Here is a 288,358-nt window from a genome sequence, read left to right on the forward strand (position 1 = left end):
TCAACAATGTTCACTCCTTTATTTAAATGTATATAGACTGAATTTGAATAATTTACCATTATAAATATTTATTTTAAAAAATCAACATATATGAGTAAATTTTAAAGTATGTAAATAATATCTCAATAAAGCTATTTTGGTTTAAGAAATCAATGTGTTGTTTCAGAAATACTGAAAAGTAGAGTTACTTAGTGAACACAATATCAGAGCAAAAATAGGATAGTTTTAAGTAATATTTTATGCTGGCCAAGGTGACTCATTCCTGCACGATAAGAGAAGATACATCTACAGTTACTATAATGTCTTCCAGACTCTATGCCTCTCTCCCAATCCTACCTCTTCTAGCTTTTTTCCCCAAATATTCTGGCTAATGCTTATAAATTAATCTATTTAAGTCCTCCTAATAGTACAAGAGAGTAAACGCATACTGCAGGGTGGCAATGAACAGCAGTAGCCATAGTCCATAACAGCCCACTATAAATGTAGTCTTTTACCTAATGTTCTTCCAGGCATATATATGTGAAAAAATATTTTAAGAATTGCAAAGATTAAAAGTTTCTAATTCCAAATCTTTAGGTATAACTGCTATATAAAGAATATATGTTATATATTTACCTGTGACATTATATGCTCTAATACACATCAAGTATAACCTATTTGAGAAGTAAGGTTCAAAGCTAAAAATCTTCCTTCTAATCGTACTAATTTTTTCTAGAAGTAAAAATTGACAAGGTTGATATAAGTGCTAAATCAGAATCATACTCCATGCATCCGTCCTAGAGTTGATACAAGAAAAGCTTATCTCATTTGTTGCCATAGATGGATTATACCAGCTAAATAAATTTCAATGGTCACTTTTAGTTTCTTTATCTCTTGGTTCAAATACAAGTAGCATAAAAAGAAAAGAAGATGGTACTTTTTAATATGCAAACCATTTATTGAACTATTTACTATTTTAAAATATCATTCTTAAAAGAGGCCACAAAAATTATAATATTCAGAAATTGTAGGTAAACTCCAAAGGTAAGCTTTTTTTTTTTTTTTTTTTATAGTCAACTTGTACCAAGTTTAGCAGCAAGAGGATACTTCCTTAGAGACCTTCAGTTGACTTAAACTCAGTTTCCGCTGGTGCTATGTAAAGCATCCACGATGGTTTTATTGTACTCTGCAATCTGCTTGGTCACATTTTTCTTAATTGGCCGGTAATCACTCTCTTGACTCTTGGTTGCTATGACTAATTACATGAGTTAAGGGGGAAAACAATGTCAATAAAAATCTAATTGTAGCTGAGAAAGGAACTAAATACTGATTTTTTCATACTGAAGATAGTACAAAAAAGCACAATTAGAATACTTTAAAATACAGTACATTATTTTAACAGATTAAGCATCAATTAAAACCTAAAATGCCAAGCTAAACTTACTGCAAAAAATTCATATACAATATAAACACTTATTAATACTTAATATGTTACACATTTTTAATCTAATTCTGGTCTTAGAACAATCTAACGTTCAATGAACTAGTTACCATATTCAAACACACATACACACATACACATACCATGTTCTCTAGAGTACCACAAATAAGGCAAATTTCTAGACTTCACTCTGCTCCAAAATCACCTACTTTATGTTGCACAAAACTCCAGTGCTAGACTTAGAGCATACTGTGAACAAGTCCTCTATTTTTAAACTAAGTTGCACTAACACTGGCAACAGAGCACCTAAAACACCTTATCTGGAGGTAAGCTGGGGTCCAGGCTGCTTCTGAGCTGAAGTTCAGCACCACCCTAGGGGAGAACCTATGCTGCCACTGAGTCAGGATCTAGTTCTCCAGGCAGAGATACCCTTGAATGGGTCAAAGAAGGGAATAGGAAACAACTTCTAAGGAAATATTTGTTACAACTTCACAACACATGTTCTCAACAGCTGCTTGCTGCCTCCTATAATCAAACTAAAAGTAAACAATAAGATGAGACATAAGTATCATCTTTGTAGACACATAATGGAGTTGAAATGGCTAAAACATGAATGAGCTTGGAAGTCAAACTTCTCAGGATCTTACTTAGTTTACCTCCCTTTGCTGCCCAGATATTCAAGGTAGAAGCATATAAACAACAAACAACTATATATTATATATTATGTGTGTATATATATATATATACTTGTGGATATATATAACTATACGGTTACATATAATTCTCCCAACACTATGAGAAGGAAATATTAACTATATTTTAAAGATTTTAGAGATGATGCAATTCTGGGGCCCAGGGCAGTGGATCACGTCTCTAATCCCAGCACTTGAGCAGGCCGAGGTGGGATTGAGCCTAGGAGTTTCAGACCAGCCTGGCTAAGTTGGCGAGACCCCCGTCTCTAAACAAAAAAGAAATTCTTGCCATGTTTATCAGAAGATTTACTGATAATGTTTAACTTTACCCAAGCCCTGTGATCCTGGAAAACTGAATCTTAAGAGATGATACAGTTCTAGCTTGAACAGATTAAATTGTCCAAAGTTTGTAACTTATAAGCAGTAGAGTTAACATTTAAAATTGGATCGCCCAACTCCAAAATCTGGGCATTTAATCACTATGCCACATTAAGTCTTTGTACTCCTTTTTTGGCAATTCCCAAAATCTGCTTTCTATTAGTTACTTGAGGGCGCGCGCACGCACACACACACACACCCCTCTTAACTACTGTAGAATTGAAACAGTCATATTCATTTAATTTAGCTCAATGTTTTGTACATATTTGGTATCTAATAAGTAGGTGTTGAACTAAATTTGAGTCTTTAAAAAAATTCCTAGAAAAAAATAACTCAGTCAACTTCATTTTCACCTTTTTTTTTTTTTTTTTTTTTTTTTTTTGAGACGGAGTCTTGCTCTGTCGCCAAGGCTGGAGTGCAGTGGTGCCATCTCGGCTCACTGCGAGCTCCACCTCCCGGGTTCACGCCATTCTCCTGCCTCAGCCTCCCAAGTAGGTGGGATAGCAGGCGCCCGCCACCACGTCCGGCTATTTTTTTTTTTTGTATTTTTTAGTAGAGATGGGGTTTCACTGTGTTAGCCAGGGTGGTCTCAATCTCCTGACCTTGTGGTCCACCTGCCTCGGCCTCCCAAAGTGTTGGGATTATAGGCATGAGCCACCGCACCCGGCCCCATTTTCAGCTTTTTAAAGGATACATTCTTTCATCGCAAAATTATTTTGCTCAAGGTGTTGCCACTTTCTCTCCAAATTTGTAAGCTAAAAACATAAAAGAAAAATATGAATTAGGACCCATATTTAAAACAATTAAATGCCTTTCTAAGAGGATAAGACAAAAAAAAAATCTCTCCAACTTTAAATCTTATCAACTTACATTTTATTGAGATAAAGCCATGGTAGAAAAAAAAAGATTAAATAATAGTAAATACATTAATACAGTGATGAATCCTATAACATGTTTTACTCTATATATTTATTTTAATTATAAAATATTTTAAATGTTTATTATACCAATGAACATGCCAACTGAAAGACAATTTATGATTTTCCTTTCCCTAAAAAAACTTTTAAAAGAAAAATGGGACATGATGGGAATCTCTTCTTAAAATCTGGAAGTCTAATGCCACAAATATAACATATATTCAAACACTGTCAAAGGTTCAGCCATATAGGAGAAACTTCCTTATTTCCAGGGCTAAATTTCCTGCTAATTCCACAAGCTGTGATAAGAGCAGAGCTGCAGTGTGAAGATTATAAGAGAGCTGGTAAAAAGCTGGCACTGTTACAAAAATTTCTGCATCAACAGGAAGCTAATGTGGATATTATATTGATGGTTGCTTCCTCAGAAGACAATTTTACTGTTATAGAATTAAACTGTTTTTCTGATTTAATTAACCTTGTAACTCTGGTTATGGTCTTTCTTTTTTAAGATGCACATAGTTTTTTCCAAAGCAAAGGACCATTTGAAAATTGAAATGCTAAAATAATGTTCAACCTGGACATTTCAAACAAGTAATGATTATTTTTAAAAATACAATAATTGAAGCAACAGTGGAAATGTTTCTTTCTATCCTCACGTTAAAATAATTTTCAGGGCATAAATTCAGGCTTGATGTAGATCCATCTCATTGTTTCCTCCAAAGAGATAAATCTAGATATTAGAATAAATCATAGCTAATTAATTATGTGAACTGTATGTGCTGTGAGCTGGTATTACTAAATCACATCAATCTCCCCAAGACAGGACCTTGAAGTTAAGATGGACTTAAGGAAGCAGTCAGCAGTTTCTGGCAGTAAATCTCTAATAACCTTCAGCAAAGTCAAGTACCAGACTTTTTTGTCATTGTTTCATACAAACAGGTGGCCTTCTTATAATGCATCAGACCTGTTAAGTGCTACAGGAATGGTATAAAAGCAATGCTGTGTAGATGGTCAAATTCCTTTTACATTATACCTCTATATTATTGACTCCTTTAAACCTCCAAGGACATCATGAAGCAAAAATTCATTTTGAAAATCTGTTTTTCCCTAACTTGTTTAAATAATCTGTTACATAAAATTCTTTAGAGATGCCAAAAGCCAGTTTTCAAGAAGATAATTGTGAAAGATAGGAAGACCAGGATTTGATTTAATCAGTTGGGATTCACAAAAGATGACAAATAACACAGAGAAGGATTCAAAATTGTGGCTTATGTTATGATTTCCAGTTATCAATACATGGAGTTAAGAATAAAATTAGCAATTAATGTGGGGATAAACAAGGTAACCACTCATTGGCTCTAAGAAATGGTGTTTTTCAAGTGCTTTCCGCCTTAAATCATCTATTCAGTGAATGAGGAGGGCTAATATTCCATAAGAAGTATCAGTATTTTTTTCTAAGAATCACTGAAGACAATGACCTCACAAACTTTGTCTTGTTTCTTCTCCAGTACTCATCCTCACTCTAAACAACCTAAGAAAATTGTGTCACTTATAAGTCTATATCTAGGTTTGCATATGAAGTAGGACAGAATAACTGGTAAATATGAATTATGTAAATTAGTGATTTCTAAGCTTTTAGTAGTTGTAGCAAGCTTTCATGAGATTCTACCCTTTTCAAAAGGAATGTAAGGTGTATGTTGTTTTTCAAATGGTACATCCATACAATAAAATAGCTAATGCTATAGAAATGTCGCCAAAGGCCAAGAGTGGTGGCTCACACCTGCAATCCCAGCACTTTGGGAGGCCAAGGCAGGTGGATGACCTAAGGTCAGGAGTTCGAGACCAGCATGGCCAACAAGGTGAAACCCTGTCTCTACTAAAAATACAAAAAAATTAGCCAGGCATGGTGGCTGGCGCCTGCAATCCCAGCTACTTGGGAGGCTGAGGCAGGAGAATTGCTTGAACCCAGGAGGTGGAGGTTGCAGTGAGCCAAGATCACACCACTGCACTCCAGCCTGGGTGACAAGAGCAAAACTCCGTCTCAAAAAGAAAAACAAGGCTGAGCACAGTGGCTCATGCCTGCAATCCCAGCACTTTGGGAGGCTGAGGCAGGAGGACAGCTTGAGGCCAGGAGTTCAAGACTAGCCAGGGCAATACAGCAAGACCCCGTCTGTATAAAAAATAATAAAAATTGGCTGGGCATGGTAGTCTGTGCCTGTAGTCCTAGCTACTCGGGTGGCTGAGGCAGGAGGATCAGTTGAGTCCAGGAGCTCCAGGTTGCAGTGAGCTACAATTATGTCACTACACTCCACCCTGGGCAATAGAGTAAGACTCTGTTTTTTAAAAAAAAAAAAAAAAAGGCTGAAGAAAGTTAAGAAAATGTTGAAAGACTGTATGAATACCATGATTTCATTTCTTGTAAAAACAATATGGATGTATGATTGCAAAGGACGAAAAGACTACAAGGATATGGCACCAAAATGTTAACAACAGTTGTACCTAGGTAGTGGAAAATCAAATGACATTATTTTTATTTTGCTCTATCATGATCACATAACTATATGAAGAAAAAGAGAGTTTGTTTTTTTTTTGAGACAGAGTCTCGCTCTGTCACCCAGGCTGGAGTGCAGTGGCGTGATCTCAGCTTACTGCAAGCTCCGCCTCTCAGGTTCAAGCCATTCTCCCGCCTCAGCCTCCCGAGTAGCTGGGACTACAGGCACCCGCCACCACTCCTGGCTAATTTTTTGTATTTTTAGTAGAGACGGGGTTTCACTGTTGTTAGCCAGGATGGTCTTGATCTCCTGACCTTGTGATCCGCCCAGCTCAGCCTCCCAGAGTGCTGGGATTACAGGTGCGAACCACCGTGCCTGGCCAAAAGAGGGAATTTTTAATGCATTTAGGGTTTTAAACCATGTGTGCAAATTTCTAATATAGACTAATTAGATATAAGAATGATCAATCTTTTTCAGACCATAGTTATTGACTTTGTGTATGACACATAATGCTTCAATCATTCAACAAATAATTGCTGAGCACCTACTATGTGCCAACCAATAGCACAATGCAAGGAATAAAGTAAACGAGACAGACATTGTCTCTGTCCTGTCAGAGCTCTCAATCTAGACCTCACACACTGTTCAAGTAATTATCAGCAAGATGAGTGATATGAAAAGGGGGCTGCAGGTATATATATCTATGCATCCTATGTAAATAATTGGAGATATGAATTAAGAAGTTCAAGGATACCTGGATTGCTCTTGATAGCATTATCTCAATCGTTTTAAAACTAGAAATTACCTAAATATCCAATGAAAGGGAATTGGTTCAATATATTATGCTACATCCATGTACTAGAATATCATTAAGCTATTAATATTTTTTAAAAGTCAATATATATATTGACAAGGGAAAGTACTTATGATGTATAGTTAATCATGAAAAACAAGCTCCTAAATGATATGTACAATATGGTACAATTTCTATAAATGCATAGAAATAAATGTGTACCTAAGTATATGCATAAATATGTGTATACACATATCTACCTATCTATCTATCTATCTATCTATCTCTCTATCTATCCATTGACTAAAAGAACCCACACTAAAGCAACAATAAGCATTCTCTCTTCTGGGTGGTGGGGTACTAATCATTAGAATTTATTTTATTTGTGATTTTACGGATTTTTAGTTTCTGCATTAGTAATGTTTCACTTCCAAAATTTTTAAAAGATACTACCCCATATATCTTAGTTGTGCCCAAGACAGTATCCAACAGAGTTGGCTTTCAATATAGGTTTATGGAAGGTAAGAAAGCAGGAGTCCATTCATTCTGAATGAAGACTGTACAGAATCTGGCTGTCTTAAAAGTCAGAAAATCTAGAAGGTATATAAAGCAAATTTTAAAATAAAAAAATGATTGTTTTGGGGTGAAAATATAGACTAAGAGAATTTCAAAGTCATTTAAAACATTTTTTACCTGAGAATGTGTCTCATTTTCTTGCAATTGTGTTTTTAGTGCCTCATATTCTATGTTTCGCTTCTCCATTATTTTCTTAAAGGCATTTCTGCGGGTTGATAATATCATTCTCTCCTGATGTAATTTCTAGAAAGATCCAAATAGAAGTGACAGGTTATAGAAAATATGTAGTAAGCCAATATAAATCATATTTAACTTAATTTCAGTAACTATATTCTGGTAAAATTATATCAAGGCTATAACTACTCTAAAACCCATTTGTAAAAATATCCTTTGAACTATAAGCTATGTTAACATTGTCTGTATTAATAACTCTATTAATGCTGCCATATCTCTTCCGACCCTACCAAATTTAGTCTAAATTAATGTAAATGGCAATGGAAAGCCACTGACAAGTTTCAGGTAGGATAGAGTCATAATCTAAACTGCATTTAACAAAGCTCACATTTGCTGAAATGCTCTGTATTAAGTAGCAGCTCATACCTTGCTTTTCAATTTTTGCTTTTCTTTAAAACTTTAAGTCACTCTAAATTCCAACTACATATGTAAACATTTTTATTTTTTCTCACTTACATATATAAAATAATCAACTTAAAATAACAAATCCTATAAACCACAAATATATTACATTTGATCAAGAAAAAAACAATCTGAATTGTAATTCTGTAAGACTTGGTTAACATTTACCTTTATCTTTTCTTCACCTGATGATTTTAAAGCTGGCAAATCATTATATGTCTCCAGATCAGTTGTCATTTGCTTAATTTTGCTTTTTAGAGAATGCTGTTCTTCAGTCATCTTACTTTCTAGAAGCTCCATTTTCTGCAGATCCAACTGCAGACGTTGAATGTCTGAAACATAAGAATTTAAGGTGATAATTAATCAAAATTTTATTCCTTTCACATAAGGAAATGTAATGCAACTATTAAAAATCATGTTTTATAAGAATATCTGTAAAAGAAATATATGTTCACTGTAACCAGTGAGATAACATAAACTAAGAAAAAAAATACTCATCCCCTCAGTAACCAATTTCAGGTAACCAATATATTAGGGAATCAAGTTAACCTGATGTCTATTAGCCACAACTGTTTCCATGCTAACAAACATGTAAGTTTTTTTCTTGCTTAGTAATATAATCTATATTATGAGATAAAGACACATTATTTTTAATAGAAGCATGGCACAGTTATGTAGGGAAAAAACCAAGTTATAAAACGTTATATATATATTTGGGCACAATTTTATAATTGCACATATGATTAACTCTTACTATCTGTGATAGTTATGTCCTATGAAGTTATTGTGAACAATGAGTTAGCAAATATTGAACTATTGCTCCTAGGGGAAACACAGGGTTAAGTTCCTGTGAGCCTTTAGTCACATTTTAGTCAATTAGCCAATACATAATCTTGTTTTATGTGTGTTTCTGTTTAAAAACATTTTATTTACTATAGGTTGTAGATTCACTAACATTGAACTCACAGCCAACAGCACTGTAAGTTATGCCTGAATTAAGTTTACCTATCACACATTTTCTCCATAAGGCACATCATAACCTTTGTGCTTAGGAACACTTAGCACATCAGCACTTTGCTTGGGGCCATTTTAAATGGCATGATCACCAACAGAAAGCACAAAAATGCAAAAAACATGACACTAAATATACTGCAAAAAGGAAACCTGTTTATAGTGTGAGAACTGATAAAAGAAGGCAGAGTGTTGCCTTTTTCAACTTCTGTTAGCAATGTGCATGTCAGGCTGTTGAAATTTTTCACGAGTCTGCGCATGCCCACAAATGATCATGAAAATGCTGCAAGGATTGATTTGGGGGGTACAAACTAACTTTAGTGAGAAGGCAAATTCACAAATATGAAATCTATGAATAATGAGGAGACCTGTGTGTGTCTCATTCTTCCATTCAAAAATATCAAGCATCTACTATGTGCCAGGTGCTGAGGATATAATAGCAATCAACAGAGACATGGTTTTCACTCAGGGAGCTATATTTTAGAGGTAGAAGCAGGCAATTAAATAAGTATTTACAATAAACTGGATAAATATGAAAAGAGTAGTACAGGGTGCCATAAAAGCATGTAGCAGGGATGAAGAGAGCTCTCTAAAGATATGCCTTTCAATTAAAGGCTTAAGGTTTATGAATATCACACAAAGAGGAAGGTAAAGGTGTTCCAGCAAAAACAATCAGCATGTGCAAAGTCTAGAGGTAAGAAAGTCTAGTACCTTTGAGCCAGTAACAGAAGTTCAACATACTGAATAGTAAATGAATATGAATGAATTTGAAGAGTAAAAAACAATGCTTCGAAAGTCACTGATTTGAGAAAAGAGGCTGTTATCCAACCAAAGTTTTTAAAGTTAGTATAATTAAGCCAGTATTTCTTGAATGTTTCCTTTTATCCCTTTAAGAGTTTTAAAAGTCAACCATAGCGACATACACTATTTAAAAATATATATGTATATGTACACATAAAGACAAATATGTATATAGCAAGACTTAAATGTTGTTGCAAAGAGTTTTGTTTTGTTGGATTCTTATCTCTACCAGGGTTAGAAATAGTTATGAGAATCAAAGAACTGAACAAGTGACTAAGGTTTATGCTGTTTTAATGCTCTAAATAGGAACTGTTTTTAGCCTGTAGATATTTTGACTATTTGGAGTAAACACTGATATAAATCTAATTGCAAGTTTAATTTGAATATATACTAGGGAAATACATTTAAGAACCATACAAATTGATTTTTCTTGATAAAAGGAGAAAATGGCTGGTATAGGGTAAAGTTTATCTTCCTTTAACAACAGGTCCCCAATGAAAAGCTAAATGCTACTCCAACGGAAGAGACAGGAAGAGGATGCAGTCTAGTTCCTTCTGATATGCCGTGAAGTTGCAAAGTTTACCAAGCAGTGTGTACATAGTAGCAAAATCTCAGAAGGAACCACTTTGACCCGGGGAAGTGTTTCTAAGATAGTCTGTCATCAGCACATTTGTTTACTCTCTGGAGTTTCCTTTCCAAAAATATAAATAAAAACTATTGCTGATAAATCCCTTGCCTCTTTGCCCATGCAGTACACCAGTGTTTCTCAACCTTTTTCTTACATTATTGATTTCCTAAGAAGTCCATTACAGACTCTTTTTCCCCAATCACCTCCCTCCCCTGAAATTTTTACATCACCCATGTGGTGTGTAGCCATTTAGGTATGGTGACCTCTGGAGGGCCATTATGATATCTAAGTTTTCTTCACCCTTCCCCCAAGAAGTGATTGCTCCATTAAAAAAAAAAAAAAAAAAAAGGCTGGGCGCGGTGGCTCACGCCTGTAATCCCAGCACTTTGGAAGGCCGAGGCGGGCGGATCACGAGGTCAGGAGATCAAGACCATCCTGGCTAACACAGTGAAACCCTGTCTATACTAAAAATACAAAAAATTAGCCGGGAGAGGTGGCGGGCGCCTGTAGGCCCAGCTACTCGGGAGGCTGAGGCAGGAGAACGGCGTGAACCCCGGGGGGCGGAGCTTGCAGTGAGTCGAAATCGCGCCACTGCGCTCCAGCCTGGGCGACAGCGAGACTCATGGCTGGGCGACAGCGAGTCTCAAAAAAAAAAAAAAAAAAAAACAACATGGAGTACACTAAATCCATTATATCTGAAAGGCGAACAAGAATATTATAAACCTCTCATGGTGCTTTCAAGATACAAAAAATTTCTTGAGGTGGGAGATGGTGTTAGGGAAAGAAAGAAAGAATAAATTATATGGTTGGTTGAAGTTAAAATGAAAACAATGTAGTAAATGAAATTAATTATAAGCATCAAAGAATTTAACCCTTACTAAGAAAAATTTCCAGCAAAATCCTTATCATAGTATTAAACTGGATTTTTATCTCCATTGAAGCCAGTTTTCAATTTTTTTTTCAAACTGTACATCTCTGGAGAACACATAATGACTACTTTTTTTTTTTTTTGAAATAGATTTTCGCTCTGTTGCCCAGGCTGGAGTGCAATGGCGCGATCTCGGCTCACTGCAACCTCTACTACGCGGGTCCAAGTGATTCTTCTGCCTCAGCCTCCTGAGTAGCTGGGATTACAGGCTTGCGCCACCACACAGGCTAATTTTGTATTTTTAGTAGAGCTGGGGTTTCACCATGTTGGTCAGGCAGGTCTTGAACTCGTGACCTCTGATGATCCACCCACCTTGGCCTCCCAAAGTCCTGGGATTACAGGCGTGAGCCACCTCCCCTGGCCCATAATGACTAGTTGTTAAAAGGAACTATAAACACAAAGTATAAAGTATGGAATGAATACAAATTCTTGATTATTGAATTTGTTTCCTGGTATTGATTTTTGCCTTTTAAAAAATGTACATTTCTTGACAGCTGTCACAGAAAGATAGCTTAAAGGGGGAAAAACTTGTTGAATTTACATTGACTTTAGATAAATGAAAAACAGGCATGAAGGTCTAAAATACAAAACAGAGGTTTTGTATGATGAAATAATAAAACTATAAAATTATTTAGTTTATAGAAAAGAGAAAATATTTTTAAATATTCATATATGTCCAAAAGAAATGAAAACAGGATCGTGAAGAAATACTTACACACCCATGTTCACTGCAGCATTATACACAATAGCCAAAAGGTGGAAGCAATCTGTCTATAGATAGACTTTAAAATATGATATATACATGCAATAGAATGTTATTCAACCTTAAAAAAGAAAATCCTTCTTTGCTACAACATGGATGAACCTTAAGGACATTATGCTAAGTGAACTAACTCAGTCCCAAAAGGACAAATACTGTATGACTTCATTTATATGAGGTAATTTAAAGTAGTCAGACTCATAGAAACAGAAGTAGAACGGTGGTCTCCAGGGGTCAGGGGATAGGGAAATATGGAGTTGTTATTCAGGAGGTATAGTGTTTTTGTTCTGCAAGATGAAAAAGTTCTAGAGATTTGTTGCACAACAATGTGCATATAATTAACACTACTGTACTGTACACCTCAAAATGGTTAAGATGATAAATTTTGTTATGTGTTTTCTTACCACAATAAAAATATACTCACAGTCAAACCAATAGTAGTTATATATCAAGAATGTAACTCCTCCAGTTACTTGGCATATAGACATACAAATAAAACTATGGCAAACAAACTCTCAACAAATCTGGATATAAAATAGGCCTAAATATAACAATTATATACCTATATCACCACTATTAATGCAATTAATAGCATTCAGTATTCATTTATAGGTCCATAATCCCTTATCTAAAACCCTTGGGCAGTTCTATTTCAGAATGCAGAATTCTTTGGATTTTAGAAAAGTAATATAGCACATATGCTAATGATTACATAACTCCCATGGCAAAGTCCGAGGGAATACCTTGTCATCAAGCACATGAATATTTCTATAGCAAAAAGCATAAATAGTCACACTAGGTAGGATAATTAAAAACTATAAATAGCCTCACGTCAGTTCAGGTCAGGTCAGGTTTTGCTGCCAATATCTGTTTAGATTTTGGGAATCCAGATAAAAGTATTATGCATCATTATTTCATTTCAAAAATCTTTTTTTTATATTTTTTTATTATACTTTAAGTTCTAGGGTACATGTGCACAACGTGCAGGTTTGTTACATATCTATACGTGTGCCATGCTGGTGTGCTGCACCCATTAATTCATCATTTACATTAGGTATACCTCCTAATGCTATCCCTCCCCCCTCCCCCCACCCCACAACAGGCCCCGGTGTGTGATGTCCCCCTTCCTGTGTCCAAGTGTTCTCATTGTTCAATTCCCACCCCAAAATCTTTCAACATTCTTAAGTTACCAAATATTAATTAGGTCTTCATTTCTCACTATCTCACCAACTGTAGTAATTCCAGGTAGACAAAAACATAGCTAATTCAAAGCTGCGACACACCAGCATAAAGAACACCCATAGAAGCCATTAGTTCATAAACCAAAGATCCCATACAAATTTTTACATGACTTTATCCTAGTCTCTTTAACCTCAACTTTGTTTATTTGTATCTAATCTCCACCTGCACCATCCCAATGGCAGCCATTAGCCACATGTGATTTTTGAGCCCTTTTAAGTATGTCTAGTCCAGGCAAGGTGCAGTGGCTTACGCCTCTATTCCCAACACTTTGAGAGGCCGAGGTGGGTAGATGGCTTGAGCCCAGGAGTTTGAGACAAGCCTGGAAAACATGGTGAAACCCCATCTCTATTAAAAATACAAAATATTAGCTAGGCATGCTGGTGTGTGCCTGTAGTCCCAACTAGTTGGGAGGCTGAGGTGAGAGAATCACCTGAGCCCAGGAAGTAAATGCTGCAGTGAGCTGTGATCACACCACTGCACTCCAGCCTGGGCAATGAGAGTGAGACCCTGTCTCAAAAATAAATAAATAAATAAATAAATAAGGCTACTCCTAACTGAAATGTTGTGAAGATAAAATATCTCTTTGATCATTTTTATATAGCTTACATGTTGAAATAATATCTTGGCTATATCAGTTTAAATACAATATATTATTAAAATTAATCTGTCTCTTTTTACTTTGTCAACACGGCTACTAGAACACTTTATATAAATATAATATATATTGGCATTACATTTCTCTTGGACAGTGCTGCTCTAGTCTCATGATAGCAAGCATGACTGAAACTAATTAAAATTAAACATCATCTCTTCTTAACTATCCAAGACTGGGCTGGATATGTGCCCTATGTACTTCCGTTGCTCCTTATGCTTACTTCTATCATAGCATTATTTCATTGTATCATAACTGTCACTCTACCAAGTTGAAAGTTTCCTGAGGAAAGAGATTAGATTTTTTTAAGCCTCTTATACTGACAAAGATTCAATCCTTGACCAAACTAGCTAGGCTCCTCTGAGCTCTCTTCTCAACTAGGCCTCAACCTCTGCCTATAAAAATTCCACTCTCAGCACAAATGATTTCATGCACCACCTTCTACCCACATTAGACGATTTAAACAAACAGTTTCTAACAGCTCAAGTCTGCATCCCTGGGATGACCCTATCCTCACTTAAAGTGCCTGCCAGACAAAGTTCAAGGCCGCCAAAAGAATGTACTATTTATTCTAGCCCATACTGGTCAACAGGCCCCTGACTACCCTTTCTTAGGGCATCCAGTTGTGAATCTTTCCTCTGTACCTTTAAGATGTATATGTGTATTAGTCTATTTGCATTGCTATAAAGGAATACCTGAGACTGGGTAATTTATTTTTAAAAAATAAGTTTATTTGGCTTATGGTTCTACAGGCTGTACATGAAACATGGTGCCAGCAACTGCTTCTGGTGAGGGCCTCAGGAAGCTTACAATCACGACAGAAGGCAAAGGGGAGCCTGCGTGTTACAAGGCAAGAGAGAGAAGGAGGACGTACCAGGCTCTTTTAAACAACCAGATCTTGCGTGAACTCACAGAGAACATACTAATTACTGCAAGGACGACACTGAGCCATTCATGAGAGATCCGCCCCCATGACCCAAACATTTCCCACTAGGCCCACCTCCAACACCAGAGGTCACATTTCAACATAAAATTTGGAGGGGACAAAAAATCCAAACCATATCTGTATGTACCTCCCACAACTCAGGAGTACTTTCCTCAAGGACCTAAAAGCCATTCCATTAAAACGTGATTATCAGGAAAGTTAGGGCCTCTGTCTGCTAGTCTGTGTATAAGCATAGACTCCTAACTTGATAATTGCCAGCTAACACACACAGCTGGCCTAATTAGCGTGTACATTGACGAACCCTGTAATTTTTCATTTCCCTTACTACTCCCTCATTCTCCCTTTACAACACTCAATCACCTCTGTACAAATCAAAGTTGATTTCAATTCATGCTGGACCCTCCTTCCTTACTGCCACACTGTATTACTGACTAAAATCTGTCCTTAGCACTTTAACTTGCATCCAGCTTTGTTTATCTTTAACAATATCCAGAATTATATAGCACAGGCTTGAAATAAGTATTCAATAAATGTTGTTAAATCAGTGACAGTATACAACATAATACTAGCCAGCTGATGAAAAAAGCCACACATAATTCTGGGGCAATAGGCAATCATAAATTATAGCCTCCGTCAATGAGGCTTTAAAAGAATCAGAGAATACCATTGATATATTTTTAAAAAAAAAAGAATATTAAAATCGAGGTTGTTTTCTCACCTGAAGTCAAATTCTGAGCTGTACTTTGTGATTTCTGCACTTCAGTAGATTTAAAATTGAGGTCATCCTGCATCATCTTTAGCTCTTGATTGGTGATAGAGGATATCTGTTTCATACGATTTATATTCTGCATTTGCAGAGAAATAAAAATAGAAAAAAATCCACTGATTTAATTCTCAATAAAACTCTTGGAAAACACTGTCAAAGGATGAGGTGTTTGGATCAGGTATTTGTTTTTCAAATACACCATTCAAGTTATATCTTGTACAGAAAATGAGATTCCAAATTGGGTATTCTCAATAAAGACAGATTACAAATTCAAAATTGTGGGTTTTTTTCATTTCCTTTATTTCACTGTAGAAAAAATTCAACTACACTATTTTAGAAACTGGTTGGAGTCTTAAAACACTAGAATATTGAAAGGGGACCATGCATTTCATAATAGATGCCCAATAAACATTTTTTGATAATTTGAGATACTCATTACATATACATACAAGAATCCTGTTTATTTACAATAAATTTACGGTATAAAAAGATATTAACATTTTCTAACATGTCTAGATTTTGAAATTATCTGTGCAAATGTTACTTTCAAAAGTTCAGATAGATTAACAATGGAAGATCATAATAATTACTCTGAATTAGTGCTTCATTTACTGCTGAATATTGATATTACACATCATCCTTTTTCTCTATCGCCCTAATTACCTGACATTTTGCTACAGTGATCAAAAAGTTAATAGCTGAAATAAATAGTAACAAATAAGGGAACTGAAGGAAGCAGTTAAATGAGAAGATACAATAGTGAGCCATTCTATTTTTTGAGTAGTATTTGGAAAGTTAATCACGGCAAAAATAAAGAGGACACCAAGACAGGCACATGCTACTCACTCGACTGCAGTGCTCCAAGAGTGAAACAATGTTGGCTTCCATCTGTGCCTTTCGTTCCAGTTCCTGATTCTTTGTTTCCTGAAAAGTCTCAATAAAAGCTGACAATTGGAAAACATAAGAGAAGTTACTGTTGATAGAGTTAACACTATATAAATTCTGATTCGCAGGTCTTAAGAGTGCTTTTTAGAATTTTTTTTTTTTTTTGAGACAGAGTCTCACTCTGTCGCCAGGCTGGAGTGCAGTGGCACGATCTCGGCTCACTGCAACCTCCACCTCTGGGTTCAAGGGATTCTCCTGCCTCAGCCTCCCGAGTAGCTGGGACTACAGGCATGCACCATCACGCCCAGCTAATTTTTGTATTTTTACTAGAGACAAGGTTTCACCATGTTGGCCAGGATGGTCTCGATCTCTTTTTTTTGTTTTGTTTTGTTTTTTCTTTTTTTTTTAATTATTATTATACTTTAAGTTTTAGGGTACATGTGCACAATGCACAGGTTAGTTACATATGTATACATGTGTCATGCTGGTGTGCTGCACCCATTAACTCGTCATTTAACATTAGGTATATCTCCTAATGCTATCCCTCCCCCCTCCTCCCACCCCACAACAGTCCCCAGAGTGTGATGTTCCCTTTCCTGTGTCCATGTGTTCTCATTGTTCAATTCCCATCTATGAGTGAGAACATGCAGTGTTTGGTTTTTTGTCCTTGCGACAGTCTACTGAGAATGATGATTTCCAATTTCATCCATGTCCCTACAAAGGACATGAACTCATCATTTTTTATGGCTGCATAGTATTCCATGGTGTATATGTGTCATATTTTCTTAATCCAGTCTATCATTGTTGGACATTTGGGTTGGTTCCAAGTCTTTGCTATTGTGAATAGTGCCGCAACAAACATACGTGTGCATGTGTCTTTATAGCAGCATGATTTATAGTCCTTTGGGTATATACCCAGTAATGGGATGGCTGGGTCAAATGGAATTTCTAGTTCTAGATCCCTGAGGAATTGCCACACTGACTTCCACAAGGGTTGAACTAGTTTACAGTCCCACCAACAGTGTAAAAGTGTTCCTATTTCTCCACATCCTCTCCAGCACCTGTTGTTTCCTGACTTTTTAATGATTGCCATTCTAACTGGTATGAGATGGTATCTCATTGTGGTTTTGATTTGCATTTCTCTGATGGCCAGTGATGATGAGCATTTTTTCATGTGTTTTTTGGCTGCATAAATGTCTTCTTTTGAGAAGTGTCTGTTCATGTCCTTTGCCCACTTTTTGATGGGGTTGTTTGTTTTTTTCTTGTAAATTTGTTTGAGTCCATTGTAGATTCTGGATATTAGCCCTTTGTCAGATGAGTAGATTGCAAAAATTTTCTCTCATTCTGTAGGTTGCCTGTTCACTCTGATGGTAGTTTCTTTTGCTGTGCAGAAGCTCTTTAGTTTAATTAGATCCCATTTGTCAATTTTGGCTTTTGTTGCCATTGCTTTTGGTGTTTTAGACATGAAGTCCTTGCCCATGCCTATGTCCTCAATGGTAATGCCTAGGTTTTCTTCTAGGGTTTTTATGGTTTTAGGTCTAACATTTAAGTCTTTAATCCATCATGAATTAATTTCTGAATAAGGTGTAAGGAAGGGATCCAGTTTCAGCATTCTACATATGTCTAGCCAGTTTTCCCAGCACCATTTATTAAATAGGGAATCCTTTCCCCATTGCTTGTTTTTGTTAGGTTTGTCAAAGATCAGATAGTTGTAGATATGCGGCGTTATTTCTGAGGGCTCTGTTCTGTTCCATTGATCTGTATCTCTGTTTTGGTACCAGTACCATGCTGTTTTGGTTACTGTAGCCTTGTAGTATAGGTTGAAGTCAGGTAATGTGATGCCTCCAGCTTTGTTCTTTTGGCTTAGGATTGACTTGGTGATGCAGGCTCTTTTTTGGTTCCATATGAACTTTAAACTAGTTTTTTCCAATTCTGTGAAGAAAGTCATTGGTAGCTTGATGGGCATGGCATTGAATCTATAAATTACCTTGGGCAGTATGGCCATTTTCACGATATTGATTCTTCCTACCCATGAGCATGGAATGTTCTTCCATTTGTTTGTATCCTCTTTTATTTCATTGAGCAGTGGTTTGTAGTTCTCCTTGAAGAGGTCCTTCATGTCCCTTGTAAGTTGGATTCCTAGGTATTTTATTCTCTTTGAAGCAACTGTGAATGGGAGTTCACTCATGATTTGGCTCTCTGTTTGTCTGTTATTGGTGTATAAGAATGCTTGTGATTTCTGCACATTGATTTTATATCCTGAGACTTTGCTGAAGTTGCTTATCAGCTTAAGGAGATTTTGGGCTGAGACGATGGGGTTTTCTAGATATACAATCATGTCGTCTGCAAACAGGGACAATTTGACTTCCTCTTTTCCTAATTGAATACCCTTTATTTCCTTCTCCTGCCTAATTCCCCTGGCCAGAACTTCCAACACTATGTTGCATAGGAGTGGTAAGAGAGGGCATCCCTGTCTTGTGCCAGTTTTCAAAGGGAATGCTTCCAGTTTTTGCCCATTCAGTATGATATTGGCTGTGGGTTTGTCATAGATAGCTCTTAATATTTTGAGATACGTCCCATCAATACCTAATTTTTTGAGAGTTTTTAGCATGAAGGGCTGTTGAATTTTGTCAAAGGCCTTTTCTGCATCTATTGAGATAATCATGTGGTTTTTGTCTTTGGTTCTGTTTATATGCTGGATTACATTTATTGATTTGCGTATATTGAACCAGCCTTGCATCCCAGGGATGAAGCCCACTTGTTCATGGTGGATAAGCTTTTTGATGTGCTGCTGAATTCAGTTTGCCAGTATTTTATTGAGGATTTTTGCATCAATGTTCATCAAGGATATTGGTCTAAAATTCTCTTTTTTGGTTGGGTCTCTGCCTGGCTTTGGTATCAGGATGATGCTGGCCTCACAGAATGAGTTAGGGAGGATTCCCTCTTTTTTCTATTGATTGGAATAGTTTCAGAAGGAATGGTACCAGTTCCTCCTTGTACCTCTGGTAGAATTCGGCTGTGAACCCATCTGGTCCTGGACTCTTTTTGGTTGGTAAGCTATTGATTATTGCCACAATTTCAGAGCCTGTTATTGGTCTATTCAGAGATTCAATTTCTTCCTGGTTTAGTCTTGGGAGAGTGTATGTGTCGAGGAATTTATCCATTTCTTCTAGATTTTCTAGTTTATTTGCGTAGAGGTGTTTGTAGTATTCTCTGATGGTAGTTTGTATTTCTGTGGGATCAGTGGTGATATCCCCTTTATCATTTTTTATTGCGTCTATTTGATTTTTCTCTCTTTTTTTCTTTATTAGTCTTGCTAGCCGTTTATCAATTTTATTGATCCTTTCAAAAAACCAGCTCCTGGATTCATTAATTTTTTGAAGGGCTTTTTTTTGGTCTCTATTTCCTTGAGTTATGCTCTGATTTTAGTTATTTCTTGCCTTCTGCTGGCTTTTGAATGTGTTTGCTCTTGCTTTTCTAGTTCTTTTAATTGTGATGTTAGGGTGTCAATTTTGGATCTTTCCTGCTTTCTCTTGTGGGCATTTAGTGCTATAAATTTCCCTCTATACACTGCTTTGAATGTGTCCCAGAGATTCTGGTATGTTGTGTTTCAAAGAACATCTTTCTCGTTGGTTTCAAAGAACATCTTTATTTCTGCCTTCATTTCGTTATGTACCCAGTAGTCACTCAGGAGCAGGTTGCTCAGTTTCCATGTAGTTGAGCAGTTTTGAGTGAGTTTCTTAATCTTGAGTTCTAGTTTGATTGCACTGTGGTCTGAGAGACAGTTTGTTATAATTTCTGTTCTTTTACATTTGCTGAGGAGAGCTTTACTTCCAACTATGTGGTCAATTTTGGAATAGGTGTGGTGTGGTGCTGAAAAAAATGTATATTCTGTTGATTTGGGGTGGAGAGTTCTGTAGATGTCTATTAGGTCTGCTTGGTGCAGAGCTGAGTTCAATTCCTGGGTATCCTTGTTAACTTTCTGTCTCGTTGATCTGTCTAATGTTGACAGTGGGGTGTTAAAGTCTCCCATTATTATTGTGTGGGAGTCTAAGCCTCTTCGTAGGTCACTCAGGACTTGCTTTAGGAATCTGGGTGCTCCTGTATTGGGTGCATATATATTTAGGATAGTTAGCTCTTCTTGTTGAATTGATCCCTTTACCATTATGTAATGGCCTTCTTCGTCTCTTTTGATCTTTGTTGGTTTAAAGTCTGTTTTATCAGAGACTAGGATTGCAACCTCTGCTTTGTTTTGTTTTCCATTTGCTTGGTAGATCTTCCTCCATCCTTTTATTTTGAGCCTATGTGTGTCTCTGCACGTGAGATGGGTGTCCTGAATACAGCACACTGATGGGTCTTGACTCTTTATCCAATTTGCCAGTCTGTGTCTTTTAACTGGAGCATTTAGTCCATTTACATTTAAAGTTAATATTGTTATGTGTGAATTTCATCCTGTCATTATGATGTTAGCTGGTTATTTTGCTCGTTAGTTGATGCAGTTTCTTCCTAGTCTTGATGGTCTTTACATTTTGGCATGATTTTGCAGCGGCTGGTACCGGTTGTGCCTTTCCATGTTTAGTGCTTCCTTCAGGAGCTCTTTTAGGGCAGGCCTGGTGGTGACAAAATCTCTCAGCATTTGCTTGTCTGTAAAGCATTTTATTTCTCCTTCACTTATGAAACTTAGTTTGGCTGGATATGAAATTCGGGGTTGAAAATTCTTTTCTTTAAGAATGTTGAATATTGGCCCCCACTCTCTTCTGGCTTGTAGAGTTTCTGCCGAGAGATCCGCTGTTAGTCTGATGGGCTTCCCTTTGTGGGTAACCCGACCTTTCTCTCTGGCTGCCCTTAACATTTTTTCCTTCATTTCAACTTTGGTGAATCTGAAAATTATGTGTCTTGGAGTTGCTCTTCTCAAGGAGTATCTTTGTGGTGTTCTCTGTATTTCCTGAATCTGAATGTTGGCCTGCCTTGCTAGATTGGGGAAGTTCTCCTGCATAATATCCTGCAGAGTGTTTTCCAACTTGGTTCCATTCTCCCCGTCACTTTCAGGTACACCAATCAGACGCAGATTTGGTCTTTTCACATAGTCCCATATTTCTTGGAGGCTTTGTTCGTTTCTTTTTATTCTTTTTTCTCTAAACTTCCCTTCTTGCTTCATTTCATTCATTTCATCTTCCATCACTGATACCCTTTCTTCCAGTTGATCGCATCGGCTCCTGAGGCTTCTGCATTCTTCATGTAGTTCTCGAGCCTTGGCTTTCGGCTCCATCAGCTCCTTTAAGCACTTCTCTGTATTGGTTACTCTAGTTATATATTCGTCTAAATTTTTTTCAAACTTTTCAACTTCTTTGCCTTTGGTTTGAATTTCCTCCTGTAGCTCAGAGTAGTTTGATCGTCTGAAGCCTTCTTCTCTGAACTCATCAAAGTCATTCTCCGTCCAGCTTTGTTCCGTTACTGGTGAGGAAATGCATTCCTTTGGAGGAGGAGAGGTGCTCTGCTTTTTAGAGTTTCCAGTTTTTCTGCTCTGTTTTTTCCCCATCTTTGTGGTTTTATCTACTTTTGGTCTTTGATGATGGTGATGTACAAATGGGTTTTTGGTGTGGATGTCCTTTCTGTTTGTTAGTTGGTCTCGATCTCTTAACTACGTGATCCACCCACCTTGGCCTCCCAAAGTGCTGGGATTATAAGCTTGAGCCACGGCACCTGGCCCAATTTTTAGAAATTTTAAGCTGCCACTGTTTAATTTGTTATTAACCCAAAGGTAATTATTATTCAATAACAACTTTATATACTTTCAAACTGCCTAAATCGTGTGACCTTGATATAAGTAAATCAGAAAGTTATAAATATAGGCTCAAAAGAAATAACTGATAAAATGACAATCAGAAGAAATTTGCTTTTATAAAGATCTCCTTTGATACATCAATAATTATTAACACCCTGGCTACTAACTTTATTTCTATAATTTCCATTGCTGAATACCTATTTTATCTGAAAATAAGTATTTTATTTATAATGCTGGATTCATTTCAACTAAATGAATTTAATAATTTATTCAGATTGTAAATAAATATTCTAGGAAATTATCTTTTTACTTGTTTAATATAGAACCAGCTCTTATTTACATTTTCGAGTATTTCTATGGAGCATCTAAAAAATAGAAACTTTCAGTCAAAAATAATTTTACTGTTAGCATGAATAACATCAATAGCTTGCCTTCTGTAATGGATTCCCATTATATTTTTTTCTTATATTTAGTATATTTTTTAAAGTGAAACAGTCTTCAACAAAACATTTTTTATTTGAATATGGTGGTAGAGGACCACAATCAACATTTTTTATAAAACTGAATTTTCTTTAATGTCCTGCTTCAGCATTCATACAGGTCTTATGTGTGAATATCCTGCTTTTATAATCTGTTGATCATACATTAAGTGGACATATGAGATTTTTATACATACAAAGGCATAAATGAACATTGTGTTTCAGGGTTTTTTTTTAAGGAAAACAAACCATAATTAATATATGGAAAGAAATCTGAGTTAGGTGACCTTCTATTTTAAGATTCTGTACTATAAGAATTCTTTCTATTCATTCAGTAAACATTCATTAAATAAACACTTATTGACACCTAAGTGCCAGATACCACACTAGGTAGTATCTAGTAATTTCCAATACTGTGGTGTCATGACACATTGTTCCTTGATTTTACACCTTTCCCCTTTACCAAAAGACTTAAAAAAAAAGTTTTTGAGATAATTTTTGGTATTTACTGACATTTTAAAGAAAACTTGGTACATTGTAAAATAAGAGCTGACAATTACTCTTTTATAGCATGCCTCCATGAAGGTAACTATTGACAACAGACCTAGATGAAATTCTAGCACTTTGCTAGAATTCAGATTCTAGAAAAATGATAACTTAAAAGGAAACCAGTAATAGATAATACATGCCAATTTTTTTTAAAAATTATAAATGTATAACATAAGTTTAAGTGAAAACCAATTTATAAAATCAGGCTGAGATTTTTTTTAAGTGAATCAAAACTAACAAAAGGCAACTAAAATTACAGCTGGTGATAGAAACAAGTGACAATAACTGATGTGAGGGCTAACAAACAATGAGATAAGTATTATGGAAAGCTAAATATAAAAGTGAAAGATACTAAAGGTGAATATAGTGAAGCATATAAAAGAGAACATTCAATCAGTAAATGATCTATAGCAGCAGTCCCCAACCATTTTAGCACCAGGGACCGTGGAAGACAATTTTTCTATGGACCAGGGCCGGGGGGCAGATGTGGGTGATGGTTTTGGGATGAAACTGTTCTACCTGAGATCATCAGGGGTTAGATTCTCATAACAAGAGTGCAACCTAGATCCCTCGTATGCGATAAGGTTCACACTCATATGAGAATATAATGCTGCTGCTGATCTAACAGGAGGCAGAGCTCAGATGGTAATGCTCGCTTGCCAGTGGCTCACCTGCTGGTGTGCGCCCTGGTTCCTACCGGTCTGCAGCCTGGGGGTTGGGGACCCCTGGTGTATAGGTTTCCTCTACACAGACTATGAATGTAAGTACTAGCTTTAGAATCTAGCCCCAACGTATAGACACTTATCACATATCTTTTTAGAATTTTGTACCCATCTCTAAATTATGCTAGAAACTATTCTTCAAGGCAAAATGCTTTGAATGTCCACACTTCTGCATTTATTAGCCATTATATCTGCCCAAAATGAGGTCTCCGATTTGGTATAAATGAACAGCAATCTGAAAATATTATATTTTTATATCTACAAGAATATCACTTACCGTCCATATGTTCCTCCCTTTTCTTTAGCTCCTTGTATTTCTGGTTCATTTCACCTATGAGAGATATAAAATACAACATTAATTTCAAAAATTCCACATACAGGGCTCTAAATTAAAAATCTCTCTTTGGTTCTCTCTATGCCATTAGTCATTGACTATTCAATGTGTTCCATTAGGTGAAATTCTTTTACAATGACTTATAGAGACTTTTAAAGTAGACATATGTGTGTACCTTGAATATGTGGAACAAACAATATGATTGGAAAGGACTTAAAGGCTTGCCATTCCCAACCTGGGGCTATTCAACCTATACATGAACACTATGGGTGCTGAGAAACATAAGTTCCCAAGAAAGTCCATTCCATCTTTGAAAGATCACCAGTAAGACAGCAGAGTAACCTCACTCACAGAGTTTATACTCTAAAGATTTAACAATTAATTAAAATTAAAAGGTACTAAGTGCTATCATAGGAAAAATAAAAGATGCTATAGGAGCACACAGCAAGGACAACTAATCTAGGTCAGGGTTACAGAGAAAGTTTCCCTAAACAAGTAATATTTAAGTTGTATTATAAAGAATAGTAAGAGTTACCTGGTCAAAATACAGAAACTGCAAATGTCAAAGCATTACCAGTAAAAAGTTTCAAAGTGAGGATGAATATGGTAGCATAAAGAACTGAGGGAGTGGTATGGCCAAGGCAGAGAATGAAGTGAAAAAGTAGCACAAAGATGAGGCAGCTTACGAAGCACCTTATAAGATCCATGTTAAAGAGTCTGGACTTTCTCCTAAGGACAATTACTAAAGAATTTTAACCAGGGAGATGAAATAATCTGTTTGCAATTTTGAAAAATATTTCCGGTCTGGAGAAGAAAAGAGAAGATTGGAGGCAGTAAAACCAGTTAGAAAGTTGTCAGGATAATCTGGGTGAAAGATGAAAGCTGCCTTGAGTAGAGTGGTGGTAATTACGATGGAAAATAGTGAATTATTATCTGTGACATTTAAAAGCCAGAGTGATTGGTTTGGTGAGGGTTAAACAGGGAGGAATCAAGTATGATTCCCAGGCTTCTGGCTTGGGCATCTGAGAAGATGGTAGTACGACTAACCTAAATGGGGAAAAAGTTGAGAAAGAGTTGCTTACAGCAGTTTTGGATATGTTGAGTTTAACAAGCATGAAAAGCATGTCTAAAGAGACAAAAATCCAAGGCCTAGAAAAATGAATGAATTCTGCCATTTTAGCCTCACAGAGGGACCCATTAGTAGGAGTGGATCATGATTATTTTATGACAATAGGATTTCACTGTAACAAAAACTGAGCTTTGAAGGAACATGGCAGCTGCCTTCTGTAGAGAAAGCAGACAGAGACATGAACCTCCATCTGTGCATATACTTGCTTGGTGTTAAGTGAATCATGACAACACAAGGGTGATGGCAAAGTCAGAGACGTGGATTAGCAAACAGCTTTTCTGCCTTCTGGTCTGAAGAGTTTTCTGAAATTCATTGATGACAACCCTGATACTGAGAAAATCTTATGTTAAGGCTTCCAAAATATTACTGGTAGTAAAAAGCTGCAAGTGAAAGCTAATGTTTAAGGACAGTAAATACCTAATGGTCACAAATTCCTAGCCAGGCTACACCCAGCACCAATAGGAAACCCTGGATCCACTCAGATACGGCTCTAGATGGATTAGCAACTTTACTCAACTACTACTCAGTTCAAATGATCAACCATGGTCTCAAAATACACTAATGCACCCTGATTAACTGTGAAGAGGAGGCCAGAGGTAATCTGTTATTAATTAAACACACTTTGTCTGTATATGTGTGTGTGTGTATATACATACACACATTTGTAAAATATACTACAGACAGGTTTTTGAGTGGGAAACAGAAAGAGTTGGAGTTTGCAGCACACATGATCTGGGATACCCTTATAGGAGGAAGATGTGCATATAAATATCATTGCACATGTGAAGTGGCAGAAAAGCTACTATCTCCTGAACCTGCCATGGCCCACGTTTCCAAGAAAGTCCTAGTTGCTTGTTCTGGCTATTTAAGTTCCACTCTTGGGAGACTGGTCAGGCATTAAGGGATTAGGAGGGAGGCGTGGATCCTAGACTTTACAAGGATTTAACTATCATCTTATCTTTTTTCTTTTAATCTTAAGAGAATTCCTACACATGATGTTTCCAGTTTCTCATCTTGCTTTTAAACCCCAAGACACTGCAATGAGGCTTTTCCTCCTCCTGTTCCAATGAAATTGTTCTCAGTGAGATTATACAACTGCTTAATGATCAAATTCAAAGGGTAGTCAGTTATCTTACTTTGTAATATTTGACACTATTGATACAACCTTTCAATTTTCTTTGTTTTCCTTTATGTTTTATTTTTGCTTTTTGGGGGAATGGGAGGGCTTCTCTGGCTTTTCTTACTCTCAGATCATTATTTTTCTGTCTTCTCTTCATGGGTCTGCTTCCTTCTTCATTTATATTCTAGAGTTCTGTTCTTAATGAACTTCTAACGCTATATCCACGGCAATTTCATACATTCTTGTGGTTTAAGAACTCTCAAATATAATATATTCTCTGAGTTTTAGATTCTTTAATCTAAATGCTTACTATATATATTCATTTGGAAGCCCTTTCAGGACATCCTAACTCAGTATATTCATAATTAAACTCATAGTCTTCCCCCTCTTTATTCCTTATTACATTTGGCTGTCCTCACCATCCATTCATCATTCAAGACAGAAACCTGAGAGGAGACTCCTCCCTCCTTCTCTCCTCAAAGTCATCCACCTAGTTGCCAACAGATTGAGCTGGAAGATATAACTGGTTAACATTTACAGGTGCACAGCTGGCCAGCTGGATTAGATGGGACAGAGTTCCCACACATCTCAGCAGATTCCCAAGCTTCATAAAACTTCCTCCAATATCACTATTGCTAAGAAGGAGAGTGGTCAGAGCATTAGTGAACTTCTCTACTTGGTGATTTCTCAGTGGAGGATTAGTATCTGAGTTGCCCATAAAGGCACTGTAAATGTAGGCAGTCCTAAGGTAAGGTAAAACATAATGGTTTTTAGCAAATATATCCTTAGATTCAATATCACAGGACAGGACAAGATTGTAGATAGATGGAAACAAATCAGTGTATCACAATGGAGGTACAAGCAGGTAAGCAGAAGGGTCTAATGTAGTAGAATCAACAATGAGGAGACCAAGGGAGAGGGAAAGGGACACAACGGTAAAAGGAAGGCAATTTTGGAGATATCCTTTAATTCTGAGCATTTGATGTGAGCATAGTTCTATACTCATTTATTTATTTCAGATAAATTTACTGATTATCTACTACGTGCCAGATACTGTAACAAGTGTTGGGATATCAAACTGAGTAAGACAGTTTCCACCCTATTCTCAAAGGGCTTACACTCCATTAGGTGTACAAAAACAAAAATTTATAATGCAACATAAGTGCTCTAACAGGTATGTATGAAGTGCTGTGGTAACCAGATGCGTGAAAAGACTTCAGGAGGATTTTACACAGGAATTATACCAGCAAGGTACTTTATCAGGTTAACATAGGGATTAAAGAAAAAAGTAAAATATTTTCCTTTGAAGAATTTATACTCTAATAAGACAAGTATACAAAAATGTACACTATAAATTCAGGCTTTTTCATCCCTCAAGTAGGAAAGAAGAAATGCGTATGGGCTGTTAACAAAAGACTGGAGATACTGTAGAAAGGACACCATTGCTTTTTAAATAGTCTCTCCTATAGCCAGCAGTGGAGTAAGGGGGATACGCTCTTCTTGCACTGCCAATAGTCTGAGCACCACCAAAACTACCTCTGTCCTCACTGCAAGGAAGTTCACCCCACACTTTTACTTCTCTGGCATCAAATGATGTTCTCCTGACTCAGGCTTTATAGGCTTTTATACTCTGAGAAGTAGTTCTGCCCCTAAGAAGGTCTGATTACCATTTTCCAAATAGGTGGCTATCCCAATCTTCTCTCCTGATCAATACACGACAAGACATGTACTAGTAACTCTCCTGGCCTCAAGGCCCCCAACTCAGCAAAGCCTACTGATTTTGGAGTTGAAAGGTCAACAGAAAACAAAATCAGGGAGATGGGGCAAAAAACAACTCCACAGGACTTTTGCACAGCCAGATTGTTTCTTAGCACTTGGAATACTTCTGAAGCACGCAAAGTCTCCCAGTACCTTTCCTTCTTTTTTTTTTTTTTCTTTTGAGACAGAGTCTCACTCTGTCACCCAGGCTGGAGTGCAATGGTGCAATCTCAGCCGCAACCTCCGCCTCCCAGGTTCAAGCAATTCTCCCACCTCAGCCTCCCAGCTGGCTGGGGCTACGGGCACGCGCCACCACGCCCAGCTAATTTTTGTTTTTAGCAGAGACAGGGTTTCACCATGTTGGCCAGGACGGTCTCGAACTTCTGACCTCAAGTGATCCACCCACCTCAGCCTCCCAGAGTGTTGGGATTACAGGCGTGAGCCACTGCACCTGGCCTCAGTATCTTCTATGTGGCACGGTTTCTATCCCTATTACCATTCTGGTCACTCTACTATGAATGAGCTCTAGTTTTTCTCTAACCCTTTTAACATTTTATGCCAAGAAACTTAAGATTCCAAGAAGACCGTCACTCTCCATAGTCTACACAACCATTTTTTTGTTATGCAATCTAGGATTTCAGCTGTTTTCAAGGCTGTATCACATTAATTCATATTGAGTTATCTAAACCCCTTCTAACATTTTCACGTATTTTAGTGAGCCAGAACACTTTCTCCTCCCTGACTCCTATTTCAATTTCAATTAGTTGTGGGGGCTGATAAAATTCCATCTTTTTGCATTCAGTCTATCTCTCCCATCTACTTTTCACATACCATTATTACAGTAAGCAGCAAATTAGTATATAAAATACAGTCATTCCTTGGTATCTGATGGGGACTGGTTTCAGTACCACCATCCCCTCTGTAGATACCAAAACCTGGGGATGTTCAAGTCTTTTACATAAAATGGCATAGTATTTGCATATAACCTACATATACCCTCCTGCTATATACTTTAAATCATCCCTACATTACTTATGATACCTAATATATTGTAAATGGTTGTTACACTGTGTTGTTTAGGGAATAATGACAAGGAAAAAAAGTCTGTACATGTTCAGTACAGATGCAACCACTGTAGGGCAAACTACACAGTATACATCAGCAACAATGTAACATTTTTTGTTTTATTTTTATTTTAAAAATAGAAATGGGGTCTTACTATATTGTCCAGGCTGATTTCGAACTCCTGACCTCAAGCAATCCTCCTGCCTCAGCCTCCCACAGTGTTGGAATTACAGGCATGAGCCACCATGCCCAGCCACATTTTCTATCAACACTTGCAGATGACTTTCATTTAATGACCTGAAAGAATATATTAACACGCATCAAAACTCTGGCTCTTCTGGCTGAGCACAGTGGCTCACACCTGTGATCCCAATACTTTGGGAGGCCAAGATAGGAGGACTGCTTGAGGCTGGGAGTTCGAGACGAGCCTGGGCAAAATAGTGAAGCCTGTCTTTACAAAAAATTTAAAAATTAAAAAAAAAAAGCACAAACTCTAGCTTTTCTCTCTTGATAACCCTCATTTGACGATGATGACGATTATAATTTCTATTTGGTGCCCACGGTGCCCATATGGTGAGGTGGTGAGATGCACAGCACTGTAGGTAAGTGGTGAGACACGAGGCTAACTTGAACCTTCTAATAGGACATCGGAAAGATCATTTATGCTGGAAGAATCTTCAAGCGTTTAAGGTCAAGGCTTCATAATACAGACGGCTTTAGTTGGGAACATTGTTCTAGGAAGCTGTTTCTCCTTTTTCCTTGAAGCATTAAACAACTCTTGCAGTGGTTGTAGGCATGTTGCTATTCCTCAGGTGACACGGAGGCGTTGTGCCACTGAAGGATCATACCCTTTAACACTTGCACCTGTTGAAAAACTGCTGCAAATTTTTCAAGTGTCCAAATTCATGACTCTGTTTCCGCTAAATCTGTATCACTGTCATCATCTCCTGTAGAGAACTTCAGCAGAACCTTGAGTTCCTTGTTGGTAAGGGTTTCTCTATGCTCTTCTATGTGTTCCTTGAAGTCACCCTTGATCACGTAAGAGAAGCATTCCCCATCAACTTCCTTTGCAACATTCAAGATATTCCTAGGCCGGGTGCGGTGGGCTCATGCCTGTAATCCCAGCACTTTGGGAGGCCGAGACAGGCAGACCACGAGGTCAGGAGTTCGAGACCAGCCTGGCCAAGAGACCAGCCTGGGGAATATGGTGAAACCCATCTCTACTAAAAATACAAAAATTAGCCGGGCGTGGTGGCATGTACCTGTAATTCCAGCTACTCAGGAGGCTGAGGCAGGAGAATTGCTTGAACCCAGGAGGTGGAGGTTGCAGTGACCTAAGATCGTGCCATTGCACTCCAGCCTGGGTAACAGAGTGAGACTCCAACTCAAAAAAAACAAAAACAAAACCATATTCCTGACTTCTGCACCAATAATGGGGAAGCTCCTGAAATCACTGACTACCTCATTCCATAATGGCTTCCAACATGCACTGACTGTCTTGGGCTTTGGGGCATCTGCAGCCTCTGTAAAAAGCACAACTACATTTGCAATTGTGAAACTCTTCCATAAATCCATGACACTGTAGTCAAGGTTAGCATCAAGGACAGCACAAATCCTCCTGAAGGTGAGGTGGGTATAAGTCATTTAATGCACTTGCTGATGCCTCGATCAAATGGCTAAAACAGTGAAGTAGCACTTGCCTTAGGCAAGAACATCACTGCAACATTGTCATTAGTGAAGTAGAGAGATCAGGGATGGCTGTGAGTAATGTCAATTATGAGGATGACCTTGAATGGCACCCTGTTCTCTTCCAGGTGTTTCTTCATTTTAGGAATAAAAGTGAATTCCACGAACGAGATGGCCATCACTCAAGCCTTCCTATTGTGTTGACAGAACACAGGTAGGCAATTTTTGATTTTGTTCTTAAGGACCCAGGGACTGTTTGCTTGGTACACAAGACCTGGCTTGACCATGTGACCTGCTATGTTGCCACATAGCACCAGAGTAAAATGATCTTTCCAGGCTTTGAACCCCAGAGCCTGCTTGACACTCTTATGGATGTAGGTATTAAGCCTCTTCTTCCAGAACAAGTCTCTTTCAACACAACTGAAGACTTGCTATGAAAGGTATCCTTTGTCTTCTGAATTTCTTGAGCTCTTTTGGGAATGCTGATACTGCCTGGCCATCAGCTAATGCTGATTCTCCTGTGATCTTTAAGTTCGTGAGGCTGTAGTACTTTCCACAGCTAGCTAGTCATCCCTTCCTTCCTCTCACTCTCTTCAACTTCCTCACAGGAATGCTCACAAAGGCTAAATGCTTTTTCATACATAATTTTGCCATCAACAGGGACATGCTTTTGTGATATTTTGTCTCCTCATACATTTGATGTTTTCTTAGTCTCTGCAAGCTTTTTTTTTTCTTTTTTTTTTTTTTCAGATGGGGTTTCACTCTTGTTGCCCAGGCTGGAGTGCAATGGCGCGATCGTGGCTCACTGCAACCTCCACCTCCCAGGTTCAATCAATTCTCCTGTCTCAGCCTCCCTAGTAGCTGAGATTACAGGCGCCCACCACCACTCCCGGCTAAATTTTTGTATTTTTTAGTACAGACGGGGTTTCACCATTTTAGCCAGGCTGGTCCTGAATCCTGACCTCAGGTAATCCACCTGCCTCAGCCTCCCAAAGTGCTGGGATTACAGGCGTGAGCCACCGTGCCCGGCCAGTCTCTGCAAGCATTTTATCATGAATCACAGCAACAATTTTTTTTGCCATTGTAGGGGCAGCACTAACACTTCCACAAATGTCAGCTTCCTTCTGTTTTATTGTGCCACTTTGGTAAATCACATGCCACTTTTCAAAAGATCTAGGGTTTTTATTTTCTTGTTGAGAGACAGCACTTTACGCTCTCTCTTAGTCTGTAAGGGATTTCTTTCACCATGTAATTGATTTTTAGGAGTCTTTTTTTTTCACAGAAGAAAAGAGTGAACACAAGTAGCCAATGAATAAAATGCCAGATGAACACTGCTCAAACAGTGGGTGCTAGAGAGAGACTGAAGATCTGTGAAACAATGGGAGGCTATAGCAGGGTATTCTTCAGTTCAAACGGATTCGGCGTAGTGCTTAGCACATGGCAGGTTCAGACTTGCTTTTTGAAACTTCCTGTATTTTTTCAATTGTTTTCCATCCATAGTTGGTAGGATCTGCCGATGAAGAACCCGTGGGTACAGAGAATTGACCATATTACAAAATTGCTATGGTAAAAAGAGTACATATAAGCTTAATGTTTTAAACCAATTTTGGCATTAGGTTTCACCTAATTTTCTAAATATACATTCTCTGGGAAATACAGTTGACCCTTGAACAACAGAGGTTTGAACTGGGTGGGTCTACTTACATGCAGATTTTCTTCTGCCTTTGCCACCCCTGAGATAGCAAGACCAAACTCTTCCTCCTCTTCCTCAGTCTACTCAATATGAAGACAATGCGGATGAAGACCTTTATAATGACCTACTTCCATTTTATGAGTAAGTGGAAAATAATAAAAATCTTTAAAATTATCTTAATAACATTTTCTTTTCTCTAGCTTACTTTATTGTAAGAATACAGTATATAATACATACAAAATATGTGTTAACTGTTTATGTTATTGGTAAGGCTTCCAGCCAACAGTAGACTATTAATAATTTTTTATGGAGTCAAAAGTTATACACGGATTTCTGACTGCATGGCACACTCAGTGCCCCTAATCCCAATGCTGTCTTGAAGGGTCAACTATATTTTAAATTTTAAATTACAGGTATGCAAACAAGGTCAGATACTTCTATTTCTAAAGACAGGAGGCACTTTAAAAGCTGTAATTATAATTTGTACATATTGTATAAATCGTATAATTTTTATTATCTAATTTATGTAAAACAAAAGGACTATGTAGAAGTTTGTTCCAACAGAGTACTGTATATAAAATCATACAGTATAATTGGTAGTACGCAGCATATACTAAACATATGGTCCTTAATCATTTTCGAAAGTAGTGGTTATCAAACTTTAACATGAATCAGAATCACCAGGAGGACTTACTGAAACAAATTGCTGAGCCCTCTCCTTAGGGTTTCAAATTCAATAGGTCTGGGGTAGAGCCCAAGAATTTGCATTTCTAACAAGTTTCAGGTGGTGGCAATGATCCTGGTGTAGACGTAATACCACCATTTTAATGAAAGATTCAACGTATAGTTTAAACAATTTCTAGATTGAACAATAATAATTCATTCTTCTTCAGCAGATATATGTTGGAAAACCACAGAATAGCAATGGATAGATGCCATTTGAAATCTCAGATACCAGAAGATAAACCACTTTGAAATTAAATAGGTTATTTTGTACATCCTGAAGGAAATACTGATGGGAAAATACTTTCTAATGTATGCTTTGGGAAAATAACTGCAGTAAAGTTATTCAATTTTGCTTTTATAAAGTAACAGCATTAACAATAAGTCACTAATTAATATTTATGAGCATATTTTAAATTGACTGCTATTATGAATGTGTTTTGTGTTTATATATGTTTACCATTTATGTTATTGGTAAGGCTTCCAGCCAACATTAGACTATTAATAATTAAGTTTTTTAATTATCTAATCTAATTCTCACAATAACCCTAAGAGGTAGATACTATAATTACCTCCATTTTAAAGAAAAAAAACTAAGATAAAGTAAGATTAAATAGCATAAATAGCATGTCTAAGATCAAAAAGCACAGCCTGGATTTGAATCCAGGCATTCTAGTAACAGGACATGTGCTTAAAATAGAATGATTCTGGCCGGGCGTGGTGGCTCACGCCTGTAATCCCAACACTTTGGGAGGCCAAGACAGGCAGATCACCTGAAGTCAGGAGTTTGAAACCAGGCTGACCAACATGGAGAAACCCCGTCTCTACTAAAAATACAAGAAATTAGCCGGGTATGGTGGCGCATGCCTGTAATCCCAGCTACTTGGGAGGCTGAGGTAGGAGAATTGTTTGAACCTGAGAGGCGGAGGTTGCGGTGAGTCAAGATCGCACCATTTTACTCCAGCCTGGGCCACAAGAGCAAAACTCCGTCTCAAAATAAATAAATAAATAAACAAATAAATAATTATAAAAGTATTCTGTCTTTAACATTTTTTATTTTACCCTCCATAATTAAAAAAACAATGGTCCTAACCTAGGCTTTAGAATTCTGGGTATGAAAAAGTATACTATAGACAAACCAAAGTATTATATTTTGTTATTTTACTACTTTGAATGACACATATAAATTATGCAGAAAGTTACAATGAATTCATTCAGAATTTAAGACAGTAATTCAATATTCCTATAGCACTTCGCATATATTTCTATTATGACATATTTACCACATTGTAGCAACTAGTTATTTATATGTATTATGGTATATTAATAATCATATATTTGGTTTTACAATCAACTCCACATTTGGGAAAGTACTTGAATCTGGAAAGTAATCATTTTTGGTGAGTAATAATGCCCAATAATCCCTCCTGGAGAGACGTATGACAGTGACTGTACAACATTTGTTAACTCTATTTGTCAATCCTACTGTGTATATATTAATAGATGCTCAGAAAATTAGCCCCATCTTGTGGATCACAGTAGTACTACAAATTCAGGCCTAACAGTTAAAACTTCGGAACTGTCAGTGATGTGTACATTATCTTGACTGACAAAAACTAAAAAACTTATGGCTAGCATTGGTGAGGAACCACCTTCACATACTGCTTTTGGTTGTATAACATAATACAACCTTTTCTGGGAAGAAATTTGCAAACCAGTTGTAAATATAAATAATATTCCATTCAAAATTTCACTTATAGAAATTTATTCTGTAGAAATAAACAGACAAGTTAATAAACATGAATGTACTAGTGCATCACTGTTCTTGGGAGTAAAAAATTAGAAACAGCCTAAATATCAATGTGGATACAATGAATCCTATGTAACAACAATCATGGGGGGTAGCTAATGGTTGTCAGAAGCGCCTTAATATGTACCAGGCACCATTTTTTTTTTTTTTTTTTTTTGAGACAGGGTCTCACTTTGTTATCCAGGCTGGAGTGCAGTGGCATGATTTTGGTTGGAGTGATTTTGGCTCACTGCAGCCTTGACCTCCCAGATTCAAGTAATCCTCCTACCTTAGCAAAGAGCTGGGACTACAAGTAGCTGGGACTATAAGCCAAACACACATTACCATGCCTGGCTAACTTTTGTATTTTTTTGTAGAGACAGGTTTTCGCCCTGTTGCCCAGGCTGGTCTCGAACTTCTGATCTCAAGCAATCCACCCCCCTCAGTCTCCCAAAGTGCTAGGATTACAGGCATGAGCCACCACACCTCGACCGGGCACCATTCTTAAGTCTGACTTTAGAGCCCTAACATTGACCACTATGCTATACCATTTCTCAGAATGAAGTATACATCCTCATAGGGAAGAATGTATATTATACAGTTAAATGAAAAGACTCAAGCTCAGAAGAATTGTGTATTAGTATTAGTCTATTTAAAAATATGTTTATAAATGTATTAAAAGTCTAAAAGCCTAAACATTAAACTGTAAACCATGATTACCTCTGAAGACTTGGATGAGGAGAAAGGAGATGACATTTTACTTTATATACTTTTCTACTGCTTGCATTTTTCATGTTAAATACATGTCAGATTCATATTTAAAATTACAATTTTAAAAAATTAGTTAATCTGAATCTTTAAAATAATTTTAAGTAGTTTAAAGACTTTTTTTTTCTTTTTTTTTTTCTTGAGACGGAGTCTTGCTCTGTCGCCCAGGCTGGAGTGCAGTGGCGCGATCTTGGCTCACTGTAACCTCTGCCTCCTGAGTTCAAGCGATTCTCCTACTTCAGCCTCCTGAGTAGCTGGGATTACAGGTACACACCACCATGCCTAGCTAATTTTTGTATTTTTAATAGAGATGGGGTTTCACCATGTTGGTCAGGCTGGTCTTGAACTCCTGACCTCGTGATCCGCCTGCCTCAGCCTCCCAAAGTGCTGGGATTACAGGCGTGAACCACTGTGCCCAGCCAGGACACTTTTTTTTTAAGCTGAAAAGGATGACCTCCTATAAGCTGAGGCTAATTGCCCAGTTAATGAAAGCATGAGGATGGTCCTTTAAGGCAAAACACACAAAAAAAATCTTTTTAAAAATCAGTAAAATGATGTACCTTCAAGGTGCTTAAAGTCTCAGAAATTCTAGGTAAGTAAGGCTTATAATTGTCATTTCTTGGTATGAATGGCACGTTGAACATGCACATTTAATTTTGATCCTCTCACAAACCCCACTAAAACTAGAGCAAAATGAATTTTTAAAGGTATAAACCCCCAGCATATAGAAATAGGAAACAACAGCAATAAAATTTTGGAAGCTGAAAGGAGATGGACAACTGATAACTGACTTAGCAGACTTGAGAAAGTTTAAATCTAAGCCAGCATTGGGTAAAGCTGAGAACTACCCTGATTTCAAAAGGCTCAGTATTTTTGCATAGAAAACTGATCTCTTTTTTTGTGATTTGTGTAAGGCTTTGACATGTCTTATAACAGTAATGCTGTTCTTTATAGAATTTATTCAATGTAAGGGAATACACTAGTAAAGAGTAAAACACCAGGCACAGTGGCTCACACCTGTAATCCCGACACTTTGGAGGCCAAGGCAGAAGGACTGCTAGAGCCAAGCACGTTGAGATCAGCCTGGGCAACAGAGCAAAACCCTGTCTCTACAAAAAAAGTTTTTAACAATTAGCTGGGCATGGTGGTGTGCACCTGTAGTCCTAGCTACTCAGGAGTTTATTTTACTTTTATTTTATTTTATTTTATTTTATTTTATTTTATTTAGCTAAGGCAAGAGATCACTTGAGCCCAGGGGTTTGAGGCTGCAGTGAGCTATGATGTCACACCACTGTACTCCAGCCTGGGTGACAGAAAGACCCTATCTGATTAAAAAAAAAAAAAAATGAGTAAAGTTAAGGGCCTGATTTCAGCTAAGTGGTCGAAGAAACTATTTACTCCGAAGGACTTCAATGTAAGATATAAACTCTCAAGTATTAATTTGTAGTAAGAATAAAATAATTTCTTTTTTTTTTTTTGAGACGGAGTCTCGCTCTGTCACCCAGGCTGGAGTGCAGAGGTGCAATCTCGGCTCACTGCAAGCTCCGCCTCCCGGGTTCACACCATTCTCCTGCCTCAGCCTCCTGAGTAGCTGGGACTACAGGTGCCCACCACCAGGCCCGGCTAATTTTTTGTATTTTTAGTAGAGACAGGGTTTCACCGTGGTCTCGATCTCCTGACCTCGTGATCCACCCGCCTCGGCCTCCCAAAGTGCTGGGATTACAGGCGTGAGCCACCGCACCCGGCCTAAAAGAATTTCTTAACAGATTCCTTAACAAAAACAAGCTGGGCACAGTAACATGGACCTGTAGTCCCGGCTACTTGGAAGGCTGAGGCAGTAGGACTGCTTGAGCCCAGGAGTTCAAGGCCACAGTGAGCTATGATCATGCCTGTAAATAGTCATTGCACTCTAGCCTGGCCAACACAGCAAGATTCATCTCTATTTAAAAAAAAAAAAAAAAAAAAAAGTCACTTGGCTATATGTTAGAAGTAAGCCTTGAGGATAAAAACATCCTTATTAAAAATAGTATCCCATGTTGAGTGAAAATATAAGCTGCTATTGTCCACTTGGTGTGTTCTGCTTTACTCAGAAGAACAATACTTTTTCTATTACTTTCCCTTGCTTATACAGAGCCAATATTTTAAAAAGCAATAATTAAGCAAATATGCAATTGCTGGCACTTCAACTAAGAAAGGAGAAATCAGGATGGGTTCAGGCTTTTTGGAAAGTAGCATGACATCTGCCAATAATACTCCGCTTTACTAATGATGTAGAGCTTGTAGCCAAATTCTGACCATATAACTTTCATTAGAGCTATTTCTCATTGTTTCTAGTTAGCACGCACTTACACAAATTCCTTCCCTGCTAAAATATAGAACAGCGTACCCTTTTTTTTTTTTCCCGAGATGGAGTCTTGCTCTGTCACCCAGGCTGGAGTGCAGTGGTGTGATCTTGGCTCACTGCAACCTCTGCCTCCTGGGTTCAAGCGATTCTCCTGCCTCAGCCTCCCAAGTAGCTGAGATTACAGGCATGTGCCACTACTAAAAATTTAAAACTTAGCTGGATGTAGTGGCAGACGTTATATATTCCCAGCTACTTGGGAGGCTGAGACAGGAGGACCACTTGAACCCAAGAGTCTGAGGTTGCAGTGAGCTGTGATTGAGCCACTGCACCGCTATGAATGTTTCCTTAGCCATAACGAGAATACATGTACATGTGCACACTGTTTATACCATACCTAACTCTTAAGAATATATAATCAATTCTTGATAATCCAAGAGCATAGTAACTGGTTTGCAGTTAAACTATGATTAAAATGCTATGGGGAATCTACTTTTATCTTTCTTATTAGGGAGAAGCTTGTTAGGAAACTGATGCTCAACCTCCTCCTTTAACCATATATAACAATGTAGCCCCCACACCCGAACCCCCACCACAGTATTTCTACATAGTCAAACCCCAAGCTCCCTCAGGTGTTCTGGTGTCTGCATTAGTTCTTCAAATTCCACTCCTGGGGAAAGTTGGGGAGGATAAGGTTAATCAGTCTTTGCTGCTTCATTACTAGGCCTGGGTGGGGAATTAATTCTGTCTGGATTATTTGTGTGGTATTTGTGATTTGATTTTCATCCCCTCTAATGCTACCAGTTACTGCCATTAATAGTTGACTATATTATTATTATTTAATTAATTTATTTATTTACTGAGACCGAGTTTCACTCTTGTTGCCCAGGATGGAGTGCAGTGGCGCGATCTTGACCCACCGCAACCTCTGCCTCCGGGTTCAAGCGATTCTCCTGCCTCAGCCTTTCTGAGTAGCTGGGATTACAGGCCTGCGCCACCATGCCGGCTAATTTTTGTATTTTTAGTAGAGACGTGGTTTCTCCATGTTGGTCAGGCTGGTCTCGAACTCCCGACTCAGATGATCTGCCTGCCTCAGCTTCCCAAAATGCTGGGATTACAGGCATGAGCCACCGCACCCGGCCGACTATATTGTTTATGGTAAACTATTGACTATTACTAGGAAGGAAGTATAACTTAGGAGAAAGTATAACTTAGGAATCTATAACAACTTTAAACATTTTACTTCTGTTTTTGTAAAAAAAAAAAAAACTGCTTGGCAAAGCTAAATAAATTTTATGCAATCATTTTAACTCATAAGTGGTCAGTTTAAATCATTGCTTTAATATTACTCATATAGTATATATTTTAGTAAAGTTAGTAATATCACAGAGAATTAAATAATAAATCCCAAGTAGTTAAACAGTCTCTGAGACACCAGTTAACACTATATTAATACTGCTAAACGTCTGTTAATCTACATTATAAAAATACCAGAAGCATTACCTTGGTGTTCCTCTAAATCCATGTCAAGTTGTCTAATTTCTTCAGCAAACTGATTTATCTTTTCTTTTGTATCTGTTAACCTGTTGAAAATATTTTTAATGAATTTATGAAGGAAATGTAGACATTCAATAAAAACAATTGATGGGGAGGTTAGATATCTTTTCCAAGTTGCATAAACAATATCTAAAAATAATATGTCTTATTCTAAGGACAATACTATAACTGACGATGACATTAGGATATTTTTTCCAAGTTGCATAAATATCGAAAAATAGCATATCCTATTATGAGGACAATACTATAAATCTATAGAGGAAGAATCTTGTCTAGATCTTTTCTTTTTCTTTGAGACGGGGTCTCGCTCTGCCACCAGGCTGGAGTGCAGTGGTGCGATCTCGGCTCACTGCAACCTCTGCCTCCTGGGATCAAGCGATTCTCCTGCCTCAGCCTCCCGAATAGCTGGGACTACAGGCATGCGCCTCCATGCCCAGCTAATTTTTGTATTTTTAGTAGAGACGGGGTTTCACCATGTTGGCCATGATGGTCTCGATCTCTTGACCTCGAGATCCACCTGCCTCAGCCTCCCAAAGTGCTGGGATTACAGGCGCGAGCCACTGCGCCCAGCCTAGATCTTTTTTACTGATTCATATTTGGAGCCCAAGTATATTCTGAGAACACTAGGTTGCCTGAGTTAAACAGCACACCCCTTCCCAACTTTCCTTTGAGTTTGATTTGCAGTATTAAGAAAATGAAAAATATTTAACAATACTTTTTGTAGGTTTCTATAAGCCAAATTAAGTTGGAAAATTAGTCTCAAAAATGAGAAAATAAGGGAAAACCTACCACTGGCAGAATATTATATGGGCTAATATTTTAACATAAAGCAGTTATACTTACTATAAAGCTACCATAACAAAAACAATGTGGTATAGGCATAAGGATAGACATATATATCAATGGACTAAAATTGTGAGTCCAGAAATAAGACCATATATCTACACCTAACTGATTTTTGACAAGGGTGCTAAGGTAATTAAGTGGGGAAAGAAGAGTATTTTCAATAAATGGTGCTGGGAAAAGTGCTTACGCAGAAGCTAAGGGACTCCTACCTCAAATCATACACAGAATTAACTTGAAATGGATCAAAGATCTGAATGTAAGAACTAAATTACCAAACTCTTAGAAGAAAACATAGACATAGTCTTCATGACCTTGGATTAGGCATCGATTTCTTAGATATGACACTAAAAGCAACAGCAACAAAAGAAAAACAGAAAAACTGGACATAATGAAAATTGGAAACTTTTATGCTTCCAAGGATACCAAGAAAATGAAAAGATAATTCATAGAACAAGGGAAATTTTACAAATCATGTATCTGATGAGACCTCTATCTAGCATATATAAGGAAATGTTACAACTCAGTAATCTAGTTTAAAAAATTAGCAAATGAACTAAGTAAACATTTCCCCCAAAGAATATGGCCAATAAGCATATGAAAGGAACCTCAACAGCATTAGCCATCAAACAAATACAAATCAAAACCATAGTGAGACACTGCTTCATACCCATTAGGCATGGCTATAATAGAAAAAGAGATAATAACAAGTGAGGATGTGAAAAAACTGGAACCCTCACATGCTGCTCATATGCTGCCCTCATTATATTACATAGAAATGTAAAACAGTACCAATTCTTTGAAAGTCTGATAGAATTCAGCTGTGGCTCCATCTGGTCCTAGACTTTTTGTTGGCAATTTTTTTTTTTTTTTTTTTTACCATTTCAATCTCACTGCTTGTTAATGGTCTGTTCAGAGTTTCTATTTCTTCCTACTTTAATCTAGGATTGTATATTTCCAGGAATCTATCCGTCTCCTCTAAGTTTTCTAGTTTGTGCGTGTAAAGGTGCTCATTGTAAGCTTGAATGGTCTTTTGTATTTCTGTGGTATTGGTTGTAGTATTTTGTTTCTAATTGAGCTTATTTGGATCTTTTCTCTTCTTTTCTTGATTAATCTTGCTATTGGTCTATCAATTTTGTTTATCTTTTCAAAGAACCAGCTTTTTGCTTCATTTATCTTTCATTTTTTTGTTTCAATTTAATTTAGTTCTGCTCTGATGTTTGTTATTTCTTTTCTTTTGGTGGGTTTGGGTTTGGTTTGTGCTTGTTTCTCTAGTTCCTTGAGGTGTGACGTTAGATTGCCTATTTGTGTTCTTTCAGACTTTTTGATGTAGGCACTTAATGCTCTGAATGTTCCTCTTAGCGCTGCTTTTGCTGTATCCCAGAGGTTTTAATAGGTTGTGTCGTTATTATTGTTCAGTTCAAAGAATTTTTAAATTTCCATCTTGATTTCATTGTTGACCTAAAGATCATTCAGGAACAAATTATTTAATTTCCATGTATCTGCATGGTTTTTACGGTTCCTTTTGGAGTTGATTTCCAATTTTATTCCACTGTGGTCTGAGAATACTTGATATAATTTTGATTTTCTTAAATTTATTGAGACTTGTTTTGTGGCCTATCATATGGTCTGTCTTGCAGGATGTCCCATGTGCTGATGAACAGAATGTATATTCTGCAGTTGTTGGGTAGAATGTTCTATAAATATCTGTTGAGTCCATTTGTTCTAGGGTATAGTTTAAATCCATTGTTTCTTTGTTGACTTTCTGTCTTGATGACCCGTCTAGTGCTGTCAATGGAGTATTGAAGTCCCCCACTATTAATTGTATTGCTGTCTATCTCATTTGTTAGGTCTAGTGATAATTGTTTTTTACATTTGGGTGCTCTAGTGTTAGGTGCATGTAGATTTAGTACTGTGATATTGTCCTGTTTGATTAGTCCTTTTATCATTACATAATGTCCTTCTTTGTCTTTTTCAATTGTTGTTAAAGTCTGTTTTGTCTAATATAAGAATAGCTACTCCTACTTGCTTTTGGGACCATTTGCATGGAATATCTTTTTCCACCCTTTTACCTTAAGTTTATGTGAGACCTTATGCATTAGGTGAGTCACTTGAAGATGGGAGATACTTGGTTGGTGAATTCTTATCCATTCCGCTATTCTGTATATTTAAGTGGAGCATTTGGGCTGTTTGTATTCAATATTAGTATTGAGATATGTGGTATTGTTCTATTCACTGTGCTAGTTATTGCCTGAATACCTTGGTTTTTCATTTTCATTGTGTTGTTTTATAGGCCCTGTGAGATTTATGATTTCAGGAGTTTCTACTTCGGTGTATTTTGAGGTTTTGTTTCAAGATTTAGAACTCCCTTTAACTGCTCTTGTAGTGCTGCCTTGGTAGTGGTGAATTCTCTCAGCATTTGTCTGAAAATGACTTTATCTTTGCTTCATTTACGAATCTTAGTTTCACTGGATACAAAATTCTTGGCTGATAATTATTTTAAGGAGTCTAAAGGTAGGACTCCAATCCCTTCTAGCTTGTAGGGTTTCTGCTAAGAAATCTGCTATTGATCTGATAGGTTTTCCTTTATAGGTTACCTGATGCTTTTGCCTCATAGCTCTTAAGATTCTTTCCTCTGTCTTGACTTTAGATAATCTTATGACTATGCCTAGGTGACGATCTTTTTGTGATGCATTTCCCAGGTGTAATCTTTGACATTCTTTCTTTGCTTTCTTTCTTTTTTTTTTTGGAGATGGAGTCTCACTCTGTCACCCAGGATGGAATGCAGTGGCATGATCTTAGCTCACTGCAACCTCCACCTCCCAGGTTCAAGTGATTTTTCTGCCTTAGCCTCCCAAGTAGCTGGGACTACAGGTGTGTGCCGCCATGCCCAGCAGATTTTTGTATTTTTAGTAGAGACAGGGTTTTACCTTATTGGCCAGGCTGGTCTTGAACTCCTGACCTCATGTTCCGCCCACCTCGGCCTCCCAAAGTGCTGGGACTACAGGTGTGAGCCACCGTGCTCAGCCATGACATTCTTATATTTGGATGTCTACATCTCTAGCAAGGCCAGGGAAGTTTTCCCTGATTATTCCCTCAAATACATTTTCCAAACTTACAGATTTGCCTTCTTCCTCAGGAACACCCATTATTCTTAGGCTTGGCCATGTAACAGAATCTCAAACTTTTTGGTGCCTTTGTGCTTTTTTTTTTTTTTTTTAAATTCTTTTTTGGTCTTTGTTGGATTGGGTTATTCTGAAAGCCTTGTCTTAGAGCTCTGAAGTTCTTTCTTCTGCTTGTTTGATTCTATCGTTGAAACTTTCCAATGTATTTTGCGTTTCTCAAAGTGTGTCTTTCATTTCCAGAAGTTGTGACTGTGTTTTTATTTATGCTACATATTTCTCTGGAGATTTTTTTCATCCATATCCTGTATTTTAAATTTCTTTAAGTTGGTTTTCACCTTTCTCTGCTGGCTCCTTGAGTAACTTAGTAACTGATCTTCTGAATTCTTTTTCTGTCAATTCAGAGATTTCTTCTTGGTTTGGATCCACTGCTGGTACTAGTGTGATCTTCTGGAGATGTTACAGAACCTTGTCTTCTCATATTACCCGAATTGTTTTACTGGTTCCTTCTCATTTGGGTAGACTATGACAGAAGAAAGATCTGAGACTCAAGGACTGCTGTTCAGATTCGTTTGTCCCATGAGGTGATCCCCTGATGTGGTGCTCTCTCCCTTTCCCTAGAGATGGGGCTTCCTGAGAGCCAGACTGCAGTGATTGTTATTGCTGTTCTGGGTCTAGCCACCCACCAGAACTACCGGGCTCCAGGCTTGTACTTGGGAGGGTCTGCAAAGACTCCTGCGAAGTGATCTGTCTTTAGGGTCTCAGCTGTGGATAACAGCACCTGCTCTGGTGGAGGTAGCTGAAGAGTGAAGTGGATTCTGCGAGAGTTCTTGGTTGTAGTTTTGTTTAGTGCACTGGTTTTCTTGAATGCTGGTTATGCTGGCAGTGAAGCTGTCATGTGAACAGACTCAGGGCCTCTGGTTAGTGTGGATGTTACAGGCAGTGAAATTAGCTGTTGTTTTCTCCTTCCCTTGGAGCAGGATTGTTCTGTTATGAATTGCTGTAATGGTTTGTGTCGGTTGGCCTCCAGCTAGGAGGTGGTACTTTCAAGAGGGCATCAGCTGCAGTAGTATGGGGGGATACAAGCTTGCCCTAAGGTCACCTGAATAAATATTTGGGTTTCTCAGGTGATTGGTGGGGCCATAGGCCTGCCACAAGTTTATGTCTTTTGTCTTTGGCTACGAGGCGGGTAGAGAAAGACCATCAGGTGGGGGCAGGGTTAGGCGTGTCTCAGTTCAGACTCCTCTTGGATGGGGCTGGCTGTGGCCAATGTGGGTGATGGAGGGGGTGGTTTCAGGCCAAAGAAGTTATGTTCCAAGGGGGAGATGGCAGCCTCTGCTGCTGATCTTACTGAAACTATTCCAAAAGATAGAGAAAGAGGGAATCTTCCTTAAATCATTCTATGAAGCCAGTATCACCCTAATACCAAAACCAGGAATGAACATAACAAAAAAAAGAAAACTATGGACCAATATCCCTGATGAATTTAGAGGCAAAAATCCTCAAAAAAAAATTAGCCAACCAAATCCAGCAGCATATCAAAAAGATCCTCCATGATCAAGTGGGTTTTATAGCAGAGATGCAGGGATGCGTGAACATACACAAGTCAATAAATGTGATACACCACATAAACAGAATTAAAAACAAAACTCATATGATCATCTCAATAGATGCAGAAAAAGCATTTGACAAAATCCAGCATCGTTTTATGATTAAAACCCTCAGCAAAATCAGCATAGAAGAGACATATCTTAAGGTAATAAAAGCTATCTATGACAAACCCACAGCCAACATTATACTGAACAGGGAAAAGTTGAAAGCGTTCCCCCTGACAGCTAGAACAAGACAAGGATTCCCACTCTCATCACTTCTATTCAACACAGCCCTAGAAGTCCTAGCTAGAGCAATCAGAAAAAAGAAATGAATAAAGGGCATCTACATCAGTAAAGAGGAAGTCAAACTGTCGCTATCTGCTGATGATATAATCATATAACTAGGAAACCCTGAGATTCATCCAGAAAACTCCTAGATCTTATAAATAAATTCAGTAAAGTTTCAGGACACAAAATCAACGTACACAAATCAGTAGCACCGCTATATACCAACAGCAACCAAGCTGACAAAGAAATCAAGAACTCGGTTGGGCGCGGTGGCTCATGCCTGTAATCCCAGGACTTTGGGAGGCCGAGGTAGGCAGATCACAAGGTCAGGAGGTCGAGACCATCCTGGCTAACACAGTGAAACGCCGTCTCTACTAAAAATACAAAAAAGTAGCCGGGCGTGGTAGCATGCGCCTTTAGTCCCAGCTACTCGGGAGGCTGAGGCAGGAGAATGGCATGAACCCGGGAGGCGGAGGTTGCAGTGAGCCAAGATTGCGCCACTACACACCAGCCTGGGCGACAGAGAGAGACTCTGTCTCAAAAAAAAAAAAAAAGGAAAGAAATCAAAAACTCAACTCCTTTCACAACAGCTGTGAAAATAAAATAAAATAAAACAAAATACAATACAATACAATACTTAGGAATATGCCTAACCCAAAAGGTAAAAGACCTCTACAAGGAAAACTACAAAACACTGCTGTAAGAAATCATAGATGACAAAAACAAATGGAAACACATCCCATGCTCATGGATGGCTAGAATCAATATTGTGAAAATGACCATACTGCCAAAAGCAAATCTACAAGTTCAATGCAATTCCCATTTCACCATCATCATTCTTCACAGAACCAGAAAAAAAAATCCAAAATTCATATGGAACCCAAAGCGAGCCTGCATGGCCAAAGCAAGACTAAGCAAAAAGAACAAATCTGGAGATATCACATTACCCAACTTCAAACTATACTATAAGGACTATGAGGTCACCAAAACAGTATTGTATTGGCATAAAAACATGTACATGGACCAATGGCACAGAATAGAGAACCCAGAAATAAAACCAAATACTGACAGTCAGCTGATCTTTGAAAAAGCAAACAAAAACATATGGTGGGGAAAGGACACCCTATTCAACAAATGGTGCTGGGATAATTGGCAAGCCACAAGTAGGAGAATGAAACTGGATTCTCATCTCTCATCTTATACAAAAATCAACTCAAGGTGAATCAGAGACTTAAATCTAAGACCTAAACCCATAAAAATTCTAGAAGATAACATCAGAAAAACTCTTCTAGACATCGGCATAGGCAAAGACTTCATGAACTGAAAGAACCTAAAAGCAAATGCAACAAAAACAAAATTAATTTCATAAGTTGTAATCAGTGACAAAAACATTACAATAGAATATGAGAGACATTAAAAGGCAATTTCGTCATTGTTGACTACTTATTAATTTACAACTTAGTTGATTAAAATTAAAACAATCTTAGCCGGGTATGGTGCCGTGTGCCTGTAGTCCCAGCTACTCGGGAGGCTGAGGCATGAGAATCCCTTGAACCCAGGATGTGGAGGTTGCAGTGAGCCAAGATTGCACCACTGCATTCCAGCCTGGGCGACAAACCGGGACTCTGTCTCAGAAAAAAAAAAAAAAAAATTAAATTAAAACAATTGGTATGCTTTCTGGTAACTGGTGGTAAAATGATTGTTTTACAAATTTCAAATAAATGTATTCAAATACAAATAAATGAAATGTAAAATGGTAAAGCTGTTTTGGAAAACAGTCTGGCAGTTCTTCAAAAAGTTAAACATAGTCATGAGTCAGCAATTCCACTCCTAGGTATATATACAAGAGAAGTGAAAACATATGTCCACACAAAAACTTGTACATGGATGTTCACAGGAGCATGATTCATAATAATAAAAAAATGGTAACAGCCCATACATCCATTAATTGATAAATGAATAAAATATGGTATATCCATACAATGGAATACTATTTGGAAATAAAAATTAATAAAATACTAAGCATGTATTAGTATTAATAAAAACTAATACATGCTTAGTATTTTATTAATTTTTATTTCCAAATAATATTCCATTTGTCTTAGTTTTCAAGGCTCACCTATGAGCCTTGGAACAGAACTGAGAACCCAGAAATAAAGCCAAATACCAATAGTCAGCTGATCTTCGAGAAAGCAAGGCTCACTGTGCTAAGTGAAAGCATCCTGCCACACAGAAGCACATATTGAATGATTCCATATATATGAAATGTCCAGAATAGGCATGGCTAGAGCTGGGAGAGGGATAAGGGAGGTGATGGTTAAAGGGTACAGGGTTTTATTGGGCTGACTGAATAGTTCTAAAATTGACTGGGGGCATGGCATACTGGCTCACAGCTGTAATCCCAGCTCTTCGGGAAGCTGAGATGGGAGGATCACTTGAGGCCAGGAGCTGGAGACTAGCCTGGGCCACATAGCAAGATCTCAACTCTACTAAAAATAAAAATAAATTAGCCAGATATGGTGGTGTGTGCCTGTAGTCCTGGCTACTTGGGAGGTTTGAGCCCAGGAGTTTGAGGTTACAGTGAGCTATGATCATGCCACTTGCACTCCAGTCTGGGCAGCAGAGTGAGACCTGGTCTCAAAAAGATAAAAATAAATAAAAATTGAAAAATAAAGATGATTTAGGTGATAGCTGCACACTTCTGTGAATATACTAAAAAGTTTTAAATTGTTTACATTAAATATATCTATTATATGGTGTAAAGTATATCTTAATAAAGATACTCATAAAAAACAATTATACTATGCAATGGCTCTTAAACACTCAAAGAAATATTTAAAGCTATAAGTAAAATTGAAAGAGTCAAAGCCACTCCTGTACCTTTAGAATGTAATTTTTAAAGTGAGAAATGGATGTAAAATGTCCTAGTATAAAGATACTTACTGTCTTTCCATGCTGGCTATTTCCTGATTATCGTCTTTAATCTACAAAGGCATAAAAAGAAAGTAGTATTTAAAAAATAACTCATTGTAAGGCTATCTTAAAGATAATTTCCTTCTAGAGTACATTGTACTAAAGTGTCAAATCTAGTCTCTTTCTTGAAATCTATTTTTTAGATTTCAACCTTTGAAGTTAAAGAGAACAGCACCAAGGAACCATCCACAGATTCCATCCTTTTTCCTCAAAGTAAGGGTAGTAACTGATATACTCACAGCTACCCTCCAGGCACCATGAGGTTAGCACATCTTCAGGCCTGGATAAGTTGATCTAAACATCTAGGATTTCTGAGATTCCCCTCAGTTTCCCACAAGGTAGGGTTGCTAGATTGAGCAAGCCCAGTTAAATTTGAATTTCAGATAAATAGTGAATATCTTTGAGAGGATATATGTACCATGTAATATTTGGAATATCTGTATCATTCACAAGCAATGAATAATTTTTCCATATACATATATATATATATATATCTCTGAAAGATTATTTATTGCTTATCTGAAATTCAAATTTAAGTAGCCATTCTATATTTCATGTGGTAGGCGTACCTCAAGATCACTCCTCCCCATCCTTCAATGATTTCTTTCCAAGGAACTACACAGGTTCTAGATTTAATACCTTTCTGGAATGATTCTGAATTGATACCTACATTTCTTCTAAATGTACTGGGCTTGATCTAAGTCTAAGGGCAAAGGAGTCCCTGACTGGAGCTGTGCCCAAATACATATGAAGTTCTCCTAAGGCCCTTATAGTTATGATGTGTCAGGATAAACAACATGCTAATTATAATTTGGAGCTAAACTAAATCCACCCTTGGGGTAGTAAGAAAGCTACTAAATACATGTTACATGTGTCATGACTTTAGGACATACGATAATTTTACAGGACATTTTAATTCCATTCTCTTCATGGAGGCACTGATAATAACAACCACAAAAAGTCACTGGCCTTGGGATACTCCATTTTCTAAATACAAGGCCCAAAACAATAATGAAACATATCTTCAAAAAGATTATCTAAATATTTAATGACCAATAAAGAAGAGTTTAAAGTATTCCTAATAAGGAAAAGTTAGCTTCACCTAAGTTACTATGAAATACTTGATTAAGAAAATCTAGGCTGGGTGCCTATAGTCCCAACACTCGGAGAGGCTGAAATGGGAGGACTGCTTGAGGCCAGGAGCTGGAGACCAGCCCAGGCAACACAGTAAAACCCTATCTCTACAAAAAATAAAAATAAAGAATTGGTGTGTTGGTGCATGCCTGCAGTCCCAGCTACTTGGGAGGCGGAGGTGGAGGATCACTTGAGCCCAGCAGCTCAGGGCTACAGTGAGCTATGATTGCACCACTGTGCTCCAGCCTGGGTTACAGAGCAAGATCCTACATAAATAATAATAATAATAATAATAATAATAATAATAATAATAAAAGAGGAAGAAAATCTAGATTAAAAAGTCATTTCTTCACATAAACTATTTTTAGACAATACACTTACTAGCTTTACTACTTGCATTAATATCCCTTAAATAAAACAAATCAATACATGTACCAAAACCAGACATCTTAAAATAAGTATGTTTGTTTTGCCCACCTGCTTAAGTAGTTTCTCTCTCTCTTCCATTGGAGATCCTATGCTTTTGTCTTCTGCAATCATTTGATCTCGGTGGGACTCCAACTCATAAAGTTTTTCATTCAGCAATACCGCCTCCTGTTTCACCTGGGAGTGAGCTATTTCCTAAAGGAAAATAAGAAGGGAAAGTTTTCATTATTATTTTATCAATAATTATTCTAAAATAGGTTTCAGTTTACAAGAATGGGGGTAAATTTAAACTACCAGCATCTTTAAATACAGACAGCAAACATCATTAGTACTCAATAATGCTACAAAGCACATTCCTAAATTGGAAGAATAAAAATAAATCCCGCTATTTTCAGTCTAAGATTCACAAGAAGTTGATAGCCTTAGTTTATTTTATTTTCTACATATAAGACCTGAATAAATATAGGACAACTCTACCAATGGGAGGATAAAGACAATGTCAAAACATATGTACAACTTTAAACACAATGTCTGATTCAACGTCCATAGAAGTGATCTTTGGAGAGAAGATATTTTTCCCTAAATAGGTCATAACATATATTTTTCCACAATTTTGTGGATTGAATTGTGTCTGCTCAAAAAGGTAAGCTGGAGTCTTAACATCATAAACCTGTCAATTTGACCTTTATTTGGAAATAGGCTCTTTGTATATTTAGTCAAGTTAAGATAAGGTCATTAGGGGTGGGCCCTAATCCAATATGATGGTGCCCTTTATAAGAAGAGTACAGACACAACAGAGACACACAGGGAGAATACCATGTTATGACTCAGGCAAAGACTGGAGTGATGCAGCTGCAAGTCAAGCAACATCAAGAGCTAATGGATACCACTAGAAGCTAGGAAGAAGCAGAGCAAGATTCTTTCTAGGGTCTCAGAGGAAGCATGGCTCTGCTGACACCTTGATTTCAGACTTCCAGGCTCTGGAACTGTGAGAAAAGTTGTTTGTTTCTTTTAAGCCACCCAGTTTGTGATATTCTATTACAGCAGCACTAGGAAATTAACACATGAAACAACAGTTACTGTGTACTCACCACTATCCCACCTTTCAAAAAGAAAAAAATAGGGATGTGACAAAAATGTTATTAGATAACAAAAAAAAAGGTAGGAATGGTGTTGGTGATGATTAAAATGACATTTGAAACTCTTGTTTACTGAGCATCTGTTCTGTGCCAGGCACTATACTACATGTTATTTATATGCTATCTCTACTATCCAAAGTGATACTCTACAAGGTAGTACTATCATCTCTATTTTACAGATGTGAAAACGAAGGATCTGACATGTAAATAACTTTTCAAAGTTAACAAACACATAAGAGTTAACAGTGAGATTTGAAACCAGACCTACAGCATGAACAAAACAAAATTCTTAAGAGGGAAGACTTCATTTTTTTTTTCTTTTTTGAGACGGAATTTCGCTCTTCCACCCAGGCTGGAGTGCAATGGTGCAATCTTGGCTCACTGCAAGCTCCGCCTCCCAGGTTCAAGCGACTCTCCTGCCTCAGCCTCCCAAGTAGCTGGGATTATAGGCGCCCGCCACCACGCCCAGCTAATTTTTGTATTTTTAGTAGAGATGGGGTTTCACCATGTTGGCCACGCTGGTCTCAAAACTCCTGACCTCGTGATCCGCCCATCTCGGCTTCCCAAAGTGCTGGGATTACAGGTGTGAGCCACCGTGCCTGGCCAACCTCTTCTCTTCTAAAAGTATGAAAGAAGGAACCTCCAAAAAAGGAACAAGTAGACAAGATAATTTTTCAAAGTCCATAAGCAATGGATTATATATACAGTTCAAGTAACAAATTAGGCATCAGATAAGATAAAAAAAAAAGCCATGCTAAAAAGACATATAGAAGAAATGCAGACATTTTATGCTATCCTTTTTCATAGTATCTTCTCCTTTTTGCCTAACAATCCTATAGATTTCTTTGAATTTCATCTTGATAAAACTGTTCTGGAAGACTTAAGCTCATGTTAATCCTTCACCTGATTTTTTCCACTCTTGTGAACTGAATAAGCGTGACCTAATATGTTGTACAGTAGTGAACATAAAGTATTCAATAAATACTAGTTGACTGACCACTATTTGACAGATATTTTCTTGAAGAACAAGTCCTGAGTAAATAAATAAAAGAAATCTGGACTGGGTGTGATAGCTCACACCTGTAATCTCAGCACTTTGGGAGGCCAAGGCGGGCAGATCACGAGGTCAGGAGTTCAAGACCAGCCTGGCCAAAACGGTGAAACCCTGTCTCTACTAAAAATACAAAAATTAGCCGGGCATGGTGATGCACACTTGTAATCCCACTACTTGGGAGGCTTAGGCAGGATAATTGCTTGAACTCAGAAGGCGGAGGTTGCAGTGAGCCAAGATTGTGCCACTGTACTCTAGCCTGGGCAACAGAGCAAGACTCCGTCTCAAAAAAAAATTTTTTTTTTTAAAAGAAAGAAACCTAGCAAAAGTTAAATAGAATTAGTGACTTATGTTATCTTAATTTGCAAATATTGTGTATTTTTAAAACTTGCTATTTTAGGCATAAATGTACTGACATCAGAGAAGAATGGCATCAGTACAAAAAGTAAATCTAAGGTTATAGCTTATGCTTTTTCCTATGGAAACTAAATTCACCAAGTGAAGTAAGACTTGACTCTCTCAAACCCATTCCAAAAAAGAAACGTGAGGAATTCTGCAAGCTGGTTGTATTAATACTAAATGTGGTCCTTCTTTCTTTAAGCGTATTTCCATCACCAGAGATCCAAGGAAATAAAAATTAAGTGTATTTATAGATGGACAACCAACCAGACACAGAAAACTACCTGTTTTTTTTTTAGACCGAATCTTGCTCTGTCGCCCAGGTAGGAGTACAGTGGCGTGATCTTGGCTCACTGCAAACTCTGCCTCCCAGGTTCATGCCATTTTCCTGCCTCAGCATCCCGAGCAGCTGGGACTACAGGTGCCTGCCACCACGCCCAACTAATTTTTTGTATTTTTAGTAAAGACGGGTTTTTACCATGTTAGCAAGGATGGTCTCGATCTCCTGACCTTGTGATCTGCCTGCCTTGGCCTCCCAAAGTGCTGGGATTACAGGTGTGAGCCACCACGCCCGGCCAACTACCTTACTATTTTTAATTAAATAACTTTTTCAATAGAAAATTCTCAAAAGAATTAATTACAAATACTCATTTCTTTTGCAAGCTAGGGTGTCAGCAATCTGTTAATCTACAACAGTTCCTAATACCGTCATCATTATATCTACCTGAATCCACAGGAAATCAGGAAAGGAAGGCAAGATTTGAGGTACAGACAGTATACTGAAACGCCAAAAATATGAAAAAGGAGTTCAAAGAAAAAGAAATTCATTGGCCAAAAATGATATAAACAGATACTCAACTTTAATGCATAAATAAATGAAAATTCAAATAGGGTAGTAATTTTTACCTATCAAACTAGCTAAAATTGGAAAAGTCAGATAATATTTGCTGTCAGTGAATGCAGGGGAAATAAGCATTCACATACATTACATCTAGAAGCAAAAGCTGGAACAACCTTTTTGAAGGCAATTTGGCAATCTGACAACATTTTTAAACTGTGTATCTTTTGACCCATTGTGAGAATTCAATCTTATGATATAACTTTGCATAAACTGTATGCTTTCACAGGAGTATTGTTTATAATCCCGGAAAACTATAAACAACCTGTTCATTTACAAGGCTGTGTTATAATTATACAACATAATACAATGTAGCAATTTAAAATAATGAGGAGGTTCTCTAAGAACTGATATAAATAGACACTGAAGATACAATGTTAGGGTAAAAAAAGAAAGCTGCAGATAGCATAGCAAGTAGGAACCCCACTTGAGGTTTTCCACAACTGTAAAACCAAGATGGGATTTAGGACTCTTGTGGGGATTACATGAAGATGATGCTGATATGTGTTTACAGCTCAAAAAAGCATGCAGTAAGCACTTGATAAATGTCTTTCCAGTAGTTCTATCTGGAAAGGACACAAAACAGACATTTTGGCTGGGCGCAGTGGCTCACGCCTGTAATCCCAGCACTTTGGGAGGCTGAGGCGGGCGGATCACGAGGTCAGGAGATCGAGACCATCCTGGCTAATACGGTGAAATCCCGTCTCTACTAAAAATACAAAAAAATTAGCCGGGTGTGGTGGCAGGTGCCTGTAGTCCCAGCTACTCTGGAGGCTGAGGCAGGAGAATGGTGTGAACCCGGGAGGCGGAGCTTGCAGTGAGCCGAGATCACACCACTGCACTCCAGCCTGGGAGACAGAGCGAGACTCTGTCTCAAAAAAAAAAAAAAAAAAAAGACATTTTTACTTTCATCTTGTTCAACTATTTTTAAACCATGAGCACATTTTGTTTTGTGAAATAAAACATTTTAAATAAACGAATAAAAAAATGTAAGTTTTTACATCCTTAAAGAGATGAACTCATGTCTCTCCCTTTCTTTGTTTTTATAATCTCTTGTGTATGTGTCTTTAAATTGCCATTAGAGGCTGAGCACAATGCCTCATGTCTGTAATCCCAGCACATTGGGAAGCCAAGGCAGGAGCATTGCTTGAGGCCAGGAGTTGTACACCAGCCATAACGAGACCCTGTCTTTACAAAAAGTAAAAAAAAATTAGCCAGGTGTGGTGGTTCCTGGCTGAAGTCCTAGCTACTTGGGAACCTGAGGAGGGAGGATCGCTTGAGCCCAGGAGCTTGAATTTACAGTGAGCTACGATCATGTCACTGCACTCTAGCCTGAGTGACAGAGAAAGACTCTGTCTCTAAAAAAATAATTTTTTTAATTGCTATTGGATTTTGCATATCCTAGGTAGGGCAGAATGATTTGTTTTATACATAGTAGGTACTCAATAACTGAATCTAATTTCTTACCATACTAGGATCTTTGTGGGTCCAGAATAGGAAGAAAAAGTATTAAACTCCTATTAGTAAGCTGCCAGATCAATATGTAGTTGAATTAGTTATATTAATATACTTGGCTGAATTAACTTTTTTAGCTGAGTAGTATGAGAACCCTTATTTGATTTTATACTTACTGCTTCCAGGCTCTCTTTTTTCATGTTCTGTGAATCCAATTGTTGTTGAAGTGTATCTAATTCCTAAGTGGAAAAAAAAAAGCAAACATAAATCCAAATTACATTAAGAATAATTTGTTGTAGTGGGGGGAGGGAGCTGGGAAAAAAATTTATTTCTCTGTTTCTCAAATTGACTAAGTAAATTTTCTAAATATCTTCACTGGCATCTTACATTTTGACTAGAATTTATTAACACTTCATTATTTCTATTTTTCCCAACTTCTTTCATTATTCTTAAAAATTTGCTGTGTGCCTTCAAAAGAAAAAAAAACTTCCTGAGTTTCTCAAAAGTAGCTAGACCTTAGACCTTTTCACACTGAATCATCACTATGTTCTGAGACATCAAATATCAGAAGCTTTCAAATTATGTCATTGTTTAAGGTTATTATTTAAAATTTTGATTTTTAACCGTGTTTTCATATCTTTTGCCTAATTTCTCTATACTGTACACACACACATATAACACATGCACACATACATACACGTGTATGTAAATATAAATATGGTTCACTCCTAGGATAAGATCCTTAAACTGTTTACTCATTCATTATCCCATACAAGATTAACTATATTTTGGTACTATTTTGGCATTTCTATCATACTCTTTCTTTTTTCTTTTTGAGACAGAGTCTCCCTCTGTTGCCCAGGCTGGAGTGCAGTGGCATGATCTCGGCTCACTGCAACCTCCGCCTCCCGGGATCAACCAAGTACCTGCCTCAGCCTCCCGAGTAGCTGGGATTACAGGGGCCTGCCACCATGCCTGGCTAATTTTTGTGTTTTTAGTAGAGACGGGGTTTCACCATCTTGGCCAGGCCATACTCTTTCTTCAATGCTTCACAGTATCTTAGAAATCTTGTCTAAAATAAAAAGGTTACTAAATTGTCAGCAAAGAAATGTCTAAGAAACTAAAACTATAATCATTATTGGCATTTATGGGGCCTAATTCTTTTCTTAATCTTTTGTTAAGGGCCATCTGGGCATGAAAGGGAACCATCATGACTGCGTATTGAGAGGATTCTCAATATCCTCTCAACAGGGACTTAAATTGCTTATTTAATATTGCATGTTCTCACTCATCTGTAGGAGCCTAAAAAAGTGGATCTCGGCCGGGCGCAGCGGCTCACGCCTGTAATACCAGCACTCTGGGAAGCCGACGGGGGCGGATCACCTGGCTAACACGATGAAACCCTGTCTCTACTAAAAACACATAAAAAATCGGCCAGGCGTGGTGGCGGGCACCTGTGGTCCCAGCTACTCAGGAGGCTGAGGCAGGAGAATGGCATGAACCCGGGAGGCGGAGCTTCCAGTGAGCCGAGATCGCGCCACTGCACTCCAGCTCGGGCGACAGAGCGAAACTCCGTCTCAAAAAAAAAAAACAAGGGGGGGGGGGTAGTAGAATGATGGTTACCAGAGGCTGAGAAGGTGGTGCCCAGCTGGGGGCATGGGACGGTGAGGGGGAGAGAAGGAATAAATTCTCATGTTTGATAGAACAGTAGGGGGGCTATAGTTATCAATAATTAATTGTATGTTTCAAAATAGCCAGAAAAGGAGATTTAAAATGTCTCCAGCATAAGGCCAGGCGCGGTGGCTCATGCCTGTAATCCCAGCACTTTGGGAGGCCGAGGCGGGCGGATCACGAGGAGATCGAGACCATCCTGGCTAACACGGTGAAACCCCGTCTCTACAAAAAAAATACAAAAAATCAGCCGGGCGTGGTGGTGGGCGCCTGTAGTCCCAACTACCTGGGAAGCTGCGGCAGGAGAATGGCACGAACCCGGGAGGGGGAGCTTGCAGTGAGCCGAGATGGGCCACTGCACTCCAGCCTGGGTGACACAGTGAGACTCCATCTCAAAAAAAAAAAAATTTAAAAAAATTTAAAAAAAGTTTCCAGCACAAAAAAAATGCTAAATGTTTGAGGTGATGAATATCCTAATTATCCTGATTTGATCATTATACATTGCACACATGCATGGAAATACCACATGTATCCCACAAATATGTACAATTGTGTATCAGTAAAAAAATTAACTTTTAAAAATGGATATTTAGGCAGTATAATTACAGGACAATAGCCATTCAAATCATAATGCTAACAGGTAAAAAGGTTAGCTGTTTATTAAGCAGGAAGGAAAAGGAAAGTAAATATATATATGGATCTGGTCTATGAGGCCTTTTTTTTTTGAGACAAGAGTCTCCCTCTGTTGCCCAGGCTGGAGTGCAGTGGTGCAATCTCAGCTCACTACTGCAACCTCCACCTATGAGGCCTTTTAATGTTTGCTTTAAAAGTCTATAACTGCAAGTATTTATAGACTTTTTAATTTATAGACAAGTATTTTTATAAATGCAAACATTTATAGAAAAGTATTTTTATAAATGCAAACATTTATAGACAAGTATTTTTATAAATGCAACTATTTTCATGTGTCTTTATGAAATGCAAAATGAATAAATAGAAGTGAACCAAAAATAATAAGAGTAAAAGCTAGGTCATCAAACAGCATATGAAAATGAAGTTTTCTAAATAAATGCTTCCGAAATGTGAATATCCATATGAATCAAATGGGGACCTTGTTAAAATGAAAACTGATCTCAAAGTATAGTCCAGTTCTCAGGGGATGCTGTTGCTGCTGATATTCAAACTATACTTTTAGTAGCAAGAATGATACATGCTTGGCACACAGCAGTAATTTGTATTACCTGTAACAGTTTCTCATTTGTGGTTTTAATCTCTAGGTACTTGACTTGGTTTTCAAGAGACATATTTTTGATAATGTCATCTGCTGCTTGTTTTTCCTGTTCAATTTCTTCTTCGACACTTCTGATTTGTTTTTCTTTCCTAAAATCAGAAGCACATAATATTCCTGATACTATATTGAGGAAAAAATATCCAATTATTTTATACAAGTCACGGTCCTAATTTAATAGGATACTTAAAGACATTCAACCATAGTGTGTGACTGAAAAGTCTTTATATTTGTACTAAAAAATGCTATTTGACCTATATAAAATTTGGCCCCATTAGCACAAACCTATTTTACATCTTTCTCTTTTCCATCCCTAAATTCCTCTATTTCCTTACTCTCCATTTTATTTTACTAAGAAATCACAAAGATTACCAAAAAATCTTTAATGACTTATATATATGAGGATGCATTTATACTTTTTTAAAGTTATACCTTCAAAAGACAAATAAGAGCCTGGGCTTGGTGGCTCACATCTGTAATCCCAGCACTTTGGAAGGCTGAGGCAGGTGGATCACCTGAGGTCTGGAGGTCGAGACCAGCCTGGTCAACATGGTAAAACACCCATCTCTACTAAAAGTACAAAACTTAGCCAGGCGTGGCGGCGGGCACCTGTAATCCCAGCTACTTGGGAGGCTGAGGCAGGAGAATCGCTTGAACCCAGTGGGGAAGAGGTTGCAGTGAGCCGAGATGACGCCACTTCACTCTAGCCTGGGCAAAAGGGCAACACTCCATCTCAAAAAAAAAAAAGACAAATAAGTTTTAGAATTGTGGTTTTAAAGCATCCTTTAGCCATAAGTTTTTTTGACTAAATTAAATACTGTATAGAAGTTTCCCACGTAAATCATCCAGTGTGGCTCTGACAGAACTAGGGAGTAGAGAGGCCTGCAGTGCAATTTGATTTTTTAGTTATGGCTTTAGATTAATAATATGCTTTGCTTAAATTCTCTTTTACTTACTGCTTTAGTTAACATTGCTATTTCACAAATTATTGCTATTTTTTAGCATTGTAAAATATTACGCTCATTTCTCTAAAAACACAATAAACATTACAAATATAATCCTATAAAAGTAGTAATAGCGAAATTAATTAGAAGCAATAACCATTTTTATCATGTAATCAAAAGAAATACCAATGACATGTCACTTGTTGCCTAGGCAAGGTCAATTATTGATAGGGTAGAGAAAAATTCTGAAAAAAGAATAGGTAAGATGCCACTTCTCTAAATACTTTCAAGATTTACATTTTATAAAAAGCTGGATTGAACATACATTTTCAGTCCCAAGATCATTAATTTCTATTCTGAGTTTCAAAATCTGATTAACCCATCACTATTTACTCTCTTTTGCTCATAGATACCAACTTCTACAGTTTTCACAATCACCAGCTAAGCTTGTGGATCCATATCCCCTACACACCTTCTACACATTCATATCCTACTACTAGAATAAACAACCTAAACTCAGAAATTTCCCTACCAAAAAAAATCTCAAAATAACCAAATGAAAGATGAACATAATAAGACAACCTGGAATTTCAATTTATTTTTGTTTCACTGTTGGAGAAGAAGTGGTATCTTCACTTGGAGCTTCAATTACAACAGTAAAACAAATGTGTTAACTGCTGCTACAATTTGTATAGGTATATGAGCTCACAGAAATTCAAAGAGGAAAAAATCTATTTTCATAGATTAAGGATACTGAAGCCCAGTGGAATTAATCTTTTGGAAGGAATTCATTCTAAATTTGATTACTGACTACCAACAGTGTTTCCTCTTACAATGTAGGAAGATGAGAACCAATGTTATAAAGTATTCCATGTTACAGAGGAGAAATTACAGCATAAGAAAGGTAACTGACTTTCTAAAGGCCATATGATGTCCAGGTGTCAGGTCTTTTTGATGCTTTGAGTACTTTGCTCCTGTTATAACTTGGCAGTAAAACCACTGATGACGGTGTCATAAAAGTAAGTAAACAGGCTGGGTGGGGTGGCTCACGCCTGTAATCCCAGCACTTTGGGAGGCCGAGGCGGGCAGATCATGAGGTCAGGAGATCGAGACCATCCTTGCTAACACGGTGAAACCCCGTCTCTACTAAAAATACAAAAAAATTAGCTGGGCGTGATGGTGGGCGCCTGTAGTCCCAGCTACTTGGGAGGCTGAGGCAGAAGAATGGCGTCAACCCGGGAGGCAGAGCTTGCAGTGAGCCGAGACTGCGCCACTACACTCCAGCCTGGGTGACAAAGCGAGACTCCATCTCAAAAAAAAAAAAAAAATAAGTAAACAAAACCGTTGAAACGCAATAGAATACAAAACTTGGTGATATCTTTACAATTTGAATCCCTCCCTACCTCCTTTCTTTTCTCTCTCTCTCCCTTCCTTCCTTCCGTCCTTTTCCTCCCTCCCTGCCTCCTTCCCTTCCTCCTCCTCCTCCTCCTTTCCCTCCCCCTCCTCTCTCTTCTCTTCTCTCTCTCTCTCTCTCTCCCTCTCCCTCTTTCTGTCTTTCTGTCATTCTTTCTTGACAGGTACCACTTGTCACCCAGACTAGAGTGTGGTAGCACAATCATGGCTCACTGCATGCTCAAACTCAAGCCATCCCCCCACCTCAGTCACCCAAGTAACTGGGACTAAAGGCACACAACACCATGTCCTGCTAATGTTTTTACTTTTTATTTTGAGTAGAGACAAGGTCTTGCTAAGTTGGCCGGGCTGGTCTCAAATTCCTGAGTTCAAATTATTCTCTCATCTTAGCTTCTCAAAGTGCTGGGATTACAGGCGTCAGACTCTGCACCTGACCTCAATTTGAATCCTTCTAAGCACAAAATACCATCAGGACAAACATAAATTAATTTAGCAACAGTATATCTTTCAAAAGTATGCATTTTCAATATTGCAAACTCTAAATCAATAAGTCAAATTGTTAATATTTTAATAAAATTTTCGAAGAGTAATTAAGAAACACAAAGGTAGGCTGGGTGCAGTGGCTCACACTTGCAATCCCAGCACTTTGGGAGGCTGAGGCAGGGGGATCACCTGAGGTCAGGAGTTTGAGACCAGCCTGGCCAACATGTTGAAACCGCATCTCTACTAAAAATACAAAAATTAGCCAGGTGCAGTGCCGGGAGCCTGTAATCCCAGCTACTCAGGAGGCTGAGGCAGGGAGGAGAACTGCTTGGACCCAGGAGGTAGAGGTTGCATTGAGCCGAGATCATGCCACTACACTCCAGCCTGGATGACAGAGCGAGACTTCATCTCAAAAAAAAGAAAAAAAAAAGAAAGAAACACAAAGGTTAGGCAAACAGCCTTACTTGCTATACTAAAAAAGGAAAAGACGACTTTAAGAAATTATTCTTCTAGTCAATCTTTTGCTAAGGAAGTCTAGTTTTTTTTTTTAATCACCTGTTCACTGGGTACAAAGGTTAAAACAAAGTGAAATGTAATCATACGATATACTTTTTTTAATGCTGTTGAAGAAACAGTAATTTCCTTTAGCACACAAGTCTTAGAGACAAAAGAAAAAAAGGTAAGCTCTATATATTTATAGCTTTGGTTATTGTTGTATTTTTTTAAATCATATTTAAGTTTGTTAAGTCTGTACAACCATCTTTGCCTTTAAGAAGTGATGAAAAATAAGAAAATATGATTATATTTTCACACGGTCTACCTCAAAAATACTATATACCTGGGACACAGCCAAAGGGTCTTCCCTAAATAAAGTTAGAATACAATACTAAGTAATTGTTTTTTTGGGGGGAAAAAACATTTCATCTAGCCAATCAAATTTATAAGATTTTTTATTTTAAAATATGTTAATCACAGAGCATTCTGAAGTGACACTAATCTAAAAGCCAATTCGCAAGATAAAAAAAAGACTGGCTATGAGTTGATAATTATTGAAGCAGGGTGATAACTATTCTTCTTACTTAGGTTTTTTTCCTTGAAATTTTCCATTACAAAAAGGTTTTAAATTTGAAAAAAATCTACACAATAGTTAAATAAGGAAACGAAGTTAATTGTATATTATTAACATCGTACTCTAAATACATTGAATTCTGGCATAAATATCTAAAATACTTAATGGAAAAACTACATTTAGATTTTATTTAACAAAACCAAAATAATTACAGCATCTCTTTATTTCATAGCATATAATAATCACATAAAGTAAATAACTTAAGAAACATGTACTTGAAACTTTATTAAGAACAATGCTTCTTTTTCAGTATCTACCATTTCCTTTGAGTAAAGCTCTTTTTTTTTCAGTAACGTAGATCATATGCTAGGTAAAAATGCACGTAATTTTGTGAAATAACAAAAGAAACTGATATTCCACCTTCTATTCCAGTTTTCTATTTTATATTAGCTCCTAAGTAATCACTATATGAAACTCAACTATCATTTCAAAAAAAATCCAAATTAGAAAATATTCCAAAAGGAGAAAGAAAGCAACAATGACTGACTTCCTTTTAAGCCAACTGTTGAAATAGGCTAAACTGACTCATGGATAATTTCTGCATAATCTACTTGGCTAGCTATTCTGCCTATCTGATTTTTTTTTTTAAGACACCCAATAATGCTAGCAAATGCTTTGTCTGGGGACTTATTCAGTGTCATGATAATCAACATTCACCCCCTCTTTCAATCTTTCTCCTCTCAAAAGGCACACAAATATGTGAAAACTCTCACGGATAGTATGGATCAATCGATGTATTTCACAGCTTCAGATTAACGATGCTTTAGATTTGTTGAATGCTTTCTTATACAGAATCTACCTTAAGCTGAGTATACACTGCTTCTAAGATCTATCAAATGGAAAGGAAAAAAAATCCTTTCTAATCCTTATGATTTTTTTCTTTTAGCGCACTTGAGAAAACAATTATTAGCATTAAATAGCAGATACAGACAATAAATATAAAACCATACTCCGTCTCCATTTCCACATAAGCTCACAGTCCTGTCTTGCCTCCATTACTTTTTTCACCTGCTTCTATTTCATATCAACTTTTAACTTAAATCTAGTTCATTTTCTTTGTAGCCTATTTGCTTTCTTTCACTATCCCCATCCTATTTGTTTCTGGAAAAAAAATAGCACTTCCCTTACCCACCTCTCCTCAGTCACCTCTGCATCCTACTAGAGACATCAGTAAGAATTTCACCATATCATTGAGAAATACTGAAACAAGCCATTGAAGGAGCTGAACACCTATTCCTAGAAATCATTAAACATAGGTAAACTACCTTTTGTAAATGATTTAGGCATCCCTCTTCTATAGGCAATCATCTTGAATAAGTGATAGCTTAAATGCACTTCTGGCTCTAAAAGGGATTCTATTATGATCTACATCCAAATTTTATAAAATATAGGAGGCAGAGTAGCTTTTTCTAACAAATTTGACCTAACTATGGAAAGAGAGAAGGTAGAAGGGGAATGTGCATAAATGGATCAACAAATCGAAGGCAATGAGGAAGTTGACTAGAACAGACTAGCACTAAAATAGCAGTAAATTCCTTATTGCTAACGAGGCGAGAGACTTTAGTATGCTGCATGGATTCTTGCCTACTCTGATTAGTTTTTCTTTTTTTTTTCTGAGACAGAGTCTCACTCTGTCACCCAGGCTGGAGCGCAATGGCATGATCACGGCTCACTGCAACTTCTGCCTCCCAGGTTCAAACAATTCTGCTCCCTCAGCCTCCCAAATAGCTGGGATTACAGGTGCCTGCCACTGCACCTGGCTAATTTTTGTATTTGTAGTAGAGATGGGGTTTCGCCATGTTGGCCAGGCTGGTCTCAAACTCCTGACCTCAGGTGATCTGCCCGCCTCAGCCTCCCAAAGTGTTGGGATTACAGGCGTGAGCCGCTGCACCTGGCAGACATGATCTTACACTTAAAAAATTTAAAAAAAAACCCTAAATACTCCACAAAAAATCTGTAAAAACTGATAACTGAATTCAGTAAAGCTGCAAGATACAAAATCATCATATAAAAATTGGTAGAATTTAGATACATCAACAGTGAAGAATCTGAAAAAGAAATCAAGAAAGCAAGCCTGTTTACAATAGCTACAAAGAATATAAAATACCTTGGAATCAATTTAACCAAAGAAGTGAAATAGCTATATAACAAAAACTATAAAACACTGATGAAAGAAACTGAAGAGGATACAAAAAAAATGGAAATATAATCCATGTTCATGGAGTGGAAGAACGTTGCTAAAATATCAATACTAACCAAAGCTACTTACTGATTCAATGCAATTCCTATCAAAATACAGTGATGCTCTTCATAGAAGTAGAAAAAAAAATTCTAAAATTCATATGGAACCACAAAAGATCCCAAATAGCCAAAACAACCCTCAGCAAAAAGGAACAAAGCTGGAGGCATCACACTACCTGACTTCAAAATTTTCTACAAAGCTATAGTAAGCAAATCAGCATGGTACTGGCATCAAGACAGATCCATAGACCAATGGAATGGAATAGAGAACTCAGATATAAATACACACATTTACATCAACTCATCTTCAACAAAGGTGCCAAGAACATAAAATGGAGAAATAATAGTTGTTTCAATAAATGGTGCTAGAAAAACTGGATAACTATATATGGAAAAATGAAACCAGACCCCTATCTCCTGCCATATCCAGGAATAAAAATGGATTAAAGACTTAAATCTAATAAGACCTCAAACTATAAAACTATTTCAAGAAAACACTGGAGGGCTGACTCTCTTTTTGGACTCAGCCCACCTGCACCCAGGTGAAATAAATAGCCATGTTGCTCATACAAAGCCTGTTTGGTGGTCTCTTCACACGGATGTGCATGAAAGTGGCACATGCCTGTAGTCCCAGCTACTCAGGAGGCTGAGGCATGAGAATCACTTGAACCGAGGAGGCAGAGGTTGCAGTGAGCCAAAATGGCATCACTGCACTCCAGCCTGGGCGACAGAGCCAGACTCTGTCTCAAAAGAAAAAAAGATCTGGTTGTTTAAAAGTGTGTAGCTCCTCCCTCTGCTCTTTCTTCCTCCTTCTCTAGCCATGTAAGACATGCCTGCTTCCCCTTCACCTTCCAGCATGATTGTAAGTTTCCTAAGGACTCCCCAGCCATGCTTCCTGTACAGCCTGTGGAACTGAGTCAATTAAACCTCTTTTGCTTATTTAAAAAAAAAAAAAAAGAAAGAAAACATTGGAGAATTGCTCTAGAACACTGGTCTGGACAAAGATTTTTTTTGTGTCTGTAAGACCTCAAAAGCACAGGAAACCAAAGCAAAAATGTACCAATGGGGTTTCGCCAAGCAAAAAAGCTTCTGCACAGCAAAGAAAATGATCAACAAAGTGAAGAGACAACCCACAGAATGAGAGAAAACATTTGCAAACTGCCCATCGAAAAAGGGGTTAATAATCAGAAGATATAAAGAGCTCAAACAACTCACTAGCCAAAAAGAAACCGATAAAAAACAAATAATCCAAATAAACATGGCAAAAGAACTGAATAGATATTTCTCAAAAAACACACAAAAGGCAAACAAGTATGTGGAAAAAATGCTCAACATCGGCAATCCCTCAGGGAAATGAAAATCAAAACTACAATGATATATAATCTCACCCCCATTAAAGTAGCTTCTATCAATAAGACAGGCAATAACGGATGCTGGTGACGATGTGGAGAAAGGGGAACCCTCATACACTCTTGGGAATGTAAATTAGTATAGCCACTCTGGAGAGCAGTATGAAGGTTCCTTTAAAAACTAAAAATATAACACTTAACATTTACATTTGATCCAGTAATTCCACTGGGTATCCATTTTAAAAAAAGAGATGAATATATTAAAGAGATAGCTGCACTCCCATGTTTATTGCAGGACTATCCACAAGAGCAAAACTATGGAATCAACCTAAGTGCCCATCAACAGATGAATGGGTTAAAAAAATGTAGCATATATATACAATGGAATATTATTCAGCCATAAAAACAAATGAAATCCTGTCATTTGCGGCAACATAAATGGAACCGGAGGTCATTATGTTAAGTCAAATAAGCCAAGCACAGAAAGGCAAATATCATACATTCTCACCGGCATGTGGGAGCTAAAAAAGTGGATCTCATATAGATTAAGAGTAGACTGGTGGTTACCAGAGGCTGGAAAGGGTGGTAGGGAGGGAGGAATGCAGAAAAGTTTATTAATGCATACGAACATACAGTTTGCTTAAAAAAAGAAGGCCTAGTGTTAGATCAGTAGGGTAATTATAGTTTACAGTAATTTTTTTCCAACTTTTATTTTTAAGTTCCGGGGTACATGTGCAGGTTATGCAGGTTTGTTACATAGGTAAACACGTGCCACGGCGGTTTGCTGCACAGATCAACCCGTCAGCTAGGTATTAAGCCCAGCACCCATTAGCTATTTTCTGATGCTCTCCCTCTCCTCTAATTTACTGTACATTTAAAAACAGCTAGAAGAGAATTTGAATGTTTCCAGTATAAAGAAAAGACAAATATTTAACGTGTTGGATATCCCAAGGACATTAATTTGATCTTTAAAAATTATACGAATGCACTACATTATCACATGTACCTCAAAACTATGCATATCTACCACACCTCAATAAAATTTTTAAAAATTACCATGGTGGGGGGGAAAAAGAATGCTAAAGATTCTCATCTCCCACAGTTTTAAGTCAAGAATAATAGATATTGATAATGCCAACAGGTAATGCCTAAAATTGAAAAAATCAAGACCATCGATATAAGCATATACTTAAACATGCATAAATATATATTTTCCTGAATTTCTTTTGTGCACTTCTTTATTAAATTTTTAAAATTTACAACCACTTAAATTGCTTTAAAGCTCCTTTCATGAGATCTAGAAACTAACAAGACACACTTAAAAATATTAATTCTCTCTAAAAAGAAAAAATAGAAATCAGTCTCATTCTTCAAAGGGGCTTTCCAGTTTATTAAGATCAGAGTGCAAGGATGGTGAATGGCCATGCACTTGTTTCACATTTTATGTATTTCAATAAAAAGCAGATTTGAAAGGCCAGGATAAGTGGCTCATATCTATAATACCAGCACTTTTCAAGGCCACGCCAGTGGCTCGGGGGAAATGGCTCGCACCCAGGAGTTTGATACCAGGCTGAGTAACACATGGTGACCCCATCTCTACAAAAATTTTAAAAATTAGCCAGGCATGGTAGTGCATGCTTGTGTTTCAGCTACTTAGGAAGCTGAGTTGGGAGGACTGCTTAAGCCTGGGAGATCAAGAGTGAGACCCTGTCTCAGCCGAAAAAAAAAGAATAAACAGATTCAAAAGGGGGAAAAATAAAAAAGTCCTTAAAATCTCTAAAGTTCTAGTTTACCACCAAAATGAAAATACTCTCTTTTCTATCAGGTCTGCAACATGAAAGTCACAGGCATCGCAATCCTCTTTTGGCCCCTCTCCATGATATTATTATCAGACAAAATCCAGTCTTCTAAAAGAGTAAGTTTTTACAATCAAAATAGTAAAAATATTTTCAAAGGTACATTTTCTGTATACTTAGTAAAACATCAAAAGGCAATAAGAAAGCCAAGAAAATCTGACCTACTAAAATTAAGAGTTTATTTAGCTGTGTATATCCAAATTCCAATTTGACAAAAGCAGCCTTCATTTTTAAAAACTGAGTTCTTTAAAAGTTGATTGAAGAGAGAGATCTGAAAATGTTCACTATAAAATCAGAAATTAGTTTCAAGACTAAAATCTTGTTTAAAATGAGGAAACTTTTTTTAAAAAAGCACATATTTATGAGGGAAACTGCTATTGAATTATTATTGGTGAAAAAATCTAACTGCAAAAACAGTAATAAACCAGAACTATTCTTAGTTCTATTTATTCTTAGTTTACTGTTCAGTAAAAACAAGAACTATTTATTTCTTTCCATCTATATCCACATAAAGAAAGTATTTCACATTGTGTGGCTCTTTAAATTCAATACCTGGCTCCATTTCTGATAAAAGATAAATATGTCCTTTTAAAACACCGAACTTTCAGCTGTTAAACCCAGAGAGTTTAAGAGAGGTAAACCAGAGAGTTTATTGAGACTGAGTGATTGATTGATTGCTTTTGAGACGGAATCTCGCTGTCGCCCGGGCTGGAGTGCAATGGCATGATCTCAGCTCACTGCAACCTCCGCCTCCTGGGTTCAAGCGATTCTCCTGCCTCAGCCTCCGAAGTAGCTGGGATTACAGGTGCTTGCCACCATGCCAGGCTGACTTTTTTTTTTTTGAATTTTCAGTAGAGAGGGTTTCACCATGTTGGACAGGCTGGTCTTGAACTCCTGACCTCAGGTAACCCGCCTACCTCAGCCTCCCAAAGTGCTGGGATTACAGGCGTGAGCCACCATGCCCAGCCTATTTATTAATTATTGAACAGCCCTAGGTATAATGTTGTTAGCTCTGCTGATTTTAAAAACACATATAGTTTAAAATAATTTCCTCACTATAAAGCAATCATGCACACTGGAGTATTAAATGTTAACAGAATTATTATTTACCATGTATTTCCACATATATAAATGGGAATATTCCAATAGCATTACTTTCTGTAATGATCATGTAATAACAGTTGGAAAATACCCGTATAACAAATTGGAATCTCTTTGTTCAATTGTATGTATCAGAATATCCTTAAATTTTAGTATTTCATCCCAATAAAGAAAAAGATTTGCTCTACTATAACACCAAAAGATTAGATAGTAGGTTTTTTCCCAAAATAATGTCCTTCTAATGTTTAAGTGCTTAAATATGAAACTTGGGGAAATTCTATTAATTTTTTTTTCTGATTAATGCATTTCTTTTTTTTATTTTTCTAGGAAGTCCAATGTAATTTCACTGAAAAAAATTATTCCTTGATTCCAGCAGATATCAAGAAAGATGTTACTATACTTGATCTCAGTTATAACCAAATTACTCTTAATGGTACAGACACAAGAGTTCTACAGACATACTTTTTACTCACAGAGCTCTATTTGATTGAGAACAATGTTACTATCTTACATAATAACGGTTTTGGTAAACTCTCCAGTCTAGAAATTTTAAATATCTGTAGAAACTCCATCTATGCAATTCAACAGGGTGCATTTTTAGGCTTAAATAAACTAAAACAGTTGTATCTCTGCCAAAACAAAATAGAACAACTGAATGCTGATGTATTTGTGCCTCTAAGAAACCTAAAACTTCTGAATCTGCAAGGCAATTTGATTAGCTATTTGGATGTACTGCCACTATTTCATCTGGAATTAATAACTTTATATGGAAACCTATGGAACTGCTCTTGCAGTCTATCTAATTTGCAGAACTGGTTGAACACATCAAATGTGACATTAGGTAAGCTATCATAATTAAGCAAAACCAAAATGTGATTAACTCAATGTTCCACCACAGAAAAATCTCTCATATCATGTTTTAAAGAAAAGGAAGCAGCCAGGCGCAGTGGCTCATGCCTGTAATCCCATCACTTTGGGAGGCCAAGGCAGGCGGATCACCTGAGGTCAGGAGTTTGAGACCAGCCTGGCCAACATGGTGAAACCCCATCTCTACTAAAAATACAAAGATTAGCCGGGTGTGATGGCACATGCCTGTAGTACCAGGTACTCGGGAGGCTGAGGTGGGAGAATCGCTTGAACCTGGGAGGCAGACGTTACAGTGAGCCGAGATCGTGCCACTGCACTCCAGCCTGGGCAACAGAGTGAGACTCTGTCTCAAAAAAAAAAAAAAAAAAGGAAAGGAAACAATTTCTGTTTAAGCAAAACAGGAAGAAACACTAAAAAGTAACAGCTGCATAGATGCTCTCCTTCCCCATTACCAGGGGGAAAAATTAAGAAAAATTTTTTTTTTGAGACAGAGTTTTGTTATTGTTACCCAGGCTGGAATGCATTGGCATGATCTCAGCTCACCACAACCTCCGCCTCCCAGGTTCAAGCGATTCTCCTGCCTCAGCCTCCCAAGTAGCTGGGATTACAGTCATGAGCCACCACGCCTGGCTAATTTTTTGTATTTTTAGTAGAGATGGGGTTCCTCCATGTTTGTCAGGCTGGTCTCAAACTCCCGACCTCAGGTGATCCACCCGCCTTGGCCTCCCAAAGTGCTGGGATTACAGGCATGAGCCTCCGCGCCCGGCCAGAAATGTAAATGTTCTATACATGTGAGATGATAATGTCATTTCATGTATTGTTAGCAAAGTCAATATGTAAGACTAATTTTTTAAAAGTGCTTCCTAGACTGAGTGAAAACAAGTGACCTATTTTAACTGCAAACCATACTGTGCCTGAGATCCAGATTTAACCATGTAACCACAATATTAATAATAAAATCTACACTAATACAGATAAACTAAATAATAAAGATACTGCATTTAAGCCATATTTATAAAATAATAAACAGAAATGTGCATCATTCTTTGTGTTGCTTGACAAATACAACAGGAATTTCTTATAATGCCTTTAAGGATGACAGATATGTCAAAAATTCTAGATAAAACAATTATAAAATGTTGTTAACTATTATTTTTCTCTATACTAAATCTTATTCTTTCTGATTTACTAGAAAATGAGAACATCACCATGTGTAGCTACCCCAACAGCCTGAAGAGCTACAATATCAAAACAGTACCTCATAAGGCTGAATGCCACTCAAAATTTCCTTCACCAGTAACTGAAGATCTTTATATTCATTTTCAGCCCATCAGCAATTCAACATTTAATAGCTCTTCGAAAAATTTAACAAGAAATTCAGGTAATATACTGGTTCTGAATATTAACACTGCTGAATGTATCATACTAAATAAACTGAGGTAGTTATCTTTATTTTAAATTTCTATAAAAAATGTAAAAGATTCCTCATCTCAACTAAAGATTTACAAAATATTGGTCTTCCAAACTAGGCTCTGCTAGTTACAAGCCAAATGCCATCGTGCAAATTATTTAACTTCTCCGAGCCTTTGTTTTAACTAGTCTAGTCACAAATCTTAACGAATATAAATCAATAATGGTCTTAGGTAAAAGGGTAACGAAATTGCAAAGACAGCTATTTTGAAAAAAGAGAATTCATCCACCACACAAAATCTGTCTAAAGAAAACTACAATGTATGTTTCTTTTTAATACCAATATTGAGGAGAATTAGGATATATAATTATGATTATTTTGCCAACTTAACAAATTTTCTTTCTCTCTCCTCTCTCGGTATTCCATTAAAGAACATGAACCTCTTGGAAAAAGTTGGGCTTTTCTTGTTGGTGTTGTTGTCACTGTACTGACGACTTCACTTCTCATTTTTATTGCTATCAAATGCCCAATATGGTACAATATTCTGCTTAGTTATAATCATCGTCGACTGGAAGAGCATGAAGCAGAAACCTATGAAGATGGTTTTACTGGAAATCCAAGCTCTCTTTCACAGATACCAGAAACAAACTCTGAAGAAACTACAGTAATATTTGAACAATTACATTCATTTGTGGTAGATGATGATGGATTTATTGAAGACAAATATATAGATATCCACGAATTATGTGAAGAAAATTAATTTCTTTCAAAGTTTGCTTTTTAAAGCAAAGTTATCAGCTCACTCACAGTTTAGATATGGGGATTTTGCTATGTGACATACCAAAATACAGCTGGCAGGCATTCATATTAATGACAACATACATGAATATCATAAAATTATGTTGTTTGCATTGTATTGAGCAAGCAGGTCCAAATACAATAACTGACACTCCTTGGTAGCTGACAGTTACATCGTCTATAATACCAGCACTACTATTCCTAGCAGTGCTTGGGTGACCATATGGACTACTAAAAAGGTCTAAATTATTCATGAATTAAAATGAATGGATTCTCATATTAACACAGATATTTGACACAATATGTATTAAGTTATACTAATGTTTCAATCAGTAAAGAAATAAAAGTTTAGAATTTATTAATATATGGAAGTCAAAGTGAGGAACAGAGATAGCTTAAATAATACACTAAGATTGATTTTATGCTCACAGAATAAATTCATAGAGTTGGAAAATATTTTTTTGAAATGCTTCCTGAAACAGCACAATAAATTTCCTTAAAATTTCATAGCAATTTAAAGCACAAGCACAACGTTCAGGCATAATCCCTAATAAGTCACTATTGATTCCGGTTATAAAGAAAGGCTGTCACCATAATGCAGGATCACTACAGTTTAATGTCATAGTGGCTTCCGAAGTGGGCATCACAATTATCTATAAATCTTGTTTTAAAAATACATATTTCTACCTCTCTCTGGGAGATTTTTATTCAAATTGGTCTATGCTGACACTAAGGAATCTTCATGTGGTCCATGGACAGCTATTTCTATCTATTCAGTAGATAGAGCAATGTTTCCCAAATTCTTTTTCTAGAATACTAATTTCCAGAGAGACATTCACAAGTATTTACAGGAGAAGAAAGAGGTACATGGTCAAATTACCATAGGAAAAACTAGTAGTTTAAACAAGGTGAAACAAGATTCTTTTTCTTTTTCTTTTTTTTTTTTTTTTTGAGACAAAGTCTCGCACTGTCGCCCAGGCTGGACTGCAGTGGCGCAGTCTCAGATCACTGCAACCTCTGCCTCCTGGGTTCAAGCAATTCTTCTGACTCAGCCTCCCGAGTAGCTGGGAGGACAGGTGCACACCACCATGCCCGGCTAATTTCTGTATTTTTAGTAGAGACAGGCTTTCACCATGTTGGCCAGGCTGGTCTCAAACGCCTGACCTCATGATCCACCCGCCTCGGCCTCCCACAGTGCTGGGATTACAGGCGTGGACCACCGTGCCTGGCCAAGATTCTTTACAATAGGATTTATGCAAAACTTTACTAAGCTAAGCTGCTCTCTGATTATTCAAGAGCAAAGTATTAAAAATTTCTCAAACTTACTTGACAACAAAACTCATTCTTTGAGTTACATCTACTAAGAGCTCGTAGTTCCATAACATTCCAAAGAACGTAGTTTGGGAAACACTGGCCTATAGGCTGTAATAGGAAGGGTCTAAAGAAAATTATTTGCCAAGTCCTTATAATCAATTTGCTACAATCACAATTTAATAATTTATCAATGCAAACAGTACATTAAAAACTGTAGCACAATCTATAATTTTTACCTTCATATGCAGAGAAATTAAGAATTTACATCTTTTACAAATATCTCTGAAACACTGAACTATATTGATGGGTGAAATAATATTTCTGGTATTTACTTCATTATAACACGTGGAATGGAACAGTGGCTACAGGTATGGATGGAGCAAGGTCAAATATGAGCTGATGGAGCTGGGAGCTAAATAAGGGTATAATATGCTACTTCTGTGTATGTTGTGTATGGTATACTATGCTATTTCTGTGTATGTTCAAATTGTTTATGTATATAATAAAGTTTTAAAAATTTGTATGTACTTGACAATTTCTTAGAAAAAAGAGACTAAAATAAAATAGATCTATGTCATAATCTATAGAATAGTCATTTTAAAAGTTACATAATTAGTAAATTCAATACAAATGTCTACTGAGAGAAAATAAAAACTAGGATGATATACCTGTAAAATAGAAGAACTTACTAATTTATAATACATATTTGCTTGTGTTTACAGACACGTTTTCAACAAAGGATATAAGTATATTATGGCTAATGTTTCTTTACATATCAATTATACTTTGTTTTAAACCTTAATTATAAGAATGAGATGATTATAGGAACATAAAATATCTTTTTCTAAACAATGTATCATTCTGCTAAATTATTTCCTAATTATAAGACGCAAATATTAATATTTGAGAAATGTAGCAAAATGAAATATAATCGCAAATGAGCAAAGACTACACTTAAGCTTTTATATTCAAGGGCCTCTATTGAATATGGGGTATTCAATAAATATCTGACTACACAAAGAAAAATAAATGGGTATAAAATTATAATTACATATATTTTTACAGGACAACTGATCTTGACTAATACTAACTAGAAAGTGCAGGATTAGAAGAGAATCATTAGTTCAAGCAAGACTGTGAAACTGAATTAAAGCCAGGTGTCTTACATATTGTTGTAGTAATCTATTGAGGCTGTTTATTACAACCAACTTTTTATAGAAGAGTTTTCCATAATAAACCAGATGGTCAGACCACACTAAATGGTTGTATTGAAAGAGAAGAGAATGAAAACAGAAGCTTTTTACACCTGCCTTCTCGAGGTATGGCATTTCTTGGTCACTCTGAATGTGTAGAGTCAAGATAGATCTTTGTGTTATTGAGATGTTGGCCATCTGGTTAACACAAGAAATAAATCTATTCTACTGCTGTATAGAAAAGTAACCTTCATAACAATAATTTTTTTTTTTTTTTTTTTTTGAGACGAAGTCTCGCCCTGTCACCCAGGCTGGAGTGTAGTGGTGCAGTCTCAGCTTACTGAACCCTCTGCCTCCTTGGTTCAAGTGATTTGCATGCCTCAGCCTCCTGAGTAGCTGGGATTACAGGCACCTGCCACCTCACCCAGCTAGTTTTTATATTTTTAGTAGAGACAGGGTTTCGCCATGTTGGCCAGGCTGGTCTTGAACTCCTGACCTCAGGTGATCCACCCACTTCAGCCTCCAAAAGTGCTGGGATTACAGGCATGAGCCACTGCACCTGGACAATTTTTGTTCTTAATTTCAATTTCTGCCTAAAACAGACAAGAGAACCAATTTCACTCAGCCTCAATTACAAATTACAGACAGAGTTTTTAAATGGTTTGGATGTATCTTCAGGACAAATTACCATATTTGAAGATTTTCCTTAATCAAAAAAACCAAATAGATGTAAAAATCTATGACATTCTTAAACTTTTGTTCTTAAAATTATGTTTTCAGATGAAATATCTGTAAAATATGTAAATATAGTATTTAAAACCTGACCTAGGTATTATATAACTTTGAGATAAACGATGAAATAAATGAGAACTTAAATGTTCTAAACTCTTTAAGGCCTTCAGGGGATTACAGCTTATATATTTCTTTTTTTTTTTGAGACGGAGTCTCGCTCTGTCGCCAGGCTGGAGTGCAGTGGCACGATGGCGCAACCTCAGCTAACTGCAACCTCTGCCTCCCAGGTTCAAGTGATTCTCCTGCTTCAGTCTCCCGAGTAGCTGGGACTACAGGCCCGTGCCACCACGCCCAGCTAATATTTGTATTTTTAGTAGAGATATGGTTTTACCGTGTTGGCCAGGATGGTCTTGATCTCCTGAATTCATGATCCACCCGCCTCGGCCTCCCAAAGTGCTGGGATTACAGGTGTGAACCACCACACTGGCCTATAGCTTATATATTTCTTATTCTTTGAAGTACCTAAGAGAGTATCTTATATATAGTAAATGATAAATATTTGCTAAATGGATTAAAACCAGGATAACCAAAAAAAAAAAAAAAAAAGGAACATTTTCAAGTAAGAGCTTGGTTACCATGAACAAAATTTTCCTTGTAAAAGGAAAAAGACTGCTAGTATTTTGAGTTTATAAGATATCACTTTACAGCAGCATCAAATGATAGATGGTGGCCAGGTATAATGGTTCACGCCTGTAATCCCAACACTTGAGGAGGCCAAGGTAGGAGGACTGCTTGAGACCGGGAGTTTGAGACTAGCCTGAGCAACGTAATAAGACCCCGTCTCCACAAGAAACAAAATATTAGCTGGGCATAGTGGCATGCACCTGTAGTCTCAGCTACTTGGAGAGCTGAGGCAACATCGCTTGAACCCAGGAGTTCAAGGCTGCAGTGAGCCATGAGCATGCCACTTCAATTCAGCAAGGGCAACAGAGCAAAACTCTACTTAAAAAAAAAAAGACAGGGGAAAAGAGATTCTTGTTTTTAATCAACAGAAGAATTACATTTATCTTTCAAATGTTTTATCAGTATATTTTAACATCTATCCATCATCAAATATTTACTGTTTTATGCAGAGGTAACAAGACAGTGTATTTGGTGTCACTGAATTTTGGTAATTGAATATGGTAATTTGGGTTTATTATTGTCTTTCCTCTCAAAGAGACTAATATTAACAAATTTCTGGGAGAGAATGTGCTTGTATGTATATTTACACAACATAGCCCATTGTCTGTGTTTGTGTTGCCTTAGAATAAATAATTCAGGAATAAAATTTGTATTGGTTCTAAATTAATTATTCTTCATCAACTTTTTGACCTTAGAACCAACACAAGTTTTATTCTTGAATCATTCAGGATTTTATCTGAGTATCCCTAGTTAACTCAACCTGTGCATACCCAGCCTAGAATATGGACCCATCCCAAACAACTGACAAAACACAAATAAGTTAACTACATCACGTCTATTATTATCTTTGTAGGCATTACTCCCACTGCCACAATTACTTTATTTCCAGCGTTAGTTGGTATTTAGTCTTTAGACAGGTTATATATAAAGATACACATATAGTCTATATATGATGTAGATTGCTAATATAACTATTAAATATCAATGCTAATGAAATAATGTAAATAGCTTCCTAATGAATAATGTGTCTTTCACTAGATTGGGGATGAAACACCAAAATTCAAATTAGTTAAAAGCCCACGTTAAAACTAAAAATAGTAGATATAAAGATGTTCTTATCCATCATAAGTTTTCAGCTCCTAACAGCATAAATCCTATTTATATAAGCTATGTAGTAATAGTCTTTATACAGAATTTAGCTATTTAATGGTAAATGAAGATAACAGAAGTATAAGCAACAAAATTTGTGTTGTAAATATTTTTAAATGAAAAACGCAATGGGGAAATTGTTAAGAAAATTTACAAGGAAATAACTGGATCACAACTTAAACTACCTAATAAAGCTTACTTACGAATCTGATTTTTAAATTAGCTATACTTACGCTTGTCTTTCAGTAAATATGACATCCAAACTTTGTGTTTCTCGATCATTCTGAGCTTTAACCTGAATAAAGTTAACACATAAGTTAGTAAGAAATAAATATTAAACCAAATTTTTTCTTTGTAGGTTATTTTGGCTACTAACTAAATGAGAAATTATTATAATTATCCTAGTGCCACATACAAAGTTTAAGAAGAAAAAGTAATTGTCTTATTTAACAAACAATATCAGATTTTTAAAAAGTCTTTTTAAGAAGCATTGTAATCTTATACCAAAAATATTCATGGTTCTTCAGTGATCTGTCAAACAATTCAATGTAAATCCAATTTATGTAAACAGCATTCAAAGAATGTATTGAGTGTTCAATAAATATTTGATTAGTAATATGTTAAATTTAGAACCACCACAAGTTTTATTCCTGAACCATTCAGGATATTATCTGAGTACACCTAATTAACTCTACCTGTGCATACCCAGCCTAGAAAACGGACCCCCCATCCCAAACAACTGACAAAACACATAAGGTTTTGACTTTTTATACCTGGCATTGAAATAAGATTCTTAATTAGTGAATTCTTTGTGTTCTAAAGCTAAAAGTAACTAAATTATCATGGTTTTAGAATCCTAAATTTAGAAGAGTCATTTTATAAATCCTATGTCTTCACAGAATAGTCTTTACTCATGTAAATAAATTATAAACTATATAAATTATAAATTATAAATTATGTTATTTTCATCCAAATGCTTATAATCAAAATAAGCTAGCTATTAACATATTTTATTGTTTTCTACCAAATAATCTAAGAACATTGAATACAAATTTGTTTTTGTTTTATTTTAGAATCAGAGGTACATGTGCAGGTTTGTTACATGGATATATTGTATAATGGTAAGGTTTGGGCTTCTAGTGAACCCATCACCTAAATAATGAACACTGTACCCGCTAGGTAATTTTTCCACCCTTATTGCCCTCCTACCATCCCCCTTTTTGGAGTCCCCAGTGTTATGCCCATGTTAAACACAAATTCTCATTTACCAATCAAAAATTAATATTTTATGTCTGGAGTCATATCTATTCATTTTTCTCCACTGGTGACAAAAACTATGTAAAGTTATCATTTGTCACATTGAGTATTCATCAACATTTGTGCTTAAACTAAGCCAGAAATATTATAAACTAATATATATAAGGAAACGGAGATGGCACTCCCTAACTAATGTTGCACGTGACACCAGTTCAAACACAGTATACAGTCACTAAACATCCACTTAGGAAAGCCAACCAACAGGAAGAAAATTTAAAAGAGCAACTAAGGGAGCTCAAGGAATACATAATAGTGGTATTTACAATCAGAGTAATATTCATTTCTATAGCACTTAAGGTTTTATCAAACTATTTCTAGATATAAATGCTTTGTTTTGTAGGATATGACTTACATAGATCAATTTGCTTATATTTATAAATTTTCTTACCATATTGTAATCATTCATTACTTCTTCCATTTCAGTGTTGGTATTAAGTTTATCTACCAACTAAAAACAAAAATACAAACAAACAAACACCATTTTGTTAGTCTTTACACATGTTCTCTATAATTAATAATATAGGTATTCAGTCTTACAAAAAATGAGTAGTAACTTAAGTATTAATACTTTTGAATATTTTCTGTTTTAAGATAAAAACAAATATTGAGCTACCTAAGTAAGCATATATTATGCACCTGGCCAATAAACAAATTACATTTTTAACATGGATAAATGAGCAGTAATAAACTACTCTTCCTGCATATTATACCTTGTGGAGCTTTGCCTGCTCTGAAAAGATGGCTGAGCTTATAAATAAGGGTCTGGAACAGACAAGAGTTTTGGAAAGATCTATCACTCTCTCTTCCCCTGCCAATATCGCCAAGGAGAGAGCAGTGTTAGTAGATTTACAAATTTACACTAGTAAGCCGGGCTCGGTGGCTCAGGCCTGTAATCCCAGCACTTTGGGAGGCTGACGCGGGCAGATCACCTGAGGTCAGGAGTTCAAGAACAGCCTGACCAACATGGAGAAACCCCGTCTCTACTAAAAATACAAAATTAGCATGGCGTGGTGGCACATGCCTGTAATCCCTGCTACTAGAGAGGATGAGGCAGGAGAATCGCTTGAACCCAGGAAGCGGAGGTTGCAGTGAGCCGAGATGGTGCCACTGCACTCCATCCTGGGCAACAAAAGCGAAATTCCATCTCAAAACAAAAAACAAAAAACAAATTTACACTAGTAAAAACGTAAAAAGATGTTCTTTATATTCTAATAATTAGAAAAAAGTCAACAGGGCTTGCACAGATGGAACAGTAGTAAGCCTACTTCAAAAAGTTAGGCAAGGATATCAGTTGTCAACATGGGATATTTACCTAGTGTCAAACACTATTACATATGTATTAACTCAATTTTTACAATTACTGTATGAAGTAGATATGATTGTACACATTTTACAGAAAAAGAAATTTAGCAAGCGATAGAGCCAGAATGTGAACAGAGGGTCTACTAAAAGCAAACTATTTGGGTATAAGGTATATCACATTTTTCATTTATGATATAAATAATAAGTGCTAATAAGACCTAACATTTATTGAGTGCTAACTATATGTCAGATACCCAGCTAACGGCTCTGTATCAGGTATTAGCTCATTAAATCTATAAATAGCATATTTTACATGGTAGTATTTTTATATGAATATGCCTAATTTGTTCCAGCATAACTAAAACTCCCTTTCATCTAATGTCATTTCATACCTTTAAAAACTACTTTTCTCAGCCGGGCGCGGTGGCTCATGCCTGTAATCCCCGCACTTTGGGAGGCTGAGGCGGGCGGATCACGAGGTCAAGAGTTCGAGATCAGCCTGGCCAACATGGTGAAACCCCTTCTCTACTAAAAATACAAAAATTAGCCAGGCACCGTAATCCCAGCTACTCAGGAGCGCGCCTGTAATCCCAGCTGGTGGCACGCGCCTGTAATCCCAGCTACTCAGGAGGCTGAAGCAGGATAATCACTTGAACCCAGGAGGCGGAGGTTACAGTGAGCCAAGATCACACCACTGCACTCCAGCCTGGATGACAGAGCGAGACTCCATCTCAAGAAAAACAAAAAAACAAAATAAACTATTTTGCTCATATTTAAAACAGAACATCATTTACTAAAGAAAATCCCAGTGAATAATGGGCTCTACAAAATGTTTGTGATGAATTGTGTAGTCCAGCAAATTTAAGAATTATAAGAGGGCTGGGTGCAATGGCTCACGCTTATAATCCCAGCACTTTGGGAAGCTGAAGCATGAGGATCACTTAAGCCCAGGAGTTTAAGACCATTGTGGGCAACACAGCAAGATCCCGTCTCTCCAAAAAATTTAAAAATTAGCCAGGCATGGTGGCATGCACCTGTAGTCCCAGCTACTTGGGAGGCTGATGCAGGAAGATCACTTGTGCCCAGGAGTTTGAGGCTGCAGTGAACTACAATCATGCTACTGCACTTCAGCCAGGGCAACAGAGCAAGACCCTATCTCTAAAAAAATTAAAAAATAAAAATAGTCCAGGCACAATGACTCAAGCCTGTAATCCCAGCACTTTGGGAGACCAAGGTAGGCAGATCACTTGAGCCCATGAGTTTGAGACCCGTATGGGCAACATGGCCAAACCTCATCTCAACAAAAAAATACAAAAAATTAGCCTGGTGTGATGGCATGTGCCTGTAGTCCCAGCTGCTTGGGAGGCTGAGGTGGGAGGATCAATTGAGCTCAGAAAGTCTAGGCTGCAGCGAGCCATGATTGAGCCACTGCATTCCAGCTCGGGCAACAGAGCAAGACTGTCTTGAAAAAAAAAAAACAAAAAAAACCAAACAAAACCCACCACCACCACCAATAACAACAACAAAAACAAAAATAAAAAGTTATACCATAATTAGCAAAATTTTTGATAAGCACAAGGTAACACTATCAAGTAGGTATATCATAACTTATCCTAACCATTATGATAGAATGTTTATTTCTTGTAACACTATTTCTTAATAAGGGTAGTGAGATAAAAATTTGTCTTTTTCATTAAATCCAGAAATCACTGCTGCTAAAGCACCTAAAGAGTTAGAAAAAAGAAAATTCTGACACTAGAAATTTTCATGGGGCCAATATCACCCAAGGACTGAGCAGTTATCAATACTGCCAGGGGGATTGTTTCTTCTGAAAGTCCACAGGTAGAAGCATCTTTGGTGGAACCTATATCATGTTATATACTCTATTTTGACAATGTACACAATATTTCGAGTAAAACATAGAGATAGTGGCAATCTGTATGTTAAATAATTAAATTTCAAAATTTTCAAGATGACAACACTCGATAAAAAATGTGTTTTTAAAGCAATGATCACTGATAGGACCAATAAATTTTAGCTACTTTTAAAATTATTTAAATTATTATTTTAATATATTTTAGGGAGAAAAGCATGTGTGCATTTGTGTATGTGTCAGTAAACGTATTTTAAAAAAACAATGGAAGAATATATATTAATCTGTTAAGCCAAGTTATTTCTGGGGAGGGAAATGAAGCAGAAAGTAAAGGGATACTTTCTTTGTTCTATTTTTTATGGTTTCATCTTTCACAATAAGTATGTATTCATGTATTATTTGATATTTTAAATAATAAATTAACAAATATATTTTTTCATCAAATGTTTTATTGTTTTTGAAATTTTTGAAATTTGTATTTTAGGTTCAGGGGTACATGTGCAGGTTTGTTTTACAGATAAACTGTCATGGGGGTTTGTTGTGCAGATTATTTCATAACCTAGGTAATTAAGCTAATACCCATTAGTTATTTTTTCTGATCCTTTCCCTCCTTCCAGCCTCCAACCTCAAGTAGATCCCAGTATCTGTTGTTCCCATCTATGTGTTATGATTTAGCTCCCACTGGTAAGAGAGAACATGCAGTATTTGGTTTTCTTTTCCTGCGTTAGTTTGCTAAGGATAATGACCCCCAGCTCCATCCGTGTTCCTGCAAGGGACATGATGTTTTCCTTTTTTATGACTGCATAGTATTTCACGGTATATGTACCACGTTTTCTTTACCCAATCTGCCACTGATGGGCATTTAGGTTGATTCCATGTCTTTGGTACTGTAAACAGTGCTCCAATGAACACACATGTGCATGTGTCTTTATGGTAAAATGATTTATATTCCTTTGGGTATACATCCAAGTAATGGGATTGATGGGCTGAATGGTAGCTCTGGTCTCAGCTTTTTGAGGAATTGTCACACTGCTTTCACAGTGGTTGAACTAATTTACACTCTCACCAACAGTGTATAAGCATTCCCTTTTCTCTGCAACTTCACCAGCATCTGTTATTTTTGACTTCTTAGTAATAGCCATTCTAACTGGTGTGAGACGGTATCTCATTATTCTTTTGATTTGCATTTCCCTAATGATCAGTGATGATGAGCTTCTTTTCATATGCTTGTTGGCTGCATGTTTATCTTCTTTTGAAAAGTATCTGTGCATGTCCTTTGCCTACTAATGTATTTTTAAAGCAGTAGTAAAAACTAACGAAAATATTAACAGTAAATTCTCTTAGAAAAGATAAAATACCATGTTGTAGTCTGCTAGTTGTCCTTGAAGCTCTTTTATTTCAACAGCTAAAGTCTCAGCCCTGCAAGCATAAAATAAATACATTCACAAATATGTACATAAAAATATACATAAGAAAATGAACATTACAAACAATATGGATAGCTACAAATTTAGTATTATAAGTACAAAATACTGAATGAATACTGAATACTTATTACTCACCTCTTTTCATATGACAAATATACTGAATTCTCTTGATTGTACATTTCTATTCCCTTCTGAAGTTTATTAACTTCAGTTGTAAGTTCACTTATTTTACTTCTATTAGAAAAGAAATAAGAATGTCACCAATACTTTTAATCCAGAAAACTCTAGTTAAGCAAAATTTAAACTTTCCATTAATAAGTAATAATAATATAAATAGTTTTGTGAAATTCACTAAAAGAATGCAAAAAGTTTAGGTGGCTTATTTCATTAAGAATGAGGTTATTCCGGCTGGGTGCAGTGGCTCAAGCCTGTAATCCCAACACTTTGGGAAGCCGAGGCAGGCGGATCACGTGAGGTCAGGAGTTCAAGACAAGCCTGGCCAATATGGTGAAACCCCATCTCTACTCAAAATACAAAAATTAGCTGGGCGTGGAGGCACACGCCTGTAGTCCCAGTTACTAGGGAGGCTGAGGCAGGAGAATAGCTTAAACCTGGGAGGTGGAGACTGTAGTGAGCCGAGATCGTGCCACCACACTCCAGCCTGGGAGACAGAGGGAGACTCCATCTCAGGAAAAAAAAAAAAAAAAGAATGAGGTATATCCCATCCTATTCTACTCAACTGATGAGAAACTGACATAGATTCATTATGAAAGATGAAATAGAACCAGAATGAAAGCCTGGTCAAATTAGTACAAGCCACAGGCAGATGTAGGTGCTTAACTGTCATCATCACAGCTGCTACTACCCTCTAGAGCACAGTTTCTCAACAGTAGCACTAATGACATTTTGGGTCAGTGATTAGCACTTAGTGTTGAGCACTATCTTGTACACTGTAGGATGTTTACCAGCATCCTGGATCTGAGTATCAGTAGCACTTCCTCCAACCTCACTTGTGACAACCAGAAAAACATGTACAGAAATTGCCAAATGTTCCCTGGGGGCAAAATCACCACCAGTTGAGAACCACTGCTCTGGAGCCAGACAATTACACAAATAGCTAGAACTATTCTTTGATGTGGAAGCACAAATCCTGGGGGAGAAAGGCAATGCAATCATTAGGAATAAGTATATTTCCTTTCCTTCTTTTGATTAAAAAGTGGCTGAATGTCAGAGATACTAAACAACTGATGGCCTTACTATCTTTCTTACTACTCTTAGCTTTGAGAACAGATAGGGGGAAACCATACTTTTCTTTATTGCCTTCTAGGAGTTTGAGACAATAGGATCCAGGTAACTGAGAAATAAAAGAAAACAGGGCTTTTAGGGCATGATGAGAGGGTGGATTAAACAAAAGAGAAATAAAAGAGAAGGAAGATATAAATAATGTGCCAAAAAGAAAATAAGGTAAAATGGGAAGATGGAGATAGGACAGTAGAACAAGTAAGTGGAAAAATGGTAAGAATAAGAAAAAGTCATTGATTTAGAGATGCATCCCCAGAGACATATAACAAAAGTTTATGAGGCTGAGTGCGGCAGCTCACGCCTGTAATCCCAGCACTTTGAAAGGCATAGGCAGGTGCATTACCTGAGGTCAGGAGTTCAAGACTAGCCTGGCCAAAATGGTGAAACCCCCATCTCTACTAAAAATACAAAAATTAGGCCAGGCGCAGTGGCTCACCTGTAATCCCAGCACTCTAGGAGGCCAAGGTGGGCAGATCACCTGAGGTTGGGAGTTCGAGACCAGCCTGACCAACATGGAGAAACCCCGTCTGAACTAAAAATACAAAATTAGCTGGGTATGGTGGCGCACACCTGTAATCCCAGCTACTTGGGAGGCTGAGGCAGGAGAATCACTTGAACCCGGGAGGCGGAGGTTGCAGTGCCAGAGATCAGGCCATTGCACTCCAACCTGGGCAACAAGAACAAAACTCTGTCTCAAAAAATAATAATAATAATACAAAAATTAGCCAAGTGTGGTGGCAGGCACCTGTAATCCCAGCTACTCGCAGATTACAGGCACGAGGCTGAGGCAAGAGAATCACTTGAATCCGGGGGGCAGAAGTTGCAGTGACAAGAGATCCCATCATTGCACTCCAGCTTGGGTGACAAGCAAAACTCCATCCCAAAAAAAAAAAAAAAGCTTATGAATTAATTAAAATTAGGCCACATTGGTAGCAACTGACCAAATACATACTCATGTAAAACTTACTGATTAATATAACATAAATAAGTATACATATTTTCCCTTTCTTATTAGATGTAGCTGGTAACATTTTAATGATATGAGCAACACATTTCAGATTAATTACTGAAAAAAAACATAAAAGATTATTCTTGGCCAGGCGCGGTGGCTCATGCCTGTAATTTCAGCACTTTGGGAGGCAGAGGCAGGTGCATCACCTGAGGTCAGGAGTTTAAGACCAGCCTGGCCAATATGGTGAAAACCCATCTCCACTAAAAAATACAAAAATTAGCCAGGCATGGTGGCGCACACCTGTAGTCCCAGCTACTCAGGAGGCTGAGGCAGGAGAATAGCTTAAACCCGGAAGGCAAGGGTTGCAGTGAGCTGAGATCACGCCACTGCACTCCAGCCTGGGCGATAGAGTAAGACTCCATCTCAAAAAAAAAAATTATTCTTATCATTAAATGAAAAAAGTGAACTTTTAAAATGCTACAAGGGGTTGGGCGCGGTGGCTCATGCCTGTAATCCCAGCACTTTGGAAGGCCAAGATGGGCGGACCATTTGAAGTCAGGAGCTCGAGACAAGCCTGGCTGACATGGTGAAATGCCACCTCTACTAAAAAACACACACAAAAAATTAGGTGAGCATGCTGGCTCACGCCTGTAATCCCAGCTATTTGGGAAGCTGAGGCAGGAGAATTGCTTAAACCTGGGAGACAGAGGTTGCAGTCAACCGAGATCATGCCACTGCACTCCAGCCTGAGCTACAGAACAAAACTCTGTCTCAAAAAAAAAAAAAAAAAAAAAAAAATGCTATGAGGCCAGGTGTGGTAGTAGCTTATGCCTATAATCCCAGCACTTTGGGAAGCTGAGGCAGGAGGATCACTTGAACCCCGGAGTTCAAGGTTGCAGTGAGCTGTGATCATGCCACTGCACTCCAGCCTGGGCAACAGAGTGAGACTCTGTCTCTAAAATATAAATAAAATAAAATAAGTATGCTATGGTTTGAATGTTTGAGTCCCTCTGAAATTCATATCAAAACTTAATCCCTAATGCAACAGTATTAAGAGGTAGGGACTTTAGGAAGTAATCAGGACATGATGACTCTGCCCTCATGGATGGGATTAGTGCCTTAGAAAAGAGTTGAAGGAAACTAGCTTGGCACCTTTGCCCCTTCCACTCTTCTGCCATGAGGACACCTTGATGGCACCATCTGTGAGAAACAGGTGCCCACCAGACACTGAAGCTGCTGGCACATTGATCTTTGACTTCCGCGTCTCCCGAACAGTAAGAAATAAATTCCTATAAGTTACCCAATCTCAGGTATTTTATTATAGCAGCACAAACAAACTGAGAGAAAATATAGCTCATGTACATGCAAATTCATAAAATTATAAATCTCAGGCTAATTATACTATCACATTTATTTTACAGCATAGCCAAATTAACCAGAAATTGTTAGAATACAAAATAATTTTTAGAAATCAATAGACACCTAATTATCCTAATAAGTGCCATAGCTAAAACTTCATATTAAAGTTATATACTCTATTTTGACAGAAGGTACACAATATTTCGAGTAAAACATACGGATGAAAAGACATGTTTAACATACCTAAGAAGCCCAAGATAGTAAGATTTGTCTAAAATTTGCCTCTGGGGACCTAAAAAAAATGTTTTAAGTGTTAGTGTTCAGTTTGAAAAGCCACCAGAATAGCAAATCCAAAGCACAATCAGAATTACACTCCACAATTCTCAAGACAGTCTTCATGAATGCCCCAATGAATCAAGAAAAATCACTGAAACTGAAAAGAGAACTAATATCTTAGAATCATGACATAAGGGAAGCTTCAATTAAAACTACGAAGATGGGACTAGAGGTGGGGCTGTTAAGACAGTAGACTCTACAGAACAGGACGATGGAATGAAAATTGAGTCTAAGGGAATCTGGAACAGAGCTGTCCGAAGTAACTTTCTGCAGTGACAGAAATATTCTAAATTAACACTGTCCAGTAAAGTGGACAGAGGGACTACAGAGCACTTAAAATTTGGCTGGTGCTACTGGGGAACTAATTTAAATTTCTGACTACTGGCTGTCATACTGGACACTGTAGACATTCCTCAATGTGAGAAAGTGACTATGATTTTTTATCATTTGTCTCAGAGACTTTTAAGAAATGGTCTTACATTTCAGTAGAACTAAGGAATTATTCCTGGCCGGGCACGGTGGCTCACACCTGTAATCCCAGCACTTTGGGTGGCTGAGGTGGGAGGATCACTTGAGGTCAGAAGTTCAAGACCAGCCTGGCCAATATGGTAAAGCCCCATCTCTACTAAAAATACAAAAAAATTAGCTGGGCATTGTGGCGTGTGCCTGTAATCTCAGCTACTCAGGAGGCTGAGGCAGGAGAATTGCTTGAACCCGGGAGGCGGAGGTTGCAGTGAGCCAAGATCGCGCCACTGCACTCCAGCCTGGGCGACAGAGAAAGACCCCATCTCAAAAAAAAAAAAAAAAAAAAGAAAAGAAAGTGTTCCTAGGTTAAATGTCTCAAACCTTGTAAGAGATGAAGTGTCCTGCAAAGTATAAGAGGTAAAACTAGGTGTATTAACTACAAGGTCTATGCTGAGAAGTAGAGGTAATATCTTATTATACTGGGAAATGGGGCACTAGAGAAGGTAAGAATGAAAGTCACAGTAGACAGTTGTGTGTAGTGGTCATGTTCCGAATTCTTTCTTAAAAGGCTTTGAAGTATACTTGTAGAGACTAACAATCTTAAATTATATTGGTTCTGTTTTGAAGGATAAATTAATACAGAAATAAACCTTTGATAAATTTACTATAGAATTTTAATGTTTTTACCCTTGATGTTTTAAAATAATATTAAACATATAAATATTTCTGTGCATCCACTTTCAAAAGGCTAGTTAAATGACTATGTAATTTTGAAATATTTTTTCATGGTACTGATAATCATTAAGCAAACATTTCTAAATAATCAATTCATTTTTAATATTTAGTGATTTAGATGTTATTAGAATGTAGATGAAAAAATTTAAGTATCTTGAAAGGGATGATAAACTGTATTACAGAAAGTAGCGTGTATGACATAATTAATTTTGTACTAGCAGTGTATCTTCATTCCTGATAGATCATCTGTCAAAAATACAGAAAACAAAAATCTCTGAAACAGTTCACCACAGGCTACTGACCACTGCCTATGATAAAAAGAAAAAAAAAAGGAGTTTACCATACTTTGGTTTATATATACCACAGATCTAAATTTTAAACTCTTAATATATAGTGTATTCTTATGCTTCTCTAAATACATATGCAGAAGCATAATGACAGATTTAATATAAATCTATGTGTTAGCCTCATTTCCTTACATAAGTATTAGAACAGATGCTAATTATCAGAAAAAAAGAAACATTTCTTGACTCACTTCTCATAAATACACAAGTATTTTAAGTGTCATTTTAATATAGAAACTATCCAAACTATTTCAGAGTATTTGTATATAGTACCAAAAATCTAATTTTCAATCTTGAACTTTTCTCCAAGATTATTTCAAAGTTCTTCAAGTTGTACTACAGCTCATGTCAGAAAAATGAAGACTGAAATAGCTCACATCTGTATATAGCTTTCTAATTCAAACTGTATTGTCATATTCACTCTGTTGTTTAACCATCACAATAATTTTGTGAATCAAAGAATAATGATTAGATGCCATAATTCTGATTACATGCCATAATTACATGTAATAATTCTTACATGCTATAATCCTGATTTAATAAAATGGTACTGTAATATTTACTGTTCAAAATATACTCAACTTTTACTTTTTTTAATTGTTCACAATTATTTATTTCTTACAAAACACAGGCCCAAGTGTGATACTTATCTTAAAATAGGTACCTTTCGTCCCAGTTTTCATTCCAGTCAAACCTTGTTGTGTTACAGGGCGATGGGCAACTTTGATTTGAGAAGACAGAACTCCACCAGTCCCTATGGGACAACCACGAGAACCTGGTCTTGCTGTCCCAGGTGGCAACTAAATGACAAACAAGATTTCATTTTTAGTAAACCGGAAAAAACACTGTACATCTGCTATTGTAAAACTGCAAAGACAATTTTTTAAAAAAACAAAATTCTACTTGATTTGTAAAAATGTCCTTATTTTTTAAATGTCTGAATTATTAAATACTGTTGTTCAATTTATTAACATATTTCTTTAACATTTAATGTTCTATGACTATTTAAAAATACATTTCAGGAAAATTTTAAATTCTATATGTAGACATTATTTATAATACCTCAAAACTGGAAAGGAGTTAAATGTCCACAGTAGAAAATGGTTAAATAAGCTGCAGTATATAAAAACGGCAGTTTAAGTTGGGTGCGGTGGCTCACGCCTGTAATCCCAGCACTTTGTGAGGCCAAGGCAGGTGGATAATGTGAGGTCAGGAGTTCAAAACCAGCCTGGACAACATGGCAAAACCCCATCGCTACTAAAAATACAAAAGTTATCCAGGTGTGGTAGCACTCGTCTGTAATCCCAGCTACTTGAGAGGCTGAGCCATGAGAATCGCTTGAATCGGGGAGGTCAAGGCTGCAGTGAGCCGAGATCATGCCACTGCACTCTAGCTTGGGCGACAGAGTGAGACTCAGTCTCAAAATAAGTAAATAAAATAAAAATTAAAAGGCAGTTTACAAGATAGTATTTATAATTCCGTTTTTGTTTGTTTTAGAGACAAGGGCTCACTATGTTACTCAGGCTGGTCTTCAACTACCAGCCTAAAGAGATCCTTCTGCCTCAGCTATCCAAGTAGCTGGGATTACAGGTGAGAATCACTGTGCCCGGTTCATAACTCTACTTTTTTAAAACAAAAAAAAGCTGGAAGTTTGGGCATGGTGGCAGGCACCAACAGTCCCAGCTACTTGGCAATCTGAGATGAGAGGATTGTTTAAAACCCAGGAGTTCGAGGCCAGCCTGGAGAACATAAAGAGACCGCCTTTTAAAAAAACAAACAATAAAGACAAAAATAAAAATGTTAAAAACTATATGAAAAAATAGTAATGATGATCGATAACGATATTATAGTTGATTTTTATTTTCTCCTTTATAGAATTTGGTATTTTCAGCCTTATTGCAAGGAGTATATATTACCTTTAAAAATCAGGAAAAAATAAAAAAACTTTAATCTTGTAAAAACAAATGGATATAAATCCATCCTAAGATGACCAAGTAAGTACTAAAGGGCTTACATTGTTAAACAAGCATTCATATTATTACTCAACATGATTCTCTACTTCAGGTATGCAAAATCCAACATAACACTATATGACCTCAGGAAAGTCCAAAAGACTCCCTTTATGTCATTTCATATAATACATACAGGCATAAGAAGATATAAAAGATGTGAGATATGGCAAGGTTTTTCTCTTCAAACAGCCTGCTCAGCTACTTATTCTGTAATTCCCCCTTGCCTTTCTTCTCCTTTTTTCTTCTTTCTGATTTTACTACATGCCCAGGCATGCCACAGCCCCAGCTCACATTCCTTTCCTTATTTAGGAAAAGACTGGCTCTCTAGTCCTCTGTAGATGACCCCTTCCTCCTCTCCCCTCTCTCCCATGATGCGCCCACCTTATCTAAGAAAGCTTAAATGTTTAGCCAATTGGGTCTAGTTTAGATTGTGCAGTCCGACCCCAGCCAATGGGAAAAGGGCACAAGGGCAGGAGTCGCATTAGGAATAAAAGCTTCTACTCTACTTTCTTCAGTGTGCTCTCGTGACAAGCAGCCCTGTGAGAAGCACCCTACTGCGCAAAAGTAAATTTGCTTTGCTGAGAAATCCTTTGTTTGAGTACTCATCTTTCTTTACGACTCCAAGCTTTATTTCTAACAATTCTGGGGGCTTGTCCAGGATTCCCATTCTCCTTCAAGAAGAGGTCTTCAGTCACCCCACCCAGGAGGAGACGTGGCCCACCGTCCCGTTGCAGTGGCCTCAGGGACGGGAGACTGAGACCCACCCATTGTGACAAACAAATCCAAGCTCTCAGCAACAGGGAAAGGAGAGGCTTACAACACTGTGGCGACCAAGTAACTCTGTGTACAGACCAAGGTGAAAAACGGTACAAGAGCAACAAAGTATTTCCTAGGTGGTCAGGGTATCTTGGAGGATAAAAGTGTGTGTAGATGATGTTAACACTACTGCTGTGTGGATTGACTGGGTCCTAACTGCGCGGTCCCATGGTCACCTCATGTGGCAGATCCTGCCATTTCCCACAAGGGAAGCAGCCAGAGTGGAAAAAGCGAAAGAAGGGTGCAAGGAGCCTCCAACAGGTGGGGCTAAAGGACAGGCAAGAAATCTCTAATACGAGGGACTGAGCTTTAACAATCCCTATGGAAATCGATAGGCAAGAAATCTCTAATATGAGGGATTGAGCCTCAGAACCTCAGTGAGCTTCTGAAAGGAGGGAGGGCGAGAAATCTCTAGTAGGAGAGGTTGAGAAGCTCCAGGGAAAGGCCTATTTCAGTTAGACACCATCCCAAACCTCCAAGACGGGAAATGTTTCACGTAAGACAGGAAAAATAAAGAGCCAAGCGCGTGATGAAATTCCTCCTGATAGTCCCTTGGGACTTATGTTAAAATATTGGAAAGATAATGAAAGAACTAAACATAAAAGAAAACAGCAAATGATAAAATATTGTTGTTTTATTTGGACTGAAGGCCCATCCTCAAACCCTCAGTTTTCCGGCCAAAATTTGCTTCCAATGAAGAGTGGATTTGTCAGCTCTTAATTGAACATGTTAATGACAAAAGCCCTGTCTCCCAAAAGGAAACAGACTATGCTCTTTGTTGGAGGCAAGAACCTGTCCTCCTTTACCCTTTAAAAACCACAGGGAACAAGCCAGAAACCAACTCCTCTAACAGAGAAAGAGTCCCTGTTCCTAAACAACCCATACCCACCAACGCATGGGATCCTCTGGATCATCTTCCTCTGCTCAGTGCCCCTGACCCTCCCTCTCAGGCAGCTGCTGCCGCCTCAGGTCTCATTCCAGATCCTTTCCCTGCTCACATTATTCCTCCTCCTTATAACCCTGACTTTGGGAATTATCATCCCATGAGCCTGTGCCCTCCCAGCCTATTAAGTACCCCTCCCTGAAAGGACTTCAATGTGAGATAGAACAATGTAAAAAGGATATCCAAAATTTCCCATTTCCCTCCACACCTAAGGAGTCAGCCCCGACTCTCTTCCCCTTAAAAGAGGTGCCACAAGGAGGGGGAGCCATTGGCTTTGTAAATATTCCCTTGACCAGTTCAGACGTGTGAAGTTTGAAAAAAGAGCTTAAGCTCCTGTTGGATGACCCTTATGGGGTGGCTGATCAAGTTGATCAATTCTTAGGACCTCAGTTATATACCTGGGTCGAGTTAATGTCCATCTCAGGCATCCTCTTTTTGGAGGAGAAAAAAAGCATAACTGTAAGGCTGCTATGGCAATTTGGAAATGTGAATACTCTCCTGGTCAGAATGTCCCTACCGCGGACCAAAAATTTCCCACTTAAGACCTCAGGTGGGACAATAATAATGCAGCTCACCAGGAAAACATGGAAGATCTAAGGGAAATGATAATAAAAGGAATTAAGGAATCAATACCCCAAACTCAAAACCTCTCTAAAGCATTTGATATACAACAACAAAAAAAGATGAGGGGCCTATAAAATTCTTAGGCTAAAGGAGCAAATGAAACAGTATGTAGGCCTAAATTTGGAAGACCCCCTTGGGCCGGGAATGTTTAAGCTCCATTTTGTCACTAAGAATTGACCAGATATTTCAAAAAAGTTACAAAAATTAGAAAATTGGGAAGACCGACCGCTAAGTAAACTTTTTAGGAAAGCTCAAAAAGTGTATGTAAGGAGAGACGAAGAAAAGCAAAAACAAAGAGCAAAACTCGTGCTATCCACCTTTTAACAGGTGGCTCCAAACCCATATGCTTCTCAACAAGGCTTCCAGGGAGCCAAGAACTATAAAGGATCCAAACCCCCGTTCAAAGGAACCAAGCTTCCAATTAGAGGACCTGGGCCTTCATTTCCTAGGCCCTCTAAAGAGTGTGGAGGAGCAAAGTCAAAGAATCCCAGAATTGCAAGGGAGGAAGGACAAGATATGTTACAAATGTGGAACAGGCCACTTCAAGAGACAATGTCCCAAATTAAAAAGGGAAAAAGAAGTCCTTCCACTCATGACTTTCAAGGAAGAATAGGAGAGTCAGGGGCTCTGTCTCTTTTAATTTGAGTCCCACCAGGAGCTCTTGATAAATTTAGAGGTGGAACCTATATGTGAACTTATCACCTTTTTAATTGATTCAGGAGTGTCTCACTCCTCTGTTTGTCTCACTCCATCTAATCTTGCTGGCTCTTCAGAAAAACTGGGGTAAAAGGAGAAGGAGAAGGATTTAAGGCAAAAATCTTAGAAAATACAAAAGTCAAACATCAAGATCTATTAACTCATATTCAATTTTTGTTGATCCCTGAGGTGGGAACTAATCTATCAGAAAAAGTCTTAACGCTAAAATTAGGCATAGGCCTTCAAGCTGGCCCTAAGGGATTCCTCACCTCATTAAATCTACTCACCACTGTAGATGAAAAATACATTCATCCTGATGTCTGGTCAAGAGAAGGGAATCGAGAAAAACTTCAAGTTCCCCCAATACACATCAAACTAAAAACTCCTGGGGACATAGTAAGGAGAAAGCAATACCCCATTCCCTTCGAAGGCAGGATAGAGTTAAAGCCTGTAATTGAGAGTCTCATTAAAGATGGACTCCTTAAAACCTGTATGTCTCTCTATAATACCCCAATCCTGCCTGTCAAGAAATCAGATGGGTCATACTGATTAGCACAAGACCTCAGAGCTATTAACCAGATAGTCCAGACCACTCAACCTGTTGTCCCCAACCCTTACACCACTTTCAGCCAAATTCCTTATGATCATCAGTGGTTCACAGTAATAGATTTGAAGGATGCTTTCTGGGCATGCCCCTTGGCTGAGGATAGCCGAGACATATTTGCCTTTGAGTGAGAAGATCCCCATTCAGAGCGAAAACAACAATATTGATGGACAGTCTTACCCCAAGGGTTTACAGACTCCCCTAACCTCTTTGGTCAAATTCTAGAACAAGTATCAGAAAAAGTTGTTGTCCCAAAGCAAATATGCCTGCTTCAGCATGTGGATGATATTCTCATATCTGGTGAAGATATAAAAAAAGTGGGTGACTTCTCTATACATATTCTTAACCACCAACAGTTTGAGGGGTTATGGGTCTCAAAAGGAAAGCTTCAATATACAGAGCCCGAAGTTAAATATTTAAGCCACCTAATAAGTGCAGGTAAGCAAAGAATAGGGCCCAAATGGATTGAGTGAATTGTGTCCTTACCCCTGCCTCAAACTGAGCAAGAACCAAAAAAACTTTTAGGATTAATTGGATATTGCCGTGTATGGATTGACTTATACTCACTAAAAAGTAAATTTTTGTATGAAAAACTTACCCAGTGGAAGCCTGACCATCTCTTGTGGACTTCCAATAAAATCCATCAGATTAAAGAGCTGAAAGAGATGCTCATAACTGCCCCTGTTCTAGCCCTACCTTCCCTAGAAAAGCCATTTCACCTTTTTGTTAATGTGAATAATGGGGTAGCTTTAGAAGTGCTTACCCAAGAGCATGGAGGTAACCGGCAGCCCGTGGCCTTTCTGTCAAAAGTTATAGACCCAGTCACCTGTGGATGGCCTCAATGCATCCAGTCCATTGCAGCTACAGCAGTATTGGTTGAAGAAAGTAAAAAGTTAACCTTCGGAGGAAAACTGACAGTAAGCACAACACCAAGTTAGAACTATCTTAAACCAAGAAATAGAGAGGTGAATCACTGACTCAAGAATTTTAAAGTATAAGACCATTCTGTTAAAAAAAAGATGATTTAACATTAACTACTGATAATTCACTCAACCTAGCTGGTTTCTTAACAGGGGATCTAAACCTAAAAAGGGAGCACACATGTTTAGATCTAATTGATTACCATACAAAGGTCCAGCCAGACTTAAGAGAAACTCCCTTCAAGACAGGGCGACACTTATTTATAGATGGGTCCTCCCGGGTAATTGAAGAGAAAAGACATAATGGGTATTCAGTAATTGATGGAAAAACTCTTGAGGAAGTAGAGTCAGGAAGATTGCCCAATAATTGGTCTGCCCAAACTTGTAAACTATTGGCACTCAGCCAAGCTTTGAAACATTTACAGAACCAAGAAGGAACTATCTATACTGATTCTAAGTACGCCTTTGGAGTGGCTCATACATTAAAAAAAAAATTGGACTGAGAATGGTCTTAATAGTAAAGGCCAAGACTTGGTCCAAAAAGAACTAATTGTCCATGTCTTAAACAATCTCCAGTTGCCAGAAGAGATAGCTATTGTACATGTCCCAGGGCATCAAAATGACTTTTCCTTCCCAAGTCAAGGAAATAACCTTGCAGATCAAATAGCCAAACAAGTTGCCATTTCTTCTGAAACACCTGTCTTTCACTTAATTCCTTGCCTTCCCTCTCCTACCACAGTCCCCATTTTCTCTTCCACTGAAAAAGAAAAATTAATAAAAATAGGAGCTAAAGAAAACACAGAAGGAAAATGGATATTACCGGATCAAAGAGAGATGTTATCCAAACCTCTCATGAGGGAGGTCTTCTCTCAAGTACATCAAGGAGCCCACTGGAGACCCCAAGCTATGTGCGATGTGGTTTTCAGAGTTTATGAGTGTATCAGAATTCATACCCTAGCCAAACAGGTCACAGACAGTTGCTTAATATATAAAAAAACCTAATAAGCAAGCTCTAAGAAAATCACTCCTCAGGGGAAGAGATCCAGGGCTAAGACCATTCCAAAGTGTTCAAATTAACTACACTAAAATGCCCCCAGTCGGTTGCCTGAAGTATTTATTGATAATAGTAAATCACTTTACTCACTGTGTAGAGACTATCTCCTTCTCAAGCGCAACTGCTAGTAATGCAGTTATAAAGGCATTAATTGAAAACATCATACCCAGGTTTAGACTAATAGAAAACATTGATTCAGACAAGGAACCCATTTCATGGCACATGTCATTAGAGAGTTAGCACAGGTGCTAGACATAAAATGGGAATACCACATCCCTTGGCATCCATCCTCTTCAGGAAGAGTAGAAAGAATGAACCAAACCCTAAAACGTCACCAGACCAAATTAGTCCTAGAAACCCAGTTACCCTGGATTAAATGTCTCCCCATTGCCTTGTTAAGAGTCACAACTGCCCCTTGAAAAGATGTCAGTTTATCCCCTTATGAATTACTTGGGAATTATTTTGAGCATAGGGGCCAGGAAGAGTACTAATTCCAGAGAATGTGTTGGACACAGGAAGACTGCCAACTATAAATTCAAATGAAATGAGTTAAGGGTTAACCCGAGTGATCTTTACAAGAGAATGTTAAATCTCTTCCTGGTAAATTTTCTGAATAATTTCTTCTTTGGCTTTATGCAAGCATAACTGTGAGACCTACTCAACTAATTATGCTACTTTTTGTTTTCCATTCACCAGGTGAAAGTATAAAGAACATATAAATTAAAACCGTACACATTAAAAATAATGAAGTGGATGTATATTTATTCACTTGGCAACATATTCATAATATATTGCTGAAAGAAATAGATGAGCAAAATAACAATGTATACAGTACTATCTTGATTTTGGAACAGACCAAAGTCATACAAACTGTGTATGTATGTGTGTGTGTTTATAAATACATTAAAAAGTCTAGAAGATACTGTTGACAGTGGTTATACCTACAATAGGAAGGAACTCTGATACTTCTCCATTGTTTGTATGTTTTACAACAAGCATTACTATTTTCAAAAATGCAAACATTAAATAGGTGAAGTCACTGCAAGGAAAAAGTCACTTTTGCAATGCCCTCACCACAGCATATAATCAGAATGTCTGAAGTCAATGTGAAGGAAAGAATTTTACAATTAATAAGAGAAAAGTATCTAGTCACCTATAAAGACAATCCTATCAGAATAAAAGCAGACCTTTCAGTGGAAATTAAAAAAAAACAACAACAAATAAAAAAGAGAATAGGATGTCATTTTCGAAATGCTAAGGAAAAAACCAAACACCAACAACAAAAAAACTGTCAGCCACGAATTTTATATCCTGACAGAATAAGATTCATAAATGAAGGAGAAATAAAGTATTTCCAGGACAAGCAAATGCTGAGGGAATGTGTCACCACTAGGCCATTCCTACAGTAAATGTTCAAAGGGGTCTTCAACATAGAAATTAAAGCTGGATATACAGTATCACAAAAACACATAAAAATATTAAACTCACAGTTCTTATAAAACAATCACAAAGGGAGAGGACAAAATAATCAAATGCCAACATGAAAGAATTTCATCAAAACATAAAGATAAAAAGACAGAGAAAAAGAAAGAAACAAATAATTTACACAACTTAAAAATGACAGGAACAAAGCTTCACATATCATTATTAACTGTGAATGTAATGTAAATGAATTGAATTATTCACTTAAAAGATACATATTAGCAGAAGATTTTAAAAAAACAACAACAACATAATCCAACTATATCCTGCCTATGAGAAACATATCTAGCCCTAAAAGACACACGTAGGCTAAAAATAAAAGAGTGGGAAAAGGTATTCTACACTACCAAAAGCAAGCAAGAGTAGCTATACATACATCTTCAAATCAAAAACAGTTTTAAAAAAAAAAGACAAGAAGGTCATTATATAATAATAAAGGAATCAATTAAGCAAGAGATACAATAATCCTAAATATATATGTATCTTCTCTGACCATAATGGAATAAAACCACAAATTGATAACAAGAGGAATTTTGGAAACTATACCAACAAATAGAAATATGTTCCTGAATGACCAGTGGGTCAAAGAAGAGATTAAAAAGGAAATTTTTTAAAACTCTTGAAACAAATTACAATGGAAACACAACATATCCAAAACCTATGCAATACAGCAAAAGCAGTACTAAGAGGAAAGTTTATACCTGTAAGTGCCTACATTAAAAAAGTAGAAAAACAAAATAAACAACGTAATAATGCATATTAAAGAATCAGATAAGCATGAGCAAACCAAACACAAAATTCACATTAGAAATTCATAAAGATCACAGTAGAAATAAATGAAACTGAAACAAAAAAATATAAAAGATCAACGAAACACAAAGTTGGTGTTTTGAAAAGATAAACAAAATCAACGAACTTTTAGCCAGACTAATGAAAAAAAGAGGGAAGACTCAAATAAATATAATCAGAAATGAAAAAAAAAAGATATGACAACTGATAACAGAACTCAAAGGATCATTAGAGGCCACTATGAGCAACTCTATGCCAGTAAGTTGGAAAATCTGGAAGAAATGAACAAATGATTAAACACATACAACCAATGGAGACTGAACCATAAAGAAATCCAAAACCTGAACAGACCAATAACAAATAATGAGATCCAAGCCATAATAAAAAGTGTCCCGGCTCGGCGCGGTGGCTCACGCCTGTAATCCCAGCACTTTGGGAGGCCGAGGTAGGTGGATCACGAGGTCAGGAGTTCAAGACTAGCCTGACCAACATGGTGAAACCCAGTCTCTACTAAAAATATAAAAATTAGCCAGATGTGGTAGCGCACGCCTGTAATCCCAGCTACTCGGGAGGCTGAGGCAGGAGAATCGCTTGAACCCGGGAGGCGGAGGTTGCAGTGAGCAGAGATAGCGTCACTGCATTCCAGCCTGGGCGACAGAGTAAGATTACATCTCAAAAAAAAAAAAATTTTTTTTTTTAATTAAAAAAAAGTCTTCCAGCAAAGACAAGCTCAGGACCTGATGACTTCACTGCTGAGTTCCACCAAACATTTAAAAAAGAACTAATACCGATCCTACTAAAACTATTCTGAGAAATAGAAGAGGAGAAAATGCTTTCAAACTCATTCTACAAGACCAGTATTACCCTGATTAAAAAAAAAAAAACAGTGCACATGTACCCTAAAACTTAAAGTATAATAATAATAAAATAAAATAAAACCAGACAAGACATATGAAGAAAACAGAAAACTATAGGCCAATATCCCTGATGAACATTGATGCAAAAATCCTCAACAAAGTACCAGCAAACTGAATTAAACAACACATTAAAAAGATCATTTGTCATGACTCACTGGTATTTACCCCAGGTATGTAAAGATAGTTCAACATGTGCAAATCAATCAATGTGATAGATCATACCAACAGACTGAAAGACAAAAGCCTTCCGTTGATATTGTAAAAGCATTTGATGACATTTAACATCTCCTGATGATAAAAATCCTCAAAAAACCAGGTATAGAAGGAAGATATCTAAATACAATAAAAGCTATATATGACAGATCCACAGCTAGTATCCTATGGAATGAGGAAAAACTGAAAGCCTTTCCTCTAAGATCTAGAACACAACAAGGATGCCCACGTTCACCACTGTTATTCAACATAGTACTGGAATTCCTGGCCAGAGCAATCAGACAACAAAAAGAAATAAAGGGCATCCAAACTGGAAAGGAAGAAGTCAAATTAACTCTGTTTGCAGATGATATGATCTTATATTTGGAAAAACCTAAAGACTCCGCCAAAAAAACTATCCAAACTGATAAATAGTAAATTCAGTAAAACTCAGAAAAATTGCAGGATACAAAAATCAATAGCATTTCTATATGCTAACAGTGAACAATATGAAAAAAAATCAAGAAAGTCGTCCCATTTACAATAGCTACAAATAAAATAAAATACCTAGGAATTAACCCCAGAAGTGAAAGATCTCTACAATGAAAACTATAAAACACTGATGCAATGAACTGAAGAGAACACCAAAAAATAGAAAGATATTCCATGTTCATGGATTGGAAGAATCAACATTGTCAAAATATCCAGAATATCCAAATTAATCTACAAATTCAATGCAATCCTTATCAAAATATCAATGACATTCTTCTCAAAAATAGAAAAAAAAAATCCTAAAATTTATATAGAACCATAAAAGATCTAGGATAGCCAAACCCATCCTGAATTAAAAAAAAAAAAAAAAAAAGAAAAAAAGAAAAAGAAAAGCATACTGGCATAAAAACAGAATAGAGAACCCAGAAATAAATCCATATATCTAGAGTGAACATATTTTTGACAAAGATGCAAGGAACGTACACTGAGGAAATGCCAGTTTCTTCAATAAATGGTACTGGGAGAACTGGATATCCATAGACAAAAGAATGAAACTAGACCCATATCTCTCACCATATACAAGAATCAAATTAAAATGGATTAAAGACCTAAATTAAGACCTCAAACTATGAAACTACTAAAAGAAAACATGGGGGAAATTATCCAGAACATTGGTCTAAGCAAAGATTTCTTAAGTAATATCCCACAAGCAAAGGAAACCAAAGCAAAAATGAACAAATAGAAACACATCAAGTTAAAAAACACCTGCACAGCAAACAATCAACAAAGTGAAGGGACAACCAACATAATAGGAGAAAATATATGAAAACTATCCATCTGACAAGAAATTAATAAACAGAATATATAAGCAGCTCCAACAACTCACTAGCAAAAAACTCTAATAATACAATAAAAAATGGGCAAAAGGTCTGAATAGAAAACTTCTCAAAAGAAGATACACAAACGTCAAACAGGTATATGAAAAGGTGCTCAACATCACTGATCATCAGAGAAATGCAAATCAAAACTACAATGAGATATCATCTCATCCCAGTTAAAATGACTTTTATCCAAAAGAAAGGCAACGGCAAATGCTGACAAATATATAGAGAAAAGGGAACCTTTGTACAGTGTTGGTGGGAATGTAAGTTAGTATAACCACTATGGAGAACAGTATGGAAGTTCCTCAAAAAACTAAAAATAGAACTATCATATGATCCAGCAATCCCACTGCAAAAGGAAAGAAATCATTATTTCAAAAAGATACCTGCATTCCTGTTTATCACACTACTTGCCACAATAGCGAATATATGAAAAAAAACCTGACTGTCCATCAATGGAGACGGAGGGCTATGTAAAGAAAATGTGGTATACATGTATATACATATATATATACACACACACATATACACATATATATATACACATACTATGAAACACTACTCTGCCATAATAAAGAATGAAATCATGTCTTTTGCAGCAATATGGATGGAACCAGAGGCCATGATCCTAAGTGAAACAATTCAGAAAGAGAAAGTCAAATACCGCATGTTCTCACTTATAAGTGGGAGCTAAACAATGGGTACATATGGACATACAGAGTGAGATAATAGACACTAAAGATTACAAAAGATGGGTGGGAGGAAGGTGAGGGTTGCTAAATTACATATTTGGTACAGTGTTCACTATTCAGGTGATGGGTACACTAAAAGCCCACACTTCATCATTACATAACATATGTATGTAAGACAACTGATCTACCCCATAAATACATACAAATTTTAAAATTTTACAAATAAACAAATAGATAACTTGCCTGGCAAATAGTAGGTGGCCAATAAATGTCAGATTCTTTTTATAAATATTTAATTATCAATTTTTACTGGAATAAAAGAAAAAGATACCCTTATTATCCTATGTATGAAGACTTTAGAAAAATTATTTCAGTCTAAGTTGATGACGATGTCCTAATATTATTACCTGAAACTCTAGAAAAAAAAAATCCGAAAACTTTAGGAAAATCTGACTTTAACAAAATTATTCCCTCCAAAAAATGCTGCTCTTCTTATGAGTTAACCATAGGACCCAACATTATCTGTAGTTTGCAGTTAGCCTACTGTAGGAGCTTGAGTATTGGCCCGCTGCACTTTCTCAGTTGAAATCACCTGTGTGAACATCAGATAAATTTATGGACATTTGTGTCTATTCATTTATTTCCATTTCAATTCTATGTATTTATAAATTTATGTTTTCTATGTTAAATTGATATCACTTTTAAACTTTTGTTAAAGTATATTATTTTCTGAAATATCTTGAAAGTAGTTTCTAATGACTATCTAACAGCCTATTATAGGGATATACATACCATTATTTAAGATTCACCTGTTGTAAGTCTTCTAGGTTGTTTCCCAATTTTTACATTATAATGATAATGCAAATGTAATAATTATCTTTACAGGATATCCTTCTGCTTAGAATATCAACTCAAAAACTTCATCTAACTTTTCTTGATATGATGTGTTTCTCTTATTCACTATTTATGACACACTCTCTTATATTAAGCTCTTTAACATTTACTAGAGTTTATCTCCAGGTGCCATGGCAATCGGAATATTGTTTCACTCATTGTCTATAACATATTTTACATTAGAGTATTGTACTTTTTCTTATTTTTGTTGTATTGTTCTACATGACTTTTAGAATAGTTTTATAATATTACCCCTAGCATCAAAAGAAATGTCATGAAATTTTGATTGGACATAAGGCTTGTAGTCTTAATACAGAAAGAACACTTAAAAATTAGTAAAGTTTACCTTTTAATTTTAAGATTCTGATCCTATATATGGTATATATATTATAAATGTTTGTACCAGTTGTCATTTCTCTTTTAATTTTTTATGGTGTTTTATTTTTTGTATATTCAGATATATAATAAAAATACTTTCCTTTTCAGTACTTGTTATTTCTGTCACTTTTAGAAAGCCTAGCCCAACATTTTCCTCTACTACATTTATGGTTTCATTTTTGAAATACCAAGTTTCTAAACTATGTAGAATTCTGATAAAAGGTATAAGAGAGGATTAAAAATACTTTTAAACAAACGGTTTAACAAGTATTGGAATGTTCTATTGAATGCTCCATGTTTTGCCAACTGATTTGAAACACACATTAATCATTAACTAAATTCTTATATGCTTGATTCTATTTCTGGTCTATTCCATTTCATTTTATTCTGGCCCCAATACACTATTCAACTAAAATTATTGCAGCTTTAAATTGAGTATCTGCAGAAGCAGGCATCTTCTTCCCAGAGTGTCTTTCAAACACTCTTCCACATTTACATTTCCAGATGCTTTCCAAAAAACAACACAAACATGTTTAATAATATGCTTATGAAATAAAGAAACAACAAAGTAGAATCTCTTATTACAGAGGGGATTTCCAACTTCTATCACAATATATGCACAAGCATTCAACAGATTTTTTTTTGAGACAGAGTCTCAAAAACTCAAAAACTGGGGTGCAGTGGCATGATCATAGTTCACTGAAGCCCCAGTCTCCTGGACTCAAGTGGTCCTCCCACCTTGGCCTCCCAAAGTAAATAGATTTGTTTCAAACTTACTGCAGTTGCCACTCGAATATTTCCTGATAGGGGTCGTATCCCAGAAGGAGGCCTTCCTGTTAACCCAACTCCACCTCTTGAAACAGGGCGAGCTGCTGAAGATTTGTGATTGCTGGCCATTGTTTCTTCACTTTAATCGCTGTTTGGAAGCAATAAATAGTTCAATCCTTTGATGTCTTCTCTAGCAAGACAATAATGACCCATCATACCCTTACATTTAATTCACAACAATTGTTCTTGCAAACTGCCATTCTGTGTACCACTACAAGGCTAATTTTGTTCAAATATGACATCGTGCTCCATTTACAACTATGAGATTGTTTCTTGCAACATTCCTTCCTCATCTTTCTATTATCTTACCAAAATGCAAGCCCCTCTATTATCCATTTCTTTAGTATTCTCATCCCATACTCTGGTAAATTTTCTCTCCTGTCATAGCCAACATCTTTCTTTGCTCCTAATCCTTTCTCTGCCCTTTCTGGTCCATGATTAACTCTTATATTCTGAATCTTGTTACAAATACTTTCTATTTTCTTAACTTTAACAGAATCTTGGTTTCCCCTGAGAGTAACACTTTCGGTAGTCCAAGTGTTTTAGCTTCCTGTCCCACAATTTTAAAGCAAAGGAGGTGGCACTTTTCTTGCTCCTCAGGGTCACTTTCAAAACATTCTTCCACACCTTTAAAAAAATTAACAAGAGGCCAGGCGCGGTGGCTCACACATGTAACCCCAGCACTTTGGGAGGCCAAGGCAGGTGGATCACGAGGTCAGCAGATCGAGACCATCCTGGCCAACACAGGGAAACCCCGTCTCTACTAAAAATACAAAAAATTAGCTGGGCGTGGTAGCAGGTGCCTGTAGTCCCAGCTACTCCGGAGGCTGAGGCAGGAGAACGGCATGAACCCGGGAGGCAGAGTTTGTAGTGAGCCAAGATTGCGCCACTGCACTCCAGCCTAGGCGACACAGTGAGACTCCATCCCAAAAATAAAAAATAAATAAATAAATAAATAAATAAACAAGATTCACTTCCTCTGAGGATCTGGGAATGCAACAATATTGCCTTCATCTTTCCTGGTTGCTGGTAATTAGTGACTTCCTAATCTCTCCTCTATCTTTACTAAAGTCTTTTGTACCTAGTTCACAGCTTCTCTATTCTAATCTCACCATCATCCTGGATGACTTCCATCTAGATACTAGATCCAATACCTAACATTCCAGCTTCACAGTTCCCTGACCTCAACTTTAGCAATGATCTTAACTCCAGTTCAGTAATTTATAGCCATGGCGAGACATGGAGCTTGTCATCATCTGGAATTGCTTCATCTCAAACATCTTAATTGAAATACTCTATTCTCCAGTCTTCTCCTCTCCTTCTACCCTTTTCTCATCTTCATTCTGCTATACCTGCCTTGAAACCATTTCCTTAATTCACTGATTCTCTCCCAGTTTATCAGCCCTCTCCTTTATTCATCAGAATATAATATTATTTAAAATTCTGTCTCATAATTTAGAGTAGTAGTTTTCAAATTGTTGGTCACATCCATTAGTAAGTTCTGAAAACAATTTTGCAGGTTATGATCAAGATACTTAAACGTGAAATAAAATTTAAACAAAAAGAGTTCACTGAAAATATGAAGGGTAAACATTGTTTCAGTAAATTTTTGTTTCAGCTATATTTACATAAATTTACACATATGTGTTTACTGGGCTACAATATAAAAATGTATGTCCTATTGTAGGTCATATAAAATAGTTATGAAGATACTTATCGAGAGACAGAATATGGAGAAAAAGAGAATAGTGCCCAAGATTCTGTCCTGAGGAACATCAATAAATACAGATTACACACAAGAGGAAAATCTAGTACGACAGACTGAAAATTAAGGCCCAGAAAGCAAAGAAAAAAACTAAGAGTGTGTGTCAGAGATGCCAAGAGAAGGCAGGAATCTGAGCCATGCCATTTACGTTGGAAATTCAAGTAAGATGAAAACTGAAATGTCCAATGGAGTCCCCATCCAAGAAGTCACTAGTGATACCTTGACAAGGGTGTTTAAGAACTCTCCTCCTTCTCTCATGAAATTAGTGTCTCATGAGCACCATCAACTAATTTGTATCCTTGAACTATTCGCCAGCCCATCTGGCAAAATCAGAAACCCTTCTCTACATCCAATCTAAAGTGCTGAACATTGCTGGTGGAAATCATACAACTGTACAGACTGGGGTAATGCAAAGTGATAGTCACAAATCTTAGCTGGACCCTCATTTCAGAAATGATTTATCCTTGTTAAGATACTTCTCTACTTGATAATTCTCACCCTTAACTACTCTTCTATTTAAACTCTGTTCCTGCCACTCTCGGCAGATGACTCATTTAAGAAAATTACAACCTGAACTCCATCACCTTTGGGGCACATAAACTTCTCTACATCCATCCTGCCCTCCAATCTCAACAGCCATTCCTTCTCTCATTCAAGATCAATCTTACTCTGATTTACCCTTGATCCCATCTTCTTTGTGGCATTAACCTCACTGCTACCAATTATCTTTAAACTTTCTCCTTTCCTTCAGTCTGTTACCATGTTCAATTCTTTCCTACCTTCAAAAACTTATTTCTTGATCTTGCATCCACCTCTATCTAACTGTCCCATATATCCTTCCCTTATGCAGCCAAATTCCTAAGAATAGCTTATATTTGGCCGGGCGCGGCGGCTCATGCCTGTAATCCCAGCACTTTGGGAGGCCGAGGCGGGAGGATCATGAAGTCAGGAGATCGAGACCATCCTGGCTAACACGGTGAAACCCTGTCTCTACTAAAAAATACAAAAAATTAGCCGGGCGTGGTGGCGAGCGTCTGTAGTCCCAGCCAATCGGGAGGCTGAGGCAGGAGAATGGTGTGAACCCGGAAGGCGGAAATTGCAGTGAGCTGAGATCGTGCCACTGCACTCTAGCCTGGGCGACAAAGCGAGACTCCGTCTCAGAAAAAAAAAACAAAAAAAGAATAGCTTATATCCACTATTTTCTACTGCTTCATTTCCCACTATCTCCTGGATTGCTACTGTTTGATTCAAATGACCCCTGCCAATATTGCCAGTGATGTAAATGTCATCCTACTTTACTGGTGTCCACATTTATATGAAACATCTCCATGACACTTTCCTCTCTTCTGGTTCTTTTTACTGTCTCCTTGATCTGTCCTTATATAGAGCATTTTCTAAGATACCATCCACCATCTTTTTCTTTTCTCTCTCTAAACTCTCCTTGGGCCCCCTTATCCACACTCAGGGTTTTAACAATTAATAAACTGATTCCACACAACTTATTTTAGCACTCAGCTTGCGGTGTTTATATCCAAATAATAACATCTCCACTTAGATGTCTAAATATTTCAAAATAAACATATGTAATCCAAACTCATTATCATCTCCCCAAAATTTGTCCTTCCTCTTGGTGTCACCTCCTAGTCACACAAGTCAGAAATTTAGTCCTTGACATCTTCCTCTCCCTCACTCCCACGGCTGATCACATAGTTCTATTGAGTTTGTTTTGTTTAGTTCTACTGATTTTGTTCCTAAGTGTTTAACAGGTACTTTACTCTCTATACCTACAACACTGGCCAATTCAGGGCATCACTGTCTCAGGTGGACTATTATACCAGCCTCTTAAGTGGTCCCCTTGCCTAACACACATTTTTCCTGTTACTTTCTCTGGGAATCCTTCCATTACCAGTCCACAACTGGTCTTGGAATCTTCGTCTTCTTCAATTTCAGTGTATAGGCCTGTTCTACATGCTACCATGCGTCCTGCGTATTACTTTCTTCCAGAACCTATCACACCACTTGAAATGATCTGCTTAAGTATTTCTCACCCTTTATGGCAAGAGCTGAATCTTAATAGTCTTTATATCCCCAACATCTGTCTCAGTGATAAGCAAAAACTTTGTTCTCTCTTGTACCTTTTAAATTTCCTCCTACATAAAGGTATTGCCAATTACAAAAATTTACTAAATTGTTAAAAAGCAAACAAAGTGACCGGGCGCGGTGGCTCACGTCTGTAATCCCAGAACTTTGGGAGGCTGAGGCGCGTGGATCACGAGGTCAGGAGATCGAGACCATCCTGGCTAACATAGTGAAACCCCATCTCTACTAAAAATACAAAAAAAAAGTTAGCCGGGCGTGGTGGCGGGCGTAGTTCCAGCTACTCCGGAGGCTGAGGCAGCAGAATGGCGTGAACCCAGGAGGCGGAGCTTGCAGTGAGCCGAGATCGCACCACTGCACTCCAGCCTGGGCCACTGAGCAAGACTCTGTCTCAAAAAAAAAAAAAAAAAAAGGCAAACAAAGCGTGTGTTGGACTAAAATGATTTCTCTGTTTCTACACTCTATGTCCAGTACTACTTTTCTGACTTTTCTTAGCATTACTCATCATCAGTCCTTGGACTGCTTCTGTCCTTTCTACAGTCATGCATCTTTATAACTCCAACTATGTGTACGGCTCACTAATCAATGCCTACAGTTCTGCCCTTTCAACTGGGCACCAATTTTGAGTTTTCAATTGTTTATCTGAAATTTCCATTCAGATATCTCATTTGACTATGTTCCCACCAATCTTCCTGACCCCACTAGCTCCCTGATTCTAATTCCTTGCCATTTTGAACTCTATGTACAAAGCAAAAGAATTTCAAACGGAAAAAGAAATTTCATGAAACGACTCTTTGAAAAGGAAGACAGGGTGTATGATCAAGATGGTTTTTCCACAAGAAAACGAGTACAATAAACATCTTTTTCCAGTGGAAAAGATATTACTCTAGGTTTCCTGCTTGTCGGGGGACCTGCTCCGATAATCACGTAGGTTCTTTTCTATTTTCCTAAGCGTTGGCTGGCTTGAGAAATAAAGGGACAGAGTACAAAACAGAGAAATTTTAAAGCTGCGCATCCGGGGGAGACATCACACGTTGGCAAGATCCGTGATGCCCCACAAGCCACAAAAACCAGCAAGTTTTTATTACGGAGTTTCAAAAGGGGAGGGAGTATACGAATAGGTGTGGGTGACAGACATCAAGTACTTAACAGGGTAATAGAATATCACAAGGCAAGCGGAGGCAGGGCGAGATCACAGGACCACAGGACCAAAGCGAAATTAAAATTGCTAATGAAGTTTTGGGCACCACTGTCATTGATAACATCTTATCAGGAGACAGGGTTTTGAGATCCACCGGTCTGACCAAAATTCATTAGGTGGGAATTTCCTCTTCCTAATAAGCCTGGGAGCTCTATGGGAGACGAGTTTATTTCACCTCTGCAATCTCCACCATAAGAGACAGGTACACCCCGGGGGGGCCAGTTCAGCGACCTACTCCTAGGTGCGCATTGTCTTTCTCAGGGATATCCCATGCTGAGAAAAAGAATTCAGCGATATTTCTCCCATTTGCTTTTGAAAGAAGAGAATATGGCTCTGTTCTGCCCGGCTCACCGGTGGTCAGAGTTTAAGGTTATCTCTCTTATTCCCTGAACAACTGCTGTTATCCTGTTCTTTTTTCAGGGTGCCCACATTTCATATTGCTCAAACACACATGCTGTACAATTTTTGTAGTTAACGCAATTATTACAGGGTCCTGGAACGATATACATCCTCCTCAACTGACAGGATTAAGAGATTAAAGTAAAAACAGGCATAGGAAATCACAAGGGTATTGATTGGGGAAGTGATAAGTGTCCATGAAATCTTTACAATTTATGTTTAGAGACTGCAGTAAAGACAGGCATAAGAAATTACAAAAGTATTAATTTGGGGAACTAATAAATGTCCACAAAATCTTCACAATCCACATTCTTCTGTCATGGCTTCAGCCGGTCCCTCCGTTTGGGGTCCTTGACTTTCCGCAACACCTGCTAACCTTGAGAAAATGTACAACATACAAAAATTTCACCCAATTTTCTTTGCCACCGTTTTACTGTGGTGAAAAAAAGCTTACCATTATATTATTACCAGTGGGATTAAGAGGCGGGCATTAGCAACAAATATACCACTAACTATGGGGTTATTCAATCAAAGATTCACACAATTTCCAGTTATTCACACAATCAGAGAGGCAGCCTGGCCTTCGGATCCAGAATGATTAGCGATACAAACTAGTGCTGACAAAGTTAGCAGCTGCATAATCTTGCCACCTTACTTAACCCCTCAGGATTTCATCTTCTGTAAAACAGAAGAGTGACATCTACCTTGCAGAGCTGTTGTGAAGATTATAAGTATTAAATTTAAAACATCAGCTTCTAATTATTATTACTATCGTTATCCTCCCTAAGCCAACCATTCTCACACAGGTGAATAAGTGGAAAGTTGCTAACTGCCCGCACTGTGATCAACAGACAGAAGTAAGTCCCTTCCACTGTAACAGGCAGAAATCTATCGCTTTGACTAAAATCCTTCAGCCCATCGTGGTCCTTCCCTCTGCTCTGTGCTTGGCGGGTCTCCTGCGGGGGGTGGGGGAGGGGTCGGGCCGTTGGAGGAGGTCTGTTCGCACCCTTCGCTCGACTAGAATTGGTACATGCCTGGCCTGGCTACAGGCCCAACGGTAACAGTTAGCTAAGACCCAGAGTTTGAATCTGTTTTGTGTGGAGCGGATGAGCATCTCCAAGGCAAGAGAACAGACGTAGGAGGAAGGGAGGAAGAGATGGGACCCGGGGTTTCTCACCTCCGCCGGCGCCGAAGGAGGGCGGTTGCCCGGCTCGCGGGGGCCCTAACTTCTTTCTGAGGCCCACGCGCAGTTTTCCTCGGCTCTCAGGCCTACCCACTAACTGCCGGGCGCCCCGGCGTATCCCGGCAACGGGGGCGGGATAGCGGACGCTCCTCATCCTGAGTGACCAATCCTCCGCCTCAGCCCTTGGTTACACGCGGAGCTCTCGCGAGAATTGAGGACATGTTTGTTTCTTCACCACCCTTGAGTGCTTTTTGGAAAAAGTGGAAAACAGCGGGGCAGCTGGAAAACAAACATTTTATGTGAACGTTTGATTTTCTTGGTAATCAGAGCAACCTCCGTGTGCCTTACTTGAAGTAACTAGTGAGTTTTGCTATGTCCCTATGTAAACTCACGTCGGCTAACGTGTTAATAGGTTACATTTGAAGTTATTAAGTGGTAGACAGCATTGTGCAATTTTCTAAACTCCTAATTTGTGGTAGTTTTCCTTACTATTAGGACGGCATAGCGTACACAACGCATCATGAAGTATGGATGCCATTCTGGCACCAACTGTTCCGTTCTTCCTTTCACCAGAAGCTTTGCGTCTTTAAGCTTCCTTTCATTAGAATTTGGATCCAAGTTTGTGGGGAAGACTGTGAATTCAATAGAAAGTGTCCTTTTCTTTTCTTTTTTTTTTAATTTAATTACTTCACCTCAAATCCCACTTCTCTAATAAAATAACTTTTACTGTATGTTTCCTTCCAATCTTCATTGATACAGCTTAAATGTGATTGCATATGTATTGGGATTTTAACATTATTTTACACATTATTTCCAACTTGCCTGCCCTGGAGGAGTTAAAAATCAATACAATACAAAATGAGATAATGTCATGTGGCTGAATTCTCCCTTAGTTTGTGAAACATTTTCATGTAATTATCTCATTTGAGCCCACTCTATTTGCAGTGGCCATTTGTCATCCTTTTGGCAGTTTCTCCCTTACCCTGCCCCCCAACACCCTTACAGGAACTGAAAGTGACAGATACTGGCTTTCCTAGTCTTCCTTATTACTGGGACATGAGTATTATTGCTTGCCAGACTCACCAGTCTAATGTGGTGGACCCAGCTCAAACCTGAATGACAACCAGAAGCAGGACTTGAGAGAGTCTGTTGAAGTAAGGGTGACAGCCACAGTAACTACATCGTTTCCGAGACTGCAATGTTCTATCACCAGCAACCAGTGTCCAGCATCAGTGTGTTGGTGCAAGCTGCAGTGTTAGGTACTCAGAGGCTTTATTGGGAGGAGAACCTCTAGCTTGTTTCTTCAGCTTCTGGGAGAGTCTGTGAGCTGCTTAATGTCCTTTAATAAATTCATTTTCAGCTTTTATATCATTTATAGATGATTTCTGTTTCTTGTACTTAAGGACCCTGACAGATATTAACAGTTGAAATTGGCAGGACAGATACTATTATCCAAGTTTTAAAGAGATTAAATAATTTGCTTAAGCTCATTTGGGTAATAAGTATTGATCCCTGTCCCCATATCTTTTTCATGAGGAAAAAGGAATAGAGAATAGGAATACATCTCACTTATTTGCCTCTGAGCTTCCTTAGAGTAGGCACCATATCTTATTTGACTTTGGATCATTATGTATTAGGTTCTGTTGCTTTTAAGGTTATATCAAATTGGAATTAGGTTACATCAAGTTGTAATTTGGCTAGTAATTAGGTTATGTCAAATTTTAAGTTTATTGTAAGACTACTTGTGTTTCCAGTTCCTTTCTGTCTCTAGTCCTTTTCATTGCAATTCTCTCTTCCTGGAATCTTTGTCCCTCTGCTTTTCACTGTCCAAAGTCCTATTCATCATTCAAGTCTTAACCCAAATGTCTTTTATTAGAGAGGTCTTCTCTGGCAGTCCATACTAGATTAGTGCTCCAACTCCTTCTAGCCCCCCACCTCATTATATGTCCTCAGTGCACCCTGTACTATTTCTATCCGTTAAAAGGTAAACTTTGGCACGTTAAAATTTTAAAGAGCTTATTTGAACAGACAGCAATTCATGAATTAGGCAGCTCCAAATCATAAGTGGTTTGGGGCTCCCCCAGAGGTAGTTGAAAGCTTTCAGAGAGTAAATGCAGAGCACAGCAAAGAAATTATTTGATTGGTTAAAGTTTGAGCAGTTGCCTTATTTGGACTGTTCTTGTGGGAAGTTCAAGATGATACAACTGATGACTAGTTGGCCACTTGTGATTCCGTTTTAAGTTTCAGTTTCCTCATGTAGGAACTCAGTGCATTAGAGCGACTTCAGTCTAATGGACTCCAATTTAATTATTTTAACACTACATATCACTCATTATAACTTGCAGTTATATATTTATTTTTGTTGTCAAAAATAACAAACCCTGACAGTAGGGACACATTTTTATCCATAATTTACTACTGCAATAGGGAAAATAGTCCAATGTGAAAGGAATTCAACCTTGATTTGTACAGCAGTGATTGGATGTTTTAAAGGGAGAATGAGGGAGTAGGGAAGGAAGCAAGTGGGTACTCAGTAGAGTCAAGGACAATAAGGCCCAATGAAGACAATACCACTTGGTACAGAATATGGCCAGTTATGCTTACGTAGCCCAGGGTGCACAGAAGAAAAATGTTAACAAAGTAACTCAAAAATGTCTTTGTAAGATGTTTGTAGGTTTTTTAAGAAAATAAACTTTTTGGCCAGGTGTGGGGGCTCATGCTTCTAATCCCAACACTTTGGGAGGCTAAGGCAGGAGGGACACTGAGGCCAGGAGTTCAAGACCGGCCTGGGCAACATAGTGAGACCCCCCTACAAAAAATGAAAACAAAAATGAATTTTAAAAAAGAAAAGAAACTTTGAGGAGTGACATCATTAAGTTATTCTACTGTAAAATAGAGAAAAGTTAGTGAACTTACTAGTGAATATGTACATCAACTGAAATAAGATTTTGGATACACTGGTAGGAGTGTCTATTGAAAGAAGATGGCTATAGAAACCCAAATGCACATGTCCTTTGACCCAGTAACTCCACTTCTAGGAAGTGAGCATATATTCACACTGAATTCATACATATAAATGACATATGCTGATGTCCAAGGTTATTCATTTGAGCAGTGTTTGTTACAGAGAAAGATTAGGAAAAAAATCAAACAACACTGAATTAATAATGCTATAGTCATAAAATCACATAAAATTTGGCCATCTATAAAAAAGAATGCTCCTTGTATACTGATATTGCAGAGGCTGACTAGGAACCCCAGAGCTAGTATAAAAATATTATTTTAGCCTGAAGGCATTTGATGAAGGGGGAAAAAAGCCTTCTCAGAGAGTTCCTTTTCTGACTAAAAGCAAAATTTCTGGGGAATGATGCTATCATAAATACCCTAACTTATGGCCCGGAAGAACACCACTCCTAACTGTATAGATGAACATGAATACAAACTTTCTTATTTGTTCTCCTAAAAGTCAATGTTTCTATTTTCTTCCCTGTAAAAGCTGTTTCTCCCCCACCATTTTCCCTACTAAGTTAGTTATATAAGCCTTGAACTTTAATCATTTGACTAGTCAGCTGCTGCTTTTGTTGGCTGTTTTATGCATAAGAAATTGATATTTTTCTCCTGTTTGTCTTTTGTCAGTTTAACTCACAGGCCCTTGAATAGTGAACATGACAGGGTAGAGGAAAAGCTTTCTTCTTCCCATACAATATGGAAAGTTTTCCAAGATATATAAACTCAGGTGAGTAAGTATTCAATGTTAACATTTTCTTGCATCTGTATAAATAATCTTTGGGAAGAACACAAGAAACTGATAAGCCTCCAGAGAGGAAAACTGGGTGGTTAGGGTTTGAAAATGTGCATCCTTTACGTCTTTTGAATTTTAAACCAAGGAATGCATTATTATTACTTTTTAAAAATAAACTTTCGGCCAGGCACAGTGGCTCACACCTGTAATCCCAGCACTTTGGGAGGCCTAGTCAGGCGGATCACCTGAGGGTCAAGAGTTCGAGACCAGCCTGGCCAACATGGTGAAACCCTGTCTCTACTAAAAATACAAAAATTAGCCGGGCATGGTGACAGGCGCCTGTAATCCCAGCTACTCGGGAGGCTGAAGCAGGAGAATTGCTTGAACCCTAGAGGCAGAGGCTGCAGTGAGCCAAGATCGCGCCATTGCACTCCAGCTTCGGGACAAGAGTAAGACTTCGTCAAAAAAAAAAAAAAAAAAAAAAAAAAGTTAAAAAAAATTAAATAAACTTTCAATAAGGGGACGATAAAAATCATAATGAATATTCACATTAGCCATCTTTTAATGAATTATGCAATTATCTAGATAATATTTCAAAGCATATGAAAACAAAGGACAAAGTGTCCTTAAATGTTTAACAAAAAAACTCACTAAAAGCCAAGAAAAAAGCTTACTAAATGTATTGGCACTAGAAAAATGTTTTTCTCCTCTTTGGGCACCAAAAACTTGAAAACGATTATCTTTTGGGAAATTGAAATGTATTAGCTTTGAAACATTTTCTGTAATGTTCCACAGTACTGGCAAGACAAATGTGATTTAGAAGCTGATAACCATTCTTAAAGATGAAGTTCATATTTCACTTGTTTTTTTTTTTGAGACAGAGTCTTGCTGTGTCACCCAGGCTGGAGTGGAGTGGAGCTATCTCGGCTCACTGCAACCTCTGCCTCCCAGGTTCAAGTGATTCTCTTACCTCAGGCTCCCGAGTAGCTGGGACTACAGGTGCATACCACCACGCCCGGCTAATTTTTTGTATTTTACTAGAGACGGGGTTTCACTGCATTGCCCAGGCTGGTTGTGAACTCCTGAGTTCAGACAATCCACCTGCCTCAGTCTCCCAAAGTGGTAGGATTACAGGCGTGAGCCATCACGCCCAGCCCATATTTCACATTTTATGGTTTTTTTTCTTACATATATGGACTTTGTTTTTTCAACATTCCCCTTATGGGGAACATATTTGTAGCCTCAATTTTCTAAGATCTGTACATGTAAAATTTCTATCATTTTCCAATGCATTTTAATATTTTATTTCATGTATGTATTGTGCTATACTAGCCCAAAGTTTTGGCACCAGAGTCTGTGTGTCGAATTTTAGTTAAAAAAAAAAAAATGCTAAACAATATTCTGTCAACATCACTTTCACACACAAGCCAAATATCATCCCTGTTAAAATTCCTCTCTTTAGTTTGCCTGGGTTTTCCTACTAAGTTGCCAGCCCTGAACCATATTGACCCCAACTTCATTCCTGTATAATCTGCATTAATGCTGTTCTTCAGTGCATTGAGGGCTTTTAAAATTAGATTTTAAAGAAAACATCATATTGAGAACATAAACTGCGATGTTTACCTCAATTTACACAAACTGTGATGTTTAGTCCAGCTATCCAACTATTCCATGCATTTTCTCTGAGAGAACTACTGTCATTACGGACATTTTTCCTTCATGCCTTCAGGCATATGGGAGGGGGATCCAGAATTGTTATTTGTATGCAGACAGACAGTTGAAATAAACGATTTGTTTTAAACCTTTGAACTGCTAAACACATAAAAACATTATAATTATTTTTAAAGTATCAAGAACCCAATTTAGTGTTCATAGAATTTTAGTCTCAGCTGCACTATGTTCTAGTTATGTGACATTAAAATAGTTATTTCAGTTATTCATTAATTCATTAAGGTAACCAATAACATCTACTGAGCATTAACCTATCAAGCTGTTAAAAGACAACACACATTAAAGTATTAAAGAGTTCAGTTGAGCAGACAGTGATTCATGAATTGGGCAGCACCAAACCACAAGTGGTGAAACTCCATCTAGGGGCACTTAAACTACCTTTGCAGAATTATAACTAATGAGAGAAATCTAACATGACTGACTCCATTTTGCCTAAAACCTCACAGGCTAAACTAGTTTTTTGTTGTTGTCGTTTTATTGTTAGTTTGTTTTTTGCTTATTCTAGTGTGGAGGCTAAAATAACAATGCCAGGAATTTGGTTTATAGTTAAACTTTGCGACAAGGAAAAGTGACCCCTCCACCCCAACTCCTTGTATGGAGATTGAAGCTACATTCATAAGACAAGATTAGAATTATGGTAGAGGCTTGAACTTTGCTAAAGAATAGTCAAGCTTAAACAATAACTTGGCATTGTTTGATTAGCTTGCTTTTCTTTCTTTCTTTTTTTTTTTTTTTGAGACAGAGTCTCGCTCTGTTGCCAGGCTGAAGTGCAGTGGCGCAATCTCGGCTCACTGCAACCTCCCCCTCCCGGGTTCAAGTGATTCTCCTGCCTCAGCCTCCTGAGTAGCTGGGACTACAGGCGTGTGCCACCACACCCGGCTAATTTTTTGTATTTTTAGTAGAGACAAGGTTTCACCGTGTTAGCCAGGATGGTCTCGATCTCCTGACCTCGTAATCCACCTGCCTTGGCCTCCCAAAGTGCTGGGATTACAGGCGTGAGCCACCTCACTCAGCCTAATTAGCTTGCTTTTCTATAGAGCCTCCTGCCCTGGAGTCACGTAACCAGAGGTCACAAGATTTGTAACTTCGCCAACTACTCCTATAGATAACATCACTATTGTGAAACATCACTATTGTGAAACCTAATTAACTGGTCTTTGAGATATTTTTCAAATTTAGCATTTTGGCAGACCAACAGACACAACCTGGACCTGTGAACCCCACTCCTCAAAAATGACTCAGGTTCATGAAGATAGTTCTGACACACCTGTGATTCATCCCTGACCGAACCAATTAGCATTTCCCATTTCCTAGCCTCCTGCCCACCAACCGATCCTTTAAAAACCTAGTCTCTACATTCTTGGAGGTGGATTTGAGAAATATCTCCCATCCTCCTCGTTGGCTGGCCCTGTGATTATTCATCTTTCCCTGCTGCAACATTTGTAGTTCTCAATGCATTGGTTTTTTGGAAGACAGCAGACAATCACACAGGGAAATTACACATTTCCCTGTGTAAAAGAACACAGGGGCAATTACAGCATGAGGGGAAAACTTTTATAAGGGGTTGGTGGAAGCAAGACTAAGAAAATATACTTACTTGATTGGTTAAAGTGGAAAGTCCATAGTTAGAGGTTTGTCTGTTTCTGTTAGTTAAGCTTAAGTTTCATTTTACTGTTTACATTGAGTTGGGCTCCAGAGCTGGAGCTATCTCAACCTAATAGCCTCCAAATTAACAGTTTTTAAACAAGGCAAATTCTTCATGTGTGAAATGGGAATAATAATACTATCTACCTTGCAGGGTTATTGTGAGAACTAAATGAGAGACTGTGAAAATTGGTAAACTGAATACTATACAAAGTTGAAAAACATTTCCTATTATATAGGAGGCAGTAAATTAGAGGGTTAAGATTCATGTAAAATAAAGGTCTTGATAATAATAAAATGTAGTCCGGTAGAAAAGACAGACATAAAAGAATATATTAGAATGCAGTAAATACTGTATTGACAACAAATAAAACTGCATTGGTTCCCTAGAGGAACTAGAAGAAACCAGAAGATAAACTGGTGTTGAACTATGACAGATGGAGAAAGTGGAATTCTAAGTTTAAAAAAAAAAATGCATGTACAAAGAGCATAGAGACATGGACAGCATACAGCATAATGTGTTCAAGGAATGGTGACAAATTCGAAATGGCTAGAGTAAGAGAGTTAACAGAGGGAGATGAATCTAGTAAAACAGATTAGGGAGAATGTGTGAAAGGCCCTATGTAATGCTGTACTATAAGAATGGAAAGCCGGCCGGGCGTGGTTGCTCACGCTTATAATCCAGCACTTTGGAAGGCAGAGGAGGGCAGATTACGAGGTCAGGAGATTGAGACTATCCTGGCCAACATGGTGAAACTCCGTTTCTACTAAAAACACAAAATTTAGCTGGGCATGGTGGCGCACTCCTGTAGTCCCAGCTACTCGGGAGGCTGAGGCAGGAATCGCTTGAACCCGGGAGGCGGAGCGCCACTGCACTCAGCCTGGCAGCAGAGGGACACTCCGTCTCAAAAAAAAAAAAAAAAAAAAAAAGAATGGAAAGCCACCACAGGTTGTCAAACAGAGAAAAAACAATTAAGTGTATATTTCAGAAAGATAATTATATTTTAATGTGTAGGATTGGCTGGAGAGAAGGGGTAGAAAGGTTAGAGAAATGTTGAAATAATTTAAGTAGCACTAATTGGTAGAGATTTCTAACAGATAGCTAGAAATACAGATCTAGAGTCTGGAGAAGACAATATGGGAATACAGCTCTAGAAATAAGCAAAGTAGTAAATAATCCACCCAGGGAGGGGATATGATAGCAAAGAAGTATCAAAAGTCAGCATTTCAAGAATGATCTCCCAAACCAGGGGAAAAGTGATTCCAAACCTAGAGTAGGAGTTTTAGGAAGGGAGAAGTCAGAAAAGTGTGAATTGGGCTTAGCAATTTAGAAAGGTTTGTGGAAAAGTGTAGTTGGATGCGAGAGAATAGCGGATGGGAGAGAAACAAAGTAAGGAGACAGGTCATGTTTACCCTGGCACTCAATAAGGTCTGATAATGACTAGCAAGTAGCACCACGGGTGGGTGGGCTGGGGGGTTGTTAAAAATACGTATCTCAGCTCTAACCCAGACATACTAAATCAGAATCTACATTTTAACAAGCCGCCAGAGAAAAGTAGTTATGCCTTTAAAAAATTGACTTGGACCACCGTATTTATTTGCTAAATTTGACAACAGAGAGTAGGAGAATCGGAAAACTTGAAACGAAGGAATAGTTCAATGATTAATAGTTCCCAATTTGGCCTCAAGCTTTCTTGTTTTAATTGAAAAACAAGGTTAACTTGCAAAAACCTCGAGATTCTCAGGGAAAAGCAGTGAGGATGACCTAACAGTAGACAGCAAACAATCTCACTGAGCCATTCCGCCATGCCCAGCGCGAAGGACTCAGGTTTAAAATATCCGGATTCGGCGCACCGGATGTCCACCCCAACTGGCGCGGCATTATGGGAACTGTAGTCCCGGCCCGAGTCCCGGTTTACCACAAACTGTTGGGCCCGGAGTCGGAAAAGACCCGGGTTTAGGAAGGACCCCCGGGTCAGGCGTCCTGGTTGAAGGGCGGGCCTCCTTCTCTCTTCCTCGGCAGGGAGTCCCGAGCCCTGGAGGAAAGCCAGCTCAGCTCCGCATCGGCGTCGGCGGTTGGGACGCACACACTCTGCGTAATGGAGGGCTGAGGCCGATGATGAATTCCGGTGTGCCTGTCAGGCTTGCTGTGTCACTCGGCCCGCTCGGCGCGCCCCTTCCCAGCCGCCCTTCCGTACCGGCTCTCGGGCTCTTCCGGTCTCCGGCCGCCCCTTACCTGCAGGCTCTTCTCCGGCCGCGGCCCGGCGCTCTCCGAGTCGCCCCTGCGGACTGGTCTCGCGCAGTGCCCGGGCACCGGACGCCCGACAGACACTGGCCATGACGAGCGGCGCCACCAGGTACCGGCTGAGCTGCTCGCTCCGGGGCCACGAGCTGGACGTACGGGGCCTGGTGTGCTGCCCCTATCCGCCGGGAGCCTTTGTGTCCGTGTCCCGAGACCGCACCACCCGCCTCTGGGCTCCAGACAGGTAAGCGCTGGGAGTCGGGTTGCCCCGGCTGTGTTGCAAGCTTCCTGGAGAGTGGAAAGAGAGTGACCCTTCCCTGTCAGTCCTGCCGTCTCTCTCTCCCCCCAGCCTTCCCTCTGCTCTCCGCTCCCTTCCAGTTATCAGACTACTAGAACTCTGTGTAAGAAACCATCGAGATTTAAGTGGAAAGAGCACCGGGTAGGGGGACCAAAGAGACCTGCCTTGTGCTAACTTGACCACAGACGAGTCTCCTACCTTTTGGGCCTTCAGTTTTTGGACGATGATCTCCCAAGTTTCTTTTAGACTTGAGAATTTACTGATTCCAGTTGCACTCTCCGAAGTGAGGTAGTTTGAAGGCATGTGAAATGTCCTCTTTTTTTTTTTTCGAAGAAGATGCTCTGTAGTCTTCTCTAAAATTTAATTTTTGAAGACTTTAGTTCTCAAAAATTGCATAGCTGAATCCTCTTCTCGTCCAGGTTAGAATTTTAGTCTGTGGTCTGTGCTGGTCTTGAGGGAGTGAAACCTCTCGGATGTTTTGTTTCTGTGCATGTGCTGTTTCTTGAGGAGAAGTAGCATCCATTGCCTGCAAAGGATTTATCAGAAGGGTTCACGAACCAAAAAAAAAAAAAAGAAAAAAAAGATTAGGAATCAGTCCTGATCGAATTCACGGATTCAGCCCTGATTTGGCTGGTTGTAACGGGATATTTAAGACCTAGAAGACAGATTGTAGTTCAGAGAAAGAAAAATTGAGGTTAGTTATTTTGTTATTTAGTAGGTCTCCCACTGCTAGAGATTTCAGAATTTGAGTCACCATCCATAAATTCAGTTGATAACTATTGAGTGCCTCCTCTTTGGGATACTGGAGAGGAATGAAGACAGACAAGTTGCCAGTGTTTCTGGAGCTTTCTGACAGTCTGATGGGGAAGATAGATTAAAAAACAAGCCAATAAATAATTAAAAACTGGCATGTGAAGAAAACATACAGTTAATAATTAGGTGGAGAGAAATATTAAAGGAAGCCTCTCTGAGGAGTTGTTTGTTTAAAGCTGACATTTGAAGCATGAGTTGGATGGAGCTGGTCGTGGAAGAGCAAATAGGGAGGGTTGAATTGGAAGAGCATTCCAGGGAGGGTTGAATTGGAAGAGCATTCCAGGCAGCCGGAGGAGCAAACAGGAGGGAATTAACTGTGAGGTGAGGGCAGGTTTTGAGGCTGGCAAGAGCCAGGTTATGGAGTTTGCAGATGGAAGCCTTCAAATAGTTTCAAGCCGGGAGCAACATGATCTGATTTCCGTGTTGAGAAGTTTCTGCTAGCTGATGGTAGAGAATAGATTGGAAAGGGGTAAGTGTAGAAGTGGGTTTGCTTGGAGGCTTTTGAAGTAGTATAATCAACACAAGATGGTCCACTAGACTAGGGATAGTATAGAGCAAAATCCTGTATTGAATTGAATGAGATGATCTCTAAAGATCTCTTCTAACTCTAAAATTCTATAATATCCAAAACTACTTAGTAATACTAATATGGAGCTTTTTGTTTGAGTACAGTTATTAAGTTTTTGCCTTTAAAATTGAATCCAGTAGAAGCATAAGCCCAGTAGAATATAACCATGCAGTAAGGAGTATAATCAAGGATGCCTGTTTTAATAGTGGAATCCTGTCATTAAACTTTTGGGACTGTACTAGTTTGACAAGAGTTTAATCACTGGAGTGGTTGTGCTTACCAGGAACTTGAAGAACTTTGGGCTGAACTGATTTATTTGAAAAGTGATTTTGTTCATTGAACTATTGATTTTTTTTTTTTTTTGAGACGGAGTTTCGCTCTTGTTGCCCAGGCTGGAGTGCAATGGCACAATCTTGGCTCACTGCAACCTCCCCCTCCGGGGTTCAAGCGATTCTCTTGCCTCAGCCTCCCAAGTAGCTGTGATTACAGGCATGTGCCACCATGCCCGGCTAATTTTGTATTTTTAGTAGAGATGGGGTTTCTCCATGTTGGTCAGGCTGGTCTTGAACTCCCAACCTCAGGTGATCTGCCCGCCTTGGCCTCCCAGTGTTGGGATTACAGGCGTGAGCCACCATGCCTGGCCGAACTCATGATTTTTTTGTTTTTGTTTTTCAAAATTCATTCCTGTATGTATTTATGTAACACTGATGAAGAACTTGCATTTTGCCACAGTGTGTGTTAGTGCGTAGTGAGATAAGATTATTTAGTCTCTCATATTCTGCTGGTTAGGTTAGCAAGCTTGTCCATCCTGTGGCCCATGGGTGGCTTTGAGAATGGCCCAACACAAATTTCATAAACTTTCTTAAAACATTATGAGGCTTTTTTTGTGATTTTAAAAAAATGCTCATCAGCTATTGTAATTATTAGTGTATTTTATGTGTGGCCAAGACAATTTTTCTTCCAATGTGGCCCAGGAAAGTCAAAAGATTGGATACCCCAGGGTTAGAGTGTTTCATAGTCATCAGGTGATTAAGCTCTTATTGATGCCAACTAAAGTGTCTCAACCATACCTTTAATGTTGTAAAAGTGTCCTCAAGTCTGACATATTGACAATTTTTATTTCATGATACATGTCTTCTCTTTTGTGTTGCTGTAGCAGAATACCACAGACTGGGTAATTTATAAAGAAAAATTTATTTTTCATAGTTCTGGATACTGGGAAGTCCATTATCAAGGTATCGGCATCTTGAAAGGGCCTCTTTGCTGCTGTATCATCCCGTGGTGGAAGGGCAAGAGAGCACACAGCAAGAGGCACAGGGGCAAACTTGCTTTTGTAACAAAGCCACTCTCTAACCTAGTCCCACAATCATGACATTAATCCATTCACGGGGGCAGAACCCTCTTGATCTAATCTCCTCTTAAAGGTCCTACTTCTCAACATGGTTGCATTGAAGGTTAAGTTTCCAGCACATGAACTTTGGGGGACACGTTCAGGCCATAATAGAATATTTGTGTGATTTTGTTTTTTTGACACAGGGTCTCGCTTTGTTGCCCAGGCTGGAATGCAATGGCATGATCACTGCCTCATTGCAGCCTCGACCTTCTGGGCTCAAACAATCCTCCCACTTCAGCCTCTTAAGTAACTGGGACTACAGGCAAGAACCACCATGCCCAGCTAATTTTTATTTATTTGTTTCTGTAGAGATGAGGGTCTTACTAGATTGCCCAGGCTGGTCTCAAACTCCTGGGCTTAAGCAATCCTCCTGCCTCAGCCTTCCAAAGTGTTGGGATTAAAGGTGTGAATCACCACTCCCAGCTCATTAACAGCATATTATTAAAGTTAATGAAATGCTATAAATGTTTGGAGTGAAGTCGTAAATGAAATTTGCTTTCCCATGTAGCCAAGTGGTAAATGAAATTTACCACTGTAAATTTGAATCAGTACCACTGATTCAACTTCAAATTCTTTGTTTGTTACCGAATTGCCTCTTACCGAATCTGACTTGGTCTGTCTACCTCTGATGCAAATGAAATTTACCACTGCTTTCCATGTATGTTGTTGCTAAGGTTCTAGATCAGGGTAGTAAATGTAGGGATGGACTGGGAATAATGGGGAAAGTTAGTTCTAGGGAGGCAGAAATAGTTTTGTTTTAGAGTAGACTAAACCGGGTACCTAGTCTTTCACAAAAGCCCTTTGAAAACCCAGAAAGTCTTTGGACCTTCAGAATGGAGACATATCTGTTGGTTGGGCATTGAACTGAGCCAGCAACATGCCATTGTTTCAGACTACTTCAGGTCTCTATAAGCTAGCTTCAAGCTAAATTACATTTCCCAAGTCTTTCGTTGACTTCTGGGTGGGGAGAGATGAGTGAGATAGGACTTCAGCAGCTTTGCCTTTATATTGCCTTGCCTTTTGAAAAACGACCCATGCTTGAAGACACATCTTCAGATATAGGATCTGATTATATTAATCTATATTAATAGATTTTTTAGGTGCAATCTATTAGTTCCTACTGTAGAATATGAGAATTCAGCTCTCTTTCTGCCTTCCACTCACCCCATCACATATGCATCTTTTTCTTTGCTCTTTTTTTTTTTTTTGAGATGAGTCTTGCTCTGTCGCCCAGGCCGGAGTGCAGTGGCGCTGTCTTGGCTCACTGCAAGCTCCGCCTCCTGGGTTGACGCCATTCTGCCTCAGCCTCCCGAGTAGCTGGGACTATAGGCGCCCGCCACGGCGCCCGGCTAATTTTTTGTATTTTTAGTAAAGACGGGGTTTCACAGTGTTAGCCAGGATGGTCTGGATCTCCTGACCTCGTGATGCGCCCGCCTTGGCCTCCCAGAGTGCTCGGATTACAGGCGTGAGCCACCATGCCGGGCCTCTGTGCTCTGACTCTTATAATTTAAGCTGTGGAATAATCTATGGTAACTCTTCCTCAACAATTTTATGATCTTCATGTGGCTAATAATTGTTTTATTTTGGTTTTCATTTGCTTAGCTTTCTATGTATTTATCACTGAGTCAACTTCAAATTCTTTGTTCGTTACTGAATCACCTCTTAAGGCATTTAGATACATTGGATATTTTACAATTTCCTCTTCCTGACAATGCAAACTTTCTGACCTGGTCTGTCCACCTCTGATGCACAACTAATCCTGGGATTTCCCTTCATTGTTGTTTCCAAAACAACTTTTTTGAACCTCATATGTTGGATTTTTATTGTCAGTATCCTTTAGCTTTCTCTTGGTTGGTTTTCTTCCTTGTTGCCTTATTGGAACATAACCTCTAGGAGCTTCCTGAAATGTAGTGCATCAGTAATAAATGTTTTAAGACCTTGCAAGTCTGAAAGTTATTTTATTTTGCCTTGTTACTGGCATGATAATTTGGATGGTTGTAGCATTCTAATTTTAGAATAGTTTTCTTTCAGAATTGTGATGGAATCCATTGTATTTCATCTTCTAGTGTTATTGTTGAGAAGTCTGAAGCCATTCTGATTTTTGAACTATTTTTTTTTTTCTTTCTGGAAGGCAGTCTACTTGTATCCATTGTTCCAGGCCATTGGCGGGCCCTTTTAATATGAAAACTCATGTCCATAAATTCCAGGAAATGTTCTTCAATTAATTCTTCGGCTGCTTTCTCTTTATTTTTTCTGTCTTCTTTTTTCTGGAACTGTTTTTATTCAGATATTGAACTTGCTTTCTAAATTTCTCTTTTTTTTTTTCTTGGCTATAATCTCTAGCAGGTTGCCTTGACTTTGTGAAATTATGTCCTTGTTTCATGGTTGCAATATCTTATACCTCTAAGGATGATAATGACAATTTAAAAAAATGTTTTAAGGTATTTTCTCCTTAATGGTCTGTTTTCCTCCATATTGGTTTTTTTCTCGTCTCTATTTGTGTTGATCACTGTATTTCATGCTGGAGGCTTTCCCCAGATGTCTGGTAATCTTTATTGTGTGCTCAGCGTTATGGGTAGAGAATTAAGAAGCTCCTGGCAGATCTGTGCTCCTGGATGGGGCTTGCTGGTTGTGAGTTTTACTGTTGAGTTATCTGGTAGGGCCATTATATTGGGCTGATCTGCTGCCTAGAGGATGAGGGTGTGGTTTCCAGGGTTTTCTTTTGGTGGTCTTGGGCTCCAGTAGGAATATACACATTCTTCACACTCCAAGACTCAGCTATCAGCTATCCTTATCCTTATCCTTATCCTCAGTCTTTTTAAAGACTCAGCTTTAAAAAGATGAAAATTCAAAGATTTTCATCTTTTTAAAGAAAAAGCTTCAGACTTTTGCTGAGTGCTAGCAGGACAGTTGTCTGGCTGGGTTGTCTAGCTGCACATCCCTGCCCCCCTGTTTTGTTTTCTTTTTTTTTGTTTTAATACCTTAAGTATTTTTTAAAATCAATTTAAGAAATACTTAATGCTAACCATTTAAAACATTGTGCTAGGGACTTGGGAAGACACAAAGAACCTAATCTGGATTCTGCCGTTAAGAACTTCACAGACCACTACGGAAGATGCACACAAACATCTATGCTTTGAAGTGTTAAGGGTTACACATAGTGGGTAGATTTAGTGGTTTACATAATACAGATTTTAAAACATGTTCTGTCTTTTGATTTCCTCTGGGCTTATTGATAAAATGGTTTCAAAAGCATTAAAAAACAAAAACAACACCCACTAAAATGAAGTGAACAAGTTGAAATTGGTTACTACCAGATATCTTTCTTTGAAGACTTTTTCATAATGCTTCAGATTCTGAAGACTTTCGATTAGTCTTTCTTATCTTAGTTCCTGCCTCTTTGTCCTCACGTCTGGAGGTATATAGTGCTGTTAATTCTTTTCCTCCAATTTTTTTATTGTGATAAAATATACATAACATAAAATTTGCCATCTTAACCATTTTAAACTGTACAGTTCAATGGTATTAAGTATATTCATAATGTGTAACCATCACCACCATCCATCTTTTAACTCTTTTTATCTCTTTATACTGAAACTACCTGTTTAAGCAATAACTCCTCATTCTCTCCACCCCCAGACCCTGGCAACCACCATTCTACTTTATGTCTCTTTGATTTTGACAGCTCTAAGTTCGACATATAAGTGGGATCATACAGTATTTGTCTTTTTATAACTAGCTTATTTCATTTAGCATAATGTCCTCAAGGTTCTTCCATGTTGTAGCATATGTCAGAATTTCCCTCCTTTTTAAGGCTGAATAAAATTTCATGTTTATACCACATTTTGTTTATTCATCCAATGATGGGACACTTAGGTTGATGCCACATTTGAGCTATTGTGAATAATGCTACTATGAATATGGTTGTACACATATCTCTTTAAGATCCTGCTTTCATTTCCATTGGGAATATATCCAGAAATGGAATTGCTGAGTCATATGGTAATTTTATTTTTAATTTTTCTAGTAATTGCCATACTTTTTTCTGTAGTGGGTGTCTTTGCTTTCACATAGTATATTCTGTATGTCTGTTCTAGTTGATTTATGTTAAGTCCTTTTTTTCCTTACATGTTTTCTGTCTGATTATTCTATTATTGAGATTGAGATATTGAAGTCTTCAACTATTATTGTAGAACTATCTATATATCACTTCAATTATGTCAGTTTTTGTTTTATATATTATGTGCATAAATTTATAATTGTTATATCTTCTTGCTGTACCGAACTTTTTATTAATATATAATATCCTTCTTTGTCTCTTGTTTTCTTTTTTTGATTTAAGGTCAATTTTGTCTAATGTTAATATAGCTACTCCTGCTTTCGTTTGCTGTTTTCATGGAATATCCTGTTTCATCCTATCACTTTCAGTATATTTGTGTCTTTGGATCTAAAGTGAGTCTCTTATAAACAGCACCGAGTTGGATTATGTTTTTTAAAATGGTTTCTGCCAATCTCTGTCTTTTGATTGGAGAGTTTAATTCATTTACATTGAAAGTAATCACTGATACCATTTTGCTGTCTGTTTTCTATATGCCTTAAAGTTTGTTTTTGTTTTTTTTTGTCTCTCATCTCCTGCATTACTGTCTTCTTTTGTGTTTAGTTGATTGATTGATTGATTTTATTTTTATCTTTTTTTGAGACGGAGTCTCAGTCTGTGGCCCAGGCTGGAGTGCAGTGGCGCAATCTCGGCTCACTGCAAGCTCCGCCTCTCGGGTTCACGCCATTCTCCTGCCTCAGCCTCCCGAGTAGCTGGGACTACAGGCCCCTGCCACCACACCTGGCTAATTTTTTGTATTTTTAGTAGAGATGGGGTTTCACCGTGTTAGCCAGGATGGTCTCGATCTCCTGACCTTGTGATCCGCCGGCCTCGGCCTCCCAAAGTGCTTGGGATTACAGGCGTGAGCCATGGCGCCCGGCCTAGTTTATTTATGTTTAAATTCCTTCCCCATTTCCTTAGTGTATATTCTATTTTTGTGTGTGTTTACCATGGGGATTATATTTAATATCCTAAAGTTGTAATCCTCTAATTTGAATGTATACATTTAACTTCAATAACAAAAATTCTTTATAGCTCCATCTTCATCCCTTTTGGTTGTTGGTGTCACAGAATTACATCTGTATATACTCTGTGTCCTAAAAACATAAAGTAATAATTATTTTAAATGCATTAATCTCTGAAATTATGTAGGAAAAATTTGGAGTTACAAGCCAAAGTTACAATATCATTAGCTTTTAGGCTAATTTTTTTAATGTAATGTTTCTTAAATGATATAGAAATCAAAAGGTGGAGTTGTAAACCACTATCGTATTTACCATTATTGAGATCTTTATTTTTCATATTGCTTCAAGTCTGTTTAGTGTGTTTTCATTTCACTGTGCAAGAAGGCTCCTTTAAGCATTTCTTACAGGGAGGTCTGGTGGCAGCAAACTCCCTCACCTTTTTTTTTTTTTTTTTTAAGAAATGGTGTCTTACTCTGTTGGCCCATGCGGGCATACAGTGGTATAGTCATAGCTCACTTAAGCCTCAAACTCCCAGGCTCAAGGGATCCTCTCGCCTTAGCCTCCCAAGTAACTGGGACTACAGGTGTACACTATCACACCTAGCTAATGCTCCAAAAAAAATTTTCAAGATGGGGTTTTGCTATGTTGACCAGGCTGGAATGCTGTGGCTGTTCATGAGTGTGGTCACAGCACTCTGCAGCCTCCAACTCCTGGGCTCAAGCAGTTCTCCTATCTTGGTCTCCTGAGGTGCTGGGACTACAGGTGTGTGCTACTGCACTCAGTTTGACCTCCAAAGTTTTTGATGAGAAATCTACTAATTATATTATTGAGGATCCCTTGTATGTGATAAGTCACATCTTTCTTACTGCTTTCAAGATTCTTTGTATCTGTCTTTCTTAAGTTTGAATATAATGTGACTTGGTGTGGGTCTCTTTGAGTTTATCTTCTTGGAGTTTGTTGAGTTTCTTTGGATGTTTATATTCATGTCTTTCATCAAATTTGGGATGTTTCCAGCCATTATTTCTTCAGATATTCTCTCTGCTCCCTTTCACCTCTCTCTAGGACTGCCACAATCTGTATGCTGGCCTACTTCATGTTGTTCCACAAGTCCCTTAGGCTCTCTTCATTTTTTTTTCAGTCTTTTTTTGTGTTCTTCAAACCTGGTAATTTCTACTGTCCTGTGTTCAAGTTTGCTAATTATTTCTTCTTGCTTGAATCTGTCTTCAAGTTGTCTAGTGAATAATTTCATTTCAGTTATCATACCTTTCATCTTCATAATTTCTTTTTGGTTTCTTTATAGGTTTTCTGCCTCTACTGATACTTCAGTTTTCTTCATGCATAATTTTCTTGACTTTCTCCATCTTCCTTTAGTTCTTTGAGCATGTTTAAAACAATTGTTTTAAAGTCTCTGTCTAGTAGATCTGCTGTCAGGTCTTTTTCAGGGACAGTGTCAATTGACTTAATTTTTCCTTTGGGCCATACTTTTCTGTTTATTTGTATGCATGTGATTTTTTTGTTGTTGTTGAAAGTGAACATTTAATCTAATAATATAACTCTAGAAATCATATTCTTCCCCTTTTCCAGGGTTTGCTGATTTTGTTATGTTTTTGTATATTATCTTTTTGTTGTTGTTGTTGTTGAAGGGTGTCTTTGTTCCAAATGTCGGCCTGAGATGTAAACTTACAGTCTTCTCAGGTCTTTTCTGAACCTGTGCTTTTCCCTGGGCATGCACTTTCACTTTCTAATTTTTTCCATATATATAGTTCCTTTTGAATATCTTAGTCTTTATTATCTTGCTCCCAGAAGAGGAAAATGAAGGTGTTAGGGGAGTGGGCATCAGCCTTTTTTTTTTTTCTTTTTTTGAGATGAAGTCTTGCTGTTGTCCCCCAGGCTGGGGTGCGATGGCGCAATCTTGGTTCACTGCAACCTTCTCCTCCCAGGTTTAAGTGATTCGCTTGCCTCAGCCTCCCAAGTAGCTGGAATCACAGGCACCTGCCACTACGCCCAGCTAATTTTTGTGTTTTTAGTAGAGACGGGGTTTCACGATGTTGGCCAGGCTGGTCTCCAACTCCTGACCTGAGGTGATCTACCCACCTCAGCCTCCCAAAGTGCTAGGATTACATGCGTGAGCCACTGTGCCCGGCCGGGCATCAGCCTTTTAAATCCCCTTGGAAGTCACTTCAGCTCAAGAGGTAGAGGCTTGCATCAGCGGGGGGAGGTGCAACAACAATGGCTGCCTGCCTCTTTGTTGCTGCTCTGTGATCAAAGCAGCAATCAGTGATCAGAGAACGGATCTCTGATATTTGGAGGACAGGATCCTTTTTGCCAACCCTAGTTCCTACAGCTGTGAGCAAAGTTCTCTGGGAACAGATGCATGACTGCCTGCCATGGGGCTAGAAGGGTGAGGTGTGGGTAACTGCTACTGTGCCAAGAGCAGGCATTGATCAAAATTAACCTCAATTTACAATCCAAGCCTTCCCCTAGAAGTTGCAAGCTTTGAATTGACTGCAAAGTTTCATAATAGTTACATCAGACAGATTCTGCCAGTGCCATCGTTGTCTAGGTGGGAAGACAGATGCTTGGTGCTTCCGACTCTGCCAACTTCCCAGAATATTCTCTAGTTCTTAAGCCATTTGTTGGTAAATTGGTTCTTCGGTTGTCCTGCTGCCTGCGAGGACTCAGGTCTCCTAAGGCCCTTACTACTTTTCTGTAAGCTTTAAGTATTCAAAGTTGTATTCATGTATTTTTTTTTCATTCTCCTTGGCTTTGTGGGTTTAATTAAGCCTTTATTAAAAAACATAGGTATATATTGCTTTCAGTGGGATTTGGGAAGGAAGTGAAAATAGATGAGTTTGTTTAGTCTTTATCTGGGAGTCTTACCTCTTTATGTGCACTTGTCTTATCTTCTTCAACTGGTCTGCAAACTCTTTGATTTAGCTGAGTTAGGGATATAATTCTTTTTATCCCTCTCAGTGGCTAATTTATTGCTTTCCACATAGTAAAGCATAATCTGCTGGTTGAACTTGTTAAGTAAGGCAGTGATGCTAAGTGATTGATACATATAACAAATTGGTAATCATTTTAATCCCCATGCAATTATTAAGGTACTGTGTTCATTGATATATATAATTATATATAACATTATATATTATATAATATACTGTAGCCATTTATATATTTCTGTATTAGGTGGGGGTTTTTTTGTTTATTTGTTTTAGCTTATCAGTTATCGTTAGGGTTAGTATATTTTATGCATGGCTCAAGACAATTCTTCTTCTTCAGTGTGGCCCAGGGAAGCCAAACGATTTGACACCCCTGTTCTAGCTATGTAGAAACACGTACTGTACTATACTACTGGGCTCTAAGTCAATGCTTCATAATGTGAAAAAGTCCTCAGTATATTTAGGTCTTCTTAATAATAAATTTCATTATCTTAATTGCATGTATGTTTTGTTTAACCAGGGATTTCTTAGGGTAACAGTCACTAATGTGTAGAAGTGAAGATGGAGATTGAGAAAAAAGCCAGTCATGATTATTTATTGCCCTTTCTTTTTTCCTTGTTTTCTATGTTAACGTATTCTTATCAAAGAAACACTAAAGAAACTTCTCTTAATCTCATGGAATTCTCTATAGTAGTTCATATGAATTATGTAAGGTTCAATTTAAAACAGTAGATTCTTAAGATAGTATATACTCTAAAGTTTGTCTAGACACTAAATGAAAATGAGTGCTTTGACAGTTTACGTCCTAGGCTAAGTCAGGGTACGAATATGTATCCATTAATTATCTTGTCTTTCCAGTCCAAACAGGGGCTTTACAGAAATGCACTGTATGAGTGGCCATTCCAATTTTGTATCTTGTGTATGCATCATACCCTCAAGTGACATCTACCCTCATGGCCTAATTGCCACTGGTGGAAATGACCACAATATATGCATTTTCTCACTGGACAGTCCAATGCCACTTTATATTCTAAAAGGCCACAAAAATACTGGTGAGTATAATAATACTTTGGTGTTTTTCTATTTGAAGTTTTATCCCTTTGAAAGTAAAATTTACATATCCATTTTCTCAAGTTTTTATTATATTTTGTTTTACCTATAGCTGTGGTTTGGTAATGGAAACCATTTTGGGTTATCTTAGTTCTGTAAAAATTCTGTTACAAATTTGTTGTGATCAGTAAAGGTTGATATGCTTATATATGTAAAAAGTAATCTGTTCAGTTATTGGCCGGGAGCGGTGGCTCACACCTGTAATCCCAGCACTTTGGGAGGGTGAGACAGGCAGATCACTTGAGGCCAGGAGTTCGGACCAACCTGGAAAACATTGCAAAACCCCGTCTCTACTAAAAATACAAAAATTATCCAGGTGTGGTGATGCCCACCAGTAATCCCAGCTACTCAGGAGGCCGAAGCACGAGAATGGCTAGAACCTGGCAGGCAGAGGTTACAATGAGCCAAGATCCTGCCACTGCACTCCAGCCTGGGTGACAGAGTGGAGACTGTCTCAAAAAAAAAAAAAAAAAAGAAAAAAAAAAGTAAAGTGTTCAGTAATAAAAGAGGCTATATAATTTGAATATACTTCATGACTTTGGTTTTTAACTATTTTATGCAATGAATGCATTTATTCAGGAAACTAAAAGTATTTAATTAAAGACCCAGAAGCAGTGTGTTTAGGGCTCTGGTGTTATTGAGGAATATTTAATATATTTGAATATTATTTTCTGTGATTTGTGTATATTCCTGATTCTGTGATAATTCTGGATTTCTGTGTGGCTTAACAGTTCTTTATTGTAGAATGACATGCTTAATTGGTGCAGTAAGTGTACTTTTTTTTAAATATAAGTGAAATAGTTCAGAACATTTTTCATAAACACTTAAATTCCTTTAAACAATTTGTATAATGTGCCAGGCACCATGGCTCATACGTGTAATCCCAACACTTTGGGAGGCTAAGACGGGAGGATTGCTAGAGGCAAGGAGTTTGAGACCAGCCTGAGCATCATAGGAAGACTCCATCTCTACAAACAATTAAAAAATTAGCTGGACATGGTGGTACATGCTTGTAGTCCCAGCTACTCAGGAAGTTGAGGTGAGAAAATTGCTTTAGCCCAGGAGTTGGAGGCTGCAGTGAGCTGTGATCACACCACCACACTCCAGCCTGGGTGATAGAATGAGACCCTGTCTCTAAAAACACATTTTTTGTTTGTTTGTTTGTTTTGTTTTTGTTTTTTGTTTTTTTTTGGAGACAGAGTCTCGCTCTGTCGCCCAGCCTGGAGTGCAGTGGCGTGATCTCCGCTCACTGCATGCTCCGCCTCCTGGGTTCACGCCATTCTCCTGCCTCAGCCTCCCGAGTAGCTGGGACTACAGGTGCCTGCCACTACGCCCGGCTAATTTTTTTGTATTTTTAGTAGAGACGGGGTTTCACTGTGTTAGCCAGGATGATCTCGATCTCCTGACCTCGTGATCCACCCACCTCGGCCTCCTAAATTGCTGGGATTACAGGCGTGAGCCAGTGTGCCTGGCCAACAAAAATAATTTTTTATTTTTAATTATTTTTTAATTTTAATTTTAATTTATTTTGAGACAGAGTCTCGGTCTGTCACCAGGCTGGAGTGCAGTGGTGTGATCTTGTGATCTTGGCTCACTACAGCCTCTGCCTCCCAGGTTGAAGTGATTCTCCTGCCTCAGCGTCCAGAGTAGCTGGGATTACAGGTGCCCACCACCACGCACAGCTTTTTTATGGTTTTTTTTTTTTTTCTTTTAGACAGAGTCTTGCTCTGTCACCAGGCTGGAGTGCAGTGGCGTGATCTTGGCTCACTGCAACCTCTGCCTCCTGGGTTCAAGCAGTTCTCCTGCCTCAGCCTCCTAAGTATCTGGGACTACAGGCGTGCACCACCACACCCAGCTAATTTTTGTATTTTTGGTATAGACAGGGTTTTACCATGTTGGCCAGGATGGTGTTGATCTCTTGACCTTGTGATCTGCCCAACTTGGCTTCCCAAAGTGCTGGGATTACAGGCGTGAGCCACCGTGCCTGGTCCATTTTTGTGTTTTTAGTAGGGATGGGATTTCACCATGTTGGCCAGGCTGGTCTCGAACTCTTGACCTCAGGTGATCCACCCGCCTCAGTCTCCCAAAGTTCTGGGATTATAGGTGTGAGCCACTGTGCCCGACCAAAAACAGAAAGAATTTTTTAAATGTTTGTGTGCGTGTATGTGTGTTTGTGTGAGAAATCTTCAATACAGAGGGATACAGATTTTTAAAATTTTATTATAGAAATCAAATGTACACAAAAGTAGAGATATCTTATTTTTGTTTCATCTTCCCCCTCCTTCCACTACATCATTTTAAAATTACTGATATTCTACTGCTTCATTTATAAATACATCCTTCATTATGTGGCTGTAAAATAGGGGTTGGCAGACTTTTTCTGTAAAGGATCAGATAGTAAATAAATTTTCTGCTTTTCAGGCCATATGGTTGCTATCATAACTGCTCAACTCTGCAGTTGTAGTGCATAGCAGCTATAGACAGTAAATAAATGAATGAGCCTGTCTGTGTTTCAATAAATCTTCATTTGTGAACACTGAAATTTGAATTTCATATAATTTTTCACATATTAGAAGATTGCCTTTGATTGTTTTTCTCTCAATTACTTAAATACGTGAAAAACATTCTTAGTTTGTTAGGTATACAAATACAGGTGGCTCACCAGCATTAGTTTGTTGACCCTTGTAAAAGATAAGGACACTCTCGTCCTCTAAAAAGAAGAACCACAATATTGTTATCACACCTAAAACAAAACAAAAACTAATTTCTTGTCAACTGTCCAATGAATGTTCAAATTTACCCAGTTGTCTCGTAAATCTTTTTTTATAGTTCATTTGAATTCTGACCCAAATAAGGTCCACATCTTTTTTGTTTGTTTGTTTGTTTTGTTTGTTTGTTTGTTTTGGAGATGGAGTCTCACTCTTTTGCCCAGGCTGGAGTGCAGTGGTGCAATCTTCAGCTCACTGCAACCTCCGCCTCCTGGATTCAAGTGATTCTCCTGCCTCTGCCTCCCAAGTAGCTGGGATTACAGGCGCCCACCACCACGCCCAGCTAAGTTTTTTGTAGTTTTGGTAGAGATGGGGTTTCACCATGTTGTCCAGGCTGGTCTCAAACTCCTGACCTCTGATGATCCATGTTGTCCAGGCTCGTCTCTAACTCCTAACCTCTGGTGATCTGCCTGCCTCAGCCTTCCAAAGTGCTGGGATTACAGGCATGAGCCACCGTGCCCAGCCCTACATCTTTCAATCTGTCAGTTTCTTTCTTTTTTCCTTGTTGTTTAAAACCAGATTACTTTAGCTGTAGAATTTCCCACAATCTCAGTTTTACTGGTTAAAGCCTAGTTTCCTTTAATGTGTACTTCAGTCACCTATATTTCTTGTAAGCTGTTAGATAGATCTAGTAAGCTTTATCAGGTTCAGATTCAAGGTTTTGGCAACAGTATAGGTGGTATTCTGTATTTTCTATTGTATCATATCAGGAAGCACACAATATCTTTTTGTGATATTAAGATTGATCAGTGGGTTCAAGTATTGTATCTTTCTTTCATTATAAAGTTCCCATCAGCCTTTCACATAATGGTAATTTTTAGCAGCTACTGATAAACATTGCCTAGATTCAATATTTTATTAAGGTTTACAAAATGATTGTACTGTAATTCTAATATTATTTCTGCATTTGATCGCCAAGACTTTTCTGTATAGATCTTTCCACATCAACTGGTTACCATGTGGGAGTTTTATACAGAAAAGACAGAATAAATGCTTACCTTGACCCTTCTCCCAACTTATTTACTGGTTTTCAGAAGGAGTTGTTTCCTGAATATCTCTTTTTTTTTTTTTTTTTTTTTCAGTTATCAAATTGTTCATATCTGGCCATTGGAAACCTCTTTAAATTGGCTCCTGTCACCTTTTTATAAGACCTTCAGTAGTCTTCCTTGCTTTATTACAGAATGTTCTAGGTTCAATTTGTACATTTCTTGCTCTAGACCTCAAACCAGCACTTTTGCCAAGAAGTCCTGTTTTTTTTTTCTTTTACTGGGAAATGGTATTTTATCCAATTATACTGATTTGTGGAAGAATGTAAAGAGCACCCAAGTTACAACTATTAAGATCTCAGACTGGGCGTGGTGGTGCATGCCTGTAATCCCAGCACTTTGGGAGGCCGAGGAGGTTGGATCACTTGAAGTCAGGAGTTCGCGACCAGCCTGACTAACATGGTGAAACCCTGTCTCTACTAAATACAAAAAAATTAGCCGGGCATGGTGGCGCATGCCTGTAATCCAAGCTACGTGGGAGGTTGAGACAGGAGAATCACTTGTGCCTCAGAGGCGGAGGTTGCAGTGAGCCAAGATTGCACCATTGCACTCCAGCCTGGGCAACAAGAGCGAAACTCCCATCTCAAAAAAAAAAAAAAAAAAAATCTCAGTGATGTAACATATGAGTATTTCTCATTAACCCTGCACGTTCAACATGGATTAATAAAGGGACTCTGTTCATCATTTTCTCAGGGACTCAGGCTAATGGGGCTTTCTCTCCACACATGCTTCAGTAGTTCTTGGAGCAGTCGAAGGGCAACATGGTTAATAAGGCACTGGTTGGCTGGGCGCAGTGGCTCATGCCTGTAATCCCAGCACTTGGGAGGCCAAGGCGGGCGGATCATAAGGTCAGGAGATCGAGACCATCCTGGCTAACACAGTGAAACCCCATCTCTACTAAAATACAAAAAAATTAGCTGGGCGTGGTGGCGGGCGCCTGTAGTCCCAGCCACTCGGGAGGCTGAGGCAGGAGAATGGCGTGAACCCGGGAGGCAGAGTTTGCAGTGAGCCGAGATCACACAGCTGCACTCCAGCCTGGGCGACAGAGCAAGACTCCATCTCAAAAAAAAAAATAATAATGATAATAATAATAAGGCACTGGCTTTTAAAATCATGTGATTTTAAAATGTCACAGTAGTAGAGGATTAAATGTCCTCATTAAATGTCCTCACAGTAGTAGAGGATTAAAAAAAAAATTTAAAAAAACACCAAAAACGTGTCTGACTGAAAGTGTCAGCTACCATTTTGTCTGGTGACTAATGCAAGTATCATGGCTATGCCTAACTTCAAATGGAGGAGGAAAGTACCATTCTCCCATGTGTCCAAAAAGGGAGTTACCACAGCATGCTTTCTGGTCATCAATGATTCAGCTTCATCAAACAATCCAAAAGTCTCCTCTGAGTGATGCTAAGTATTCTAAACATCAGGGAGGTGATGCTTATAAGTAAGCTGTCACCCATACCCAATATACAATTATGGAAAAAGAATAGGATAATCAGAGCAAACACTCTCATTCAGAAGAGGAAGCAGTGCAAGACAACAGTTTTTAATCTAGAGCCATTCTGAAATCCAAATAAGTAGCTGTCTCAAGGATCCTCAGCTCAGGGTAGAGAGACTTTTGTGATTGCTTCCTTCTGGTCTAGGAAAAAGGTTTTCCAATCCAAGGTTCTTTATGGCTGTGCTTTGACCCCCAAAAATATTCTTCTTTCCTAAGATAATTTTTCTTTTTTTTTCTTTTATCTTTTGAGAGAGGGTCTCACTTTCTTGGCCATACCAGAGTGCAGTGCTGCTCTCACAGCTCACTGCAGCCTTGACCTCCCATGCTCAAGCAATTCTCTTACTGGGACGACAGGCGCGTGCCACCATGTCTGACTAATTTAAAATTTTTGTTTTAGAGTCGGAGTCTCACTATATTGCCCCAGGCTGGTCTCAAACTCCTGAGCTCAATTCAAAATGCTAGGATTACAGGCATGAGCCACTCCACCTGGCTAATTTTTCTTTTCTTTCTTTCTTTTTTGTTTTAAAGACAGAATCTTGCTGTGTCACCCAGGCATGAAGTGCAATGGTATATGATCACGGCTCACTGCAACCTCTGTGCCCTGGGCTCAAGCAATCCTCCCACCTCAGCCTTCCAAGTAGCTGGGAACACAGGTGCATACCACCATACCCAGCTATTTTTTTGTATTTTTAGTAGAGATGAGGTCTCGCCACATTGCCCAGGCTGGTCTCGGACTCCTGAGCTCAAGCAATACGCCTGCCTTGGCCTCCCAAAGTGCTGGGATTACAGGTGTGAGCCACTGTGCCTGGCATAATTTTTCATATTGGTAATTTTTAGCCTGCATAATTTTACATCAAGAAAGTAAGACATTTAATTAACCACTTCATTACTGTTGGACATTGAGCTTAGCTGCAGGTTTTATGGTCACTTTCATGAAAGCAGCCTTAAATATTTATATAAACAGTGTTTCAAAATCATTTACATTATCTCTCTATTATGATTTGTTAAAGCTGGAAAGATTGTGTAGCTCACTTAAGTTCTGCTCCCTCATTTTACAGACAAGGAATCTGATTTTGAGTAATATTTCTGCAGTTACGTGGCTTGTAAGTGGCACAGCTAGGCCTTGCGCCCAGGCAGTCTGGCACCAGAGTCTGCTCTTGACCACTATACTTTTATGTGTCTCTGCTGAATTGAGCCTTCGTTAGCTAAGATACTGCCACTTCAAAGAGTGTTTTTAAAATTGGAATGCTTTAGTAACTTTCAATGTTGAGCATTTTTCTGTATGAAAATGTGTTATCCAATGATGTTTTTTCCTTAGTTTGTAGTTTATCATCTGGAAAATTTGGGACATTACTTAGTGGTTCATGGGACACCACTGCTAAAGTCTGGCTGAATGACAAGTGCATGATGACCTTGCAGGTACAGTAGTTCTGTGTAAATATTCTAAAGAATAATTAAGCTGAATGATTCTGTGGCAACTTAAATTAATACTCATTTTACTCACAGGGTCATACAGCTGCAGTGTGGGCGGTAAAGATCTTACCTGAACAGGGCTTAATGTTGACTGGATCAGCAGACAAGACTGTTAAACTGTGGAAGGCTGGAAGATGTGAGAGGACTTTTTCAGGTAAGATCAGGGTAGACAAGTTTTATAATATCATTGCTTTTTATTTGCTCAGATTCTTTTTCTCAGAAGTTTAAAAGCATGAAAATATTTGAAAAACATTAGTATATTTAAGCTATTAATTTGAATTAATGTAATTTGTCTGATGAGTTAATATCTAATACCTTTAAAAAAGATATAATGAAACCTCTCATAAAACAGCCAAGTGTAGACTGATACATAGCTGTCTGATAAGCTATATATAATATGTGTATGTGCTTCTGCATATATGTATGTAATTTTTGGTATATATTTTTAGTTGTCATTTTAATACTTTTAGCCTGAAACTTCTAAACATAAGCCTCACTGATGGTCAGTCAGCAGTGTTATCTTCATATATGGAAGAAATCATTATTAGTGTCTTTATATTGAAGCACATTGTTTATAACGAATTTCAAGCTTTGTTTATGTTGCGGTTTATGGTGAGTATTCTTTTTAAACCTCAGCTATTAAGTAATGCCAATACTTATGCATCTGCTATCTAATAGTAATATCACTGATTTATTTGTCGGGTACTTAAATATTTACTGTTAATTTTAATTGGTGTTGTTTTTCCTTTTTGAATTTTTTCCTTAAAAGTTGGTAACTACCCTAGATAATATGCAAGAAGTCCCTTTGTACAGATAAAAGTATCTTTTGGCTGGGCGCAGTGACTCACACCTGTAATCTCAGCCTTTCAGGAGGCTGAGGTGGGTGGATCACTTGGGGCCATGAGTTCGAGACCAGCCTGGGCAACATGGTGAAACCCTGTCTCTATTAAAAATACAAAAAAATTATCCAGGGGTGGTGATGCATGCCTGTAATCCCAGCTATTCGGGAGGCTGAGGCACAAGAATCTCTTGAACCCTGGAGGCAGAGGTTGCAGTGAGCAGAGATAGTGCCAGTGCACTCCAGCTTGGGCCACAAAGTGAGACTCCATCTCAAAAAAAAAAAAAGAAAGAAAAACAGAAAAAGTATATTTTGTTGGAAAGTGGATGATGACTAAACATCCTTCTGTTTCTGCTTCAGTATATACTCTCTCTATATATATCAAGTCATTGTTAATCTGTGATAGCTACTCTTAAGTCAACAAATACTGAACATAGGAAATCTGACTTCACAAACTTCAGAGAATGTTTTGTTCTTAAATTTGTGGGCTACTCTTTGTTATATATTTCTTTTATATTTGAATATTATATATTTTATAAATTACTCTTGTTATTGGGGAAGAAAAATTAAAAATGAATTATCAGGTGAAAATGAATTATTGGGGTCAAAATACTATCTCTGGAGGTTTTTGGAGAAGATAGGATGAATATAAAATAACTTGCGAAGACTGGTGATAAAAAAATATTGCTAAACCTTAAATACAAATTTTGGTTACCAGGCTTTCAACAGAAAAAAAGATTTCTCTAACTTGAAAATTAATTTTTACTACTCACTGATATGTTTTATAATGTTAGTAAAATGTATAGAGCCATCAACCAAATTATCAGTTTTATTGATTTGCATTATTGTTTTTTAATGCAGGGCATGAAGACTGTGTAAGAGGTTTGGCAATTTTGAGTGAAACAGAATTTCTTTCCTGTGCAAATGATGCTAGTATTAGAAGGTGGCAAATCACTGGCGAGTGTCTTGAAGTATATTATGGACATACAAATTATATTTATAGCATATCTGTTTTTCCAAATTGTAGAGGTAAGATTATTTTATGCTATGTATTTAATGTTTTGTATTGAGCATTATTCCATCCCATTTGTGAGATGGAGGTAGGAGGGCTAATTACTTAATTTACTATCTATGACTTGAATAATTTAGTAAATTTATTTCATTAAGTATCTTTCTCCTGTTTACAAAGAAGAAAACTGTATGGCCATCTTTATATTAATTCAGATTAGATTGTTGTGTTGTAAAAAGTTCTTGGGTGTCTGAAGAAACACTTTGTAAGATGTGACATGAATAAAAAATGTGATCTTGAAGTTGTATATGTTGTAAGTGACAAACATATGAAATTTAAAACTGTAATTTTAAAACTCTTTGGGTTTCAAAAAGTCAGTGTATCTAGAAAGATGGTATGTATAAATGTACTTAATTTTATTCAAACTAATACTTCCTATATTCATTAATTTTAGACTTTGTGACAACAGCAGAGGACAGATCTCTGAGAATCTGGAAACATGGGGAATGTGCTCAAACTATCCGACTTCCAGCTCAGTCTATATGGTGCTGCTGTGTGCTCGACAATGGTGACATTGTGGTTGGTGCGAGGTATTTATATTCTAGTCAGTCATTAAATGTTATATGTCTAGGCCTTCAGTAGGAACTAGAGTGTACAGAGATAAGCCATAAGGAATTTCAGGTGACTTGGGGAGACTATATGGACACTTCAATTACTAAACAAAACAGTAGTAGATACTATAGCTTTCATACTAAGTGATGCATGATATACCAGTATTGTACTGCAATTGTGCAGTCAAGATACTGACTACAAAAGAAGTTAGAGAAGGTAGAGATTGGTGTGGGAAAACTTTCTGTAGAAGAAGAAATTTGAATTGGATTTTGAAAGATTATGAGTAAGAAAAGATACACAAATTTTTGTCAAAGCTAAGAGTATGAGTTTCCTTCATGTGAATGAATGCAGCATGCATGGGAAGTGAAGGAAAATGGTGGAGTACTAATGCTGGGATAATAGGTACAATGGGGCTTAACTGTGGAGAACCTTTAGTGCTTTCATGCCAGGCATTTTTTAGATTCATTGCTTGGGGTTGAAGGGTTGTAGTTCTTGAGCAAGAAATAGGATTGAAGCAGAACTTACGAATTACTAAATATGTAGATTGGATTTAACTGCTGGTGACAATGGACAGGAAAGTAAATTAGAAAGCAAGTACAGAAGGAGTGTGAAGTTATAAGACATTGGCCCCACAATACTAATGGGTAGGAAATAAGTAAATGAGATAATCCAGAAGGAAAACAATCAGAAAAAGGATGAAAGAAAAGGTAGAGCTTCAAACTATTAGTGGGGAAGTCCTCATTAATAAAAATGGAGAAGTGGAAGAATTGGTTGGGTACAGAAGGTGATGACCGTGGCCTTAGACTTCCTGAGGTCTGCAGTGGTGGTGAGCCACACTCATGCCAGTGGATCATGGTCATTTGAACTGGAGCTTAGTATAAGAACTGAGGCTAAGATAAAGATTTCGCAAAGCTTCCAAAAGCAAACCATAGAACACCATTCTCTGAGGGAAGAAATACAGGGGAGGAACAGAAGACTAAGAACTAAGTTTTATGATATACCATTAGTAGAGAAAAAGAAGTTAGTAGGTTAAACAGAACAAAGGAATTCAAATGTTGAAATTTCTGGGAGACAGAAGAGGAGAGATTTGGGAGGGAGATTGTCATCAGTGTCAAAAGTGTTTGAAGAGTCAAGGAATGGAAAATTTGAAAAGCATTTGGATTTGGTTTGAAAGATGTTATTAGTGACTTTTGGCATCAATCACATTTTGAATAGAAAATGATAGAAAAAAAGGCAAATAAGAGGAAATAAAGGGTTGGAGGAGATGGATGAAGGATCATAGACTACTCTATAATGCTACTCTAGCATTGAAAGCAATAAGAAGGCCAGCTGCTGTGGCTCACACTTGTAATCCTAGCACTTTGGGAGGTCTAGGTGGGAGGATCGCTTGAGCTCAGGAGTTCGAGACTATCCTGGCTGAGCTACCGAGACCCTGTCTCCATACAAAAAAAATCTTTAATTAGCTGGGCATGGTGGCATGCATTTGTAGTCCCAGCTGCTCAGGAGGCTGAGGTGGGAGGATTGCTTGGGCCCGGGAATTTGAGGTTGCAGTGAGCTGTGATTACCATCCCTGCACTCCAGCCTAGGTGACAGAGTTGGACCCTGTCTCAAAAAGAGAAGAAAAAGAAGGTGACAGCTATAAGGGATAGAGGGTCTAATAACGTGAGTGTTTTATTTTTTGGCTGGGGCAGGGGGTGATTTAGGCTTAGTTTTTTCCCCTCCTAAGCATATGAAGAAAAACCAGTAGAAAGAGTGATGTACATGTTTGTGGACGAATAAGTTAGAAACAGGTTTCCTGTAGAATGGGCCAGGATTACTACAGTTGCAAGTGTCTAATTTGCTTCCCCTATCTCAAAATTTTGAATTAAGAAATCATGGAGATAAAGTAATTTTTCTGAGAAAAGAGGTTAAGGACGGCCATCTAATCCAAACATTAGGCCATTTTTTTTTCCTTGATTGAAGTTACATTGCTAGTTACTGGCATAGTAAAGGATGACCATATTTTTCTACTGAACATCTGCTAATTTTAAGCACTACGTTGGGTCTTTGAGCCCTTTGTAAACTAAACTAGCCCACTACCCTTCTCTATATGGTAACAACTATATGATATTGACTTTAAAAGTACATACTATAGCTCTAGATTCTTATGATGGTAAATATTTAACTTGGAATTAGAAATTGTATAAAATACATATTTCTCTGTTCTTTGTCAATAACTTCTCTATTAAATAGACATAATAGAGAGTAGCATGTGCTGAAGTCAGCACAGTGCTGTAATCAGCAATTAATAACATGCTAATGTTTCTCATATTCATAAATACAGATTATTTTTACTATGGATCATTCAGGTGTGATAATGTTAATGTATTATGACAATGACTTCTAAAATCAGTTTATTTTTCCTTACAGTGATGGCATTATTAGAGTGTTTACGGAATCAGAAGATCGAACAGCAAGTGCTGAAGAAATCAAGGCTTTTGAAAAAGAACTGTCTCACGCAACCATTGATTCTAAAACTGGCGATTTAGGGGACATCAATGCTGAGCAGCTTCCTGGGAGGGAACATCTTAATGAACCTGGTAAGTATTTTATTGTACCTAGTAGAAAAATTCACCATATTTGGCTTTTGGAACAATTAAGAGAAGAAAAATAAATGTTGTTTTGCTTGTGTTTTAGTGTTACTCATTGCTAGATGCTGATTTTTGAGGATTTTTACTATTGCATATAATCACTATGAGAAACCATGTTCTTGCCTCTGTCTCACAGAAGACTTTGAATTAAGCTTCTCATAAACAGGAATTAAAAAATAAATCTCCCAACACTTAGATCATTTACGGTAGACACTCAAAAGGCACTCATTTAATACTTTTAGGTTGATTGGATTCTCTGAGAGGGGTTACAAACTGAATATTAAAATAAGTTTAAATACAAAATAAGCAGGTGTGATGGCATGCGCTTGTAGTCCCAGCTACTCAGGAGGCTGAGGTGGGAGGATGGTTTGAGCCCAGAAGGTTGAGGCTGCGGTGAGCCGAGACTACACTGTTGCACTCCATCCCGGGTGACAGAGTGTGACTCTGTCTCAAAAAAAAAAAAAATGAGTTTAAATCAAGCATTGTCTGTGTAATGAGTTGGGAGTCATTTGAGTTTAAAATCAGAAGACCATAGTCATCTCAAATGAAATCTTGGGTTGGATGTATCTCTTGACTGCATTATTATACCAGTGCTTCTCAAAGCTTGATTCATGGACCTCTGGGGATTCTGAGATCCTTTCAGGATGTCCATGAGGCCAAAACTAATTTTTGTAATACTAGATATTATTTGAATTTTGTACATTGTATTAATGTTTGCACTTATGGTGCAAAAACAATGGTGGGTAAAACCCCTGGTTCACTAGTATGTAAATCAAGCCAGGGGCTTTAAACCATTCTGATAAGTTACTATGTTCTACTTGCATGCAGTTGTGGTTTTTAAAAAAAAAAACAGTGAAAACAAAAAAAAAAAACAGTTTGCCATTAAGCATGTCCTTGATGAGGTATTAATATTAAGAATTACCAGTTTTATTACATTTTGACACATCTTTTTAAATATTCCGGGTGAGAAAACCTAAAGTAGACATAAAGTAAATCAAAATACTGTGGTGTCTCAAAGAAAAGAACATGTGCAGTCATTTGAGTTGCAGGCTAAACTACCAGTTTTTTCATGGAGTGCTATTTTTATTTGAAAGAATGACTACGGTTATTCAGGCTTTGGTATTTGGCAGACGTTTTTTGAAAATGAACAAATTGAGCATGTTCCGTCAAGGAAAATAACTGACAATATATGTTGCCAAAGATAAAATTCAAGCGTTTGAGTGAAAATTGAAATGTAGGAAAAATGTATCTCCACCAGGAACTTAGTAGCTTCCCATTTGTATTGATACTAGTGGTAATAATATTAACAAATGTCATTTTTTAATATTGAATAATAAACTGTATGAATATGCAGAAGATCTGCATAAGTCATTGAACCATTATTTTCCATATGACTAGTATCTGATACCATCTCAGACATGGGTAAAAGATCCATTCAAAGTACAAGATAGACCAGTGGATTTTAGTATAATAGAGCATGAAAAATTCATTGATGTGGTTTCAGATTGTACACTGTAGCCTTTAAAAAATTAGTATTTCTGGCCTATCCACATTTTCTGAAAAGACTCGTCTTCTCTTTTTCAACTACCTACGTGTGTTAGGCTGGATTTTCTTTTTGTAGTCAACCAAAATAACAAATTGAAACAGATTAAGATGGGGTAAGAGGGGAGATTAAAGTATGATGGACTAGGCCAGAACTGGCATATATCATATCCACCCAGATTCCACTGACCATTACTCAGTAATGTGACATCATGTGACTGCCCAGTGCAAGGGGGTTAGATAATGTAGTCTCTGGCTAGACAACTACAGCTGTATCTAATGGAAGAAGAGCATGATTCTTCGTAGGGTGGATAGCTGTCTCCGCCACTGAAGGCCTTGTTGAGAAGGTGACATTTGTGTAAAGTTGTTAAAGAGGGAAAGGAGCAAATACTGCCAATATCTGTGTGAAGAGTATCATAGGCAGAATAAACAGCTAATGCAAAGGCTCTGTGGCTGAAGTTGGGAGATGAGGGGACGGGGGAATAGTAGAAAGTAAGGTCATGTAGGATAGTGGGGACAATTTATATTTGGTCTTGTACACTACTCGAGAGTTTAGGCTTTTACCAAGTGAGATGAGAAGCATTGATGGGTTTCAAGCAGAAGAGTGTCTGTCAGGACCTACTTAAACTTTTGAAAAAATTCCTGAGGTTGCTGGGTGGAATATACACTGTCGGGGGCCAAGAGCACAGGAAAGAGGCCGTTGAATCAACCCAACTGAGAAATGATGGTGGCTTGGACCAAGGGACGATGATGGAGATATTAAGGAGACAGTTTTCTAGATATATTTTAAAGAATGAGCTGATAGAAGTAGCTGAAGGGGGTGCTGAGAAGTAGCTGAAGGAGCGATGGAGTTGAGAGAAAGGTATCAGACTTTTCTACTTTTCGGTTTGAGCCACTGGATTAATGGAGAGCCATTTACGGAATGAAATGTGTTAGGAAGATATATTCACTAATAAAACTTGTTTTATTTTTGATGGGCCAGTTGCTTACTAGTAGAATCACGTTTTGTTAACCTTCCTTTGATTAATAATGTTTCCTTTTAGCTGTTATTTTCTTTTGACCACATTTTTAAATCTTTTATTTGATACAATTTTATTTTGAAACAAAATCCATATTCTCTTATGTGTAAATTTTAATGTTAAGAATTTTCTATCTAAATGTTTTTCAACTTTACACTGCCATTCTACCTTTGATTCTTAAAATTTTTATTTTAAGGTACTAGAGAAGGACAGACTCGTCTAATCAGAGATGGGGAGAAAGTCGAAGCCTATCAGTGGAGTGTTAGTGAAGGGAGGTGGATAAAAATTGGTGATGTTGTTGGCTCATCTGGTGCTAATCAGCAAACATCTGGAAAAGTTTTATATGAAGGGAAAGTATGTCGACCTCTACTTTCTAATTACTATTGTCTTAAATATTAGGCAAATTAAAGGTTTCCTTTGACCCATGGTGATAAAATTTTCTTTGTTTTGACATTTAAAAATCCATTACTGTGGGAAACTAATCTTTTTTTTCCCTGTCTTGAAATAGATATTTTAAAAGTATCTTTCCATGTAGTGAGAGCTGCATTTGAGAGACAAATTAGCAATTGTCTGTCACGTAGTAGTTTCTATACAAAAGCTGTTCCCAGCCATTTTGGATTGGGAGCTTCTGTGCCACCTTTCTTCTAATGCCTCATGCCTGGCTATATTTAACTTGACAAGACATGAGAGACCCTGCAGGGCAGTGCTTAAACTGCCAGCATGTTTTGGTGAGTAGGGCACAGTAACAGCTGATAATTTTGACTTTGATATCAACCAGTTGGAAACTCTTCTTTGGCTCTAGTATTAATATGTAGTTATAATCCATCCTTCATCCTCACCCCCATCCCCTAATGAAATACTAATATTGCATCGCATGCAGATGGGGGCTGTTAATCTTTATCTGCCAAAAAGGAAGATTTTAGCACTGCACTTTGGAAAAAGTTTAAGTACTGTAATTATTAAAGAACACATCTGTGTTATGTTGTATATGTCATTAATATATGTGAACAGATAAATTAATAAGCATGTATCTCCTTTTTATATTCCTACTTTAGGAATTTGATTATGTTTTCTCAATTGATGTCAATGAAGGTGGACCATCGTATAAATTGCCATATAATACCAGTGATGACCCTTGGTTAACTGCATACAACTTCTTACAGAAGAATGATTTGAATCCTATGTTTCTGGATCAAGTAGCCAAATTTATTATTGATAACACAAAAGGTCAAATGTTGGGACTTGGGAATCCCAGCTTTTCAGATCCATTTACAGGTAAGTTAGTGTTTATATTGAGTCTTACGTAGTTCCATTAGTGTAGATTGATTTTTTTGATGTTTTCAAACAGTCATGTGATTAGCTTTTTCAATAAATACCAATATCTACAGCAGGGTTTTGCTTCACATTCATATGTTTAAGCCTGAAATTATGTAGTAATTCTGTATTTTACAGAAATAATAGTAAATTGTTGTCTTTCAAAAATACAATCACACTATAATGGAATTTCAGTTATTTGAAACAAAAATAAACTTGTAAGTTCTTTTATATAGTGTTTCTTTTAAAAAATTATATTTTGGCAAAATTTAGTAAATCTTTTTTCACATGAGGCTAAATTGGTCAGTCATGCATCAAATCTAAAAGTGAACCCTATGGGTAGTTTTAGTTTATATGTGATGTGTATTCTACACGTTCATTTTAAGTTAATTGTTTGTAACATCATATGCAATATCTCAGATGTTATAAATGCAGTTAGGTGCTCATACCAGTCTGTAAGTTGTAATCCTGGTGGTACTAGTCCAAATTCTGGCTCCTAGGAAGTGGAATCTAATCCTAGTAATATTAACTTGAGTTCTGGAGACTGGTGTAGGAGGAAATAAAATGCCTCCTCTAAATAACATTTTGAGATAGGCACTTTACTGTTAATGTTTTCCTCTCATCATTTCTGACTCAACATTTTTCATGTGCTAGTGCTCTTCCTTGTTTTACGAGGACTTCGTATTATATTCCTGTCTCAAATCCTTATGTAGATCCACCTTTTCTTCCCTGACAGCTGCTCCACATTCCCAAATTGTCTCTTCTCCTTCTACTTCAAAATTTCATTGCCCATTCATATAATAAAACTAATGTTACCTGCATGTTGATTTAAATAGAATTATCAGGCCAGGTGTGGTGGCTGACGCCTGTCATCCCAGCACTTTGGGAGGCCAAGGCGGGCAGATCACAAGGTCAGTAGTTCAAGACCAGTCTGGCCAACATAGTGAAACCCCATCTCTACCAAAAAAAAAAAAAAAAATACAAAAAATTAGCCAGGTGTGATGGATGTGCACCTGTAATCCCAGATCCTTGGGAGACTGAGGCAGGAGAATCACGTGAACCTGGGAGGCAGAGATGGCAGTGAGCCAAGATCGCACCATTGCACTCCAGCCTGGGCGACAGTGCAAGATTCCGTCTGAAAAAAATTAAAAATTAAAAAAAAAAAATTATCAAAGTAACTTACTACTGAATTACAGATGATTTGATCCTCCAAATACTTGCACTTAAAAAGAAAATAATTCTTTAGTATGTGGATATTTTTGTTGTTGGAATTTCAGACTGTAGTTCAAAAGAGTGAACACAGATTGTAGTACTGTGTAAGCTATTTTGCATGTGGGATACAGGAAAGGAATTAAAGCAGCTGACTGTCTGGAAATCTAGGAAGCACTTGGGTTGTTTTGCCCTTCTGAGACTCTTAACTTTTTAAGCATCCTTACTGTGTTGTGTTTTTTTTTTTTTTTTTTTTTTTTTGTGGACAACCTGATTATTTCCCTAGAGGTACTAACAAAACATGGTCATATACGCCACACATTCGTAAATGTATAAATGGAAATCTCTTTCCTTTGTAGTTTTCATCCCCTTTCTAATTCTCTTCTCCAGTAGGTTGTAAGCTTCAGTGGATATAAGCAATTTTGTTCCCTTCTGGATCCCCAGCCCTGAGTTCATTGTTTGACACATGAATTAATGAACCTAGAGCTCTAAAAGATTAACATTTAGTGCCTGTGGTTTTGATAACAACAACAGCAGGAACTCTTGTGAATTTGTATAGGAACAGGGATAGGAATTGATTGTATGTATATATATTTAGGTCAGATATTACCTGCAATTCTCTTTTGATATTTGAATTAAGTTTTAATATTTAAGTGCTGGGGCTAAGGTATAATAAAGCATTAAAGTTAAGAAAACAAAACTTGGAGAATCATTAAAATTTCAATTTTTTCCCAGCTATAAGACTTCTAACTATAGTTTCTGTCATTCTATCATGTGAAAGTTTTGCTCTTCTGTTTTTCTCCAAATGTAGGTTCTTCTAAAACAAGCATTGTGCTGTTTGAAAAATTCAGAACTTTGGTGCACTTCTGCCTTTTCTTTGTTTTGCATGCACAGGTGGTGGTCGGTATGTTCCGGGCTCTTCGGGATCTTCTAACACACTACCCACAGCAGATCCTTTTACAGGTGGGATGTAGTTTTGATTCATATATCTTTCTTCACTAAATGTATAGCATCTTGCATTACATGGCTTTACACCTTGGAGATGTCATTCAGTAACTGATAATTCCCTTATCTGCATTTCCAATTTTGATGGATCTCCTTTTCTTTAACTTCTGATTTTTGCTTTTTCCCGGAGTAGTTGTGTAGATTCCCTCATGACTTTTAAATAGCATATTATTAGAATTCATTGTTTTCTCCAGGGGTCCTTCCCACCAGGAGAGCAGTGTAGTTAAGAACATAGGTTTTAGAGTCAGACAAACCTTGGTTCAAAATTGGGCTCTACCACTTACTTGCTATGAGAAGTTGGCAAGTTACCTAACCTGTCTGAGCCTATTTTTTTTATCTGTGAAATTAGATAATAGGGGAACCCACCAACCAAGACACAGCATGAGTGCTATCACTGGCGAGATGCTACCAATCACGAGCAGAGAAGGAGCCATGTGAGTCCCTGATATTGGATGGAGCAGTACAATCAAGAAGTCTCCCCAGGCATATTTTGACTTAACATGGAAGGAGACATTCCACCCAGCTACCCAGGAATAGTCTTCCTAATCTAAGTTATTAATGTCCTTCTTGAAGCCCTTGAAGTGTTGGTGTATCTCTTCAAAATGAATTTATTTACCAAGGTATGCATGCCTCAGCGTCAACACTACTGGAAAAAGTGCCAGAGTTGGACTTTAAGGCAGCTGAAGAAGTCTCTATTTTCAGAATGGCTTTTGATATCTTGTATAATGCTGTTGTTGGATCTTCAGACAGAGTTCCTCGACAGTATACTCAGTTTGGGAAGAGATCATAGCCTTTAGGTATCCACTAGCCTTGCAGATTAGTACTGTGAGCTATAAAAATGACAACCTACAGTCCTCTCTAAGTCATAGAGATTGGACAAACATACGTTAGGTCAGTGTCATGAGGTTGTAGATTGCTGTCAGTGAGCTTCCTTTTTCCTGTGAATGTATTGGTGGCCCAGATGCAAATGGTTATACCATGTGCATTGATAACTAGCAAATGAAAATAATTAACTGTCACACTAAATGGCTGTGATGGCACAGTGGCTGTTAAGGAAGTCTTTGATAACATAATGTGATTTCAAATGGTAGTAAGGATCTGAAGAGTAGATAAGATGGCTTTCTCTTTATCAGCAGTTCAGAAACAGTGATGCCCTGAAACTTAATACCGAGTGAGAATCCAAATCACTTTGGCGGCTTTTTTTCTGGAACAGAAAGAACATATCAAGCTTCAACTAATACCAGCAAAATCAAGAAAACTCCTGGGGCCATTATAACCAGAGCATATCTCACTGTTCCATAATGTCAGTAACTCAGAAGATGCAGTGGTTATGTAGATATGCAAGATAGCATAAACAATGTCCAAGAGAATTAGGGTATCAGGATAATTGAATACATTTTTGTATAAATATATAACAGCATCTACCATATTGAGGTATGAAAATAAAATAGCATAATATGTGTAAGTGTAAAGCAAAATGCCTGGAGTATATTTAAGCCACGGTATGTATTAGTTATTGTTGATGATGATGTTTTCCCAACTTTGTCAGTGGCACTGGGGCCAAAAGATTTCCCTATCTAGCTACAACTTAAAGTCAGTCTTAATTCTTCTTTCTTTTCCTTACTAATTTATGCAGTCCTTAAACTGCTAATGTTTATTAGAATGATCTGGGAAGCTTGTTTAAATTACTTATCCCAGGGTTCTATGGCCAAGAGATTCTGATTCACTAGATTAGTGAGGAGGTTAAAACTAAAATTATTCATGCTCTCATCTCTCACCCAAGGATTCTAATTAAATAAAATGATCTTGGTGGTAGTTTGATCTTAGATTTTTTTTTTTTTTTTTTTTTAGTCAGAGTTTTGCTCTTCTTGCCCAGGCTGGAGTGCAATGGTGCGGTCTCAGCTCACCACAACCTCTGCCTCCCATGCTCAAGCAATTCTCCTGCCTCTGCCTCTGCCTCCCGAGTAGCCAGGATTACAGGCATGCGCCACCACACCCAGCTAATTTTGTATTTTTAGTAGAGACAGGGTTTCTCCATGTTGGTCAGTCTGGTCTCGAACTCCCGACCTCAGGTGATCCACCCACCTCAGCCTCCCAAAGTGCTGGGTTTACAGGCGTGAGCCACCACGCCCAGCGATCTTATTTTTTAAAGTTCCCCAAGTGTTTCTAAAGTGGAGCCAGTTTGGAGTAACCCGAGGTTATGGGTGAACTCTGGGAATCTGTGTATTGAATCTGTGATTCACTCAGGTGGTCAGAAAACCATATTTAGAAAAGTGTGAGAGTGTACTTTACCTCTTAACAGCTTAATGCCTTGGGCAAGTTATTCAGCCTTCTGCTTCTAAAATATTGTGAATTATAATGGTATCTATATAATAATTTAATGAATATATGCATAGAAGATTAGCTGGCATATGGTTAAATTTCAACAAATCCATTTATTCTGTGTTTCTCATTATTTTAATTAATCTTACTTTTTTTTTTTGGTTTTGCTTTTTTAATTTTGTTTGGCATTGCTGTATGTTTTGCACCGGTTATAACAACTCCTAGAGTATAAATTGAGAGAGGCTAGAACAGTAGCTCATTTTTCTTCTTCCCATAAAGGCTGATCCAGTATTCTCCATATCTCCAAATCCTGCTGATTCTCTCTCTATACTTAACTTTTAAGTTTCCTTCTTTCTATTTTCAATAAGACAGCCACAAGTATTATCTATAATAAAATGTGACTGGGCTGTTGTCATAGTATCTCTAACTCTTACCTGAGTCTTCTCCAATTGTCTTATGTGCTAGTTAGTCCCACCCCTTTACTTCAATAGAATAGTGTCCACATTTTATTCTGGAAACTTTTATTTCTCTCCAATCCACTTATATTTTTGTAATTTACTAAACTTCTACAATTATATAAGGCATGTAATGTTTACTTTGTAGCTAACACTTATGACATGCTCAGGCACTGTTCTAAGCATTTTTCTGTATTAAATTTGTGGCATATTTATTATGTATATAATGACGCCATTGTGAAGTGTGCTTAGTAATGGAAATAAGCGAAGGAGCAGTTTGAACTTTATAATTTACAGTCACCTTTGCTTACTAGGAGTATTATTGTATTGTAGGTGCTGGTCGTTATGTACCAGGTTCTGCAAGTATGGAAACTACCATGGCTGGAGTTGATCCATTTACAGGTATATACTTTTTATTTCTTTTTCTTTTTTTAGATTTTAAAAATTCGTTGGAACTTTTATTTAATGAAAAGAGTAAGAAAATTTGTGTCATTTTCTTGCTTGAGAACTTCTTATATAGTAAATCGAGACCAAACTTGTCTGGCTTTTTGAGTTTTCTCAGAATTGTCTGATTACTACATTTTAGAATCATGTGGGGAGCTTTACAAACATACTTCAGCCTTATCCCCAGAGATGCTTACTTGGTCTAATTCTGCTCTGAGTTGGGGACTTGGCAAAGGGTAGTTTTATAATCTTCCAATGTGATTCTAATATGCATCTAGGATCAGAAACTACTGTTTTACTGTAGTAAATCTGCTTTCCTCACTACTCTTACAAAGTCTGTGTTTATTCTCATCTCTTCATTCTTACTTAACGTGTTGAGAATGTTATTCACTGGATTATACATTGTTCTCTTTAAGAAGACTCAGGAAAGAATTCGCTTCTGTGATTTATGCCTGGAATAGCTATAGTTCTTCTGAGCAACTAATTTTTTTTAATCCTTAGTTACCTAGTCTACAGTCTGACATACCTCACTTGTTCATTGAATATGTACTGGCATGTTTTCCTCTGTATTGGCTGCCATTAAAACACAGAGCTAAATTTGTGGTTCATCTCTTTCAAGTTTGACAGATATCTTGGCATATATTTTTTTCTACTTAATTTTTATGTTCCTTGTAATTTATATGAGAGAAATTGAGTAACATAAATGTTATTCAGCATTAAAATAAACACCCATAAAGCTACCACTCAATAACTAACCTAGCGTGCATTTTTATTTTTTATTACTTTTGAGATGGAATCTTGTTTTGTTGCCTGGGCTGGGCTCAAACTCCTGGGCTCACATGATCCTCCCACCTCAGCCTCCTGAGTAGTTGGGTTTACATGCGCACACTACCATGTCCATCACTTGGCATGTGATTTTGTAAGCTATTTTTAATTGCAAAAGTAACATTGGTTAGCAATACTGAAGTATAACATAGTACCTGTAATTAAGATTATGGATTCTGGAGTGAGAATCTAAATTCAAATCTCAGCTCTACTACTTTTTATCTGCTTGACCTTGAACAATTTATTTGATGTGTCTGTGCTTTTGTTTTTCTCATTTGCAAAGTTGAGGTCATATCTACTTCCTAGAATTAAGAGCTTAAAATTATAAAATTTATGTAAATAACTTTTTACCAAATTAATGCTTAGTAATTCTTAGCTGTACTTGTTAACAAAGGTTAACAGTGCTCCCTCCCATTTTCCAGAAGTTAGTTTTTAACAGTATGGTGTGTATATTGGAGCTTTATATACCTTAGTATAAGCTAATGTCACCTCTCGCCTGGAATAATGAAATAACTTCCAAATTGGTCTCTCCATGATCCATATTGCAGACAGTGATCTTTTTATTGTTTACTCTGTTTATGCACCTCCCTTGATTAAAAAACTCTTCATTGGCTTCCCAGTGAATATTTTTCTTTTGCCTTGCCCCACATTCCTCACTGCCTTTCTTCTGTCCAGCCATACTGGCCAGTGTCAGTTTCTTGAGCATGTAATACTGTTTTCTACCTCCAGAGTTTTGAATTCACTGTTTTCTTTTGGCATACTTATGCATTGCCCTTTGCCTTGTCATTTAGACCACAAATTATTGGCTGTTTTTCTGCCTTTTCTTTTTTATTTAATTTTGTAATACAGTATTTATTAGATAAGCTCAGTGAAACTTTTCTGAACACCCACATATGTCCTTGCTAGATCGCCTACTCTTATCTTGCATTGCATCCTGTACTTTTCCATCAGGGAACTTTTCATTATACTTATTTGGATGATATTTGATTAATATTTGCATTCTTAACACAACTACTAGACTGTACTGACCAAGAATGCAGGCAATGTGTGTATAGCTTATTTTTATGTCAAGAAAAATTTATTGTTTATAAACAATTTTATACACCAATCTCACTGTTTCATCTTTATCTACCTTCATCCCTTTCTATTCCTAATGTACTCAGAATATTAAGATAAATCTTTTATTCATATTTTTGCACAATATCTTAACTGTACATTTGAACAAAATAGGGTTTAAATTGATTAAGATTTGAAATGTGAGATGTAAATTAGATTTAAATTATACTTTAGTTGAAGGTCACTTTATTTATTGAATATTGCTGAATTTTCATCATGTGCCAGTTTGTTCATGATCAGATACTGAGTTTCTGTTAATATAATAGAGACTTAAGATGTAAAAAATATATATATAAAAGACTAGGACTCAGATGGGCCTAGTGGCTGACGCCTGTAATTCCAGCACTTTGAGAGGCCAAGGTGAGCGGATCACCTGAGGTCAGGAGTTCGAGACCAGCCTGGCCAACTTGGTGAAACCCCTTCTGTACTGAAACAATGCAAAAATTAGGCTGGGCACGGTGGCTTATGCCTGTAATCCCAGCACTTTGGGAGGCCGAGGCAGGTGGATGACAAGGTCAGGAGTTCGAAACCAGCCTGGCCAATGTGGTGAAACCCTGTCTCTACTAAAAATACAAAAATTAGCCCGGCGTGGTGGCACATGCCTGTAATCCCAACTATTCTGGAGGCTGAGGCAGGAGAATTGCTTGAACCCAGGAGGCGGACGTTGCAGTGAGCTGAGATTACGCCATCCAGCCTGGGCAACAGAGCGAGACTGTCTCAGAAAAAAAAAAAAAGAGCTAGGACTCCTCAGCAAACCACCATGGCACACATTTACCTATGTAACAAACTTGCACATCCTGCACATGTACCCTGGAACTTAATAAAATACTTAAAAAAAAAAAAAAAGGTCTAGGACTCCTGTCCTTCAGGGATTTACAACTTGGGGATTTATAAAGATGATGCAGAAAAAGATTAGAGAAAATGATAATGCCTACTACATCATTTGGAATAAGCAGCAAAAGACATATAAAAAGGGAGAGATCAGCATGCCTTAGAGAAGATGAAAATGGAAAGTTTCATATAATTATATGGTATTCTTTGGCTTTTTTTAAATTTATAATTTAGATTTAATCTTAGGCCAGGCTCAGTGGCTCAAACCTGTAATCCCAGCACTTTCAGAGGCTGAGGTGGGAGGATTGCTTGAGTCCAGGAGGTCGAGGCTGTAGTGAGCTGTGATTGCACCACTGCACTCTGTCTCAGAAAGAAAAAAAAGAAGTAAAAAATGTGAGATGATCTTGTTCTACGTTTAAGCTTCCATTCCCAAAACCAAAAAATATTATATCAATAAATATAAATTATACAAAATATTGTGGATATTTTTCCCCTTGAGGTTCCTTGTTTATTGCATGCACTGAATAGTTGCATATCTCAATAATTATGAAAACTAAGTCATATAGTTAGAAAAATCTCATTTTTGATCACTCCTTGTGATTATCATCATCTTCTATTCTTTAAATAGGGACTAGTGCCTACCGATCAGCTGCATCTAAAACAATGAATATTTATTTCCCTAAAAAAGAGGCTGTCACATTTGACCAAGCAAACCCTACACAAATATTAGGTAAGTCTCTTTAATTAATTTTTTCGTATATTCATAGACTGTTTGAGGATGTCATCAAGGTTGTTTCTCTTACCAACATGTGTCAGGAACTGGGTACTTAATATAAATAGATACTTCTATTGCGGTATTAAACAACAGTGTCCACCACAAATATACAATCTGGTAAAGGATCCATAATACTTTCTAAGAAGTCTTACACAAACATAAAGTAAGTAATTTATGATAACTGTAATAAAAAAAATTAAAGGTGGAAAATGTAAATTCTACCCACCGAAGCTCTTAATGTTTTAAAAAAAAAATCAATGAATATGAATGAGTAAAGCATTTGAAAAATTAAGATCTTGTCTTTAAAAAATTAGTGGCCCTCAGAAATAATACAAGTTCATTTTAAATTGCCCATTAGAAATGCATCTGCTGGCCTGGTACAGTGACTCATGCCTGTAATCCCAGCACTTTGGGAGGCCAAGGTGGGCGGACTGCCTGAGGTCAGGAGTTCGAGACTAGCCTGGCTAACATGGTGAAACCCCATCTCTACTAAAAATACAAAAATTAGCCGGGTGTGGTGGTGGGCGCCTGTAATCCCAGCAACTCTGGAGGCTGAGGCACGAGAATCACTTGAACCTGGGAGGTGGAGGAGTTGCGGTGAGCCCAAGATCGCACCACTGCACTTCAGCCTGGGCAACAGAGCAAGACTCCATCTCAAGGAAAAAAAAAAAAAAGAAATGAATCTGCTTTAGTGACTTTGATTGCTTTTTCTGTTTGTGCTCCTCAAAACAAAATACAGTGTTTTGTTGTTGTTGTTGTTGTCTTGGACTAAAAGTACTGTTAGCTTTGTTTGCCACAAAGATTATGATGAGAATTAATTGGGTTAACATAACATAACATACTTACCAGAGTATAAGGCAGAGTCAGTATTGTAAAAATTTATAAAAATCACTCATTAATATTTTCTTAATTGCTTTATTTTGAATAATGTAGTATATGCACACTTTTAGATTTTAAAAAAAAAACTTGTGAAAATCTAACAGGTATCTTGATTTTTGCATTCCTTAATAAACTTGATTTTTATTTATTAGAGTTAAAGTTGTTAATACCTGAGATTAGTGAAACGGGCCCTAGTTTCCATTTATAATTGATTTCAACGGTGTAAATTTGGATAATTTTCCTTATTATCGGAATTTGGACTTTTTTATTCTTGAGATAAAGATTTTTAAGGAAACACAGTAACTCAAAGTCATGATAAAAAGGATACTGATCTAAAGATACATGTGAAGGATTTGAAGGAAATTGTTTCATGAAATGTGAACATGGGAAGAAAGGGCAGTATGTCCATTAAATAAATTTTTAAAATAATGTGACATCAAATATGCATATGGAACTAAGTCATAAATTAAATGTTATCAGTAGGTGTTTAACTCTTTGACTATTTCATTGACAACTGTAGAAATTGACATAAATTGGCTAAAAAGTTGTCATAAATTTTCTCATGGAGAAACTAGGTTATTGACTTACACTTGAACATATATTGCACATGATGTTGCTTTGAAAGTCATCCAAAATGGAGGCTGGACGTGGTGGCTCATGCCTGTAATCCCAGCACTTTGGGAGTTCAAGGCAGGCGGGTCACTTGAGGTCAGGAGTTTTTCACCATGTTGGTCAGCCTGGCCAACATGGTGAAACCCCATCTCTACTAAAAATACAAAAATTGGCTGGTGTGGTGGTGCATGCTGGTAGTTCCAGCTACTCGGGAGGCTGAGGCAGGAGAATCGCTTGAAAATCCTGATGGTGGAGGTTGCAGTGAGCCGAGATCATGCTACTGCACTCCAGCCTGGGCAACAGAGTGAGACTCCGTCTCAAAAAAAAATAATAATAATAATAATAAGGCTGGGCGTGGTGGCTCACACATGTAATCACAGCACTTTGGGAGGCTAAGGCGGGTGGACCACGAGGTCAGGAGATCGAGACCATCCTGGCTAATGTGGTGAAACCCCGTCTCTACTAAAAACACAAAAAAATTAGCCAGGCATGGTGGCGGGCGCCTGTAGTCCCAGCTACTGAGGAGGCTGAGGCAGGAGAATTGCTTGAACCCAGGAGGTGAGCTTGCAGTGAGCCAAGATGGCACCACTGCACTCCAGCCTGGGCGACTAAGCAAGACTCCGTCTCAAAAAAAAAAAAAGACAACGCTCATAAGCCTTATCCTTACTTTATGGTGTTTGATAATTGCTGAGTAAAGTCTTAACTCCCCATGGTGTACACTAGAGTACTTTTCTTGAAAGTCTTGGCATTTATATTATCTGGCTAATTACAGTTAGAGAATTTTGAAAGTTTGATTTTGGGTTCTAGGTAAACTGAAGGAACTTAATGGAACTGCACCTGAAGAGAAGAAGTTAACTGAGGATGACTTGATACTTCTTGAGAAGATACTGTCTCTAATATGTAATAGTTCTTCAGAAAAACCCACAGTCCAGCAACTTCAGATTTTATGGAAAGCTATTAACTGTCCTGAAGGTAAATAAACACTCTTCAAAAATGTCACCAGAAAGCAAGAAGTTTTATCTTCATTTCTATCAATATTACTGGTATTTGTGGATTAAATGAAAGTTAACTTGAGTAGTTCTAAATCACTATGGAAAATCTTCACGAAAAGGGTTCACTACACTACTGGAATTGATAATCTTGTTTTCGTTACATGCCTTTTGAGAATCTGAAGGTAACATAATGATCCCCATATACGCAGCAGTTTGTTTTTTTTTGTTGTTGTTGTTTTGTTTTTTTTGTTTTTTGTTTTTGTTTTTGTTTTTGAAACGGAGTCTCGCTCTGTCGCCCAGGCTGGAGTGCAGTGGTGTGATCTCGGCTCACTGCAAGCTCTGCCTCCCGGGTTCACGCCGTTCTCCTGCCTCAGCCTCCTGAGTAGTTGGGACTATAGGCACCCGCCACCATGCCCGGCTAATTTTTTGTATTTTTAGTAGAGATGGGGTTTCACCATGTTAGCCAGGATGGTCTCCATCTCCTGACCTCGTGATCCTCCCGCCTTAGCCTGCCAAAGTGCTGGAATTACAGGCGTGAGCCACCGCGCCAGGCCATGCACCTGTTTGTTTACTGTTTCAGAGCATTTATGGATTCCCGGCCAGGCATCCAAGATACTCTTAGTGACCTGTTAACCCTAGGCTACGAATATTTACTATAAGTTTTTTTTTTTTTTCCAATTATGTCAGTTAAGTCTTTTTTAATTCCCAAAGAGTCCTTGCCCGTTATTTTTTTTATGCCACTGATTTATTGGAGAAAAAGTCTTTTTTTTTTTTTTCTCAATAAAATGTCCCATATTATGGATTTTGCTGATGTGTTCCTCCATCTCTGTATTTATTGCTAGTGGTAAAATTAGATTCTGGTTCAGTAGGGGTTTTTTTTAGGTGAAATCCTTTATAAATGATGATGCATACTAGTTTTATATTATGGAGCACATAATGTTGGATTTCCTCACCTTTAGTGATGCTAAGATTATTTTGTGCATTCATTCAGATGGCATCTACCCAGGCCCTTGATTATAAAGCTCCCACCAACCTATAAGCGTCCTATCACTTGTTAACTGGAATTCTCTTAAGAACTTTCCGGCTGGGCACGGTGGCTCACACCTGTAATCCCAGCACTTTGGGAGGCCAACGTGGGTGGATCACCTGAAGTCAGGAGTTTGAGACCAGCCTGACCAATATGATGAAACCTCGTCTCTACTAAAAATACAAAAATTAGCCGGGCATGGCGACATGCACTTGTAATCCCAGCTACTTGGGAGGCTGAGACAGGAGAATTGCTTGAACCCAGGAGGTGGAGGTTGCAGCAAGCCGAGATCGCGCCATTGCAATCCAGCCTGGGCAACAAGAGTGAAACTCTGTCTCAAAAAAAAAAAAAAGAACGTTTTCCCTGTTTAATTGTTCGGTCTTACAGAATTTTTAAAAGCAAGGTCTGCACCCCATTCTTTCCATTCATTTTTGAATACTCACAGTGTGTAGGCTATTTGATAACCTGAGAGAGTTACCTTATTTTTAAAGCGAATATGATCTTTCAGTAATAAATCTAGTTTATATAAATATGAAAAATTAACAAAAGTTTCAGAAATATATGCATTTTTTTTAAAGCAGACACATGATTTTTCACATTTTCTAAAATGGTTAGTTTTGTAGTGGGAAAATAAAATCCTTAAAAGTCGATAGTCAAAAGAAATTTTCTTTATTTTCATAAGCATTAATGACTTTTTTTTTTTAAATAGATATTGTCTTTCCTGCACTTGACATTCTTCGGTTGTCAATTAAACATCCCAGTGTGAATGAGAACTTCTGCAATGAAAAGGAAGGGGCTCAGTTCAGCAGTCATCTTATCAATCTTCTGAACCCTAAAGGAAAGCCAGCAAACCAGCTGCTTGCTCTCAGGACTTTTTGCAATTGTTTTGTTGGCCAGGCAGGACAAAAACTCATGATGTCCCAGAGGGAATCACTGATGTCCCATGCAATAGAACTGAAATCAGGGAGCAATAAGAACATTCACATTGCTCTGGCTACATTGGCCCTGAACTATTCTGTTTGTTTTCATAAAGACCATAACATTGAAGGGAAAGCTCAATGTTTGTCACTAATTAGCACAATCTTGGAAGTGGTACAAGACCTAGAAGCCACTTTTAGACTTCTTGTGGCTCTTGGAACACTTATCAGTGATGATTCAAATGCTGTACAATTAGCCAAGTCTTTAGGTGTTGATTCTCAAATAAAAAAGTATTCCTCAGTATCAGAACCAGCAAAAGTAAGTGAATGCTGTAGATTTATCCTAAATTTGCTGTAGCAGTGGGGAAGAGGGACGGATATTTTTAATTGATATAGTGTTTTTTTCCTCACATTTGACGTGACTGATAACAGATAATTAAAAAAAGAGAATACGGTGGATTAAGTAAAATTTTACATCTTGTAAAGTGGTGGGGAGGGGAAACAGAAATAAAATTTTTGCACTGCTGGACTGTGAGATTTTCCTGTGTAATTTGGGTAGATTTTCAAGAGTATGAAAACAAATTTAAAAAGAGCTATAATCAGCAACAACACAATGACAATGACATCTTCCCCTTACCTTAGCCACTAAGGAGAAGACAAGGGCTGTTACTCATATAACTTGCTTTTATTACTTAATGTACACCAAACTGTTAATTGTTGTCAATTATCTTTTATTTAACTTCTCCACCTTCATTGCTAGATCCTTTGAACAGCACTGATACATTTCAAGGTCTTGTTTTAGGATAACTACTTTAAAATTTTTAAAATTATATTAAATTTATGAAACATTTATAAATTCATATATTAAAACAATATAAGATAATTTCTTGATTTGTCATTTATAAATCCTAAAGTATGTTTGTTTAATGGCCTATTTTTAGATGAAGAAAAAGCCAGTTGGTAAGCTATGTTAGTCATGTATCAGTTCAGACAGACGAGGTCTCAATTTAACTCCAGGCTTAGATCCAGTTTCTTTTGCCCTTCACTATTTGAGGTAACTTCATTTTTCATTCTAGTTTTGATATTTGGCTGTTTATTTTTATCATTTTCCATTATTTCAAAGGGAATTTGGAACATGTTGAATTTTATCAGGTGATTACATAAGCAAGAGTACATCAAACTGTATTATTAGAAAGTCTAGAACCTGTCATGTGAAATTACTATTTTTGAGCCCTCTATGTGGTCCAGGCAGAATAGTAGACACACTGATATTTAATCCTTAAAACCCCTTTAAATGAGGGCCAGTATTATCTCTGCTTTCAGAAGTAGACATAATATGATGAATCATATAAGAGAAAAAAAAAAAAGTGAAGCCAAGAGGGAGTTAGCTACTTAAAGTACATGCCATGCTATACTTTCTAGAGAGATCACAGATGTGTGTGAACATCCTAGCATTTAACACAAAGAAGGAACCATCACATTAATTACACAATTTACTGTGTCTGAGGTAACCCAATTTCTTGAGAGAAGCGTAACTATTCTATTTTCAAAAGTGGGAAAGATCTTTTCATAAAGACATTGCCAAAAATAGTGAGCAACATTCTCAATACTCATGGTACAAAGAACCATGAATTTCCTGGCTTAATGCCAAATTATAGCCTTAGAAGAATAATTGTTCCCCAAATGGGCAAGAGACGTTCTAATTGTCTAGAGTAATCCAAGTAAGAACTTTTGGAATATCAAAAGGAAATGAGCAAAATGTAAATAGAGGAGATATGTACTTTGCTGAGTATTAAATTGGAACTACCTGGTGTGTACCTGGACTAAATATTCTGCTCACTGGCTCAGTTAGGTACCTATACTTTTCTTTTTTTGATTGGGTTTAGGTGGTTATGTCAAAGTTAAATGGCAGAATTAGGAATTTAACCCAGGTCTGGCTGGTTCCTTTACAATACACTGCTTTCTTGTTACAAGTAAAAATAATTTAATTGCAATATTTAGGAAAAGTAGGTACCTTTGAATAATGATAAGAAACAGTCTTGGTTAAGAATATGAGTTCTCTCTTCAAAATGTAAGGGGCGGCAAAATGTAAACACTGCTTCCTATTACTGTGCAAGTTTTTTTATGTCAACTTCTATTATACTATTTCATGTTTGTTGTGGAGATTACAAAATATAGCTTAGCAAAAGGAAACAATCTCGCTTGAAGGATATGTTAAATAATTTAATGATATTTTAAAGATTTTCTTTTTTAGTTAAACTTTCCTATAATTCTCTTAATGTTTTTTCTGAATACAAAAGTAATAAACATTTACTGAGTAAAACACACACACCCCAAATAAAAATTGCCTGTAAGGCCACTATCTAGAGAAAACTATTCTTAACGTCTTGTGGCATAGTGACTAGGTATGTAAATGTATTTTATTTTATTAAAAAAGCGTATCATACATACTCTTTGATAACCTGGTTTTTAAACTTATATTTGGTACAAAGAGCTCCACATTAATAAATACAATATTCTATCATATGGATATACCCATTTCTTATTAACTGGCACTGTTTCCAATTTTCAGCTATCAAGCAATGGTATGACAAATCTCACAAGAGTCTTACTAGTTCCCTAGGAACATTTTATACATGGAATTGGTAGATCAAGATAGTGTACATTGTTTAGACTATTTACATTGCCATCGCACCTCTAGTGGTACAACTCTTGGAATTAATGTACTTCATATTGCATTTGAAACCCCATTGCCTACAAAAGAGTTAAGTTATTATTGTCTCCATTTCGTAACTATTATCTTCTCTCTGGCATTAGGTTCCTTTAGATGAGTATGTTACTGTTTATATGACTAGCTGAATTTATAACTAAAGAGCAATGCAACGAAATTTATTATCTACCTCATAATCTTCTTTAAGTGATGGAAGAAGCATAGGTAAAAATGGATTCTTTACATAGATAATTCTGGGGATACGAGTGGGAGGTAGGTTCCTTAGCAGTTGTCACTTTGTATGTTATGGTTATTTTTATTTTTATTTTTTTGAGACGGAGTCTGGCTCTGTCGCCCAGTCTGGAGTGCAGTGTCGTGATCTCGGCTCACTGCAAGCTCCGCCTCCCGGGTTCACGCCATTCTCCTGCCTCAGCCTCCCGAGTAGCTGGGACTACAGGCGCCCGCCACTACACCCGGCTAATTTTTCGTATGGTTATTTGATGAGGAAATGATAAAATGCATAAAAGGCCATTTGTGGTATGTCATCCTTCCTGCAAGTCTTAGATAAATTCCAGGCTTTTAAAGTGTTATTCAATCTTTTTTAAAAAAACTATTCTAATTTCTAATGCATTATTTTCTGTAGAAATTATATGCAGTATAGTTGTGATTATAAATACAGTTTTGAAGACTTTAATAGCATTTTTTCATGAGTTTTCCTTCAACTTTTTAATAAAAGTATTCATACATAAAAATTTTAAAAGGCTGGGTGCAGTGGCTCACACCTGTAATCCCAGCATTTTGGGAGGCTGAGGCGAGAGCATCGTTTGAGCCCAGAGTTCAAGACCAGTCTGGGCAACATAGAGAGATCGCATCTCTACCAAAATTTAAAAATTGGCCAGACATGATATTGCGTGCCTGTAATTCCAGCTACTCAGAAGGCTGAGGTGGGAGGATCACTTGAGCCTGGGAGATCAGGGTTGCAGTGAGCCATGATTGTGCCACTGCACTGCAGCCTGGGTGTTAACAGAGCAAGACTTTGTCTCAAAAAACAAAAACAAAAACAAAAAAAACTGAAAGAAAAGTACAGTGAACATTCATGGACTTGTTAACTAGATTCCACAGTTACTAACATTTTGCCAGATTTGCTTTATCTCCATAGTATATACTTTCTTTTGAAATTACTTAAATGCTTTTCAACTGGATACTTCCATATGCATCTTATAAGAATGAGGGCATTTTTAAGAACATAACGTGAACGATAATATCACACTTAAGGAAATTAGTAATTTCATAATATCTAATATCTAGTCCATATTTCAAATTTCCTCATTGCTCTAAGAATGCCTTTTATAACTTGCTTTAAAAAGATCTAAATAATCAAGGTTTGTGTACTGTATCTATGAATAGTTATTTAGTTATATGCTTCTTTGACTTCTTAATCTAGAATAGTCTTTCATATTTTAAAATTATCAGTGACTTTTTGAAATGTTTAGGGCACTCCAGCATGTGAAGCACCTCATATTTTGTGTTTGTAAAATATTTTTCTACAACCCTTTAGTATTGGTTATCTATTGCTGCTTAATAAATGACGCCAAAACTTAGTGGATCAAAATAGCACATATTATCTCAAATGTTCTGTGGTTCAGGAATCTTAACACAGCTTAGGTGGATCCTCTTGAGGCTGTAAAGTATCAGCCAAGGCTGGTGTCTCATCTAAAGGCTCTACTGAGGAAGGTTTCATTTTCAAGCTCACATCGTTGGTGTTTAGTTCTTTTGGGGTTGGACTGAGGACCTCAATTCCTAGCTAGCTGTTGGCCAGAGACTGCCCTCTCTGATTTTTGCTATATGGGCCTCCCCAGTGTGGCAAATTGCTTCATCAAAGCCAGCAAGGGAGAGTCTGCCGGCAGGACCAAAGTTGGAATCTTTATAATCTAATCACAGAAGTGACATCTAAACATCAAGGTATTGTATTGGTTGGAAGTTAATCAAGGGGAGTAGATTATGCAAGGCAGTGAATACCAGTAGGGGAGGGATCACTGGGGGCTATCTTGGAGTCCGCCTGCAACATCTATTTCCTATAAACTGAAAGCTTGTTTCCATTGAGATTAAACTATTTGTAGGAATACTTTACAGGTGATATGTACTTGTTATTTTGTCTTGATTATATCATATATGAGCTTCCTTAAGGGGTAAAATAGTCTTCAGAATAAGGTGGGTAATGGAAGCTGTAAAGAGGAGAAAGTTGCCTAAAGTCCTTTTGGAAAGTAGATAGTCTGATATTGGTACTAGGCCTAAAATGAGATGTTGGGGCTTAAAACCTGACCTTGGAATTCCTGGACACATGATAAATCAGAAAAATAAAATGTTCAAATGGCTGTGATCATCAGATTTCAAGTTATGTAGCAACATTTACCACAACAGTTTGCAACTTGATTTAAATCAAACCAAATAACGCAAAGAACAACTAGACAGCCTGCATTAAGCACTTATTCTTTTCTAGTTGTATATGCATAGTTTATCCTCATTATCTCTATGAGGTAGGTATTACACAGGTGTAGAAACTGAAAGAAGTCAAATCTGTATGACAAGTCAGTAGTAACCAAACAATGGAGAAGATAACAGTATTTAATCAATGATGTTGCCAAAACTGGATATCAATATGAAGAAAAATATCAGTTTTGTAGTAGCCACTTTATCATAATAGCAACTACAGTGGCTGCTAGTGCCATGTAAGAATGACACGGATCAAAAGAAAGTGGTTTTAAGCCATTAAATGACATTTCTTTCATTCCTGTGTCCTCAAAGGAACTAATAAATTCAATAAATGTTCACTTATTTCTATATTATTCAAAATTTTCAGTAGTAATAGCAACCAAAGCTGCAGTATAATATAGTGAAGGAGCACTGGCTTTGGAGTTCAAAAGGCATACATTCCAATAGCATTACCACCACTTAGTAATGAATTAAGGCAAGTTGCTTAACCTCAGCCTCAGTCATCTGTTCAGTGGGACTTCATATGACAGATGAATAATTTAAGATTCATGTAAAAGCCTAGCAAAATGATGGCCACATAAATGCTTAGCAAGCATTTCTTCCAAAGACAATACAAGGCTACCATGTTCTTTAATAATAAGAATAATTGCCTTTACAAAAACAAACAAAAGGGGGAAAAAAGTAATTAGGTTTTATTTCTACTGGGGAAAAAATGTTGTTTAGAACTCAAAATCCTTACACTTCTTTTAAACTTCGTGTAATGCCCCAGGACCCAGCAAGAAAGTGTTTCTGTTGGACTGTAAAAATCACATATATGCATACTACAGCCCTAGCAGTGGTCTCAAGATTTCTTGTAAGACTTCTGTGTATCGAATAGTGACAATATCAAACCAGTTTTGAAGACTTCTTACTGCTAACAGAGAAATACAGGGAAAGGGTCTCTTTTAGACAGAGTGCACATTGGTTAACTATAGCCACAGTAATACTGTGCAACAACCAACAACAAAAATAATACTTTTTATTTAGCTCAGGAGTTTCAAGCTTGGGTAGGATGGTCCTGGCTGAGCTCATTCATGTTTCTACAGGTTGTCTGAGGACTCAGCTCTAGGCTGGACTTGTCTGGGTAGCTTAGTTGAGGCAGCTCTGCTCTACTTTTTTCTCATCTTTCTTCTAGGACCAGTGGGCCACTTTGGGTATATAATTTTCATGATGATGGAAGCACAAGTCAACCATCCTAATTGCACAAGCTTTTTTTTGAGACTCCACTTGCTGCACATCTGCTAACATCCATTTGGCCAAAGTAAGTTAGATGGCTAAGCAGAAGGGTAGGGAATTATGTCTCACCTGTAGCAGGAGGGCACTGCCAAATTACATGGCAATCTGTGGATATAGGGAGAGGTGAAGAACTGGGGTCATTAATGCAATTTGCCACAAGGGTGATAAGAGAAAGCAGCTCTCTGTGTGGGTCCTGAAATTATCAGTTTAGAATTTTAACAAATATTTGCATCCCTAGCTTCTTCCAGGCAATGTATTAGGTGTTGAGACTACAAAAATGTATATGCATAGTTCCTGGGAACTAACAGTATATTGGAGAAGATACTGAGCAAGTGCCTGCAGTAAAGAGTTCTGGACACTCTGTAGGGAGAATAGTGGGTTACAAAAAAAGAAGTGGTTAATTTTAGGTGGATTGAGAATGGAAGTGATGTGGAAATGTTTTAAATAAGTTATACTTAAAATGAATCTTAGATACAATAAGTATAGGTGGTGGTGTTGAATAGGCCTGAAGAGTATATTTCTAGGAAAGGCTGAAGAGAAAAATGCTGTTCAGATCATGGAAGGTCTTACATGTACTATGTTGTATTAATTAGGACTTCAGGTTGCAAGCGGCAGAAATCAACTCAGATCAGACAGCGCGCTGTGGCTCATGCCTGTAATTCCAGCAATTTGGGAGGCCGAGGCGGGGGATCATTTGAGGTCAGGAGTTCAAGACCAGCCTGACTGATATGGTGAAACCCTCTAAATTAGCCAGGCATGGTGGTGCATGCCTGTAGTCCCAGCTACTCAGGAGCCTGAGACAGGAGAATCGCTTGAACCCAGGAGGCGGAGGTTGCAGTGAGCTGAGATCATGCCATTGCACTCCAGCCTGGGTAACAGAGCGAGGCTGTCTCAAAAGAAAAAAAAAATCAACTCAGATCAGCTTAATGGGAGCAGAAAAAAGAATTACAATGGCTCACTGATGGAAAATGATAGTATCAGGATTTTTTGTTACTTGTTTCAGCAAGTGCTTTTGTTGGCCTAATTTTCTTAGAATTGTCACAAGACAGAGAACACGACAACAAGCAGCTAGGAGACAATTTACTTCCAGTTGACTGTAATGAAGTTAAGTGATGACTTAGTGTGAAAGAGCAAATTTCTCACCTAATATCTCTTTATAAAATCCCAGAGAAGAACTGATTGACCCCAGCATTAATGCATGCCTATCCCTGGCAATCACTGTGATCAATGCTCAATGCATTGCTGAAATTGGTGTATAAGAACCAATCTCTGTCCACCCTCCCATATATACTTGTTCTAGGCAGAAAAGCAGTCTGCATTTGTTTGCAGAGCTTTAAGTCCATAGCAATGTTTAGTGCTGGGCCTCTTAAGCATATTAAGTTGAACCATATGAAATTGTCAATATTCAACTGCTTTTTCCTTTTTTTCTCTCTGCTGCTTGAATCAACATTCAACCATTTTCAACCTGTAAAAAGCCAGTTTCATATGGTTCAATCTAAAAAGACATCTCTCTGACTGTAAGTCAAGCTTGTGATGTCTCTATGGCGTGTTTTTAGCATAAATCAAAGTCCTTTCCCCATCTTCCATTCAGCAGAACCCCATGTAGAAAGCAGTTTGTACCTGTGGTTCCAAAGCCTACTTGACTGTCAACTTCACAGTAGCAGCTGAGTCCCTACGGCTATATCTCTCCACCATGCGACGTAAGAGCACCGCAAACCTCCTCCCGACCTCATTTATTAAAGACTAGTTTCCAGCCATTAATTTTACTCACTCTGTCCCCCATACTGGAGTGCAGAGGCGCATTCACAGCTCACAGCAGCCTCGATCTCCCCAGGCTCAGGTAATCCTTCCACCTCAGCCTGCTGAGTAGCTGGGACCACCATGCCTGGCTAATATATATATATATTTTTTTGTATTTTTTGTAGCGATGGTGTTTTGCCATGTTGCTCAGGCTGTTCTTGAACTCCTGGGTTCAAGTGATCTGCCCACCTCAGCCTCCTAAAGTGCTGGTATTACAGATTGGGCCACTGTGCCTGGCCTGTGTCAAATGTTTATTCAGGACAGTGGGACATTGGGAATAAAGAAGCAAATAAAGCCAGGAGCGGTGGCTCACGCCTGTAATCCCAGCACTTTGGGAGGCTGAGGCAGGCGGATCACAAGGTCAGGAGTTCTAGACCAGCTTGGCCAACATGGTAAAACCCCATCTCTACTAAAACTACAAAAATTAGCTGGGCATGGTGGTGGGTGCCTGTAATCCCGGCTACTCGGGAGGCTGAGCAGGAGAATTGCTTGAACCCGGAAGGCAGAGGCTGCAGTGAGCCAAGATCGTGCCATTGCACTCCAGCCTGAGCAAAAGGGTGAGACTCTGTCTCAAAGGAAAAAAAAAAAAAGCAAATAAAACAAAGTCCTTGCTTTCAAGGAGCTTACATTCAAGTGGAAGGACACAGATAAATATGTGTGGTGGTGTTTAAGGGTGCTGAAGGAAAACAGGGTAAGAATGCAGAGTGCCGTAGTGAGTGAGGATAGAAGCACTTCCTATTGTGTATTTTCTTATTGTTTCCCCTCACTAGAAAATTGCTTGTGAAGACATGCATTTTGTCTATTTTCTCCCCTTCTCTATCACCAGTGGTAGAACAATGCCTTTGTGTCCTAGAACAAGTGTGTGAGAGGGCAGACACAGACTGTGATTCATCTGCCAAGTTCATAAATACTGTACAGCAATCTAGTGAGGAGTGCTTTGCCTTCTTGGTCCACCTGAAGAAATATGAACACCGTTTGTCAGGTTGCTGTAGAACAAAGTGGAAACCCAGAAGCTTCTCAATTGATTTTATAGGAGAGTAATTTGCAGCCAGGAATTAATAAAGAACTAGCTCTATCCAGGCACACATAACATTTTAGGTCTGTATTAGCTAGCTCGGGCTGCCATAACAAAGTGCCACAAACTGGGTGGCCTAAACAGAAATTTATTTTCTCAGTTCTGGAGGCTAAAGGTCCAAGATCAGCATATCATCAAGGTTGGTTTCTGGTGAGGCTTCTCTTCCTGGCTTGTGGATAGCTACCTTCTCACTGTGTCTTCACATGGCCTTTCCTCTGTGTGTGGTGAGAAGACAGGGCAGTCTGTTCTTTTCTTTAGAGGCATGGTCTTGCTATGTTGTTCAGGGTGGAGTACAGTGGCTATTCACAGCTGTGACCTCATTACTAATCAGCATGGGAGTTTTTGTTTTGTTTTTTGAGACGCAGTCTTACTCTGTTGCTCAGGCTGGAGTGCAGTGGCACCATCTCTGCTCACTGCAACCTCCGCCTCCAGGGTTCAAGCAATTTCTGGCTAATTTTTGTATTTTTAGTAGAGACGGGACTTCACCATGTTGGCCAGGCTGGTCTCGAATTCTTGACCTCAAGTGATCCGCCTGCCTCGGCCTCCTGAAGTGCTAGAATTATAGGTGTGAGCCACCACGCCCAGCCTAGCATGGGAGTTTTTACCTGTTCCATTTTGGACCTCGGCCAGTTCACCCCCCTTAGGCAACCTGGTGGCTTCCACTCCCAAAAGGTCACCATATTGATGCTGAACTAAGTGCAGACAACTGATCAGTACAGCGCACTACAGCCCGGAATTTCTGGCCTCAAGCAATCCTCCCCAGTTTCCCTCCTGAGTAGCTTGCACTGTAGGCATGCACCACTGTACCAGGCATTTTTATTTTTATTATTTTTTTTTGAGACAGAGTCTAGCTCTGTCGCCCAGGCTGGAGTGCAGTGGTGCGATCTTGGCTCACTGCAAGCTCCACCTCCTGGGTTCACGCCATTCTCTTGCCTCAGCCTCCTGAGTAGCTGGGACTACAGGTGCCCGCCACCACGCCTGGCTAATTTTGTTTTTGTATTTTTAGTAGAGACAGGGTTTCACCATGTTAGCCAGGATGGTTTCCATCTTCCTCATGATCCACCCGCCTCAGCCTCCCAAAGTACTGGGATTACAGGCGTGAGCCACCATGCCTGGCCCAGACTCTTCTTTTAATAAGGACACCAGTTAGATTAGGGACCCACCCTTATGACCTAATTTCACCTTAATTACCTCCTTAATGACCCTATCTCCAAATTCAGTCACATTGGAGTTAGGGATTCAACATGTGAATTTTGTGGGTGATGTTATCGGACCATCAGGTTCTATTAACCACTACATGGTACCAGACCAATACATGGAAACAGCAGGAGTTGCAGCAGAGAAAGAGTTTAATAATGCTATGCCAGCCAAGGGAGAAGATGGGAGGGAAACTCAAATCACCTCCCCAGTAAGTTTTTGGACAGGGGTTTTTAAGGGAATTTTGGTGGGTAGGGGCCTGAGGAGCTAGGGGTTGCTGATTGTTTAGGGCATGGGGCATGTAATCATAAGGAGGTAGAAAGTGCATTCTTGTGCTGAGTTCGTTTCTCAGAAGGGGTCTTCAGACTGAGTAGCATCAGTTACCCCACTGATACGGTTCCAATGACTGGAGGAACACCAGAGTCCTTTGTCTCGTGCTGGTTTAAATAAAACGATACAGACACAAGTGGAATTGTTTTAAGGTGCGGAGAATTTAATAGGCAAGAAAGAAGAGGCTCCCTCATACAGAACCAGAGGGAAGAGGGCTCCAAGCTGAAACAGGGAACCCTAGGTGCAGCAGACAAGAGCCAGTTATATTATGAGGCTGGAGGAGGTGGTGACTAATTTGCATATGACCCAGGGAATTGGTTTGACCAGGTATGTCATTCACGTAGCCTGCAAAAAAAGTGGCCCTCCCACCCTAGCCTTTTAATATGCAAATGTAGGGTGCCATGATGTTCTACACATGTGGGGATATGTGGGGATGGCCATGTTGCTAGGCATATGTGGGGACAAGAAGAAGAGGGGAATCGCCATATTGAGTAAACCCAGTTTCTAACGGCCTGTATTTGCATATCAAAGCTTGCCAGCCCAGTTTTTTGCTAGACAAGAAACATTTCTGGGGCTGCTTTAAAAGAAAAATAAACTTCCCAAAGACCCCTTTTCCTCTCTATCTGCCTAAAATAATTTCTTAACTCCTGTAACACCACTGGAGTACAGAATCTGGTAAATATCTCAAAATGGAAAACTTGAGATTTCTTAACCGAGTCAAAGATATCTATAAAGCAGTTAAGCGGCTATAAGGAAGTGGGCTATAGGAAAAGTTGGTTAACGTTTAGCTATGCTTCTATTAAAAGCTTATCTTTTGTTAAAAATCCAGCAATTTGGCAGGGCACGATGGCTCACGCCTGTAATCCCAGCACTTTGGGAGGCTGAGGTGGATCACCTGAGGTTGGGAGTTCGAGACCACCCTGACCAACATAGAGAAACCCCGTCTCTACTAAAAATACAAAATTAGCCCTGCATGGTGGCGCATGCCTGTAGTCCCAGCTACTCAGGAGGCTGAGGCAGGAGAAATGCTTGAACCCAGGAGGCGGAGGTTGCAGTGAGCCAAGATTGCGCCATTGCACTCCAGCCTGGGCAACGACAGTGAAACTCCGTCTCAAAAAAAAAAAAAAAAAACTAGCAATTTAGTTTTATTAAAATTATGATGGTTTCAGGGACACAATTCATAACATGCTTATAAATGTAACATGTTATTAATTTTATGTATTTTTCCTATCTGTGAACAGAACACTCTCAATCCTTTCAGGTATGACTCCAACGAGTGTGATACTTAATGGAACTCCTGGGAACACAGTGGGCCCAGCCCCAGCATTTACCTTAGAAGGCCAATTTAAGAGTGTGGCCTGGGGGAAGACAGTTTTCCTAGGGCTGGAAGTATCCCTATTTATTAACCCTAGGCTGGTTTTAGGAACTTAAGTAGTTGTTGAATGACTGAGACAAACAGGAGACAAAGTGAAAAGAAGCCTCTTTAACTGCTTCTTACCCCAGGGAAAGGCACAGAATTACTACCACACAGCTAGCTTTGCCCCAGGCTCTACCTTCTTCCCTCAGTGGCTAAAGGCCCCTGCTGAAACGACAAAGACCTTGGTTCACGTTTTAAGTGTTCTAGCTCCCTTGTCTTAAAATCTGCCTTCTGTTTAGATTACATCCACCCATAAAATCTCATAAAGCTTTGACCCATTCTCAATTTTCAAAAACGAACTCAAGCTCTTTACTTGTCCATGTCAGACTCTACGCAAGAAATACACAATTTGCCCAGGTGATGACGAAAATGAGATGGAACAACTTTTCCCTAAGTTCTCTTTATTGTTATAGCCTTGTTAATATCTTAAGATTTGGAGGTAAACGGAAATGGAGAATCAGCAACTATACTTCAACCTTATTGTAAACAAACAAACACTAACAATAAAAAGTTTTGAAGTTAAAAGGACGTAAGTTCCACCTTCTATCCTTTGTAGAGGTATAAAAACAAAACAAAACAAACTCTGACTAGACAGGCCACCCGCTACACACTCAAAACGACCTCCGCAACTGGAGGGGGAAGCGCAACTGGTTCTGGCAGCCCCCGCCCCGCCGCCACCCCGGCCCATAACGCTTCACCACGTTCTGTGCCACGGCCGGAAGTGACGCATAAACTGCGACGCCAGTGCCTGCCGCCCACGGCCGCAGGAGTCGGGCTTCGGTCGCACCAGAGACAGCGGACTTTCCTCCGATGGTTGCAGCAGAGGGATCATGACGGGGAAAAAGTCTTCCCGGGAGAAACGGCGCAAACGTAGCTGTCAAGAGGCGGCCGCAGCGCTCGCGGCCCCGGACATCGTACCAGCTTTGGCCAGCGGCAGCAGTGGAAGCACTAGCGGCTGCGGGAGCGCCGGGGGCTGCGGGAGCGTCAGCTGCTGTGGGAACGCCAATTTTAGTGGAAGTGTCACCGGCGGTGGGAGCGGCGGCAGCTGCTGGGGCGGGAGCAGTGTGGAGCGCAGCGAGCGCCGGAAGCGGAGGAGTACCGACTCTTCCAGCGTCTCGGGCTCCTTGCAGCAGGTGCGTGCGCGCCCCTCTGGCCGCTTCCTGGAGCTGCTGCTTTTTCGGAAGAAGTCGGGCTACCAGAGGGCTGGGGCGCCGGCTGGAGCTCGCTGCTAGCGCGGCGATGCCAAGGTCGTCCGTCCTTGAGGTTCATTTTCCTACTTAAGTCTTGGTGAGCCCCACACTCCCATCCATGTCTTGAATCTTGAACTTCAAGTTTCTGGATTTCCTGATCACGTTTTTTAAATTTATTTTTTAAACTCTTGGCTCCTTCCACTCCTAAGGTTTCAGTCTCCCAGAAGAATACGAGTTGGAAGCTAGCCTTCATTTCCCTTGAGAGCCAAACACTTCTCCTTTCGTCTTCACCTTTTCGTAGATATGGTTAACTCCACATTAGAGATAAGAAAATTGAGGCTCAAAGAAGTTAAACTTTACCCACGGTCACAGAGTTTGTTAATAGCTCCTAGGTTTGAATCCAAATATCTGACTACAAAAGCCATGTTCTTTGTACGCCACCAGTCTGCCAAGAGAACGCCGTTTTAAAAAAGTTCATAATTTGTTTGAAAACAAATGAATGAATATGTACTTTAAATTCATTCAACGAGGAAATAAAGGGAAAGCATCAAGTCCCTCTTCTTGCCCCTCCATTAGTATTTTGATACGCGGCCTCTTAATCACTCCTCGTGAGATACATGTTTTTAAGTTCCTACGCTTAAGCTGTATTGTGTTATTCCCGCTGTTGAGTACCTGCATTGTTGTGATAGGCTTCTTTATATACATGGTTTGTTATTTTTAGTGACTGCCTGGTGTTTTATTATATTTTTCTGATATTTAGGTGTGCAGGGTTTTTTGTATTGTTGTGACTACAATACGAACACCTTTATGTATATATCTCCTACAAGAGTTATGTTGGGAGAGAGTCTGAGAACTGAAATTCCTGGGTCAAAGTTTATGCTATTAAAAACTTAGTGAATGCCACCAAATGCTTTCCAAATGAGACTTTACAGATCTATAGTCCAAACAGTACATATATGAGAATACCTATTTCTGAATTTCTTAACTAGCTTTTGACAACCATTTTTTAAAAGAATTGCCAGACTAATGGGTCAAATTAATATTGTGTCTTTTAATTTTTTATTTTCCTGATTAGTGAGATTGAACATTTTAATATTTTTACTTGCCATTTGATTCCTTCTTATGTAATTTTCTGTACATATCATCCTGCTCATTTTTCTCTTTGGTGGAGTAGAAACAGTTTCTCTTTATGTAGAGATTTTATCAGGTGGTTTTCTGGCATTCTGTTGAGATGATCACATACTTTTTCTCCTTTAATCAGATAATGTAATTTATTAATAAGTTAGTTGATGTTGAACAGTCTTTGGAGTCTTGGGACAAGTTCTGTTTGGTTTGTTGAGTTTGTTGTACTTAGCTGGAATTCAGTATTTTTACTTTCATGTATATGTTTATTTTTTATTTATTTATTTATTTTTTTTGAGACGGAGTCTCTCTCTGTCGCCCAGGCCGGAGTGCAGTGGCGTAATCTCGGCTCACTGCAAGCTCCGCCTCCAGGGTTCAGGCCATTCCCCTGCCTCAGCCTCCCGAGTAGCTGGGACTACAGGCGCCTGCCACCACGCCCGGCTAATTTTTTGTATTTTCAGTAGAGACGGGGTTTCACCGTGTTAGCCAGGATGGTCTTGATCTCCTGACCTTATGATCCACCCGTCTCGGCCTCCCAAAGTGCTGGGATTACAGGCGTGAGCCACCGTGCCCGGCCGACTTTTATGTATATGTTTCTAAATTAGATCAGACTGTAGTTTTTATTTTTGTAATGGATTGAATTAGGAAGCTTTGTGTTTTTTTGGTGTGTTCCAGAATGGTTTATATTTTCTTCTCAAATATTTGTCAAAAGTATCTGGGTCTAGTGGAGTTTTTTAGAGTGATTTTTTAAGATACTCTTTAAAAAAATTATTTAATATAGATCTATTCAGGTTTCCCACCCCTTCTAGATTCAGTTTTGGATATCACCATTCTTATTTTAAATAGTTTCCTTTTTTTTTTTCTTTTTTTGAGATAGGCTCTCACTGTGTCGCCCAGGCTGGAGTGCAGGGGCACCATCTCAGCCCACTGCAACCTCCGCCTGCCGGTTTCAAGTAATTGTCCTGGCTCAGTCTCCTGAGTAGCTGGGATTACAGGTGCCCGCCACCATGGCCAGCTAATTTTTGTATTTTTAATAGAGGTGAGGTTTCACCATGTTGGTCAGGCTGGTTTCCAACTCCTGACCTCAGGTGATCCACCCGTCTCAGCCTCCCAAACTGCTGGGATTACAGGCGTGAGCCACCGCGCCTGGCCAGTTTCCCTAGTTCTAACACTCCGTTATGATGGGGAGACCAAAAACATTGGTCAATTGAATATTGAAAACATTTGCATACAGAACTAAACCCATCTTCTCATGAAAAATTAGTGTATTTGTGAAGAAAAGGTCATTGCATATTAGGCATGTAGATAACATTTCAAACTTTAGAGAGTGCCATTATATCTGTTGTGTATTGAGTTTCCTTTTTTTTTTTGAGACAGAGTCTCGCTCTGTCTCCCAAGCTGGAGTGCAGTGGCGTGATCTCGGCTAACTGCAAGCGCCGCCTCCTGGGTTCACGCCATTCTCCTGCCTCAGCCTTCCGAGTAGCTGGGACAACAGGCCCCCGCCACAACGCCCAGTTAATGTTTTTGTATTTTTAGTAGAGACGGGGTTTCACCATGTTAGCTAGGATAGTCTAGATCTCCTGACCTTGTTATCCGCCCGCCTTAGCCTCCCACCTCGGCCTCCCAAAGTGCTGGGATTACAGCTGTGAGCCACCCTGCCCGGCCGAGTTCCCTATTTTCTTGGGAAGAACTTTATTGAAATATAGTTGACATACTGTACAATTCACCCATTTCACATGTACAGTTAAGTGATTTTGTATATATTCAGAGTTGTACAACCGTCACTACAGTCAGTTTTTGTTTTTGTTTTTTTGAGATAGAGTTTCCCTCTTGTTGCCCAGGCTGGAGTGCAGTGGCGAGATCTCGGCTTACTGCAACCTCCGCCTCCTGGGTTCAAGCAATTCTTCTGCCTCAGCCTCCCGAGTAGCTGGGATTACAGGCACCCGCCTCCACACCCGGCTAATTTTTCTATTTTTTATTAGAGACGGGGTTTCACCATGTTGGCCAGGCTGGTCTCGAACAGCTGACCTCAGGTCATCCGCTCGCCTCGGCCTCCCGAAGTGTTGGGATTACAGGCGTGAGCCACCGCGCCCAGCCTAGTCAGTTTTAAAATATTTTCATCACTCCAGAAAGCAACCTTCTGTGTAACTTTTAGCTTGTATAATATGTGGTGTTTTGTGTCTGGCATCTTTTACTTAGCATAATGTTTTTAAGATTCATCCATGTTGTAGCACATAGGGTTCATTCCTTTGTATCACAGAGATTCATGCTCTTTTATGGTTACTATACCACATTTTGTTTTGTTTTTGTATAGCTGTACATATGTACCACATATGTATAGATACCGCTATACAACACTTCATTTTTCCATTTATCACTTGATGGACATTTGTGTTGTTTCTGCCTTTTGGCTATATGAATAATGCTGTTAAGAACAAGTACAAGTTTTTGTGTAGACGTATCATTACATTTCTCTTGGGTATATATCTAGCAATGGAATTGCTGGGTCATATGGTAACTTTTTGAGGAACTGCCAAATTAGCTTCCAAAGTAGCTGCACAATTTTATATTCCTGCTAACAGTGTATGAGGATTCCAGTTTCTCTACATTATTACATTGTAAACTGTTAGAACAAGTGCTGATTCTTTTACTTTTTCAGTCTAATTATCATAGTATTCATTAAAATTGACCCATTTTAAAACTGCTTTGTAAACAACTATCTGACCTCTGTGGTCAGGGAAGATTTTCCAGAGGAAATGACTGTTGAATTGTCTGAAGTATCTGAATTTGTTAATCTTGTGAATATAGTGTGATAGAGAAAGGAGGGAGGAAAGACTGTCATAGGAAAATGGTATGCAAAAGCCCCGCTTGTATGAGATGAAGGAAGGAGAATAGGTTATAGTCGAGTAATTCAATGAAGATTGTGTCCTAAACACAAAGAATGAGCATGAAGGCCAGGTAGGCCATATTACCTTAGGAGCAATGGGAATTCACTGAAGAGTTTTAAACAAGAAGGATAAGTACGTATACATTTTATAAAATCCATTCTGCTAACAGTGTACAAAACAAAGAGACCTCAGATTAGATGCAGGGAGTCCTGTTAAATGGCTGTTGGTGTAACCCAGGCAAAAAATTGTGGTTGTTTGGAACAGAATTATGGCAGTAGATTTGGAGAGACTGGATAGAGTTGGGAGACAGAAAGTAAAATGGACAGAAATATCTTAAATTACTGAAATTACTTGTTTACTTTGATTATGATTATAAAGTTTTAAAAATGATGATAGCTCCTGGTAAGTATGTTACTTTTCTGTATAATATTTGTGATTTGTAACATCTTTACTTCCGTTTATTTATATGAATTTAAGTACAGTGATAATGCATACATAGAGCTTTTGGGTGAATGGCCTTTTAGGGGAAAATCCTAATTCTTCAAAAGTCTAAAACTTTAAGAAATTATTCAATATTTACTGTACTTTTGTTTGTGTATCCTAAATATCTCTTCCCTTTATAGCTACTCCTTGAGTTAATTGCAGTGTGGAGAGGCAAATCAAATAATATTAAACAAATATTCTCTCCTATGGTTTTGATAAATAATTATGCAAAGAATTTGGGAATTTTTGATGAAGAATTTATTAAATGAAAACGTTTGTATGATGTCATGTACGTATTCTTTATATTTTAAGTAGTATTGTTTAATGGTTCTTTATTCTTTTAACTTTAGGAAACTAAATATATTTTGCCAACTTTGGAAAAAGAATTATTCTTGGCAGAGCACAGTGACCTTGAAGAAGGTGGACTGGACCTGACTGTGTCATTGAAACCAGTTAGTTTCTATATATCAGACAAAAAAGAAATGCTTCAGCAGTGCTTCTGTATTATAGGAGAGAAAAAGTTACAGAAGATGCTTCCTGATGTGTTAAAGGTACTTCATGACACATCAGACTAGATACATATGTAGAAATACAGCCTTCTTTGTAGCAATTTTTTGTTTTACTTAATGCAGTTTTGTTTGTTTGTTTGTTTGTTTTTTTGAGATGGAGTCTTGCTCTGTCGCCCAGGCTGGAGTGCAGTGGCGTGATCTTGGCTCACTGCAACCTCCGCCTCTCGGGTTCAAGCAATTCTCTTGCCTCAGCCTCCTGAGTAGCTGGGACTACAGGCATGAACCACCATGCCCGGCTAATTTTTGGATTTTTAAGAGACGGGGTTTCGCCGTGTTGGCCAGGCTGGTCTCGAACTCCTGACCTCGTGATCCTCCCACCTTGGCCTCCCAAGGTGTTGGAATTACAGGTGTGAGCCACTGTGCCTGGCCTTAATGCAGTTTTTAATTGGGTGTTTACATCTAAAATAAGCTACTTGAAAAGATTTTGTAAAATAGAGAACCATAATATATTTGGTTCTTGGAGCCTTGTATATTTAAAAATTTGCCAAGAAAAAATGTTTAGGCAAGAAATGTGTTGACCCTGTGGAGATAATTCTGTTAAATGCAGGGAATGATAGTAACTAAATTGGACATAAAATCTTTGTGGTGCTTTAAGAAATAATGTCACAATATGCTGCTGTGTAACAACAAACAGCAATGGTTAATAATAAGCTTATATTTCATTAGATTCACAAGTTTTTTTTTATTTTTGAAAATTATTTAGGAAAATATTTGTTGTTCTAATTTTACAGTTGTAGAAATTGGCCTTGGACACTCAAGTTAAGCCCGAGATCATATATCTAAAGATACAAGACTTGAATATTTAAACCTTTAGAATAATTACTTAACATAAATAGACTGCTTAAGAATAGCTGGGAAACTGACTCACTCTTTAGTTTGTTCTTTGATAGTAAATACAGCTTTATGCATTCCCATCAAATATACAGTGTTCACATATTAACTGGCAGTTTTTCAGATTTCATCCCAGGAAAAGATGTATGTGAATCTACTTGAGGCTTTAATTTATTTTATTGTAAGATTTTGCCAACTTAAATTTTTATGATTGAAATTTTCCAGTTTACATTGGGGCTGTGTTACATAAATGCATTATTTTAAAATGTCATTTCCTTTAGAACTGTTCAATAGAAGAAATTAAAAAACTATGCCAGGAACAGTTAGAGCTCCTGTCTGAAAAAAAAATTTTGAAGATTCTTGAGGGTAAGAAAACATATTTTTACATTCTGGCAACTTCTTAGTTAATACTATATTCAGCATAAATCCTGAGGTATTCTTTCTCCTACTTGGATATTTAATTTCATTATTGGGTTATTGTTGAAGAGTATTTTTACTTCTATTTGTACTAAAAAATATAGTTTACATATCAGAAAAGCATTTCAAGAATGGACAATGTATCGTTTTTCCAGGTGAAGTGTATATAGGTAAAAGAGTATAACTAATAAAATGAAATAAAAAATGTTTACCAAAAATCTGTAAAAAAATTAATTATTGGAAAGGCAAAGATTTCCCTTAAAGTCTTTTTAATTTTCTGCTTTAGATTTTTTATAGTGTTTAGTCACCTATTGCGTATTGTTTACTCTCTAATAAGACCCAGATATAGAGTTAGAATACTTCCATGCAATTTACCAATATTTGTTTGTCTGCCTGTAGTATGACTACTCTTGGTGATACTCACACCTCTAGAATTTTGGATTATCAGGCATGTTTTTTTTTTTTCTTTTGGATCTTTGCAAGGATTTTAGCTTTAACATGACAGAAGAAGAAACAAGAATTGGAGCCTTTCAGTTTCCAGAGATAGCTTCATTTTTAAATGTAAAATTGATGGCATTTTGTAACTCTGTAAATATATACATATGTACATAGTGTGTAAGTGTATATACACACATTCTTGTCTGTATACATTTATATAATAGATGAAAAGAAGGCAATGAGGCCGGGCGCGATGGCTCACGCCTGTAATCCCAGCACTTTGGGAGGCTGAGGCGGGCGGATCACAAGGTCAGGAGTTCGAGACCAGTCTGGCCAACATAGCGAAACCCCGTCTCTACTAAAAATAGAAAAATTAGCCGGGCGTGGTGGCGGGCGCCTGTAGTCCCAGCTGCTCGGGAGGCTGAGGCAGGAGAATTGCTAGAACCCGGGAGGTGGAGGTTGCAGTGAGCCGAGGTCGCGCCACTGCACACCAGCCGGGGTGACAGTGTGAGACTCCGTCTAAAAAAAAAAAAAAAAAGCAATGAGAAATTCCTAATAAGGCATTGAAAAAATTATTTTAAATACAAGCAATTAAAAATTTAAATTTTGACACAGTATAAAGTTCTTTAATCTGCATCACTTTTAAAGATTATACTTTTTAATGTAATGATTGCATCATTTTAATGTTTTTATAAGTGTGCTCTCAATAGTTTCTTTCATTTATAAGGTGACAATGGAATGGACTCTGATATGGAAGAGGAAGCAGATGATGGTTCTAAGATGGGATCTGATTTAGTCAGTCAGTAAGTTTAAAAACTTTCATTTTTATTTCAGAATTTCTTTGTTATTCCTTTGGTGATTTCTTACGTCAAAGATATGATTGTTTTTTGGTGTTTTATTTATAAAATCATTCAATGGTATAGAAAGATTGATTTGTCTACTTGTAATGATTGGTCCTTTTGGTATATGTGAGGATGGAGTTAACTACTTTCAGGATTAAGATGATTTTTTAAAACTACTCCACATAGATACAGAATAATAGCAGTGCCAGCCTGAAGCAGAATCACTCCCATTTTGATTTTGAATACACTATTCACAATCCTCACTATTTATTTATTAAGCACTTACTCTACCAGGTACTATATTAAACAGCATTGAACACTTGATCTCATTAAATTAATCTATGTATTTATTAATATTAGGCAATCATAGCCTCATTTTACAGAAGAGATAGTTATGTTCATGTAAGTCTACATATTTTACCTATAAATATATATTATTTGACTGTTGGGATGATATAAAAAATACCTGAAGTTTTGAGATGCTGACTAATCAAGAAGCTACATGCTAATTATTAGTTTTTTCTTCATTAGTGTACATCAAAGTTTCACCTTTTAATTTGAGCATCTATTGATGCTATTTGCTTAAAACGATTAACTATTTTGGTAGTTTCCAAAGAATGACTTGTTCTTTGCAAAGCTTAGCATTTTTCCTGAAGAATATAAGAGATTTGTGCTAGATGAGAAAAAGATAAAGTATAAAAGAAAAATAAATACTTGTGTCACAGGCAGTAGTACACATAAGAAGAGGTTACCAAGGGCAGTAGCATAGAGAAGTACATAGTTAACCAGAAATACAGAATTTTTTCATTTCTAAAAGAATGCTGTTGGTTAGGAGTGTTGTAGGGTAATTTATATGAAAACACTGAGTAGAAAATGTACACATTTTTAATGTCTTACTATCGGCGTTCCTGCAAAATACTTAGCTTTAAATCATTTATGTAGTATACTAATTTAGTTCCACTAGTTTAAGCATTTACAAGGCCTGTTAACTTTTTAATATTTTAAAGTTTCTTAAATTATCTAAATTAATCACTTTGTTTCTTTTTAAAAAAATTTCTTTGCCTCAGTCCCCACGTTGATCAACTTTTGTTTCTTGATGCTACTTACAGAGAATCTTGAATTGAGTTTTTGCTTGATTGTATTTGTTATCCCTTTTTAAAAATCTATTATTTTTTTCCAGTTTTTGAGGTGCCATTAGGCTTAGTGCTTTGCTTCTTCATACCTGAGCATTAGTGTTACCTTTTCAACTGTTAGAAGCCATTTAATGATGTATTAGTCTGTTTTTATGTTGCTGATAAAGACATACCCAAGACTGGGTAATTTATAAAGAAAAAGAGATTTAATGGATTCATAGTTCCACATGACTGGGGATGCCTCACAATCATGGTGGAAGGTGAAAGGTGCTTCATACATGGCGGCAGCAAGAGAGAATGAGGGAACCAAGTGAAAGATCTGATGGTTGTAAAACCACTGCCATGATTCAGTTATCTCCCACTGTTTCCCTTCCACAACATGTAAGAATTACGGGAGCTGTAATTCCAGATGAGATTTGGGTGGAGACACAGCCAAACCGTATCATTCTGCCCCGGCCCCTCCCAAATCTCATGTCCTCACATTTGAAAACCAATCGTGCCTTTCCAACAGTCCCCCAAAGTCTTAACTCATTTCAGCATTAACTCAAAAGTCTACAGTCCAAAGGCTCATCTGAGACAAGGCAAGTCCCTTCTGCCTATGAGCCTGTAAAATCAAAAGCAAGTTAGTTACTTCCTAGATATAATGGGGATACAGGCATTGGATAAATACACCCCTTCCAAATGGGAGAAATTGGCCAAAATGAAGGGGCTACAGGCCCCATGCAAGTCTGAAATCCAGCGAGGCAGTCAAATTTTAAAGTTCCAAAATGATCTCTTTTGACTCCATGTCTCACATCCAGATCACACTGATGCAAATGGTAGGTTTCCATGGTCTTGGAAAGCTCCGCCCCTGTGGCTTTGCAGGGTACAGCCTCCCTCCTAGCTGCTTTCACATGCTGGTGTTGAGTGTCTGAGGCTTTTCCAGGTGCATGGTGCAAGTTGTCAGTGAATATACCATTCTGGGGTCTGGAGGACGGTGGCCCTCTTCTCACAGCTCCACTAAGGAGTGCCCCAATGAAGACTGTGTGTGGAGGCTTCAACCCCACATTTCCCTTCTGCACTGCCCTAGCAGAGGTTCTCTATGAGAGCCCCGCCCTTGCAGCTAACTTCTGCCTGGACATGTAGGTGTTTCCATACATCCTCTGAAATCTAGGTGGAGATTCCCAAACCTCCTGCAGGTGCACAGTTCTTGACTTCTGTGCACTTGCAGGCTCAACACCACATGTAAGCTGCCAAGGCTTGGGGCTTGTGCCCTCTGAAGCACCAAGTCCCTAGGGTGCACATAGCAGGGGAGCCCTGAGCCTGGCCCATGAAACCATTTTTCCCTCCTAGGCCTCCAGGCCTGTGATGGGAGGGGCTGCCATGAAGACCTCTGACATTTTCCCCATTGTCTTGGCGATTAACATTGGGCTACTCGTTACTTATGCAAATTTCTGCAGCCTGCTTGATTTTCTCCTCAGAAAATGGGTTTTTCTTTTCTGTGGCATTGGCAGGCTGCAAATTTTCTGAACTTTTACACTCTGTTTCCCTTTTAAAACTGAATGCTTTTAATAATACCCACATACCTCTTGAATGCTTTGCTGCTTAGAAATTTCTTCCACCAGATACCCTAAATCATCTCCCTCAAGTTCAAAGTTCCACATATCTCTAGCTCAAGGGCAAAATGCTGCCAGTCTCTGCTAAAATATAGCAAGAGTCACCTTTACTCCAGTTCCCAACAAGTTTCTCATCTCCGTCTGAAACCACCACACCCTGGATTTCCTTGTCCATATCATTATCAGCATTTGGTCAAAGCCATTCAACAAGTCTCTAGGAAGTTCCAGACTTTCCCACGTTTTCCTGTCTTCTGGGCCCTCCAAATTGTTCTGACCTCTGCCTGTTACCCAATTCCAAAGTCACTTTCACATTTTCGTGTATTTGTACAGCAGTGCCCCACTCTACTGGTACCAATTTACTGTATTAGTCTGTTTTCACACTGCTAGTAAAGACATACCTGAGACTGGGTAATTTATTAGGAAAAAGAGGTTTACTGGACTCACAGTTCCATATGGCTGGGGAGGCCTCACAGTCATGGTGGAAGGCAAAAAGCACTTCTTATATGGTGGCAGCAAGAGAGAATGAGGGAACCAAGCAAAAGGGGTTTCCCCTTATAAAACCATCAGCTCTTGTGAAACTTACTACCACCAGAAGAGTATGTAAGAAACTGCCCCCATGATTCAATTATCTCCCACCAGGTTCCTTCTACAATATGTGGGAATTATGGGAACTACAATTCAAGTTGAAACTTGGGTGGGGACACAGCAAAACTATATCAAATGGATAGCCAATTATAGTAGCTATTTAACTTTTTATAACGATTACAACAACGGCTGTGCATGGTGGTTCACACCTGTAATCCCAGCACTTTGTGAGTACAGGTTGAGAGGATCACCTGAGGCTGGGAGTTTGAGACCAGCCTGGGCAGCATAGTGAGACCCTGTCTCTACAAAAAATTAAATCAGATGGGGTCTTGCTATGTTACCCAGGTTGATGTTGAATTCCTGGCCTCAAACTGTCCTCCCACCTCAGCATCCCAAAGCATGGGTGACTCAATTTTGATTTTTAGTCAACGTTTTTTCTAAAGTTATGGAATAGGATTTAAGGTTTAAAGATGAAAGAGAGGGCTTGGCACACTTGCTTATTCCTGTAATCCCAGCATTTTGGAAGGTCAGGGTGGGTGGATCACTTGAGGTCAGGAGTTTGAGACCAGCCTGGCCAACATGATGAAACCCAGTCTCCAATAAAAATAACAAAAATTAGCCAGGCATGGTGATGCATGCCTATAATCCCAGCTACTTGGGAGGCTGAGGCAGGAGAGTCACTTGAACCCGGGAAATGGAGGTTGCAGTGAGCCAGGATCCCGCAACTGCACTCCTCGGTGACAGAGCAAAACTCCATCTCAAAAAATAAAGAAAGATGACAGGTTTTCACAACTTCTGCTGTACTGCTGACCCACTGTGACTCTCCAAGGCTGGTGCCATCTCTAGCTCACTGAACTCTAGGTGAAGGAAAAGGGGACTAAGTAAGGAGGTTGCTATATGATGGCTCCTACAAAGCAGACTGCTTACACATTAACTGGTGGTAAAGCATCCAGGAAGCAACTGACTACAAAGGCTGCTTACAAGAGTGCACCCTCTCCTGGAGTGGTGAAGAAACCTCATTGTTACAGGCCTGTTACTGTGGCACTCCATGAAATCAGTTGTTTCTGGAAGTCCACTGAACTTCTGAATCACACACTCTTCCCTTCCACGGTCTGGCTTGAGAAATTGCTCAGGACTTCAGATCAGACCAGTGCGTCCAGAGCGCAGCTATTGGTGCTTTGCGGGAGGCAAGTGAGGCCTATCTGGTTGGCCTTTTTGAAGACACCAACCTGTGTGCTGTCCATGCCAAATGTATAACAATTATGCCAAAAGACACCCAGTGAGTGTGGAGAACATCCTTTTAAGAAACCACTGTGATGGGAAACATTTCATTCTCTAAAAGAGAACCCCCCCCCGCCAGATTTTTTTCCTGTTATTGGTAGTTTTGAGCTTATTTTTTTGCCATAGCGTCAAAAGATACCTGTATTAGTCAGGGTTCTCTAGAGGGACAGAACTAATAGGATATATGTATATGTGAAAGGGAGTTTATTAAGGAGAACTGAGTCACACGATCACAAGGTAAAGTCCCACGACAGGCCGTCTGCAGGTTGAGGAGCAGGGAAGCCAGTGGTGGATCAGTCCAAGTCCCAAAACCTCAAAAGTAGGGAAGCCGACAGTGCAGCCCTCAGTCTGGGGCTAAAGGCCGAGAGCCCCTGGCAAACACTGGCGTAAGTCCAAGAGTCTAAAAACTGAAGAACCTGGAGTCTGATGTTCAAGGGCATCCAGCATGGGAGAAAGATGAAGGCTGGAAGACTCAGCAAGTCTACTCTTACATCTTTTCCTGCCTGCTTTATTCTAGCTGTGCTGGCAGCTGATTAGATGGTGCCCACCGATTGAGGGTGGGCCTGCCTCTCCCAGTCCACTGACTCAAATGTTAATCTCCTTTGGCAACACCCTCACAGACATACCCAAGAACAATACTTTGCATCCTTCAATCCAATCAAGTTGACACTTAATATTAACCATCACGGTACCTAAGTATATGATTGTTAGTGAAAAAATAGGGGATAGAAATCAATTATTTCCAGTTTTTCCATTTTTATTTTTGTGTGAATTTTTAACATAAATTCAGGGACATAAAGCATTAATGCAAGTCAGAATATTTCAGTGAACAAGTTTCAGTGGTTCAACTTTATAATTATAAATAAATCTGTTAAAATTTTCTGGAAAAAAATGACATCATAAACAGCGGTTTTGCCCTTCTTAGAATTTACTACAAAGCAACAACAAAAATAAACAGAAATAGAAATTATCTTGGATGAAATTAGGAGATATCCTTAACTTCAAATCACTTTGAGGAGCTATTCTTAAATGCAGTGATTTTCAAGTAATGTCATGGAAAGATACCTGTGGAAAACTTCCGTCTATACAGATCTCAAAGATTCAGTGTACATTTCTCCAAAGTCAGAGGAAGAGATTCAGGGAAGAAGGAAACTTGAATGTTGCTCCTTTTTTCTTTGACTAGTAAGCAGGTAGTGTTATCTGTTTCTCCAAAGTAAGATGGATGTTGGTTGCAGGTAAGATATTGGCTCTTTGGGAATCTTGGCAAAGATAATGACTACAAAGTGTTTACTTTGGGCTAGATAGATACTTATTGATTTGCATTGAAGATCCTAGAGGAAAGTGTTGGATTTTTTTTTTTTTTTTAAGACAGTGTCTCACTCTGTCCCCCAAGCTGGAGTACAGTGTGCAGTCTTGGCTCACTGAAACCTCTGTCTCCCATGCTCAAGCGATCCTCCCACCTTGGCCTCCCAAACTGCTGGGACTAGAGGCTTAAGCCACCACGCCGGGCCAAAGTGGTGGAACTTGGTTTACTGAGGTCTGAGAACTCCTGTGGGGAAGTGGAGGAAGATGGGGAATGGGAAGGGGAAAGTTAACATATATCTTGGCGTGAATATGCCTGGTTTCTTTCATTTTATAAGTTGAAGATAGAATTGAATGGGCCAGCTGTTTCCTGTCTCTGAGTCTGGGAGAACCTGAAAAAACTGGGGAGTAGATATCTCAAAGTATAGTGGTTTACTTCTTCATTGTGGATCTGTGGAGGGAGAGACTGCTTTGCTTTCTGCCAGTTTTGGAGTAGCTACTAAACCTGAGCCCCAAGGAATTGACCGTGACATACATAAACACATGCATGAATACATATGTAACATCTTTAAAGGATCTTGATATCTAGAGAGAAGATTACTTGAAAGAAACAAAGCACATTCCAAGCTAAATTAAGCTGTTAGAGGAATGAACAATTGCAGGGAATAAAATGAGCTCTTATGGAAAATCAAGTGCAGCATGAAGAATTATTCTTGGGCTGAAAAATATGATTTTTTAAACTAAATTCTGTAAGTTAATCAGAATAGGGAATCGTTACCATTAAGTCCCAAATTAGATCCCTGAAAGAATGGATTCACAAAGCAAAAATATAAAAGATGGAAATCATAAGAGAAAATAATCGAGTTAAGTTAGAAGGCTTTATCATCCTCATGTATAATAAGTAGGAATCCTAGAAAGAGAAAATGAAACATAGAAAGGAGAGGTAAAATACTAAATCATTAAGAAATTATTAAATAATAATTTGATAATATAGGAAATTTTTCCTGTGTAATAAATATAGGAAAATATAACAAATATAGGAAATATATTTAATAAATACAGGAAAATTTTTCTGACCTGAAAAACAAATTTAAGTCTTCAAATTGAAAGTGCTCACTGAGTTCTAGGCAGGATTGCAGGGAAAAAATAACATGGAAGCAGATTTTTTCTTTATAAAGTGAAAAATTTAGCAGCCTTCCAGTTGACAGAACATATCAAAGAAGGAAAAGGATCAGATTTTTCATCCACAACACCAGAAACTGTAATAAGATAATAGAGTAACATGTTCATACAACTGAAATTGAACCCTTGCTTCTATACTTGGTCAAGATACCATTCATTTGTTGGGTGAAAGAAGGATGCAGATAGGCAGGAATGTAGAGATGATATATGCATGTACTCATCTGAGGAAAATACAGTCATGTGACACTTAATAATGAGGAATTGCACTGAGAGATGTGTAGTTAGGTGATTTGTTGTTGTGCAAACGTCATAGAGTACACTTATACAAACCTAGATGTTACAGGTTCAGTATCCTTTATTGGAAATGCTTGCGGCCAGAAGTGTTTTGGATTTCAGATTTTTTTTCAGATTTTGGAATATTTGCATATACATACTGATATCTTGGGGATGGACCCAAGTCTAAACATTAAATTCATTTATGTTTCGTATACATCTTGATACATATAGCCTGAAGGTAATTTTATGCAATATTTATTTATTAAACAAATTTTTTTAGTGGTAGGTCTTGCTCTTTTGCCCATGCCGGAGTACAGGTACAGCCATAGCTCACTGTAGCCTTAAACTCCTGGGCTCAAGTGATCCGCCTCAGCTTCCCAAGCAGCTGGGACTATAGGCCTGTGTTACCATCCCTGGCTTACTTTTAAATTTTTTGTAGAGACAGGGTCTCACTATGTTGCCCAGGCTGGTCTTGAACTCCCAGCCTCAAGTGATCTTCCCACCTTGGACTCCCAAAGTGCTAGGATTACAGACATGAGCCACTGCACCTAGCCAATTTTATAAAATTAAAGTATTAAACTTCTATGCACCTGCCACAAGAGGTCAGGTGTGGAATTTCCCACTTGTGGCATTATGTTGGTGCTCAAAAAATTTCATGTTTTGGAGCATTTTGGATTTCAGATCAGATTAGGGATGCTTAAACTATAGCCTGCTACATACCTAGGCCATATGATATAGCCTGTTATTCCTAGGCTCCAAACCTGTACAGCATGTTATTGTAGTGAATACTGTAGACAATTGTGGTACAGTGGTATTTATGTATCCAAATATTATCTAAACATAGAAAATGTTTAGATAAATGATACACCTGTACAGGGCACTTACCAATATAGAAGCATGACCATTTATATAGAAAGTTTTAAGGAATCTCAAAAAAAAAAAAAAAACCCTTCTAGAATGCATATATGATAGAATAATGACCTCCCCCTCACCCAAGAGATATCCAGATTTTAATTCCCAGAATCTGTGAATATGTACTTTCAAAAGACAAAGGAGACTTTGCTGATGTAATTAATTAAGGATCTTGAGATGGGAAGACTATTCTGGATTATCAAGGTGAGACCAGTATAATCATGAGGATCCTTATAAGAGGGAGATAAGACAGTTAAAATCAAGAGTTGCTGGAAGCAGAGATTAAAATGATGTGCTTGGTAGATGGAGGAAGGATCCACAAGCCAGGGAATATAGGCTGCCTTTTAGAAGCTGGAAAAGACAGGATGGAAGTAGATTTTTCCCTGGATCCTCTGCAAGAAATGCAGTATTACCTACAACTTGATTCTAGTTCTTAAGACTTATTTTGGACTTACAACCTTCAGAACTGTATGAGGATAAATATATGGTCTTTTAAGCCACTAAACTTGTGATAGTATGTTAGAGTGGCAATAGAAAACTAATAAAATGTACTTGATTAAAACCTGGACAATAAGCCAAAGTTATAGATTGGTTGCCTAGAGCAATAGGGTCATTTTCTATGACCTAAGCAATGTTTTAAAATTTTTGAAATTGTTTCCAACATTCCAAATGAGATCACACCACAATCTGGATTTCTTAGTTGCTTGAAAAAAAATCAGATCAAGCAACTTTCCTGGGCATGCAAAAAATTAGAGCTGAGCGCTGCAGTTCTTTATATGACATTGTATTTCAGTGCACTACCTAGTACTTCATTTGCTTGAATGTTTAATATACAAAATGTTTATAAAATGAGACTCTGATTGAAGGGGAAAATACATAAAGACAAAGGTTGGCTTTAGAAACAATTATATCAGTTTGTCAGCTTCTTATCAACTGAGACATACAGCTTTTTTAATGAAGAAAAATAATTTCAAATATGTCTAGATTAAAGCAATCTGTGTTATTAAAATACATGAAAAAATTTGATGTTTTCTTTTAGTAGGCGACCTATGCTCTTTTATTATAGTGCTTTTTGTTTTTGTTTTTTGAGACAGGGTCTCACTCTGTTGCCCAGTTTTGAGACAGGGTCTCACTCTGTTGCCCAGTCTGGAGTGCAGTGATGTGATCTCAGCTTATTGCAACCTGCACCTCCCAGATTCAAGCAATTCTCCCACCTTAGCCTTCCAAGTATCTGGGATTACAGGTGCATGCTACCACGCCTGGCTAATTTTTGTATTTTTTAGTAGAGTTGGGGTTTCAACATGTTGCCCAGGCTGGCCTTGAACCCCTAACTTCAAGTGATCCACCTGCCTTGGCCTCCCAAAGTGTCTTTTATTATAGTTTTAATTAGAAAGAGACATAACATCAATAGAATTGTCTAAGAAGCTGTAAAGTGACATCTTTCAGTATGAGGTCTACATATACGTGTGTGTGTATGGTATTTAATATACCCTATGTATGTTTTCTTATAACACATTAAATATTTTAAGATACAGAATTATGCACAAGTGTTTATGAACAAGCTTTAAAGATTATAAATTTATCTTTACAGTTTATCTTCTCATATTGCCAGCTTTATATATTCAAATTCTATTTATCCTCTAAGGTCAGCTTTCAAATGTATTGTTTTTTTCCAGATTTCTCTTTCTGTTGCTGTTTTAAAGATTATTTCCCTACTCTTACCATACCTTAAGATAGCTCCTTTTTACTACCAATAGTAACAAGAAAGCAGTAGTCATAAGAAATTTTTGATAGTGTGCTAGTTTGAAACTTGAAATTAATGAGTGTTACAAAAATTTTAATGGGGATGAAGATTAGGAACTGTGAAGATACAACATCCATCCTTTCTAAATACCTTCATTTTTTAAGTGAGAAAATTGATTTCATGGAGGTAGTGAATAGAAAGATGGTTACCAGAGGTTGGGGTGGGTACGGGGAGCGTTTGGGTGAAGAAGGTTAGTTCAGTGGATACAAAAATACAGTTAGATAGAAGGAATAAGTTCTAGTGTTCGGTAGCACAATAAGGGTACTGTAGTTAACAATAATTTATTGTTTATTTCAAAATAGGTAGAAGAGAAAATTTAGAATGTTCCCAGCACAAAGAAATGTTGAGTTTGAGGTGATGGATATTCCATTTATGCAGATTTCATCATTATTCATTGTTTGCTTGTATTTGAAATATCACATATACCCCATAAATAAGTACAACCAGTAGGTATCTGTAAAAAAAATTCTTTTTTTTTTTTGAGACGGAGTCTCACTTTGTTGCCCGGGCTGGAGTGCAGTGGTGTCATCTAGGCTCACTGCAAGCTCCATCTCCCAGGTTCATGCCATTCTCCTGCCTCAGCCTCCCAAGCAGGTGGGACCACAGGCGCCTGCCACCACACCCAGCTAATTTTTTGTATTTTTAGTAGAGACGGGTTTTCACCATGTTAGCCAGGATGGTCTCAGTCTCCTGACCTTGTGATCTGCCCGCCTCGGCCTCCCAAAGTTCTAGGATTACAGGCGTGAGCCACCACGCCCGGTCCAAGTATCTGTAAAATTTTTTAAAGAGTGGAAAAAGGTGAGGAATGGTATTGTCACCTTAGGGAAAAGAAAATGAGCAAATTTATATTTTATTTCAGATTGTCTAAAAACTTTAGCATGTATAGTTTTATAGTGTTTTAAAACTATTAGGAATTGCGACAACATTTGTAAAAGTTACAGATTAAGACAAAACTGCTTAACAACGTAACAATTTTAAGTAAATAGGTAATATGAAGTCTTGGAATTAGAGTGTTGTCTCTGATCGGAGATGGGCTCCGAAAAAGGCTTTATTCCAGTTAAAATAGCACTAAAAATGAGAAGAGGTATTAGTTTGGCCTGTAATATTAGATGATTATGTTCCAAAGAATGTGCTTATAATGAAATTTAAGTCTTGAATAGCACAATAAAATAGTCAGGATTGAGATTTCATATATAAGGAATAAAAGTATAAATACTGTAGGGAAATCTTAGCAGTTTTAAAATTGCTTTCTCTAAATATATTTATGAATTTTAAATGAATGTGCTTTTATTGAGTGATTTTGAGGGAGATGTCAGTGAAAATGATGCTGCATTTTCCTACAGTTAATAAACAGTGTTGAGATAGTATCATAGTTGTAGAAGATAAAGAAATTTTAAAAATCTCAAGTTCTCAAAATAAGTTAAAACACAAAGTAGGTACTTTCTCTTTTTGAGGCAGCTGCTCGCTTGTCACCCTGGCTGGAGTGCATTGGCTCAATCACGGGTCACTGCTGAAGTGATAAGTCATCTTTCCACCTCAGCCTCCTGAGTAGTTGGGACCACAGGCATGAGCCATGACAACCAGCTAATTTTTAAATTTTTTGTAGAGACCATGTGTTGCCCAGGCTTGTCTCAAACTCCTTGGCTTAAGAGATCCTTCTGCCTCAGCCACCCAAAGTGCTAGGATTATAGGCTTGAGACACCGCACCCAACCAAAGTAGCTTCTATATGAGTGTTTTGGAGCTGTTGTTTCTAGCCACTACTGCTTTCTTAGTAGAGGATGGGTGTGTTCTAAATTAGTTACCAAATTTTAATTTCAAATTATTAACTTAAAAAAGATGCTCCTAAATAGGCCTTACATTTAGGCAATATGTATAAATGGAACCATTTTATTTCCATGAGAATATTTAAATATCTAGTATATTCTTTAGGGAATTGTTTGTAATATGAGGAAATCTTTGATAAGAATTATTTTAGGGCATGGTGGCTTATGCCTGTAATCTGAGCACTTTGGGAGGCTGAGGGGGGAGGATCACCTGAGCCCAGGACCTTGAGGCTACAATGAGCTTTGATTGTGCCACTGCACTCCAGCCTGGGCAACAGATTGACACTGTCTAAATATATGTATATATGTATTATATGTATGTCTATCTGTCTATTTAAAATCTCCATTTAAGTTGCCTGTTTTATAAATCTGAAATAAGAGTGCTTTTGTTTAAAATAGAATACATATGTATTGTTAAAATATAAATTGGTTAAAAAGCAAGTTGGTGTCATGTAGTTACTAGTTACTACTTAAAGTGTACTGGTTACTAGTTATACTAGATTTTAGTACATTGTAACAGTTACGTTTCTTATGTAGTCTGCAACTTATTCCACCCTTCAAAACAGGAGTTTCCTGCAGACTGCTATTTATGGTCAGAGTAGGCATTTAGAGAAGATAGAATGAAAGAACACAGTGCATAAATGTAGGAGGTTTAATGACTGCTTTTGCAGTAAGATATTTATTCTTGAAAAATACTGGCTATTCCTTTGGCTCAATCAGTTGTCTTATTGAGAGCAGTAACTAGAGTTACCTGTATAACCACTCTTCTGTTGCTGAACCCTAGCAGTGATATGTGGTAGAACTCTTGCTGTTTGTTAGTTTAATAAATTTTCATGAGTGTATAGAGTTACATAGCCCATCCACTTACATAGCCCAATTGAAAGCCAGAGATTAGCAGCTGCATTAGATTTTTTATTGTATTTATTTATTTATATATTTATTTATTTATTTTGAGATGAAGTCTGGCTCTGTCGCCCAGGCTGGAGTGCAGTGGCATGATCTTGGCTCACTGCAACCTCTGCCTCCCAGGTTCAAGTGATTCTCCTGCCTCAGCCTCCTAAGTAGCTGGCATCTGCTGCCATGCCCAGCTAATTTTTGTCTTGTAATAGAGATGGGGTTTCACCATGTTGGCCAGGCTGGTCTCGAACTCCTGACCTCAGGTGACCCACCCACCTCGGCTTCCCAAAGTTCTGGGATTATAGGCGTGAGCCACCATGCCTGGACTGCGTTACTTTTTCTACTGAGCTATTGTAACACAGCTACTCACCATCTTTTTTTTTTTTTTTTTTTAGGACAGAGTTTTGCCGTGTCACCTCGGCTGGAGTGCAGTGGCACCATCTTGGCTCACTGCAGCCTCTGCCTCGCGGGTTCAAGTGATTATCCTGCCTCAGCCTCCTGAGTAGCTGGGATTACAGGCGCGTACCACTGTGCCTGGCTAATCTTTATATTTTAGTAGAGACAGGGTTTCACCATGTTGGCCAGGCTCGTCTCTAACTCCTGAACTCAGGTGGTCTGCCCTCCTCTGCCTCCCAAAGTGTTAGGATCACAGGCATGAGCCACTGCGCCCAGTCTCTTTTATTTTTAATAAGGGAAAAACATCCATGTCCTTTTTAATGAGTTGGAGCCATCCAGTAGGTTCAGCTCATGTCATTAGAACACTAAGAATTTGAATTGTTTCAATTTAGGTGACATATATTCCCTGAATATGTATGTATAAACAGCTTTCAGAGGGGCAGTGGTGTTCAGACAAATGATAACGTCTCTCAGTAAGTGTCAGCAAAACTGAACTTGTTGGGAATAAAAGAGTCCTCCTTAAACCACTATTAATAAACTTAAATGCAATAAAGTGTTTGAGTAAAATTTACTGTGCTCTATAGAACTGCATTGATGGGCAGCATAAATCTGCAGTACATACCTAAGGAAATATTTTTATCAAAAATATAGACCTGCGGGTGGGCGCAGTGGCTCACGCCTGTAATCCCAGCACGTTAGGGGGCCGAGGCAGGTGGATCACTTGAGGTCAGGAGTTTGAGACCACCCCAGCTAACATGGTGAAACCCCATCTCTTCTAAAAATACAAAAATTAGCTGGGTGTGATGGCTCATGCCTGTATTCCCATCTACTTGGGAGACTGAGGCAGGGGGATCACCTGAACCGGGGAGGCAGAGGTTGCAGTGAGCCGAGATCGCGCCATTGCACTACTCCAGCCTGGGCAACAGAGCAAGACTCCGTCTCAGAAAAAAAATATATGTATATACAAACACACACACACACACACGTATATATGTGTGTATGTATACTTGTGTGTGTGTGTGTGTGTGTGTGTGTGTCTATATACGCATCCCTGAGATCTAGGCCTCTTGGGAATTACCCACTTAGGAAATTGACCTGTGATTCAGACAACTCAGATAACCACTCTGGAATATATCGATTGTTATGTACCAGTTACTTATTTGCTTAACTCTATCGTAGAGAAATTTTAACCTACAAAAAAGACAGCAGTAGGATGAACCCTTGCATATTTATCACTCACTATGTCCCTTCCATATTATTTTAAACACCCTCCTCCCAGTTTTTCTAATCTGATTACTTTGAAGCAAATCTTGATATAGTTACTTTTAAATAGGAAGCAGATAGGCACCTTTCCAGAATCTGTAGAATTTTTCCTTAGAATGGGAGGGCATGAGCTTGTCAGGAGCCCCAGATGGGGTCTTCATTTCAGTCAGGTGTTATGCTTGGCAACTGTTTCCCTGTGGGGAACTTTGAGGGACTTGGGAAGCATTGTTATCTGTTTTTGTAGCTGCCTCTGCGTTAAAAAAAAAAAAAAAAAGTTATTCTTTCTATTACAGAAACCTAACTTTTAAACTGTGTCTATTGTCATTTTTCCATCAGTCAATTTACTGCCTCATCCTGCTGCTCAAGCACTGGGTTAGATGATTAGCAGGTATTTTTCCTTTTTTCTACTCTTTCTCTATCACCTTTTTAAAAGATTGAAGTTTCTCTTAATCCCCTAACTGATTCGTTTTATTAATTGTTCATTTCATTTGAAAAATAAATTCACTAATGTTCACAGTGTCCTAAATTGGTTGTTAATGACTACTCTCTAATAATGCCCATGTACCTCTCCCACCATTTAAACTGTTTGCTTACCAGAGTTACTCGTCTGTGTTTCCAAGGCAATTTATAATTGTGTAATTTAAATATGTAAACAGGTTAACTATTAATAAGAAAAGATTAATTGATTAGATTGTTTTGAGTATGGGAAAACTTGAGTTGCTGAAAAGTTGCACTCAGTTAGCTGTAGGGAAACAATATCTGGAGGGGCATTGTATAAATATAAATGGGGTTTTTTTCCACATTCAGATTTTTTCATTTTAACTAAGCCAAAACTAGAAATGTCAACAATGGTTTATGTGAGTAGAATGATAATGGAACTGTATTCCATGAATTTGTATTAAAGGTAAGGCCATGGCCCCCTAGCCAAAGATTGGTGAATTAAAGATGTGTTTTTAATTTCAAGTTAATAAAAAAATGCTCAAATTTACATGTTTTACTTTAAAAAAGTGTTTCCTGTGTTAAGTTTCTTTTTTATGGAAGTTACATTTTCTGAGTTAAATAAAAGGAATTTCACCGTATTAGGTTTTATTTTGGTTTATTTTATTTACTTATTTATTTTTTTACTTTTTATTATGAAAAATATCAAGCATATAGAAAAGTAGAAAGAATAGTGTAATCAACTCCCATATACCTGTCATCTAGATCTAACAATTATTATAGTTTTCCACATTTGCTTCATCTATTTTCTTATAGTATTTTCAGTATATTAGACATTTTAAATCTAATTTTTTAATTTTAATATTTGTCTATGCAGTCATATCTTTATAACACTTAACGTAATTAGCAATAATTCTCTAATATGTGATATTCATTTCATATTCAGATTTTCCCAGATGTTCCCTAAAGGTCTTTTACATGTGGTTTCTCTGAAGTAGAGTATAAGCAAGAGTACACATTGCATTTAGTTGTTCTCTCTCATAAGTCTTTTTTAATGTAGTACTGCGTCCACCTTCCTATTGTCTCTTGTTTGCTTTTTTATTAATAAATGAACTTGTTGAAGAAAGCAGGTAAGTTGTCCTGTACACCTGTTGGCTTTATCTGATTGTATCTTCATGGTGTTATTTGGCTTGTTCCTATATCCTCTCAGTTTTCTTGTAAGCTGGGATTTATTAACTTTTTAAAATTATAAGTGTGTTAGTTTCCTGTTGCTGCTATAACAAATTACCACAAACTTAGTGGTTTAAAGCAACACGTATTTATTCTCTCATAGTTCTGGAGGTCAGAAGTGAAAATCAGTTTTTCTGGGCTGAATTCAAGGTGTCAGCAGGGCTGGTTATTTCTGGAAGGTCTGAGAGGAGAATTCATTTTCTTGCCCTTTTCAGTTTCCAGTTGCTGCTTATATTCTCTATCTTGTGGCCCTTTCCTTCATCTTCAGAGCATATCACATCATTCTCTGCTTCCAGGGTGATATTGCCATTTCTTCTAACTCTGACTTCTCTTACATCCTTGTAAAATGATTACTGTGACCACATTGGGCTCATCAGAATAATGCAAGATAATCTCCCCATTTCAAGATCCTTAATCACAATCACAAAGTTGTTTTTTGCCGTATGAGGTAACATTCACTAGTTCTGGGAAATTAGAATGTGGGCATATTTGGGGGGCTGTTATTCAGCCTAGCATAATAAGGAAAGAATAGTATGAAACTGAAGATAACGCTTGTTGACTTTCAAATAAAAGCAGAGTTGTATGTACATAAATAATAGATAGATAAATTCAAATAGTACATAAGTTTAAAATGAAGATAAAAACTTTTCTGTTTCACCTTCTGATCTCACGCCATCCTCCTTCCATACTTGTTCTTTCTCCAAAGCAGTACTATACTTCTAAAACTTTTTTGTGTCAAGGACCCTTGGAAGTCTAGTGAAGCCTATGGATTCTTTCTCAAAATGATGTTTGCTCTTTTTTTATTTTAAATTCATGGATTAAAACAGAATTAGAAAGGAAATTAATAATAAAATAGTTAATATTAAAATATTTTGCAATATGGTAATATACTTATGGACATATTAATAAGATCTAGCAGCATTTCTAATAACTTTAATAATTTTAAAGTATAGGATAAGTATAAACAGTATTTTGGATGTGTGCAACAACTATATTATGTGAAAATATGTTGATTTCTAATGATGACAGAATCACAGATACTGCTAATACCTAGAAAAAATGGATTCTAGTGAAAATACAGATGTAATTTTTCCCCATCTGTGGTAGGCTAAAGAAAATCCCCCCCCATAGCCACATCTTAATCCCTAGAATCTGTGAATGTTAGTTTATATAGCAAAAGGGACTGCAGATATGAATAAGTGGGACGGTGAGTTGGGAAGATTTTCCTGTATTGTTTTTGTGGGCTCTAAATGCAATCACTTGGATGTATCTTTATATCCAGTGTCCTTATATGAGGGAAACAGAAGGAGATTTGACAGTCTTTGAGAAGACTATATGATAGAAGCATAAGGAAGCAGAGTCAGAGATGTTGACTTTGGAGATAGAAGAAAGGGCCTTAAGGCCTGTGAAACAGTGTCTTCTATAGAGCAGCGATCCCCAACCTTTTTGGCACCAGGAACTGGTTTCATGGAAGAAGATTTTTCCATCAGGGAATATGTGGGGTATCAGGGATGGTATCAGGCTGAAACTGTTCCACCTCAGATTATCAGGCATTAGATCCCTTGCATGTGCAGTTCACAATAGGGTTCACACTCCTATGAGAATCTATTGTGGGATGGAGCTCAGGCCGTAATGCTTGCTTGCCCACCACCGCTCACCTCCTACTGTGCAGCCCGGTTCCTAACAGGCCGCAGATTGGTACCGATCTGCGGCCCAGGGGTTGGGGACCCCTGCTGTAGAGCATCTGGAGGGATTGTGGCCCTGCCAATATATTGATTTTGGGTAATTTATAGCGATTTTAGGCTTCTGGCCTCCAGAATTGGGAGATAATCGATTTTTGTTGTTTTTCAGTCAGCAAGCTGTGGTAGTTTATTACAAAATTCATAGGAAACAAATACACTAGGCAAATTCACAAATCTCCTGAATTCAATCCATACACCTGGCAGTAAAGAGGTGGAGATGGTCCAAGAATCCAAGTTAAGGTCCCAAGCTTCAAAGGTAACCACTGTTAACCTTTTCTTGTGTATCCTCTTATTCAGAAATGTTATACCAGAGTGTTTGTCTTCATGTATTGTCTGTTTTTTAACAACTTACTTATTTGAATTATAAACACATACACATAATACAAAGATTTTAAAAGGATATAGTGAGAGTAAGTCTCTCCATTTGCCATTCCCTATTCTTTCTTCCTATAGGTAACCACAGTAAACCAGTTCTTGTGTCTCCTCCGACAGATATTCTATACATTTACATATGTATGTACATATTTTCTTCTCACACAAATGGTAGCATACTGTACAAACTATTCTGTACCTTTTCCCATTTATTTCTTCCATATAATAATGTCTTTCTCTTTGACTTTGTCCTACCCAGTACATATACTTATGCCTATTTACTATTCCATTGTTTGGTATAGCAGAACATAAACAGTCTCTTATTAGACATTTAAACATTTTATTAGTGTCCATTTAAAGTTATTTACTGGCCATGTGTGGTGGCTCACGCTTGTAATCCCAGCACTTTGGGAGGCCGAGGTGGGCAGATCACTTGAGGTCAGGAGTTTGAGACTAGCCTGGCCAACATGGTGAAACCCCATCTCTACTGAAAATACAAAAATTAACCAGGTGTGGTGGTATGCGCCTGTAATCCCAGCTACTCGGGTGGCTGAGGCAGGAGAATCACTGGAACCTGGGAGGTGGAGGTTGCAATGAGCTGAGATGGCGCCACTGCACTGCAGCTTGGGCAACAGAGCAAGACTCCATCTCAAAATAAATAATAAATAAAATTAAAGTTATTTACTATCTTTAGCTAGTACTACGAAACGTTCCTAAGCCTCAATTTTCTCATCTGGAAAATAGAATCCTACCTCATAGGATTGTTATGATGATTAAATGAGGAAATGATTTAAAGTCTTTTGAATTAGTACTTGCCACATGGTAAGCATTGGAAAAAAATGTTACTGTATTTGTTTTGGAATTTTTACTTGGAATCTGTAACAGTGACTGTTCCTAAAATTCTACTTTATACTGATGAGTATTGGGGATTTCCCCTCCATTCCTTTTATGCTACACAAACCTAAAGAAACCAATACTTTTTTTTTTTTTTTTTTTTTGAGACAGTTTCTCTCTTGTTGCCCAGGCTGGAGTGCAATGGCACAATCTTGGCTCACCACAACCTCCACCTCCCAAGTTCCAGTGATTCTCCTGCCTCAATCTCCCGAGTAGCTGGGATTACAGGCGTGTGCCACCACGCCTGGCTAATTTTGTATTTTTAGTAGAGATGGGGTTTCTCCATGTTGGTCAGGCTGGTCTCAAACTCTGACCTCAGGTGATCTGCCTACCTTGGCCTCCCAAAGTGCTGAGATTACAGGCATGAGCCACTGCCCCTGGCCAAATTTCTTGTGATTTTTAATCTTTACTATTGCTTAAAAAATTCACTGGTATGTGTCTTTTTTTTTCATTTATTACAAAACTCATTTAGGAGAAAACATATATTTGAATGTATAAAAGGATTTTTCTCACAGTTGAGTTCAATTTGTTATATTGACATTATTTTCTATAAATTCAATTCTCTTAGACACATATAAAGAGCTGACTGTGCTTTTGGGTTGGTAAAGGACCATAAATTGGTTATCTGGACACCACTTAATGTTCTCATATCCTTTGTAAATTGCTATTAGGCTATATAATATGTAGAATGTTCTGCATAACATAATAAGTTTATTCAAAATAACAGTTTTTCAGAAAATCTTTACAGAAAGTATTACTAATCACTGGCAATATTGTGACCTAAAATGCTAGATAGCATTCCACATTTTAAAACCTGCATGTTTGCACCTTTAAATGTCCATACAAAGTGACCTAACGCTGATTTTTGAAGTTGGAAAGGACATTAAAACAGTAATATAGGGATAGAGCAAAGAGGAGATACTATACTTACCTCTTTGATTCCCTTTAGTCACTTTAAAACAGAGCCCACTATTTAGGAAAATGCCTATTCACAAAATCTTGGAGTCGCAGGGTGGGGGACAGTTTATATACAATGAAGCCTTAGAGAATCACGGGTCAGAAAAAGCACTGGGGTGTGGTAACTGACTGTTTGATTTATATTATTTGAGCAGAGGAAACAGATAAGGTTTCCTTCAACAGGTGTAGGATTAAATTTTGCTGTCTGAGGAAGGGGCTTGATGAGGGACACGATAGAGATGTGAGTTGATTTATTTGCCATTATTTTACATTTGGACAAGAAATTTACCCCCACCCCCAATATTTAGAAATATATTTTTAACTTTTAGGGGTTCGTATGTGTGGTTCTTTATTAAGTTCCACAGATCTCCCCAGTGTATTACTCTGATTTTAAAAAAATCATTGAACTGTAAGAAAGGATGGACAGTGGATAGCTTGTGGAGGTAAAATAAAGTAAGTTGGACTGATGTTGGTTTCAGAACTTAAATCTCAGTCATAAGTATAGGGCTCTCTTGTGATTCAAGGTCAAGCTTGTAAATTAAGCTGCTTTAAAGGAGTGTTGGAGATAGGAGAAATGAGTTAGAAATATAAAAACAGAGCTGGGTGAGGTGGCTCATACCTGTAATCTCAGCACTTTGGGAGGCCAAGGAGTTCAAGAATAACTTGGGCAACAGGGCAAAATACCACCTTTACTTAAAAAAATTAGCCGGGCATGATGGTGTACATCTGTAGCCCTAGCTACTTGGGAGGCTGAGGTAGGAAGATTACTTGAGCACAGGAAGTCGAGGCTCCAATGAGCTGTGATCACTGCACTCCAGCCTCCTGGAAGACGGGGCAACAACCTGTCTCAAAAAAGAAAAACAGGCGCTTTTTTTCTTTAATTTAAACGGAAGGGAGCACAAAGATAATTGCAAAATTCTTAACTGAAACTGGCTTTGGCAGTGTGTTCCCACCCTCTCCCCATTCTTCTCTTTACAGTTGTTTATAAAATTCTTCCTTAAAGTGTTTGATAGAAATATTTGAATGTCATTTAAATATATATCCTGATTCTGGCACTTAGTATGTCTTACCACCTGAGAGTGGACAAAATTTTTATTTTCATAAAACTAGAAATAAAAAGACCTGTACACATAATTTTCTTACAATTTAAGATATTTCCTTTTTGTAAATATCTTGCCTTTTATGCCATTTATTGGAGATCTTTAAATTGTATTAGAGAACTTTATATTTTAGTCATAAAGTACATCTTGTAAAAATTAGCTAGTATAGATTTTAAATTTTCAAACTATTGAAGACTTTCTGGAATTTTTTTTTCCCATTTACTTAAGGTAATACTGACAGCATCTAACTTCACTTTTCTGCCACAGGGTGGTGTACAGTACTTACTGTCTGAAATTCTGTTTGGCAACTTGAACAGCCTAATAGAATCCAACTTAAAATAGAATGTTGTAGAAGTTCACTTTGGGCACTAAACTAAATTGTTTATGAGAGAAGATAGTCCTTATAGAGGGGTCCAATTTTTATTTAAAGGGTCTCTAAGAGGCTTTCATAGGGAAGGCAGTTATATTGCATTATTATTAAAACATTTGGAAATACTTTCAGACTTATTACAATGTTGCAAGAATAAGAATAGTACAAGAAATATCCATATACCCTTTATCAAGATTTACTTATTATTGACCTTCTATCCCATTTGCATACTTCCTTCTTATATACGTGTTTTTTTTAATGAAACATTTGAGGCTAAGTTATATACACCATGACACTTTTCACTATATGTTACATTGTGTTTTTCAAGAAATAGAGATACTCTATTATGTATCTGTAACACAGTATCAACTTGAGTAAATTTAACATTGATACAATACTTTTATCCAGTTCCCCATTAGTATTTCAGTTTGTCTTTTGACTCACTAATGTCCTCCATAACGTTTTCCCTACCAGTTCAGCAGTCTCAGGTCGTTATAACATTTAATTGTCTTGGCTCTTTAGCAACCCTTTAACCTGGAGTAGATCCACAGCCTTTGTATTTTATAACAATGACATTCAACTTTCCTTAACAGAACATTACTCATTTCCATTTTGAGTTTGTCTGGTGATTCTTCATAATACAGGTTATATATTCTCAGCTAGAATATTATATAAATGATGTTGTATCTTCCTTAGAGTATTACATATATCCATCCTCCTTATTGGTGATGTTACATTATATTTTGAAGTCTTTTTTTTTTTTTTTTTTTGTAAATTTAGATGTGTGTGTTTAGAAGAATAATTAAATGCAATTCTAGGATGTGTGAAAGCAAATGTTTTCTCTAAAGGAAGATACTTAGACTAATGCTCCCAGTAGGTAAAATCTAATTTGACTGGAAGGTTTGAGGTAGCACATTTTAACTTTAAACCTTGCAAAGCTCTTAATGTAGTATACTTGGATTTAATCTGTCCCTGGATTGCCAAGGAGAATTGTTGATATCCTCCTTGGGACCTGCCAGTCATTCTGGTGAACAAATAAAATCTGAGTAGGTGACTTTGGACAAGTGTAAAACACTGAGATCTCAATTATAAATTTCTGATGTCATAACTAACAGCAAAGCCAAATAATTTTGTATTCTCTGAGTTTGGGCTTGTATTAGTGCAGTTTTAATTTTACAAAACAAACATTTAAGTGCCAGAGGTGCTGACTGGAAAGAATATTGTAAACTTCTCAAAGAAATGATCACAAGTCTTTTTTAATCCTTCAGCTATTTGACGGATTTGTTACTGTTAATGAATAGACACAATTTTGTGAGTAGGAAGATTTCCTAAATATTTCTAGTATGTTAGCCTTAGGTTATGTATAAAAATTCTCAGAAGGCAACAGAGATACCTATTTTGAAGAAAATGGTCACATAGCTCATTTGAACATTTATAATTTCTTGACCTTTTTGCTGAAAAGTATATTAATATTAAGATGGTATAATGCTAAGAAAGAACAATTATTTTGCAGCTGTATTCCAGAACATAGTGAATTGAAACTTTTTTGCATGATCTTACATTTAATCCTTTTACTTTGATTACATATGTATATTACATATAAAATATGTATTTTCCACATACTGTAGACATCAAAGCATTTGAGGTATGAAATTAAATGAATATAAAGTAATTTGAGTGCCAAAATGCTCATTAAATTTAACAGTTGAACTTGAAAAATTATTGGATACTGCTGTGAGTTGTGATTTCTCCTATCAGCTACCCTGCAAAGTATTGTAAGGGAGAAAAAATTACTTTCATGTTCCTTTCAGGTTTGCCCCTTGATTTTACAAAGAAGTGTACTGCTTAAATTGCTAGTAGTTTGTAGCTGCTGCTTCTGACACTTGAATACTTGTTTCTGAGCTTCCAGAGTACACCGAATGATACCCTGGGAGCTTAGAAGAATGTATCCTGTCTTCCCTGGTGCCTAACTTAATTCTGGGAACCTGGGTAGTAAATATTATGTGATTAAATATAGTTTTAAAGGTTGATCTTATTTTCATTTCCCAGGCAAGACATCTGTATAGATTCTGCTTCATCCATGAGAGAGAATAAGCAACCTGAAGGTTTGGAATTAAAACAAGGTATGAACCAAGTACTTGATTATTGTATAAAATTTACCTGAAGAATAGAAGCATTTTACCAATAATAAATTTTCAGTGTCTAACTCACCCCATTTTACAGATAGAGGAAGAGAGCAATTTATTTGGTCAAAAATCAATCACTTCATGATTCTTTTAGCTACTGAAATAATTATATTTTGTGATGTATAGTTAGTTACAGAAGCCACCAGAATTATCATCTTGAATAGTTTTATTTCAGTAATTTATTTAATTAAATTAATTTATTTATTTATTTTGAGACGGAGTCTTGCCCTGTCGCCCAGGCTGGAGTGCAGTGGCGAGATCTCGGCTCACTGCAAGCTCCGCCTCCCGGGTTCACGCCATTCTCCTGCCTCAGCCTCCCAAGTAGCTGAGACTATAGGTGCCAACCACCATGCCCAGCTAATTTTTTGTATTTTTAGTAGAGACAGGGTTTCACCGTGTTAGCCAGGATGGTCTAGATCTCCTGACCTCGTGATCCGCCCGCCTCGGCCACCCACAGTGCTGGGATTACAGGTGTGAGCCACCATGCCCGGCCTATTTTAGTAATTTATATATCATCAGCTGCAAGACATTGGAGATACGTTAACTGGGTAGCTTTGGGTTGTATGTGGAAAAAAGAACAGTAAGTTTTATAGGATAACTTTTTTCCCCCTGAGGTATTTTGTCCTTGTTTGCTTACTTTCTTTGTCATTTATTGCTTTCTTTAAATCAGTAGTTTTTGACATTACCAGCTAGCAGAAATAAAGTGGTAATTTTAATTTATTCAAGCCAAGTACATTTGTAGGGCTAATCTTTTAAATGCCTTTTTTGCTTCTTTTTATCTTTAGTAGAAAGAATTGAAAGTAAAATAAGTTTTTATTAGTTACTCAAATGCCAGCTCACATTTGTTTCTGATAAAATTAATTCAGAGCAGTAAAAATTTGTTGCATCCAAAAAGATTAAGTTATCTATCATGTAATCACCTAATCTTTGATGGCTTAGAACAGTTTCTCTAAAATATGAGTCCTATGAACTTATTTGGTAGAGAAAAACAAGTCATTATTTAGGCAGAATTTGTTTAAAAACTGGTTTTTTATTAATGCTTAATTTAAAAAGTGGAAAAAAAGGTTAGACAACAAATTTAGTGATTTGTTCAATTTATATGTAGAGAGAGCAAAATCTAGATTTTCTGTAATTCTGATTTATTTACTGTAGGATTTATATTTCTGATTGTTTCGAAAATTCCCATTGCTTTTCAAAAGTCCTGTTGTGATAACCTCATATAAAATCAGACAGTTACGTCTTTGTACTCTGACTTCTTCTGAGCACCACCATAAACTCAGATTCATAGTTTAATTGACATTTATTTGTCACATATAAATACATGCTAAACACATATTACTTTTATATAATATAATCATAATCATATTACCTTACACCTCATGTATAATTAGATTACACCTCATGTATAATTAGACTACACTGCTACTGTTTATTCTTTGTTTCTGCTCTTTGTATCAAATGAACAGGCAGTATGGAGGGTATGCTATTAGATCATCTGAGGAGAAGAGAATGTTCTATAAAGGACAAGAAAAGCTAGAATGGGCAGGTTGATTTCCAGTTCCTACGAAAAAGGAATGGAGACCACAGATTAGCCACTGTTACCTTGTAAGAGAAGATGTTTTTGTGTTCCCATGTTCACACACTCAGAATTCTTTAGAACTCCCTTCCTAGTGTCCACAACCTGTTGTGCTGTGATTTCTTTATGAGAACTTCAGTCATGTGAAAAACCAGTCATGAAGGTGCAGAGAGGGAGAGAAGAAGACCTCCAATGAGCCAGATATCAAAAGTCCAGGCCTTTTATGCTTAGGAGCCTGTAACCACACTCAGGTTCTCAAGGTGGTGTGAGACATTAAGAACACACTGATGGCATCAAGCAGAGTTGAGAAGACATAAGATCAAAGTGTAGCAGTACCATTGTGCAATACAGTTCATGCTCATGTTGTGACTAAATCTATAGCAAATAGTTAAATTAAGTTTTAACCTTTTTTTTTTTTTTTTTTTTTTTTTTTGAGACAGAGTCTCGCTCTGTTGCCCAGGCTGGAGTGCATGGCGCAATATCGGCTCACTGCAAGCTCCGCCTCCCGGGTTCACGCCATTCTCTTGCCTCAGCCTCCTGAGTAGCTGGGACTACAGGCACCTGCCACCACGCCCAGCTAATTTCTTTTTTTTTTTTTTTTTGAGATGGAGTCTCGCTCTGTCACCCAGGCTGGAGTGCAGTGGCGCACTATCAGCTCACTGCAAGCTCCACCTCCCGGGTTCACGCCATTCTCCTGCCTTAGCCTCCCGAATAGCTGGGACTACAGGCGCCTGCCACTACGCCCGGCTAATTTTTTGTATTTTTTAGTAGAGACAGAGTTTCACTGTGTTAGCCAGGATGGTCTAGATCTCCTAACCTCGTGATCCGCCTGCCTCAGCCTCCCAAAGTGCTGGGATTACAGGCGTGAGCCACTGCGCCCGGCCAGTTTTAACCTTTTTTTAAAAAGCAGGGAATTAAAGTCTTTTAGAAGAATATCTACTAAATGATTAAAATATAAAATGTTTTATTGCATAATGGATAAACATAAGTTACTTAGAATATTTATTTATGGAAAACATCTTCCAGATAAATATTAATATAGCTGAAATCTGAACTAGATAGTAACTTGCTTGAAGTTAACAAACAAGCTGAGGTATATCAAGAAATAGAAATCCTGATAGGCTCAATAAAGATTATTGCCGTTTTTCTAAGTGCACTAATATTGTCTATTTGTAATGTGCATAACCTGCAAAATCTAATATCTCTAACTTTTCTTGCATAACTAGCTATTTTTGTTCACAGTTAGCTCAATAAAAGCAGAATATAAGCTCCTTGTGAATGCATTGTCATTTTAATGCCTTGACCAATTGAGAAAATTCACTGAAGCTTATTTGGTACGAAAGTAACCTTTTGTTCAGTAGGCCAAAATATAAAGCAGCATTGAATTTTCTTTTTGCTCTTTCAGAATAAAATAAATCATATCATGTGACCTATTAATGGTATATGTTATTTAAATTACATTATCAGTATTTAGAGCATTTAAAATACTGAAGTATTGCTTGAATAATACACAAGTATTAATTATGAATTAAGTTGAAATTGGCATTTTTTTGTCTAGTACTGGTTTCATTCATCTTTGTTGCTAGAAAATATTTTTGAAACCGGCAGTGCTGAAAATGAGTATCAGATTTTACACTAACTTCCACTGCACTTTAATAATGGGCTAATAAAAGGAATTACCTTTACAGTGAAAATGTTATTTAAATGTAAATATAATCTATTGGTTCAATGATTGGTACTGTAGTAAAATAGAAACTCTTCTGTTAGAAATTCTTTCTTTCTTTTTTGTTTTTGTTTTTGTTTTTTTTTTTTTTTTTGCTCTGTCGCCTAGGCTGGAGTGCAGTGGTGTGATTTCAGCTCACTGTAACCTCCATCTCCTGGGTTTAAGCAATTCTCCTGCCTCAGCCTCCCGAGTAGCTGGGATTACAGATGCCCACTACCACACCTGGCTAATTTTTGTATTTTTAGCAGAGATGGGGTTTTACCATGTTGGCCAGGCTGGTCCCGAACTCCCTACCTCGAGTGATCCGTCCACCTTGGCCTTCCAAAGTGCTAGGTTACAGGCGTGAGCCACCGTACCCGGCCAGAAATTATTTCTTAAATCATTCATTTCAGTCAGAATGTAGTTGTATAAGAAACATCAGTTATAGTTTTTACTCATTAGCACAGCTATAGCACATCTGTAGATACACGTGTGCATGCACATACCTGTGCAAGCTCACATGTGCAAGTTTCAGATCTTATGTTAATTTCCTTGAGGATTTCAGAGATTGCTGCTTTTCAAATAATGGTGGCTTATATAAATTTTCTGAATTGGTCAGTTGTGCTCTAGTTAAAAATAAAAACTGTTTGTTGAAGGCATTTCATTTGTAGAAAATATTTTTAAAATATCAAATATCTGCTAGTGTTGTTTACTCAAGACATTCAGCAATAGTAAAATATTGATCTGTATTTAAATTGTTGCTTTAAAGTTTACAGCTGGAGAAGGATGTCGTTTTGTGAACTATTTTCCTTTGTAAATTCAAAAATTAAGTTCTTATGGTTTTTGTATTTTTTTCTTGGAAGTTTTCATGAGAGAAATTTTAAAACTATACATGAGAAATAACTGTTAAGTTAGATTGAAGCGTTGAGGTTTATAGTTGCTGTAAAATATTTGAAGGACTATTAAATGGAAGCGTGATTAGATTTTTTATGTATGGCCTTGGAGAAAAAAAAATAGAACCAATAGATAGCATTATCATTAGACAAAAATGTTTGGTCTAACGCAGTGGACTGCCTTCTAAGATATGTTTCTGATGCTGAAGGTGTTTGGACACAGGCCACATAAATAGCCACTTGGTGGTGCTGTTGTAGAGGAAGCAATGGTTGGCTGTTTGGCCTTGATCTAGTTCCTTTCTAGCTGTCAGGTTTTGTTAAGACCAGTGCCTAGTGCCTTGTTTGTGCTTAGGAAGAATGGTTAATAACTGTTTTCCTAAATTGTTTAATGGAAGCAATGTGAAATATACACTTTTTTTTGTTATCTCTCCATTTTTTATTCTATTGGAAGAAAAGAAAATATGTTTGATTTAGTCTTCGATCTGTTTAATGGTTCCTTAAAATATATTCATTTGAATACAGTCATTAAATAAATAATATAATTAAATGGTATAAAAATGATCAAAATCATGAAGACATTTACTACATCTTATTTTGAATATTTGTACATTAGCTGTCTCATGTGAGAATCTTTTCCTTAAAGACATGCAAGTACAAAATATGCACACAGAGTTTTGCTTTAAATAGGCTCAAATCCTACCCCTCCCCCCTTTAAAAAAAAATACTGGCCAGGCTCATGCCCACGCCCACAATCCCAGAGTTTTAGGAGGCCGAGGAGGGAGGATCGCTTCAACCCAGGAAGGAGGTGGAAGCTGCAGTGAGCCATGATTGCACCACAAAGATTTCAGTATTTTGAGAGAAATGTTTATTTCTATGTGTCTTTAAGTACTCATTTTAAACATTCTATCCTGTGATGTATATCATAGGATCTTAGATACACTCTTAAGGCATCTACTTTGGAGGTCACATAGTGTAAACCTTCAGTCATTATTGGGACACTGGGTTCTTTTTAGTCGTTACGCTCTTACCCAGTTCATTAGGGAAAGCACCTGTTTACCAAAGTGCTCCTACCAAAGGAAAGACAGTAAATACTAGGCTTAATCCAGATTTGGTTACCAGTTTCAGAACTCTTTACACATAGCACATCATAGTCTATGATTTAATTTGCAGTTTTGGCTGCCACATCGTATAGTTGATACACGATGAACTTACATTTTATGTTTTATTAAAGGCTTTTTTTTTGGTAGCAGCTTTAGGTTTACAGAAAAAGTGAGCAGGAAGTACAGAGTTCCCGTATACCTGCTTACCACCTCTTCCCCAAGTGAACCAATTTGTACATTATTATTAACCAAGTCCATAATTTATGATGAGGGCTTAACCTTTGTGTTGTACATTCTGTGGGTTTTGATAATTTTATAATGACATCAATCCACTATTAAAATATACAGAATATTTTCACTGCCTTAAAAGTCTTCTGTGTTCTACCTATTTATCCCGCCCACTCTCTCTCCCCCAACTCCTGACAACCACTGATCGTTTTACAGTCCCTATAGTTATGCTTTTCCCGGAATCTCTGTAGTTTTGAATCATACAGTGTGTAGCCTTTTCAGATTGGTTTCTGTCACTCAGTATATGAAGTTCCTCCATGTCTTTGTGTGGCTTGATAGCACATTTTGTTTTATTGCTGAATATATTTCATTGCATGGATGTACAGCAGTTTGTTCATCCATTCACCCATGACATCTTGGATGCTTCCAAGTTTTGGCAATTATGGATAAAATAGTGTGCAGGTTTTTGTGTGGACATAACTTTGCAACCCATTTGGATAAATACCAAGTTTAGTTTTGTAAGAAATTGCTTAATTGTATTCCAAAGTGTACCATTTTGCATTCCCACTGACAATGAATGAGAGTTCCCATTGCTCCACATTCCTATCAGCATTTGGTAGTGTCCGTGTTTTGGATTTCGGTCATTCTAATAGGCATATAAGTAATCTCTTGTTTTCTTTTGGAATTCCCTAATGATATATGATGTTGAACATCTTTCATACACTTATTTGCCATTTGTATATATTTGGTGAGTTGTCTTTTCAGATCATTTGTGCATTTTAAAAACTGGGTTGTTTTCGTATTGTTGTTTTAAGAGGTCTCTATATATTTTGGATACCAGTGCTTTGTCACATGTTTTGCAGATGTTTTCTGTGAATCTGTAGCTCGTCTTTTTGTTCTCTTACTATTTATTCATATTTAATATACAGACTCTAGATGTATGTTTGGTACATACTATGTTTATTCAGGTGAGACTTTGTAAATATATCATTTAAGGGACCCACAAGAAGAAGATACATTCAGCTGAACCCAGCATCCTACTTTGTGAAGCGTCTGTGGTTATTTTGAATCTGTTAAGTTCTGGGAAATAGTATAGAATGTTTTAAGTGCATAGGTTTTGGAAACTTACTTGGGTTTGAATTTTGTTTCTGCTACTTTAGCTATGTGAACCTTGGGCAAGTTACTTAAACTCTCTGTTCCTCAGCTTCCTCATTTATAAAATGAGGATAGTAAATATGAATGCCTATTTCATTATGTAGGTGTAAGGATTGAATGAATTAATACATGCAAAATGCTTTAGAGCAGTGCTTAGTAGATATTAAGTGCTCAAAAGTATCAGCCCTTGTAATTATTTCTGTTATCATTGTTGTTTTCTGTTTCATCACTTCAGTATCAACCTGGCAGTTTCTAATTGGTAAAAGGGTCTCTATATATTGAATCATAATATGCCTTTATGTAACTTGTACTCATTGGTTTCTCTGTGCCCTTTGGTTTGAAGAAAATGAGTTTAATACATCTTCTAAATAATAGGTCTTCAAATTTTGAAGTTCACCCCTTCATCCAACAAACTTACTGTTTTGTTCTAGGCACTAGGGATGGAAAGATAAATATGTCCGGATCTGGAAAGAACTTGTCTAATAAAGGAAAACAGATATGTAAATAAATTTTTTCATATCTATCTGTATCTGAACCTATATACTCCCCTTATCTCCTGTTAAAATGGATGAACTCTTTGTGCTGCCAAGACCAACCCCTCTGTTTGAGTACTGATCCTGCTACCTCTTGGTACCTGCGAATACTTCGTTTCTCCACCTAATTAATGTCCCCCTCTCTAGTGAATTATTGCCAGCAGCCATTTCACTCGTCATTGCTCAGTACTCATCTTGACCCATCAGCAGCATTTGACAGCACTGGTTATTTTCTCTTTCTTGACACTGGCTTTCCTGGATTTTTATGACTTCTAAAGGATGAGTGCCCCAGGACTGACTTTTTTCTACACTGTCTAACTGATGATCTTATGTAGTTTTAAGACTGGCAACTACTAATTTATTTCTACAATTCAGACTTCTAACACTTGTATATCCAGTTTACTTATTAAATGTCCAATAAGCATTTTAAGTTAACTTGTACCTGAATAAATTCTAGATTCCTCTCTGACTCCCCACCCACTCTAAAAAGAAGAAACATAAAAACAGCAATACCTTGCTGCTTCTACCATCTATCCCGTCTTAATAAATAGCAGTTATATTCTTCTCAGTGTCTAGGCCAAGAAGTCCTTTCCTTCATCTCCATCCTGATCCCCCTATTTCTATCCATGCTCCCGGGAGTCTCTTTCACACAGCAGTCTGATTATTTTGTACTGTACGAATGGTCATGTTAGTGTTCTTATCAAAGGCTTCTAATAGCTTCCCATCTGTACACAAAATCCATAGTCCATCTTTCCTTTGGCCAGTATACAGCCTTAACATGATGTGACTTGTTACTCTCCGCCTTGCTGTCTCTGCTCCTGCCTCCTTGCTTTCTTCTAGCACTCCAAACACTCCTTTGTCAGGGGCTTTGCTTTTGCTGTTCCTTCTGCCTACCTGCTTCCTCCTCAGATAACCATATGGGTCTTCCGTGCATCATTTAGATTCCTGATCAAATGTTACCTGCTCTGTCTAAACTAGTTGATACTAATTTTTTTTTTCCAGAGCTCATAAACCTTCTAATAAACCTAGAATTTCACCGGGAATTGATGTCATGTTTACTGTACTGTAGTGTTATAGAAGTCACCTTTTGAAAACCAGGACTGTGTTCATCTATCACATGTCTAGTTCACAGCCTATCAGTTATGACTGCAAGTTTTAATACATGTGTTCCAATATGTCAAATCTGAGCTCTAAACTTGTTTACACCAGTAGTGTACTCTTATTTACATCAAACTACCGTTTTTAAGATTATCTCCATTATCTATGAAGCCTTCCCTTCCCTAACCTAGTTCTGCTCACCTCCCCTCTTCTCACAATACCCTTTTTTTTTGTTTGTTTTTGAGACAGAGCCTCTCTCTGTCACCCAGACTGGAGTGCAGTGGCGTGATCTCAGCTCACTGCAGCCTCTGCCTCCCGGGTTCAAGCAATTCTCCTGCCTCAGCCTCCTGAGTAGTTGGGATTACAGGTGCACACCACCACGCCCAGCTAATTTTTGTATTTTTAATAGAGATGGGGTTTCACCATGTTGGCCAGGCTGGTCTCGAACTCCTGACCTCAAGTGATCCATCTCCCTTGGCCTCCCAAAGTGCTGGATTACAGGCATGAGCCCTGGGAGACTGAGGTGGGAGGATTGCTTCAGCCCAGGAGGCAGAGGTTGCAGTGAGCCATGATTGTGCCACTGCACTCCAGCCTGGGTGACAGAGTGAGACCCTGTCTCCAGAAAAATTAAATTTAATTTAAAAATAAATAAATAATTTTACATTATCTAAAATTAGAATCAAATCTAGTATCTCTTTCTGAGCTTATATTTATATTTAAACAAGCAAAAGCAATGCCACAGGAAACATGGTAGTTTATGAAGTAGATAATGAGTTTGAGCACAGTTTCCTAGGATGGGTAGATTATGGAGCACTGAGATGTTACTAACAGAAAGTATTTGAGTGTGATGCCCTTTTGAATGAGTGTAAGTTCCAAGAAATCTTGAGGGGGAAAAGTTGCTTGCTTCCAAACTCCGGTGCTTGGAAATTGAGACAGCTGTTCTGCCTTCATTTTTCCCTTTTGGGTATTTTCATTTTTGATATCAAACTTTTATTCTACCAGAACCCTGTTTAATCATTGGTAGGAGAAATGATAAGTGCTATTTTAAAGTTTTTTGTTTACTTTCCGATTACTCAACAAAAGATTATAGTCAGGAATTGCTTATGTCAGCCTGTTATTGTGCCCCAATGCAAGACCAAAAATATCCACTTATCTGATCCATTGTAAAAGACTAGCAGGGAGTCCCTATTGTGCTTTTTATCCTAGAATGGTGATGTCTTCAGAGACAATAATTTTGGATACTGCCTTTTTTTATATATTCTCACCTGTGCATTTTATTCTGTCAGGCTCACATACCTCTGTACCGAGCTTTACATCTAGCATTTTGCTTGTGCCCATTGTGTCCCTCACACTTGCAGTTTCCTCTTCTGTTAATATCACCTATTAGATTTTACCCATTCTTAAAGGCCCGTCTCATATCATATATCTATGAATATCTCCCTGATTTTTGCCTGTTGCCTTGTATATTCTGAAGTTCTGTTATATTTTGTGTTGCATAATTTGGTATGGTAAAGTATAATGCCATACATTAAGCATACTGTGAAGACAAAACCTGTGTCTTAATCATGTCACGAATATTTTGTCACTCTGACATTTTGCAAGATCTACTTCTAAGGCCTTTGCAGCACCATCATGGCATGTGTAAAAGATGCTTAGTGAATATTTATTTGATTCTTGGAATAATCTCTGAAGGGGATAGTTAATGGATTTGTGAGTCTTAAAAGTCAAGTTTACAGGCTGGTGGATATTCATGTTCTTTGGAAGTTCAATAATGGTTCAGTAGAATACTAGACAGGTTTTCTTTACTGAATCATTTGCATTTTTTCTTTATCTTTAGAAATCAGTCATGCCACAATTAAATTTTATAAATGATGGTCAACCTAATGTACTTAAATCTAAATCAGTAGCTTAATACACTACACATAAGAAAAAAAAAGCCAAGTTTTCTATAACACAGCATTGCTGAATGCCTTCATAGGTTTCACCTCTCCATTATAACTGCATCATAGATGCCAAAGCTTTTTATACATCTGAAATAATTTAGTATATACGTTAAGTGACTTGTACAATAGAACATGGCAAATTATTGGAAGAGTTTTATACTTCAAGTCATTTTAGTATTTCTTAATTTTCATCATTCCAGTAGAATCAGTCAGTAACTCATTTTTAAAAGCATCATCTGCAAACTTATTAATACATTTCCAAAGATAATTTACTCTCGTTTTCAGTATTAGGGAATTATAGAGTTTTCCCTATCAATCATGATCCTCAAACAGAAGAGGTAAAACTTGTACATTCTTTCTAAAGAAGTAACTTCGTCCTCAAATAACTCATTCAAAGATCTCAACATTTTTGGGGTAGTCATGTTCTGTCTCTCCAACGCCCACTCTACCCACGTACGTGTGTGTGTGTGTGTGTGAGAGAGAGAGTTTTCAGGAAGAAGTGAGGTAAATTATTTCTGCTCCTTCAAATAAAGTCTAGTCAGTAGCAAGAAATATAACAGGTAATGTGTTACCTATTTTAATAAAGCATTAAAATAAGTCTTCACAAAGTTTTGTTAAAAAATTGTTTTTACTAGCCAGGTGTAGTGGCTGACACCTGTAATCCCAACACTTTGGGAGGCCAAGGGGGTGGATCATGAGGTCAGAGATCAAGATCATCCTGGCTGACACGGTGAAACCCTGTCTCTACTAAAAATACAAAAAATAAGCCGGATGTGGTGGCGGGCGCCTATAGTCCCAGCTACTCGGGAGGCTGAGGCAGGAGAATGGTGTGAACCCGGGAGGCGGAGCTTGCAGTGAGCCGAGATCATGCCACTGCACTCCAGCCTGGGTGACAGAGTGAGACTCCATATCAAAAAAAAAAAATTTGTTTTACTATTAGAAGTAATCATATAACATGTTTTATGGTAAAATGTCAAAAATCTGTTTATAAATAGGTGTTTGGGTTCTACAAAGGCACTGCTAGTACTTTAAGCCCACTTAATTTAAGCTTTTTAAAAAATACCTAAAGGAAAAAAAGGAAATAAAAACAGTTTTGATGTATGCATGATGTTAAACTAACGTTATTGAAATCCACCAAGAAAAATAAAAGACAGTTGGGCCTGAGGTAAAATGTAAAAAATGCAATTAACAATAATAAGAATAAAAATTCAGACTATTAACTAGAGACATAATAATCAAAGTGGCACAGGAAAGAGAGCAAGTAAAAACTTAGATCTAAGTTACTGATGTTATAGAGCAGCAAAAGAACTAAAGTTAACTTTAAACAATACACAAAGAAACAAGAAGATACGATATATTCCTTACATTAACTGTGCTCCTTCACTAAGATGGGTAACCCCTGAAATACTACATGCCATTTAGGGCACTTGAGAGAAAAACAATACAAATGAAGAAATGGAGCAAATAGCTTATGAGAAAGGAGTAAAGTAGTTTAAGAGCTTGGCTAGGCAATAGTTATAGGAAGACAAAGATGTAAAAGATTTCTCAGGGAAAAAAAGGGCTTTATCATGCGTTCATCCCTTATAGTTGATCCTCTGGCTAGCTACTCACCAATGTACCTTCGTTGTATTACACTGTCATCCAGCCTGTATACTTTCACTATTTCTCTTGTTTTCCTGCTATCTTCAGTCCTACCAACTTGATTCATATCTCAAACTCCGCACCCAAGTACTGAAGATATTTTAAATAAACGAATCCATCTAGGCTTAGTGTCTAGACAGCAAAATGAATCAGTCACTACTCAGATTCATTACTGACATATAAATAAATGGAATAATTTTTCAGAGGAATATATGTTTATGTTATTCAGTGAGCTATAGTTGTGAATATGGGATAAAACCATAAAGGCAAAATATTTGGCAGCTAAGTAGAACAGCCAACACTCTAAACATTTTATTAGCAAGGAGAAAAAATAAACAACTTAAGACCCAATTTCTCTAAAAGTAATATACTCCTAATATAAATAAAAAGGAGTGTGCCACATAATAGAAAAAACTAAAATGTAATACCACTGTTTTTATTATCATCTATAACAAACCTCAGTGCGTGAGAGCTGTGGGATTCTCTAAATTAGATAAAAGAAAATACTTGTGGCATAGGTTTGCTTTCTGTTAAAAGTTTTAAATAGAATATCCAATGAAAGTAAACAAACATATAAGAACTATTTTTTTTTTTTTTTTTTTTTGAGACGGAGTCTCGCTCTGTCACCCAGGCTGGAGTGCAGTGGTGTAATCTTGGCTCACTGCAAGCTCTGCCTCCTGGGTTCACGCCATTCTCCTGCCTCAGCCTCCCGAGTAGCTGGGACTACAGGTGCCCACCACCACGCCCGGCTTATTTTTTTTGTATTTTTTAGTAGAGACGGGGCTTCACTGTGTTAGCCAGAATGGTCTCCATCTCTTGACCTCGCGATCCGCCCATCTTGGCCTCCCAAAGTGCTGGGATTACAGGCATGAACCACCGCACCTGGCCACATATAAGAACTATTAATCACATCACAAACATTTTGAGTTATAAAAATAAAAGGAACTTTTAAATTATGCTAAAATATTTAAACCTTGATAGGACTTATAAATATTCTAGTTGATAATAATTCAGCTTATCAGAAACAGTTCTTACGCGTAAGATTAAAGTATGTCTAGTGTTTTCAGTGATATGCTTGTGAAACCTCTTGATAGTGAATTATTAAATTAAGCCAAGACAAACTCTAGAACATGGATTACTTAGATACTGGTGTGAATTTCCGCTGAAGACAGCAAATTGAACATACGTATCTACTTCCCATCCCTACCAAGAACCCACTGAAGTGACAGAAGAGGGATACTTAAAATAATAACAAAAGTTGTAAATTAACTGATGACAAAACTAATAAACAGCAGTCCTTCCAAAGTAAACCACAAAATAGGGAATAAACAAAGGAAAAAAAATCAGTAGATTTAGCTAAATGTTAATGTTTCTGAGAAAAAAAACCGCCATAAGTAAAACTGTAAGACAGGAAAACTACAAAAAAAGGACAAATATAAGTATAGAATCTAGGTATTATTAAGAAACAAAAACATGGGCAAAGGGTAGAAACAAGTCAGATATTTCACAAAACTGGAAATACAGAAGGCAATACACACGTGGAAAAGAATGCTTAACCTAATTTCTAATCAGATAAATGTAAATTAAAACAAAATATTGCTTTTTACTTACTAGTAAAAACGAGGATTTTTATCTGTCTATAAAAGAAGCTAGTACATTACTAAGATGAAAAAAAATGACCAAGATATATTTTTAAGTCAAAAAAGTAAGCCAAGGAGTGATAATTATGTTTTTGTTAAAAATAAAATAAGTACTCTAAATTATTAACAGTGATTACTTCTGGGAAGGGTTAGTAAAAGAAGAAGAAAAATTGGCCGGGCACGGTGGTCATGCCTGTATTCCCAGCACTTTGGGAGGCTGAGGCAGGCAGATCACCCGAGGTCGGGAGTTCGAGGCCAGCCTGACCAACATGGAGAAACCCCGTCTCTACTAAAAATACTAAATTAGCCAGGTATGGTGGCGCATGCCTGTAATCCCAGCTACTCGGGAGGCTGAGGCAGGAGAATTGCTTGAACCCGGGAGGTGGAGGTTGTGGTGAGCTGAAATTGCGCCATTGCACTCCAGCCTGGGCAGCAAGAGTGCAACTCTGTCTCAAAAAAAAAAGAAGAAAAATTAATTTTCCCATTTTGCTCTGTGAACATGTATTTCTTCAACCTTTTACAAGAATGAACTGTAAAAAATATTAAAAGAAAAAATGAATTTACAGTATAACAAAAAAAGATATAATGTAAAGACAAATTTTATGGTTTTCACAAAATATAAATAGACAGGATCAAATTGACAAAAGAAAGGAAAATCATAGCCAAAGACACCATAGATAAGTGTAACTCTTTCTTTTTTCTTTTTCTTTCTTTCTTTCTTTCTTTTTTTTTTTTTTTTTTGAGACAGAGTCTCGCTCTGTCACCCAGGCTGCAGTGCAGTGGCGCAATCTCGGCTCACTGCACCCTCTGCCTCCTGGGTTCAAGCAGTTCTCTGCCTCAGCCTCCTGAGTAGCTGGGATTACAAGCACCCGCCACCACGCTCAGCTAATTTTTGTATTTTTAGTAGAGATGGGGTTTCACCATCTTGGCCAGGCTAGTCTTGAACTCCTGACCTTGTGATCCACCTGCCTCGGCCTCCCAAAGTGCTAGGATTCCAGGCGTGAGCCACCGTGCCCAGCCAGTAAGTGTAACTCTTTCTTAGTCTTGGAAAGAAGGAAGAATTGGCTGTGGAACAAACAACATGGCAATTAAAATTAAGTTTATTTTGAATAATTAAGCCAACTGAACTCCTCCTTTCCCTCCTTTTCGCGGCCATATATCCAAGCACTCTACTCTGAGAGGCCTACCCCTCATCCATTTTACATCAAAGAAAAAGATCTGTAGAGAAATAAACAACTGCTCAAAAAAACCAAACCAGCTACCAGAAAAACATAGCTAAAACAAATGAAGGACCAAGATAAATAAAAGAAGAAATAAAATTCAGGGATCAGAAGATAATCTTTTGGAGAAAGGGGAAGAAGAGAGTCCATTTAATATCCTTATTAGAGAGACTAATGTGTACACTGCAGCCATAAAACAGGATGTAATGAAAAAAAGCCAGAGACCAAAAATTGTTAGAATTTAAAATTACAGATATCGGCCAGGCGTGGTGGCTCATACCTGTAATCCCAGCACTTTGGGAGGCCGAGGTGGGTGGATCACGAGGTCAGGAGTTTCAGACCAGCCTGACCAACATGGTGAAACCCCGTCTCTACTAAAAATACAAAAATTAGCCGGGTGTGGTGGCACGTGCCTGTAATCCCAGCTACTCAGAAGGCTGACGCAGGAGAATCGCTTGAACCCTGGAGGTGGAGGTTGCAGTGAGCAGAGATAGTGCCATTGCATTCCAGCCTGGGCAACAGAAAAAACAAATATTCAGCAGTTGCTGGGAGATAATGTTAAGGAAATATCTCAAAATCCAGAAAAGAAAAATATTTTTAAATGTGCAATAAAAGTTAAGAGATGAAGATGAACAATTCATGAAGTCCAACATGAACTGAGTATAATTCAACAAATATTACTGAGCACCTACTGTGTATAAGGCACTGTTTTAAGCACCAAGGAAACAGCAGGGAACAACAATAAAAATCTCTGCCCTATATTTAAGTAGTAGAGAGAGAGTAAAAATACATAAAAATGTCAGGTGCAATGAAGAAAAATAAAACAGGATAAGAAGACAGTAGTAGCAGGATGACACTTTCACAGAGAGTGATCACTGTGATCTGATAAGGTACCATTTGAGCAGGGACTTGATAAAGTGACAGAATAAGTCAGAAAGCAAGAAAGTAGACAGTGGAAAGGGAAAATAAAGAAATAATCTGGATAAAACTGTTAGGAGGTGAAGAAGGCCGTCACCCTGAAAGGGCTTGCCAACTGTAGAACATCAAACCTAAGACACATCCTATGAAATAGAATTCAAGAATAAAAAAAGTTGCTGAAAGTTTCCACAGAAAAAAAACTATAGATTACAAACAAAAGCATTACAATGGTTAGGTTCAGGGAATCAAGAGTATTCTCATCAGCCACTGTAGACAATACCCAATCCCAATGGATACTGACATGATCACAAAAAGAAAAGCAATTATATATTATGTGCTGGAAGTACACAACGTCACTTCTAAATATTCTTACCAGAAAATTGAACCTGAGTCTGATCAAGCCTCTGAATCAACTACCAGTTTACCTCTTCTCCACCCCCTCATTATATTATTCAGGTCTTCATTCATTATCTCGCAACAACCTCTAGTCTGAAAAAAAAAAGTCACATTTTTCAAAAATTTGTATTTTAAAATATTTTATACAGCCTGTAGTTTCTTATTCAGAATCAGTGACTATACACTTTAAATTTTAGGTAAAGCCTCGTAGACACTAAAGTTAATTTTTTGAGGCTGTGAACAACTTAGCACTTATTTTCTTTTCTTTTTTTTTTGAGACGGAGTTTCACCCTTATTGTCCAAGCTGGAGTGCAATGGCACGATCTTGGCTCACCACAACCTCCGCCTCCCGGGTTCAAGTGATTCTCCTGCCTCAGCCTCCCGAGTAGCTGGGATTACAGGCATGCGCCCCTATGCCCGGCCAATTTTGTATTTTTAGTAGAGACGGGATTTCTCCATGTTGGTCAGGCTGGTCTCAAACTCCTGACCTCAGGTGATCTGCTCACCTCAGCCTCCCAAAGTGCTGGGATTACAGGCATGAGCCACCGCACCTGGCCTTATTTTCTTAAATCTATTTTAGTCTCAAGTTAGAATACTTGTATAAAATATTGTTTCTTAAAACAAAAGGTTTTATTCAATTTTCTGTGGTTTTTTATGCTGTTTGGAAATATTTGTTGCTTTGCGGACATATATAAAATGTTCTTTGCCATCAAATAAAATGATAATCTTATTTTTACAAGTTCTATTTATGGACACAAAAATAATTTTTTGTTTTATTTTCCACTTTAATTTTGGAATGGGGGTGGTTTTTCAATTATAAGCATGTAGGAGGATCACTGAAGGTCAGTAAATCATCACTGGTTATAAAACCAATGGAGTATAATTGTTTATGTCCTTCCTGTACAGTCTGTTATCAGAATTTACCATCCGTCAATCTATGTTTTGTAAAGAAGCTTTCCCTACTGTAAGGAAAGTGCTATCAAAGCTTTCTTATATTAGGGAAAGCTAACATTTTGGGGATCATGACTTTTAAAAAAAATTCAATATTTAAAAGATAAATTAATTAGGAATATAAGTGAGTACTCAAAGTTGCAAATGATGCCTGGAATTGAGTAGTATTCAATGCCAAGAATAAGGTGGTCGAGAGCCATAATCTGTGTTTATTCATGTTCTTAGCATCAGTTATAGAAGTTTTATAACAAATGCATTTTTTAAAATTATTGTGTACTAACTTTGTTAATTAAAATCCTCGTCATTAAAACACATTTTACCTTAGAAAATGGCCTTAGGCATTCTTCTTTAATTTATCGATTTGGAACAAAGTGTTTGAAAAAGCGTATGAAAAGATTGGGATAATTGCAATGCATATGTTGTCCTGCTTGCTGATGATACTTTTTCTTTTTTGTAGTTTATAAAGCAAAGTATTTAAACACCTTCTAGAATGAAATTTTACTGCTTGAATAGTAAGCCATACTCTATCCAGAGGATTTCCAATGTCAGCTTTCATTTTGTAGTGCAGAAGCTTTACTGTGATATAAAATGTTATAACATTTTAATTAGGACAATAGATTGTGGGTACTGCATATGATGGAAGAAATTTCTTAATGTTCCCATGTTCTACTAAATTAGAATGAAAAATACATTTGAATTTACATTATATTAGATCTGCTTTGAAGGTTGAGGAGTCAGGGGAAAAGAGGGTGGCATGGGGATTATGGGATGTGTTTGGGACTCCATAGTGGGAGGTGGGATCAAAGCATTTTTTAAATTATAAACAGTAAGGAAATTGTGACCCATGGTATTTAGGTTACATAGATCTTTCTCCTTTTTTCGTTACAGGAAAAGGGGAAGATAGTGATGTACTCAGTATAAATGCAGATGCTTATGACAGCGACATAGAAGGCCCATGCAATGAAGAAGCAGCTGCTCCCGAGGCACCAGAAAATACAGTCCAAAGTGAAGCTGGTCAGATAGATGACCTGGAGAAAGACATTGAGAAAAGTGTGAATGAGATTCTAGGACTGGCAGAGTCTAGCCCAAACGAACCCAAAGCAGCCACCCTGGCTGTTCCTCCACCAGAAGATGTTCAACCTTCTGCACAACAACTGGAGCTGCTAGAACTTGAGATGAGGGCAAGAGCGATTAAGGCCCTAATGAAAGCTGGTGATATAAAAAAGCCAGCCTAGGTATTTAACTTGAGTTTGAATTTTAGGTATGTTTGAACAAAGCCACATCATTTAATTTTGTATCTAAAATTTATTTGGGGTCTTATATGTTATTTCTCATGTAACCCTTATTAGGTCAACTCATTTTAGCCCTAAAATACCTGTGGCTGTTTCTTTTTTTTTTTTTTTGACTACTTTTATATTATAAATGTGTGTTACTGTCTTATGAATTCATGGCAATATAGTTGGATAGCCTGGATACTTTGTTAGATGAGTATTTAGCTGTGTCTGCAAATCTTAAAAGCCATTAACAAGGAGTTGTGGTATTTTTTTCTTTATTTTTAAATGTTTGGGCACCAAACCTAAAAGCAAAAGATTGACGAAGCATGTTTTTCTTAAGGCTACTTGTATTTTACAATACAATATTAAATTATTGCTTTAAATTTGTTAACAATTTGAGAAATTTAGTTTTGCTTATATGCACTTTTTAAATATATACTATTTTGAAGATTCCTTATATAGATGCAAATTTCCTAGTTAAAACCAAATAACAGAGATCTGAAATGACTGAGAAAAACTTTTTTATTAAAGGAAGGAATTAATTTAAGGCAATTTTTAACTATGTAGAACTAATTGCCCATGTTTAATTATAGCAGACACGCCATTCTAACAGGTATTTGATAGCATTGGATGTATTATTCTAGGTTTTTTCTTTAATAAAAGTGGAACAAGTTTTCATTTACATTCCAAGCTGTCAGGAAAATGAAGAATATTTTATTATCTAGGATTTTATCTGATGTAGTTGCTTAAAGATCTGATGTGCTATAATTCCATGAATCAGAAATAATAAAATGCTATCATTCTGGATCTGAAGACTTTTGATACTTTTTCAAAAGCAAAATTAATTTCAGGAACCTTTGGTAAGTTGTTGTTATAATTAATCCAATTTTGTATAGTTTTTGTAAATAAATTACCATCCTTCCACAATTAGGGATGCTTTTATCCCCCCATCACTAATTGCAGTTGTTTGATACCAAAATAAATTTACATAGAGATCCTTAACTTAAAATAAATTAATTTTTTCAAAAAACATAAATCTGGAACTGTTATTTCTATATTTGATAACAAATACAGTATATTTTATTTATAAGCCATGGTCTACTGATACTGTATGAGGACTTTCCTTATATATAAAAGTTGCAGGGATTGTGTTTTATTAGCTGCTTTAATTATGTTAGAGAGTTTTTCAATGGAAATAGAGGACATTTATGAAACGCTGGAATTGCAGTTACAAATTCTTTTTGTTGTTGTTGTTCCTGAACATGCCTTGGAATAATTCTACCATTTTTTTCCCCTCCGTAAGTCTTTCTAATAAAGCATAGAAAAAGCCTATATGATTTTAAATGCTTCTCTTAAGCTGGTAAACAGATTTGAGTTATGAGTTCATTGTTATTGCTTCAAGATGAAAAGACAGTGATATAATTCTTCTATTTCAACTTAAAGTAATAGTTAATATGCTAAAGTAGTACAGAATAAACTTTATTGCTGCTTACTAATTACAAAATACTGTAGATGGCATCTGTATGATTAAACATATAAAGTAAAACAGGTCTGAGGGCTTTGTAGATGATTAAAGTCTCCACCTTCATGAAGCATTGTGTGTCTGTTCTACTCTATGCAGAATGGTTTACAGGACATTTGACTGGAGTGGATATGTGTGAGGTAGAATGAACAGAACAAATTAGAGGCTACTTAATTCCCTACCTTGGAAAATCAAATTTTTATCTTCTTTTAAAATGTTGAAAGACTTGAGAGCTTTTTGAAAATGAATGGCTTTAGAGAATGGGAAAGTTTGCTTTAGAAATGCCTAAGTAATGGGAAAATACCATGTATCGATCTGATGCTGCCATTTAAATGATCAGCCCAGAGGTATTTATTGAACGCCTATGAGGTTCTCAGTCTTGTTCAAATCTTAAACCTAGAAGCCAGGTGTGGTGGCTCACGCCTGTAATCCCAGCACTTTGGGAGGCTGAGGCGGGCGGATCATGAGGTCAGGAGACTGAGACCATCCTGACTAACATGGTGAAACCCCATCTCTACTAAAAATACAAAAACAAATTAGCCAGGTGTGGTGGAGGGCACCTGTAGTCCCACCTACGAGGGAGGCTGAGGCAGGAGAACGGTGTGAACCTGGGAGACGGAGCTTGCAGTGAGCCGAGATCGCGCCACTGCTCTCCAGCCTGGGCGACAGAGTGAGACTCCATCTCAAAAAAAAAAAAAAATCTTAAACCTAGAGATCTTACAATATAGATTTTATCATGGAGTAGACTGGTTAATAAAGACATGGGTGGGTGCTGCTTGTTTTTATGCCTGATTCCTTCCTTTTGTTAAGGTGAGCAACATTTCTAGGCAATATTTAATTAGTAATTAAAACAAAAAAAATTGGCAGCTGAATTTTTTATTCAATGTCAAACAATCCTGATGTTTGATGAAGAACTTGACTTAAATCCTTTTTATTTTTATTTTTTTAGAGATGAGGTTTTTGCTATGTTGTCCAGGCTGGCCTCAAGCTCCTGTGCTCACGCTATCTCTCCCACCTTAGCCTCCTGAGTAGCTGGGACCACAGGCACACGCCACAGAGTCTGGCCCCTCAAATCTTGAATGCTGGGTGGCAACGGATAATAAGTCTTCTGTGTTAATGAGCAGATACCTCAAACTAAGCCTTGGTTAACATTTAGATGTTCCTACTAATCCACACAGATATATCCTAAAAATCTATCACCAGGTTACCAGTAACATTTCAATTATGAAAAATCACTCAAAATACATCTTTTTGTTGAACACTATTAATTCCTCAAGTTAATCAGGCAATATATTCTTTCCTTATAAATCTTTTGGCCAAAACTTACTTTCAGCAAAATGTTAGATCTTAGGATTTGTTATCTGATTAAAGATATTCTGAACCATTTGGACAGTAATACAAATTGTAATAAAATCACCATTTTTCAATGCCATTTTCAAGGTAGATAAAGCAGAGGTGAACCTGTAATTTGGGCCAAATATTTGGGCTTTAAAAATTCTCACTTCTAGTCCATCATAAAAAGCAAGAAGAGGTCAGTTATGGATACTTTTCTTTGATTCTATCTTCTTAATTCTTTAAAAGGCCAACATGTTTTAAAACTTCGTCTTTAGATGTGTTTACATTTTCTTTATATTCTTCAAATAAAACAAGTATATCAGTAGGAACTCATATAGTCAACATACTGACATTTGATATTTAATAATTATTTTTAAATGCTTTGTGATACAAGAAAAAGAATGTGAGAATTAAGAGCAAAAGGGTCTGATTCTGCCTAACCAGCTGTGTTACCTTAGCAAGTAACTGTAAAATGAGGGAAATAAATTGTAGCCAATATGTAAGATTTCTTTCAGCTGTAATAGTCTGTGATTCCAATAGAGAATGCTGTAAACTTTGCCAAACTTACAGAACTCTTTTGAGTTCAAGTATTTCTCATCTCTCTTCCTTCCTTTCCCCACCCAATTCAAAATGAAGCCATTTGTTAATCTCTCTTGTCCCTCACTGTTGCTGGATGTGAACAATCTAGTATTCTTTTTTTCTTTTACCTGTTCCAGTCTTCAATGTCAAGATTGCTTGGTAAGTATTAATATATATTGTACAGAGTTATTTGCTGCGGTCCATAAATGTAGGTATTTAGCTGTTACCTGTAATGTTTATGTCTGTATTTTTAAATAACATGATTGTTATCCCTTTTTAAAATATTTTAGTTTTAGATTTTATCAGTTGGTCTATTTTGGGATTTGAAGATTAAGCTGTAATTCCTCTACCTCTCCTCTAAGCGCATACCTTCCTCTCTCATTTTCACAGTAGAGTGCAGTTACATCACACTTTCTGGTTAAGTTAGCATTCAATATTTATACTATTTTGACTCTGTAAATACTATTCACAACTGGAATGTGTGGTATCTGTAATTATATTTCCTTTTTGGTCCAATTTTTGGCTTGAGTTTTTTGGAATTAATAATATTGCCTTATTATTTTATTTGCTGAGTGGTCTATATAGCAGAAGACTGCTGTATAGTAGTATTTTAAAACTTCCCAGAACAGAATGACATGAATTTACACTCAGGCTGTCCTCCAGAAGTGTAAATCTCTTCTCAGTAGATTCAAAGACATCATATAATCCATCACTTTTTTCTTTAAAGATATTCCTTCTGGAGCTCTCTGTACTATTCTAATCTGGATTGGTTGCTCTTCACCTCTGTTACGTTGGATCCCCCATTTCCTGAATTCTCTTTCTCTATTGGTGGCATACCTCTTCCGACAGCTTCCTGTGAAAGACTGCATGCACAGTAAGTTATTTTGATTCATTGGTGTGACCCAACATGGCTCAGTTCTGCCTACATACTTGATTGAAACTTTCTGTGAATAATAATGTTTACATGCCAGAAATCAATGTCCTGAATTTTACAGTATTGCACCAGTGCCTTCCAACTTCCATTAAATTTGTTGAAAATTAATTGGTCATTCTGATTCTTTTTTTTATTATTATTATTATACCTTAAGTTCTAGGGTACATGAGCACAATGTGCAGGTTTGTTACATATGTATACATTTGCTATGTTGGTGTGCTGCACCCGTTAACTCATCATTTACATTAGGTGTATCTCCTAATGCTATCCCTCTCCTCTTCCCCCCAACTCCCTGACAGGCCCCGGTGTGTGATGTTCCCCTTCCTGTGTCCAAGTGTTCTCATTGTTCAATTCCCACCTATGAGTGAGAACATGTGGTGTTTGGTTTTCTGTCCTTGGGATAGTTTGCTGAGAATGATGGTTTCCAGCTTCATCCATGTCCCTACAAAGGACATGAACTCATCCTTTTTTATGGCTGCATAGTATTCCATGGTGTAAATGTGCCACATTTTCTTAATCCAGTCTATCATTGATGGACATTTGGGTTGGCTCCAAGTCTTTGCTGCCCACTTTTTGATGGGGTTATTTTTTTCTTGTAAATTTGTTTGAGTTCTTTGTAGATTCTGGATATTAGCCCTTTGTCAGATGAGTAGATTGCAAAAATTTTCTCCCATTCTGTAGGTTGCCTGTTCACTATGATGATCGTTTCTTTTGCTGTGCAGAAGCTCTTTAGTTTAATTAGATCCCATTTGTCAATTTTGGCTTTTGTTGCCATTGCTTTTGGTGTTTTAGACATGAAGTGCTTGCCCATGCCTATGTCCCTAATGATATTGCCTAGGTTTTCTTCTAGGGTTTTTATGGTTTTAGGTCTAACATTTAAGTCTTTAATCTATCTTGAATTAATTTTTGTATAAGGTGTAAGGAAGGGATCCAGTTTCAGCCTTCTCCATATGGCTAGCCAGCTTTCCCAGCACCATTTATTAAATAGGGAATCCTTTCCCCATTGCTTGTTTTTGTCAAGTTTGTCAAAGATCAGATGGTTGTAGATGTGTGGTATTATTTTTGAGGGCTCTGTTCTGTTCCATTGGTCTATCTCTGTTTTGGTACCAGTACCATGCTGTTTTGGTTACTGTAGCCTTATAGTACAGTTTGAAGTCAGGTAGCGTGATGCCTCCAGCTTTGTTCTTTTGGCTTGGGATTGTCTTGGCAATGCAGGCTCTTTTTTGGTTCCATATGAACTTTAAAGTAGTTTTTCCCAATTTTGTGAAGAAAGTCATTGGTAGCTTGATGGGGATGGCATTGAATCTATAAATTACCTTGGGCAGTATGACCATTTTCACGATATTGATTCTTCCTACCTATGAGCATGGAATGTTCTTCCATTTGTTTCTGTCCTCTTTTTCGTTGAGCAGTGGTTTGTAGTTCTCCTTGAAGGGGTCCTTCACATCCCTTGTAAGTTGGATTCCTAGGTATCTTATTGTCTTTGAAGCAATTGTGAATGGGAATTCACTCATGATTTGGCTCTCTGTTTGTCTGTTATTGGTGTATAAGAATGCTTGTGATTTTTGCACATTGATTTTGTATCCTGAGACTTTGCTGAAGTTGCCTATCAGCTTAAGGAGATTTTGGGCTGAGACGATGGGGTTTTCTAAATATACAGTCATGTCATCTGCAAAGAGGGACAATTTGACTTCCTCTTTTCCTAATTGAATACCCTTTATTTCCTTCTCCTGCCTAATTGCCCTGGCCAGAACTTCCAACACTATGTTGAATAGGAGTGGTGAGAGAGGGCATCCCTGTCTTGTGCCAGTTTTCAAAGGGAATGCTTCCAGTTTTTGCCCATTCAGTATGATATTGGCTGTGGGTTTGTCATAAATAGCTCTTATTGTTTTGAGATACGTCCCATCAATACCTAATTTTTTGAGAGTTTTTAGCATGAAGGGCTGTTGAATTTTGTCAAAGGCCTTTTCTGCATCTATTGAGATAATCATGTGGTTTTTGTCTTTGGTTCTGTTTATATGCTGGATTACGTTTATTGATTTGTGTATGTTGAGCCAGCCGTGCATCCCAGGGATGAAGCCCACTTGATCATGGTGGATAAGCTTTTTGATGTGCTGCTGGATTCGGCTTGCCAGTATTTTATTGAGGATTTTTGCATCGATGTTCATCAGGGATATTGGTCTAAAATTCTCTCTTTTTGTGTGTGTGTCTCTGCCAGGCTTTGGTATCAGGATGATGCTGGCCTCATAAAATGAGTTAGGGAGGATTCCCTCTTTTTCTATTGATTGGAATAGTTTCAAAAGGAATGGTACCAGCTCCTCCTTGTACCTCTGGTAGAATTCAGCTGTGAATCCATCTGGTCCTGGAATTTTTTTGGTTGGTAGGCTATTAATTATTGCCTCAATTTCAGAGCCTGTTTTCGATCTATTCAGGGATTCAGCTTCTTCGTGGTTTAGTCTTGGGAGGGTGTATGTGTCCAGGAATTTATCCATTTCTTCTAGATTTTCTAGTTTATTTGCGTAGAGGTGTTTATAGTATTCTCTGATGGTAGTTTGTATTTCTGTGGGATCGGTGGTGATATCCCCTTTATCATTTTTTATTGCATCTATTTGATTCTTCTCTCTTCTTTATTAGTCTTGCTAGCGGTCTATCAATTTCATTGATCTTTTCAAAAAACCAGCTCCTGGATTCATTGATTTTTTGAAGGGTTTTTTTGTATCTCTGTCTCCTTCAGTTCTGCTCTGATCTTAGTTATTTCTTGCCTTCTGCTAGCTTTTGAATGTATTTGCTCTTGCTTCTCTAGTTCTTTTAATTGTGACGTTAGGGTGTCAATTTTAGATCTTTCCTGCTTTCTCTTGTGGGCATTTAGTGCTATAAATTTCCCTCTACACACTGCTTTAAATGTGTCCCAGAGATTCTGGTATGTTGTGTCTTTGTTCTCATTGGTTTCAAAGAACATCTTTATTTCTGCCTTCATTTCGTTATGTACCCAGTAGTCATTCAGGAGCAGGTTGTTCAGTTTCCATGTAGTTGAGTGGTTTTGAGTGAGTTTCTTAATCCTGAGTTCTAGTTTGATTGCACTGTGGTCTGATTTCTTGATACTTAATGTGTGTCCTGTTTCTCTTTGGAAGCTGTGAGAATCTAATCTCTATCCCCAATATTCTGAAAGTTTTTGATTATATGTCAGGATATGAATTTTTTTTATCCATTGAGTTACTTATTTAATGTTAATGAGTTGATCATGAGCCTTTGCATGATCTTTCTCTCATTTGCCGTTCTTTCATCCGGGAGGCTCCCTGTCTTGCAGGAGGATGTCTTCTTCAGTGGAGAAATTCATGTCATTCAGTTCTGGGAAGTTTTAAAATACTGCTTGAAAAGTTCCTTCCCTCTGTTTTTTCTAGTGTTTATTCTAGAACTTTTTATTCAGATATTGATATCTACGCCTGATTCTTTTTTCTTATTGTTTCTATTTTTCATCTTTTCTACTTTCCTTTATATTTTCTCAATTTTCTTTTCTGGTTCTTCCAATGATTTTTTTTTTTAAACTTCAAACATATGGTTAATATCCCAAAGATCTTGTTATTTTTTATTCTCTGAATATTCCTTCTTTAAAATAGCACTAAAATTTTGCATCTGTAGGGCAGTGGCTCCTGCTTGGCATCCTGATGACCCTGCATGTATCTTGATAGGCCATGCAGGTGGAGCCTGAACCTCAAACTGATCTAAGTCTTGGTAGAACACACCCTGTGGTCCTCCCAGGAGCATAGCAGACAGTTTTGTGAGGAGCCTTTGCATGATCTTTTTCTCATTTGCTGTGCTTTCATCTGGGAGGCTCCCTATGTTGCAGACGGATGCCTTCAGGCAATTTTCTTGTCTCCCTCACTTTTTCCTTTGAGACATGGAACTTTCTACTCCCTCTTGCCCCACCTCCTCCCCACCCAGGGCACAGCTGCAGGCTATAAAATTCCTTAGCGGCAGCATGGCATTAGCTCTACAGCAACAGGATGTCCCTCACTCCTGTTGTGGTGTTGTCTGGTCCCTTTTGTGTTGATGTCCCCGCACAAGGTCAGGACCTTGGAGGTTTGGCACCTTTGACTATGATTTTTCACTGTCTATGTAAATAATAAGCTGTCTGAATCTAAAAGGAGCTCATTGTTTTTTTGTTGTTGTTTTGTTTTCTGGCTAAATCTGTCAGGACATGCTTGGCCCCTTGCCCTTGGCCTTGTGCTTGATGGTTTCATGGCTATAATATCTACTTCTCTGAGGATGTTAATTTTAGTCGTTGTTTTCAAGTTTTCGTCTGCTTCTTGCCTGCTGTTTCTTCCAAGTTAATTTTTTCTTGTTTTGGTCTCTGTGATGTTTTCTCAAATTTCCTTAAATCTTTGATTACATGCTGCTTTAATTTTTATTTTATTTTATTTTTTATTGAGACAGAGTCTTACTCTGTCACCCATGCTGGAGTGCAGTGGTTGATTCATGGCTCACTGGAACCTTGACTTCCCCTGCTCAGGTGATCTGCCCACCTCATCCTCCCAAGTAGCTGGAACTACAGGCATGTGCCACCATGCTTGGCCAATTTTTGCTTGTTTGTTTGTTTTATACAGACGGAGTTTTGCCATGTTGCCCAGGCTGGTCTAGAACTCCTGGCCTCAAGCAATCCACCTACCTCAGCCTCCCCAGGTGTTGGGATTATAGGCATGAGCCACTGCACCTGGCCATGTCTGCTTCTATATGTAAGAGTAAGACACTAAAAAGCTGATTTATAAGAGTAAGACACTAAAAAGCTGATTGGAAGTTCTGTGTTTATGGATGAAGCTTCTTAATTGGAGGAATTCCCTCTTTTCTCTTGGGCTGGCTGAAGATACCCACAGATCACTATGTAGACTTTTACTTAATCCCCGTTTTCAATGGGCTAACCCTCCAATTAACTCTCCTTGGTACACCTGAGTTTAGAATTTCTTACTCTGAGTCTTCTGTGAAGATGGTGAATGGTTGCCTGTTTGTGAGGAGACCGACTTTCATGTTTTGTTCCTTGCACTCTGTCTTAGAAGAACCTAGGATCAGTACTGAGCCTTACTTTTGTTTGTGTTTAGAACCAAGTTCTTAGGTTTGAAACTGCCTTTGCAAAAACATTAACAGCGAGAAAATTATGACAGTGAAATAAGTCTGACCTAACTAACATCTTGCTTCTAACCTCCAAGCTGTCCTTTTTCATTCCTGAGCTGTAGGCTGAACTAACTTTGGGGGGAACTTAGTTTATAATTTAACTTTGAAACAAAGATGAATGATAACAGCCGTTTCCTGAAACGAACCTTGCCTGGGGACCAGACTGCCTTTGTAGGACTAACAAATTATCCACAAGATTAGAAATTATGGTTTAGGAGTCGTGCATGCAACTAGAGGCCATCAGATTCTAAACTTACCCAGTTGCTTGTAGGGATAACATCACTATTGCAAAACCTAAGATTGGTGCTGAAGATATTTTTCAGACCCTGCACTCAATAGATCAGCTGGTGCTATCCAGATTGATAAACTAGCTCATCTGGCCCAGAAACTGACTCAACCCAAAAGGACAGCTTTGACTTCCTATGATTTTGTCTCTGACCCGACCAGTCAACTCTCCCCACTTCCTGGCTCCCTACCTGCCAATTATCCTTAAAAATCCTGTCTCCAAATTTTTGGGGATATCTCCTGCTTGGTGTGGCCAGCCTCATGTCAATTAAACTCTGTGTACTGTAATGTTGTGGATTGGTTTTTGTTTGTGCAGTGGACAGAAAGAACCCATCAGGTGGTTACAGTTTCATCTCTTCACAGGCCCCTAGGTTGAAACCTTCTTCATCTGCTAAATCATTTCCATTCACTTATTTGTTTCCAGCTTCCAAAATTTTCTTGACTCACCTCTGTCATTTCTTCCGCTATCTAAATAGGATAATTCTTTTAATGTCTTGAACTTTTAGTGGACTTTCATGAGGGAGCCATGGTAAACGTGATGTTCAGTATACCATGTTTAAGCAGCTATTACTTTTTAAAAATCTATTTTTGCTTTTGTCAATCCTAATTTTTATTTTTTGCTAAATCCAAGTTTAGTGAAATTAATGTAGAATCTTAATAGATTACAAGTGGAAAGGATGTGAGAAAGAACAGACAAGAATGGCAGCAAATAAAATCAGTGATACGTGAGGCTGGCAATGACACTGTTCCTTATAGGTGGCCATGTTTCTTCTTTCTTTAGCTTCAGTAAGTTTTACTAGAATATGTCTTGGTATTGATTGTTTAGTATTGACATAATCAGATATGCAATGTGCTCTTTCATTATGTAATTTCACATTCTTTGAAAAAAATTTCAAGTACATTTCCTTGAATTATTGTTGTAGTATTTGTTCTTGGTTCGATTTTCTTTTGGATTTCCCATTGTTGGCATTTTATCTTCTTTGCCTCGCTTCGACATATGTCACTTTCTTAAATCATTTGGTTTTCTTCCTTTTGAGTTTAAAAATTTCCCCTTTTCACTTGCTTCTTTTCAGGCTTTATCTATTGTGTTTATTCACTCCTGTGTGCCTTCTAGTTTTGTGTTCATTTTTGAAATTTTTTTCTTTCTAATTCTCTGAATTCCATCATTTCATATCTAATGCTGATTTATGTTGCTATGCCTTTTATCATTTTCACAACTTTTATCTCATTTTAAAATACAAGTAATAATTTTAATATGTGTACCTTTGTCTGTAGCAATGTTATTCTGCTTGTTTTCTCTTTATTTTTAACACATTGCCTGGGATTTGACCTTAATATTTTTGTTTCTCATTTTTATGTGAAGCTTGTTTTCCTGAACTTGTAGAGGGAACTTGGCACAGGTTAGCTTTTCTACCTTTATGCTCCTTTGTCTGTTTTTGTTGTCTAATGTTCAGAAATATGGTGGCTTGCTTTCTGAGATTTATCAGCTCTGTTCCCTTCCCCCATTTTTAACTGGGCTTCATTCCATCCTGATGATTTTCACTATACGGCTCAGCTCAGATATTGTGTCCGGAATTTATTCCTTCCGGTGGGTTCTTGGTCTCTCTAACTTCAAGAATGAAGCCACGGACCCTCATGGTGAGTGTTACAGTTCTTAAAGATGGTGTGTCCAGAGTTTTTTCCTTCCAGTGGGTTCGTGGTGTCGCTGACTTCAGGAGTGAAGCCACAGACCTTCACGGTGAGTGTTACAGCTCTTAAAAGGTGGCGTGTCCAGAGTTGTTTGTTCCTCCCGGTGGGTTGGTGGTCTTGCTGACTTCAGGAGTAAAGCTGCAGACCGTGGTGGTGAGTGTTACAGCTCATAAAGGTAGTGTGGACCCAAAGAGTGAGCAGCAGCAAGATTTATTGCGAAGAACAAAAAAACAAAGCTTTCATGCTGCGGAAGGGGACCCGAGTGGGTTGCCGCTGCTGGCTCAGGTGGCCAGCTTTTTTGGCCCCGTCTACATCCTGCTGATTGGTCAGTTTTACAGAGTGCTGATTGGTTCATTTTACAGAGTGCTGATTGGTCTGTTTACAAACCTTTAGCTAGATACAGAGTGCTGATTGGTGCATTTTTACAGAGTGCGGATTGGTGTGTTTACAAACTTTCAGCTAGACACAGAGCGCTGATTGGTGCATTTTTACAGAGTATGGATTGGTGCATTTACAAAGCTTTAGCTAGACACAGAGCACTGGTGCGTTTCCAAACCTTTAGCTAGACAGAAAAGTTCTCCAACAGCCCACTCGACCCAGAAAACCAGGCAGTTTCACCTCTCAATCCCCCCTCTAAACAAGACACCCCAGCTGCTGTTGGGAATTGGGCAATGACTGTTCTAGCTAATTCCTGCTGGATAGGGGCAAAGAAGGGGCCCTGCCGTTGTAGCGTCCTCCAGAGGGGAACTCTTTAGGCCAGTGAAAGGGCCAGCAGGTCAGTCCAGGGGTCCTCGGTAGAAGTTGTTAGTTGAGCTCATTTGGGGTTCCATTTGTAAGACCATCTGTAGCTTGATGGCCTCTATTCTAGAGGAAACAAATTTAACAAGGAGGTTAAAAATACAGGGTCTGAAGGCAAATAGCAAGATGGCTGCCATGGGACCTAGAAAGGGGAGAAGCCATGTTGCCCAACTCCAGAGGTTGGTATAAGAATTTGAAAGGCATTGTCTGATTTCAGAAGCCTTTTCCTGTAAATGCCAGGTGGCATCTCATACTATCCCTGACTGGTTAGTGTAAAAACAACACTCTTCCCCTAAGAAGGTGCAGAGTCCTCCTTTCTCAGCAATGAGGAGGTGTAGGCCTCTGAAGTTTTGGAGAGTCACTGCGGCCGAAGAGTCTATTTGGGATTGTAATTACTATCCTTACTGGATAGATTTTGTTATTTCTTGCAAACTGTCTGAGGAATCCTTTGAGAGTGTATGGTAGTAGGATAATGCATATTACACTGTTAACTTTTAGCAAATTTTACTTTAGTTGAAAACCTTGTAAGTTGGGGATTTTAATTTTTCTTTGCTATTAATAAAACCTCGTTCAGTCCTATTAACTTAGAATTGGTATAGATGGCTCCTTCCTGATTCTGTAAGTACTTTAAGATTTGGCTGAATGCAAACAGTTTGAGCAGACAGATTATTAGGCAATTTTCCTAACTGCTTATCACTTACTGAATACCCATTGTGTCTTTTTCCCTTAATCGCCTGGAGGAACCATCTATCTTCCTGTCCTGAAGGGAGTTCCTCGTAGATCTGGTTGGACCTTTGCGTGGTAATTAATTAAGATTTAGATCCTGTGTTAGGAAACCTGCTGGGTTAAGGATTTTTGATAAGAAGACTATGGGTTGTCAGTGGCCTCAGTGCTTTCAGGCTACGCCCTTGTTTACACTGACAACAAGGTGGTATTGGAGTGTTATACAGTTACAGAGAAGACCTTTAATTATCAATTATAGGTTTTAAATTTACCCTGGCTTTTAAAGGAATAGGGTACACTGTTTTTTCTTTACTACTTCTATATCTCTCATTCTCTCACTTTGACTTCTTCTTGGTCTGTATCTTTCTTTCTCTCTGACTCCCTCTTTGTCTCTTCCTCTCTCTGTCTCTCTCTTTGACTCCTTCTTTGTCTCTCTCTCTTCCTATCTCTCTTTGACTTTCTGTCTCTCTCTCTCTCTGACTCCTTCTTTGTCTCTTCCTCTCTCTCTCCTGACTTTGTCTCTTTCTCTCTTTCCTTTCTGCTGGTCTTTCCCTGCCTCTGCCAGCCACTTATGCAGCTGTTCTCCACTCTCCTTCCCCTTTTTGATGGCTTCGGCAGTGCAAGACTGCCACCTCCTTGGGTTTTTGCACTGCATGCAATAACTCCATGATTTCCTTGTGGTATTTAATGGGGGTTCCCATTAAATACCGTAAAGAAAGGGTTACGAACTCCCTTTCTTTCCATATTGCAGCATGGGCATGTAGGATTAGATAAGCATACTTGCTATCTGTATGCACATTTATTCTTCTTCCCTTTCTCAGTTCTAAGGCTCGGGTAAGTGCCACTATTTCTGCTAACTGGGTGCTGGTTCCTGGGGGAAGAGGCTTACTTTCAAGTATGGTTACATCACTAACTATGGAATAACCTGTCCTTTGCATCCCACTCTCCACAAACAAACCTCCATTGGCATATAGGTTAAGGTCAGGATTAGCCAAGGGGACTTCCAAGAGATCATCTCAGGCGGCATAAGTCTGGACTACAACCTGTTGGCAGCCATGCTTGACCAGCTCCCCATCCTCTGGGAGAAAAGTAGCAGGGTTGAGGGCAGCACACTTACGCACTTGAAGCACCAGTCCCTCAAGGAGTAGTGCCTGGTATCTAAGCAGGTGGTTGTCTGACAGCCATAAACTTCCTTTGGCACTTAGTATGCCATTTACATCATGAGTAGTCCAGACAGTGAGATCCTTTCCTTGTATTATTTTGATTGCCTCTGACACTAAGACAGCCACCGCCACAACTACCCATAAACAGTGAGGCCAGCCTTTTGCTACTATATCAATTTCGTTACTTAGGTATGCCACTGGTTGTGGGGTTGTCCCACGAGTCTCAGTAAGGACTCCAAGAGCTATCCCTGCTCTCTCTGTGATGTATAAAGGGAATTTTTGTCCTGTGGGAAAGCTTAAAGCTGGAGCTTGTACTAGGGCCTGCTTTAAGTTTTCGAAGGCTGTTTCTGCCTCTGGTTCCCATTCTACTAGATGAGTATTTGCCCTCTGGGTCTCCTTGATTAGAGTAGAGAGGGGCCTGGCTATCTCACTGCATCCAGGGATCCATAGTCATAGGCAAAAGCCGGTGATTCCAAGGAACCTCCACAACTGTTTTAATGTCTTAGGGCAAGGATAAGCCAGTATAGGCTGTATTGGTTCCTTGCTGAGGGCCCTGGTCCCTCTGGCTAAGATTAGGCCTAAATATTTGACCAGCTGTAGGCAAAGCTGGGCCTTCGACCTAGACGCCTTGTACCCTTGATTAGCTAGAAAGTTGAAGAGATCTAGAGTAGCCTGCTGGCATAAGGCTTCCGAACTGGTAGCCAAAAGTAAATTATCCATATACTGAAGGGCCAGAGTACTTGGACTTGAGAAGTGGCCTAGATATTGGGCCAGTGCCTGACCAAACAGGTGAGGGCTATCCCAATACCCTTGGGGCAAGACCGTCCATGTAAGTTGGGAGGTGTGGTCTGTGGGATCCTCAAAGGCAAAGAGAAACTGGGAGTCAGAGTGCAGGGGAATACAGAAGAAGGCCTCCTTGAGGTCCAGAATAGTGAACCTTTCTGCTTCCTCTGGTATTTGAGAGAGCAGGGTATAGGGGTTAGGTACAACTGGATATAGAGGAATTACTGCCTCATTGAGGAGTCTAAGATCTTGCACTAGTCTCCACTGACCATTTGGTTTTTGTACTCCTAGAATTGGGGTATTGCAGGGACTGCTGCATTTCCTTACTAAGCCTTGAGCTTTTACATGTTTAACAATATCCTGTAATCCTTTATGAGCTTCAGGCCTTAAGGGATATTGCCTTTGATAAAAGTGGTGAGATCTTTTAGCCTGATTTGGACTGGGTGGGCAATTTTTGGCTTTCCAAATTGTCCTTCCAATGCCCAGACTTCAGGGTTTATTCCCTCCTCAAGTAGGGGACAACAAATGGGTAACTTGTTCCCCATATTCATGTAGATAATAGCTCCAGCTTTGGCTAATATATCCTTCCCTAATAAGGGTGTGGGACTTTCAGGCATAAGGAGAAAGGCATGTGAAAAGAGCAAAGTCTCCCAATTACAACTGAGGAGGTGGGAGAAATACCTGGTTACAGGCTGTCCAGGATTCCTCAGATGGTAATGGACCTTGAGGACAGTCATCCAGGACAGGAGATTAACACTGAGAAGGCCACACCAGTGTCCAGGAGGAAGTCAATTTCCTGGCCCTCAATGATTAAAGATACCCAGGGCTCAGTGAGGGTGATGACATGAGCTGGTGCTTGCCCCGGGTGCCCTCAATCCTGCTGTTGGATCATCTGGTTGGGGGCTTCTGGCCCAGAGAACCTTTGCCCTCTGGGGCAGTGTGCCTTCCATTGATTGCCTCAGCACAGGGGACATGGACAAGGGGGCGGCTGGTTTCTCGTTGGACCATCTTTTTTAAAGTGTCCTTGTAAACCACACTGATAACAAGCCCTACCAGGTGATTGGCCTGCTCCATTTTCTGTCCTCTCTGAACCACCAACGTTTGTTTGTCTGAGGGCCATGACTAAGGCTGCGGCCTTTCTCTGATCTCGCTTTTCCTTTGGGCCTGTTCCTCTTGGTCCTTATTATATATAGAACACCAAGTTTGCCAGGTTTAATAATGCCTCCAGATTTTGTTCAGGGCCCAGGGCTCGCTTTTGGAGCTTTCTCCTGATATCTGCGGCTGATTTGGTAATAAACTTATCTTTTAGGATCAATTGACCCTCGAGGGAGTTGGGTCACAGGGGAGTATATTTCCTTAAGGCCTCCTGTAGCAGCTCGAGAAAGGCAGAAGGATTTTCTATATCACAACTAGCTCTTTCTCCTTAGTGTGGAATTCTGTTCTAGAAGAGAGTCCTGGCTGGTCAGTTTCTGGAGTTCTTAGGGTCTACACTGTTCCAGCTCCGTTCAGACCTTATTATTCCTTGCATTCTTATTAAAGACAAAACCTATCCTAACTGGCTTTCCTTTGCTTTCTTCCACAGAAATGCTGATATTATGAAGGTTTTATGACTTGTTAGTGGCCTGCTCTAATAATAAATAATAATTTATATTATGGAGTTCATGAGAATATTATAGGAATATGGTCTTAACTTATGATGGTTCAACTTAGAATTTTTTGATTTTGTATTGGTGCAAAAGCAACACATTCAGTAGAAACTGTACTTTGAATACCCATACAACTATTCTAGTTTTTACTTTCAGTACAGAATTTAGTAAATTACATGAGATATTCAACACTTTTATTATAAAATAGGCTTTGTGTTAGATTATTATGCCCAACTGCAGGCTAACGTAAGTGTTCTGAGCATGTTTAAGGTAGGCAGGGCTAAGCTATGATGTTTGGTAGGTTAGATGTATTAAATGCATTTTTGGCTGGGCGCAGTGGCTCACACCTGTAATCCTAGCACTTTGGGAGGCCAAGGCGGGCAGATCATCTGAGGTTAGGAGTTCTCGACTAGCCTGGCCAACATGGTGAAACCCCGTCTCTACTAAAACATATACAAAAATTAGCTGGTCATGGTGATGGGCACCTGTAATCCCAGCTACTCAGGAGGCTGACGCAGGAGAATCGCTTGAACCCGGGAGGCAGAGGTTGCAGTGAGCCAAGATCACACCACTGCACTCCAGCCTGGGCAACAAGAGTGAAACTCTGTCTCAAAAAAAAAAAAAAAAAGTATTAAATGCATTTTTGACTTATGCTATTTCAACTTATAATGGGTTTATTAGGACATACTTATAATATGTCCTTATAATAACATCTATACTTAGCTTGAAATGTTTTGGTTTTTCTTTCTATTGCTCTGCCTGTTTTATGTGGGGATTTAAAGATTCAAAAACTCTACTTTTGCTTCCCAAGATACAACTATGTTTTCATTTTAAAATATGTATTCAATTTTCTTTGTATACAAATTATAATCCAGTATTTTATATAATGGAGAACTAATTTATGTAAAATATATTACTGAATATTTACAAAGTCAAAATTATTTTGTTAATTTTGATGTTATTCAAGTTTTTTTTTTTTAATTTTAAAATCAAAGCTTGTTTGTTATTTGGCAGAAGCAATTGTTAGCCTGAAGGTAAAACAACTTAGCACTGCTTCTTAATAGCAAAGGAATTTAGTTGTATTAGGTATATTGTTATAACAGATAGTTATTGTCAGTTGAAAAACCTGTTTTATCATAAAATTGAGTCATTTATATAAAAATAAAATGGTACAACTATAGATTTAAAAAGATCAAAAATTTAATATTGTTTTAATTTTTTAAAGGAGAAGAATAGAATTTAATGTGTTACTTTTGAAAGATAACTTGCTTCCTTTGAACAATTCATATTTGTTCATTACTCTTCTATTTTAGCATTATCCTTTCTGCTTGGGACTTTTTTTTTTCAAATTCCAGGAAATAACTAGAAGTTTTGGTAACTGATTTGTTTTCCCCTCTAAATACATTTGACATAGGATTTTTGTTTTTTAAGAAATAGGGTCTCACTCTGTTGCCTAGGCTGCAGCGCTCCCTGTGATATGGACAGGAAGCAGGGAAATACTGGGTAGAAGAGGGTGGTCCCAGTGAGGGCCACACCCTTAAGCCTGTGGCCCATAGTGAGAACATGCATTCCTGTTTTCCAGCTTGAATGTTGCTTTTTGGCCTGCCCCACACCCCATCCCGTGCCCATAAAAACCCTAGGCTCCACTGGCAGAGGGACAGGATGGCAGAGTGGAGAGGCAGAGGAAGAGAGAAGAGAAGAAGCAGCCAGACGTCAGAGAGAAGCAGCTTGACTTCAGTGGGACAGCTTGACAGTGGAACTTCAAAAGAGTTTGGCCAGGGAGAGCTGAACTCTAGGGGAAGACTACATTCCCACTCCATCCCTGTTCCAGCTCCCCACCTCACTGAGAGCCACTTCCACTGCTCACTAAAATCCTCCACATTCACCAACCTTCAGTTCATTTGTGTAACCTGATTCTTCCTGGATGCCAGACGAGAACTCGGGTACAAGAGGGTGGGTGCAAAAGGCTGTCACCCTGACCCTTCACTGAGCTGTTTAACACTTAAGCTGCCCATGGATGGCAAAACTAAAACAGCACACTCTTTTAGTAATACATACCCTCTGGAGGTCCAGGGTCATCACAGGTACCCCCCTAGACACTGCCATGGGGCCATACACAGTTCTACTGCTGCCAGTGTCCAGAAGCACTTGTACTGGCCCCCGCATCCACTCAGCTGTGTGCTTCCCCTCCTGTGAGGGGTTGAGAGCTGTGGGATGAGTAAACTAGTCAACCCCAAAGGGGTTAAGGGAGCTATCCCATTTCAACTGCAGCCTCGAACTTCTTGGCTTAAGGGATCCTTCCACCTCAGCCTCCCAAATAGCTAGGACTGCAGGCAGGCACCACCGCACCCAGCTGATTTTTATTTTTTTATAGAGATGGGGTCTTCCTATGTTGCCCAGGCTGAACTCTTGGCCTCAAGCAATCCTCTTACCTTGGCCTCCCAAAGTGCTAGGATTACAGGCTTGAGCCATCATGCCTGGTCTGACTTAGGATTTTTAATAAGATTCTGTCGTTAGTGTGATATTTAAAAATCACCAAATTGGCCAGGCACAGTGGCTCAAGCCCGTAATCCCAGCACTTTGGGAAGCCGAGACAGGCGGATTACGAGGTCAGGAGATTGAGACCATCCCAGCTAACACGGTGAAACCCCATCTCTACTAAAAATACAGAAAATTAGCCGAGCGTGGTGGCGGGCACCTGTAGTGCCAGCTACTTGCTAGGTTGAGGCAGGAGAATGGCGTGAATCCGGGAGGTGGAGCTTGCAGTGAGCCGAGAAAAAGTGCTAATTAAGCTACCTTATTTATAGCCAAATTTAAATGTTAAAATTCTGCAATTTGGGGGGTCAGGTTTCATGTTTTATAGTTCTTGCTATTCGCATTAAAATATGTAACATAATACTTATACATTCTAAAGCCTGTAAAATGGTTTTTGCTGTGCACTAGTTAATCAAACTGCTGCTATAGTCACATAAAGAACCAAAGACTATAACTGTAAATACCACATGGTTGTGAAAATATGGAGGACAACCAATAACTAATTATCTTTGGGGTTTTTTTAAGTACTTTTTTTTTGTTTTTTTTTGGTTTCTTTTTTTGAGATGGAGTTTCACTCTTGTTGCCCAGGTTACAGTGTAATGGCACGATCTCGGCTCACTGCAACCTCTGCCTCCTGGGTTCAAGCGATTCTCCTGCCTCAGCCTCCCAAGTAGCTGGGATTACGGGCATGAGCCACCACTCCTGGCTAATTTTTTATATTTTTAGTGGAAATGGGGCTTCTCCATGTTGGTCAGACTGGTCTTGATCTCCTGAGCTCAGGTGATCCACCTGCCTCAGCCTCCCAAAGTGTTGGGATTACAGGTGTGAGCCACCATGCCCGGCCAAGTACATGTTTATATAATCAACTATTCTCTTTAAATATACCTTACGATGTCATCTTTTCCCATCTAGTCTGTAGTTGGAAAATCTTTATCAGAATTAAAAAATCTCTTTTGTCAGGATGTGAATTTCAACCAATTTGGCAAAAATCAGTCTTATATAACTTATGGCTTTCCAAGGTGAGTAAATGAAATCAATATCCCCAGTTTTAGAACATATTTACATCAACATATAAGAACTGGTTTTCATATTTCTGCCTGTAAATTAATGTCAGTTGAATTTTCAAAAGCTTTTAGTGAAGGATAGGCATTTCATTGAAGGTTATTTTTGAATCCTCAAAATTAACTTTTATTAAATGCATTGATGTGGAATTTAGGAACTCTTAAATAGTAGCTCCTCCTGAGAGTATTTAAATTTGTGAGGCATCAAGGAGTGTGGTGCATGCCTGCAGTCCCAGCTACATGGGAGGCTGAAGTGGGAGGATCACCTGAGCCTGGGAGGTTGAGGCTGCAGTGAGCCATGATGGTGCCACTGCACCCCAGCCTGGGTGACAGAGTGAGACCCTATCTAAAAAGAAAAAAAAGTGACAGTCTCAATATTCTAGAGTTGTATGTTAACTATGGTTGCTCATTCTTCAAGCTCAGAGGATGTTGAAGGTGTGGGAGAGAGTGCTGGGAGATGTGCACAGGAAGTACATGCAACAGGGAGAAATGACGTCTGGCAATGAAAGAAGTGACAGAGCTATAGTTACATGGTTCTTGAAGCCTATTTAGTGCAAGGGCAAATAACACACTCAGGAGTTTTTGCTTGCTCTAAATATCACAGTACTATATGATAATTGATGTTTCTAATGGTGAGTCAGTCTGCAAGAAATGGGGTTCATGTGCAGTTGTGTGCAAATAAGCTTTGCAAAAAACAGATATTTTGGTGTAGGAAGACTATATGGGCAGCTTCTGTTCTTGACTTACTGGTTAAATGAGGCATTATCTTTAGGCAACTATTTGAAAACACACTGTTAAATCCACTTAACATTTACTTTGAGTCCTGGTTGTAGTCAAACTCTAAATTTGCTGGAAATGCTAGAAATGGTGTAATTTCTGTTCACTGAAACAATAGAATAAAGGAAATGGACTTGTGCACTCTGTGGTAGATTGCCACTTAATGTCATTTGAAGCATAAGATATGTTGATTACTGAAAGCTAAAATTAGCCCTACAACTAGTAGCCTGTGTTTGACACTTTAAGGTATACAATTGATGAAGAACATAATTAGGGATAACAGGCTTTTATGCTTGGCAGAGGTAGGCGTCACATTTTGTTAACATACATTGCTTAATATTACTCTCTTGACAGATTCTCCAAATACAATTTTTTTTCCCATGGCAATATGAGCCACTATGTCTGTGAGTCAATATGAACAAGATTTTTTTTTATGGTTGATTGCCATTGAATGACGAAAACCTTGTGGTATTATCAAAGTGAAATATCATATACTTTGGGTGTAACAAGTATGCATTTTGTAACATGTCAAAGAGTTCAATTACACTATAGTTAAGAAATTGAGGCCGGGCGAGGTGGCTCATGCCTGTAATCCCAGCACTTTGGGAGGCCGAGGCAGGCTGATCACGAGGTCAGGAGATCAAGACCATCCTGGCTAAAACGGTGAAACCCCATCTCTACTAAAAAATACAAAAAATTAGCCAGGTGTGGTGGCGGGCGCCTGTAGTCCCAGCTACTTGGGAGGCTAAGGCAGGAGAATGGCGTGAACCCAGGAGGCAGAGCTTGCAGTGAGCCGAGATCGGGCCACTGCACTCCAGCCTGGGCGACAAAGCGAGACTCCGTCTCAAAAAAAAAAAAAAAAAGAAATTGAACTTTTTATTAGCTGTGAGTTTGCTGTCTCAGTCTTCCTCACAATTCTGTGCAGAATTGCAATGAAAACTTTCTCTGAATGCCTTGTTTAAAATTTTTGTGTTTGTGTATTATCTTGAGAGGTCCAAAATTATATTTTCACAATGATCCCTGTAAACATTTAAACTTAACTAGTAAATGCAATGAATAATCTTTGTTGCAGAGTATTCAATAAACAAACAATACTTCAGTAAAATAATAGAAACAATAAACTTAAAATTGTTTTAATGTTTTAAAATTGTGTCTCTTTTTAAAAGATGGGGTGGGAGAGAAGAGTGATCTTTAGATTTTTATAAAATTGAACTAACAGCATGTGCTGACAAGTAATAAATAACAGGGTCAGGCGCAGTATCTCATGTTTGTAATCTCAACACTTTGGGAGGCCGAGGCGGGCAGATCATCTGAGGTCAGGAATTCGAGAGCAGCCTGGCCAACATAGCGAAACTCCATCTCTACAAAAAATACAAAAACTAGCTGGGCATGATGGGACGTGCTGGTAATCCCAGCTACTCGGGAGGCTGAGGCAGGAGAATTGCTTGAACCCAGGAGGCAGAGGTCGCAGTGAGCCAAGATCACGCCACTGCACTCCAGCCTGGGCAACAGAGCAAGACTCCATCTGAAAAAAAAAAAAAAAAAAAAAAAAGAGTAAACAGAGATTCAAAGTGTCTTAATAAATTGGTTTCCATTCATCTTTGGTTTTTCATTGCCATCAGGCTAAGTGACAGCTTCTCTTTTCAGCCTACAGGAAAAATATTTGGTAGTGTAACAATCCTGTTTCTATTCCTGCAGTAGGAGCTCTGTTACCTTCTGTAGGAGCTGCATTTTAAAGTATTTAAATACAATAATTAAGTCTACATTTGGTTGCTCATTTACCTAAAACTTTGTGAAGTTATAAGTGCTCAGTGTTTGTGGTGCTTTACAGTATTTCTGGTAGAATTGTTTCCTTCCTAATTTTTCTTTGACCCATGGGTTATTTCTTTCTTTTTTTCTTTTTTTTTTTGAGACGGAGTCTTGCTCTGTCGCCCAGGCTGTAGTGCAGTGGCACGATCTCCGCTCACTGCAAGCTCCGCCTCCTGGGTTCACGTCGTTCTCCTGCCTCAGCCTCCCAAATAGCTGGGACTACAGGTGCCTGCCAGCACGCCCAGCTAATTTTTTGTATTTTTAGTACAGACGGGGTTTTACCATGTTAGCCAGGATGGTCTCGATCTCCTGACCTCGTGATCCGCCCACCTCAGCCTCCCAAAGTTCTAGGATTATAGGCGTGAGCCACCATGCCTGGCCAGAAGTATGTTTTAGTTGCCTAATATTTGGAGATTTTTCTAAGGATCTTCTGTTATACTGATTTTTTATTTCATTCCATTGTAGTCAGGGAATACTTTGTTTGACTTGAATCTTTTAAAATTTATTGAGATTTGTTATTATTGCCTAAAATATGGTCTATGTTGGTAAGCGTTCCATGAACACTTAAAAAAAAAAAGCAGATGTATTCTGGGCCGGATGCGGCGGCTCACGCCTGTAATCTCAGCACTTTGGGAGGGCTAGGCAGGCGGATCATGAGGTCAGGAGTTCGAGACCATCCTGGCTAACATGGTGACACCCTGTCTCTACTAAAAATACAAAAAATTAGCTGAGCGTGGTGGTGGGTGCCTGTAGTCCCAGCTACTCGGGAGGCTGAGGCAGGAGAATGGCGTGAATCTGGAAGGCAGAGCTTGCAGTGAGCCGATATTGCGCCACTGCACTCCAGCCTGGGCGAGAGAGCGAGACTCCGTCTCAAAAAAAAAAAAAAAAAAAAAAAAAGACATATTCTGGTATTGTCAGGTGGAGCGTTATGTAAACATCAGTTAAGTCAACTTGGTTGACAGTGTTGTTCAAACCTTCATATAATCTTATTTTCTGTTTATGTCTTCTGTACTTATTGAAATAAAGCATACTTTCTGTTGATGCATAACAAATTACCTCAAATTGGGCTTCAAAGAGCACACATTTATTATCTCTGCTCCTATGAATCAGGAATTGGGATGGTTTAACTGAGTCCTCTGCTCAGAGTCTAGAAGATGGCAATCAGGGTGTCACCTGAGTTCGCTCTTGTTGCCAAGGCTAGAGTGCAATGGCGTGATCTTGGCTCACTGCAGCCTCTGCCTCCTGGATTCAAGTGATTCTTCTGCCTCAGCCTCCCAAGTAGCTGAGATTACAGTCTCCCACCACCACACCTGGCTAATTTTTTGTATTTTAGTAGACACGGCGTTTGGTCACGTTGGCCAGGCTGGTATGGAACTCCTGGCCTCAAGTGATCCACCCACCTCGGCCTCCCAAAGTACTGGGATTACAGGCGTGAGCCACAGTGTCTGGCCTTATTTTTTATCTTATTTATTTATGTATTTATTTTTGAGATGATCTCACCCTGTTGCCCAGGCTGTATAGTGGTATGATCTTGGCTCACTACAACCTCCACATCCTGGGTGCAAGCAATTATCCCACCTCCCAAGTAGATGGAACTGCAGGTGTGTACCACCATGCTTGGCTAATTTTTCTATTTTTGTAGAGACGGGATTTTGCCATGTTACCCAGGCTGGTCTCTAATGCCTGAGCTCAAGCTGTTCACCCACCTCAGTCTTTAAAAGTGCTGATATAGGCATGAGCCACTGTGCCCAGCCAACTACTGCTTTCTTTTGATTAATGTTAGTATCTTTTGATTAGTTTTCTGCTTTCTGTTGATTAGTGTTAGTATGGTATATATTTTCTAACCTTTATTTTAACTCTGTTTGTGTCTTATATAGATGATCCCCAACCATGGTTCAACTTATGAATTTTTGACTTTGCTATGATGTTAAACTGTTGCAATTTTGACATATTATACAGTATTAAATAAATTACATGAAATATTCAACACTTTATTATAAAATAAGCTTTGTGTTAGATGATTTTCCCAACTATAGGCTAATGTAACTGTTCTGGCCGTGCTTAAGGTAGTCTAGGCTAAAGTATGATGTTTGGTAGGTTAGGTGTATTGAATGCATTTTTTACATATAATATCCTCAACTTACAATGCGTTTATCAGGGCATAGCCCCATGGTAAATTGAGGAGTATCTGTATTTAAATTTCTCATTATACATTGTAATTGTTTCATTTTAAGAAGTTTGATATGCATTTTTTTAATTTGAGATGAAATCTTGCCCTTGTTCCCCAGGCTGGAGTGCAATGGTGTGATCTCGGCTCACTGCAACCTCCGCCTCCTGGATTCAAGTGATTCTCCTGCCTCAGCCTCCTGAGTAGCTGGGATTACAGGCACCTGCCACCATGCCCGGCTAATTTTTGTATTTTTAGTAGAGATGGGGTTTCACCGTGTTGGCCAAGCTGGTCTTGAACTCCTGACCTCAGGTGATCTTCCTGCCTCAGCCTCCCAAAGTGCTGGGATTACAGGCATGAGCCACCACGCCCGGCCTGATATGCATTTTTATATCTTTCATGCTTTAACTTTTTCAGCATATAGAAAACAGTTATAATAACTGTTTTTTAAAGTCTTTGTCTCCTAATTCTAGGAACTCTGTTAGTTCTGGGTTATTTTCAATTAATTAGTTTTTCTCCATGATAGGTCATATATTGCCGTTTCTTTACAGATCTGGCAATTTTTATTGAATGTCACACATTGTGGATTTTAGTTTGTTGGGTGCTGGATATTTTTATTCCTATAAATAGTCTTAAGCTTTTTTACTGAGATACAGTTAAGTTGCTTGTAAATAGTTTGATTCTTTCCATTCTTGTGTTTAAGATTTATTAAGCAGGACTGCTATGTGCTCATCTAGGGTGAATTATCCCCCACTACTGATAAAATACCCTTCTTTGTCCTTAACTCAGTGCCCTTTGTAGGACTCAAAAGGCATTCCACTGTCTTCTGGGCTTCATAGTCTCTGATAACAAGTCCATGGTATTTGAATTGTTGTTCCTTTGTATGTAATGTGTCATTTTGTTTTAAGTAGTTTCACCTTGATGTGCCTTATCATGGTTTCTTTGTATTTAATCTTTCTTCATGTGTGTATACACAGTATGTATATTCATTCTTTTTCTTCAGGACCCCAGTTACTTATATACTAGGCCTTTTGATATTGTCACACAGATCCCTGAAGCTTTTTTTTTTAAGATCATTTTCCTGTCATGTTCAGATTGGATTATTTCCATTGCTCTATCTTCAAGTATGCTAATTCATTTCTGTTTTGTCTCAATTCTGCTATTAAGCCCATGTAGCAATTTAAAAATTTTTTGATATTATTGTGTTTTTTCAAATAGTATCTCCATTTGGTGTTTTTTCAAAAAACATCTCCATTGGTGTTTTACATATAAAATTTATATTTAAATATTCTATGTTATATATAATTTATATACATATAATTATATATTATATATAATTTACATACATATATGTATATTATATATAATATATAAATTATATATAATATATATTAGGAGACAGGATCTTGCTCTGTCACCCAAGCTGTAGTACAGTGGTGTGATCACGGCTCACTGCAGCCCCAAACTTCTGGGTCCGAGCAATTCTCTTGCCTCAGCCTCCTCAGTAGCTAGGACTACAAGTGCATGCTACTGTGCCCAGCTAATTTTTAAATTTTTTTTGTAGATATGTGGCCTCACTATGTTGCCCAGGCTGGTTTTGAACTCCTAAGCTCAAGCAGTTTTCCTGCCTTGGTCTTCTGAAGTGTTAGGATTATAGGCATGAGCCACTGTGCCTAGCCTAAAATATATTTTCTTTGTTTATGTTAAGATACTTATCTCTTCATTCATCTGGACATTATTTATTTTTACTTTATTGAATGTAGTCATAATAAATACTTTAACATCTTTGTCTGGTAATTCCAATATCTGGGTTATCTCAGTTTGCCCTTCATAGATTTTCTTCTCCCTTTTGAATAAATCAAATTTCACATTTTCTTGGGTTTACATCTTTTGGGCACTTTTGGATTCTTTTGAATAGATAGTGTGATTATTATGTTGTGGAGACCCTGAATTCTATTATATTCCTTTATGTAATTGAATATGATTTATTTTCTTATATTCCTCTGAAGAGTGTTGGCGTTTTGCTTCAACAGGCAGCTAGCTCGATTGGACTCAAATTTGAAACTGTAACTGATTGCAGCTCAAATCTCAGTTTAGTTCCTCCAGCCTTAAAAACAAGTTGCTTTGATTCTGCCCTACATATTTCATGCATGGTTTAGGACAGTCAAAGACTTGGGAAGAGTTTACACATAGAGTATGTTAGCCCTTTCCCTACTTCTCTTCTTTCTAGAATTACTCCTCTTAGTTTACGGAGTCTATGGCTTCCCCTACCTCTGTCCTCATCTTCATTAGCCAGAAAGTTGTCACGTATTCTATGGGAACTCAGCCACCCTTAACCACATTATGCTCATAGACTATTCTCAAGCCAAAGCCACAAATGGTAAGGAACTCACACTCTGTTAATTCCCTTGTGTAAATTTTTACTCTACTCCAAAGTCTGCTTACTCTCCAGAACCTTTGGATACTTGTTTCTTATATTTTAGCCAGAGTTTGTATATTTTTTATATTCATGAGAGGATCAGTCTGTTAGAAGATTACTCCACTATAACAGAGGTAGAACTCTTTTTATTTTTATTTTTTTATTTTTTTTGGAGACAGAGTCTCGCTCTGTTGCCCAGGGGCACAATCTCGGCTCACTGTAACTTCTGCCTCCTGGGTTCAAGCGATTCTCTGCCTCAGCCTCCCAAGTAGCTGGGATTACAGGCGTGCACCACCACGCCTGGCTAATTTTTGTATTTTTAGTAGAGACGGGGTTTCACCATGTTGGCCAGGCTGGTATCAAACTCTTGGCCTCAAGTGATCGACCTGCCTCACCCTCCCAAAGTGCTGGAATTACAGGCGTGAGCAACTGCATCCAGCGTAGAGGTAGAGCTCTTTATGTCTGTGTGTACCCAACGTTTAGTTTCTACTTAAGTGAGAACATGCAATATTTGGTTTTCTGTTTCTGTGATAATTTGCTTAGGAAAATAGCCTTGAATTTCATCCACGTTGTTGCAAAGAACATGATTTACTCTTTTTTATGGCTGTGTAGTATTCCATGGTGTATATGTACCACATTTTCTTTATCCAATCCACCATTCATGGTCAACTAAATTGACACCCTGTCTTTGCTATTGTGAATAGTGCTGTAATGAACATACAAGGGCATGTGTCTTTTTGGTAGAACAGTTTATTTTCTTTGGGTATATACCTAGTAATGAGATTTCTGGGTTCTAATTTTAGTTCTTTGAGATGGCAGTTCTAATTTTAGTTCTTTGAGACACCTCCAAACTGCTTTTCACAGTGGCTGAACTAATTTACATTCCCATCAACAGTGTATAAGTGTTCCCTTTTCTCCACAGCCTTGTCAACATTGTTATTTTTTGACTTTTTAGTAATAGCCATACTGACTGGTGTGACATGGTATCTGATTTTGGTTTTTATTTGCATTTCTCTGATGACTAGTGATGTTGAGCATTTTTTTATGTTTGTTTGGACACTTGCATGTCTTTGAGAAGTGTCTGTTCATGTCCTTTGCCCATTTCTTAATGTGGTTGTTTGTTTCTTGATGGTTTAAGTTCCTTATAGATTCTGGGTATTAGACCTTTGTCAGATGCATCATTTGTGAATATTTTCATTCATTTTGTATGTTGTCTTTTTACTCTGTTGATAGTTTCTTTTGCTGTGCAGGAGCTCTTTAGTTTAATTAGGTCACACTTGTCCATTTTTGTTTTTGTTGCAATTTCTTTTGAGGACTTAGGCATAAATTCTTTGTTAAAGCTGATGTCTGGAGGAATATTTCCTAGAGTTTTTCTAGATTTTATAGTTTGAGGTCTTATATTTAAGTCTTTAATTCATCTTGAGTTAGTTTTTGTGTATGGTTATAGGTAGGGGTCAAGTTTCATTCTTCCGCATATGGTTAGCCAGTTTTCTCAACACCATTTATTGAATAGGGTGTTCTTTCCCCATTGCTTATTTTTATTGACTTTGTTAAAGATCAGTTGGTTGTAGATATGCTGCTTTATTTCTGGGTTCTCTATTCTGTTCCATTGGTCTATTTATCTATTTTTGTACCAGTACCATGCTGTTTTGATTACTGTAGCCTTCTAGTATAGTTTGAAGTCTTATAATGTGATGCCTCCAGCATATTCTTTAATTTAAAAAAACTAACACATATGCAGAAAAGTGTATAAAACTATAAATAGCTTAAAGAATTAATGAAAATTGAACAGATATATAACTACTATCTCAATTAAGAAATAGAATATCATTATTGGCCTTCCAGGAACTATGGGAGTTTTCTGGTTTTTGTTTCTTTCTTTGTTTGGTTTGTTTGTTTGGTTTGTTTTTCGAGAATCGGAACACTTTGATTATATTTATAGACATGAAGAAGATAACTGATGACTCAAATTCCTGAAAGAGGGAAGAAATAGTAAGGTTTTTAACCTTATTAGTCATTAGAGCAGCTCTATAAAATCACAATAAAGTGTGATTGAACTGCCATCAGAATTGCTAAAATTTAAACCATGAGCAACTCATGCTCTCATACACTGCTGGTAGGAGTATAATGACTACAACTATTCTGGAAAACTGTTTAGGAGTAACTTCTAAAGCTGAACAAACATATACCCTGTGGCTTAACATTTTCACTCCTCGGTATGTACCTGTTAAAAATATGCTTATGTTACCCAAGAAGAGATATATAAAAATGTTCATAGTCAAAGTAGTTTTAATGCCAAAATTTAGAAACAACCCAAATGTCCATTGGTAGCAGAATGAATAATTAATTTGTGCTCTATTCATATAATGGAATGTTATATATCAGTGAGTATGAACAAACCACTGTTACATGCAATATGAAAGAATCTCACAAATGTAATGTTTAATGAAAAAAGCTAGACATGATTGGGGAGTGAGGAGGACTTCTGGGTGCTAATAATGTTCTATTTCATTGTAGATGATGGTTACACTGGGACATTCTTTTGCAAAAATCCATTGAATATTATAATTTATTGGCTTATCTGTATTAAACCTTAATAAAAACTCAACTTATTCCTTAAAAAAAGTCCTCCTACTGTGTTTTTGTCTTACTCTTTTAGCAACAATAAGCTACATTCTCTGCATATCAAAACACGTTTATTTTTCCTATATCTCTACATTTAGTGAGATATCAGATTTCTTTTTATTGTTTTTTTTTGAGACAGGGTGAGATATCAGATTTCTTATGATTGGAATCTTTAAATGTTAAACTTAGTTCCCATGGACATATTCTGTACATTCTATAACTGTCCCAGAGACAATATATATCTCTGCTGAATTCAGTTTCCACATTGGAGTTATTTTAAGATATTATTTGGGTGTTGCTAAACAGTCCAGAATCTTTTATATACAGATAGTTTAAAGACTTTACAGAAAGAGGTTGTGAATTATTATGACACTATAATTCTTAAAGGAATAATGCTTTTTAAAGCCAGCAGGGAATTTAGAAGTAGAATTGCTGTACAAGATTTAGAGGGTCATTTGAACCTCATTATAGAAAATACTTTGATTCAATGGCTTCAGAAAACAGGCTGTATTAGTTATCTATTTGTGTGTAACTAATTATTCCAGAACTTTGTAGCTTAAAACAACAAACATTTATTAACCTCACAACTTCCCTGAGTCAGGAATTTGGATACAGCTTAACTAGATCCTCTGGCTCTGGATCTCTCACAAGGATGCAATTGAGATATCAGTGGGGCTGCTGATCCAACTGATGGCAAGGCCTGAGGGAGGATCCACTTCCAAGGTGACTCATCTGATATTTGGCAGGATTCAGTTCCTTGTGGTTGTTAGACTGAAGACCTTAGTTACTCACTGGCCATTGGCCTTTGTCAATTTCTTGCCATGTAGGCTTCCCTATAGGGGAGTTTATAACCTGGCACATGACTTCCATTAAAGCAAGCAAGAGGGCAAGAAAGGATAAGCAAGACAGGAGCCAGAGTATTTTTGTGACATCTGTCATTTTTAAGTGAGTTCCCAGGTCCAGACAATATTCAAAGGAGGGGGTTGTACAAGGACATAAATATCAAAAGGTGCAGGTCATTGGAAGCCATCTTAGACACAATCTATCACACTGGCCTTTGGCTATAAATAGCCAAGATGATAATATCTGTAACTGGGTTGGAGTGCATATCAGAGTGTTTTCAATAAAGATTTTCTTTTGGCTGGTTTATTCTGATTTCTGTTCTTTAGGGTATTTCTCTAATTTCAATAAATTTGGGTCAAAACATACTCTTTGGATATCTTAAGACTTGTCTTTCCACCTGTTTACTCCAATTATTCCTCTATTTTCCACCCTACATGGCAAAAAACTGTTTTTCCATTTATTTTCTATGATATAGTGTTTGATTCTAGAGGCGTACTCGTTTCTGTGTTTGAAGAAGTAGAGAAGTAAAAAAATTACTTGATTTGTCCATATGCTGTTCTCACGTGAGAAGATCCTTGCCTATGTAAGAGCATTAGCAGAACTGTCAACTGGTAGTTGTTGGTGCCACCCTCATTTCTTTTAACAGTGTCAGTTGATTGAGGTTGTCATTTTTTCTTCTTAACTATTTCCTCAAAAGGAGATAATTGAAGCTTCTAGTAAATTAAAAAAACTCTTCAAGGCCTTTTTCATTTACAATGACATACTGTATTATCATCTGTTTTTCTTAGTATTGTAGGTAATGAATTTTAAAAATAATTTAAATGATGCTAGCTTTAGGCTCCTTTTAAACAGCAAAGAAAAATTATTGGGGAATAAATTTACAAGTCTATGAATAACTTTTCTGGTTGTAAAATAATGTTTATTTGTTTAACGTTTAAATAATACAAAGACAGATGGTTAATAATTCCTATCTGCAACCATAAAAGTAAAATAAGTTTATTTAATTTTTTAAAAAAATCAAATGGGCATGTGAGCAGTTAATCTGTTGCTATCTTTCCATTGGAAACAAATTAAAAATAGTAGAAAAATATTTAGAAGCAATTTCTCAGTCATAGAACGTAGTTTCTTATTTTGTTCTCATTGGTACCTCTCTTTCTTGTTGGAAATGCTGAAGTATTGAAATACTTCTTTTCTGTAGAAGGTGGTTCTCCCTTTTACCCAGGAATAATTTTGTGGCAAATCATTGAGTCTGCAGTTATTTTGACTCTAACTGAAAGAGATAAAGTTCCTACGAATTTATTATATATGTTTCTTGCCACTGAGTGAGCAAGAAAAATACATACCCATCAGTGCTGACTGGTTGGTAATTTCTGAAACACGATGCCACAGCTCTTCATAAATAACACAGTAACAGAATTACAGAGAATTTGGAAGAGATCAATCTCTAGATGGATGAGTTAGTCTATAAACAAATAGCTACTCAACTTCTTTTAACTTTTAAGAATGCTGTATGTGTTTTCTAATCCAGATCCTTGGGTTTCAGTGAGTCTCTAGAAATCAAGAAATTTTTACAGATTAATGGATCAGCAAGTCAGCATTGGTATATGGACGTACCTTGTATTATTAGTGAGGAATAAGGAGAGCTTTACCCTCTACCCCATGTCACTTCTAGAAACTCTACTCTTTAACTTGAAATTTACCATGACTGTTTAGTGAGTTGAATTTAACCCTGATGTCATGGGATGAGAAAGGAGTGTAAGTTTATCAATGATCTGTGAAACCCTGTCAACAAAATATTTGTGTCTTTGTCTCTCCATAATGTCAGGGTGTATTGTAAATGTCAGGGTGTATTGTAAAATATAAGTAAACAAAAGTATTTATGTGGCTTAGTTGTTTTATTTGTGGCATATTCATGAAGCCGTGTTATGCAATGTCTTTGCTATATATATTTGTCAATTAACTTGTATTAACTTTATGCAGGGGGCTTGCATAACTTTGACAGCCAAAGACATTTCCAGGCCTTGCCATGTTTCTCTAGAAAATGTGCCACAGGGAGTATAAACTTGTAGCTGTTTGATAGGTATTGATATGGTTTGGCTCCGTGACCCCACCCAAATCCCATGTTGAATTGTAATCCCCACTTGTTGAAAGTGGGGCCTGGTGGGAAGTGATTACATCATGGGGATGGTTTTGAATGGTTTAGCATCAGCCCCCTAATGCTGTTTTGTGATAGAGTTCTCACAAGATCTGATGAGATCTGACAGTTTAAAAGTGTGTGGCAGTTCCCTACTCTCTCTCTTTCCTGCCGCCGTGGTAAGATGTGCTTTCTTCCCCTTTGCCTTCCACCACGATTGTAAGTTTCCTGAGGCCTCCTAGCTATGCTTCCTGTTAAGCCTGTGGAACTGTGAGTCAATTAAAGCCCTTTCTTTCATAAATTACCCAGTCTCGGATAGCTCTTTATAGCAGTGTGAAAACAGACTAATACAGGTATATTGCCTGATATTTCTGGTTTCCCTCTTTGAAGCCTGCCAACATTCCCACCTCTATGAATGAACAAGCAGACAATTTTAAAGCAAGTAAATATGACTTGAACTTTCACGTGAGATATAAAACCGAACAATCCCTTATCCATTTCTGCAGACAAGAAATGAGGTGGCAGGAGATGCCTTGAAATGGTCTGTGAGGCACCTCCAGTATTTTGGCAGGTGGAGGCAGGCAGGGTGGTTAGAGATTTGAAAACAGTTAAAAATTATGACACATTTTTAATAGTCTGCATACAGTGTTTGCTTCATTTGCAGTGCTTTTGTACGTTTTTTACACTTGGACAAACAGGGTTTTTTTCTTTTTTTTTTTTTTTTTTTAAGATTTTTGTTTCAGTATGTCACTCAGCAGGGGCAAAATTACTGAATGGGGAATGTTAACTATTTTGGGGTGGATAACCTTAGACAAAATTGTGAATTAAGTCAAGTGTCTTTGTGGCAATCCACTGCCTCCTTTGAAGTATTCTTCCTGCCAAAGCGGCTTGTGCTATCAATACCGCCCTGGCCACAGAGAGGAAAGAAACCTTCATTCACACAGAGACAATAGGGACTTAATATGTTACCCACACCATCAACAGTGGCATTTTTTTTTTTTTTTTTGGAGACGGAGTCTCGCTCTGTCGCCCAGGCTGGAGTGCAGTGGCGTGATCTCGGCTCACTGCAAGCTCCGCCTCCTGCATTCATGCCATTCTCCCACCTCAGCCTCCCAAGTAGCTGGGACTACAGGCACCTGCCACCACCCCCGGCTAATTTTTTGTAATTTTAGTAGAGACGGGGTTTCACCGTGTTAGCCAGGATGGTCTTGATCTCCTGACCTCGTGATCTGCCCACCTCGGCCTCCCAAAGTGCTGGGATTACAGGCGTGAGCCACCACACCCGGCCAACAGTGGCATTTTAAGAGAGAACCAAGGGAAACAGCAATGCTTAGCAATAAAGGTAATAATAACAATAATTATTATTATAATGTTACCTACTGTGTGTCAGGCACTGTGCCAAGGAATTTATATGTGTTATCTTTACTCATTAAGACAGCCTTATGAAGAATGATTATTATCTTCATGTCAGAGATGCCATGCCCACAATAATACAAGAGAATAGCAGAGCCAAGTTTCATCTGTGTGATGCCAAAGTCAGTGCTCTTTCCTTTGCACTGTGATTTTACTAAGATTTTGAGCCTCAAAATAAGACATAACTTTTGGGTAGGGACTCTCCTTAACTTCTTCAAATTATGGAGAGACAAAGTTCATTCTGTAATCAGAGGCTCTTTCACACACCAGGCAAATGTTTTCCTGGGTCTGATGCAGCGAATACATTAAAATGTGTGAAAGAGCTATGAGTCAATGATAGAAGACCAAAAATAACGACAATAACAAATAAAAGTCTGAAGTGATGGGAGTCTCCTCTGGCCACTGGAATAGCACCCTGGGAAAGAGCAGGGTCCATGGACCATTGATCCCTTTGCTCTGTTTGTACCTGAATGCCATTAGTGACTTCCTGTGTGTGTCAGGGGATGAGGACTGGTATCTTCTTACTTGAGTAGCTGCAAGGAGAGTTAAAAGCATTATTTTTTTATTTTTATTTTATAGTTTAATGTATTTTAATAGCAAACTTACAGGAACAGCACAGAAGACAGACAACATTAAAAACATGTACTTGCATGTAGGACAACTCAGAAAAGTATGGTGAATGGATGGAATCTACTGTATGATAAAAATGCTACAAACACCATTTAGTTGCCGTCAATAAGAAATTTACTTGTTTTAAAAAAATCCAAATGCTGGCATTGTCCAGAAAAATTTAACAGGTTTATTTATAATTATTATAAAGTTGAACCGCTGAAACTTGTTCACTGAAACATTTTAACTTGCATTAATGCTTTACGTCTCCGCATTTATATTAAAAATTCACACACAAATGAAAATGGAAAAACTGTCAATACCTGATTTCTGTCCCCTATTTTTCCACTCGCGATCATATACTTAGGTACCTTTTGACCCCGTGGAAAAAAAATATCTAACGTTCAGAACTACCAATGACAGGAAGAGAAATTTTTTTTTTTTTTTTTGAGAATGAAATGTTTCCCATCATAGTGGATTCTTAAGCACGTTCTCCACGTATGCGGCGTGCTAGCTGGATGTCTTTTGGCATAATTGTTACACGTTTGGCATGGATAGCACACAGGTTGGTGTCTTCAAAAAGGCCAACCAGATAGGCCTCACTTGCCTCCTGCAAAGCGCTGATTGCTGCTCTCTGGAAGCGCAGATCTGTTTTAAAGTCCTGAGCAATTTCTCGCACCGGACGCTGGAAAGGGAAGTTTGCGAATCAGAAGTTCAGTGGACTTCTGATAACGTCTAATTTCACGGAGCGCCACAGTACCAGGCCTGTAACGATGAGGTTTCTTCACCCCTCCAGTAGAGGGCGCACTCTTGCGAGCGGCTTTTGTAGCCAGTTGCTTCCTGGGTGCTTTACCACCGGTCAATTTGCGGGCAGTCTGCTTTGTACCAGCCGTAGTACAGAGACCTCCTTACTTACCCCCCTTCTCCTTCGGCTGGAGCTTGGCCAGCGAGAGACGGCGCTGGCGTTGGAGAGCAACGGCGGCGCGGCGGCGGCTGCGAGCACAATTGCAAGAGCATTATTAATCATTGTTAGTGGTACTATATTTTCCAGCTGTGCTCCAATAGCCTAGTATACAATAATCATATATTTTCCATGAGAAAGTTCTCATTCAATTGGAAAGTAAAGCCGAGGGCAGGAAATTGGTAGGGGTACATGGGTCTCTTTTTATATGTGAGGAGTAGCAGATTTCTCATCTATCATCTCCAAATGATAGTAAGGCCTGCTTTGAGAGCTGTGTTAAGAAGGATCCTGAGACTTAGCTTAGAACCCCATGATCTAATTAATGATGCCTCCACAAATAGCAGAAAGGGGTAGAGTTTTCCATATCTTATTAGATCATGAAAATACATTCCAGACCGGGCACTGTGGCTCAAGCCTGTAATCCCAGCACTTTGGGAGGCCAAGGTGGGTGGATCACGAGGTCAGGAGTTCAAGACCATTCTGGCCAACATGGTGAAACCCCGTCTCTACTAAAAATACAAAAATTTACTGGGCGTGGTGGTGCGTGTCTGTAATCCCAGCTACTCAGGAGGCTGAGGCAGGAGAATCTCTTGAACCCGGAAGGTGGAGGTTGCAGTGAGCCGAGATCATGCCACTGCACTCCAGCCTGGCTGACAGAGCAAGACTCCATCTCAAAAAAAAAAAAAAAAAAAGAAAGAAAAGAGAAAATACATTCCAGGAAGACCCTCAGATATCAGGTAGTTTTCTTAGAATATAACCAAATATTAATTATGCCCTAGTGTCAGACTGCTTGGATTCTAATCCTGGCTCTGCCACCTTTGTGAACTTTGCTTTCAAGTTTCTCTGTGCCTCAGTTTCCTCCTCTATAAAACGAGGAATAACAATAGTATTTACTTCAATGAGTTGTTAGTTTAAATAAGTTGATACATGTCAAGTTCATAGAAAAGTGCCCCGGCATATCATATGTATTCGATAAATGTTAGTTATGATTAACAAAAAATAGTTTTGAGTGCTTTTTATATATAGGCACATTCTGGGTTTTGTGTAAGCCATTCCAGGAGTCAGCCTTGCCCTAAATGGTGGCTCATGCCTGTAATCCCAGCTACTTAGGAGGCTGAGGCAGGAGGATTGCTTGAGGCCAGGAGTTCCAGACTAGAAGTCAGTCTCCCTCCTCTCTCTCTCTTTCTCTCTCTCTATATGAAACTTTTCTTGAAGCTGTATATAAAAGGTCGAATCAGCTGCTCTTTTCCATTGATACTGGAACCAGACAGAAGCTGAGATTCTATCAGTAGGCATTTAAGTAAGAATTTAGAACCTTCTGCATGATATCAGTTACTCCTGTCTATAATGCCAGATGAGAAACTTTTTCAGCAACTTTTTTTCTTATTGTCTTTGGAAAGGTTTGTGGTAGTGTGTTAGCTTTGTAGACCCACCTGGCTTCCAATCTTGGTTCCTCCACTGCTAGCTATAATGAGTTCAGACAAAATTACTTAAAATTACCTAGTCTTAATTTTCTAAATTGTAAAGTATGGTTAATAATATTCACCTGTAAGGGTTGTTGTGTGATCTAAATGGGATAATATGAAAAGTACTTGGTATGGAGACATTAAATAAAAATGTCTTGCTATCTTTTTAGAAGATATTTTAAAGTAGTTAAAGGGAAATGGACAAGATCATTGATTGCCAAACTTAGTTATGAACTGAAATTATGTGAGGACCTTTTAAAGGATATGGAACTGGCTGGGAGTGGTGGCTCACGCCTGTAATCCCAGCACTATGGGAGGCCGAGGCCAGCAGATCGCCTGAGGTCGGGAGTTCGAGACCAGCCTGACCAACACGGAGAAACCCCATCTCTACTAGAAATACAAAATTAGCCGGGCATGGTGGCACATGCCTGTAATCTCAGCTACTCAGGAGGCTGAGGCAGGAGAATTGTTTGAACCCGGGAGGCGGAGGTTGTAGTGAGCTGGGATTGCGCCATTACACTCCAGCCTGGGCAACAAGAGCGAAACTCCGTCTCAAAAAAAAAAAAAAAAGAAATAATATGGAACTGCTGATTCAGAATCTCCAAAGTGTAGCCTAGAAGCCTGTATTTTTTAGAAAACTCTCAGATAATTCTGATGCCCAACTAAGTTAAGCTTAGTTTATTTATGGATTTATTAATAATTATATTATTATTAAATTAAATATTATTATTTAATACTAAATTATGGATTAATAAATCCATAACTAAACTACATGGATCCTTTGGATTCTATTTTATTAACTCCCATTGTCATTTTAAAATCAATTTAGTTAGATGATTAACATTTTACCAGTGTTAGAATCACCTATACTTTAGGAATATTTTTTGGTTATGGGCTAGGTTGTAGAAGATATTTGCATTGCTTTTATCACATCTCACATCATTTCTAAAAGCACTGAAATAGCTTGATTAAGAAATATATGTGGCCAGGCGTGGTGGCTAGTGCCTGTAATCCCAGCACTGTGGGAGGCTGAGGTGGGCAGATCACTTGAGCTCAGGAGTTTGAGACCAGCCTGGGCAACATAACTAGACCTTGTCTCTAAAAAGAAAAAAAAAAGAAAAGAAAGAAATATATGTGGCTGAGCACAGTGGCATGCACCTGTATTCTCAGCTGCTTGGGAGGCCTAAGTGGGAGGATCACTTGGGCCCAGGAGTTTGAGTCCAGCCTGGACAATATAGCAAGACCCTGTCTTTCTTAAAAAAAAAAAAAAGTAAACAAAAAGAGAACTATATGTGATAAAGTTCATTCCACAAATATTTAATATCTACTACATCCTACTTACTATGTGCCAAACACAGTACTAGGTGCTTGTAACTGGTTAAACAGGCAAAAAATCTTGCTTTTGGGGAGCTTAGTATATTTAAGCTTGTTGGAGTGTTTCTAAGATCTGAATAAGTAGGCCTTCATTGTGGTTATAATTTGAAACTTAATAAATGGGCAACATAGCGAGACCTTGGAAGGTTAATACCAAGGAAGTTTACTACCATACGTATTGCACTTAATATTTATTTTATTTTTTATTTTCTTCTAACATTTTGTTATGAAAATTTTGGAGCATATAGCAAAGTTTTACATTTTACAGTAGACACCCACATACTAGAGTCTATGATTACCATTTTACTATACTTGCTTTATCATATATCTATCCATTCATTAATCCATCTTATGATTTGTGACATGTCAAAGTGAATTGAAGACACTAGCACACTTCCCCTAAATACTTCACATATTTATTATTAACTAGACTTTAATATTTGTTTACATTTTTCTTTTGATTGAAATGCACCACCTTGAGTATATTTACTGTTTCTTGTTTTGTTTTTTTTTGATACGGAGTCTCGCTGTGTTGCTTAGGCTGGGGTGCAGTGGCATGATCATGGCTCACTGCAGCCTTGACATTTTGGGCTCAAGTGACTCTCCTGCCTCAGCCTCCTGAGTATCTAGAACTACAGGCACACACCATTACACCAGCTAATTTTTTTCATTTTTTGTAGAGAGGGGATCTCCCTATGTTTCCCAGGCTGGTCTCAAACTCCCGAGCTAAAGCAATCCTCCTGCCTCAGCCTTCCAAAGTGATGGGGTTACAGCGTGAGCCACTGCACCTGATTCCGAGTTTTGAGGAATAGCCACACATGTATAACCTATCAAGATATAGAATACAGTAAGTTTTCTCATTCTCCTTTTCAGGATATCCCTCCTACAACCCCAGAGGCAACCTTTGTTCTGAAGTTTTTCCACTCTAGATTAGTCTTGCATATTCTAGCATTATGTAAATGAACTCGTAAGATATACAGGTATATACTGTTGTGTAAGACTTCTTTCACACGGCATAATGTTTGTGAGATTTATCCATGTTGTCTCATGTATCAGTAATTTGTTCTTTTGTGTTGTTTATCTCATTGCTTACCAGTTTATCTGTTCTCTTATTGATGGACACAGATTGTTTCTAGTTTTTGGCCATATGATAAAAGTGACTATGAGTATTCTTGCACAAGTCTTTTTGTGAATGTATTTTTCTTTCTTTTTTTTTTTTTTTTTTTTGAGATAGAGTCTTGCCCCGTCACCCAGGCTGGAGTGCAGTGTGATCTCGGCTCACTGCAACCTCCGCCTCCCAGGTTCAAGTGATACGCCTGCCTCAGCCTCCCAAGTAGCTGGGATTACAGGCATATACCACCATGCCCAGCTAATTTTTGTATTTTTAGTAGAGACAGGGTTTCACCATGTTGACCATGCTGGTCTCGAACTCCTGACCTCAGGTGATCTGCCCACCATGGCCTTCCAAAGCACTGGGATTACAGGCGTGAGCCTCCGTGCCCGGCCCTGTGAATGTATTTTTCATTTAGATTGGGTAAATAGCTACAGGTGGAACTGCTGGTCATGTGATAGGTATATGTTTCCTTTTTGGAGAAACTGCCCAACCTATTCCCAGTGTGGCTGCATCATTTTACCTTTCCATCCAAAGTGCTGTTGCATGCACTCCGTCCCTGGCCCACATGTGATGGTGTCAGTCTCTTTAACTATAGCCATGCTGGGGATGTGTGTACTGGTGTCTCTTTGTGGTTTTAATTTGCATTTTCCTGATGATGCATGACATGGAGCAGTTTTTTGTGGGCTTATTGATCACTTGTGTGTATATATGTATTTGGGTGTGTATGTAATTTGAGTGTGTATGTAATTTGACTCTTTAAATCTTTGGCTTATGTTTAATTGAGTTGTTTATGTTTCTATTGTTGAGTGGTCACAGTTCTTTGTATATCCTAGGTACCAGTCCTTTGTCAGATTAAGGTTTTACAAATGCTTTTTCCAAGTCTATGACTTGCCTCTTCATTTTTCTTAATGGTGTCTTTTGGTGAATAGAAGTTTTTAATTTTGATGAAGTACAATTTATCTCTTTTTTCCTTTATGGTTACTGCTTTTGTGAGCTAGGAAATGTTGGCTACTAGTAAATCATGAGCATATTCTCCTGTAAAATTTCTATAGTTTGAGCATTTATGTTTAAAATATTTTTCCCTTTTCACTAATGTTTATAATTTTTGAGAATAAATCTTCGAAATGATGTAGAATAGTACCCAGTTAAAATTATTTTTATATATACACAAACAAATGAAGTTTAATGAGGTTATGAGAAACTCATTATGTCTTTCCTGTGAAAATATGTCCAAATATGAAATTATTGAAAGGGTAAGACCATCTTGCATATTCATCTTTTGTTTTCATGCATATAGTTTATGAATAATAAAGGATTCTCTGATTAAAGAACAACCTTAACTTAAAGAGGTGTTATAAATACACATTTGTTCAGGTGAAAGATAATGGATACTCTATTAGCCAGGCATGGTGGCAGGTGCCTGTAATCCCAGCTACTCAAGAGGATGAGGCAGAAGAATTGCTTGAACCTGGGAGGCGGAGGTTGCTGTGAGCTGAGATCGTGCCACTGTACTCCAGCCTAGGTGACAAACCAAGACTCCACCTGAGAAAAAAACAAAAAAGACAAGGAAAATGGATACTCTGTGCATTTATACATAATGGTGAGTGGCAGGGAGAGAGGAGTAGCACCTAGTCCTGTGCTTCAGTCTCCTGGCACAGAAAATTTGGGAGGACAGTGAAAGTAAAAACTGCACCCTCCTGGGTTACCTTACTCCTCATGTTCCCGGTTGTCCTCACACTTGTCTTCTGTCTCACACCTCCAGATCTGATGGTCAGATGACTTTGGCGACAGTCTTTCTGGCAAAGGTTGTAGCCTGTGTTCCTTTACACAGCTGTTACATCTTAGAGGAATCTGACCCACTGGTAAATATGATCAGGGCATCTGATATTCTATCAAACGGAGGGCAGTGGCTCATTTAGACTCTCACATAACATTTGCTCTGAAATGGATTTTCTGAAAATTTCCACTTAAATAACTGTGGATTAACTTTTAGTGAGGCCCACATAGCTGAAGCTAAGCAGAGCGTATAACCCCAGACTATTGGGCAGCTGCACTTTGTCACGGTTCCGCCTTAATTCACTGCGTATTACTTCCTTTGAAATATGCAACCAGATTCTAAATTATTCACCTTTTAATGTCTGGAAAATGCTTAAAGCATTTGGCCATTCATTTACCTTATTTGAGCAATACACCCAGGTAGGGTAAGAATATATTTGCCAAAGCAAAGTATACTTCTCTAAAAGATTAGACTAGTATATTCAAAATGTCTTCCCAACTTAAACAAGCCATAGAATGTTAGTGATAGTGTTTTTATGCAATCCTATTAGAGAGAGCATTCCGTGTTGTGATGGTTCCCCTAAAAGATTTTTTTATGAACTTAAAAAAGTTTCTAATATAAAGGTTATATTATAAACAAATGCTAGAACCAAATAGGATTTTGAAGATTATCCTTCTTTAACAATGCCTTAAATTTTTATCGCCTTATCCATTCCTCATTGCTTTCTTTCTCAAGACATTATGGTTTATTGTGTCTCCACTAGGTACCTTGCATGTGATTTACACAGTGAATGGCCCTGCTTTCGGAGCAAGTTAATGATATAATATCCCCATTTATATTCAGAACAGTCAACACTTTCTAGCTTTCAGAATAATAAAAGCACCTGCATTTAATATACATGGAAGAATGGGAAGGCAAATAGCAGATAAGGCACAATCAGGTAAGTGTAATCAGATAAAATATCACAGTATTATAGTAGATCAGCATCTGGTAATGACTTGAATTTTGAAAGACTGACAAACAGCTTGGCCTAAAGCAGCCAGGCATACCTCATTCAGAGCAACTCTTCCCAGAGCTGATTGCTCCTCTCATGTGTTTTCTGGCAGATTAAGCAGGTAGGGTTTCTTATTTTAACTCTTCTAGAACTGCATTGTGCCACTGGAAAAACACTAGCAACGTTTCTTTTGAGCCCAGATTGGAAACAAAAACAAATGACATATCTAAAAGTAAAATCTTGCGTCTTCTAGCAGTTATCTTGAGTTGATCCCAATCAATTTTATTAAAAAACAAATCTTGCAGTTGTAGACAGAGCTTTCATTTCCATGTCTGTACTTGCCTGCATGGCACTGACATTTTATTCTATTTTTTTTTTTGTAATAGCCAAGGAAAACTGTTAGGTTATTAGAAACTGATTTCTCTCTGAGAGGTTCTTTCATTCTTGACCACTGGCAGCTGGTAGACCTAGCTGTGTAGCTTAGCATTGATGAGCCCTAATGTAACAGAATCATATGGTGCCAAAGGAAAGTTTCAAATTTGCAAAAGTCAGAACTGAACAAACTGGTTTGTCAAGTGGAATTTAGTGGTTTCCTTTTTCTTTTAAGTGATTCTTTGTTGGGGGCAAATGATCTCTTCAAATACCTAACTTGAGCTTACCAGGTGCTACAGTGGCATGGGGAGTGCAAGGTACAAGGCCTGAAGAGGGCCCAGGTGCAGAAGGGCTGCAGCAGATAAATGTCCAGCCTTCTGTTGGTCCCAGTGTTGGCCTCTCCATCAGCAGGGCTCCAGCATTTTCCACAGCATCAGGAAGTGTCTTTGCTCTTATCTACTACAACTGGAGTAGGACATCAGGTGCAGAAAATTGATGATCTCAGAAGATCATCTCAGAAGATGGAGCCATCTTCTGAGAGGCTCTGTGTCCACTCTTTTGTTCCTCAAATCATGTGCTTTTGTTTGCCGTTCTGAGGGTGGCAGTCCTGAGTACTGGCCAAGTGGTGTTTAATGAAACTTTCATAAATATTAGTATGAAGAAGATGAAATATCTTGCCATTTCATTTAGAACAACTCTGTTTTTGTAGAAATGACTCTTCTCAAAATATCTCTGCCTTTCCACCTGTCTTAGCTTGGGCTATAATAACAAATACCATAGACTGGGTAGCTTAAACAACTGGAGTTTATGTTCTTTTAGTTCTGGAGGCTAGAAGTATGAGATTAGGGTGCCAGCATGATTAGGTTCTGGTGAGGACTCTCTTCCTGGTTTGCAGACAGCTGTCATCTCACTGTGTGTTCATATGACCTCTTCTTTGTGTGCACAAGTGCAGGGACAGAAAGAGTGAGCAAGCTCTTTGTTGTGTCTTCTTTTTTTTTTTTTGAGACAGAGTCTCACTGTCGCCAGGCTGGAGTGCAGTGGCGTGATTTCAGCTCACTGCAACCTCTGCCTCCCAGGTTCAAGTGATTCTCCTGCCTCAGCCTCCCGAGTAGCTGGGACTACAGGCGTGTGCCACCACGACCAGCTAATTTTTGTATTTTTAATAGAGACTGAGTTTCACCATGTTGGCTAGGATGGTCTTGATCTCTTAACTTTGTGATCTGCCCACCTTGGCCTCCCAAAGTGCTGGGATTACAGGTGTGAACCACCATGACTGGCCTGTTGTCTCTTCTTATAGTGATATTAATTCCATCATGTGAGCCCAACCTTCATGACCTCACCTAAACCTCATTGCTTCCCAAAGGCCTTGCCCCCAAATACCATCACACTGAGGGTTAGGACTTCAACAAATAAATTTTTTTTTTAGGGTTGGGACAAAATTGAGTCCAAAGGACCACCCAATTTTATTATTATTAGCAAAGTTAGTAAGAGTAAGACAAAGAGCCACTGTCTATTCAGAAAGGTTGACATCAGAAATAACTATTGGGTACTAGGCTTAGTACCTGGGTGACGACATAATCTGTACAACAACACCTGTGACATGAGTTTACCTGTATAGCAAACCTGCACATGTACCCTTGAACCTAAAAGTTAAAAAATAATAATTTAAAAAAGGAATATAGTAGTTCAGTCTATAATGGAGCAAATTTCAATTGACTGGAAGTCTTGATAGCCAAATTGTTCATTCCTTTTTTTCACGCATACCCATATCCGTACTCAAACATCGCTGCCACACCCATGTTAGGCTTTAGAGGAAGAGGGCAATCACGAAAGAAAGTGTTTGTGTTAGGAATTAAATGAAAAAATAATAGCTTTCAGGATATTTAAGGCATCAATAATTTCTTGTACTTTCTGTTATGTTTTCTACCCTTGCAGTAACATGGACTGATCACTGATTTCAGAATGAGGAATTAACCCACAAGGGAGCTTCAACCACCAAAGAAATTTTTAGTTATATTCTAAATATCAAGGTTGGAAAGACAACTGATTTTCAGAAAGTTTCCAATGACAGGAGTAGAAAGCAAGAAGGAATTCATGGAGAAATATGAGTCAATTACAACACCCTGTTTCTAGAGCATTTTGTTTTATATAATGTTTTCTTTCACATAATTCATTATCATATGCTTTGGGGAGGTGGGCTGAGATTTACATTTTACATAGAAAATCTGAACTTCTTCAGGTCATGAGATGAGATCTGGATCATCAATTTAGACACAATCCCACAGTTTTTTGTTTCATTTTGTTTTGTTTTTGCATTTTAGTTGTAGCCTAGGAGGAACAATCAAAGAAGCCTGTTGTTACTATTTTAACTTGTCATCTTGTGAGTGTGGGCCAGGAAGAGCAATGCTGTCCATGTTAAAAGAGACACGTATCATTATCAGATTTGTGGTAGGCAGCTTAGATAAAGCACAATTGAAGCTATTTTAACTTCCAAATTGAAAATGTGTGCTTCTGCTTGAAGCCACATTAAGAGGTATTTCATAAATAGTGATGGTGATAACACAATCAGCCAAATAATTTTCTGGTTCCCCCTGTATCCCTCACCCTTCTTCAGAGCCCTCTTCTTGGAGGTCAAAGATACTACAGTAAGTAGAGCTTACCGTACTTACTTATAGCCATCTGAAGTATAGTGTGAGCATTAATTCATCCTGAGTATTTAGGTATAGATTATGCTACAGGTGATTGGGTGTGAAGCATAAGCCTTGCTACTTTAAGACTATGGCTTATGCATTTTGCCACCACTTGGGGCAGATAAAGTGCTGATCTCTCAGGAGATGATCATGGGAAATTGATTGAGGACAATAAAAAGACTGGGAAGACATGTGGGTGTGATGGTATTCACCCCTAAAAGAAGGATAAGAATCACTACCCTAAGAGAGAATTTGTGATTACTTCCTAAAAACTGTATGTATTGTGCTTTTCCTCTCTATATAATTTGACGATTTTAGGTGACCAGAAAAAAAAAGATACTTCTTAGTTACCTTTTCAGTAATATTTGGATCCTATACTCTGATGAAGGGAAATACCTGAGTTTTCCTTTGTTAAATGCATACCCCCAAATCTAAACTTGGTACATTTCAAGCTTCTGCAATTTGAAAAGATTAGATTTTATTGTGTGTCAGGTCTTGCTGCCTGTTCTTAGGAAGTCATTTAACTTTTTGCGTCAGTTTTCTCATTTTAAAAGCGGGAACATTTGTGGCTCACGCCTGTAATCCCAGCACTTTGGGAGGCTGAGGCAGGCGGATCATGAGGTGAGACCATCCTGGCTAACACGGTGAAACCTAGTCTCTACTAAAAATACAAAAAATTAACCGGATGTGGTGGTGGGCACCTGTAGTCCTAGCTACTCGGGAGGCCGAGGCAGGAGAATGGTGTGAACCTGGGAGGCGGAGCTTGCAGTGAGCTGAGATTTCGCCACTGCACTCCAGCCTGGGTGACAGGGCGAGACTCCGTCTCAAAAAAAAAAAAAAAAAAAGGCAGGTACATTCCATGTCTGACTAAATGTCTTGATTTTCGATTTGAAAAATAGTTGAGTTCTCTCAGATAATAATATTCAAATCAGGGTTTCTAATGATTATTGCCACCAGAAAATTGCTAATTTCCCAAAGCCTTGGAGAGAGGCTTCTGGCAGCAGCAGCCCACACATGGAGCTGGGAGGGAAATCCTTCTGAAGTTTGTAGCCATAAACATAAAATCCTGTCATTTGCAGCAACATGGATGAGCATGGTGGATAATATGTTGAGTGAAATGCACAGAAAGATAAATACTGCATGTCATCATTCACATGTGGGAGCTAAAAAATGTTGGGTTTCTAGATGTAGAGAGTAGAATTGTGATTATTAGAGGCTGGGAAGGGTGGGATGGGGAAGGGAGGATAGAGAGATGTTGGGTAACAGATATAAAATTATAGCTAGATAGGAGGAATAAGTTCTAGTGCTCTAGTGCACTGTAGGGTGAATATGGTTAACTATAATTTATTGTGTATTTTCAAAAAACTAGAAGAGAGGATTCTGAATGTTCCCCCAAAAAAGAAACGATTACTGTTTGAGGTGATGGATTTGCTAATTACCCTGATTTGAACATTATACATTGTATACATGTATCAAAATATCACCCTGTATACTATAAATACATACCATTATTACAGTCAACTAAAAATAAAAGGAAAAGAAATCAAATGTAGTAAAAAGGAAACATATCTATTTGACAGACCTGGAGCAGTTACTGTCTGCTGCTAAGGTTTCCACTACAGATGCAAGAAAAAAGTGTCCTCATACTTTCTGTTTGTCTCACTGTGGCAGCCAACATTGAACAGAGGATACAAGGGGAAAATGAATGAACAAGCAAAGAAAAAATACCAAAGCTTAAGAGTTAAATGTTGTTAGTCCTAGGGTTATAATTTATCTTTATGTAGTCAAATTTTTCAATTCTTATGTGGCTAATATGTTGCTTTCTTTAAAATTGAGGTATAACTTTCATACAACAAGCATATATTCTTAAATATCAGCCCAATGAATAAACATATGTATGTATGTAACTACATACCACAACCAAGATCAAGATGTAAAACATTCTTAGCACTCCAATAGACTTTCTCATGTCTCCTCCACCTTGGTGCCCCTCCCACTGTTCTGATCTCTTTCATGATAGATTAATTTTGCCTGTTCTGAACTCCATCTAAATGATACCATACGATAGTATGTATTCATTTGTGCCTTCTTTTCTTTTTATTTTAGATTTGGGGTTACATGGGCAGATTTCTTATATAGGTAAACTCATGTCAAGGGGGTTGGTTGTACAGATTATTTTGTCATCCAGGTACTAAGCCTAGTACCCAATTGTTATTTTTTTCTGCTCCCCTCCCTCCTCCCACCCTTTACTCTCGAGTAAGCCCCAGTGTCTGTTGTACCCTTCTTTGTATTCATGAGTTCTCATCATTTAACTTCCACTTATAAGTGAGAAAATGTATTTGGTTTTCTGTTCCTGCATTAGTTTGCTAAGAAAAATGGCTTCCAGCTCCATCATCCATGTTCCTGCAAAAGACATGATCTTGTTCTTTTTTAAGGCTGCATAGTACTCTGTGGTATATATGTACCACATTTTCATGATCCAGTCTGTCATTGATGGGCATTTAGGTTGATTCCATGTCTTTGCTATTGTGAATAGTGCTGTAGTGAACTTTTGCATGCATGTGTCTTTATGGTGGGATGATTTATATTTCTCTGAGTATATACCCAGTAATGGGATTGCTGGGTTGAATTATAGTTCTGTTTTTAGTTTTTTGAGGAATTGTCAAACTGCTTTCCACAATGGTTGAACTAATTTACACTCCCACCAACAGTGTATAAGTATTCCCTTTTCTCTACAACCTTGCCAGCATCTGATATTTTTTGACTTTAGTAATAGCCACTGTGACTGGTGTGAGATGGTATCTCATTGTGGTTTTAATTTGTATTACTCTAATGATCAGTGATTGAGCTGTTTTGCATATGCTTGTTGGCCACATGTATGTCTTCTTTAGAAAAGTATCTGTTCATGTTCTTTGCCCACTTTTTAATCGAGTTGTTTGTTTTTTCTTGTAAGTTCATTTAACTTCCTTATAGATGCTGGATATTAGACCTTTGTCAGATGCATAGTTTGTAAATATTTTCTCCCATTCTGTAGGGTATCTGTTTACTGTGTTGATAGTTTCTTTTGCTGTGTAGAAACTCTTTATTTTTTGAGACGGATTCTCACTCTGTCACCTAGGCTGGAGTACAATGGTGCGATCTCGGCTCACTGCAACCTCAGCCTCCTGGATTCAAGCGATTCTCCTGCCTCGGCCTCCCAAGTAGCTGGGATTACTGGCGCCTGTCACCATGCCCAGCTAATTTTTTTTGTATTTTTAGTAAAGATGGGGTTTCAGCAGGTTGACCAGGCTGGTCTTGAACTCCTGACCTCCAGTGATCCACCCGCTTTGGCGTCCCAAAATGCTGGGATTACAGGCATGAGCCACCATGCCTGGCCAAAACTCTTAAGTTTAATTAGATCCCATTTGTAAATTTTTGGTTGCGATTGTTTTTAATGGCTTTTTAATAAAATATTTCCACATTCCTGTGTCCAGGATGATATTGCCTAGGTTGTCTTCCAGGGTTTTTATGGTTTGGGGTTTTACATTTAAGTCTTAGTCCATCTTATGATGATTTTTGTATACAGTCTAAAAAAGGGGTCCAGTTTCAATCTTCTGCACATGGCTAGCCAGTGATCACAGAACCATTTATCGAGTAGAAACTCCTTTCCCCATTGCTTGTTTTTGTCAGCTTTGTCAAAGATCAGATGGTCCTGGGTGTGTGGCCTTATTTCTGGGCTCTCTCATCTGTTCCATTGGTCTACATATCTGTTCCTGTACCAGTACCATGCTGTTTTGGTTATTGCAGTCCTGTAGCATAGTTTGAAGTCAGGTAACATATTGTCTCCAGCTTTGCTCCTTTTGCTTAGCATTGCCTTGGCTATTTGGGCTATTTTTTGCTTCCAAATGAATTTTAAAATAGTTTTTTTCTATTTCTGTGAAGAATGTCATTGGTAGTTTAATAGGAATAGCATTGAATCAGTAAATTGCTTTGGGCAGTATGACCATTTTCATGATATTAATTCTTCCTATCCATGAGCATGAGATGTTTCTCCATGTGTTTGTGTTATCTCTGATTTCTTTGAGCAGTGTTTTGTAATTCCCATTGTGGAGATCTTTACCTCCTTGGTTAGCTATATTCCTAGATATTTTATTCTTTATGTGGCAATTGTCAATGGGATTGCATTCCTGATGTGGCCCTTGGCTTGGCTGTTGTTGGTTGTGCCTTACTTCTTTCACAAAACATTATGTTGGTGAGATTCATTCATATTGCATGTAGCAGTAGTTTATTGTATCTCATTGTTTGTAGTATTCTATTGTATGAATATACCACAATTTTTTTTCTACTGTTGTGAGACTGTCAATTGTTTCCATTTTGGGAATATTATCAATAATACTGGTATGGCCATTTTTGTCTGTCTTTTGGTGGATGTAAGTACTTATTTATCTTGGGAATATACCCAGGAGCAGAATTGCTGTGAGATCAGGTGCATGTATGTTTAATATTCATAGATAGTATCAAACAATGTTCCTATGTAGTCATAACAATTAAATTCCTACCAGCAATGCGTGAGAGTTTTGTTGCTCCACATCCTCACCAACACTTCGTATTATCAGTCTTTTTTACTATTAGCCATTTTTGTGGGGAAAATAAAAATGAAACTACCAATATTGAATCAAGAAGAAACAGAGTAGGAAATGTCAAAGAAACTGAAATGTGTGACCCTTGTATGTTTAGATGTGTATGGAATACCTGTATACGTTAGTGAAAGCTGTTTACTGTAACAGGGAAAACCAGATTCCTTGCATCTAGGCCCTCTACTGATTGTTAAAGGAGTTCCTGTCACCTGCTCTCCCCCTGCTGCATGCATCTGTCCACTTGGCTAACTTTTAATATGTGTATTTTTACATTATGTAAATTCTTAACCGGCCTTTCTCGTTTAGACTGTATATATCATATCTGACATTATTGTAACTACTGTGTGATCAGTAAGATTCCTATAAGAAATACTGCTTTTTTTAAAAAAAAATAACATGCTGAGGGGTGACCTATATCCCATGTGAGTGAGTGGTGACTTTATTTATAGGATCTTTGAAACAAGTACATTTTTAATGAACTAAGTTGAATAAAGGCACAATTAAAAACTGTCAGAAAAAAAAAAAAAGAAACTGAAATGATACTTAAAAACTCTTTCATCCAAAAAATGGAAACAAACAAAAAAGCCTGAGGGTTTTATATGTCATTTCTACCAAACTGAACAATGTGGGTTGTGTGTTGGGGGGGTGGTTGGTGAGGGGGTGGGGTGAGTATGTGTGTGCATATGTGTGTGTATATTACACATTGTTCAGAAAATGGAAAAAGAGTGAAGATTCCCAATTCATTCTAAAATCAGAGTAAGACTAGTTAAGAGAAAAATTAGGCCCATTTCAATTATAAATAGATTTTTAAAAATCTTAAATAAAATGTTAGCTTAATGAATCTAACAGTGTGCTTTCTTTAAAAATGCATTGTAATCAGGTAGATTTCATTCCAAGAATGTAACATCAGAAAATCTGTCAACATACTTCATTAATAGAATAAAAGGGATGATTCTTATGAATATATCCATTGAAAAAAAAATATATTTTTTTGCTAAACATTATCACCTATTTATGACAAAGAATAAACAACTCTTAGGAAACTAAAAAAAAAAAAAAAAAAAATAATGGTGCAAGTGTCCTCAGAGATTGGTGGCCTGCGAAGTTGGCCTTGGGCCTTGCTGGCTCTACCACAGACCTGAAAAAATTTTCTTAAGTTAAAAAAAACAAAAGCAGGAATATATTATTTTAATGCCACCTTTAACAATCTACTTATTTCTTAGCTAAACTCTCTAGATATGTATCAGAAAATTTTGTCATTATGTGATGGGGCATGACAATTGTTCAGTAAATTATTGTTATAAAAACATTATAAAAATACATAAGTAGATTTCTAAGGAACAAGTGTGCTTAGCTGGAGATGAAAAATTGTTAAATATCAAAAATGATTAGTTGAGAAAAACCCTCTGAAAAAAATAGTAACTTGGCTAAATAATGAGTGCTATGATTAACATATTCTACAAATCTATCAATACTATGGCTCGGCATGTCCTCGTTCCTTGCCAAAATTAATAATGACAGATACCAAGACCCTATTAATATTTTAATAGTCTAATAGGCACAGGCAAGCATGCAGCAGAGAACAATGTAAATCAGTGGTCAGGACTGCCAGATCACATCAAGAGAGTTTACCAGGTGGGTGAGTCTTCCTAACACTTTCTTAACTCTCCTGGATTCATTCTCATCCCAGCACCCAATTACAGAAAGTATACTAATTTTAATTTTGAACGGAAGGGTGTGCAAGTACAAGGCAAAACTCACAGAATATTTAGGATTCTTTATGCTCACTATGTATTTTAAGAAATACAAATGTGGGCTGGGCACGGTGGCTCACACCTGTAATCCCACCACTTTGGGAGCCGAGGCGGGTGGATCATCTCAGGTCGGCAGTTCGAGACCAGCCTGACCAACATGGAGAAAGTCCGTCTCTCCTAAAAATACAAAATTAGCAGGGCGTGGTGATGCATGCCTGTAATGCCAGCTACTCGAGAGGCTGAGGCAGGAGAATCGCTTGAACCCAGGAGGCGACGGAGGTTGCGGTGAGCCAAGATTGCGCCATTGCACTCCAGCCTGGGCAAGAAGAGTGAAACTCTGTCTAAAAAACAAAACAAAACAAAACAAAACAAAAAAACACAAATGTTCATGTCAGTGTGTATCTTTAAATGCTCTGCTGTCTGAAAAATAGTAGAACTTTTTATAAAGAACATATATCTGGGAGTTTGAAGAAACAGGTTTTCTCTGATTCTAGCACTGGTAGTCTACTCGTTGTAACCATTAATCTCCAAATTCATCCTTCACAGAAATGACATAATGTGTGTAGACTATTATGAGACAATGGAAAGAATCAAACTGAATGAAAGAAGGAAAAAAGGAAAGAAGGAAAGAAAAATATTACTATTATTAGTAAGGTGATTAGAGTGGTGCCCAGCACTATGTAGGCCCTCAGAAGTGTTAGTTTCCTGCTCATTTTTGCTTCTCAGAGTCCCATTTTCTCAAGAGACTTTGCTTGACTTTCCTGTGGGGCACACAAGGTATGTTGCAGCTCTCATAAAATGTTCTTCAGAGTTGTAGACATATCAGTAGTTCTCTCTTGTGCTAATATGTCCATACTATTGATACCTGTAGGGTTGTTCGTTAATGAAGGAGGATCTGCTTCTTGGGGACTATTCATCTGTGCCTCATCTTTGGATGATTTTAAAGGATCATTTGTTGGAGACCACACAGAACCAGAGTGATCACACCACAAAGACCACGTATTTTCCAACTGAAATTTCAAATTTAAATACAACTGTTCTCTAGTGCAAGAGAGTGGGGAAAGCCAGTGGGAAAAAGACATGATTCTAGAAAAAAGGGAAAAAAAGGAATTTTTGCCAAGAAGCCAAAATCTGTATGCTCACCCCAGGACAAACACCCCTAAATATAGGTTTTGTAGCAGCTGCTGGAATCTGCACGAGACCAGAATTTGTTCTGTTCCTGGAGGCTTCTTATGCTTCAGTCAGTGATGACTCATTTTTAATCACCTGATTATAGTTAGAGCTCACAGACAAGAAATGAATTTCTTGTCTCCCCCTTTTAAAAAACATTTTCATACCACTTAAAAGAGCTTAGTTTTTCCTTTGTTTTGGACTCTTCTGCCAGCTTGCTTGACTAGGATTTTTCTCTTCACAAACCGTTCCCAACTTCCACACTATTATGCTTGCTGTATTTTCTGGCAATTCTCACAGTTTCATTCCTCACCAGCTTTCATGAAGCTTTTGCTCCAGGCACGTATTATTGGAACTGGCTACCTTCTTGTCCTGCTGTCTATTGGTCAACTAACTACACTTCCTCAGGGTCTGCTCCAGCGTTCTCTCTCAGTGAAGTTTTTTTTTTTTTTTCCTTCTCTCCCCTTTAAGTCCAATAAGCTGTTTTTTTTTTTTTTTTTTTTTGTTAAGAGAGAGTCTTACTATGTTACCCAGGCTGGAGTGCAGTGGTGCCATCTTGGTTTATTGCAGCCTCAACCTCCTAGCCTCAAGCAATCCTCCCACCTCAGCCTCTTGAGTAGCTGGGACTACAGGTGAATGCTAATTTTTATATTTTCTGTAGAGATCGGGTCTTGCCATGTTACCCAGGCTGGTCTCCAACTCCTGGGCTCCAGCGATCTGCCCATCTCAGCCTCCCAAAATGCTGGGACTACTGGAGTGAGCCACCGCACCCAGCCTGAGCTCCATTCTCTTTAATTCCATGTCACATTGAATATTACAAAGTGTATAACATTCTTCACTGTATTGCAGGCTTCTTGACAACAGGGTCTATGCCATTTGTTTTTATGTGCCTGACGTACAGTAAGTGCTGATGGAATATTTGCAGAACAAATGTTCATTGCATTCTCTTTTGTTACATGCAACAAAATAATTTGAAGTCAGTAAGGAGCGTCTGATATGAAAGATATTGGTGAAAAGAATAAGTGCTTATACTCTATGCTTTAAGGCACAGAGAGCTTCATTTGTTTAATAAATGTGGGTAAAAATAATTGACATGGTGATGATAATGGGACATCTACCTTGGAGGCAGCATAATGAGGCACAAGAGCACTGGTTTCAGGGTAAGCCAGATTTCTAGGCATAGCTGTGCCAAACAACCTTGCCATGGTACCCAGGGCCCTCCCCTTTCTGAAGTTTATTTTCTCATCGTGTAGAATGGAGAGACAGGATGAGATCATCTTACATGAATTTCAGTTCATTTAAGCTCTGAAACTGTATCATCTATCATAGCTCCAAGTAGGGATTGCCTCTCACTGCCAAAAAGCCCCAACCCCTCAGCCTCATATATAGGTACCCAAACAGTCCTTGTACCCTAAATCCTTTCCTCCTTTCATGCTTATCTCCCTCTTTCTCTGATCCTCTAGGTTTTGCCTTGAAGCTGCAGAGTAGTTTGAACTCAGTTTTTCATACAGGTTGGTTTTATTTACCTCCTCACTGCCTGCCTGTGATCCCCGCATGCCCCTCATACGAGTCTTAGCCCCTCTCCAGCCAACCTGTACTTCCAACTGGCCTTGATAAGATTTGAATTCCTCATTGTACTTTGCCCTATCTTCATTTTGTGTGTGTGTGAAAGCTATATTGCCATAAAAGTCTGCAGGAATTTGACCATCAGCTCACGTCTCTGTTTTCTATTTTCTCAGAACTCTCCCACCTTTAATATGATAATAGTAATAAGTATTGTTTATTGAGGGTTTACTATGTGCCGAATATTGTGATGCCAAGATAGTTGTCCTATCACCCACTTACTGTTACCACATCAATCACATCTCTAAGGACTTACATCTCTAATCCTTGTACGATTCCTGAAGGGTGGCTATATCAGTTTTTGAGATGGAGAAAGAAGAAACTGATTGTAAGATTGTTTAAATAACTTGCCGAGAGTGTCTGACTCTAAAGCCAATGCTATTTCCAAAGCTAATGTAACGCCGTCTTGCTACATTTCAGCATATGTAGATCTAGATCAATTTTTTGTTGTTTTATGTCAGCATTTTGTTTCAGAAACAATATCATAGTACCAGTAAGAAAACCCACACTTTAAAGACATATCAACTTACTGTTTTTCTTACTCTTCTACTCTTTGTTTATATTCATACATATTTTAAAGAGTGTGATTCTAATGTAGATTTAGTCTTTATTCTAAAAATAACAATTCTATAAGCTTTTTCTTTGTTGTCCTCCTCCTTTCTGTCATTTTAATGGCTGCATAATTTCCATCACATTGGTTTAATCATAGTTTTATTTTTTTGTTTTTTGGGTTTTTTGTTTTCGTTTTCTGAGATGGAGTTTCTTTCTTGTTGCCCAGGCTGGAGTGCAATGACACAATCTCGGCCCACTGCAACCTCCGCCTCCCGGGTTCAAGAGATCCTCCTGCCTCAGTCTCCCGAGTAGCTGGGATTACAGGAACCCGCCACCACGTCCAGCTAATTTTTGTATTTTTAGTAGAGACAGGGTTTCACCATGTTGGCCAGGCTGGTCTTGAACTCCTGACCTCAGGTGATTCGCCTGCCTCAGCCTCCCAAAATGCTGAGATTACAGGCATGAGCCACCACACCCAGCTGGTTTATCATATTTTTAAATAAGTTTTTGCTACTGTAAAACATTTAGATTATTTCCATTTTATACTGAGATAAATTATGTTATAGTAATGATATTTATGCACTTTAAAAAGATTAATGGTTGATATGTGGGCTTTTAAATAACTTTTTAATTGTGGAAATATTGAAATATTCTCAAGAGACTAGAAGGAAACTATATGTACCTGTAACTCGGTTTCAACAATGATCAACATTTTCCCATCTTGTTTCATTGCATCCCCCACTTTTTTTAAAAAACATTAAAGAAAATTTCAAATTTCTTGAAATTTCACTTTTAAATACTTCAGAATAGACTTGTAATGGATAAGGACTTTCTCCTAAAGTCATCTCATACTCTCTGATCTCCCTGTACTCTCTAGGTTCAAATTTCCTGATCATCACTAGACCTTTTTCACATTTGGTTTGTGTAAATTAGGATCTAAATATGGTCCACACATTGCAGTCAGCTGTTACGTCATTAAAGTTTCATTCATTCTAAAGAGCACACACACACCCACACACACATTTTTTAATGCCATGACTGGCGGAAGAAACCATGTCATAAGTCCTGCAGAATGTTCCACATTCTGAGGTTGATCGTTTCCTCAAGGTATTGTTTAACTTGTTTCTCTAGCTACTGTATTTTATTAATAATTGGTAGTTAGATGTTGTCTTGGTCCATTTTGTGTTACTACAAAGGAATACTTGAGGCTGGGTAATTGATAAAGAAAATAGATTCACTTAGCTCACTGTTCTGCGGGCTGGAGTGTTCAAGATTAGGCATCTGGTGAGGGCCTCGGGCTGCTGCCACTCATGGCTGAAGGGAAAGGGCAGCTGGCCTGTGTAGAGATCACATGGCGAGAGAGAAAGCAACAGAGCCAGACTCTTTTTAACAACCAGTTCTTGCAGGAACTAATAGAGTGAGAATTCACTACTCCCTGTACCCAGGGAAGGCGTTAATTTATTCATAAGGGTTCCACCCCAATGACCCAAACCCCTCCCATTGAGCCCCACCTCCAACACTGGGTATCAAATTTCAACATGAGATTTGGTGGGGCCAAACAAATCATATCTGAACTATAGCAGATATAAAAGGCTTAACAGGATCGTGCTCAATTTCAAAGAAAGAATACTTTGTAAGTAGGATCCTTTTCATTTTGGGATCAAATTTAATATTCTTCTCAGAACACTTTACCAAATCATAAGCTTCTTTCCTGTTCTGCAAGAAAGCCTCTTTTATAGGCAATTTCCTCAAACTAAAAGCCCATTTTTTTGTTAGGTACATGTAACTGGATCCCTACTGATATAAGCTTCTGCTCTTGGATCCTGGACCCACTGTTAATATTAACCAATTTTCTTCTAGCCAAATCAACCTTAACAGAAGACTAAGAATTGCCAGAAATAATTTTGAAAGCTGTTGGAGGCCCAAGAAAAAAAAACCTGGATTTGGAAGAGGAATAATTGAGATTGAGGAAGGATGCCTCAACCTTAGACATTGAATATTCTGGTTCATAGGCTGAGTTCAAATGGATGGGACATGGCCAATTTGTTGCTGCTCTTACAGGTCAGTGAAGGGCTAAGATACACATCTGTTTTCTGTCTCTATACTCTTTGAGCTTGGGGTAGTTTAAGTGAGGGTTCTCTGGGAGTGTAATGTGGACAGCCATTATAAAGCAGTAAGCTCTAATGAGTCTGGTTCCTCATAATGATTCCTTGGGCACAATATGGGAGCCATGGCTGGAGCAGGGGACTAGTGAGTTTTCCTATCTCCCCACAACACATTCCTCTGTGTATTTTAGATGTGGTGTTTGAGGCATCTCTTCAGGGCCACATAATGCCAAGAGTCCTACAAAATGGAGCAAAGGAATATCCAAGATGTGAGACTCCTAGAATTGTCCAGGAATCAGGAGAGGGAGAGTGATTCTTCTCTTTTCTTTCTGGTCTCAGGAAAGTGAAAAGCATGTATGGCTTCCCCTTTAAGTAACTAGGCAAAGTTACACCTTTCATATCCTGGTTTGCCTGGCCATTCCAACCCACTGCATCTTCACACAGTACTGGTAAAGTCCTAGCACTACTGGCCAAGAAGACATGGGTCCCCTTCTTCTCTGTCGTCCCTGAAATTGGAAATGCTACATCAAGGTGCTACTACACTTTTCAAATGTATGCCAGAGGCAGTTACAGTATTGTGTTAATAGGAACATGGATGGAGATGGCTCATGACAATAGCTTCAGAGAGAGAAGGGCTCTGAAGTGCTTTATTTAACAAGGTGGCCTTTCTTTCAAGTATGAATTTTTCTCTTTTATCTTATTAGGCTCTGGAACAGAAACTTTGAATTTTGACTTTAAGCTGTAGGAATATAGAGACTTTGCTCATTCTTTTAACATCTGGTTGCTCATTTGTTTTATTCATCATCATTGTATGGTATAGGGAACATCACTGGAAGGTCAGCCACAGAAATTAAGAATCTGAAAATGGAAAAAAAGACTCAATATTAGGTTATCTAATTCTATGAGTCCTTGTTTAAAATTATTGATGGCAACTTGATCTTTGCCCAGTTTAAGCTTAAGTATCAACCATTTTTTTCTTCTTTATTTCTCTTATAAAATAGGTGTGCCATTTATTAACTATTGCTTAGAATCCTTGTTACTCTTCTGTATTTTCCTGATTGTCCCTACTATGTCTCTTTGGATATAGTAAACAATTCTTTTTCTTTCTTATTTAACCTTTAAAATACGTATAGGTTTTAAAAGTGACACTCTGGTAAACTATACTATTTTTAGCATTTGTTTTTGGCCATTTGAGTATTGACACTTTTTTGATAGTTCTATAATGTGTATGTAGTGAGTGTAGGTAATGTGTGTGCAAGGAGTAATGTGAGTGCAATGAGTAATGTGTCACTAGTTTTAATACTAATGTGTTATATAGTGTTAAGTAAGTATTAGTATTAACTAATATTAGTATTAGTATTAAGTTACTGATAGAGCATTAGTAAACTATCATAAATGAGGAGAGAGAAGAGTATCATATTTCTTTTGGTTTTGGACAAGTCATATAAGGAAAAGAGTGAAATTGAAAGGAGAATATTGCTTTAGGTTTCAGTTTATACCAATAATTAGTTTTAAAAATTCTTTAGGCTGGGCGTGGTGGCTTACACCTGTAATCCCAGCGCTTTGGGAGGCTGAGATGGGCGCATCGTGCTGTCAGGAGTTCAAGACCAGCCTGATCAACATGGGGAAAACACTGTCTCTACTAAAAATACAAAAATTAGCCAGGCATGGTGGCAAGCACCTGTAATCCCAGCTACTCAGGAGGCTGAGGCAGGAGAATCACTTGAACCCAGGAGGGAGAGGTTGCAGTGAGCCAAGATCGCACCACTGTACTCCAGCCTGGGTGACGGAGTGAGACTCCATCTCAAAAAAAAAGAAAAAAATCCTTTAAATGTTCTTTCTCAATATTTCTTAGGGGTAGCAAGACCTAGGCTAGAAAGTGTAGTGTTTTATTAAACTTTAGTAATTTGTCAGTTAAGCATACCCAATAGAAGAGAATAATAGTAATATCATGACCCTTAGAGTCAATCATAGTATTTCAGGCTAAAAAAGCACCAAAGAAATCACACTATTTGATACTCTTACCTCACACATGACTAAACTGAAGCTCCTGAGTTTTTCTAGATCAAATGACTATTTAGTTGCTGAATCTAGTTTAAGTTTTCTCCCTGATCTCTATGATTTGTTAAATGTAATCAACATTGAGTAGGAGTGACACAATTTACCTTAGGAACTATTAAACCAATTTTCCTTTACATTTTTTAACCTTGTGTCATGGATTATTTCTCATTTTGTAATAAATCTTAGTTTGAACTTCCACATTGGCGCTTAATACTATTATTGTGTAAATACTAAAAAATCAACGTGTGAAGACCCTACAGTACAATGCCAGGCTATGAATCCTTTTGCTGTGCATTCTGAAATGTGCATTCTGAAATGCACAGCGAAAGGTGACTAGCTGCATTGTGTTGTTTTATCTGAGTTTTCATCGGTATCTTGTGTGTGTGTGTGTGTGTGTGTGTGTGTGTGTGTGTTTACCAATACAAGGAAGACACAGAGGATTCAAATAGTAAATGAAGAAGGCTGGTTATTATTTCCAAGATCAGTCAAAAGCCTTTGTCCTCAGACTCTTCAAATGGAAAACAGAAATAAGTTGGCTCCTAAAACTGAGGATCAGTTTCTGACTTGAGATCTGTATGGACATGGTTCTTTGCTAGAAGAGGAAAGGATACTTTCCTCTCTTCTGTGTGCTTATCTTTCTCCTTTCTGTGTTTTCCATTTATTGAATTCTCATCTTCTGGAGCTTTACTTTTGGAAAGAAACTTGTGTAATTCATGGACACCAATTTTTCTTTGTCTTGTCATGCTAATTTGCTGCATCCTAGTCTTTCCCTGTGAATGTGTACAGTTTATAAGCTGGGTCATTGGTATGTGCTACCTAGCAGTGTTCAGTCCATATTCACTTCCTCCTAAAGCATAGGCCATTTTGGCTTTTAAGCAAACAAGGGAGTAAATTTCTGTGTATAAGGATGAAGTCAAAATAAAAAAGCTTGACTATCAGACATGAATCAAATGTGCTGTACAGACTAATCCATTATTTGAGTATATCTGGGACTACATGTATTAATCTTAATCATGTTTACTCTTTTAAAATATCAACAGTTAAAAATTGCACATCTTATTATTAAAAATGGCTTTGGAGCTGAGATGTAATCTCCTAAATGAAGGAATAAAAATAAGAGCAGGATGAGCCAGCTAACCATTTTTTTTCCTAAAAACTTGAAATAAATGGAGATCAGGAATGTTAGACATCGTTCAATAAATCAGAGGTCTTATGACATTTCTAATATTTTATTAACAAAATTTTGATTTGATTTATCTATTTAAAATAACTAGCAAAGTATTCTCTAAGTGCTGAAACATAAATTACAAACACGAAGCCTTGATTTATGTTAATAGTGGATAATATGTGGGACATGGCAAGTGATCACAGATTTTGTAATATTCCCTGAGTTGGGGCTTGGAATCAGGGAAAATTACTGAAGAAAGTGCTGCCTTAGGCTCCATTTGTTGATGTATAGATGATGGCTGTCTTCTAAGAAATGATATAATCTTGATGATGTGAACTTTCACTCCATTCCAGATACTTTCAGATTTTAGTGACAGTTCTGGGTGCTTTCATGTCTCCAGGATGGATCAAAAACAGTCAGTTCTCTAGAAGGATAGCATAAAAGTTTTTTTTTTTTTTTTTTTAAAAAGAGGGTTTGCCTATGTAAATATTGGATCTCACTGATCTCTTCCAGTAATGTTTTCATTTTTTCCATCTCTTGGACCCTAAATGACACCTACAGCCAATTGCCAGTTCTATGTCAATCCAAAATATTCCTTTTCTATTCTTTACCTGGGCTGCTGAGCTTTACTGGAGAGAAATCACATGGTTATGCAACTTGGCTCCACTCCACGTTTTTGTTTTCCAGCCTCAGGAACTTTGGTTTGGTTTGCTTCATTCACCTACCTCCCTGTTCTCTTCATGGCTGTCCCCTTCTGATCCTTTGAGTCTCACCTTAAATGTATATAACTGCCTCAGGGAACCCTCCTTGGATCTCCCTATGTAAGCAGGTTCCCTCTCATTCAGTGCCCTGTTCATTTATTTCATGACACTTTGCACTCTTTCTGTTTACTCAATGCTTGCCTGACTTATTGTTTGTCTCCGTAACTAATTTCTTGTGCATAGAGATACATCTGCTTGATTAGTTACTATAGTACTGTGCTTTCTGGCACACAGTAAGCACTCAGGAAAAATTTTTTATGTAAACAAATAAATTGTGAGATTGCATTTGAGAAAGAAAAACATTCCCTTATTTTTTAAAAAAAGTATTAAAAACACTGCTGCAAGTCAATGTTGCCATACGCCCAAGATATATTCTTATAGATGTCAGATTGCATTACCTTCAACTTATGTGTGGTTAAACAGTTAAACACTCTTGTGTTCTGAATTATGAACGCATAGCAGTTGGTGATCATTTATAACAGTGGTCTGTGGCCGGGCGCGGTGGCTCACCCTTGTAATTCCAGTACTTTGGGAGGCCGAGGTGGGTGGATCATGAGGTCAGAAGTTGGAGACCATCCTGTCTAACACGGTGAAACCCCGTCTCTACTAAAAATACAAAAAATTAGCCGAGCATGGTGGCACGTGCCTGTCGTCCCAGCTACGTGGGAGGCTGAGGAAGGAGAATCGCTTGAACCCAAAAGGCGGAGGTTGCAGTGAGCTGAGATCGCGCCATTGCATTTCAGACTGGGCGACAGAGCGAGACTCTGTCTCAAAACAAAGCAAAACAAAACAAAACAAAAACAAACCAAAAAAAAACAGTGGTTTGCAACTTCTTCTTGTCTACAGGTAACACACAGGCCAATGCTCCGTTGACATGTTCCACCTCAGCACACCCAGGGTTGCGTATGACTGTTCCTGCGCCTCTTTCTTCTCTACTCAATAAATACTGCAATGCAAGTGAATGAGTGAGTGTCTGTAAGGCTACTGGACAGATAACTGTAAGTCTGTTCTAATTTATATTAAAAATGAAAAGATAAAATAGTTACAATTTTGGGGTTTTTTTTAGTAGTAATAAATTACTTGCTACACACTTCACTGCTCATCAGGATACATCAGTGTCATGACGTGGATTTTTTTTTTATTTTTTTAACTTTTATTTTAAGTTCAGGGATACATGTAAAAGTTTGTTACATAGGTAAACTTGTGTCATAGGAGTTCGTTGTACAGATTATTTAATCTCCCAGGTATTAAGCCCAGTACCCAATAGTTATCTTTTCTGCTCCTCTCCCTCCAACCACCCTCCCGTCAAGTAGACCCCAGTGTCTGTCATTTCCTTCTGTGTGTTCGTAAGTTCTCATCATTTAGCTCCCACTTGTAAGTGACAATGTGGTATTTAGTTTTCTGTTCCTGCATTAGTTAGCTAAGGATAATGCCCTCCAGCTCCATCCATTTTCCCACAAAAGACATGATCTCATTCTTTTTTATGGCTGCATAGTATTCCATGGTGTGTATGTACCATAGTTTCTTTATCCAATCTGTCACTGATGAGCATTTAGGTTGATTCCATGTCTTTGCTATCGTGAATAGTGCCTCAGTAAACACTCGCATGCATGTGTCTCTGTGGTAGAATGATTTATATTCCTGAGGGTATGTACCCACAAATGGAATTTTTGGGTCGAATGGTAGTTCTGCTTTTAGCTCTTTGAGGAAATATCATACTGCTTTTCCATAATGGTTGAACTAATTTACACTCCCACCAACAGTGTATAAGTGTTCCTTTTTCTCTGCAACCTTGCCAGTATCTGTTATGTTTTGACTTTTTAATAATAGCCGTTGTGACTGGTGTGAGATGGTATCTCATTGTGGTTTTAATTTGCATTTTTCTAATGACCAGTGATATTGAGCTTTTTTTCATATGCTTGTTGGCTGCATGTATGTCTTCTTTTGAAAGTGTCTGTTTATGTCCTTTGCCTACTTTTTAATAGGGTTGTTTGTTTTTTTCCTGTAAATTTAAGTTCCTTATAGATGTGCATATTAGGCCATTGTCAGATGCATAGTTTGCAAATATTTTCTCCCATTTGGTAGGTTGTCTGTTTACTCTGTTGATAGTGTCTTTTGCTGTGCAGAAGCTCTTTCATTTAATTAGGTCCCACTTGTCAATTTTTGCTTTTGTTGTGATTGCTTTTGGTGTCTTTGTCATGAAATCTTTGCCTGTTTCTATGTCCAGGATGGTATTGCCTAGGTTGTCTTGCAGGATTTTTATAGTTTTGGATTTTACATTTAAGTCTTGAATCCATCTTGAGTTTATTTTTGTGTATGGTCTAAGGAAGGGGTCCAGTTTTAATCTTCTGTATGTGGCTAGCCAGTTATCCCAGCACCATTTATTGAACAGGGAGTCTTTTTCCCATTGCTTGTTTTTGTCAGCTTTGTCCAAGATCAGATAGCCATAGGTGTGTGGCCAAATCCTACTATGCTTTTTCCTATGCATATGTGCATATGATAAAGTTTAACTTACAAAGTAGGCACAGTGAGAGATTAACAGCAATAACTAATAATAAAATAAAACCATTATACCAATATGCCACCATCACCACTCTTGCACTTTGGTGTCATTATAAAGCACAGTAAGGGTAACTTGAACACAAACAAGCACTGTGACACTATGACCGGCAATATGATAACTCCGGGGTACTAAGTGGCTAACGAGCAAGTAGTGTCTAGGGTGTGGACAAGTTGGACAAAGGGATGACTCATGTCCAGGGCA

The 288,358-nt window shown here is 38.0% G+C and overlaps 4 protein-coding genes and 1 pseudogene across 7 annotated transcripts; 3 read left to right on the forward strand and 2 right to left on the reverse strand.

Annotated features, from left to right (window-relative positions):
• Positions 1–916: 916 nt before the first annotated feature.
• IFT74 (intraflagellar transport 74) lies at positions 917–119,473 on the reverse strand. 3 transcript variants are annotated; one of them, XM_063650477.1, is made up of 21 exons: positions 119,272–119,473; positions 110,230–110,514; positions 103,540–103,678; positions 89,041–89,176; positions 86,740–86,788; positions 83,019–83,117; positions 82,815–82,875; positions 78,670–78,729; positions 77,198–77,259; positions 58,254–58,392; positions 55,518–55,580; positions 50,451–50,594; positions 48,810–48,850; positions 39,968–40,047; positions 24,336–24,389; positions 16,485–16,582; positions 15,591–15,717; positions 8,073–8,236; positions 7,386–7,511; positions 3,185–3,245; positions 917–1,234 (listed from the first exon to the last, which is right to left on the reverse strand). In XM_063650477.1, exons 3-21 carry the CDS (start codon positions 103,657–103,659, stop codon positions 1,116–1,118), a joined length of 1,803 nt encoding a protein of 600 aa, XP_063506547.1. In that variant the 5' UTR covers positions 103,660–103,678; positions 110,230–110,514; positions 119,272–119,473; the 3' UTR covers positions 917–1,115. The 3 variants fall into 3 exon arrangements, with proteins under 3 accessions (XP_063506547.1, XP_054358226.1, XP_054358228.1); XM_054502251.2 differs by lacking the exon at positions 119,272–119,473 and adding an exon at positions 111,319–111,409; XM_054502253.2 differs by lacking the exons at positions 103,540–103,678; positions 119,272–119,473 and having other exon boundaries at positions 110,230–110,378.
• Positions 61,739–74,236, forward strand: LRRC19 (leucine rich repeat containing 19). Its single transcript, XM_054502254.2, has 5 exons — positions 61,739–61,819; positions 67,685–67,774; positions 69,144–69,657; positions 70,876–71,064; positions 71,526–74,236. The coding sequence occupies exons 2-5, from the start codon at positions 67,694–67,696 to the stop codon at positions 71,852–71,854; spliced, it is 1,113 nt and encodes a 370-aa protein (XP_054358229.1). The 5' UTR covers positions 61,739–61,819; positions 67,685–67,693; the 3' UTR covers positions 71,855–74,236.
• Positions 119,272–161,463, forward strand: PLAA (phospholipase A2 activating protein). The gene is made up of 14 exons (XM_054502248.2): positions 119,272–119,838; positions 131,528–131,721; positions 138,410–138,510; positions 138,598–138,718; positions 140,264–140,431; positions 140,866–141,001; positions 143,433–143,602; positions 146,411–146,568; positions 147,270–147,489; positions 149,632–149,700; positions 152,853–152,921; positions 156,364–156,465; positions 158,809–158,973; positions 160,730–161,463. The coding sequence occupies exons 1-14, from the start codon at positions 119,690–119,692 to the stop codon at positions 161,293–161,295; spliced, it is 2,388 nt and encodes a 795-aa protein (XP_054358223.1). The 5' UTR covers positions 119,272–119,689; the 3' UTR covers positions 161,296–161,463.
• Positions 161,464–173,628: 12,165 nt separating this feature from the next.
• CAAP1 (caspase activity and apoptosis inhibitor 1) lies at positions 173,629–225,057 on the forward strand. 2 transcript variants are annotated; one of them, XM_054502043.2, is made up of 6 exons: positions 173,629–174,367; positions 179,268–179,468; positions 180,599–180,683; positions 181,900–181,975; positions 205,617–205,690; positions 223,636–225,057. In XM_054502043.2, exons 1-6 carry the CDS (start codon positions 174,065–174,067, stop codon positions 223,980–223,982), a joined length of 1,086 nt encoding a protein of 361 aa, XP_054358018.1. In that variant the 5' UTR covers positions 173,629–174,064; the 3' UTR covers positions 223,983–225,057. The 2 variants fall into 2 exon arrangements, with proteins under 2 accessions (XP_054358018.1, XP_054358019.1); XM_054502044.2 differs by lacking the exon at positions 173,629–174,367 and adding an exon at positions 174,537–175,032.
• Positions 225,058–259,203: 34,146 nt separating this feature from the next.
• Positions 259,204–264,550, reverse strand: LOC129043450 (histone H3.3A-like; annotated as a pseudogene).
• Between the last annotated feature and the right edge of the window lie 23,808 nt (positions 264,551–288,358).

The sequence above is a fragment of the Pongo pygmaeus genome, chromosome 13 (assembly GCF_028885625.2).
Source record: "Pongo pygmaeus isolate AG05252 chromosome 13, NHGRI_mPonPyg2-v2.0_pri, whole genome shotgun sequence".
NCBI lineage: Eukaryota > Metazoa > Chordata > Mammalia > Primates > Hominidae > Pongo > Pongo pygmaeus.

Bases quoted from the DNA above. Each gene is read 5' to 3' on its own strand.
- LRRC19 (XM_054502254.2), top strand. From the start codon at position 67,694: ATGAAAGTCACAGGCATCGCAATCCTCTTTTGGCCCCTCTCCATGATA. The intron at 67,775-69,143 runs GTAAGTTTTTAC...TTATTTTTCTAG, and splicing joins AAATCCAGTCTTCTAAAAGA to GAAGTCCAATGTAATTTCAC. The intron at 69,658-70,875 runs GTAAGCTATCAT...CTGATTTACTAG, and splicing joins CACATCAAATGTGACATTAG to AAAATGAGAACATCACCATG.
- IFT74 (XM_063650477.1), bottom strand. From the start codon at position 103,659: ATGGCCAGCAATCACAAATCTTCAGCAGCTCGCCCTGTTTCAAGAGGT. The intron at 86,789-89,040 runs GTACCTATTTTA...CATTTTTTTTAG, and splicing joins AATGAAAACTGGGACGAAAG to GTCCCCAGAGGCAAATTTTA. The intron at 16,583-24,335 runs GTAAGTGATATT...TCCAATTGTCAG, and splicing joins AAGGGAGGAACATATGGACG to CTTTTATTGAGACTTTTCAG.
- PLAA (XM_054502248.2), top strand. From the start codon at position 119,690: ATGACGAGCGGCGCCACCAGGTACCGGCTGAGCTGCTCGCTCCGGGGC. The intron at 146,569-147,269 runs GTATGTCGACCT...TTCCTACTTTAG, and splicing joins AAGTTTTATATGAAGGGAAA to GAATTTGATTATGTTTTCTC. The intron at 152,922-156,363 runs GTATATACTTTT...TTCTTTAAATAG, and splicing joins TGGAGTTGATCCATTTACAG to GGACTAGTGCCTACCGATCA.
- CAAP1 (XM_054502043.2), top strand. From the start codon at position 174,065: ATGACGGGGAAAAAGTCTTCCCGGGAGAAACGGCGCAAACGTAGCTGT. The intron at 174,368-179,267 runs GTGCGTGCGCGC...TTTTAACTTTAG, and splicing joins TCTCGGGCTCCTTGCAGCAG to GAAACTAAATATATTTTGCC. The intron at 181,976-205,616 runs GTAAGTTTAAAA...TTCATTTCCCAG, and splicing joins GGATCTGATTTAGTCAGTCA to GCAAGACATCTGTATAGATT.